This window comes from Rattus rattus, chromosome 7 (assembly GCF_011064425.1).
Source record: "Rattus rattus isolate New Zealand chromosome 7, Rrattus_CSIRO_v1, whole genome shotgun sequence".
Taxonomy (NCBI): Eukaryota; Metazoa; Chordata; class Mammalia; order Rodentia; family Muridae; genus Rattus; species Rattus rattus.
In genome coordinates this window covers 90,919,518-91,197,966 of record NC_046160.1, presented here as the reverse complement: position 1 = coordinate 91,197,966, position 278,449 = coordinate 90,919,518, and the positions used below count along the sequence as shown (strand labels likewise).

The following is a 278,449-nucleotide window of genomic DNA, read 5'->3' as shown; positions in this document are numbered from 1 at the left end:
CAAATACAAACCATTACATGTGTATGGGTATTTTGCCTGCATGTATGTCTGTGCACCATGTATGTGCAATGCCTGGGGAGACCAGAAGAGCACACTGGATCCCTTGGCTGAAGTTACAGTTACAGTTGTAAGCTGCCATGTGAGTGCCGAGAGGTATTGTACCACTGAGCTGCACCTGGGTTCTCTGGAAGAGCAGTCAGTGCTCTTAACTGCAGCCTTGCTAGCCTGTAAGTCTGTCTTTCTATAGAGGCAAGCCAGTAAGGGGATAGTGAATAGGTTTCAGTGAGAAAAAGAGATTAAACCTCTCTGAGACCTTCTGAGAATTTGCTTGGCACATTCCTCAGAATGATCTCTGAAAGCCCTGCACCCATGGCCGGCCACTGGGCAGGGTCACTTCTGGGACAAGCTCTTCAAGGAACAGAGCACAAGCTCAAACAGGAGCAGGAAGTGGTTGGCACCCAAGAACAACAGACAAATGACTTTGGAGTGGGTCAGCTGTGAGGGGTGAAACCCCAGCTGATAGCTACAATCACCTCACTCCTCATACACTCCCTTCTCAGAAACATTTGCCCAACAGCCCAGTTGTTTGTCCTGGATTAGCTTTAAAGGGTAAAATTTCCTCTTGGAGCTGTAAATACAAGATTAGCAATAGCCTTAGGACTTCTGGGTGTGGCTCAGTGGTACATGTTTAGCATGCACAAGGCCCTCTATTCAAACCCAGAACTGAATGCAAAAGCTGATATTCCACAACTCCATAAGGTTCCCATAGTCCCACACATGTCTGTGCAACCCTCCAACAGACATGGTTACAAAAGTGTGTGTGTGTGTGTGTGTTTGTGTGTGTGTGTGTGTGTGTGTGTGTGTGTGTGTGTGTGTGTGTGTGTGTGATGTTTAATCCCCACGGCAGATCAGCAAAGCAAAGGACAGTCCTCCAGAGACAGTCTGCAGCTTTCAAGCCTTTTAAACAAGATTATAAACAGTTTGGTGATTTCAGTTGAATGTTGATTCCGAGACCCTGGGGGAAACTACAGCATCTCCCCTTTATCTCAGCAAACCCTACGATGCATAAAGAGTCCTGTTCTGGCCACTGTTCTCACGGTGGGATGCTTTCAGAATGCTGTTGCCTTTAGAGTAAAGCAACCCAGCTCTTTGACACTTTTTCTTTGCTCACTGCGCACATGTAACAAGACACCAAAATAGAAATTCTGTTAAGGTGCAAAGACAAAAGAACTCACACTCCAAGGTGAGGCATCAAACTGTCCTGAAGGATTTAGGAAAGAGAACGAGAGAGGACCCTAGATTTGTGACTTGAACAACTTGCTCATAGCGATAGGTTCTCCAAGTTTGGACATAAAGGCAGAATATTTTCGGACAGCTTCTGGTGTTCTGTGGGAGAGACAGGACAGCGGGGCTACCTTAGAAAACTTATGAAAAGGGGCCTCAACTCATCCACTGTGGGAACCCAGTATGCATGCCTGGTGAAGCTTAGGCAGCCCACAGGACTGTTTCTCATCTAGGAACTCCAAAGAGCAAGTCATAGGCTGACCCTGGCTTTGACCATGGAGTAAAAGAGGTCAAGGGGAGGGAGCTAGGGACATACACGCTTCCCAAATTCATCCCAACAGAGGGTGTGCAAGCGTGTAGCCAGATGTGAGCCACGTCTTGGAATGGTAGGGAGTCTCAGATCTGTCCCTAGGGTTAGTCCCTAGGGCTGTGCTGATGGATAGACAGACCCAAGAGAAACCCGAGGCTTCTCAAGAGAGGTTGAACGGCAGCTAGAACAGAAGGCTCCATCCCGCAGGGACATCCTCAGGGAAGGAAAGATCGCCACAAAGGGACTCTGAAAAGCAACTTTTAACACTCGCCAAGTTAAAACAGTCAAGGAAGACAACCCCCGGGGTCCCACACCACTTCTCAGATCTGGAAATCCAACTTCGTTTTCTACTTTCCTGTTTTGTGCTCAAAGGAGGCCTCACCACACAGCCTCCTTAAAGGCTGGCCTTAAAAGCAGGATTCTTTTTTTTTTTTTTTTTTTTTTTTTTCCGGAGCTGGGGACCGAACCCAGGGCCTTGCGCTTCCTAGGTGGCGCTCTACCGCTGAGCTAAATCCCCAGCCCCAAAAGCAGGATTCTTTCGCCTCAGCTTCCTAAGTGGTAGAATTATTGGTATGTTCAGGGTTGGAATTTACAGATAACAAGTGGAGAACTATTCGAAGCTGGCAGTGCCTCCCCCTCGTTATTATCTCTCAAGAATCCCGAGCTAGGAGACGATCTAGAAGCCAATTTTCAAGTAAAACATTGTGTTCGTACATTTATCTGTTACGGTAACAAACTACCTGAGGATGGGTGATTTATAAAGAAAAGAAGCTTATTTAGTTCACAATTTAGGAAAGGAGATGTCCAACCAGCACAGTGCTGGACTCCCTGAGCTCACTGGGATGGAGTGTGTGCACCAGGGAGGGATTGCTTAAGAGACAGGAAGCCAGAATACCGGAAGGAACCAGCTTCGCATTTTCCCTCTAAGCCCCACCTCTGAAAGGTTCTACCACTGATATCCCACAAGAGGATGAGACTCCAGCACATAAACCTTTGAAGGAAATACTTAAACCACAGCAAGGATGGGGTAGTGAGTGCCTACGCTCCCTCCCACCTGAGGCAGAGGAAGAATTTAGTGTCTTGAGCAGATGTGGGAGAAGAAAAAGATGGGAAACCAAAACAGTATTTTAAATTGTATTTGCCGAGTCATAGCTGTTGGGCATGATGAGAAGCCATCTCTCCAACATCAGCAGATATACGAGTGTCCAGGAAGAGGGTGGACTCGCTTCTGAATCAGAGACTCAGGAGACGTCACTAGAGAGGGAAAGACCAGCTATATAAACAGACCAGTGCTGGAAGCATCCTTTAGGGTAGTCAGGTCTCCATTGCTCCCCCACTCAACTAGAAGACTACCTGATCTAAAATTGGAAATAGGATTCACTCTGTGCTATAAGACCATGGAGGAAGGTGGTTGCTATTACTTATCGGAAATGCAATGCCAAACTCTACTAAATATCCATTTGCTATGTTAGAGTCCGCTCAGAGATAAATCGCACAGAGGTTGGATGGTAGTCATGGATATTTCAGTAAACAGAAGAGACAGTCTTTGGTCTCTCTGCTCCGAGCCTACCCTGTGTGATACTGGAGCCCAAACTCTGCCATCAAGAGTTAGCTTTGCCAGCTGGCTCCGTGGGACACCTCCTCCATGGTAAGAATGTGGCAGTTGGAGGAAGGAAGGACTGGTTCCATCCTGTCTACTTCCTACAGGATTTCTGCTCCTGCCAGGGTCACCTTAGCCTCTTTTCTTCACCCTACAGTGAGAGCTGTAGGGCAGTTCATAGTTTTCCCAAGACTTCAGAATCTACCTCATTGAGTTCCTGGTTCCAGAAGACCTTGGTCCCATGAACCCCTCTCCAGCTCAGAGAGAGCAGCCACAGCTTCCGGGGACCTGGGGGGTTACATTTTTAACGATCCCACCCATCCTTATGCCTAGCCTTAAGGGTTGAGGCTTCCTGTAGTTCTCCAACTATCTGCAAGATCTTAGAGCACTAGTGTTCTTTGATGTTTACCGGTCTAACAGGCTAACAGCTTCATCTGGCGGATACACCCCATCCCCTCTCTGTTCAAATACCTGAAATTTCTGCCATTTGACTGGCTCGGACTAAGAGGTTTCTTTTTTTTTTTTTCTTCCATCTTTATTAAATTGGGTATTTCTTATTTACATTTCAAATGTTATTCCCTTTCCCGGTTTCCTGTGCATCAGCCCCCTACCCTCCCCCTCCCCTTCTATTATGGGTGTTCCCCTCCCCATCTCCCCCCATTACCACCCTCCCCCCAAGAATCCCATTCACTGGGGGTCCAGCCTTGGCAGGAACAAGGGCTTCCCCTTCCACTGGTGCTCTGACTAGGCTGTTCATTGCTACCTATGCAGTTGGAGCCCAGTTTCTTAATGAAAACTGAAGAACTGGAATGCATCGGGGAACTACTTGGGATTAAAGTGAGAAATTAGTGCTTCCGGGGGTGGGGAGGAAATGGGTGTGGCCTGCCTGTCAGCCTTCCCTCCTTTCTTTTGCTTTTCTGTGCTCGAGACTGGAGTCAAGCTCTTCGCAGGCAAGAGCTCTAGCATTAAGTTACACCCCCAACCCATAACAAACAAGCTTCACTCCAGAAGGTAATTAAGTACCTCCAACCCTTGTCCACAAAGTTAAATACATATCTAGAATTTAATATAGTGGTTCTCAACCTGGGGAGTCAAACGACCCTTTCACAGGGATGGCCTGAGACCATAGGTCTTACAGTTTATAAAAGTAGCAAAATTACAGTTACGAAGTAGCAACAAAAACAATTTGATGGCTGGGGGTCACCACAACATGAGGAACTGTATTAAAGGGTCACAGCGTTAGAAAGGTTGGGAACCACTGGTTTAAGGCTAGGTCTTAATTCTACAGTCTGTTGTCTAGGCAGAGTCTGCATCTTGAAGAAAGCCTTCTGGCTCTCAGAGCCTATTGCCCAAGCCTAGGAAAAGTTGAACAAAAGTTCTGTTAGCGCCGGGTTGCCAAGTTGCTGTCCTAGATTTTCAGAGTCCCTGAATCTGAGATAAAAATCCTGAGTGTTGACTTGCCAACCATCCTGGGTTTGTAGCTGCTCACACATCTGAAGCATTCAAAATGTGGCTTTTTCAGTAAGGACTGCTTTCCTCATGGGGCCCAGCCAACAGGAATGAGGTATTCTGAGGCAAAGCCCTGCTTTCTTGGCTCTGCTTCCTACCAGCTCCTGGCTGATCAGGCCTGCTCCCAACTCTTCTCTCTGTGGCCTTCAGTGCTTCCTAGAGTGTAGTCCTGCAGAGCGAGAGAGAGGCATCGCCACCTCCTGGCCTACACTGTTATTGCATACCCAAGCCCAGAAAGAAAGGAAACTCAAATTTTAAATCTGGGTTATTGTGCCCAGGGTTAGCAGGGAGGACGATTGTGTTTGAGGAGGACACCATCTCTGGGCTTCAAATTTCCCATTAAAATCCACACTGTTATCCTTCATCGTCAAACTGCCCTGTTAAATTTTTTGTGTTCAATGGAGCATACATACATGGAGGATGGGAGAGCTTCTTCCCCAGGAATCCACAGGGTAAGTAGCCATGACCCCAACAGACCCATCTTATTCATTTCTCTGGTAAATATTATTTAGACATCGCTCAAGCTATGGGCTGATGTTTTCCCTTAATTCAGGACGGCTTTGCCATCTCGTTCATTTACTCTACAAAATGACTCACGCGTTTGACACATTGCTATTGTTTGCTCTGTGCCAGAAAGTTTTGATGTGAAGGAAACAGCGACCAACAAAACAGACGTAAGCCTTTCCCCCTGGAGGTGCTGCTCCAAGGAAGAAGACAGCACATAAATAAAACATGTGGGCCAGATGAGCCAGGTCCAGGACAGAGACAGGTAACTCGTTTGTTTGCTTTGCTAGAGGGGAGAAACGTCAGCAGTTCGTCTGCTGGTGGGGACAGCTCAGGAAAGGGAAAAGTGATGATATGGCCAGAGAGGAGAGAATTGGTAGAGAGATGCCCTTGAGTGGGGGAAAGGCCTGGCATCCCATTCCCCCATGAGTAGAGAGCGTGAGTCAGGTATGTTCCTGCAAAGTGCTGGGTGCTGGACTAGGTGTAGAGGTATCGTGATGGGAAAAGGAATGATGTTCCTATTGTCCTGCACGTGTTGTTCTTATTAGGGAAACAGACATTAAAAAGAAAAAAAAGATGCAAATTAGTCCTGCAGCCTGACAGCTGTGGCTTGGATCTGTGCTAGGGCAGTGTCTTTGAGACATTTCTTTTAAGCTGGCTAGCATTTCGGAAGGTTTGGAGGCTAGATTGAGATAGGGTCTCATGTAGCCCAGGCTAGCCTCAAATTCACTATTCATCTGAAAATGGCCTTGAACTTCAAATCCTCCTGCCTCCACCTCTTGGATCTGGGATTATAGGAACACACAGTCTCAACGGGTTTATACATCGCTGGGGATAGAACCCAGGGCTACCAATCGAAGTACATTTCAGTCTGAGTTTTGGTGTATAACAAAGAGAGTTCATGTGAGGGGCCTTTGGGGTGGGAGTTTGAAGTGGAAAGAGTAACAGCTTCAAGACCCTGGGGCTGAGAGCTTGGCCCTTGCTCCAGTGAAGCGGTGAGGCTGTCAGCCCACAGCAACCAGGGAGGGCAGGGTGAGAGCTAAGGTTACAGATCGGTCATTGATGGCCTTTTAAAAACAGCCAATAAACTTTATGGGCAAATTCATAGATGACTCGAGGCTAGGAAAGACAGTTGACACTGTTGAATGGCACAAGCAGAACTTTGAAAACATTCTTACAGATGGCGTGTGGCACAATCAATGCCATGGTTTGCCTCTGAACTCAAAAAACCAACCGAAAGAGCTACACAGGCAGGTCACGCAGTTCTTACGAAGAAAGGAGAGCCTTGGACAGCAGAACAAACGACGTATACACTCTATGTGTAGATGTGTACACTCTATGTGTGGATGTGTACACTCTATGTGTGGATGTGTACTACAAGTGTGGATGGAGGCACAAGCTTTGTAGCCTCTTCATGGGGAATGTGGTCCTAGGGGCAGAAGTGAGGGGCTTGGGGAGGGTAGAGGCAGGAAAAGAGCCAATACAGAGCTGTGTTGTTGAGCTAGTCATGCCCACAGCCAATGCAGCATCCAATCTTATGTGTAAAAGTCTCAGTGCAACCTGGAGGGGCAAAGGCGTGGACCCAGTCTCACTGTTCCACGTACTGCAGGTCAAAGGGCTTCCCACCCATACTTCTGTCCCCCAAGTGCAGTGCCAGCAGAGCTACCGTGATGGTCCTATCTACAGGGCCACTCTGAGTTCTCCCAACCCAGAACCAGAACAACTGAATTAAGAGGCAAGCCCACAGCTCTAAAGTGATTCTCAGAGGTGTCTGATAAACAAATGGAGATGAAAAACGATTTCTCTTTTTGGCAGTGGGGGGGAGCATGTGTGCACATGCGTGTGCGTGTGCGTGTTTGCTTGCTTTCCCGTGTTCACATGTGGACACCAGAGGTCAATGTTGCATCTTTCTGTCACCTTCTCAGACAGGGTCTCTCACTGAACACAGAACTCACTGTTTCTGCTAGTAGACTGTCCAGCCAGCAAGTCCCCAGGACCTACCTGTCTCTACCCACAAGCACTGGGTAGCTCTTTCAAGGGTACTCGGGATTTGAACTCAGGTCCTCAAGTTTGTACAGCAAGCCGTTCACCCACTAAGCCCTCTCTCCAGCCCCTCTGAAATTGTGCACTGAGATCTCAGAGTCACACAAGGAAAGCAATGATGCTCTTCATGCACCCAGGACGTGTCTCCCATACCAAGTGAGTCTGTTCATAGTCCACTGTGGAGAAAATGCTTTCCAAAGCTGGCCATGTGTGAAAATGTCATGATGTACAACTGATGTTGTTGTTTTCCCATTCGAGTATGCTGTTTTTCTAAAAGCTGGGCATGGCAGCACACACCCATAATCTCAGTACTCAGGAACCTTAGGAAAGAGGACCACAGCTACAGACCATCCTGGGTTACATAGCAAGACTTTGTCTCAAAAAGTAAAAAGCCTTTTATTATCTTATGAATAGTTCAGTTTGCCTTTAGTGGTAAAATGTACTTGACCGTGAAGTATAAAGTTTGAAAAATATTGTATTTCTATTATTATAATCCCCCTCCTTTAAAAAGTAAAACCTTAGAGACTTAGAGATGGCAGTGGTTAAGAACACTGGCTGCTCTTCCAGAGGACCTCGGTTTGGTTCCCAGCATTCTCATCATGGCTCACAATTGTCTGCAACTCTTGGTCCAAAGAATCTAGTGCCCTCTTCTGGCCTTCACAGCACTAGGGGCATACATGGAGCACAGACATGCATGTGTAAGGCTCGAAGTGAGTCTTAACTACTGGAAGACCCCCTCCCCAAGTGAGACATGAGAACAGAGTTTGATGCAAACGCAAGAGGTTTATTTTCCGGCGTGCTGGGGTCAACCTTCAATCAGTCCCTCGTGGCGAGTGACTAGAAGGCAACCCCAATGGCTATAACAAGCAGTTTTTATACTTTTTTAGAGGTACAGGTTACATCAGCAAGGTAACGGTTTAAACTGATTGGCTAAGCATATTGACCTTTGAATCTATTGGCTAGCAAGCATATGACATGCATTCGAGCTCTATCTGGGACCAGAGGGTCAGGTGACTATTGGTCAGGACATTCTGCAGATTTTCAAGAATGTCCCTGCTCCTCCCAAGAACTGTGGGTGGAGAATGGAACTTGGCCTACCCTTGACCGTGGAAGCTGGTCCTTGGCCTAATCTTGACCTGAGGTGGTGAGTGTAAAGCTGGCGAAAGCCCTTAGGGTCCTTCACAGGAACTCCATAACCTACCTACTTTCTACTGGACCAAGCCTCTTAAAATAGCTCTTCTGCTTCAGTAAGAATTAGGGTCTTTCCCATGTAGGTAAAACATACAACACCTACCTACTCATACATATCTATTCTTAGGGCTTTTCTGTAGCCTTTTTCAGGACAGAGAGTGTAGAAGGACAGTGGCCAGCAGTAAGTGAGGAACCCTGGCTCCTTGTCTGGCTCAAAGGATGTCTGTAGATAATCCCAGGGCACGTAGGGATTGTGCTGAAGATGGGCTTGTATTCACATCACAAAGGGTCCACGGTCCCTTTGTAAGCTATTGCTGTGCAGTCAGTAGTCAGATGGGCCTCTGCTGAATCCCAGAAGGACCACCTTTTCTGTGGCTCGTTGGTCTTTTTATTCTTTAGGGTATTTCGAGTTCAAGGCTGTGGCCTGTGGTCCCCCAGAGTCTCTCCTGCACCTCCACAGAAGCACTACAGTGGTGTGTTTGGGGGACCCGCAAAAGTCAGGGGAATGTTATCTCTTGCCTGCAAGTGCAAAGCTAACTGGCTGTGACTGACATACCCCTGTTCTCTTCCTCGGGCCCCTCCTGGGCCTCCTACTTTCTAGGTAGGAACCCCGTGTGTAATTCAGAAAAGCATGCACATGAAGGAATATCATCCAGGACAGCAGCCTAAAGAGAGAGCTACCTCTACCACTTGGTAATCAAAGTGTCTCTCCTCCACAGAGCAGTGCAGGGGGGTTGGGGTGGGGACAGCCCTCAGGTTTGCTATCCCTAGGACTACATGTCCTTGGCCTGTATGCAGTTGCCTTACACAATGCTTAGGGTGACTGGATCTGGATGTAGGTGCTTCCCACTCCTGTGGCCACCTCCTTCCTCAGAGTGGGAGCCTTTTTCTAATCTTCTGGAAATATATCTCCAGGCTAATCTCTCCTGTAGCCATGCTTTGGAGAACAAACTGAGCAGTGGGAGGAACGGAAACGGTTCCGACAGGTGACTTTGACAAAACAAGGATACAGAAAAATGATTTAGGAGGAACTCCCAGCCCTGGGGGGAAACCACGAGAAGAGAGGACAAGGCGTGTCCCTCTCTGTCCTAGCACAGATCCCAATCTGTCTCAGCTATAGGGTTTGACTTCGACTCAGATTTCTCAAATGGAAACTTACTAAAGCCCACTTGGCACCAGGGCGGCATCTCGTTGGGAGCAGCCTGAAGAGACCAGAAATTGACCCAAGCTGGGAGGTGGGGCAGCTATTCCCCTTCCTCCATGAAGCTTGGCCTTCCCACAGGCCATCCCGGCCCAGGAAGTACCTCATTCAGGAGCATAGGCATCCTGGGAAGATCACAGAGGTCAAAGGAGCCAAGACTCATGGGTTCCAGGAAGTGAGGAACAGGCCTGATGGGAAACAAGCAGGGAAGGAAGAAGAGACGCAGAGAGCTTCCAGTCATGGCAGAGCACCAGGTCTTCAGCCTCTGGGCTACAGTGTGTGTGCTAAGCTCCTGAGAAATGCATACGTGGCTGGCAGAGGGGCACAGCCTGCCCCGAAGGAGGGTCAAGCACAGGAGTCAGCCCTCTAATTCATGGCCTAAGAAGAGGCAGGGGTGACAAGTTAAGTGGAAGAAAGCGCCCTGTGGCTGAAGCTGTAAGGAAAGCCTTCAGTGGGGAGCTGACCTTGGATGAACTGCAGAAGGAAGAAGCGGGGCAGAGTGCCCCCGACCTAAAAAACAAAGAAAGGGCACAGAAGTGCATGGAGCATCCTCATACACTGCAAATCATTCCCTACAAGCTCCCCGCCAGAACAGGGACTCTTCTCGCTCGGCCTTTATCTGTTCTTTAGGTAGTCCCTGAGGAGCCTGCACATGCCTCAGCTTGGAGGTAATATGAAACCATCTTGATCACCGTTCACAGGAATGAGTACCGGCAGTGACTAGCACTTACCGAATGCTTCCTGTGTGCCTGATATGTGCCAAGGGCTTTATAAGCATTAGACTCATTCAGGCTTACTCTGCTTTTCCACGCAGGCTCTATTATTGGGTAGTACCACTACCACCTCCTCCACCACCACCACCACTAGTAGTAGTAGTAGTAGTAGTAGTAGTAGTAGTAGTAGTACTGCTACTACTATTACTGCTCCTGATCCTGTTATACCAGCACTATTATTAATTCTGCTTGTCTTAGTTCCTATTGATTGCTAAGGCACCGTGACCAAAAGCAACTTTGGGAGGAAAGATCTTTTTTCCACTTATACTCCCAGGTCACCCTACTACCCTGAGGGAAGTAGGGACAGGAAGATAGGAACAAAGCAACCGCCATGGAGGGGTGCTGCTTGCTGGCTTGCTCTTCATAGCTTGCTCAGCCTGCTTTCCTAGACAACTCAGGACCACCAGCCAAGAGGTCCTGCGAGGACACAGCAATCATTGATCACCATTATGCCCTACTGACTTGCCTACTGGCCGGTCTGATGAAGGCACTTCCTCAATTGTTGTTCCTCTTCTGAGATGGTACTAGTTTGTGTCAAACTGACAAAAGGGGGCAGGGGGTTAGATACCGTTATTAGGAATTATCGATCATTGCCCCTGTGTTGGAAATGAGGGGTTTAAGTCCTGCAGACATTAAGTTACTTACTCTTATAAACTAGTGATTGGTGGAGACGATTTAAATCCAAACCCTGGCTTCAGTCTGTACGGTATATGACAGTTCTTATGTATTTCTTTTGTCTGTCTGTTGGTCTGTTTGTCTGTTTGCTTAATGGAGACTCATGTATCCCAGGCTGACCTCAAAGTCCCTATGTAGTTAAGAATGACCTTGAACTTCTGGTCTTCCTGCAGCTGCACCTCCCTACTGCCATGACCAACATATGTGGTCAGATTTACTCAAAATGGAATCTAGGGCCTCATGGGGCTAGGTGAGCACCCTACCAATTGAGCTATATTCCCAGCCCCTATTTTTAAATAGTTTTATGTCAAATAACACAGAAATTATCTCATTCCTTCTTCTCTCCCTCCCTGCCCTCTTCCTCTATTTAGACAGGGTCTCTATATGTAACCCAGGCTAACCATGGACTGCTCTTCCTGCCTCAGCCTCCCAAGGGCTAGGATTACAAGCAGGCTTATGTTGTGATGCCTGGTTTGGATGCCATGTTGCTAGGAGACAGATTTACTCATCGACTTCTGTGTTCTTCTTGAATTATGAAAGCCTAGTTCAAGTTTGATTTCTCGGACACCTTCCCTAACCTTTGAGCTCTCATGGGGGCGCCCTTCCTCCTGACTCCCCACTGCACTCCCAATACCACTAACTGATGGACAGTGGTGGACAACAGTAGTGGACAGTGGTGGACAACAGTGGTGGACAACAGTAGTGGACAGTAGTGGACGGTGGTGGACAATAGTGGTGGACAACATTAGTGGACAGTGGTGGGCAGTGGTGAACAACAGTAGTGGATTACTACTTAGTAGTGGAGCACTACATCATCCAATGATTCCAGTCACGTGCCAGTCAAGTGGAAACATGTGGTCCCTCCACCCAGTCTGCACATAACCCTGGAGAGGGGCATACCTTGCTTCTTGAAGCAAGAAAACATGGCGAGCTGGGGAAAGACTCCTATTGCAAGTCCTTCATGTTGGCACTGAGGTGGTCTGCAGCATGCCCTCTAGCAGCCTGCTCTGGACTTCGAGGCCTTGGTGCCACTCAGCCATCTTGGTTGCCTGCCCCTCTGCATTCACCCTTTCCTCACCCCGTGGTGACGTTTTTCTTTTTGCCTGGCAAGAGAATTCTGGCAGCTTCCCACACCCCTCCTGATGCAACCATGTGGCTCTCTGTATCCAGAGAGGCCACTGCAGCTGTTCCCAGAGAACTCCTGGCTGCCTTCAGAGAGATGGCTTCCCTGACGTGCTGCTCTAGAAGGTCACTGTGCTAAGCAAAGGGACAACCAAGCCCCAGCTCAAGGCAGTACTTACTGTCCTGACACCCTTAGAGAGCTCTCCATTAACTGTCACCTCCAAGAAGGAATCAATCTACTCTGTAATCATTCTCTTGAGGGTTCTGGGTGTGATTGATGGGCCTAGTTGTTTTAGTGTTAGCTAATGTAAGTTAAGTAAGTCAAATCAATAAACTTTATAGGTCTCCCCAGATTGCGCCAGAGGTGAGACCCAGTTGCATTCACCTCAATAGATTTAGACCTCTGCCTAAGTAAAAAGTGGGAGTCACCTGGGGAAACAGTTTGATTTCTCTTTGAGAGACTCTCTGTGCCCTTGAGCCTGTCGTGACTTAAATCAATAACTTTAACGGCTTCCAAGAAATCCATTGCTGTAGGAGTGTCTCCATGCTGCTGCCTGCTATCCCAGGCACTTTAGACACTTGACTGAATCGGCAAACGGGTGATGACCAAACCCCTGCCTGGGCCAACTTCTGGGTGCCTCCCCCACCAGCACAGTTCTTTGTCCCTGCCTGTGATGGTTTGTATATGCTTGGTCCAGGGAGTGGCACTATTAGAAGGTGTGGCCTTGTTGGAGTAGGTGTGTCACTGTGGGCGTGGGCTTAAGACCCTCACCTTAGCTGCCCGGAAGTCAGTCTTCCAGTAGCAGCCTTCAGATGAAGATATAGAACTCAGCTCCTCCTGCACCAGGCCTGCCTTGATGCTGCCATGCTCCTGCCTTGATGATAATGGACTGAACCTCTGAACCTGTAAGCCAGCCTCAATTAAATGTTGTCTTTTATAAGACTTGCCTTAGTCATGGTGTCTGTTCACAGCAGTAAAACCCTAACTAAGACACTGCCAGAGACCTTTCTCCTGCCTGTTTGTCCTAGATTTCTCCCTGAGACTGCCATTCCCCACCCTGCTCTGTATCCCTGGCTTCCAGGCCCCAGCTAACCAGTCTGACTGATGAGTAGTCCTCTGAGATGAGAGGTGAGAGCCTCTGTGGTACATATGTACCTACAAGACTATCTAGGAAGCTGATTAAAGGTGAAGCATCCATGAGAGAAGTCACCACACATCCATAGGATGAGGACAGTGGTAAGAATTCCATGCCTTGAGGGAAGGAATTCTAACTGGGAGTCACCATCCTGCCCACCTAGGACTGGCTACGTTAGGAATAAACCTTGTTCTGACTGCCTGGCTTAGGGACCCATCCTCATCAACTTTCTCCCATTCCTGCTCAGGCTGCCCTGCCTCCATATGCGGGCTGGTCTTATGTCAACTTGGCACAAGCTATAGTCATTTGACGAGAGGAGACCTCTTGAGAAAATACCTCCATAAGACCGTAAAGCCTGTAGAGTATTCTTTTAATTAGTGATTGATGGGGGAGGGACCAGCCCTGGGCTGGAGGTCCTAGGTTCTATAAGAAAACAGGGCAAGTAAGCCATGAGGAGTAAGCTGGTAAACAGCACCCTTTTACCATGGCTTCTGCATCAACTCCCGCCTCCTGGTTCCTACCCTGTTTGAGTTCCTGTCCTGACTTTCTTAAGTGATCAACAGTGATATGGGAGTGTAAGCTAACTAAACCCTTTCCCCTCCAAGCTGCTAGGGTCACAATGTTTCCCTTTCATCACAGTGACAGAAACCCTAAGACACTACATCTCTCTATTCTGTAAAGTGTACCCAGTATGGAACCAGCGATGAAATGTTCTGCCAAAGGCCAGCAACCAACAGAAGAGCAAAGCCAGCTCTATCCTTCACCCAGCACCAGGCCTCTGTACCAGTGGAAACTTCAGCACCCATGCAGGCAGGAGAGACCCTTAGAGGTTTTCATTCTCAAGTGAGTGTAAGCCTCAACCACTCCTTGACCACAAGCACAAACTCGTAAAACCAGGATTTCCACCAGGCCGTTAGGCAGTCAGGATCGACTTCTCAAACCATCTCTACAGCAGATAAAGTTTTAAATGAAGAGGTGGGGACCCTTTGACATCATGATGCCCACTCTAGCAATCCAGAAGCTCCTGCTACTGGGGTCCCCCCCTGAGAGACAGTGGTAGTCTGGGGAGAAGGGTACACCAGAGACACTGCACACGGAGGATCATTAACTTCTCTTCCTCTTCATGACAACTGTCAACAGTTACGGTGCAGTGAGCCACTGGAAGAACAATGGCCAGAAGACAGACAGTGACATTTTCTTCTACTGAGCATCATATATATGTGTATAAATGTATATACCCGTGCCAGTAAAAATGAACTAGTGTTAAAAAACAAAAAAGGAACATAATAGATTCATGTTTTAATTACATCAGTTCCGTTAAAAACTAGATCCCACATACCTATTGTAATCAATATACCTTTGCCAAAGCAGTAATTACTACAATTTCTATTATTTTTTATTTTTATTTTATGTACATTGATGTTTTGCCTATAATGTGTGTGTGTGTGAGAGAGAGAGAGAGAGAGAGAGAGAGAGAGAGAGAGAGAGAGAGAGGATCATATCCCCTGGAATAGAAGTTACAGACAGCTGTGAGTTGCCACGCGGGTGCTGGAAATTGAACCGCAGTCCTTGGAAAAGCAGCCAGGGCTCCTAACCACCGAGCCATCTCCCCTGCCCCTACAATTTTTATTTTTGAGGCTTAAAGCAAATGTGTAAATGACTTTGTCAAAACCGATCTTAGCATATGGATGTTCAACCAATGGACCTAGCTGTGTTATTCATTCAACTATCTCCACAGTCAAAAATGCTGGCTAATGTGGCTTCACCAGAAAATTCACCATAAATCTCTGTTGTCATTGGTAAACATTCTCCCTCGGTCACAGTCAGAGAAAATGGCTGTAGCGGTAAACGTTGACATTGTTGGGCATAGTGATTTATATATAAATTTGTTGTTGTTTAAGATTATTTTATTTATGTTTTGAGCTTACTTGTAAATATACACACACCACGTGAATGCAGGATTCCACAGAGGCCATATCTCCTGGAAATGGAGTTACAGGTAACTGTTAGGTACTATGTGGGCTCTAGGAACCAAACTCTATTCCCTGCAAAAGCAGTAAGTTCTGCTGAGGCAACTCTCCAGAACTCTTGTTTGTTTGTTTGTTTGTCGCTGTTCTGTTTAAGACAAGATCTCAGGAGGAATGACTGGGAATTCAGCGTATATCCGAGGCTGGCCTTGAGTTCTGCATTCTCCTGTCTCCTGAGTACTGGTATTACAGACATGCTCCACCAAGCCAGGCAGGGCATGTTGGTTTGAACAGGCATCTAGTTCCTGCTGACTACAAGGCATTTTAGACAGCGCTTTTGAGTTCTGGCAATGGCCACATGGAACAACAGAACTGAGGGGAACCGGGAACCTGTTTCTCCATGTACAACCACATGTGAGCGTTGTTAATTTGGAAGCTGCTGCTTAAATGCCGGCATCGTGGTTCCCCAGGGCTTGGAACTGAGGGATCCATTTCATTAGCTTCTAACTCTGGAAACAAATGCTGTGGTGCAACACTTGCATCGCCGGTTAATTCTCCAAATTAACCTCTGTGCAGAAAACACCATCAGCTCACACTGTTATTTAAATGGATCCGCTTGCAATGTATAGACGCTCATGTGTATGTGTGTACTGTTTAATCTCCACAGTAGCTCCGGCAATTACTTAGAACTTAGACCAATGACAGATGTTTTTCTTCCTTTCTTTTTCTTTTTTCCAAGAAGGTATATTTTGATCAGAGTTGCAAACACATGGTAATAATAAAAAGCACATTGAGCCACGCATGGTGGTACAGACCCATAGCACCAGCATTTAGAAGCTAAACCAGAATGATCATGAGTTCAAGACCAGCCTCTTCTACATAGCAAGACTGTGGGGTGGGTGGCAGGGGTGGGGTGGGGTAGGATGGGAAGAGACTGAACTTAGTTTAATTATTGCTTTAAAATTCAGTGTAGGACTGGAGAAATGGCTCAGTGGTTGGGAGCACTGACTGCTCTTCCAGAGGTCCTGAGTTCAAATCCCAGCAACCACATAGTGGCTCACAACCATCTGTAATGGGATCTGATGCCGTCTTCTGGTGTGTCTGAAGACAGCGACTGTGTACTCATATATAATAAATAAATCTTTTAAAAAATAAAATTCAGTATAGACGATTCAGCCTTCGCTGCCTGTGCCCAAAACCCGTGAATCTAAGAGTTCACCCAGCCCTTGTACCATGGTGCCTCAGAGAGGAGGGACAGGTACCGAAGGCTTGCTGGTGAGCTACCATGGGAATCTGGCCTTCAAGGGACTTCAAAAAGAAGCTGGGGACGGCAATGCATGACCTGAGCACCCAGAGGCTGATGCCACCCTGTGCCACCCAGTGAAATGTTGTTTCATATACACCGTAATTATTTAGAAATAAAAGACCCTTTGAGAAGACGCTCTGTGACCACTCAGTAAAGGCCTGCATCCAAACTGCAAACCTATTTGTTTCATTTCTGATGCTGAAAAACAAAATTGAGAGAAAATCTTTCAAACTGCATGTGTCAGCTCACCTATGATCCCAGCACTGGGAAGATTCAAAACCAGAGGCTCATCCGTTCAAGGTTATCCTTGGCTACATAGTAAATTGGAGGTAAGCCTGGGCTTCATGAGACCAGGTCTCAAAAATAAAAAGGGCCAGGGTTGGGGTGCGCAGCATTCAATCTCTTCCTGCAAGATGTGACTTCCACTTTCCTACAGTCTCCACCTCTCCCTATTCTGTCACACCGCATCTAATATACGCACTGAAGCTGCCGCTCACACAGGTACCTGAGATTTTAGCCTGTCTAATGACTGTTTCCCAGCCTGCCTGAGTTTCCAGCCCTTTCCCATTTTAGTGCTTGCTTTCTCCGGCGTTTCCTGGCCCCCTCAGCCTACTTCAGATGTCATCAGCTCTCTTCTCTCTTGTTCAGACAGAGAGTTTCTCTCCCCTTCCATTATGGTTTCACCACTGCCACTCAGGTCCCTCTGAGCAGGAGTCAGGCCACCTCACCTCTCCGAAGTGGCACTTTGGTCTCTGCATCGTCTCTGACCCTCAGAGAGGTCAGGAGGTCAGTGAAGGGTGAGCAGCACCTGTTCGTCTCCAGCCAGGGGAGGGTTCACTCTCTTGGCACGTGGAGAAACAGGGAGAAACCTCTCTCAAGCTCTGCACACACATGCTCGTTCACAGACACACTACAGACTTATCGTAATCCCCTACAAAACCCACTCCTGCCCTAAAAATGTTCATTGGTTCGGACAGTCGGCCTCAGCTAGGGGTACACTGTAGCCAAGTCAGACCAGCTCCAGAGGCAACTGTTACAATACCTAGCAGATGGTATCTGGAAACCAACCGAGGTAAAAAGTGTTTACACCAAGAAATCCACAAAGTGACATCAACAAAGACTTTCCAGCGGGCAGGAGGAGGCAGTTTCTAACACAGTGCTACCGCCTCGGGCCCATTCAGCATTGCCGTGGCAATGGGAAGATGGACTTTGTTTGATCTTGTTCCATCATGGATGTTTATCTGTGTGTGGGGATGTGCACACGTGCGTGTAGGTGCCCCTTAGAGTCCAGAGAGGATCCTCTGGAGCTGGAGTCAGCCTCAGTTGTAAGCTGTCCAACATGGGTGATGGAAACTGAACCCCGGGGACCTCTGGAAGAGCAGCAAGCTCTAAGCTCTGAGCCGTCTCTCCAGTCCAATTCGGTTTCTTTTTAAAAGAACTAGAGTGGAGGGTTTAAGATACACTGTATGCATGTCTTCATTTTAATGGTCCCAGATAGGTGTGTCAGTGAAGACTGGCTGTGGCCACGTTTCACTCTTATTGAATTCATGGCACATCTTAGAGTATGAAAAATAGAGTCGTCATTGTCAATAGCGAAGTTAGTTATAGGACACAGGGCACCAGCTTCCAGGTCCACATCATGACGTCCCCTAGGTCACCATGTTCTGAAGGAGGCATTCCGAGACATGTGTGGCTACTAAATTCACTCTTTTCATTTAGAAGGGCACAATAATTCAGCCTTTGGAGGGGGCAGGCCTTATGTGTTGTGTTGTGTGGTTCCGGGAGGCAAACTCTCCACTTCTCACGAACGAGGCAAACACCGCGTCACCGAGCCACACTCCTAGTCCCGTTGTCCTCATCCTCAGAGTCAAAAGCAGGCTGAACCATCCTCTGGGCAAGGAGTTTAATGACCAGAGAGGAAGGCACCAAACTTAAGTGAAAATGAGTGAAACTGGAACCAGTCTCCAAACTGGGGCCAGGCCCAGCTGGTACCGGGAGTTCACAGGCGGTGCGCAGACAGCCGCCCCCACATCCTCTTCTGATTCATCTTCCTGGTTCCGCATGAGTGGTCCAAGGCTTCACACTTTCTTTCTCTACGGTCTCAGTTTCTCCCACCCAGTTTCTTGCCTAAGCAGTGTGTGGAGGTGAAGGAAGAAAAAGATACGCAGGCCTTGAAATAACTCTCTCGGCTAGGAGGAGCCAAGAGAGTATCAGGGCTCAGGCAAATTTCCTCCAGGCGCCACTCAAGCCAGCAGCCAGAAGAGCGCTTGCAAGCCAACCCTGTGAGAACTCCTGCTGAGGCCAAGCTGTACAGGACGCCAAGAGAGCAGCAGCCCAAACAGGAACCACGGTGCAGATCCCTTCATGAAAACCCATTTGGCAATCTGGCAAGGACCCTGGCCTCTGCTGCTTTAGTCCCTCGATTAATTGACGTAGATTCATTGGTACCGCAACAGCACTAGGCCAAAGCCACAAGCCTGGTGTGTTTGGTAGCCTTCCCCTCCTTCTTTTCAGGGTGAAGGTTGGAGGAAATCATCTCAAAGGAGACCCACAATGCACTGCAATAGGAAGGCTAATAGGCTCCGCTCTACCCCCACTCTAGATGCACTTCCTCTTCATAGCTCTAGGGGCGCCACACCATGAAGATGCGCTGCGGTGTCCCACTGGGGAGCAAGCTGGCTGCAGGGCAAGGGCTGCTGCTCAACACCCACCCCCACCTAACATATTCGTGGATGAGGAGCGTAAGGGATGCTGGGATTTCAATATGGCATATACCTAAACTCACCCAGAAGTGAAACACTGTGAGGTATTTAGGAGGGTAGAAATTTAATCCAACTGTGGGATTTACAGATAGGGCCTTGGAAGGGTGAATAAGTGAATCCTGGTAGAAGACAGGCCGGTGAGAGGGCTCAGCAGGTAAAGACGCTTGTTGCCAAGCCTGACAGCTATAGCTGAGTTTCATCCAGGGACCAATATGGTAGAAGAGCGAAACCAACTCCAGCAAATTGTCCTCTGACCTCCCGCCATGCAAACACATCATCACATGCATGCCCACACAGAAAATAAATCAAATAAAAATGCCTTTAATTAAAAATAAGAATAAAAGGGAGAGAAGCAAGGCGTGGTGGCACATGCCTGTAATCCCAGCAGAGGCAAGGGCATTGCTGAAGGCTTTTGCCTGGTCTGCGAAAGAAATTCCAGGCCAGCCTCAGCTACACACACACGTGCACTTTCTGTACCTTGCCGTGCAATGCGCTGTGATGCCCCACAACTCTGTCAGCAAGAAGGTCATCATCATGGCCAGACAGAGTGACAAATGCCTGTAATTTCAGACATCTCTCCACCGGAGGGTAGAGAGAGTAGGATTAGGGATTCAAAGTCATCTTCAGCTCCAAAGCAATTTCAAGGCTAGCCTAGGCTACTTGAGAACCTGTCTCAAAAAAAAAGAAAAATACAGTTACCAGATACAACAAACACCTTGGCCTTGCACTCCCAGACTCACAGACTCACAGATCAGATTTAACCTCTTTTCATTATAAAGTAGCCTGCCTCTGGTATTTCATCACAGTGATATAAATGGTGTACAGTGGTAATGGGTTTTGTTGTTGTTGTTGTTGTTGTTGTTGTTGTTGTCGTTGTTTATTAGACTCCCATTTCAGAGTTCAACTTGTTAGGGACCACTATCCTAACAGACGGCAGAGAATAGTCCTTCCCTGCTCTAACTTACTCCATACCACATGAAACTGTAGCTCCTTGCCCCGAGTGACTCCACTATGCTCCATTTTAAGTTCGAGTGCTGAGACAGAAGGATTCAACATCTCATTTACACAAGTGAACAGTCACCATCTGCCCACGCAAACCATGGCACAGACGGGAAACTCACTTGCACACACTCATCAAACCAAATCAGGAACATGGGGACACATGGGCAGATCAAAACCATGTCACTAAAAATAGAGATGCCTCCCCTTCTCTGATCACCTAAGAGGAAGAACACCTCACACTGGGTCACAGAACCCACCCTGATCACCAGAGCACAGTCCTTGTTCCCAGAGCTTCCATTCAACAGATCCTATCGAGGTGGCCTACTCTGAACAGCCATTTGTTCTGAACTAGCTTTGCATCTTGGCCATCTGTGCCTGTCCTTGCCCAGCTCAAACAGCACTGTCACCAGGTTTACCATCTGCAGTGTCTCTGCTGAATCAGCTGCCCTCTCTAGCCTTTAGTACGGCCTCTTTGAACCTGTAGATATTCAACCCATTGTTGTCATTCAGGAGCAAATATATGACACACATTGCATATCCATACTATACATAACACATATCAAATTGCATGACCTGAAAATTAATATTGGTAACTAAGACTAGAATAAAGAGATTCTGTAACCACCAATGGTTATATCAAGTAAAATCAGTAGAACTCGGTCAGCTCAGGTTGCTGTAACAAAATAGCATAGACCGCATAGACCGGCTGGACTATAAACAGTAGAAGTGTTTCTGCAGTTCTGGGATCTGGGAGGTCTAAGATCAGTGTGCCAGGAGATTCACTGTCTGGTGACGGCTCGCATTCCAGAGCATCGATGCCATCTTCTCATGGCATCCGTGCATAGAAGAAAGGATAAGGTAGATGTTTGGCCTCTTTAACCATGTTCTGATGCCGTGACCTAACTATGACTCAGCAGCCCCCGCTCCTAATACCTACAGGTAAATCACAATACAGGTGATTAGGCTCCAACACGAGAATTTGATGGAGGCAGACATAGCCAGCATTCCGGCCATAGCCCTTGCTTAACTTGTAATTCTCTGTTCCAGCCTCCCATGGGCTGAGATCTCAGGCATGCACCACTTCACTGGATGGAGATAGATAGATAGATAGATAGATAGATAGATAGATAGATAGATAGAGGGGCTGGAGAGATAGCTCAGTAGTTAAGAGCACTGACTGCTCTTCCAGAGGTCCTGAGTTCAAATCCCAGCAACCACATGGTGGCTCACAACCATCTGTAATGGGATCTGATGCCCTCTTCTAGTGTGCCTGAGTACAGCTACAATGTACTTATATACAAAATAAATAAATAAATAAATAAATAAATAAATCTTTCTTTAAAAAGATAGATAGACAGAGATAGATACATAGAACACAAAAGAATAGGTAGACATAGATATAAATATATATTCATGTTGATATATATTGATATATGGATTTAAATATGATGTGTATATGTACTCTTTAAAGTTAAGGTGCCTTTAGGCTAGGCCTGTGTCTCAGTGGTAGAGTGTGATTAGTCTGAATAAGCCCCTCAGTTAAACCCACAGCACAATCAGTCAATCAATAAAATTAAATGAGGGTTTATTTTCTTGATGACAGTTCATTATGTAAGGCTTAGAAGTTATAAAGAAAAGAAAAGCATGATATGTAAAGAAATAAATGTACAATAATGCATAAAGAGAATCTCCAAATATAACCACTCTGCTTATTTTTAATGTGTTTCCTTCCACATCCTTACTTTATATGGACATATACCTACAGTTGAATATTTTTTATATACCAAAAGCTTTTGTTCTGATTTCTGATTGTCCTGACCCTTTTCCTATTCTATTCTATTCGAAACCTGGTTTTTAACTTGAACTCTGAATTCTTCTTCAAGCACATGTATCTTTAAATCTGTGCACTCTGTTAAACAGGGCTCTAAGATAGAGATACTGTTTCCCACTCTCTCATTCCAGGACACCACACATTCAGACGTTCCTATGTCTTCTGCACATCACTGCCTTGGTCATCTTCAGATTTTTTTTTTGGGGGGGGGGATCATCTTGCACTTTTCTGGAGTATGCCGCCTTCCCTCTGTCTAAAGTATTCTAAATGCAGCACTGCAGATTCACAAACTCCGCTCTTTTTATTTCAAACCACAAGTAGAAGAGTTGGTTCTATCTAGAATAACCCAGCTCTTTCATAGACCATGTGACTTTTACAATAAGCTTCAGTGCTACACCTGGGCAGATACTTATCCATTCTAACCCTATTCTACCCTGTCTATGGCTGCCTCGTGCCCCACTGCTTGACAACTTAGTCTTGCCCTGGCTGTTCCTGATACACGTGTCCTCACGGCAACTCTCAGGGTGACGTGTTCATGGCAAATTCCTCTCTCTCTCTCTCTCTCTCTCTCTCTCTCTCTCTCTCTCTCTCTCTCTCTCTCTCCCCCCCCCACCCCCTCTGGGATCAGAAGTCCCACCTCCTCCTCTCCTGCCCAGCTATTGGCCGATCAGCTCTCGTCATTAGCCAATCAGAGGTGATGGAAAACTTTGAGACTGGAGATGCTTCCCAACGACAACATCCGGGACTTGAACCAGATCTCTGGGCACATTTCACCATCTGAATACAGAGTGCTCAAAAACATCCTGCAACAACCTCTTACAATTGGGGTTGTTTGTGGTCGTGGTGGTGATAGGAGAAGGTGGTGGAAGAGGAAGTGGTGGTTGTGGTGGAGGAGGAAGAGGAGGGGTAGAAGTGATGATGGAGGGCAATGGTAGAGGAGATGGTGGTTACATTATTGTGTCACTAGATTTAAAAGGAAAGATGGTTTTTATTGATCTATAACTTTCCTTCTTAAAATAGAATATGTTTAATCTACCTCCTACTAGAGGATATTTAACACGGCGTTTTCTTTGGGGTTTATTTTTGAAATGGCTTGGAAAAGATCTGAGGGGAGAGAGTGGAGAGGGAGATGGAGACGAAGAGAGGAAGAGGGGGGAATAAAGGGAGAAAGGCAGAAAGGCAGAAAGGGAGAGAGAATCAATATCTTTAAGACCTGACATGCTGGGTTGGAGAGATGGCTCAGTGGTTAAGAGCACTGATTGCTCTTCCAGAGGTCCTGAGTTCAAATCCCAGCAACCACATGGTGGGTCACAGCCATCCGTAATGAGATCTGATGCCCTCTTCTGGTGTGTCTGAAGACAGCTACAGTGTACTTATGTATAATAAATAAATCTTTAAAAAAAAGACCTGACATGCTATTGTGACAGTATAATAAATAAATCTTTAAAAAAAAGACCTGACATGCTATTGTGACAGTCTAGGAGCACGTCTCTGGCCTCCTGGAATGATTTCCATCTTCTCCCCTCTAGAGCTGAGGCTGTCCTTTGAGTAGAGCTGTCTGCAGGATCTCCTCCCTGGTGAGACTTAAATAGCACACATACACACTCCCAGAGACTCACCGAAGTCTGGTTCCACTGGAGTTCAGCCTGGGAAAGCAATGAGTTTATTGGGTTTGCTTTACGAGTAGACGTGAGGGTTTGCCTGGATACAGGGGCGTAGGGTCATCAAAGTTGTCCTGCAGGAAAGTCTCCGTGTAGCATGGATGATGGCTTCACCACAGCTGCATAGGTGAAGTCTCCCTCAGTCAACCTGTCCCGTTTATTATGCTCCAGCAAGCACACAGCCCCCAAGACCAAGAAGCCACATACAATTAGGGCAGAATTGTTATAGCACTGGCTGGGAGGTAGTCCTAGCAGCTCAGCTGTGGCTACGATGACACTCTCTGCCTACTTCCTCTCCGAGGGAATGTCACCATTCAATAGGTCTTGCAAGTAGGCACAGCGGACAAAGATGATGGCCACCTTGTTTGAAAGACTGCATTCTACAACAGTGGCAAAACTCTTCTTCTCCTCAGGGAGCTAACTACTGAGGTACAGGACAGGAATCCATCTTATGCCAGCCTCTACTTATCTCAGGCTTACGTCTGAGCTCCAGACTGCCAGGAGCTGCCAGAACAGAGAGACAACCCAGAAGCAATGCTTTCAAGGGGCAAGGAATTTGGCCAGTAGGCATGGAACAGGTGTTGGGGGAGGGCGGGGACAGGGACAACGTTCCATAGGCCAGCGCCCCAAATCCTTTACTTCATATCACATAAGTCAAGGTCTCAAGCTCCAGAGAGTCACCAGCTGAAGATGGCCAGGACTGAAAAAAGAAAAAATTAGGGGTTGAGATAGCCAATGACAAGGCTGTTACATCCAGGATTAGAATAGTCCAAGAAACAAAAGCACACTTGCCTGGGGGACAGTGAGGAGAACAGATGCTGGATACTTTGACTTCTGAGGGATACACGGGAGGTGTCAGACCCTCCTGGGCCCCCTCAAGTGGTTGCCCCCTGCTGAGCCTTCCTGATGCATGTGGAAGCCTTTTGTTCCTAACAAAGGAACATCCTGACCTTTCTGTTTGGCACCTGGACCCTGACACCTGGGCAGTAACATCGTTGAATTGATTCCTGTGTTTTGTTCCTGAGGGCGTAAGCCTGTTTTTCCTCTATGCTTCCTGGAATTTTCCACTCTGTGGACTTAGGGTATATATTCTGTGGACCTCAGTAAAGCTTTGGCATTCTTGTAACACAAATGACCCGAGTATGTGGTTTTTCTTAAACCTCCCAGGCCTACGCCCGGTTCTCAGTACCATGGCGGTGCAGGCACTGTCAATGAGGAACAGAACACTTTCTCCTGAAACGTCTGCCCAGTTGCCTACAACTTTGTAGCTGTCCAGTTGGGTTTTTAGAAGTCTTCCAATCATGATAGAAATATGAGTTTCTCTTGAAAATTCAGAAAATGTCAAGGTAAGGTGAGTCAAGGAATGTCCAAAGCAGTCATTCTCTGGACGGTGCATTCTGACAATGTTTAACGAGAGGATCTCAAGGGCGGGGGCTTGAGGAGCTCCTGGGCAGCACCTGCCCTCATCGCCCTGGTGTGAATACTTCCATGGTGTCCAGTTTCAGGCATGTCCTTTCTTGCTCTCCTCGTTCTTCCTCTCTCCCTTTCATTTCCTGTCTACTGTGATGGGAGCTCTTCTGTCTGGCCATTCCCTCCTCACACTGATGTACAAACCCCTGGGAACCACCAGCCCAGGTGGATCTTTCCTCCCTTGAGTTAGGTTCACTGGGGTTTTGTTTGTTTGGGTATCAGCCGCCAAAAGTGTGAACGATGCAATAGTTAAATGATTGCCATGTGGGGAGCTTTAAGTACTTACTACCTTTTTAATACAATGCAGCTAATTGTAAATGTAAATAATTTTTAATAATGGGTGTTTAAATATTGGCTTACAAAACTCCTATAAATGTAATAATTGGCTTCCGGCAGCTGGCACGAGGCAACATTCTATCTGCCTTTCATTGTCCGCGTCTGTCCTGTCCCCGCAGCAAGCCCCAAAGCACTCTGAGGAGAGTGAAGGAACCATCTGGAATCTGTGGGTTGGGGGGGTTTGGTTTTGTGTTATTTGTGTGTGTGTGTGTGTGTGTGTGTGTGTGTGTGTGTGTGTGTGTTGGCAGAGTTTGGTTGGTTTGATTTGGGTTTGTTTGGGAGCTTGTTTGTTTGTTTGTTTGTTTGTTTGTTTCGTTGGTTGGTTGGTTGGTTGGTTTGGTTTGATAAAGGGTCTCTCTATATAGTTTTGGCTGGACTGGAACTCCCAGGCTGGTCTCAAACTCATAGAGATCTGTCTGCTTCTGCCTCTGCCTCCTGGGTGCTGGGATTAAATGTGTACATCATATACCTGACACAGTGTTCTGTTTCTTCTCTCTCTTCCTTCCTTCCTTCCTTCCTTTCACCCTTTCTTTCTTCTCTTTTATTTATTTATTTTTTGACAAGATCTAGCTCTGTAGCCCATATTGACCTCAGACTCATAACAATACCCCGGAACTACAATGTGGTCTCATGTGGAATTTGAATGGCATGCAGATGGCCGTATCATTTCCCATTTCTCTGTCCTACCAGCTCTATAGAGCCTGTTTTAACTTTTGTTCTGACGGGAATGAAGAGATTGTTTAGTGATTAGGAGCAACTGCTATTCCTGCAAAGAACCCGAGTTTGGCATCGAGAACCCACAAGGTGGCTTACAATTCTCCCTTATTCCAGTTCCAGGGAATCTATCCTCCTCTCCTGGCTTCTGCAGGCGCTAGGCATGCATGCAGTGCACATACATGCATACAAACAGGCAGAACACTCATGTACATACAGTAATAAGTAAATCTCTTTTTCTGTTCAGTTGACAAAATAGAACAGCACATTGTCGTTAAATTTTCTGGGTATCCTACTTCTCAGATCGCCTCTCTCACCCTCAGAAGGAAGATGATTGATGTCTGCCATCCCCACACATACCTACTATCTTAGTATTGATACATATTGTATATAATATATATGATACATATAATATGCTACATGATACATATTAATATATATGTATATGTACATACGTACAGTTGATACTCTGTATGTGTGGGTTCTATGCCCATGGATTCAAACAACTTCAGATTGAATTTTTTTAAAATTCTGCTTGTTGTTAACATATATATTTATGGGGGTTAGAGAGATGGCTCAGCGGTTAAGAGCACTGGCTGCTTGCTCTTCCAGAGGTCTTGAGTCCAATTCGCAACAACCACATGGCGGCTCACAACCATCTGTAATGGGATCTGATGCCCTCTTCTGGCGTGCAGGTGAACATGCAGATAGAGCGCTCATACATTAAAAATATAAATCTTTAAATATATATATACTTATCTCTTTTTCTTTTTTATTAATCATTTTATTAATTTACATTTCAAATGATATCCCCCTTCCCAGCTACCCTTCCACAAACCCCCATTCCATTCCCCTCTGCCCCCCTCCCCTTTGCCTCTATGAAGATGCTCCTCCACCTACTCGCCCACTCCTGCCTCACTGCTTTAGCATCCCCTACACTGGGGCATCACCCCTCCACAGGACCAAGGGCCTCCCTTCCCACTGATATCAGATAGGGTCATCCTCTGCTACATATGCAGCTGGAGCCATGGCTCCCTCCATGTGTACTCTCTGGTTGGTGGTTTAGTCCCTGGGAGCTCTGGGGGGGTCTAGTTAGTTGATATATACTTATCATTATTCCCTATAGTATGCACAGCAGCTATAGAGCTTATAGAGCATTTACTGTGCATTAAGTATTACAAATGACCCAGAGTTGACTTAAAGCACACAGGGAATGTGTGCAGCTTACAGACAAATCCTATGACTTTTTTATATAGGGACCTAACGGTCTTTTGATTTGAGATCTGTGTGTCCCCAGGGATCCTGGCACAGGCTGGCTATGGACTTCCAGTGGGGTTGGAAACACAGTGTTGCTTCCAGTCCCTTTTAGTAGAGAGGAAAGTGGAGCTCTAGCACTGAGGAAGGAGCTCAGAGAAAGGAGGCTTGGAGCTAAAACTGACTCCATTATTTCCAGCCTAAGGGTGATTTAGAGAGACAGAGGACCTGAGTTCCCATTTCAGCACTGAAGTAAAGGCTGGTTAACAAAGAGGAATTTGTTTTTTTAAGATTTCCAGAGGATGGGGTTGGGGATTTGGCTCAGTGGTAGAGCGCTTGCCTGGGAAGCGCAAGGCCCTAGGTTCAGTCCCAGCTCCGAAAAAAAAAAAAAAAAAAAAAAAAAAAAAGATTTCCAGAGGATGGGCCGTGCTCTGTATCCCTGTCACTGGTGCTCGTAGCTGAGCCCAGACGCCACCTACCACTCATGGTCCTGTAGCTGCAACAGTGGAAACATCTAATTGAATCCTAGTTTGGGGGCCAGGGTTTTCGATGCTTCCCTGGCTGTCCTGGAACTCACCACGTACATCAGGATGCTCTTGAATTCACAGCTCTGCCTCCCAAGTGTCAGGTTTACAGACTTGCTTCTCCACACCCAGCCATTATTGACTTCCGCCCAAGAGGTAAAGAGTGCACAAAGTATTTCTATTTTTCCTTTTTTAAAAAATGACGAATATTGACAAACATCGAGGCCGGAAGATGTTATTTACAAAGGTTGTTGTAAGCCAAACTCACAAGGTGGAGATCTGTGATTCCTTATCGAGCTTGATTATAAAAGTTTCTATCGAGCACTGTCAAACTCACGCGCTGGGGAGGGACTTCAGATTTATAACGCAGTCCTAAATGGGCAGCAGCAGATATAAAATCAGGGATTTAGCTTCAGCTTTGGAAATGTTAAATGGGGAGTCGGCGCAGCTCTCCCTTTATGAACCGGCACACCGTGGAATGAAAGGCTCTATCGATTCCTGACAGACGAGACTGTCTCTAAAATGGATTGGAGACTTTTCATATCCCATCTCATTGTGAAGGCGCGTTTCAAGGGATGGCCTCTTCATTTCCATTCAGTGTCCCAGACTTAATTGGAGAAGAAAGCAAACAGCTTCAGAGAGCTGAGCCCTTCCCTGAGAGGCCACTGGGGTCACTGCTGGGTGGACAAAACCAAAGGAAGCTGCTAAAGCTTGAAATACTCAGTTGGTGTGGGGCAACAGTCCCAGCGCAGGGCTGGGGAGATGGCTCAGCAGTTAAAAGCACTGGCTGTTCTGAAGACCCAGGTTTGATTCCCAGCCCCACACCGAGCCACTCACAACTGTCTGTAACTCCAGTTCCACAGACCTGACCTCCCTGGTTTCTGTTGGCATCTACAGACACATGACGCACTGTCATACGGTACTCAGGCATATAACACATCACACACACACACACATGTTACATACATACATACATATATATAAAACATGTATACATATAATACACATATATTACACACATATATACATATAACATACACACAATCTTTGTTTAAGAATTTTAATTCCAGTGCAAAGCCAACTGAGAGCTCATCCATTGGGCTCTGTAATGGAGGCCCAGGATGAGAATCTTTGGTTTTTAAATACCATCCCTGTCTGGAGAAGCCTCCAAAGGACCTTGCTTGCCTTCTTAGGAGTTCAGGGCTCTCAACGCAGGGCCCTCTGGATATGTGGGCCTCAGCCATGCCTGACCCATGGGGCAATAAAAATCAATCTGAGAACACATTAATGCAAAGACCTGCTTCAGGCACTCACTTAACTTGTTATGAGGCAGGCACCCAGGGGAGCTTTTGTACTTAGAATCCCAGTCTGTCCATATCTCCAAAACTCTATGTCTTAGTTAGGGTTTCTGTTGCTGTGAAGAAACACCATGACCATGACAACTCTTATAAAAGAAATCATTTAATGGAGCTGGCCTTCAGTTTCAGCATTTAGTCCATAATCGTCATGGCCGGAAGTATGGCAGCACACAGGCAAACCTGGTGCTGGAGAAGGAGTCAAGAGTTCTCCAACTGGATCTGCAGACCACAGGAAGAAAGAAGGAGCCACCGGGCCTGACTTGAGATCCTGAAATCTCAAAGCCCACCCCAGCGACACACTTCCTTCAGTAAGGCCACACCTTCTAATCCTTTCAAATAATGCTACTCCCTGTGATCCTACGTGGGCCATTCTCATTCAAACCACCACACCCTCAAACTAGATATTGAAAAGCCCATGGCAAGATCTTTGTGTGCCCTCTAACCTTAGAGAGCATTCCATTACAAATCACTTATCAAACACTTGAAAATGGCACAAATTGATTATCTAACAGCTCTAGAGGAGAGATGTCCAGGATCGATCTGATAGGGCTTTCAAAGGTCATATCATTCTAGAAGCCCTAGAGCAGAATCACGACCTTGCCTTTCCTATCTTCTAGAGCAGTGGTTCTCAACCGTCCCAATGCTGCAGCCCTTTAATACAGTTCTTCATGTCATGGTGACCCCCCAACCATAAAATTATTCATTGCTACATCATAACTGTAATTTTGCTACTGATATGTGTCATCATATAAATATCTGTATATTCCAGTAGTCTTACACCAGTAGACCACCTCTCCAAAGGGTCACAACCCACAGGTTCTGTTGTAGAGCCCTACTGGATTTCCTGGACCTTAGCCCCTCCCCTTCCATGTTGCGGTGTGTCAGTCCAGCCTCAGCTTCTGTCACCACACCAGCTCTCTGTTCTGTCTCTCCTGTCTCACTCTAAGAAGGGCCCAAGTGACCGAATCCGACCAGAAAACTCAATTAACAATCATATGTCAGGATCTCTAACAATCACATCTACACGGTCGCTTTTCCCAGGCAAGTCAACACAGTCAGGTTCTGGGGGTCATGAGGTGAACATACTGGGGACAGCATTAACTAGATCCTCACACCTCTCCATGTTAAACTAAAATCTTCCATTTGGGAGGCATTCCTTTAGGTCCTTTACTTCCCATGTTTAAGGGATTTTGTTTTGCATGTTTGGCACAGGAGTCATAGGTCAATGGTAGAACGTTTGTTTAGCATTGACCCGTCCAGCAGGTCCAGTTATTCAGGGTCCCAAAGAGGCTTTCTACCTGTGGGCCAATGGGGGTGAAGAGAAGAAGGAGACCAAGCAAAAGTTCTGTTGTCGAGGTCTCGTTTATTGGGGTGAGCGTTACAGCTTTTAAGGCTTTCAGGTAGGGGGAGTGACCTTTGTGAAACACAAAGGAGGGAGGGAGGAGGGTATAGGCAGTGATAGCAGGAGGCAAAGAGGTCAGGCGGTGGAGACCTCTAGTGTTTGCCCAGGAGACATCTGGTATTTACTCGGACTGAAGTATTCCGTGGAATGTTATCTTCCTGTGCTGTAAATTCATGGGAGAGGCTTTTGTCCAGCAATCTCAAGGCTTTGTGGCAGTCATTTCAAGGTTGAACATCTGTGGCCATGCAGCCAAGAGTCACGTAGGCATTCTGAGCTATACAGTCACAAAACGGCCAGGCCCAAATCCAATACGGCTCCCTACATAGCATGTGTGAGGCCATGGCTTCAATCCCCAGAACCGGGGAGTAGGAGATGGGAACTCCTGGAAAAGCTGCCGAGAGAGTACTTGAGAGTGTCAGCTCATTCGGGGGCTCCATTAGCTTTGACTCTTCTGCTGTGAGGCTGAGTTTAGCTGGCTGGTGACAGCTGGAAGGGTGAGGCAGGAAGAATGTGAGTTCAAGGCCAGTTATGCTACATCTAGAGACTCTGACTCAAAAATGGAGGAAAAAGAGGAAATGAAAGAGGAAGGGAGGTGAGCTGGTGACACAGCTCATTGGTAGAGTGCTTGCCTAGCATGCGCATGACCCCGGGTCAGGTCCCAGCACAATGTAAATTTGGTGGAGTAGCACACACCTATGACCCCAGCATTCGGGAGTTAAGGAGAAGGTTCAGAAGTTCAAGGTCATTGTGAACTACTTGTAAGTTACAGGATAGCCCGGGGTACGTGAAATTCTGTCTCAAAAGAAAAAAAAATACGTAGTATCGAATTCACCACATAATGGATCAAAACAGACACAGTCACTCTAAAAAAGAGAGGAGCTCCAGGCAACAACCTCTGGGTCTGTAAACTGAAGGAATTATTCTGCAAGCTCTTAAGCAGGGGCAAGGAGGTCTGGCACAAAAGCCAAGAAGGAGGAGCACGACAGTTATAGCAAGCCGGATGTCTGCTCCTCCAGGCAGGCCCTCCCCCTCCTCTTCCCAAGCTGTAATGGGAGCAGCCAGCGTCTACTGACTATGCTAGCTGGGCCTTTTGACTTCTACCTTGCATGCAGTCATGCAGGACAGTAGAGCAAAGACGAGGTGTCTCCTCCTCAGGTCCCCTCCCTGCTAAACTATGCTTTGCCCGTGCCCATGTCCCTTTACAAGAGAACACAGCTCCCGTGGAAATGCACGACTTTATGACATGACTGTAGCTGTCCCCGTGTTGGGTTAAATAATAAATAAGGAATGCACCATCCCACACTATCACGGGCTACTCTCTGGCCCCATCAGTCTCGATGCCTCCATGGCTAGACCCATGTAGTGACTGCGCATCTCACGGTTAACTCTCACAAACCCCTGTAACCCACCTGGTAAAATCAAAACTCTAGTGGCTTGTTATTATCAATTGGATTTATATCAGTAAATTCTCACCCCACAAAAGGTCCACACAATGAACTCAGAGCCAATTGATATTGATATAAACGGTTCACCTAGATAAGACAAATTGTCCTGTCATAATCCACCCGTTATAAGATATTCATAGCTACCTGTGGCTATTTAAAGTCACAAGGATCTGGGTCATCCTTCTCTTCCTCCATCTTCCTTCCTTCTCTCTCCTTACTCTCTGTCCTGTCTCTAAAATTCTCAGCCTGCCTTTCTTTTTCACTGCCCAATCACAGGCCTTGTCTTTTTATCTTGTGCCAGCCCTCACCTGCGTAAAGACATCAGCCCACATCCCCAGGTTCTGGTAAGTGTTTGCTCCTGATCTAGTGATGACTCCAGAGCTGCCAGGTTAGGGCTGTTTCGTATCCCGTGTGGACTTAGGAATACGTTTGCAAAGAATTGCCATTTACTTCCTGCTTGGGCCCGTGTCTTAGGTCCGCCCAACAGATAGCAAGCCTAATTCAGTCACTGTCATCCTCCTTGGGAGAGGGGACAGCCCCAGATCCTAGTGCTGTTTTTTGTTTTTGTTTCTCTTTTTCCTCCTCCTCTCCTGTCCCCCTCCCCCTCCTCTTCTTTTTCTTTTACTGTGCATGTGTTGTGGGGGCAATGGTGATATGCCACTTGAGTCCAGTTGCCCATGGAAGCCACAGGGACCTGACTTCTGGTGCTGGAGTTACAGGCAGCTATAAGCCACCAGATTTGAGTGCTGGGACCCAAACCCAGGTCCTCTGAAAGAACAGCAAGTGGTCTTAACTGCTAACCCATCTCTCCAGGCCCTGCTTTTCTCTTCTGAACGAGTGCTTCCTGCACCCATTCCAGGAGCCCTGAACACAGCATGGCGACTCCCCTCACACACTCACTCCAGCTGAAGCCGGCTTGGCTTCCTTGTGTCTTACAGCGAGGTAATCGAGCAACCTTTTCGTTTGCATTTTTCTCAGCTTGTTAACCATGAATCGTCATCTCAGTATCCAGTCGCATTCGGAGCATCAGAAAACGATGTCTGGGCTTTCCAGGTTGCCGACAGTCCAGGGACCAGATGCTTGGATGCCTCAAGGTAAATGCCACCATGCACAGTCTCCTGGTGGCCAGGCCTTCTGGCCTCATGTTAGCACACACATGCTCTCAGACTTCCATAGCTCTTAATGTCCCGCACTGGGTTAACACTTGTGGTCCTACCGTGGGCTGTTATCAGCTCACACCTTGCAAGAGTTATGGCTGCTGGCTCAGAGCGTAGAAACAGAACCAGCTCATTGTCTGGTGAAGAAGGGTGGGGGAGGAGAGGCGATGGGTAGATCTGAGAGGGAGGCAGATAAAGGGATAGCCGACTTTGCCTGCTTTGCATTTAGTAACTGTCTCACAGGCTAATGATCTTGTTTTCTCTACGGGTCTCAGTTCTCATCTTGGCCCTGCTACCAACTACCTTTGTGAGCCTTGATGTCTGGTATTTGTGTCTTCTGAAGAAGACGGAATGCTGACAATCAGAGTCTATTCTAGATGTTCTTGTGTTACTTTTAAAAATGCTGATGGCATTTATTTCTGTGGAATTACAATTTAGTCCCACAAGAGCTCTTTAGACCTCAGCTTTACAACGCAAGACATTAAATGGACTCAGATGTGGAACCCAGCTTCACTCTCGCTGTTTGACCTTGCAAAATTATTCAGCCTCTCTGAATTTCAACTTCCTTGTCTGTAAAGCAAGAATTATGTCATTTACCTTGCATAATTGTGACATATATGAGACAATTTATATATACCCCAGCCACAAGCCAGCATTTCATGCCACCCAGTCTCTGAGAAAAACACTTCTAAAATCAAATAAAACTTGCAATGTCCTCTGCTCAAAAACCATAAAGGAAATCCAACTTGTTTTTGGTTTTTATTTATTTCTTATATATTTCTTTTGTTTATTTTTAGACAAGATCTCATTATATAGGGGCCTCAAATCTGAGGTGTTCCTGAGTCCTAGGATCAGATGTGTAATCTACCATGCCTGGTAATCCTGTTTATTTTACTTATTAAGTATGTGTGTATGTACATGTGTGCATGTGTGTACATGTGTGCATGTGTATGTGTGTGTGCATGTGTATATGTGTGTTTATTTTGTGGTTTATGGGTATATATATTTGTGCATATGTATGTGTGTATGTCTATATATGTGTGTGTGCATGTATGGCATGTGTGTGTGCACATGTGTACCCATGCCTGCACTTCTGAAGGTCAGAAATCACCGATAGGCATCTGCCTCCATTGCTCTTCCTCTTAGTTACTTTTAACTTTAGAAAAATATTTCATATGATACATTTTGATCATGTTTTCCATTTTCCCAACCTCTCCCCAGGTCCTCTTTACCTCCCAACCCACTCAATTTTATGGTCTTATTCACTCCTAAAAAAGAAAAAAGCTCAGGGGAGGACTGGGAAGTAAGGAGGGAAGGGAAACTGTAGTCAGGATGCAATAATAAATAAATGAATAAATAAATAAATAAATAAATAAATAAATAAATAAATAAGCAAGTAAGCAAGCGATGCCCACAGCCACTCAGTGGCAGGCAGGCATCACTATGATGGGCCAGGATGTGGAGGAGCGATGGGAGAGAAAGAAGAACAAAATGGCGTGTGTGCTATGAAGGCTATGACAAGAAGAGGAACTGGAAATATGAAGGTTGTGTGGAACCGCCTGATGTGAGTAGCATGCTCTGCCACTGAGGCCATGGTGATGTTCCAACCCATGAGGCTGCTGAGAGACATGTCTGAGTCCTGGCTTTCCAGCAGTAGGCGTCGGTGATGTCCATGACCCATGCTACCACCAAAGGAAACGATGGACAAAGACTCCCTAAAGCTTTTGTGCTCTGTGAGTTCTAGGAAGAGTTAGTACTTGGAGTGGCAACCACTGGGAGGACAGGGAAGGATGTTTGTCTAACAGTAATAACAAGGGGAAAGGCCAGAGCCTGGGTGATCTGGGTTTGCTCTGCACCGGCCATGTGACTAAGTGCCTTATTTAGTACCTGCAGGAGTCTGACTGGGTCTGGACCCTTACAAGCACATAGCCCGGTACCCTCTAGGATCAATCCCAGCTGCAGTGCTAGGAAAACCATAGGTAATCCCTGCAGGACCCTGCCCCCAGCATGTTAAGATTGGCCAACCCGCCAGACCAGACTCCCACTCCCCATGAGCCCAGGGTCCCTCTGGGAACGGTGGCTTTGATTCCCTTGGACTTTTTTTGGAGCTCCGTTCCTGATGGATATTCCTCCTCATGAACAGCTATTCCTCCATCTCCCAGGCTACCCGAGGGAGTTAAATTCCCATTACAAAAACAAAGCCCGCTGAACTGAGAGAGATGCTGAGAGAGAGAGCCCACAAGAGCCTTGCCTCATTCCCAAAGGGGTGCCAGGCACATTAAAGCTTTACACAGCTGGCTGCTCACCTGGTCTTCATTTTCTACTTCACTCAGAGAACTAAACAGTGTCCTGAAGAGAAGGGCCCTGCAGAACCGACTGATAAAATTGAACATTTCCCCCTCAGTCCCCTTTGAAACATATCCTCTCCAGGCTGCTTCAAAGAAGGAGGCAGCTTCCTGTCTTTCTTTCTCTCTCTCTTCCTTTCTTTCTTCCTTCCTTCCTTTCTTTCTTTTTTTAGAATGAGAATACAATCTAGGACAGATCAGACACAAGGCCTTTTAAAAAAAAAAAAAACTTGGCATCTCATTCATTTCTGCTTATAGCAACCAAGGGGCTTCTCCACCGCTGTCTCTCCTGTATCAGAGCCACTCCTTGAGGGGGGGCAGATTTAAAAAGGAAGTGGGGTGAGCAGCAAGGGACACTTCTTAATTTCAATTCACTCTAATGAATACTGACTGTGAAGGAGCAACTCATCTCAGGGGCTGCAAAATAGGGTAAAGCCGGCCTTTGTTCTCCAAAGTCCTCTGTCCTGTGAGACTTGAGGGCACAAACGCAGGCCAGCGCAGTCACTGGTGTTGGGGTGTAGTGCATATCTGGCAAGAGCTGCACTTAAGAACTGATGAACAGCATAGGGCTGGGTTAGCTGAAGCTTAGGCTGTCACATGGGGTGTCTTTGTTGCTTCATGTGTGTTTCTTACTTCCATATCTTTCCCTGTCCTCGTATGACCAAGCCCTTCCCCTCCCCCACTGGGGTGACCAAGCTTGAACAACCCCCAAGACCCTCTAGAGAAAGATATCAATGACCTAGCTTTTTCTGTGGATCCTCTTGGAAAAAGTGCAGCATGGCTTAGAGCTGGGGTCTGGGAAACCACCCAGCTCCCAACGTCATGGTGCTTATAAAAGCAGGGACCGAACATAGCGCTTCAAATGGGGGCGAGGCATAGTAGTAGCTCAGCGGCAGAGCACCTGCCTAGAATGCATGGGGCCCTGGGTTCAAGCCCCAACGTGGCAAAATAGAGCCAGGATCCTGAACGCATCCTGCGGAGTGGGCTTAGCAGAACTGGTTTGCCTTACCACCCTTGAGACCTTAGGCCAGTCGAGTAATCGTGGCTCAGTCTGCTGTGTATAAACTAAGGACAGTAAGCCCAACCTCCCAGACTGTTGTGAGGTAGAAATGAAGTGGGCAGAAGGACTCTGTGTGAGTCAGCGTTCGTGGCTGGCTGAGTGGGATCTTAACACTGCACATTTTAGCATCGAATGGCAATACCGACTACACCCCATGCCTTTCCTGTTTTCAAATTGTTTCACATGCATCTCTCTCATTCCACGCACAGTATCGTAAACCTCTTGAGGACACAACAGCCTGGCACATCATAAGGATTCAATAAAAAGCTGGGTTTAGGTTGCAGGAGAATGTGGAATTTCTCTGCAAAGACACTGAAGTTTCCATTTGGGGCAAGAGCAATGAGAGCCTGAGAATTTCCAGGGCTGAAATGCCAAACGTACATGTTTGCTCAGCAGATAGGGCAGAGGGAAAGATAAAGTGCATTCCAACCGGGCCGTGACGGGCTCCCGTGACAGATCGCCTATGGAGCAGGGAAGAACACAGCTGAATAAACCAAGGGCTGGGGAGAAATGGATGCTCGAGGAGGGCGAGAGAGGGAGCCAGTGTGAAGCTGGACCCAAAATCCCATGGCTGCCCAGGTGAGGCAGGGCCAGCTCTTCCTGTGGGGTGGTGCTCTGGAAATGCCAGAACGTGCATGCATCAGGACCACGTGGAAAACAACCAAATGGCAAACCGTGAGCACAGTGAGTAGGGAAGCATATGATTGATAAAGGTGTGGTTGAGCCCAAGGATGCTGCTTCTGCCCCCTCCCCGAGCCCCCATCCCCTAAAGCTGCCACAGGGCTGTAGCCACCAGCAGAGAAAACTGCTGTGATCATAAAACGGTTCTTCCACCGAGGTTTTACTTTTTTGTTACTTCTCTCAGTGCGTGTATATGTATGTATGCGTATATGCGTATACATGGGTGTACAAGTGCATTGCACAGCACAGGTGGAAAAGTCAGAGACAACTTGCAGGAGTCAGGTTTCTCCTTCCACGTGGGTCCTGGGAATCAAACTCAGGTCATCAGGCTTGGCAACCTTTCCTGATAAACCATCTCACCAGCCCAGAAAACGGCTCTTTTATGAGTGATCTTTGAAGGACCTGTCAGCTAGAGACAGCTGATATCTGTTTTCCAGGCATGGGTGAGGCTCTGGAAATAAGAAAGCTATTATGTAAATGGCTCGCACTGCATACCCGTCAGTCCATCCAGCACTAAGGAGCCTGAGGCAGGAAGATCTCCGATTCTGCCTTCTAAGTGTGGCTGTTCTTCCCTTTAATCCTAGCACTTTGGAGGTAGAGGAAGGAATATACAAAGGAAAGGGAGACAGACATGCAGACAGACAGACAGACAGACAGACAGACAGACAGACAGACAGAGATCTATTGTGTGATACGAAAGGGAAAGTACCCAAGTCAGTTCCATTAATTTTACCAGCAAGGAAAACTGAAGCAGCAGAGAAGCAACTTGATCAAGGTCATGCAGCATGGAAAAAGCTAGAAATCATAGCTCAGCCTCTCTCAAAACCCAATCCTTAGCTCAGTCTTGAGGCAAACCTATCAGCAGTGAGGCCATCTCTGTCACAAGAGATCAGTTTTCCTCACCAAACAGACTAAAGCGTGTTGCTGTCCTCTTCCCACTCCCTGGCATGGTTAGTTTGTTTCCATTCCTACTCTCGGATTCTAACCATGTCTTTCAAAACTGGAAAAACTTTAGCGATGAGACAAGATCCTCCGTTCACAGAAGCCTCTGTGGAGATTAGCTCTCAGTTCCATCATCACTTCCTTACTATCTTGATCAACAGTATCATTTTGTCACCTACTACAGTGAAGGCTGAGCAGTAAGCTCTCTCTGGCTGCTATGCTGGTCCCCAGTACTGAAAGCTTAGAGCGGACCAGCTGCTCTGCCCCTGTCAGACACCACAGTCTCCTGCAAGCTGCCAAGAGCCAGGCACAGGAAGAAAATAAGCAAGTTGGTGCTGGCCTGGAGCTGAGTCATAAGGACTGGGGGAGTCTGAAGGAAGGTGGCTGGCTCGCTGGCTTTGTGAGCAAACAGCTGAAGGAAAATCACTTCCTGTGCTTCCTGCTGACAGAGCACCAGGTGACCTTCTGGACCTCGGGGTGAGCCTCAAACTGGCATTTTATTGCTGATTTTTAAAAACTGCCCTTCCTTGCCAGTCCTCTGTTTTCTAATGTTTGTTTTTAATTGTGTACTCTGTGCCACCGGTGATTTTAACACCAAGAGGAGCACTCTCTGTATTTGCCTCCCCACAGGATGCAGGTGAGGCAAACCAGGTGGGGATAATCTGGCTGCCTCCCTGGCTCCCTCTCAATGCCACTCTGGCTGTCTGACGACCAGTGTGAATCAGAAATGTGTAAGGCAGGGAGTGGGTAGCCAGAGCCCTTGGGGAATACCTCAGGTTTGCTGCTGCTGTGGCCAGCCAAGTAGAGACAGCTTAAGGAAGGTGGAAAAGACGGAGTGCCCGAAGAGGTTATGTCCTTCATGGAGATTTAGAGAATGGGCAATCCTTATTCAGGAGGGGAGAAGTATAATTAGTAAAGAAAAATCTAGAATGCCAAAGGCTAAAGGCCATTCCGAAGTTAATAGTGCAGTCAACATGGAGGAAGGTCATAAACTGCAGGACGCTCCAAAAGGAGCTGTGGTTTAACTTTGAAATGTCCCACACATGCTCACATATTTATTTAAACACTTGTACCCCAATGGGTGGCTATGTTTTGGAAGGTTGTGGAAGTGGGCCCGAAGGGATGAGCCTTGTAAGTTTTAGGACCTAGCCACACTTCCTGTCTGCTCTCTGTTTCCTGTTTCACCAAGATACAAGGGGAAGGGTTCCAGCTTTATGTTCCTTCCATGCCTTTGCTGTACCATACGTTCCTCTCTCTGATGGGCTGTACTCTCATACTCTGGGTTAAAATAGACCGTCTATTTTCAATTTGCTGCTGTTGGATGTTTTGTCGCAAAACAAGTTAACTGATACAGAGAGGATGTCCGACTTTTTCTCAAATGAGGCTAGCGTTATTTTGATTCCAAAGCCAGGCAAGGCTATCACAAGATAAATTACAGGTCAATATCCTTTTGGAAGATACATGCAACAGACCCTCAACAGAGCAACTAGCGAATCAAATTCAATAACACATTAAAAGGAGTTCTCACCATGACCAAATGCATGGATGCTTCAACATTAATAAACCAATCACCGTGATATAACATATTAGCAAAAGGAAAAGTAAGACCCACATTGCCATCGAAGTAGATGGAGAAAATATTTAGACAAAAGTCAGCCTCTTTTCAAGAGAAAAACTCAACAAACTACATGTGGATGGACTGTGCCTCACCCTAGAAAGGCCATGGATGGTGAATACACAGCTGTATCTTTCTCAATGGTAAACCTTTCTTTTCTTTCTCCCCACCCCCACACACACACCTCCCCAACAGGACTTCTCTGTGTAGCTGTCTTGGAACTTGCTCTGTAAAGCAGGCTGGCCTCGAACTCAAGACCCATCTTCCTCTGCCTCCCGAGTGCTGGGATTAGAGGCGTGTGCATGGTGAAACTTTCATGTCAGCAGAGAGGGTTGGACATGGTGTCACATGCGCTAGGCAAGCACTCTATCACTAAGCTGTAGTCTCGTGCTGTTTGCTATAAGACAGACCTCAATGACCCAGGTTAGCTAGGAACTTGCTCTGTAGATGAGGCCTTGGGTTTGCAATCCTCCTGCCTCCGCCTCTTGGGGGAGCTGAGATCGCATACCAGCTCTATCTTCCCTGGTAACAATGTAAAGGTCTTTCCTCTAGAAAGGCAGACAGGCAGATACTCACTTGCTTCTGTTCAGCGCAGCATGGAAGCACTCATGAAAGAGATAAAGACAGTCAAATAGGCAAACCAGTTCAGTTATTATCTAGAGAAAACCTTAAATTCCACCAGAAGAAATGTTATCACTAAGGACTGAGAGATAGAGATCCAGAATATAAAAATCAGTAGCATTGCTATACATTACCCTTGTTGTGATAACTTAATGTTAATGAATAAGGTTGATACAGTTCACTGATTAAGAGGGCTGTGAGAGAGTGTAGGGGAAACAGCTCACGAGTTAAAGCATTTGTTGCACAAGTATAAGATGATATGGGTCCCCAGAGACCATTGTAAGTACCAGAGAAGCATGGTGGCTCACCTGAAATTCCAGCCTCAGAAAAAGAGTCTGGCCATTGAGCAAGCTGGCTAGTAACTCTAGTATTCTAATTTCCTTTCTTGCTGTGATAAAACACTCTAACAAGGGCTGAAGAGATAGCTCAGTGGTTAAGAGTACTGTCCAGTCTTCCAGAGGACCTGAGTTCAATTCCCAGCACCCACATGGCAGCTTACAACTGTTGGTAACTCCAGTTCCAGAGGATCCAATACCCTCACACAGACATACATGCAGGCAAAACACAATGCACACAAATTAAAAATAAATATATATTTTTTAATTTTTTTTCTTTTTTTTTCAGAGCTGGGGACCGAACCCAGGGCCTTGTGCTTGCTAGGCAAGCGCTCTACCACTGAGCTAAATCCCCAACTCCCTACATTTTTTAATTTTAACAAAAAGCAATTTGGGTAAGAAAGGGTTTATTTGCCTTAAAATTCGTGATTAAAGTCTATCACTGTAGATCAGTTAAGCAGTGGGAGATAGCTGATTACATCACATCCACAATCAAGAATGGAGAGAAAGCTGGAGGGAGGGGGTGGGAGGATGGGAAGGCACCCTCACAGAGGCAGGGGTTGGGGAGATGAAATGGGGGGTTTCCAGAGGGGAAACCAGGAAAGGGGATAACATTTGAAATGTAAGTAAAGAAAATATCCAATAAAAAAAGGAAAAAAAGAAGAAGAATGGAGAGAGAAAGAATGATACTTTCTTGCTTGATTGTGCTCAGTTCAATTTCTCCACTTGTACGCAGTCCAGAACACCCTTTCTAGGGATATGCCACCCATAATGGACTGGCTGGGTTTTCCACATCAATTAATTTAATTAAGACAATCTCTCCACAGGCATGCATGCCCACACACCAGCCTAACACAGACAGTTCCTCAATGGAACTCTCTTCCCAGGTGAGTCCAAGTTGTGTCAAGTTGACAATTAAAGCTGGCTGTCACACCTAGCCATATCAGTGAGATCTACGTTTGCCTGAAAGTCCATGCCCGAATGACTAAGGTAGAAGAACAAACAAGAACAATTTCTCACAGCTGAGTATGGTGGCACATGGCTTTAATCCCTGCCCTTGGGAGAAGAGACTGGTGGACCTCTGAGTTTGAGGTCAACTTAATCAATATATTGAGTTTCAGGACAACTAGGACTACACAGAGAAACCCCGTCTTGAAAAACCAAACCAAAGGGCTTGAGAGATGGCTCAGTAGTTAAGAGCACTGGCTGCTCATCCAGAGGGACTTACAGAGATCTATGAGTTCTGACGCCCTCTTCTGACATGCAGGTGTACATGCAAATAGAGCACTCGTACATAAAATAAATCTTAAAAAAAGGAAAGGAAAAAAGAAGAGAAACAAACCCCAAAAAAGAAAAACTAAACCAAAATAACAACAACAACAAAAATTCAGGGGTAGGGGGAACTGGGGGGAGAGGCAGGGTAACTCAGTGGTTAAGAGCACTGACTGCTCTTCCAGAGGTCCTGAGTTCAATTCCCAGCAACCACATGGTGGCTCACAACCATCTGTAATGGGATCTGATTCCCTCTTCTGGTGTGTCTGAAAACAGCTACAGTGTACTTATATATAATAAATAAATAGATAAGTAAATAAATCTTAAAAAAAAAACATTTCTGGGGCTGGAGAGATGACTCAGCATTCCAGAACACTGGCTACTCTTTCAGAGGACCAAGGTGTATCCCAGCTCCTCCATGAGAGCTAACAACCATTGGTACCTCCAGTTTTTAGGGGTTCTGACGTATTCCTCTGGTTAGTGAAGGCACCTCGCCCATGGCATACAAACACACCTGCAGGCAAAACTCCCATACACATAAAATAAAATAAATAAATATTTTAAAAAATTGAAGAATGATTTATGACATCAACCTTTGTCATCCACATGCACACTAACAGAAGTTCACACACAACCCCCACATATGCAAACACACACTCACATACACACTCACACACACGCACACACACACGTTCACCACACTCACACATGAGAAATGGAAAAGGGGGGTGTGCTGTGGAGGTTCTTTGGGATCAGATCTGTGTCCCAGGTCTCACTGCCTCCTAGCTTTTGTGTCACTTAGGGAAAGTAGCCTTACTCTTCTCTGTTTTAGTGACTTCGTCCTGGTTAAGTGATGGTGATCGCAACAGTATCTTCCTTGTATGAAAACTTAGTAAAACAAAAGTAGATGAACAGTCCAAATAAAGTGTCTACTTAGCCCAATGCCAAGTGTGTGGTAAGTGGTAAATGTTAGCTATTGTTACAGCTATTGCGGATCTAGTTCGAATCGGGCAATTATGAGAGAGGCAAAAGAACAGAAAAACAGTCAGCCAGGAAATCTGCAGGTCCTCCAAACACAGACTCAGATAACCAAAATACTGAGGGGAAAAAATAGTGTCTTAGTTAGGGTTTCTTTGCTGTGAAGAGACACCGTGACCAAAGCAACTCTTTTTTTTTTTTTTTTTTTTTAGATATTTATTTATTTTATGTATATGAGTACACTAGCTGTCTTCAGACACATCAGAACAGGCATTGGGTTCCATTACAGATGGTTGTGAGCCACCATGTGGTTGCTGGGAATTGAACTCAGGACCTCTGTAAGAGCAGTCCAGGCTTTCAACCTCTGAGTCATCTCTCTACCCCCCCCCCCAAAGCAACTCTTATAAAGGCACATATTTACCCGGGGCTGGCTTACAGTTTCAGAAGGCCCAGTCCATTATCATCATGGCGAGAAGCATGGTGTCGTGCGGGCAGACTTGGTGCTGGAGGAGCTGAGAGTTCTACATCTTGATTCGAAGGCATCCGGAAGGAGACTGTCTTCTGCAGGTAGCCAAGAGGAAGGTCTCTTCTGCACTGAGTGGAACCTGAGCTTAGGAAACCTCAAAGCCCACCCTGACAGTGATGCCACAAGTCCTAGTAGTGCCACACTCCCTCTGGGCCAATCAGTCAAACACATGAGTCTATGGTGGCCAAACCTATTCAAGCTACCACAAACAGTATCTAAGACCTGGACAGATAGATGACTCAGCAGTTAAAAACATTTGCTGCACAATCATGAGGACCAGAGTTCTCATCCCATCTCCCATGTAACAAGACAGGCATCCAGCAAACACCTGTGACCCCAGCTCAGCGGGATCCAATGGCCTCTTCCAGTCTCTATATGTGTATATAATCTATGAACATCCTCCTAAGTAGTTTAATCTATAAATTACTTATGCCTAATGCAGGGTAAATTTATACATACCACTGCTGTTCTATATTGTGTAGGGAATAATGTCAAAAGCAAAAAAAAAAAAAAAAAAAAAAACAAAAAAAAAACAAAAACAAAAACAAAAAAACAAAAAAACAAAAAACAAAAAAACAAAAAACCCACATACTTAATGCAGACACTATTTTATTTATTTATTTATTTATTTATTTATTTACTATGAATGACATTTTATTCAGTCATTTCCTTTACAGCTGAAACTCTGGGAATTCAAAATTAACATCCTTGCCTGTGAGCTTCTTGTACACACCAGAAAATGTTTCAACCTTGTGCTCCACGTTGTTCTGCTTTTTTGTCTAAATGTTCATTTATGAGCCAGCTGCTATCCAGTTTCACCCGGATCCTCCTATCCACAATTTCATTGAGAAAACCAAGTCCTCAAAGATGGCGCCGTGCACTCCGTGCGGGGTGCGGCTTCCGGGGCTTTTCCGGGTTGGCTTGGGCAGAATCCTCCTCTGAGCACTGAAGACTGCATGCTCCCCACTGCACTTTACCAACTAGCCGCACTTGGATTTTCTGGAAAGATTCCAACTGAGGAACTGGTACAAAAATTATGATGGCTTTCCAACCACCATCAACCTCGACTTCCTTGGCGGCGGTGATGTTGAGGTCCCACGGCTGAGCCTTGAGACCTCAGTTCATCTCCAGCTTGAGCAGCGCCCGATAGATGCCAGACTCGAACTTGTCCTGCTTCTCGCCAATGGGCTTCACAGTCTTGGTACTCAGAGTGCCGGCTTAGAAAGCGGCCCAGCTCCCACGAGAACAGCTCATCTCCAGGGGCTGCAGACACAATTTTTTAATGTACTTATTAATTTATGTGTGTAAATGTTGTACAATTTTATAGAAGGGACTTACCCACCCAAGGATTTTAATATCCACATTTGACCCAGAACTAATTCCCAGGGACAACTGTAGTCACGTCCCTGAGGCAAAATGTTCTTCAAAATCGAATCCTGTCCTCCTTCCTGCCTATCCAACCAAGGGACTTCCCCATAGAGAGAGGGCCCAGCATTGTCGTTACAGCCCCGCACCTCAGCCTGCACGGTCCAACTTCTCTTCTGCAAGATAAAAATGACCAGAGAGACTCTGGCTGCTTCAGAAGCTTGTGGTGAAGCTCAAAAGTTGTAAGGGGTAAATTCACTTCAAATCCGCAAAGTCGGGGGTTGGTGAGGCCGCTCAGTATGGGATGGCGTCACCGACAGCTTGAGGTCTATCCCTGGGATCCGCATGGTGGAGGGAGAGAACTGACTCCCGCAAATTCTGTTCAGACTGCCACTTCTGGGCAAGGCACACAGCGTGTCTTCTTCTCACTACAGATGAATCCATAAGCCAACGAGTTAATTAAAACGTAATTCCTGAGACAGGGTTTCTCTGTGTAGCCCAAGCTCTCCTGGAACTCGCTCTGTACAGCAGGCTGGCTTTGAACTCAAGAGTCTACCTGCTCCTGCCTCTCGAGTGCTGGGATTAAAGACATGTCCCACCATGCCCTGCTCTTTTAAAAACATTTTTAAATCAATAAAGCGAAACTGGACATCACAGAGGTAAGTGTGAGTCCAGGTCTGAGCCCCAGTACTGTGGATGGGGGCTCGGGTGGGATGGTGCATAAACTACTTATAAAGTAGGAGATTTATCAACCTTCTAGGCTTTACACAAACTCCGCCTTCTCCGACCTTTTCTATAAAAGGAAAACCCACTCAGACCATCCTGAGAGAGAATCAAAAGAGAGAGAGGGAGGGGTTTGGGGATTTAGTTTAAAGATGACACTAGTTCATGCAACTGTTAAGATCCAACATGGTTGCTCTAAACAGTCTCAGCAGTCTGGACCTTGCTCTAAGATGTCTTCAGGTCCCAAACCCACCGGCTTTGTGACTCAAATATCCAGGACCCCTGGCTAAATAGCTCAAGAAAGGGCCTAGAAATGGTCCTCCTGACTTGGTGTCAGCCTTACACCTGTCTGTGGCCCTTTCCCCTGAGGCCAAGAGAATGGACTGTGATAGTCACATGGTTACTATCTGGAGTCTCCAACCACATGAACAGGACAGAGAGGTTCCCCAAAGAAATCAAGGGTTTTCTCTCCCCCCCCCCCACCCTTGGGTGAGGGACAATGTTACTATGTAGCCCAGGCTATCCTGTTACTCTCAATGTAGACCAGGATGGCCTTGAACTCAGAGATCTAGTGCCTTTGCCTCCCAAGTGCTCATGAAACAAGACTTTCAACAGTAGAGAAAAGGAGGCTCTCTCACTGCCTTTTCTGGATATGTATGTACTCTATACATACAATGTTTAAATAGTATCCCATCATTCCATAGTATATATGAAGAATATCACTTCGTACCTATAGACATCTTTCTATGGCATTGATATTTGTTTGTTTGCTTGTTTGTTTGTTTGTTGGAAGTTCATGTGTGGTGGATAGAGAACAACTTGTAAAAGTCAGTCCTCTCTTTCCACTATGAAGGTCCCAGAGATGAAATTCAGGACATCAGGCTAGAGGTAAGTACCTTTACCCACTGAGCCTTCTCACTAAAGCCCTGGTTTTTGGTTTGGCTTCGTTTGTCCTTTGCAAGAGCAACCAGTGCTCCTAACCCCTGAGCCATTCCTCCAGCCCCAGGATCCCTGCTTTTGCTGAGGAAAATAACTAAGGAACCAAGAGAGCAGAAGCCCATTTTCTGGCTTATTAAAGTGAGAGTGTGTTTAATGACTATAACTATAGTCATTCTCCCAGAGCCTCCTCTCAGTCACCACCATTCTGATTGCTGCTGTACTCAAGAGTCTACAAGAAACCAGACCTCACCTCCTATTACGGTACATGTTACAGGCTGGTTACCTGAAGTATTTGAGTTCTGTGCCCAGAAGGTTGAACATGATGACACATGTCTTTAATCCCAGCACTCAGGAGGCTGACGCTGGCAGATTTTTGTGAGGTCTAGGACAGCCTGGTCTACACAGTGAGGTCTGGGCCAGCCAGGGCTAAATAAGACTGTGCCTAAAAGAAAAAAAATGAAGAGACCACAGGCGTTTTCGTCTAACTCTGGTCACTTTAGCCTGATGCGACTTCCCCTGGAAACTACAGCAGACTTCCTTCACCTTGTCAGTACTACATCCGGTGGTAACACTTCTTACACTGTCTTATCATGTTAGAAAAGTTGCTCAGGGAACTTTGAACTCAGGACCTTTCATGGAAATAGGTTCATAGCATAATATACACGTATCTCTTGCTACCACTCTGAACCTATTGTATATCTATAGGTATTTTGCCATCACATCTCCAGTTCCCCCAGGAATGTCCCCTTGGAGTTACAGAAAAGCCTCCATGTGGTGAATAGGACCTGGATGGCAAGAACAAGGCTCAACCTCTGAGCCATCGTAAAAGGGTTTATTTTACTGTGGGGTTTGGGGGTGGTTTTTTGTTTGTTTGCTGAGTGGATTTACTATAAATTATTTGCAGAATCTCCTATTGTTAGGCAAATTAGATTCCTTCCAAATATTATAAATGCCAAGGCATACTATGGAATGTTTTAAAAGTGTGGTGAAGGGCCAGAAAGAGGGCTCAATGGGTAAAAGGCTTGCTGGGGAAATCTGATGGCCGGAATCAGATTCCTGGTGGGGGATGGGGAGCCAGGTGCAGTGGCACACATCTGTAATCCCAGCATTCCTATAGAGAGACAGTAAGCAGAAAGGAGAGAATTGGCTGGAAGTGTCTAGGCTGTTCTCCTGCAGTGAGAACCACAACAGCAGAAACACCAAGAAGGTCTGTGGGAAGAGGAAACTGGCCTTCAAAAATGGTATCTTCTGACCACCATAATTGCACTATGGACCCATGGGCATGTACACACACACACACACACACACACACACACACACACACACACATTCTTTTTTTAAAGGATGGAGCAATGCCAGGCCACAGCTTTAATCCCAGCACTCGGGAGGCAGAGGCAGGTGGATCTCTGAGTTCGAGGCCAGCCTGGTCTACAGAGAGAATTCCAGGACAGCCAGAGCTACACAGAGAGACTCTACCTAAAAGAAAGAAAAAAAAAAAAGGAACAGTGTACAGTAAAGTAATAAAAAAAGAAAGGAGCTTCTGAAATCCTGAGGACCATACTAGAACCAGGGGTGTCTCTGAGCTCTGCTCCCAGCTCCAGCTCCAAAGAGTTGTAGCTCTCCGCCAGACACAGTGCTTTCTCCCTCGGGGCCCTGCTGGCGTGTGCTGTAAGTCCCTAGGCTTCCATTGTGTAGGATTCGGCTATATTTTGCTAGACAACACACCGCCCTAAAATTTACTGGGTTAAATCAACCATCTCTTTTGTTGATGCTTCTGTAGACCAGCAATTTAACAGGACTGTCTTGGATGGCTTCTCTGTTCCGCGTGCCTCTGCTCAGGGTCATTCATCTGGAGGTTATATAGAAAGGTCTTCCTATTTCACTTCGGCGCTCTCCTGTACATGGCCTCTCTCCTTGCTTGTGGTTCGACTGGCGTTCCTCACCATAGGGAACTCTAAGACGTGGCAACAGCCGCCAAGCAGGACAGAAATAGAAGCTGGTGGGGGTTTACAGCTCCACTTTAGAAATGCTATTTCCAATACACCGCGTTTGTCAGAGCCGGTCTGTCTATCTGAATTCAAAGACAGATAAAGAGCCCTTGGCTGTGAGAGGACAGGCAACGGGAACCTAAAGCTACTTTTTAACCACCATCAGTAAAACTGACGACAACTGACGGGTTATAGGGTTTCTCTGTAATCAAGACGCACGGAGCACCGTGATGCCACAGAACAGCGAGTTGTGAGTATGGGTGTGGCCATCCAAAAGAGAAGCTTAAACCGGGGTGTAACCAGCAATTTTGTCCCGGTTTTGATGGGTTCCCAATTGCCAGGATTCAAGCAGGACACTCACAACAGCGACACCATGTGATCCAAGCCACCAACTGCAACGAGGAGACAGCTCTGGCCGCAGCCACACTTCCACCCCCCACAGAGCTTCCTCTGCGCTGGCCTCCTGCAGGCACCTGCTTCTCCCTGCGCTGGCTTCCGCTCCTAAGAAGTAACTCTCTCCAGAGCCCTTGTGATGCGAGTTTTGAGATCTTAATGAGATTTCTGCTAAAAATTACAAACATTGGCTCTGAAAGAGCTGATGTGCCCGCTTCCTCAGACTGGCAGGGGGAGAAAAAATAATGAAAGCAAGCCCACGAAAATGGGTTCATTTCCCATGTAAGAGCAGTAATATGTTTCCGTGAGGGAACCCGGGGTGGGGGTGGGGGGAGATGCTCTCACACTACTAGGGTCTGAGTGCATGCGCCCAGATGGAGGAATGCTGGCATCCTCATCCTTGGTAGGAACGCACAGAGTTTCTTGCTGGTCCCTACTCTTGTCTGACAGCTAATCAGGTCATGCAGGAACTGAGTAAAGCCTGAATTTAATAACCAGTCAACTAGGGCCTCCATCTCCCTTGATTCATAAAAGATACTATTTTACACAGTATCTCTGAAGCAAAGTTGAGGGGTTTTTGTTTTGTTTTGTTGAGGTATGTGATCAAATAGGTCACACGATGGGCAAGGAGTCAGATTCTCCACAGTCCATATACAACTTTGGACCCAGCCGTGGGTCCACTCTTTCCTACAGGGCTAGATAGGCTGTGGCCTCTTTTAAAAGGACTCGAATTCTGTGTCTTTATTTTCACTCTAATTGGATCAGTTTGGGACAGACCAGCTCTTAAATGCTTAAATGTTTTCATGGCCTAGCCTGAAGCCCCATGCCTACTTGATTTATACGATTCATATCTGGCTGGTGTTGGTGGATTGAGACAAATATCTTTTCGGTACCGAAAATGACTCCATTTTTTTTTTCCTTCCTAAGTCCTTGCTGCAAGCACAAGTCAGCATTCTAAAACCCGGCGTTGAGTAGAGGCTCGCTTCCAGGGGAGGAGGACTCTGCCTTGGCCATCCCTAAATCTTTTCTTGGTATTGTTCCTGGACCCTTGGGAAGGAATCAAGATGTGTTTCATTCGATCAGGATCGTTTATAAACAGCCGAACCTCTCTCTGCTTCACTGCGGGTTCACAACACTGGGAATTACAGCCACCAGCTAGCAGAGCAAAGGGGGCTGTGCAAGTCAGTGTCACACATGGCAAACCGTTCTCTGGAACCTTTTTACATCATGACCTTTGTGAGACATTGATGTTTTTGGAGCGTGTCTTCCAGGTTGTACAAAGAGCTGGACCAGCTGGGGCATTTGGGGGGAGCACCCTGGCCTCATATCATCTCCCCCTGACTCTGCCCCTGCCCCTGCCCGACCTTGACACCTTCAGAGCCTAGTGTTAGCAGATCCTACACAATAGTTTCACTCTAGGGCCTCAGGAGAAAGAACCCTGCAGTGGAGAAAGAGCCGTCCCTGATAGAAGTGGCCCCTCTGCGAGGTACCAGACTGAGAAGAATCCTGGCAGCAGAAGTGGGGAAGGGAGAGAACGGAAAAGGGGGGAGAGGAAAGGAAGGGAAGAGGAGGAGAAGGGAGGGGAGGGAAGGGGGATGGGAAGAGAAGGGAAGGGAAGGGAGGGGAGGGAAGAAGAGGGGAGAGGAGAGATAAATTCATTCCTCTTTTTATACTTTGTCTCCTAGATCTGAGGGACGTATCCCACTGAAGCCATTTGTACCCTCTCTTACCTGAGAAACCAGAAAGGACTCATAGCGGGTCATTTGATTTCATTTCCCATTCTGATTTGGCTTTGCAACAACTGTCTTTATCGCAGCTTGATAATTAGTTAGCCTTTTGTGACACTGACTCAGTTGCACGCATACACACACACACACATACATACACACACATACATACACATGTATGTATGTGTGTGTACACATACATACACACATACATACACATACACACATGCACACACACAAACATGCACATATACACATGCACACACACAAACATGCACATACACACATGCACACACACAGACACACACGCATGCATGCAGTCATGCAGAGACAGGCACACTCATGCACACACTCACAGCCCTCACACTCCCTTGTACAGGTCTTGCTTTGTAAGGGAAGCTCTGTGTGACTGATTATAGCCTCAGAATGACGGACAGAAAGAGTAGGAAGAACATTCACTCCACAGAACTTGAGTCTGCAGATGGGACCTTCTTACTTTGAAATAATTTCAGACTTGAGAAAAATCACAAAGTGTTTCTCACAGAAAAATGCAAAAAGTACAAAGAATTCCTGAATATTCATGGTCCCATTTGCTTATCATTTTCCCTCCCTGGTTCCCTTTTCTCTCCTGAGCCACTTTTGAGGGAGATGCAGACAGGATGATTCGTGGTCGCTAAGCACTTGAGTGTATATTTCCTCAAATCGGGACCATTCTTTCCCACCACCCCAAAGAGTCTCTAAATCATGAAATTAATATTGACCTAATAGTGTTGTGTGAGCTACATAGCTTTTTTAAAATTTCACCAATTTTTCCTAATAACATTCTTTACAGACAAAGAGGAGGGGGGAAATTGATCCAGAATCAATCTCATATAGCACATTGCTGCGGCCGCTGGGTCTCTTCAGATCGAATAGAGCATTCGGCTGTGCCTCTCATCTCGCTGGCATCTTTGAAGGATAAAAGGGAATTATATACAGACCGCCCTTATTCAGAACGTGTCTGTTGTTCCCTCACAATGAGATCCAGGTTATTCGCTTGTGGCAGAAATGGCCTAGAAGTGTGGCATTATGTCTGTAGTGCACACACGTCAATGTGACCCATTTATCCCTTAAGATGTGTTTGATCATTTGACTCAGATAGTGTCTGAAAAACCTCTCAACTGTACTATTTTTTTCTCTAAAATCGGTAAATATTTTGTGAGGAGATCCTTTGAGATTGTGTGATTCTGCCCTTTCCATCAAACTTTAATTCACTTTTAACATCCATTGGAATTTTTATTTTTTGAGACAGGGTTTTTATATGTAGCCCTGACCGTCCTAGAATTTGTTCTGTGGACCAGGCTGGCTTTGAACTCAGAAATCTATCTGCCTACCTCTGCCTCCTGAGCGCTAGGATTAAAGGCATGGGCCACAGTGCCTTGCCAATTCTTTAAGATGGTATTTTTATTTATGTTTGTGTGTGCACATATACAATGACAATACATATATTGTCCCAGATATGACAGTGGGAGTTCTTTGGGGCTGTCTCCTTATCCTCTGGATACATCCAGGCAGGGTTCTTTGGAAGGAGGATACTCCAGAACTCTGGACCAGGATATCCAGAATATATTCCAATTATAAAAGTGTATTGATATTCAAGAATCTCATTTGTGTCATGGGCCTGTAATCCCGACATTTTGGATGCAGAGGCAGGAAGACCATTCATAGATTCAATTCCAGCCTGAATTGCATAGAAAGGTCCTGTCTCATGAAAAACAAAAACAAAAACAAAACAAAAGAAAAGGAACTTCCCCAGTGAAATTTAGCACTACAGTGAAAGAACAGAATGCTTGACTATGTCCTTAACATCTTCCCAGATTAGGCTGGAGAGATGGCTCAGTGGTTAAGAGCACTGACTGCTTTTCCAGAGGTCCTGAGTTCAAACCCAGCAACCACATGATGGCTCACAATCATCTGTAATGGGAACTGATGCCCTCTTCTGGTGTGTCAGAAGATAGCTACAATGTAGTTATATATTTTTAAAAAAAAATCTTCCCAAATAGTCTCACCAATGCTAAAATACATCACCCTTTCCAGCCTATCTCACAGGAGGAGGGAAAGACGGAAGGCTCTACCTTCATGTTCGCATGCTGGCCTGTCATGTACAGCTCCTCACATCCCCACTCTGCTCCAGAAATCCGTGAGAACACAAATACTCTGTCAGAGGTTAGCAATGGTCAACATCATCTCAGGAAGGGGCCTGGGAAATGGCCTGGCTGTGCAGAACCACTGTTTCCTGCCACAGAAATGTCACTAAAAGTCACAAAGACTGGTCCAATCACCTTCATGGGGACTCACACCCAGGCTGGAAGAGCTTCCGGCAGAATGAAGGGCTAGGGAAAGCCCGTGATAAACCAGTTCTGTCTTTACTAGCCAGAGGTTGCTATGGCAATAGGAATACACTGTAGGTTTTAAGAGATGTAATTTTCTGTGATTCACTGTATATTTTTAGCCATTTTTCTTCCTGTATTATCTCCCTGTGGCAATTGCCTATTAATGCTGTTCTGCACCGTGATTGGACTAAATGGACCATTCTCCAAAGCGTTTCGTGCAAACCCAGGAGATCAGTAAGTACAAGAGGGTTATGGCCTGTGGACCTAAGGGTAAGCTGGTAGAACAACCAGATTGGTTCCAGACGTGGATTAATTAGCCTGGGCCATGCAGCTTCCAAGAGCAGAATGACTAGAGAATGAAAAGTTCCGGAATGCGGCACTGGATTGCTTGGAAGGGGAAACTGAGTCATGCTGCTCATTGCAATTGGTATACTCCAGTGGGGGCGGACCATACAAATCCGAACAGCATCCTGGGAAGGCTATCAAACACCTGGTTTCTGAGCGAGGAGCCACACAAGCATACTAGCTTCTATGACAATCCAGTTCCATCCAGTCTTATCATTCTTTTCATTTTTCTCTTCTTCTTGGCTTTGCTTTATTTATTACTTTTTAATTACTTGTTTTGTGGCGCTGGGGAATTTAATCACCAAGCACCATCCCAAACCATAATTTTACATATTTTTGTGGACAATAAAAATTAAACGAGGCACTTGGCCATTTGTTAATACGACCATGTGTTGAATTGTTTGATGGTAGGGATGCATCCTGAAAAAGGTGGTACATCCTTGTGCAAGGGTCACAGAGCACAGTCACACAAACCTAGATGTTGACTACATGCCCAGGCTCTACAGGAGAGTCCTAGGTTGCAAACTTACACAATATGTTACTGCAACAAAGACTAAGCAAGTGTAACACAGTAGCGACTGCACACCTAAGTGTAAAGGATGGAGAACCCGGAGTCCTAGTTTGCTTTCAGTTACTGTGATACAGTGTTGGCCAACCTAGGGAGGAAAAGGTTTATGTGGCTCTTCCACATCCTAGCTCATCATCAATGGAAGTCAGGACAGAAATGCAAGGGCAGGAACCGGGAGACAGGAGTGGATCCAGAGGCCTTGGAGGGGTGCTGCTTACTAGCTTGCTCAGCCTGCTTTCTTCTAGAACCCAAGACCTCGGGACCAGGGTGGTACCAATCACAATGGCGGCCCTCGCCCACCAGTCACTGATTAAGAAAATGCCCTACAAGGCTTGCTTACGGCCCTGTCTTATGGAAGCATTTTCTCGATTACAGCCCCATCCTTTCTGATGACTCTAGCTTGTGTCAAGTTGACATAAAGCTAGCCAGCAAAGAGCCTTATTGTTAATGTGTTTATCATTGACCATAATTATACAGCACAGGAAGAGAGTATCAGGGGTACCTTGAGCCTTTCCATTTCAGGCAACAGAAAACCCAATGTAGGCCACCTGAGCAGAATGAAAATTCCATAGGCACTAAGAGCAAGGGCTGCGGCTCTTGGCCAGTCCCAGACACAGCTCCAGACAGGATTCCGATGACACCAGTGACATCTGGGCTCTCTGTCACACCACTAAGTTCCACTGATGTTTTGACTTTGAGGTTAGAGCAGCTAATAGAGGCTTCACCAAGGTAGTTTGTTTCTATCACACAGAGAATACAGAGACAGCTTTATTTCCACCCATACGACGACTAACCTAGAATTAGCATAGACACCACGCCCAGAGTGTTGTCAAGAACCCACTGTCTTCAGGGTCACAGGAGGACCTCCCAGACCACAGCTATTCAAAGCAGGAAAAGGAGGCTGTCGGCCTCTGACTCTCTTACCACCAAAACCAAACCCTTCCTCGAAGCCCTCATCTAACTTCTGTTTCCAGTTGATAGGCCGCAAGAACGCCATATAGCCACCCTAGCGACTGACAAAGGCCTGTAGGTTTTTCTGACCCTTTTTGTGAATGTAGCCTTTAAAATTTTATCACATTCGGTCGTGTGTGGATGTGGGTACGAATGTGCCACAGCGTGCCTCTGGAAGTCAGGGGATAACTTGTGGGAGTCACATAACTCTCCTGCCATGTGGGTCGCAGGGGTGTAACTCAGCTCACCTAGGATAAAGAAACTGCCTTTATCTGTTAAACCATTTCGCCAGTCCCAAATATTTATATTCATCTTTTGTTGGGAACTGAACTCGAGTCCTCTGCAAACAGAAAAGAAGCAGGCAGAAGCCTGGGCTGAGACACCTATGGCACCCGGCAGTTATTTCACTAGGACTGTCTCTCCGTGGGCACAGCCAGGCACCCACAGCAAGCCTCGGGTACCTGAGACCAACACATCTGGAGCCTTGAGATATCTAATGCTCTTCCAACTCTGACCTCTTTCCTTCTTCTCCATGTGGTAAGTGTCAGGCCCTCACTGTTTGCCGCCCACCCCAGCCTGTGTCTTTATCACTCAAGGACACACTCCACAGTTCTTCCTTACACTGACCCCATCTTGGTATTTGTGTCTTAACCCAAAACGCACACTTTGGACAGGAGCTTTAACTCACTCTGGGGACTACAGCACCAGACACACTCTGTATGTCTGAAGTATTAAAGAGAAAGCAAGAATGAGATCCTAACTGAAATTGCAGCTGAGAGGAAAACTACTACATGGCAACCAGGAGGCTCAGTACTCAGAGGGGAGACCGCTCCTCCAAGCAGGCTTCTGTAGAGGGGAGAACATTATGGTGCTTAAAAATGAAGGACAGATTGTGTATTGTGTACTGTATGTCGGGGGTGAGGGACGCGGGGTGGGATTGTCTGAAGTTTGCCTCAGGTTGAAGTTGCTCCACAGCTGGAGAGGTGGCTCAGTGGTTAAGAGCACTGACTGCTCTTCCAGAGGTCCTGAGTTCAATTCCCAGCAACCGCATGGTGGCTCACAATCACCTGTAATGGGATCTGATGGCCCTCTTCTGGTATGTCTGAAGACAGCTACAGTGTACTTATATATAGTAAATAAATCTTTATTTTTTAAAAAGGGGGGTCTCCAAGCTGAAGTAGAATACTTTTATTGTCCTTAGGAATGGTGATGGTAGCCAGGAAATCTCCCTCCTTCCCCTCCCCAAGGCTTGCACAGTGATTGCTAACCTGTAGTCCCATTATGAATATGCCCTAATATAATTTATTTGGGTCTTCATGGTCTTTTTCATAAAGTTTAAACAGGGGTTTATCAGTTTAGATATTTCAGATAAAAATATGGAATTCCTGTTCTTAAAAAAAAAAATTGTGACGGCAGGGGCTGGGGGGATGGCTCATCAAGGAGCTTGCTGCAGAAGCAAAGGACTTAAGTTCAATCCCCAGATTCCATGGGGGGGGGTCAGGTGAGTGGGGACAGGCACCAATAATTCCAGAGCTGGGAATGTGGAGGCAGGAGGATTTCTGGGACCTACTAGCCAGCCAGCCTAGTTGAATCTGCAAGCCCCAGAGCAGCAGAAGCCCTTACCTCAAATAGCAAAGTGAAGAGATTGTGAGGCACAACCTGCAAAGTTGACCTCTGACCTTGACACACATGCACACATATGGTATGATCCTCAGCTACACATACACAGGTCCTATATGAACATGAGCACTCAAAAAAGTAAGAGAGAGAGAGAGAACAGCTAGCAAGGCTAGGTTTGTGTAGTGACTACTTACCAGAAGGCCCAGAATTCCCACTACCCTAAACACCACCACCCGCTGGCCCTAAGGTCATTTGAATTTGTGTAACCAGGCTTGCACTGTCCTGAGCAGTAAATGGAGCTCATTTTGAGCATCCTGACTTCGATCATGAGGCTCGGTTAGCCCCTGACTGACATTAACTGTGAGGGCTCTCAGAAAATTAAGTTACTAAGCAAATTAATGACACGGGGTGGTAGATAAAGGAGTCTTCAAGCGCTCCAGCGTGGGGCACAATATTGTCAGCACATCTGGAAGCTCTGACGGTGACAGCTGGGAGACAGCTGGTGGCCAGGGGCAAGGACCCTCAGTTAGAAGAGGCAGGACTTCAGTCCTGGCTTTCTCCTCACAGATGCCTGGCGTGGGAGTGGTAATAAGCAACTGCTAATGTCTACTGAGTGCTTGGTACATGCAGAGCTGCGTGTTATATGTGCTGTGAGTGTATATGTGGTGTGTGTGTGGTGTCTGTGCTGTGTGCCATCCCGTCACACCCTAATAGTTTCCCAAAAGCAATCTGAATCTTTTGTGTCCTATCCAAAATCAGTGGCAGTACCAGGACTGACTCACAGACCCTCTCCCTCCTGAGCACACACAAACACACACACACATACATACACACACACACAACCCCTGCTGCCCACTGGCACTTATATCCATGCAGGGGCTTGTTGGGATTAAAAGACATGGGCATAAGCGTTTGTAAGCTGTCAAGCGCTATGGATGTTTACTATGGTCAAAAATGCTGCAGTTTTTCTTAATTGATGCCTAAAAGTTACCAGTTCGGCCTCTTCCTAATTCTTTCAAATTAGGTTTTTGGTTGGTTGGCTTTCTTTTCCAGAGCCGGAACTGGTCCATTCTTGGTCCTATAGTGCCCTCTGCTGGCACCTAGGAGAACTCAGCAATCCTCATAGGAGATACTGCTGACTCAGACCGGTTGGAGACCCATCAGTGCTTGGCTTTACAGCAGCTGCTACAGGGTACTAGGGGCACCAGATGCAGGGGATTCCGTCCTCGTCAGCCTTGCCCTCTCTAGTTTAGGTGTGAGGAAAGTGGAGAAGACTGAAGGCAAGGTGTCCTAGATTTCATTTAAGACAGTGTAGACCAAAAATCTTGTACTCAGCACTTGATAGGCGATTTCCCTTGTAATCTCACAGAGATGAGGGTCAAAATGAACACTGTCGCCATCATTCTTCTCAGAAGGCCACAGTGAACCCCAAAGCACCAGGCCAATGGTATTCCGTGTCACAGAACATTCTGGTAAATGCTTATTAACCGTGGCTCCAACAGGCTAAGCCCTAATTTGTACTGTTTGCCGATGTCTGTGGTGTAAATACTCTCGTCATGGCCAATTACCAACTACAAACAAGGCTTTTTGAAGATTTCGCAGGTGACCTCTTGCAAGCTGCAGAAGCTAACTCTAACATGTTTGTTTTTTTTTTTTTTTTTAAACTGTGTGGGAGGGTGGGGGGTGTGCATATGAGTGTAGCTATTTTTGGAGGTTAGATGTACCAGATCTCTCTATGGATGGAGACACAGGCAGTTGTAGCTGTCCAGGATGCTAGGGACTGACCTCAGTTCCTCTACATGAGCAGTAGATGTGGCAAGCTCCAAACAATCGTTCCAGCCCCAACTATTGTTCAACCCTAGAAGAAATGAGATTTTTCAATCAACTGGATTCCAGAATGTTTACAGCTGGGGCACCTTCATGAGCAGACACAGGTGAGTCTCACTCCAGCAAAGTCGACCCCAAATTGAAAATGAGGAATGTCAGCTGAAACATCCCTTATGGTATATAATCTATACCATCTGGGGAGGCTCCGTCCCACCCAAAGATCTTCTTCACTGTCCTATCCCTCCTCCTTCCTCCTGTCACTCCTTCCTCCCCATCACTTCTTCTTCCTTCCTCATCACTTTTCCTTCCCCCTCATTGCTCCTCCTTCTTCCCCATCACTCCTCCTTCCTTCCTATCCCTTCTTCCTCCCCATGTCTCTTCCTTTCTTCCTGTTACTCCTTCTTCCCTTTTTCTTGTCTAACCAGCTGAACAGGAGAGTTGGGAACACTGTGACATCTCTGAAAGCAAGCCTCCTCCTGCCCTCTGCCTCCTTGCCTCAATGCCCAATTCCCTGTTCTCCTTTGGTTCACAAACCTGCCTCAGTGCGAAAGCCCTATCCCAGCCGGGGGCCTCTGTAGGAGACTTCCTGATGTGAGAGATGTGACCAGCTTTGACCCATACCCTTCTTACTTTATCCAGCTCCAGTGGATGAGAATCCTGCCTTGGCCCCAAAGGAAGGAGTGTGTGGCATCCAATCACAGCCCCAGGGCACAGTTTCCAACTACAGAAACAAGTCAGCTAAGCAAAATCCAGCTCCCAGGGCCTAAGAGACCTGATCGACTGATCATGTGCTTTCTATTCATCTATCAAATCATTCCAGAGCTGGGGGTGGGGGGTGCAGGGGAACCAAACCACAAAGTCAAAAGTATCCCATGATTCCTTGATCAGCAGCCCACCTCGGAGTTGGCACCTCCTCAGATTTCCACCTAAAGATGCTATTCACCCATCCCAATCTACCACTGACCCCAGATAAATATGGAATCTGTAGGACAATAAAACAATGCAGGAAGCTTGGTGGATAGAGCAGGTTGAGACCCAGAGACTTGGTGGGCCTGAGACTTCGGTGACTTCCCACTCCCTGTCAGATTCTGGTCTGGAACATATGCCACCTCCCCACATAAGGAAACTTGACCTGTGATCCCATAAGCCCAGAACAGAGTTCTCCGGGGTAATGAGGTAGCTAGAAGCCCTGAGGGTTAGCCAATAAGCCTCCTTTCCCAGACATTCCTCCCTGCTCAGGCCTACTCTGAGAGATATTTAATCTCAGGTCTACCCAGAGAGGTACGGTGTGCATCCATTTTCCACCATGAATAGTCATTAACAGTTTAGAACCTTCATCAACAGTTAGTCTCTTTCATCAAGACCCACATGGAGAGTGTAGAAAGGGTCTTAGCCTACAGAGTCGCAACTAAATCTCCTGGAGAAGGCCCATCTGGGCTCCCAGCCACAACGCCACCAAGCTTAGGACAATCTGAGACAAGCCAGAGCTCCCCCTACCCAACCCCCTGACCCTCGAGCTGTCTCCTGAAGGCTGGATGGAAATGCACATCAGAACACACTGTTGGGAGAACTCTGCTAAGGGAACACAGAAATTCAGAATCAGAGTGTTGAATACATGTTATGTTTCTACCTGAGAGAGGCCTTAGGCAGCCTCCCCCTCCCCTCTCCTTCCCCTTCCCTCCCCTCTCCCTCCCCTCTCCTTCCACCTTCCCTCCCCTTTCCATCTCCCTCCCCCTTCCCCTCCCCACCTCCTTATCTTTATTCCTTCCTACCTCTCCTTATAATCATTGTGTAAACTTTGAAAAATGCACTTGAGTATATGAAAAATTAAATTGCCCACAGTTAATCCCCATTGGGATTTTTTTCCTGGGGTAGGTTTAATTGATTAAATCTGTTCTTTGACAACTTCATACCTGTATGCAGTATACTTTATTTCCTCTTATCCCTTATCCACTCTCTCCTATTCCATGCCCTCCCTTATCCTTCCCTCCCATCCCCCCTCCCCTCCCCCTCCCCCTCCCCCACATGCCCTCCTTTGTCCTTCCCTCCCCCTCCTCACCTCCTCCCCTCCCCCACACGCCTTTTGGTTTGGTTTTGTTGTCTATTGACTTTTAACTTCGTCCATCTGTGTGGCCACAGGTACGGAGTGCGCCACTGTAGTCTGACAGGAACTTTTTTTCCCTATATGAACATAAATAAGATATCTATAAAAATAAGAGAGACCAGGCGTGATGGTACATAGCTGTAACCCCAGACCAGGAGGTGGAGAGAGAGACACCATTCCAAGTTCAAGGCCAGCATAAATTCCATAGCAAGTTCTGGGGTAGCCTAGCCTGGCCACAGATTGAGGCCTCTGTCTCATGAAAGAAATAAAAAAGGAAGAACGGGGGAGAGAGAGAGAGAGAGAGAGAGAGAGAGAGAGAGAGAGAGAGAGAGAGAACCTTTGAAAAGATATTTTCCTATGAATCATCTATGAAACTCCAGAGATGCCCAGGTAGACCAGCAATGCAGCAATGCAAATTTATACCTAGAAAACATCTCAGTATCTACAAAACATTTTTCTATCAATGTTACCAAGTGTCCTTGTGTCTGCCCTAAATCGGGTGGGTTTTTGGCTGTCAGAAATTGTTTTGAGAGTTCCATGTGGTGATGCATGCCTACAATCCAGCTTTCAGGAGGTAGAGGCAGAAGGATTGCAAGCTTGAGGGCTACCTGAGACATAAGCGAGACCCTGTATGAAAAAGGAACAGAGAGAGAGAGAGAGAAAGAGAGAGAGAGAGAGAGAGAGAGAGAGAGAGAGAGAGAGAGCCAGAGCTCACAAGAACACATGCTATGCCTGAGCCTCTTCTTCATTGTAATAACAGTGGGCACACACACACACACACACCCCTGACCCTCAGCCTTTACCTCTCCAATATCCCAATTCGACCATAGAGAGGGGTAAAATTCCAGGGCTCAAACCTTGGGAAGGACAGCACACACATCACTTTAAATGCACTGTTGGGAGAACACATTCTAACAGTGAATCCCCTTGACCGGTTACATGCACTAAAATTCTTGTGGCTGAATCTTGCCAGACCAGATGACAGTGTCACTAACCAGTGCTCCTTTCTCAAATGCCTGCGGAGGACGGACGTGCAGCCTCGTGCACCGCTGCTTAACCCTGCTTCTCCAGACATTTGCAAGGGTCAAGGAGCAAAGCACGCTCACACCCTTAGTCCTGCTGAAGAAAGCTCTCTGGCTTCTACCTTCAAAGAGAATGGCTTAGCACCATCCACAGGACAGGTCCTGCCGGGCCCCTTCAGGCCTTCTCTGGGTGTGGGAAGTCATCTGGGATCAATAAAAAAAATCTGACTTTCCATTCAAGAGACTCTTGGCACAGGTCCCCTGGACACTGGAGAACACGAAACCCACTGCCTGAGGAACCAGCTCAAGTCACCCCCTGTGGAAGGTAGAGGAGCCAGGATTCCCTCCCAGGCCCCAGTTCGCCACCACCCTGCACATTATAGGCACAGGTAAGCAGGCTAAAGTGAGGTGAAAATAAAAGTTCTTCCTGCCCTGGGACCTCAAGGACTCTCACCTGACGTTGCCTCCAACTTCGTGTGATTGGATAGATCCAGTCATGTCTCAGTGCGCACGCTGACTAGTCTGATTCCACCTGGCTCTGGTCAAATTCCGTGATACCTCCCTGAGCTCGCCCCCACCATGTGAGGGCTGAAACACAAGGACATTTTGTCCTCTCTCCAGTGACATTTTAAAAGTATATCCCATATTAAAATGAGGAGATAATGGGGTTGAGGTAGCCTCCAGAAATCCATAAGAACTCAACAAATCTCTTGAATGTCCCTGGACTTTGGGCTACCTCCCATGATTCAACACGCCTAATTCATCGATATTAAATTCGGGTGAGTGAATTATTAAAACACGTATACACGGTTCTCAGACAGGCACTTGCTGACGAGGGGTGAGCCTATTTATTGAAAAATAAGATGTACTGAGTAACCACAAGACAATCAGGGCTGAAGTCATTCGACGAAATTCAATCGTCTAAATTGAATTGAATTCTGCCATTATTCACAGCTGGGATTTATGACTTGGAGTGAGTCATGCTAGAACTCCAAGCTGCAGCCTCTTGTTTGATAGGTGGGCAGGTTAGCCGGGATAGTGGGATAGGGAGTAGAAACTTTGAGGGAGAAAGAATCTTGTGCATTAGGATTATCCATTGGCGGGGACTGGAAGCCATCGAATATTTCTGGAGTGTAATGTGCCGTAACAAGAAATTGGAGTGGAAGGTAGGGGCGTGGGAGGGCAGCTATAGAGAAGGCTCAGTGGTTAAGAGCACTGACTGCTCTTCCAGAGGTCCTGAGTTCAAATCCCAGCAACCACATGGTGGCTCACAACCATCTGTAATGAGATCTGACGCCCTCTTCTGGTGTGTCTGAAGACAGCTACAGTGTACTTATATATAATAAATAAATAACTTTTTTTTTTAAAAAAGGGAAAAAAAAGAAATTGGAGCCGGGGCTAGAAAGATGGTTAGTCAGTAAGGAGTTTGGTGTGCAAGCTGGATATTTAGCACCCAGGTTAGATTAGGAGCAAGGGGAATGGGGGAGGAGGACGGAGAAGGGGGAGAAGGGAGGAGTAGGAGAAGCAAAGAAAGAAAATGAGGAGGGGAAAGGATACCAGAGACCAAGTGGGCTTTGTTGAGTGATTTGCATGTTAGTCCAGACCCAGAAGGTCCACAGCAGTATTGACTAGCCACAGGTTGGCCTTTAAGTTAATTAAAATGAAGAGAAATTAAAACTCACTTCCACAGTCACATTTACACCACCACATCACAAATGCCCAGTAGCCTCACAGCCAAGGGCTGCCACGTTTTAGGCATTTCTGTTGTCAAGGAAACTGTTGGTCTTGCTGTTCTTGACGCCCAGGAGTCCTCGGAAGGATTTTTTAGCAGAAAGACGGGACCACATATCTATTTTAGAAATACCACACCCAAGTGCAGTGGGTGTGTCTGGACATAGCAGACTCCTGCCAACTGTCCCAATGGGAAATGTGATCATCCTAGCACAGACATGACAGTAGGCTGGGCAGAAAGGGGCAGGTGCAAGGACACTAAGATGATAGTAGACCTTGGTGGCAGGTGCATGCCAAGCTTGAAGACAAGTCTGAGTCTGCAGCTGAGACCTGAATGGATGACTTGAACAGGTTATTTGTCCTCTATACAGTCGTTGCCCTTTTTCATTCTGAGGAGCGGGGCTACACTGGTGAGCACGTGGCACCGGGGAATCGAACCCTGACCTTACCTGTGCCTTTTACCACTGAGCGCAGCCCCAGCCTCCAGAGCTGTTACCTTTCTGATGACGCTTTCTAAAATGGTTACTTTTATTCCTTTTCCTGTGCTAAGGATTAAAACCAGGGCCCGGCACGTGCTAGGCAAGTGTTCTGCCCCTGCCCCAACGGTTGGAATGTTTAGTCTTTTACTTCAAATCACTTTCTCAAAGTACCTCTTTATTTTAAACCACACGTCGACTCTTAATAACAAAGTGTAAGCAAATTGCTCCTATAAGTTAACATCTCTAAGAGTCCTAGGATAGCTCTTTATCATGTTAGCTATCAATATCAAGAACGATACTCTGAAGCTTCTCCCTAAGTATCAACATTTATTGATAAGGTGATTGTTATTTGTAAGACTGGTGATTTGAACGAGCCAAGTGGGGCTAGAAGGATGGCTCAGTGAATAAGAGCACTGGTGGCTCTTCCAGAGGACCCAAGTGCTTTTCCCAGAACCCACACAGTGGCTCACAACTGTCTGTAACTCCAATTCTAGGGGATCTGACTCCTTCTGAACTTCTCGATCACCAGACATGCGTGGATTACACAGATATACATGCAAGGTAAACGCTCATGCACATAAAAAAATAAATCTAAAACAACGACAATAACAACATCGAGGCAAGGAAAATAATCTCAGTCTTTGAATGGAAAACACCTCAAGTCAAAGAAGTGCACAGCATCCCCACAACACACTCTTGACTACATTTTCTGGATTTATACTAACTAGTAACAAAATTGCTAAGTGGCCTCAGAAAGTTCTGAATTCGTCCATTCGAGGTTAGCAAGACTTTCATCCCTTGGAAAGATCCTGTATGAGCTGGATGTGACTGAAGAGGTTTACAGTCCGATGAAGCTGGGTGTGAAGCCTGCCTTGGCCATTTACAGCACCATAACTCCATGCAAGCACCACCTCTCCATAAGATAAGCAATAGGTCGCCTTGTAGGAGCAGTATGGAAGTTAAATAAGGTTAACAATGCAAGAGAAACACAGCAGACGGCAGGACACAGGGGCTGGAGCGGAGGCTCAGGTTAAAACTACCTAGTGGGGTTGGAGATTTGGCTCAGTGGTAGAGCGCTTGCCTAGCAAGCACAAGGCCCTGGGTTCGGTCCCCAGCTCAAAACAAACAAACAAAAAACAAACAAACAAAAAACAAACAAACAAACAAAACCTACCTAGTGCTCTGACCGAGGACCAGAGTTCCATTTCCAACATCCATGTTGGACACACCTCAGCCTTGGATTTTTGTTTTTCCTATAGAAGCTGTGCTTGTGCTTGCTGGAGTTTGGTGGGAGTGTCTGCTGGCATACGGCCCGTTTCTCCACCCATCCTGCAGTGGCTGGGAATGCCCATCATCACCCCTGTCTGCTGATGCCTGCCACCGTGGCTAAAAGTAACAGACTAAAGGAACACCAGACCACAGTCCGATTGACTTGTAGCAAAGAGAAATGTGCAGAGTAAAAATAGATGACTAACTAGCCTCAGATTATTTTTACGTATTTTTATGTATCCCTCACATAGCTAAAAATCATGCTGTGGGAAACCCAAGTGTTGGCCATCTGGCTGTCTCCAAGTCCTCCGGCAGGCACTGTTGAAAACCCAAGATGTCTGCACGTTTCCTTGGCTAGCTCTCATCCAGTTTCTGGCTTATGATGAAACTTCTTCTAGGCTTGTTTCGTAATAATTGCTTTGTTCCTTCAGCTGGACAAAGATATCTGTCCATTGTGTTTGGAATTTGCCACTGAGACCTGGCTCCATGCAAGCCAATTCAAGTACCAGCTTTTGGCCAGGCTGTGGGGATAGCTTTTGAAAAGTGAAGAGAAGCATCCAGTGTGTTGCCGCATGCCTTTAATCTCGACACTCAAATCTCTGTGGGTTGAAAGGTAACCTGGTCTACATAGCAAGTTCCAGGCTAGCCAGGGCTGCAGAGTGAGATTCTGTTCCCAAAATTAATAAATGATAGATAGATAGATAGATAGATAGATAGATAGATAGATAGATAGATGTGAGACATCAGCGAAGTTGGATTCAAGGATCCAATGTAATACACAGGGCTCCAAATTACTCAATTTTCTTTCAATGTAACAAGATAAGCTATGCTTGCTAACACACCATTGTGACAAAATGTCTGATAGAAATGACTTAAGAGAAGAAAGATTCACTTTGGCTGGTGGTTCCAGAGGGACTCAGTTGATCGTGTTCAGGAGGCATCACAGAGTCTGTGACAGCAGCAGGAGTGTGTGGCGGTGGCTGCTCATATTATGACAGATCGAGAAACAGAACAGCTGGAACTGGGTGCAGATATAAAGGCAGAGGCCTAGCCCCCAGTGGTCCATGTCTACCTCTTAGGCCTCAGCTTCCTGGGATTACACACACACACACACACACACACACACACACACACACACACACACACCAGCATAGTGCTGTCAGCCTGGGAAGACATAGTCAAACATGAGCCTAGAAAGGAGCATTTCAGTTGTCAATCACAATGTCCTATCCCAGCCCACAAAGGCCTGTGGTCTTCTCTTTTCGCAAAATACACGGAGTCCAGGCTCAGAAGTCCCGATTGTCTTAAGGTTCCTATACTGTTCAAAAGGCCAAAGTTTCCTGTGTCTCAAGGAAATCTCTTAGTTGGGAATCCCTGTAAAACCAAACAGAAGCTGAATGGTAGTGTTGCGCACCTTTAATCCCAACACTTGGGAGGCAGAGGCAGAGGCAGAGGCAGAGGCAGAGGCAGAGGCAGAGGCAGAGGCAGAGGCAGAGGCAGAGGCAGAGGCAGAGGCAGAGGCAGAGGTAGACAGAAATCTCTGTGAGTTCAAGGCCAGCCTGGACAAGTTCCAGGACAGCCAAGGCTACACAGAGAAACCCCATCTCAAAAAAAAAAAAAAAAAAAAAAAAAAAAAAGAAAAAGAAAAGGAAGGAAGGAAGGAAGGAAGGAAGGAAGGAAGAAAGTTATACTTCCAATATACAATGGCACTAGATTAAACCCTTCTGCTCTAAATGCAAGAAACAGGAGGATCACAAGCAGCTATTGGACCAAAACAAGAGAAAACATGGCAGAACTCACATCCACTCCTACAGCTCCACAGCTGACATTTGGTCGGCCTGCTCCAGCAGCCTACAGCACACATGGCCTCCCAGTGAGCCAGCCCCACTTGTCACCTGCAGCTTTCCTCAGCAGACATCCTGCCTCCCTGATGTCGCCAGCCTCCTGAGACCCTCATTGCAACTCTAGCTTCTCCCGTTCACTTTTCACTCTTGAGTTCATTTTGAATACCTGCAAAAGCAGTGCCAAGAAGATGATGCCAAGGTCTGCACCGCTGGCTTGAGAGGAACCTGGCTCCCTTAGAACCTGCATCCCTGGATGCAACGATTCCGAGTACTATAGAAAGACCCGAGAAAACATGTCCCTGGGGCAGCCATTCTCAGTAGGGCACTCCAGCAACACTCTCTCAACACTGGCTTTCCAAAGAAAGGCCTTTTAAAAGATGTTTGTGTTACTCTTTCATTGTGATAAAATACCATGACCGAAACGAATTTATAGATGAAAAATTATTTTGGCTCACGAGTCTAGTGTAGTGGTTCTTAAGCTTCCTAATGTACAATTCTTTAATACGGATCCTCATGTTGTGGTGATCCCCCATCATGAAATTATTTCCATTGCTACTTTATAACTGTAATTTTGCTACTATTATGAATTATAATGTAAATATGAAGATGGTCCTAGCTGACCCCTGTGAAAAAGAGTTGTTCAACCCCCAAAGGGGTTCCGACCCACAGGTTGAGAACCATGAGAGTCCATCATGGTAGTGAGGCATAGCAACGAATGGGTGAAGCAAGAAGCTGGCTAATGACATGTTTTATCCACACACAGGAAACAGAGAACATAAACAGGAAGTGGAGGGGGGCTGTAAACTCTCAAAAACTCACCCCCCCAGTATACACCTGTTACCCACAAAGACAAGAAGGCATCAGACCCCCCAAGAACTGGAATTACAGATGGTTGTGAGCCATTATGTGGGTGCTGGGAATCGAACCCAGATCCTCCGGAAGAGCAGCCAGTACTCTTTAACCGCTGAGCCATCTCTCCAGCCCCTGGTATTGATTTTCCATATAAGTTATTTTTGCTTTACTGTGACTAAAATATCCAGAACGGATGAAAGGCTTGCTTGGCTCACGGTTCCGAAGAGCATTAGTTGATCATGGAAGTCATAACTGGGTTCATGGCAGCCGTGAGGCATGTAGTAGTAGCCATTCACGTTGCGGCAGAACCGGGACAGAGAACAGCTAGAATCAAGGCCAAGTTCAGAGGTTTGGCTTCAGTGACCCACGCCTGACTGCTGGGCTCTGCCTCCTAAAGGTTCCACAGCCTCCCCCTAACCCGGAAACCGTGCCAAAGAACGGGTGCTGCTCAAAGTTGAGCCTTTAGGGAACATCGCAGAGTCAAGCCGCAGGCTCACCTCACTAAGAGGCCTATTTAGTTCATAGTCTGAAGGTTAAGGGCCCTGCACACAATATGCTGACAGGGTCCTGAGGGGACACAGGGCATGAAGTGGCAGTAGATACAGAAGTGGATCCTAGTGTGGTTTCTATTTCTGTACAATAGAGCCCGAGTTGGTTCTAAGCAACTTGGGAATAAGAGGGTTTATTTGGTTTACATATCCTGGGTCACAGTCCATCAAGGAAAGCCAAGGCAGGAACTGAAGGCAGGAACTGAAGCAGAGGTCATGGCGGAACACTGCTTACTCTCCAGGGATGGCGTCTCCCATGGGGGGTGTGGCCCTTTTCCTTTCCCTATCAATTACCAGTCAAGAAGCTACCCCACGGGCCTGTCTACCAGCCAATCAGATGGGGAGTTTTTCTCAACTGCAGTTCTGTCTTTTCAGATGACTCTTATTTATGTCAAGGTGAGAGAGAGAGAGAGAGAGAGAGAGAGAGAGAGAGAGAGAGAGAGAGAGAGAGAGAGAGAGAGAGAGACCCACAGTGTGTCGGGAGTGGGGTCTCTTAGAAAGGCTCCACAATTCCAACATGATGATTTCACCAAATACTTTACTCCTAGTTGCTGTCTGTAAGTTCTGCTCTCTCAATACCTCTCTATGGGGGCTGAATTCAACACCGGAGTCCTCAGAGGGCCTTATACTCAAGCTTTTACATCCTGTGCTCACTTCCTTGAAACCTTTCTTTGGTGAAGGAGTGCCGTTGAAGTATTCCTTACTCTGTAGCCCAGGCTAGCCTTGCATTTACTGCACTCCTTTCTCAACCTGCTGAGTCATGAGCCCAGTTGTCTTGAAAGTCTTTTCTCTTTGAATTTTGTTTTCGTGGGTGAACTTTGATTGGGCAATGAGGCACACACCAGAGTCTAGACTCTGCCTCTCCACTGCCAACTCCTGGCTATCCTGGGCTATGTTCTCAAATGTTCCCACTTGCCACCCACTTCTGCCTACTGTCCTCCCTCCCTGACTCTTCCTGGTCCATTATGTGTTGGGATAGCAGTACACAAGAAAGAGAATATGTCTATCTGGTCAGGGTTCTCCAACCCTGGCTTGGGCAAGGTGTAGAATGGGTGGCTGATAAGAGGGAACACAGCCAGTGAACATTATCCACATGTACCTCCAAGGCCCAGAGCATCCCCTTCCCCACTACATCCCTCACCCTGCCTTTGGGGATCTGCATTTGGGGGTCTCCCTAAGTTCAAGGAACATGGCCTTAAATAGTAAATTATAAACAGTATGACTGGGCAAAAGAGAAAAGTGCAGAGAAAGGCTACATCTGTGACATTTCCACTGGACTTGGAATATTTTCCTTTCCAGCCACACTGGGCTCCACATGGTACACCCTGATCACGTTCATTGTTTGGTTCTGTAGTCCTCTCTGCAGTGGGGAGTTTCCTCTGGCCAGCTGCCCCACTGGGTGTCTGACTCTTCTTTAACTCCCACGTAGCCTTACCATCTCCCTCTTTTCCTGTCCTGCGTGCCTCAACCCTTCCTAGACTTGAATCCCATATTCCCACACAATATTGTTGAGAATTTCTAAGCTTACTGAACTTCTGCCTCCCATCTTCAAGATGCCCTGAGAAGAAGCCCACTGTCGAGGGTTTTGTTTGTTTTTGTTTATCAAGAAAGGGAGTTTTCTCTTTCCACTGTGTATGTATAAAAATCACAAGTCGGTATCAGCACATTAACCATTAAGTTAATCTGTTTGGAAAACTAGTTCCACAAAGATTCCCTTAAAAAAGAGAAATATCCCACAGTGTTCTGAGGAACACGACTCTGCCTCCCTATCCCTCTCTTTCTGTAGATTACATGTTACTTTAACTCATTGAAGAAATCGGCCTCAGCCTACAGAATAGGAGAAAAACCATTGCCAGCTCTTCCTCTGACAGGAACCAATCCAGAATATGTGAAGACCTTAAAAGTTAAACTCCAAAAGGAGAAATAAACCGATCAGGAAGTGGTCAGACAAGCAGGCAAGTTCTCAAAAGAAGAGATACACGAATAGTCCTGAACACTGAGCAGCACCCACAGGGAAGTGAAGACCAAGCCCCACTGTGGGTGGAACTCCATTCCATCACACCCATCAGAGTGGTGGTACAAGGAGGCAGACAACAGCAAATGCCGGTGAGGTCCTCGCCTTGTAGCTAGTGAGCCTCCTGGTACCGCCTCCCAAGTTCTGGAATTACACACCCAACAACTTCTGTTCTCTTCCCCAGTGATCGCTATACATGTACACTAAAGCAGTCATGTGCCTGTTTCCTTCAGGCCTTTTAAAAGTTCTCCTCCTCCTCCTCCTCCTCCTCCTCTTCCTCCTCATCCTCCTCCTCCTCCTTTTCCTCCTCTTCCTCTCCTCTCAACCCTCCTCTTCCTCTTCCTCCTCCTCCCTCTTCCTCTTCTTCAGACAAGGTCTTACTATGTAGCCCACATTTGAACATAGAAATGTCCCACTAAGAGCTGTTGGCCAGAGAGAGCCTCCAGATCACCCAGATAACACACAGTATTACCGCTGTTTTAGATACCCACGAAAACTATATGGTAAGACCTTGCTGAGAACACTGAATACCTGGGCTATAGGATGTGGGAAGATCAAGCTGAGACAGAGGAGGAAGCTTGCTGGAGAAGACTTGGTTGAGTTCTTACATACTCAAGTGGTGGAAATAAGTAGGGGGGGGCATCCTCAAAAAACAAAAACTAAAAACTACCACGTGATCCTGCTATACCACTCTTAGGCAGGAGCCAGAAAGTCAGTGTACTAAATAGGTACCTGCATACCTGCTAATTTCTTCACTGTTCGCAAAGGCCAAGGTAAAGATTCAGCCAAGGTGTCCATTGACAGAGAATGGATAAAGAAAATAGAACATATATATATATATGCATGTGTGTATATGTGTATATGTATGTGTGTGTATGTATGTATTTGGAGTAATAATCAGTCATAAAGAACAAAATTATGTCATCAGCATGAAAATGGATGGAACTGGAGATCATCGTGTTAATAAACCAAACTAGCACAGACAATTATTTGCCTCATATTTACAATCTAGGTTGTTGTTGTTGTTGTTGTTGTTGTTGTTGTTGTTGTTGTTGTTGAGGGGTTCAGAGGTAGAGGACAGAGAATGGATTGGAAGCTTGCAGCCAGCTTAAACTATGTTTGGCCCTGTCTCAAAAAAAAAAAACCAAAAAAGAGAGAGAGAACAAGTGTGAAGGGGAAGAGGCTGAGTGGAAAGCGGTTGGGAGAGGGTAAAAGGGGTAAATGATGTGTACTACATAAACGTGTGAAATGTCATAATGGAGGCTGGGGAGACAGATGAGCAGGTAAGAGCAGCATAAGCATGAAACCCTGAGTTCAAGTACCCGTGTGTAAGAGTCTGAGCATGGCCATACGTATTCCTCGGAACTGTGTGGGAGACACGGGATTGCTAGGGCCTGTTGATCAGTGGCCTAGCTCTATGTTCAGTGATCGATTCTACTCCCAAGGGTATAGGGTGCAAAGTGATACAGAAGGACTCCCAACATCCTCCTTGGGCCTTCACAAAGTACACACACCGGCCCATATGTACACCATATTCTCTCACACACATACACTTCACACAACCACACATATTTACACAATACACATAAAATACCATAATGGCACCCATCACACCCAATCTATGAAGAGATAGCATACTGGGGACAGTGGTGCTTCCCAGTGCTTAGAAGGTACAGAGAGGCAGGAGAATCAGAAGTTTAAGGCCATGTTTGATTATATACCAAGACTGAGGCTAGCCTGGACTACATAAGACACTGACAAACACGAAGAAGAGGAGGAGGAGCAAGAAAGAGAAGGAGGAGGAAGAAGAAGAAGAAAGAAGGAAGGGTAAGAAAGGGAGAAAAGGGGAGGAAAGAGAGAAGGAGGAGGAAGGAAGAAAAGGAGGGGGAAAGAGAAAGGAAAAGATGTGAGGAGGGAGGGGAAGACAGAAGAAGGAAGGAAGGAGGGAGGGAGGGAAGGGAAGTGGGGAGGGAGGGAATAAGCAATGACCAAGTGCCATGTGGCACACTTCTTTAATCCCAGTATTTGGGAGGCAGATGCAGGTGGATACCTGAGTTCGAGGCCTGTCTGCTCTTCAGAGTAAGTTCCAGAACAGTCAGGGATACACAGAGAAAACTATGTCTTCCATTTTCCAAGCCAATTTTCATGCCAATGACATAATTTTCTTCTTTATGACTGATTGATACTCTATATATAAACATACATCTATACATACACACACATACAAACATACATCTATACATACACACACATACAAACATACATCTATACATACACACACATACAAACATATATCTATACATACACACACATACAAACATACATCTATACACACACACATACAAACATACATCTATACATACACACACATGCATACATACATCTATACATACACACACATACAAACATACATCTATATATACACACACATGCATACATATCCTGTCTTGGAAAAGAATGAGGAGAAGGAAGAGGGAGGGAGGGAGGGAGGAAGGAAGGAAGGAAGGAAGGAAGGAAGGAAGGAAGGAAGAAGGGAAGAAATGCCCAAACTGGACATAGTGCATTCCTGTTGTCCCAGTACTTGAGAAGCTGTGGCAGAAGGATCATGACTTAGAGGCTAGTCTGGGCTACATAACAAGACCCCCCCATCTTGGAGGAGAGGGGGTGATCCTATGTAAAAGGATGGGAAGGGAAGTAGTGGGGAGATGGCCCAGTGAGTAAAGCAGTTCTAACAGTAAGGGCCAGAGTTCAAATTCCAGAAGTCTCATCAATGCCAGACAGACATAATGGCTACCTATGATCTAAGTACCCAGGAGTTGAAGACAAGGGATCCTTAAGCAAGCTAGCTAGCTGGACTAGCCAACCATTAAGTTCTGGGTTCAAGTGAGAAGCCCTACCCCAATATGTAAAATAGAGAGCAACTGACAACCAACATCAACCACTAGGCTACACATATACATACACAAACATACGAAAACACACCACACACATACCCATACAGGCACACATATACACACACAGTGTGTGTGTGTGTGTGTGTGTGTGTGTGTGTGTGTGTGTGTGTGTGTGTGTGTGTGTGTGTGTGAAAGCTAGGAAGCTGGGCCCAAGCAGGAATGAAGTTGTAATGTGGGGGACAATAATCTCTTTTGGAAGCTGATGGTGCCCCAGACACCATCCTGTGCATATGTGTTATGAACACAGCACAGCCTTGTGAGGGCTTGCTCCTTTGGCTCTGTTCTGCAGACTATTAAATAAAGACATGAAAGACAGCAGGTACATTTTTCAAGGCCCCAGAGCTGGTGAGGAACAGAGGCAGCAGTCCAGTTCAGGTCCTACATTGTGGATGAGGACACACAGTACAGGGCTGTGGCTATGCCCATTAGTAGGGAACTTGCTTAGCACTCACAGAAGCCTGGGTTCAATCCCATCACAGCAGGCACCGTGGTGTACGTATGATCCCAACATTCATGAGGTAGAGATGGAAGGGTCACAAAGTCATGTTCATCCTTGGCTACATGGAGAGTACAGGGTCAGCCTTGTCTCTCTCTCTCTCTCTCTCTCTCTCTCTCTCTCTCTCTCTCTCTCTCTCTCACACACACACACACACACACACACACACACACACACACACACACACACACACGTGCACATAAACTAAAGAGCGAAATGCCAGAAGATGGTTAGTAACTACTGGCTGTTAATGGACCCTGGAGTTCTGTCTAGGGTGATTTTTAAAAAGCATCTTGAAATAATAGTGATTATTACACGGCATTGTGGAAGTAATTAATGACACTGACTCACATTCCTTAAATGGCTAAAAACATCAATTTACATGGTGCTTAAGTTCCAGACATACACCCAGAGGAGGTTGATGGGACCCCCTCAACTCCATGAGGTCAAAGGCAGACAAGGCAATAAGGGTATGAACTAGGTAAGGGGTGGGGGGACACTGCTGGGAGCAGGGGCAGGGGTGGGGGTGGGGGCACACGCCTTTGATCCCAGCAGAGGCAGAAGCAGTGAGTTTGAGGCCAGCCTGCTCTACAGAGTGAGTTCAGGGCAGCCAGGGTTACACAGAGAAACCCTGACTTAAAACCCAAAAACCAAACAAACAGTAAGCATTTACCCTTGTCCCTCTCTCAGAGCAGTAATACAAATGTTTGTCCTTTAAAGAAAGCACCAAACACCTTACTGTCCATGAGCTCGTGCCTGGCAATCTCACCCCACAGTATCATAGAGAAAGTGCTTAAAAGGCTGGAGAACCACCAAGGGGAAACCTACCTTCTAAATTAAGAGAATCTTAATACAGTAAGGGCTGTGGTTGTTGGGCAATATTTCTCTCTTGTGTAATTAAGACTCAAAATACGAAATGTTCTCCCCGAATAATGGGTGAAGTTAGACAAATGTGTGAAAAGCGTCAGGCAAATAGAACAGGCGACACCTCTGTAAATCCCCCAAGAGAGATTTATGGTAAGCGGGTTATTTCTAGTCATAAAACAGTCTATAAAACAAAGGCACGGGATGAATGCTGGTCTGTTCTGTTGAGGAAGCTTTGGAATATCTAGGACAGCCATCACCTCTCACGGGGTGTGCAGGGGCCTCTTGTGTTCCTTGTTCTCTAAACAGCTGGGCGAGAGGATTGGAAGACAGGGATAGCGAGAGTAGCCCAGGATGCCCTGTCGAGTGTTCTGTTTTGCAGAGAGAAAAATCATCTGAAGGTGGCTGACCAGCCTGGCAGGTCCTGACAAAGCCAGTGCTTTCCCTGTCTCTGTTCAATACATGGACTTTGGCTGGATCATAAAGGGGCTGGGAAAGTCCACTTTCCACTGGGGTGGGGTAGTGTCCCTGTCCAATGCATTGGTCACTAGGCGTTGCTGGAAGCCTGGGAGATGATAAGTCTGACCAGCTCATAGGAGCATTGTTTACTGAATTTCTTGTAAACATGTCCATGTGGCACTGACCTCTGGCCCACAGCCTCCTGACAGGCCTCCTCCCTGTCTCCATAGGAACAGCCCCTGTGAGGGGAGACTTAGAGAAGGCAGTCTCTATAAAGGAAGGCAGAAGAAGAATTGCTCATTCCAGTGCTGGCCTTGGACCCAGGCAAGAGGTGCCCTTGCCCTAGGCTCATTCTCCTCTCTGACACTTGTGATCCAAGTACTCAAGAGTCAGAGGCAGGAGAATTGTTGCCAGTTTGAAGCCAGCCTGATCTGCGTGGCCAATCCCAGATGGGACAGGAATACAAAGTGAGACCTCATGTAATTAAAATTAAAAAAATCAAATAAAGTCTCCTCCCTAGCTTGTCATTGGCAGCCACCCTCTCTTGGGGCCAAGGGATGTCCCTGTGCTGTACCCTCTCCTCCTAAGGACCAAACTCTGTACAAGTGCAAGCTCCCCAAACCCAACAGGGGGCCCAGGGGTGACTGTGGGGATGACTGTGGGGTGACTGACTGTGGGGGTGACTGCAGGGAAGGAGGTGCAGCATGGGGGTGGGTAGGCTTGTTTCTAAGTTGTGTCCTTTTCTTCCAGATGACACTCCAAGAGAGTAGAGTGTTCAGTGTGCCCCCTCCCTTGTAAATGAGAGATGTACACCCAAAGCCCAGAGATGTAGCCCAGTAGAGGACTTAGGTTGTGTGCACAAGGTAGTGAGTCACTCTCCAGCGCTCTAATAAATAAGCCCACTTGTCTTCGATCTTTGTCCCGGTCTTAACCAAACTGAGCAAGTTCAACACCCACCGGCAGGGAATATAGTCCACGGGATACAGTCCACAGGAATTCATGGGTGATAGAAGTCCCAGATTCCCCTTGGGGTGGTCATCGTGGATCTACGCACGGGGCAGGATGCTGGGAAGCTGGGCTGGCTTCTGTGCTCAGCAGTCAGGAACCATGTGCCGAGCACGGGTTGGCTGGCAGCTTTCCCTGTCCTCTCCCAGAGGTACCTGTTTGCTGCCCGGGAGGAAACAGAAGCAAGCTGCTCAGAATACCAAGCCTGGTGAGACTAAATGGGCCCAGCCCGTGTCAGCCCGTGTCAGCCCGTGTTACTTGTGGAAGGGCCAAAGGGAAAATGAAACCTGGAGCGGAGACAGGCTTGAGAGCTGTCTGTCGTCTGAATGTACAGGGTGGGCACCAGGCAGGCCTCCTTCTTGGTCTTGATGACTCTCGTACTATGTAAGGAAAGGCCCTAAGTCGGGTTGTTGACACTTACAGTGAGGAGGAAGGAGGAAGCAGTGAGTCAGGCTGAGTGGTCAGGCCAGGTTAGCCTATGACTCAGCTCTAAGAAAGCCGAAGGTTGCAGGAGGCTACCTCCTGACCACTCCCACCCCAGGGCTGAGGAATAGTCAGATATGACTACTGAGCAGACAGAGCTCGAGAGAAGGAGTTAAGCATGGGTGATATCTGTGGAACACTGCTCTTTCATTTACGGCCCAGTCACCCTGTCTTCTGGCAGTGGCATTTGGGTCCTGGACATCATTGCTTTATCACAATGGATGTGCACTATAACCTGACAGAGACTGCGGCTCGAAGTCTGACTGTCTAGGTTCAAATCCGGAGTCTCATAGTCAGTTGTGAGACTTCCGTGCCAGACTACATGAGACAGGTATCAGAAGGCTGTCACCAAAAAAAGGTAAGTTACTACCTATGTGGTGCCAGACACACAATAAGTACAATAAAAGTCTGCGAAATAAACCCATGATTACACGTCTAGGCTGGAATATAGCTAGTGGTCGATGTGTGCTTAGCATACACAGGGTCCTGAACTCAATCTCCTGCATCAGGGAAAAAAAAGTCTACTCATTTTCTATGCTTCCACAAGAAAGGAAAAGACATTCATTACTTGGTAGTGTTAGAATGCATTGAGCCCCAGACAGGGTTTTCCAAGGATTTCTCATGAATAAAGAAAAATGCATAGTGTCAACTTTTAAGAACATGGAACAGAAACCATACTCAATCTAGGCTCTTACTGTAAAAAAGTTGATGCAAACATTATCTTCATGGGGCTAGACAAATGGCTCGATGATTAAGAGAACTGACTGTCCCTTCTGCCAGAGAACCCAGATCGGTTCTCAGCACCCACAATGGGCAACCTACAGTTGCCTGTAAACTCAACCTGCAGGGAATCTGATGCCCTCTTCTGGGCTCCACGGGTACCTGTACTCATGCAGCATACATTCACACATGCATACACATAAATAAAATCAATCACTCTTCAATAAACCCAGTCCCAACTTGAATTACTCCTTGGAACTGTTACGAACAGTAATTATCTTAACCAAAGATGTTTATGTGACTTATACTTTGAGTAACATGGGTTTTACATATATCACTAAATCGAGTTGGAATTGGATACTTTTTTTTTAATTCATTAAGCTGGACATGGTAGTGTACACTTGTAATCTCAGCACTTGGGGAGTTGAGGCAGGAGGATTACCAGAAGTTCAAGATCAGCCTTGGAGACAGAGCGGATTCAGTACATAAAAATTTAAGGATAGCTGGGTGTGGCTGCATGCTCTTGTAATCCCAGCAATTCCGAGTGAGGCTTAGCTATACATCAATTTGAGGACCCTGTCTCAAAACACAAAATAAATAAAGTAATAGACTAAATGAATTTTAACAAAAAATATTTGACTGAACACTACATAGTTTTCGTTAAGTCTTTAAGCCATTATGTTTTGATAATAACACTAGCCAGGTCCACCAGACCACACCTGCAATCCAGCACAAGGGAGGCTGGAGGGCAGATGAGAGTTGGAAGCCAGTCTGGGCTACAGTGTTAAGTCTCAAGCCTGAGCTAGAGTGAGACCCTGTGAGAAGTAAGAGGAGAAAAAAAAATATTACCTCAACCTAGATCTGAAAAAAAAAAAATCTTTACTTAGACTGGAATCTCCCCAACATGCCCTCTAGACAAATTTTACCACTGTGCTGGGCAAATGAATATGACCTTCCTGGTACTGCAACGGTAGCAAGTCATACTCTGCATGATTGGTGCGCTTGTTACGTGGTTATTATACTTTGAAAGGGCAATCCAGGCAGATTTTTACAAGCCCCTTGGGTGTAAGGTTCTCATGTGAGTGAATCATCACAGAATGTTTCCAAATTGGGTGGAACAAAAGCCCTGCATGGGAAGGGATCAGAAATGTCTGGTCCACCCTCTGTGTTGGTCAACAGCTCAGCTGTGGACTAGGTGCTCCCTTTGTATTAACTGCACTAGGAGAGAATGAAAAACTTCCTAGAGGTTCCGAGGCTGTGTTCAATGGAGCTGGAGTTTTTCCTTTTAGCTTCTCAGGATCATAAATCACATGGCTGAAAATAAAGGCGTATGAACTAATACAGGCATGTGATGAACTGATACAGGCATGTGATGAACTGATGCAGGCATGTGAACTGACGCAGGCATGTGATGAACTGATGCAGGCATGTGAACTGACGTGAAGACGCAGGCATGATGAACTGATGCAGGCATGTGATGAACTGATGCAGGCATGTGATGAACTGATGCAGGCATGTGATGAACTGATGCAGGCATGTGATGAACTGATGCAGGCATGTGAACTGATGCAGGCATGTGATGAACCGATGCAGGCATGTGATGAACTGACACAGGCATGTGATGAACTGACGCGGGCATGTGGATGAACTGACGCGGGCATGTGATGAACTGGCGCGGGCATGTGATGAACTGGCGCGGGCATGTGATGAACTGGCGCGGGCATGTGATGAACTGGCGCGGGCATGTGAACTGGCGCAGGCATGTGAACTGGCGAGGCATGTGATGAACCGACACAGGCATGAACTGATTGATGCAGGCATGTGAACTGACACAGGCATGTGAACTGACACAGGCATGTGAACTGATGCAGGCATGTGAACTGACACAGGCATGTGAACTGACACAGGCATGTGAACTGATTGATGCAGGCATGTGAACTGGAGGACAATAAGCTAGATCAAGGGCAGAGCAGCTGAGCGCTGTCCTTTAAGGCTGCCCACAGAGCTCAGCTCTTTATACAGAACACAGAATTAATTATTTTTACTTTCAGGACAGAGTCTCGGTAGCCCAGGCTCTCAAATATTGGGATTACAAGCATGCATCGTCATGTCTAGTTTTGTGAGGTATTGGGGATCAAACTCCAAGCTTCATTCATCCAAAGCAAGTACTCTACCAACTGAGTGTCCTCCCCTTTCCCTATCATGTGTCCGTGTGTTCACAAGGTCCTGCTGAAACATCCTAACTGGCCTGAACTCATTATGAATTATCGACCAGGTTGGCCAATCCTGAGTTCTGGGACTACAGCTGTGAGCCATCCTGTCCGGCACAGAATCTTACAAAGCAAGGAACTGAAGCGCCAGTGAGATAGCCTAAGGGTTAAGGTACTTGCCGTGCAAGCCTGACAACTTGAGTTCCCTCCCTGGAATGGTGGAAGAAGAGAACTGACTCCCAAAAGTTGTCCTTTGGTTTCCACAGACACTCTATGACATATACAGGTGCGGGACACACACACACACACACACACACACACACACACACGCACACACACACACACACACACAAACCCACACTCACATACACACATGCTTGCACAATAATAATAGAGAAAAAGCTCAAGAGCAGCTTAAGAATGTTTATATTATAAAGCATGGCTTTCTTTACATAGTCCTTATTCTTTTACATATATTTTTCTTCCTGTAAACAAGTTCTGTTAAGGGGATTCGCCCATGGTGTCCTTGAAGAAACTAAAGAGTACGGTTCACCCATAAGAGCCTGAAAAGCAAAAGAAGAGGAGACAGACAGTGGCACTACAGCTGGGAAGATGGCTCAGTAGCTGAGTGCCTGTCATAAGCAGGAGGTCCTGAGTTCAAGTCCTCGTACCCATATTAAAGCCCAGTATGGCAGTGCACACCTGTAATCTGCATAGTTCAGTTCAGTTCAGCCAGTATAGTCTATTAGTGAGCCCTTCATTCAAAGATCCTGTCTCAAAAAAGAAGATGAAGACCAATAGAAAGCCTGCAACATCAACCTCTGGTCTACACGTGTATATATACGTGTGCAGTGTACCTGCATGGCACACACATAAACACAAACATATGTTAAATATATATACATGCATAAAAATGTTTTTAATTGAGAAGTTAGGCTGGTGACACAGCCCAGTGACAGAGTGTGTGCATAGCATGTATGAACGCATGGTGGGTTTCGGTTTGTTTGTTTGTTTGTTTGTTTGTTTGTTTGTTTGAAGGTTTCTTTGTGTAGCCTTGGCTATCCTGGAACTCCCTATGTAGACCAGGCTGGCCTTGAACTCAGATATCTGCTGCCTCTGCTTCCCAAAGGCTGCAATTAAAAACCACCACTTGCCTGAGAGCATGGCTTTCATCTCCAGTACTAACACAAAAGGAAAGGCAGAGATCCTTGGTGACTGTGAATGCAGAACACTTACCTGGGCTTTGTTCCCAATGCCACAAAGAAAGACAGACTAAGTGCGTTTGAAAATGCAGGAGAAATCATATTTTTATTTCCCTAAAAATTACATATAAAACATAGAATTGTGTGTGCATAAGTATATAGTTTAAATGAAATTTCACCAGATGTGCTGGCACTACTGCCCCTCAAAGCAACAAGAGCCAAAGACTAAGAAAACTCCAGTCTCAGAAGTGAGAACCTACCTTTTGAGGTGTTGGTCAGGGTTCCAACAGACTCACAAAACTATATAGGCTGTGGCCATTATGCTTGGTCTCGTTCCAGAGGTTAAAGGTCAGTCCACATTGCTGAAGATATCGTGCTCTTTGGACACTGGACTCAGAGGATTGAAACTAGATCTGGCTTGAAAGCCTCCTCCCTAAGGACTAGCTGTCACAGTACCTTCTGGTAATATGCAAGCATCCAAGAGAGGTGAGCAACCACTTCCCAGCTATGACGCCTACAATCACAACAATGACCAACTTGGCGAGATATCCTTAGGAGTGCAGTAGTGGCGTGCACGTCTTGGTGGTAACCAACAGCCGTCTAATTCAACTTAAGGCCTGCAGAACAAGGGGGGAATCGTGCCTGATCCTGGAAACCTACCCAGCTCCTCAGGGCTTAGTGAGGTCATTGCTCTTAGAGCAAAAGCTTATACCACTATTTGACTAAATCAGCATAATTGCCAAGTACATTCTAATACTAATTCTAATGCCCACAGAGAAGTGTATTTCTCCTCATCTCTTTAGAAGAGATGGAGACCAATTCAGAACCCTGCACCAAATGATCAAAACAGATCATGTGGTGCCCAGCCCCAACAGATACAGGTACAACACAACCCCTGCACCAAAAGCTCAGGGGCATCCAGAGAAGAGGAGATAGAGACACTGTAGGAACCAGGGGACTTAGAAACCTTTTGTGAGGTTGTGTCCTCTAGAAATGAGAGGGAAGCATCGCCCATGAGACTTCAACAATATGGCTGCCTCAGCACGACCTGAACAAGTGCATAGGCATACTGATGTGGAAAGGGAAATTTCACAGGTCTTCACCCCTAGACAAAGAAGGATGAGCAACTAAAAAATTCAGGGCGTGAGAGAAACGGAATTCCTAAGGGTTGAGCCCACCTAATTGGTTATCCAATAAAATCATACACCTACAAGTAACACTGAACAGAATGAGTAGGTTGTATTTATATGTTTATGCATGTATGTGGGTAAAACAATTAGAAAAAATAGACCGTGAATTTGAGAGGGAACACAGGAGTAATAAGACATGGGAGAGGTTGGAAGGAGGAAAGGAAAGGGAGAAATTACGTAATTATATTTTAATTTCAAAAGACAACTTGGAGAGAAAGAGAGAGAAGGAAGAAGGGAGAGAGGGAGGAAGGGAGGGAGGGAGAGAGGGAGGGAGGGAGAGAGAGAGAGAGAAAGCGCAGACAAAAGAGAGAGAGCATACAATTTGGAAAAGGAGAGAGAAAAATGTTTTCACATGTGTAGAAAATTACCAGCCAGACATAGTGTTGGATGGATGCCTGCCTGCCGTCCCAGAATTCAGGAGGCAGAGGCCAGGATGGGCTTCAGAACAAGAATCTAGCTAAAAAACAAAACACAAGAAAAATAACCCTAATAATACACAAATCCATAAGTAGAACTAATAATGGGTTTAATAAAAACATAGACTATAAAATCAACGAACAAAAGGCATTTCTAGCTATTAACAACACACAACTGAAAACTGAAAAATTAAAAGTATGTAGGAGGCCAGTGAGGTGGTACAGCAGGTGAAGTGCCTGTCATTATGCCTGATGGGTTTGATCCCTAAAACCCATGAGAAGAGAAACATGCAAGCTGTCTTCTGACTGCCACATGTGCATCTGTACACACACACACACACACACACACACACACACACACACACACACACACCATAAAGAAATTTAAATACATTTACAAACAATATTATGCTTAGCATCAAAAGATTAAATTCTTGGAGCCAGAACTAATAAGATACATGCGATATTTTACACTGAAAGCTACAAAGTATTACTGAGAATCAACTAACACCTAAATAAATGGAGATGATACTGTGTCCATGAATCAGAATACATGTTCATTGTTAAAATGGCTTCTCTCCCTGAGTTAGCCTAAAAATCCCAAGCAGTCCTAATCAAAATTCCAGCAGACAGGGGTAAGGATGTAGTTCTAATAGTAAGAATAAATCACTTGATGTATTAAATCTTAAAAAATAAACACAAAGAAAACAAACATCTCAGTATACTCCTTTTTCGGTAGGAAGCCCTTGCTGGCCTAGAACTTACTGTGTAGACCAGGTGCCCTAAAACTCACTGTGTACACTAGGCCGGTCTATGCTTGTGGCAATTCTTCTGCCCCTGCCCCTGCCCCTGCCCCTGCCCCTGCCCCTGCCCCTGCCCCTGCCCCTGCCCCTGCCCCTGCCCCTGCCCCTGTCCCTGCCCCTGCCCCTGCCCCTGCCCCTGCCCCTGTCCCTGCCCCTGTCCCTGCCCCTGTCCCTGCCCCTGCCCTGCCCCTGGCCCCTGCCCCTGCCCCTGCCCCTGGACCCTGCCCCTGCCCCTGCCCCTGGACCCCTGCCCCTGCCCCTGCCCCTGCCCCTGCCCCTGCCCCTGCCCCTGCCCCTGCCCCTGCCCCTGCCTCTGCCTCTGCCTCTGGCCTCTGCCTTATAAATGCTGGGATTACAAGTGTGAACTACCACACCAACCGACTTTACAGTTTGAATGGAAATACACAGGACCTGGGAGAGTCACAGCTATTTGAAAAACAACGAAATTAGAGGGACTCGCTACACTGTCAATCTATGTGTGCTTGTAAGCAAGATCAAGACGAGGTGGCTTTGATGTACAGGTAGGAAGATTGGTGGAGGCTGGAAATGGTGGCACGCCCCTTTAATCCCAGTACTCCAGAGGTGGAGGCAGGTGGGTCTCTAAGTCTGAGGTCAGCCTGGTCTATTAGAGTAAGTTCCAGGACAGACAGGGCTACACAGAGAAACCCTGCCTCAAACAAACAAACAAACTAACTAACTAACTAACTAACTAACTAACTAAACCCAGGGCTCCCTAGGCAGGCGCGCTACCAGCTTAGCGACCTCTTCGGAAGCCTCCTTTCCTGCTTTTATTTGGCTTTGCTCTGACAGATTCTTGCCCTGTAACCCTGGCTTACTTGGAACTCAGTCTGTAGATCATGGTGGACTAGAACTTGTGGCGATCCTCCTGCCTCTGCCTCTGGAGTACTGGAGTTATAGGCATGTACTGCCACACCTGGAAAATAATAGAGTCCCCTTGACAAACAGTAGCTCTGGAACCATTGGACGTACATGTTTTCAAAATGTCCCTCAATCTTTGTTTTTGCACCCTACTTATAAATTCATCTGATAGGCAGATCTCTCGTGATGGAAGGTAGGCAGGAAGGTGACGGCTTAGAGCCAAGGCGAGGAGAAATGTAAGCCGCTCCTAGTGAGCCTGGGGTTTCTTTCAGAGATGATGAAAACCATCGACTGAATTATATACATTAAATGGGTCTGGTTTGTGGGCTAGGAATAATATATGGACAAAGCTGTAAAAAAGAAATGAACTCAGACTGAAACACAGACCTAGGATCTAGCACAGAGACTGTAACATCCTAAAGGAGAGACCAAGGATCACAGTGTGGTGGGGACACCTGTAACCCCAGCACCAGGGAGGAAAGAGGAAGGATATCTTAGGATACCTGGAAGGGCCCAGGCCAGTGAGGGCCACATAGCATTGCCCTGTTGGAGGAAGAACTAAAAGAGAGGAAGGAGGGGAAAGTCTTCGATATCTTGGATTATGACAATGGTTCTCACCTTGCCATAGAGGGGTCACATGATATTTACATTACAATTCATAACTGCAGCAAAATCACATTTATGAATTAGCACCAAAATGATTTCATGGTTGGGGGTCACCACAGCATGAGGAACTGTTTAAGGGTTGCGGCATTAGGAAGGTTGAGGACCAATGGGTTAGGCAAAGAACTTAAGTTCTGCTTGCTTGCTTGCTTGCTTGCTTGCAACAGAATCTCACCAATGTAGTCAGACTGGCATTTGTACCCATGTTCTTCCTGCCTAGATCCTAGAGCACTAGCATAGAGATGTATACCACCAAGTCTGGCAGGAAGATCAGGAGTTCAAGGCCACCCTCAGCTACTTAGGAAGCTTAAGGCCAACATGGGCTTTGATGTGATGCTGTTTCAAAACCAACCAACCAACAAACAAGAGGGTTGGTAAATATTCTTTGGCTTGTTTTGAGACATAGTCTCCCGTTATGCCTCACTATTAAGGTTGTAGTCTCCCATGGTTGGACCGTTTTCCTGAGCTTGGCGCAAAATGAGGTGTAGAGGGCCGCAATAACATTCGCCACCACTAGATGGCGCTGGCTTCCACTGCGCCCCACGTGGAAGGCCAGGTCAGTCAAGATGGCGCTAGCCTTTACCGCGCAAGCCGGCTCCCTATGGGGAGGTTAACTGTGTGCGATGTGCAAGAGTGCCTTCGTGCAAGGTCTTTGCGCATTTCCGGGGCATGCCTGATGAGGTCATGAGTAAGCAACCAATCAGGTGTGGGTGCGTGCACGGGGATAAATAGGCGCGCCTGGCGGCGCAAGCGGGCTTCCACCATGAGAGAGGAATAGACAGGAATAAAAGTCACCATAGTAAGAATTTCTATGTCTCGGTTTCTTGCCGGGGAAGTCGTGCGGGACATCTGGTGCCAAGAAACCCTGGATAAAAAACATCGCCAGCCACGGAAGCCTCCATTTCGTGGAGAAATTCAGAAGCTATGAGTGGGTAAGACCCTGAGAGACCATGGCTAGCCTTGATCTGCTCCAACTCTTACCACTGCCGGACGCGGCAGGTGCCGCCGGGGTTGCTCTGGCAACCCTCGGGCTTTTTCTATTGACCTTTGAGTTTCTAGCTACCACCAAACGGCTTCAGAGGTCGCGTGGGAACTGCTCAGTTAAAACAACAAAGCGGAGAGTGTTGGAACTAAGAAAAAGATGGTCAGAAACAGGGGGTAGTGAAAAGTTGCAACGAGAAAAGGAAGCTGATCGATCTCAAGTAGCAGTCCCTCCAATTGAGGTGAAATATTGGGAAAGAATGCCCGGTAGAGAAGGGAGGAGGTAAAAGGAACACAGTATGTTGGCAGAAAAACTTTGTCTTGGTGCTTATAAAAGGTGTACTTAAGCTCCGCGCGCCGCTCTCGAAGCCAAAGGCCCCGTCCGCTGACTCGACAGCTTTACAGAGTCATGCTGATCAGATTTGATCGAGGCAGACCGCCTGAAAATTTATTCAGGAGAATCAAATAAAGGACATCTCAGTGCCCGTGCACAGCCTGATGGAGTTTATGTAATTGGGTTGTGAGTAAAAATATTCAGGGCTGTGTTTCACTTCCATACCATTGGCAAATGTCGGTCGTGCCGCTCAGATAATATATCTTAGTATCTTACAGGAATTGGGTTTCAACACGTTGGTGGACTAGTCCAGGAATTGAGACAATCCATCGCCCATATCAACTCCACCCGAGTGGATAGTCACCGTGGACACCATCTGGTTTTTTCCCTCTTTGTCTATTGTTTGTCTCTGGTGCACCAGGATGTCTCCATGTCTGTCAGTTTATGTCTGTAATTTATGTTTCTCGTTGTTTAAATGTTTTACGTTTCATGTTAAAAAGAAAAAAGGGTAAAAACCTTATCTGCCGGTCGTGCACACCTTGACTTGGTTTTAACTCGTTTCAAAAGGGAACAAATGAATAGAAAAACAGTTTCAATCAGGTCTTTAAAGCCCTGTGCCTAGAGCCAGGTGTCTAGATTAGCTGGAGGAGCGGCTTAGAAGCTGGCTAAGCGTCTACACGGGCTGATCTTAAAGGCGCTAACAGCTTCTCAGCTTTTTTGGTACAAGAGTTGATAGCTGTTTCTCTTAGAAAAATCCCTGACTGGTTAATTGACTCAACAGGTGACAAGGTGCATCTCTTAAAATCATAGCTAAAAAGGTAAAAATGGTGTTTGGTATATATATTAAGATATGTGCCACTTCAATTTTGTTTCTCATTGGTTTTAAATGTATAAATATGCTCTGCTTGCCTTGGTTGTGGACTATTGGCTTTCAAGTTATTGAACATGGTTAAAAAGGTATAATATTGGTAACAGAAAGTTGGCTTAAAACTGTAATTTAGATGAAGTAATTCTAGATACATGTGACATTGGGCCACCCTAGTGAGACAGGTCTAAATTGAGGTAATGTTTTATGAAATTCTTATGCTAGAAACCAGGCTTCTAAAAGAATTTAGGACATTGTCTCGAAAGGTATTGGAGCCCACGCCATTGTGCGTTCTAATGTAGAATTGATAGTCAAACTTTACAACATAATAGATAGACTTGTGGTGCCTTGGAGACTAGATTGTTGGGGATTGACTTTTGCTTTCCATAGGTGTGGCTTGCCCTGAAGTTATCTGTATTCTAATGCTAATTTCCACTGCCCGGAGAACAGCTGCCTAGTCACATACTAAGAGCTCAGGTGACCTTGTGGTGGTGGTCTGCTGTTACAAGGAGAATTTAAGATTGTGATTAAGGATTGCCAGTGTTACATTGACTAACTCAAATTTATTTATAATTGAAGAAAAATCAAACAGGTAGAGATTGTATTGGATAGAGATTGTTACAAGATTTATAAAGGATTGATGAGGTTTTAGAACTTATGAGAACATTACAGCTTGTTTGCTTACTCCAACTGCCATTTCAAGATAGATTTAGAGGATTGTTTTTATGCAGTTTGTTTACATCCTGGCGATTATGAGTTTTTACTTTGTGAGCTTGCTTATAATTTTAGAGAGCCCATAGAGTGATATCATTAAAAGTGGCTAACAGCCTTATATTATATAATTTTGTTGCTTCTTCAATGTAAGAAGTTAGAACATTAAATCTTTCAGTATATATAGAAATTTTTACTACAAACATTTGCTCTCAGAATGAGCTTTAATATTTGGGGAGTAGCTGTTACACTACTCCAAAAAAGAATATTTGAAGCTAATGTTAAGCTTCTAAGGATGTTAATTGGCTAAGTACCTCACCTTACCAGAGGACTTAGGTCTTTGTTATACATTGAGATAAAGCTTCAGCTGTTTTAGTACAGAGTTGTGGACTGAGTCATGGAAGTATTTTAATAAGAAACCTAGTAAAACATATCTTGTTTCCAAACAACAGTTAATTGGTTATTACAAAATACTGATATTTGGCCTATCACTTATACAAATTTTTCAGACAAAATTGATAATTTTACTTTTACATGCTTTTGTACTTCCTACATATTTGTGCGTATACCCATAGAAAAAATGCGCTTTAGTATTTTGGTTCATCTAATGAAAAGGCTACAGGTATGATTAGATCACTTGCTTATTCACTTGAGTTTCTGCTGCTTCAGCACAGATTATTAATTTCCATGCTTTCGCCGCTGTTTTTAAAATGTTACAAATCAAGCTTTCAATTAATATACTGATAGCCAAAGGTGTGGCTTGGGTTTTACAATTGATTAAAAGGTTTTATCTTTTTAGATACTACTAGCCCTCAAATTTTACAATTACTTAACGCTTTATTGGAGACAGGTTTTCTACTTGAAATCAGTGAGTGATTCCAGTGTAAATTGTCTGACAACTCACTGTCCTTTCAGTGCTCTGGCTCAGAAAACTAAACAAAACCATAGACCCAGCTCTTTGAAAATGATAATGGAGTTGATAACACACCCTCACGAAAAGAGGAAGACTCCATTTGCTTACTTTCAACGCCCAGCCTCACCCTGCCAACTCAGATTTCTAAATAAGGCTAAATCTGGACCTTGTTTACAGGATTTGACATTTCTAATTAATGCTTATGTTTAGGTAAATAAAGTTTGTGAGGTGCTGGAGAGATGGCTTAGTGGTTAAGAGCACTAAATACTGTTCCTTTATAAGACATTTAAGAACTTAAACTGGATTGCTTGGGCTCCTTAACTAGGGAGGACAAATACCAGACAGATTAGGCCTTACATAAGAAAAATTAGTGAAAAAAAAAAATCTCATTCTTATATATCCAAAAACAATAATGCTAGAAACAATAATTTGGTATACAAGTCAAATTATAAATACAAGTGCTCAGTGTCCTCAATTTAATCCTCGAGGACTTATCTTAATAAACAATATTTTAACAATTTTAATAAATAAATAGGGGAGATATCCCTGAATGCTAATAATACTCCTTTTATTTCAATTTTAAAATTTGATGCCAAAGTTTATGGCACCCTACAACTAGGCATACCCTGCCTAGGTGAAATAGAGAGATCCACATATTGACATGATCCTGTCCAGATATTTTATATGGGGAAGAGGGAATGTTTGTGTTTTTTTCTACAGGATGCTACAAGAGTGTGCCAGCTGCCTGGGTGGTTGCTGAGACTTGCTGATCCTGGTTACATGAAGATTCAGCTCTCGTGGTTCGGGTCCCTAGAGTCATTCCTCTGCCCTGAAAGGAAGGCGGAAGATCCCCTTCACCTTTTGTCATCACAGAAATCTTGCCGTTGTTGCAGTCAGTGTTACCGGCCATGTGTGTTCCCGTCCCACTGTGGCCTACGCCAGACTCTGTACACTGCTGCTTACTGATTCCAGCTGTTACCCCTGTCCCTTCATTTCCTGGTGACTTTGCTGCCTTAACTGGTAACTGGTGTTGCCATTTTACAGACTGTAGCTTCACAGAAAGCCACCTGTGTAAAGCTACAATGACTGGAGAACTCTGTCCTGGTCATACAGATCTCAGAAATTGGTTCCATTGTCTGCTGGTTGTTCCAGAGAAAAATGACTGATCCTGAACTGTCCTGGAAAAGACCTTGACACTTTCGCTGCTATTGTATCAGCCATTACTGCTACAGACATTGTGTCTGCAGTGTCTGAGTTATCCTCCCTATTGTTAGACAAGTACAATGGGTGAACTTTCTGGAGAAGTTACTAACAATTGGGAATTCTAAATTTCATTATAGGAGTGGCTTGACCATGGCCCTTGGTGGCAACAGCTGAGGAGGACCAAATGAGGTGCCCACTACTTATCGGGAGTGGCTCTGTTTGATACAGCCCCATGCTGTGGATCAGTATTCATACCATGGTTGGTTTGCAAAACTCAGACCTCAACAATAATGTGACAAGGCCAAGTATTCACTCAAGCACTTGTGGCCATTGTACAAAGGGCCTCCACTGAATTTGGTTATCTTGCTCAGACTTACTCTGTATCTGAGTTCCCTGCTCCTGCACCCCAAGGACCTGTGGGTCCATTTGCACTGGGAGGAGAGGGTCTCTTCTGTATTCTGAGTTCTCTGCTCTTGCACCCCATAGATCTGTGGATCATTGCACTGGTATTGAGATATACTCAGTTATTTCCTTTTATCAGCCCCTGCACATCGCTTAGGTTTCCTCATTTCACTCGATATGTGTGATCATTACTGCTATAAAATTTATAAATAAAAAGGGTGAGATGTAGAGGGTCAAGAATAACATTCGCCACCACTAGATGGCGCTTGGCCCACTGCCCACGTGGAAGGCCAGGTCAGTCAAGATGGCGCTTAGCCTTTACCACAAGAAGCCGCTCCCTATGGGGAGGTTAACAGTGTGCGCATGTGCAAGAGTGCCTTCCTGCCAGGTCTTTGCCCATTTCCGGGCGCATTTGATGAGGTCATGAGTAAGCAACCAATCAGGTGTGGGTGCACGGGGATAAAAGAACTTGGCGCAAGCGGGCTTCCACCATGAGAGAGGAATAGACAGGAATAAAAGTCACTCATAGTAAGAATTTCTATGTCTCGCGTGCTTCTTGCCGGCGGGAAGTCGTGCGTGGGACAATGAGGGGCTCTCTTTTCCTAGCACGGCTCCCTCTTCTCCACCTGATCTGGGGAGTCCGACCCCCAATCTTCAACCTGAGGAATGTCACGTAATCCTTGACAAAATCACAGGTTCAACTTCCTGGAATGCCTCTCCATGCAAATGACGTACCCCCCCAGAACTTAAGCCTCAACCAATGAAACTTCACAGATTATATTTAACCCTTGGTTCACCCCGAATAAAGTGTATGCACAGGAACTCATCCAAGAGAGCAGTTTCATTGAACCTTGTCTAAGAGAGCTGTAACAATAAAATCCTTGGAGAATCCCCATCCACCTCCCACTACCCCACCCCACCTCCCCCCACTCCCACCCCCCCCAACTCCCCCAACTCCATTTTCCCACCCCAACTCCCCTACCCACCTCAAATCCCCACCTCTCCGCATTCACTGTCGAATCCAGATCCTGCTGTCCTGTCTGGACTTCCGCTTCGTCCTTCCCTGCCTGATACAGCAGTGCCTGGATGCCCGGAAGCGAGAAGGGGTAAATGGAACTATAGCCTCCCTTTGGATCTCGGGCTGCTGCGGAACTCCAGGATCCTCCCGTTCATCCTCTTGTGTGCTCCGGGCTTGTATCAACATCTCGAATCACCTTTTCTCATGAGCATCATCTCTCCTTTTATTAGTAACTGTCAAGGATGCAGTGGACTTTCTATAAATATTCTGACTGTCTCCACTTGCCACGAGTTAAGTGGCCCGAGGGTCAGTCTGACCTACGGGAACAGACATTGGAGCAGCTATGTTTGCCCAAAGAACACCGTGTTCTTCGAGCCTGTTACCAAACCATCCAGGTCAGTTCCTCCTCCTACTTCAAATTTCCTCCCGTTTTGTTGAATTGCTGCAGAATTTGAACTCTAATTTTACCAAAGGAGGTGGGGAATATGGGAGAAGGTTGTAGCAGCGAAGAAAATATTTCTAAACACACATCGCTTCTGCTTACACATCGCTATCGCTTCTGCCTTATTTTCCTGTTTACCTATTTTAAGCAAGTGCTTGAAGTTTAAAGAGTCCTCATGAAGCCAAGGTCGCCTAAGCCTCTAGCAGCAATGGAGATGGTTATGCTGTCTCCAGGGAGCAGAAGAGCTGTGCCAGGCACTGCCGTCTCTACCAAGCCCAGGCTGGCATACTAGAGCACGTGGTTAACGTTAGCAGTTAGAAGTGACGGCTGAATTCTGGAAAGTTCCATGACAGCTCTCATGGCTTTTTCACAGCTCACCCCTTGAAAGAACACCTGAGTGCGCCAAGCACCCCAAAGTGTCTACTTCAAAGATTCCACCCTGCGTGCCGCCAATGCTCCTTGAATTCCCAACTCGGTCACGTGCATGGTGACTTCAGAACGGGGCTGATTACATGCGGGCCTTGATCCACTGAAGGAATTCAGAAAGTGGGGCCTCCCACTCACTCCATCATACAGACTGACATTGGCAAGGAAGTTATGCACGTTGTTGGGACCATGTGTACTGAGTCTGATCAGAAGCAGTAAGGACAGCTCCTGTGAGTAGGTCATTTCCAAGACTCCTTCACATTCTGAAGCCCTACTAGATTTCTGAGCCAAAGCAGAGCTGTAGTGAGAAGCACGCACTTCGACATCGGAGAAACGTGGGCGCTTAGACTGCTTCTGTGCCTACTAAGTGATAACAGGGGACTTTCGTTTGTTTTATCTTGTGGGCTTTGCTGTTCTTTTTTTGTTGTTTATGACATGATCTCATATAGCCCAGACTAATCTTAAACTCTCCATGTACTCCTAGCTGATCCTGCGGCCTCCACCTCCTAAATGCTGAGATCAGAGGCAGGCACTGCCATACCTGGCCTTATCAGTATTTGTTCATTTCAGCCACTGATATAGCTCAGGGTGCTTTCAAACTCAGTGTAGCTCAGTACGACCCTGAACTTTTGATTCTTTTGCCCCCACCTCTTGACTTCTGGGATTTCAGGCATTGCTATTAAGCAACGTATTGAGGTTGAAGAGATGACCCAGCCATTAAGAGCTCCTACTGGGGGCTGGAGAGATGGCTCAGCGGTTAAGAGCACTGCTTGCTCTTCCAGAGGTCCTGAGTTCAATTCCCAGCAACCACATGGTGGCTCACAACCATCCGTAATGCGATCCGATGCCCTCTTCTCGTGTGTCTGAAAATAGCTACAGTGTACTCATATAAATGAAATAAATAAATCTTAAAAAAAAAAAAAAAAAAAAAAAAGAGCTCCTACTGCCCTTGCAGAGGACCTGACTTGGGTTTCCAGCACCCACGTCCACACTGGGTGGCTCAAAACCACCTGTAAGTCCAACCTCAGAGTACCTGACACCCTCTTCTGGACTCCAAGGGCAACTGCACACACGCACCACACACCACAGAAACACACACACACACACACACACACACACTTCTTTTTCTTCTTCCTCCCCTTCCTCATCTTCTTCTCTCTTCATTACATCATCATCAATAAAATAATTTTTCCCAAAGATCCCATTTTATTTATTTATTTTTATATTTTATGTGCACTTGGTGTTTTGTATGCATTGGATCCTGGAGTCACAGACAGTTGTGAGTTGCCATGTGGGTGCTAGGAATTGAACCAGGGTCGTCAGGAATCCCAGTCAGTGCTCTTAAGCATGGAACCATTTCTCCAGCCCTGAATAAAGAACTTTTTTTTAAAAAAAAAAAAAAATTCTGGAGCAGGTAAAATCTCTTCAGAAGATAGATTGGAGGTGGTTTTCAAGGGCTGGGGCTGGCAGAACAGGTTAAGTAGAAATGGGGCTCGGAGAAGTTTAGATCCTAGAGAACCTATTCTATGTCTCAGTGGTGGTACTAGGTTGCATAATTCTGAGTTTTTCAAAATTGGCTGCAGTATTTCCTAAATTGTACTTGATGTAAATTACACCTCCATCCACAGATAGCCAAGCAAAATATAGCTGCACTTTTGACCACTTGTATCTGTGTCTCCATTATGTAAGGCAAGTGATCTCAATGCTGTGGGAGGGTAAGGCTGGGAGAGCAGAATCAACTCCAGCAAAAGAAGACCTTCTCCGCCTCGGGTCCCTTACCTGGAACCAAAGCAGAGATGAATCCCCCGACAAACGCCTCCTTGGGTAATTTTGTGGTTATATGAACATCTGAGAGTGCACGTACACAAATCTAGCAGAGGTGAGTCAGGCGATGTGAACTCTTGATGGAATACAGATATAGGATTGCTTCTTAACTGTGAATCCATGTGTGTGGTGTGGTGTGGTGTGTGTGTATGTGTATGGGATGTGTGTGTGTGGGGTGTGTATGTGTGTGGGATGTGTGTGTGGTGTGTGTGTATGTGTGGTGTGTGTGTATGTGTGGGGATGTGTGTGTGGGGGGTGTGTGGTGTGTGTGGTTTGTGTGGGTTTGTTTGTGTGTGTTTTGTTTGTTTGTGTTGTGTGTGTGTGTGTGTGTGGTGTGTGTGTGTGTGTGTGTGTTATGTGTGTTGTGTGTGTGTGTATGGTATGTGTGTATGTGTGGTGTGTGTGGTATGTGTGGTGTGTTTATGTGTGTGTGTGTGTGTGTGTGTGTGTGTGTGTGTGAGGTGTGTATGAAGTACATTCTACTGTACAGTAAATGCACAGACCACATTATAAACTTATGTATGGCACACAGTGACATAGGCTCTCATTCACGGGCAGACCAGTCAGCTTGTTTACACTAGCACAGTCATAGCATATGAATGACACATTGTACCACAGCATTGCCACAGTTGTGGCATCACTTGGTGAGGGCGTTTTCCAGCTCCATTATAATCTCAGGGGGCTAGCATTGCATATGCTGTTCATCCCACTGCTGAATGAAATGTTACTATGTGGGACACGACTACTTCCATTCTGCGTAAGCAAGGCACACGAAGATGCTAGCCCTGCTCCTGAGTTCTTTCCCCCATTTGGTCTTCACTCTCCTGAGCGTGCACTTTGGGTATGTGGTTGTTGTTATTGTTGTTGTGTGGTTGTTGTTATTGTTGCTGTGTGGTTGTTGTTATTGTTGTGTGGTTGTTATTGTTGTTGTGTGGTTGTTGTTGTTGTTGCTGTCATCATCGTTTGTGGGTTTTTGTGGAATTTGTTGGAGGTATTTATTTATTTATTTATCTTTCAGGCAAGGTCTCACTGTGTATCCTTCACTGGCCCGTAAGTTGCTGTGTAAGCCAGGGTGGCCTCAAACTCACAGAGATCTGCCTGATTCCTAAATGTGGAGAATAGATGCGTGTGCTACCATCGCTGTCCTTGGCTTCTTTTTTATTTTAATTTATTTTTAATTTTAATTATGTATGCACTTGTGTATCTATGTGTAGGTATTAACATATGAGGGCAGTGACTTTGAACAAGGGGGGCCAGAGGGCACTAGATTCCCTGGGACTGGAGTTACAGATGGCTGCCAGTCACCCCATATGACATGGATGCTGAGAATAGAACCTGGGTCCTCTGCAAGAGCAGTATGTCCTCTCAATTTCAGCCACCACTTTGAATAAAACCCAAGAAACTGAAAAAAAGGTCATGGGCTGGAGAGATGGCTCAGTGGTTAAGAGCACTGCTTGCTCTTCCAGAGGTCCTGAGTTCAATTCCCAGCAACCACATGGTGGCTCACAACCATCTGTAATGAGATCTGATGCCCTCTTCTGGTGTGTCTGAAGACAGTGACTGTATACTCACATACATGAAATAAATAAGTAAATCTTGAAAGGAAGGAAGGAAGGAAGAAAGGAAGGAAGAAAGGAAGAAAGAAAGAAAAGTAGTCACGATGCTGTAGTCCTGTAATCTCTGCTACTTGGGAGACTCAGGCAGGGGGCTCAGGGCTTCAAGGCCTGCCTGAACTACAGAGTTCAGAGTTCAAGGTGAGCCTGGGCAATTTAATGGGATCTTGTCTCAAAACGCAAAACTAAGAAAAGGGCTGAGGAACAGCTCTACAGCACAACATTTGCCTAGTATGGTAGAGGCCCTGGGTTCAGGCTCTTGTGCTGCAAAGGGAGTGGACGGAGAAAGGAAGATTGATAAATTAGTTTGTTAATGAAAGGTTTAGTGAGAGTGGATTGCAAAAGGCCTCTGAGAGCCACCTTCCTTCCCAATTCCTGAGGAAACCCAAGTACCCCAGGGCATGTTCTTCTGGAAATGAGAACACCTTGGGAGGCTAAGGGTGCAGTGCCCAGTGCCCTGGGTTCAACCACAGCACCAGGAAACAAGCAAACAAACGAGGAAAGGCTGGAGTTGTGGTTTATGTCTATAATCTTGAGCTTGGGAGGGGCAAACAAGAGGCCCAGGAATTCCAGGTTAGCCTGGGCTATGTGGTGAGTTTGAGGCAGGCCCAGGCGACACAAGACGCTGCCTGAAACACAAACAGACAAGCACTTGCGATTTGCAGGTACAAATGTCCATGCTGTCTGCAGCAAGCAAGGTGCTGGGCCTTATCACAGCTCTCAGCAGTCTTTTGGGGACCATCAGAATGGAAACCCTGATTGTTTCTTCTCCAGTGATGGAAATTGAACGTAGGGTCTCACACAGGTTAGGTAAGCACTCTGTGATTGAGCTGTATTACCAGCTGTATTTTTTTTCTTTTCTTTTAAATAAAAGTTGTCAAGTCAATGATAGCTCAAGGTCAAACAAAGTGCCTGTTACAGAAACCTGATGACTTAAATTGTTGAATTGTGTCCCTGAATCCATGCTGGAGGGAGAGACTATTCCCAAGTGTCCTCTGACCTGCACTCCGTGGGGTGTGTGTGCCCATATTCACATACATGTACCTATCTCACACAGTACCCATCACACACACACACACACACACACACACACACACACACACACACACACACACTCATACCTAAAGTCATTGTTAAAACTAAGTAAAAGCTGTTGGGTAGCCATGGTGGCTTACACCTATAATTCCAGTGCTTGGCTGAAGCAGGATTGCCACAAGTTCGAGGTCAGCCTGGACTACAAAGTGAAATTCTGTGGGTTTTTTGTTTTGTTTTGTTTGTTTTTAAAAAGCTGATAGTTCATTCAACTTCAAGTGTATCCATCAAGGATTTGTAATATTTTTTTTTTTAAATTCTGGTTTGACCATATGTTTGAATATTTGATCATGATGGGATACATTGATAGGTGTCCTGTTGTTCTATTATGTTAAAATGTTACATACATACATTTTCATTACATAAAAATCTTGTCTATTACTAGCAGTTCCCAGAATGATTGTTGGAACAACTTCTATCAACAAACTTCCAGCTTGTATTAAGTTAAGAAACTCATCCTGGTGTTAACGGTTAAAACCTCTTCAGTTCATTTTGGACTTTGGGTTTCAGAGGAAGGAGTCAAATTAAATAAAGGACTTCAGTAAGATGTATGCTAAACACAGATGGGTCCTTGACATCAACAACCTTTTCACCATGACCTCTGAGTTGTCAGGATTGCTGAAACACATTTAACAATAAATATCTCAGAGCCAAGCACACTGTGAGTGGGACCTAAGCAAATACTTCTTTATCTTCCATCATCCCTAGTTGTTGAAGTAGAAAAACTCTTCTCGGGCCCACCTCCCAACAGGCTTCATGACTGACGTGCTACAGAGTGTCTGTTAGAATTCATCCCCACGGCCTGTACTGAATGTGAAAATCACAGATTCATCTACGTCCCTGCAAATTTCTCTGTTTTTTTTTTTTCCTTTATGGTTGGATACAATTCCTTGTATCTGCATAGCACATTTTCATTTTTCATTCATTGGGCATCTAGGCCGCTTCATTTCCTTGCTATTGTGAATAATAGTGCAGCTATAAACACCCTAGCACAGAGGTAGGATGCAAAGTCCTTTGACCGTGTCTCATGGAGGTTCTATTTCTAACTCTCTGAGAAACTTCCTTATTGATTTCCATAGTGGCTGTATTAGTTGACGCTGTCACCAACAAAGGGTTCTTCTCTCTCCACATCCTCACCAGCATTTGCTGTTAGTGCTTTACAAACTGTTGTTCATTTTTTTTACTGCACTGAGGACTGAACTTGGGCTTCATGTTCACCACGCACACCCCAAGCCCCCACTCCTTCAGAGAGCCTTTAACGGTCTTTATTTGAGTGACCAGCAGGTTGCTGTAGAGACCCCGGTGGTTGCATTTCCTCCCTCAAATAAAGAGAAAGCAAGCACAGCTGACTCAGGGGAAGGGCGGGCCTGTCTTTTTAGGACTGAGACTTGAAACACTGGCTGACTGGTGGAGATAGGGGCTGTCTTTTAATAGCTCTACCGTTTTGGCAAGAATGATGCTGCACGCTTTAAAAAAAGATGAAAAAAATCATCGGAACTTTCCACTTTTCAAGGACATATGTTTTTGGTTAAAATGATATATACTTCTCTATATATCTATATTCATATAGATACACTCAATGTTACTATTGTTAATTTACTTTAGAGATGGGACCTCATGTAGTTCAGGCTCTCAAGCCTACTGTTATAGCCCAGGTTAGCCTTGGACTCTTATTATTTATTTATCTATTTATTTACAGTGTATTTATTTATGTGTGTGCACTGGCACATGTGTGCATGTGTGCACATGTAAAGAACAGAAACTGACATTGAGCAGCCTTTCCTCATCCTTATCATTGTCATCTTCTCCTCTCTCCTTCTTCTTGAGACAGGGTCTCTCATTTTGGCCAGTGAGTCCCTGAGATCTGTCCCACCCCCATTGCTGGGGATGTATATCCAGCTTTTACACGGGTCCTGGGGAACAGAACTAAGGTCCCCATGCTTGTGAGGGGAGTACTTTACCCACTGAACCACCCCGCATCTCATGGCCTTCAACTCCTTTTCCCTCTTCCTGCCTCAGCTTCCTAATTGCTGGGTCATACGAATGTTGCACTCTGCCTTGCTGAGATACAGTCCTGGTGTTGTTTTATAAAAATAAAAAGGAGAAAGGGAATGTGTTTGGTGGGTATGCAGTCAGGTGTGGGGGAATGGGGGCCTCCACGGGCCCAGGCATCCCTTCCCCCTGAGGGACCAGCCACACGATGGTATAGTATAAAATAGTTATTCAGGGCATGGGGAGGGGAGTTGAGGGAGTAGAGACAGAGAAAGGAAGGGGGGGGGAGGGAGGAGGGAGAGAGAGAGAGAGAGAGAGAGAGAGAGAGAGAGAGAGAGAGAGAGAGAGAGAGAGCTGGCCTTAAGCACCGGGAGAGAGGGGGAGGGGAATGAGGGGAAGGGGGAGCAGGAGCAAGGGGACACCTGGCTTTTGCCTGGTAACTGTGAGGCGGAGCCTAGACAAAATGCTAACACCTGGGACCACATTGGAGAGCTAGTCTGCAAAGCTTCACGAGGCTGGGGATCCCACCAGACAGAAGATGAAAAAAAATGTAAGGGTCTGGCCAGAGGGCTGTCTCAGTGAGTAAAGGCTCCTACTGCTAAGCCTGATCTAAAGTCAATCTCAAGGGGGGGGGGGGCACACACACACACCAAATAAAGAAGAGATTTTGTTAAAAAGAAGACTCAAGGGTCAGTGGTCACAAAAGTTACACAGGGCCTAGGCAGGGAGAACCAGAGACAAAGTAGGAGAAAAAAACAGGAATTCCTCAATAAAAGGGGAACTCAGTGGGGTACAATGGCTCACTCCTGCATTCCCAGCACTTGGGAGGCAGACGCAGGACGACTACAAAGTCAGAGACAGCCTGGTCCACACCCTGAGACCCTTGCACAGCGTAAGTGAAGGCCTACGCTGGACTCCCAGCTCCACAGACAAACACAAGAATCAGAAGGTCAACAGCTAAGATAAAGATTTGGGTTTTGCAGGAGCTAGAGGAGAGTGATTTTAGTTGAGTGGAAAGGCGGAACTGATCTCTGGAGGAATCAGAAACGGAGGCAGTCAGCACGCACACCGCGCACCGCGCACCGCACACCGCACTGACCGATCCCACCCGCCCCAGGCAGAGTTTCTTATCAATTCTAACGCAGATGTGATTGCAGGATCCGGCGGGGGCTGCAGCTTTGCATTTCTATGAAGACTCCCAGCGGGGTGCCTACTTGGACCAGCACGAAGTCCGCAAGACTGACAAATTCAATCTCGAAGGGCTCGAGGGCTTGAAACATTTTTACAGCTTTACCGAAGACTCACCTGTGGAAATATGTTAGATTGCCATATCGAAGAGACTAAAACGGACATTGCTGGCCCTTGTGCCCAGTTCTTCCCTAAGCACACGTCTTGTTCATAAAAATGACGGGCCACTCAATTCCATTTTCTCACAGGACAGAAGAGGACCATACATTTTTTTATCAATCTGTCTCCACCGTCACAGGCTAAGATTACAGGCAGGCTACCACGTCTAGCTTTTTATTTTTAATTTATATTATTATTACTATTATGTAGTGCCAGAGGTCAAACCTAAGTCCTTGTGCATATAAGCCAAGCTTATGCCCACCCTGGTATTATTATTTCCATTTTAACTACATTAGATCTAAGAATGTGTTCTCTGAGACCACATCCGTCAGTCAAAACTTACCAAGATGTATTTTATGGCTCAGAACTCCATCAGTTCTTGTAAATGTCCCATGAGTGCTTCAAAATAATATTCAATTTCTGGGTAGTTTTTGTTTTTTTTTCTCATTTATTTCTTTTCTTTGTTTTTTTTTTTTTTTTTTTTTGTCTATTAGATCAGAGGTACTGGCCAGACTGACAGATTTGAATAGTCTCGTCAATTACTCTAAGAAAGCTGAACTTGGGTAGCACAAGCCAGTAATTCCAGGCCTTAGCTGAGGCAGGAAAATTATTGAGAGTTGGAGGGTTTAAAGTGAGTTCTAGGCGCTGAGACCCAACGTTCACTGCCCCTCCCCCTCAAGAAAAATATTATCAGGAAGAGATGTGTTAGCAACCGTGGTCTCTCCTCCTGGAAAGCCTTTTCTCCATTTGTCCAGATGTCCTTCCAACACGTGGAGATGCATGGTGAGCTGAATTTGGTCGGCTCTTCGTAGGCCTAGCCCTTGTCCTGGAAGTCTAGGGGACACCTGGCCCTTACTTCCCACCCTCCCCAAAATCTGGCACTCTCCTCTAAATTCATATTGCTTGCTGTCATACAGCCTGCTTGACGTGTCTACCTTCCCTACAGTGGTTTTAGAATTTACTCCCTCGTTAGATTGTAGCCATGTGAGCAAAGATTATCTTTATAACAGATTTGTTGACGTATAATTATTAATATATCATAAAGCCCACTCCTTGAAAGAATACAATTCAGTGAAAGCTCGTCTTTGCCTTGGCCTCTTCTAGGTTTCACATACAAATCACCTGAAGACCATGAAGAACTGTCTATCATTGGTCCTACCCCCTCCCAAAGGTTTTGCCTTAACTGAGCAGGGGTATGGAGCAGGCATGAGGTTTTTTTCTCTCTCTCTTTTTTTTTTTTTTTCCAGAGCTGGGGACCGAACCCAGTGCCTTGTGGTTGCTAGGATATTTTTTAAAGTCTCTGAATAAACTAACTTGCAGCTAAGGATGTCTGGTAACACTCTGCACACTGCAGGGAGGTATACAAGGATGGTTTGCTGTGATCACCCATTGTCTCTACTTCTGGTATCCAGTTAACTCTTACTGTCTTTGTCTCCCTTACAGACCTTGACTTCTATTACGGGTCAGTGTCTGCTTATGGCTGTGTTCTCAACACTAGGCTTGGCCACACACCCATTTTAAGGCCAGCCTGGGCTAGGAGTCACAAAGATTGTATACACCACCAAGTTTCTGTACTCAACAGTCAGGGACTTAATGCTTTTTTTACTCAAAAACAACAACAACAACAACAACAACAAACCAACCAGTAACTCATGGATCAAACTCAAGACCACTCACTTTGAAGATCAGTTATAAAATTTCTCAGAAGACGAAAGTGTATTATTACTGGGTTGTTTGTTTGTTGTTTCATCGAGGACCTGGCTCACACTAAAAAAGGTGACAGGGTCGTCCGGTTTTCTGCTTCCACAGCTGTGAAGTCTTTGAGGGGACACATGCCATTCCTGGCCTGCCACATTATTAGATAGTTAAATACTGGCGGGATGAATGTAGTTAAACTTCATACCTAGTTATGCAAGTATCACCTTAACTGGACAGGAAGCTGCACAACTTTCCCGTTTTGATTCTGTTTGCAGTTAATTAAAGTTCTCTAAACTGGGGCACTCCCTAATCTGCTCCGGCTACGACAAACATAAGGTAGGTTTTACTTGCACCTTCGAGAGGTTTTGTAAACATTCAAGCCCAGTAAGGACAGTTCTCTACGACAAATGAAAGCAAGACTCTTGAGACAAGGACACCCCTGTGAAGTCGGTCCTTTAGCTTGTCTCGTAATGCCTCTTAACACTTTAAAATCAGATTCAGAGGGTCCGCGTGGGCATCTCGACCGCGCCCCCTGGTCAGCCGCAGCGTGATTCCTGCCCGGGAGGGTTACGCCCCAGGGCGCAAGTGGAGCGACTCAAGCATTAAACAAGACAATGTAAAAGCAGTCTAGCCAAGAAGAGACAGTGTTATTTTGGCAGCCAGTTTCTCCCCCAGAGCCTCCACCCAATCCCTTGGGCCGGGCGCCCAGAGCTCGGAATTGTGGCCGGCTCTAGGAGCCCAGCTCCCTCCACGTGTCCTGTCTTCCCAGCAGCCTCTCCGCCGCCCGGGGAGGAAAATCTCCTGACAACTCGCGGTCTATGGACTACATCTCCCGGAAAGCACCGCGCCACTTCTCGCAGCCAACACCCGGGGCGCAGGCGCTCTGCGCTCTGTCAACAAGCGGGTCTGACGAAGACTGTGTGCGATTCCTGATGGGATTTGTAGTTTCTCCGACTCTCTCCCACTCGCCCATCAGACGCTCGAGGACTACAAGTCTCAGCTACCCCGGCGCGGTGAGCCCGGTCACGTGTTAGGGGGCCGATCGGGCGTGCGTGCCGCCGTTGATCCGGTGCTACAGTGAGGTGGTTGTCGCCCGTGTTGTGTGTGTGTGAGTGTGTGAGTGAGTGAGCGAGTGAGTGAGTGAGTGTGTGCGTGGGGGCACTCGGCTTGTTGTTGTCGGTGACTTCCCCCTTCCCTCCACCCCTCCCCTCCCCGGCCGCCGCTGCAGTGGCCGCTCCCTGGGCCGTAGGAAATGAGCGATAACGATGACATCGAGGTGGAGAGCGACGTGAGTCCCGGGGCTTCTTCCTTTCCGTTCGGGTTGTCAGGCGGGGACAGCGGCCAGGGCTCTCAGCCAGGCGACGGCGGGAGGGGTGCCGGGTCGCCGCCGCCTCCGTCCTCTTTCCCCGGGGCCGGGACCGCCTGCGTCGCGCTCCAGGCTCGCTCCCCTCCAGTCCTGTCCGGAGAGGCCTCCTGGGACTGAAGGTGGGAGCAGACACGCGGCCTCCGGGACCCACACATTCTCCCGTGGAGGAGGGTGTCGAGGCCTCCCTCTCCACTCTGCCGGGCTGGAGATCCCATTATCCGTCCGGATCCTGGGCAAGGAGACCAGCGCTCAGTTCTTGCTCATTGGGTCCATGATCTCCCTCCTCCGGTGACCGGTTGATCCTGGGGGTGAAGGGGCTGGGAGTGCTCTGACGCCCGAGAGGGATCGGGAAAGAGCAGACAGTGCTCCGGATCCCTCTTGTCCGGTTCGGATCCCAGAAGGAGGGGCAGCTCCTGGGACCCCCACTAGGCTACGGGTTCTCGCTGGAGAGAGTGGAAGGGAAAAGAGGGAGGGAGGGGTGTCAGGCTGACTACCCACCCGCTGCTTCCTCCGCCGCCGGCATTTTCTTTCTTATTATTGAATTCGAAGTGTGAAAATAACTTCTATATTTTCTATTTTTTTTTTCTCTCTTATTCCAGGAAGAGCAACCGAGGTTTCAATCTGCGGTACGTCTCCTACTCTCCATTTCATTTTCATTTCCGTTCAGTTTTCGTTCTTTTTGGAGTCAGAGAGAAAAAGAGATCGTTCTATTACTTTTAATAGTCTTGTAAACTCCTCTTAACCGCTAAGGTGAGGTGGAGTCACTTGGGGTTGGAGGAGGGGGGCGTTGCAAATCCTCATGATTCTGGATTCTCAGGTGGTAGATTCTAGTGAGTAGGTAGGTAGGTGAGTGAGAGGAGGCCTGTGCTTCGAACTGAGTTCTGTAGTGTTCAGTGAAGGATGCAGCCGAGGCGTGTGAGAAACGAAAGAGCATTCCGAAGGGAATGGTGTTATTTCAGAGCAGACTGGTCAGGTTTATTTAGGAGGTAAACTTTAAGCAGTGTCTCCATAGTTGTGTGAAGTTGCAGGCACACATAATAATCAATGTCTTTAGCCAAAGTCTGCTACAAAGACTGCTACAGCCCCTAGAATATAGAAAAACGCTGTATTCGCAACAACAACAATGGGAAAGAGAGGCACCAGAAGTTAAATACTGAGAGTGTCACCGCTTTTTGTGGTCTGACTTTCCGTTTGAGAAGAAAAAAAAAATTATTGCTAAGCGGCACTGTAACAGACAGCTTCGCTGAAAGGTGATGGATGGGACTTCTTAGGATTGTGATAGTAATGGTTTTTATAGGTGTTTCTGGCTTTGAGTTGACCCTATGCTCTCTTGTGTTTGGAGTCTGAGGCTTAGGAGTAAATGGGTATAGATTAGGGAGAGAGAAAAGGAATAGACTCAGAATAAATCCAATCAGAGAAGAGAAACAAATGTAATATTTGATGATTGGAAGTGGTAAGAAAGGGGTGTAGAGTGCATTTTCCTGTGAGGGCCAGGTAATGAGCTCTTGAAGGATAGAGGGAAAGGTGAGGACTGGTGTATGCACTGAAGGATGCACACCCCTTCTGAAGTAGCCACCTAACTCTGCTGCTTGCGCCCCGAGAGTGAGCTCAGGCTGCCAGATCTTTTTTTTTCCCTTCAGGGCTGAGCCATATCCCTGGAACTTTTAACTTTATGAGAAATGTTAATATGCTAGAAACACAGATTATTACTTTTTCTAGTGTGTTCATATGCATTTAATTTTTGACTGTGCTGGGAATTGAACCCAGGGCCTAAAGATGCCTTGCAACCCCTCTGCCATGGAGCTACAGCCTCAACCCACTTGATTTTTCTTTTTAATTACATTTATTTATTTAACGTGTGTGTGGGGGTGGGCGTGTGGGTGTGTGGTCATGCATATGTCATGGCTCGCATGTGAAGATCATAGAACAACTTGGAGTCAGTTCTCTTTTCAGCACGTGGGTCTGGGGATTGAATTTAGGGTCATCAGGTTTGACCACAAAGCCTTTACCCGCTGAGCTGTCTCTTTAGCTTCAGTTATCTGATCTTTAAAATGATACTTAGGAACAGCTGCTTAGGACTTGTAAAGAGTTTGCAGGATGTAACTAGGCTTGGTTATTCAGGCCTGTAAACCCAGTTACTCAGAAGGTTGAGGTAGGAAGATCAAACATCCGAGCCTGCCTCTGCAATTCCTTAATACAAAAACCAACACAGCCCAGAGTCCCGGGTTGTGACCCGGTGTGTAAGCCCAGGGCTTCTGAGACTTTGGCAGAAGGGTTGCCCTGAATTTTAAGCCCACCTGGGATATAGAGTGAGTCCCAGCCTGGACTACAGCATGAGATTCTGCACAAGAATTCTCTGCTTCTGTCTCTTTTTCTGGGGAGCAGATGTGACAGCTCGAGTGTAGGACCAAGCTCCTCAGTGTTTCTGCTCTTCATTAGGGCATCAGATTGTGCAGACCCCCGAAACATCATTTGTTGGGAACTGATTGATTCTGAGTGCAGTTATCTCAGAGGTCTTAAGGTCTGAGATTCTCACTAAAGATGTTTTCTTAATGAAGCTTTACACAGTTGTCTATAGAACGGCAAATCCCTTTTGTGTTTTGTTTTTCAGCTGTTATCCTTTTTTTTCTTTTGGGAGAGGGAGGAGTCTAAGCTTTGTCCTGGAACTCACAGAGATCCATCAACCTCAGGTTCCCGGATTAAATGGGATTTAATCAGCTGGGATTAAATGTGTGCACCACCCTGCCTGGGTACTATTTGTCTAATACTATGGACCTGGTTGTTTTCCTTTGAGCCTGTTCTATCCTTTGAGCCTGTTCTACCAAAACAACAACAAAAGCCAACTCTTTCTCCCTCTGAGTCTCTGGTTATGAGATCTGCTGCAGGGCTTGATCAGGGTTAGAGGGCAAGACTCCTCTTGAGCTGGAATTAGGTTTGCCTTTCAGTGAGAGATGTTTTCTTACTTTATGATAAGCAGTTATTGTAGGCTTTCTGCTTTTTAAAACATCCCTATGGGTGTTTAATTAATCTACTTCTACAAGGCTGATCTTAACTTTGTCTACATGTTTTAACTTTTTTTTTTTTCTTTCTTTTTTTTTTTTTTTTTTTTTTAGGTGCTTAGGAATTTTTCCTTTCACTTTGGGGCATGGACAATGAAATTTTTGTTTTTGCTGAAGGTTGAACCTTTGAGACCCTTTGTTTTAATTCAGTGTGCTTACTTATTGAGATTTTTCTGGTACAAGTTTATCATAGCATAGACAAAAAACAGGTATATATTATAGACAGAGTGCATTGTACAACTGTCACAAATGGTCTGGGAACCGTATTCCTTCCTTTATCCCTGTGAATATCCATTTGCTTGTTGAAATTTAGTATAAATAATACATTTTTTTTTCTAAAATGTGGAAAGCTATTAGGTTTTATCTTTGGAAAACCATTTTAAAAAATGGACTCTGGACAACTAGATGTTTAAGATTATAGAAAAACTTTTCAAAAGTTATTTGGAACTAAGTGTGGTAGCTCACATCATAATCCTAGCACTCGGGATAGTTGAGACAGGAGGATTACCATGAGTTCCAACTGAACTATAGAAGCACACACACAAACATACGCACACACCAAGTTATTTGGGACATGTTCTGTGGGTCCTAACATGAAAAGATGATCATAGTTTGTGCAGTCAGTGCAGAGTCTTCCTCAAGAAGAGTGCAGGCCCTTCAGATCAGTATGGAGGGAGGCTAACGAAAGTGAAACCGATGTGGAGAGTGCTGCCCGGAAGGGGAACAGCACTCTCCAGTGAGCAGCAGACATTAGAGGAAGTCACCCTGAACACTAGTTGCTAAACTTGATAATTGCAGAATCTCACTAGTACTTTTTTGTGGGACAGGAGGCATAGGTTGTATTTTAAAGGTAAATATGTGAGGCACTTACTTTATGCAAGAGGTTTCTTTTGCTTTACTTCTGTTTGGATAATTTCTCTGGGAAAGAGTGAAAGTTTATGTGCAACATAGGATTCCTGAGTTGGTCAAGGAACTGAGGCCTTTCTCCATATACTGTCCTTCGCCGCATCTGTGAATTCAACATGTTGCAGTTACTATACTGACTGAGGTTTAAGACGGGTTTGTGCTATTCCACTTCTAGTCCTTTCTGATTTAAAGTATTTTTGACTCCTCAGCTTTTTCCTTCTTTGAGATTGAAGTGTATTTGGGAGGAAGGGAGTTTGATCATTTTGGAGGTTCAAGTTCAGGGAACTTGTGAGTCTTCTGGGACCAAGGTATATGGTCTTTGTTTCTGCTCAGCGTTGGCTTTGATGACATCAGCAGCGGCTTCTTCCCCTGCATGTGCTTGTGAGGAGAAAAGACAGTATTAAGTTTTTAAGAGTTGTTGCTTTGTCAGGAGACCGGTAGGATAAAAGAATTGATCAGGGACCTTGATCTTTCCTGGGGACAAGGGTAGGTTATAACAGGGCTTTGCTATGAAGCCTGGCCTCCCACTGCAGGGATTCTCCTGCCTCGGCCTGTCAAGTGCATGTTATCGGTACATGTTACAGGTTTATGTTATCAGGCCTGACTTCAGTGTCCTAACCAAGAGGTCCTTCCTCTTAAACAGCTAGTGTCATGGCGTGTGGGGGTTGTAGCCTTCCCAAGGTCTTTTGGCACCAAAAGATGGTAGAAACCTCAAAAGCAAATAGATTCACAGAAATGCACATCAGCCGGAGGCTTCGAACAGAAACGCTGGGAAACTGGAGCTAGTATCTGCCTGCTAAAGATGCCAGTGAGTGTATCTCATCTCAGGGGCCTGTTTCCTGGTCCAGTTTTTGTGTTTATTAAAATGAGTACTTTTGAGTTGAGTTATTTTTTCTAATTCATCAAACAGAAGTAGTAAGTTTACCGCACGAGAATTTGGAACGTTTGTATTCGACATTCTTAGTGTATCAGTGGAACTGGTTGGAGCATCCTGGGACTCTGTCTTCTAAAGTGACACCTTTAAACTCCTGAAGCTTGGTGTACTAAGTAGCTGCTGAGGAGAACACACTCCCTCCACGTTGGCACTGAGAAGATTCCCCGTTGTGTGGTGGAGCAGTTAGGTGCCAGGCAGCTTGCAAGAAATGGCATTCCGGAAAGCCTGTGTATCTTTTATAGTAAGGAGCGTCTTTCTCCATACCAGGCCTTACAGGAAGTTGGGTTGCTGATTGGTGGGATGCATGAATGAAGATGCATTTTCTGTGCAATAAGTTGAAAGGAAATACTCGAGAGAGTTCCTCAATTCTGAGTGGGTCTCCTTAGCTTCTATGTCCTGTCAGCTTAGCTTACTTTCAACATTGAACTGCACTAAGCTACACATGCTTGTTAGTGTGAGAGGTGGACAAATTATAGGTGAAGCGCTAGCTTCTGTCTGCCAGCGTGGAGAAGTTTGGTGGAACTGTGGCTGAGACTGAGTGAAAGCCTTGGCCCAGACATCAAAGCTGGAAGCCATTTGGTGCAGTAGTAGTTCCTGGTGAGCAGCTGCAGTCCACTCTGGTCTCTTAGTCTGGGACATGCTGGTGAAGAAGGGCTTTCTGACAGAATCTGCAATTCCTGCGTCAAAGAGCAAGCAGTGCCCAGTGTCTGCGCCTGGCGATGTGTAGGGAATCATTTGGGGACCTGTGACAGAGCCAAGAAGACCTCTGTGATCCATTCCACGGGTACACCAGTCCCAGTGTTTGTGCGTGACCAGACACTTCCAGGGCCTGACAAGGGAGCGTGCCCTCGCCTGAGTTGCTTTGTTCTGCTGCTGTTGACTGCTGTGCAGCTTTAAAAAGACAGTTCACGGGGGATCTCCAGCACCTCGTGCTGAGCATCTCACCTGGTTTTTCTTCCCTCAATTCTGAAAGCAAGAGAAGATGGCTAGCTAGGCAGTGTAATAGCCTCCCCACTGACCCATCATACAAAGCTAGGGGGTATCAGCCTCATCTGCAGCTTAGAAATACTTTCCAGAGAGAACTTTCAGCCTTGTGTGAAGGTGTGTCAGGTTTTCCTATGCTCTGTAAGCCCTAGAAATGTCACTTAATTCAGAGTTGTCTGGAATTAGGCATGTGAGTTCGGCATGTTTTTCACGTGTGCTTGCAAATGAGGCTTGGGGAAGGGGAAAACAAATACATCCTGCGGTTGTCTCTGTTTAGGCATAACAGCTGAGGGGTAGACATGGCAGGAGGGCTTGGTCTAAGATTGCCCTGTTCTGCTAGTTAAATTGGGTCTGGAACCACCACAGAAATTCCATCCACTGCTTGGAGAACAACAGTCCCTAGCCCGGGCTTCCTACCCAGCAGTGGCCTGCTGCCTCTCCTAGCCCAGCCAACTTCTAACTTGGCTGGCTCCCCAGATGAGAAGCCGAGATTGCTGCTCGTGGTCTGCAGCCAAGTTCACGACAGTCTTCCAACCAAATGACTTGTCCATTTGAGTCCTCTTGGTGCTCAGCAAACGGGAGGGGCGGCGCGCCTGTGGAATGATTTTGTTGTTCGGTTAAACTGGGCTCTTTCTTGCAGCACAGGCCCACAGGGAATCGAGTCCAACTTAGTTCTGACTGCTTGGGATTTTCAGGTTCTCCCAGAAAGAAAACAGACAATTAGGATTTTATTTGTATTAACAGGAGGGATTATGGGTAACTGGGGTCACTGCTTCCGTGCACAGCTCTTAAACTGGGAGGAGGGCCAGGAGTCAGTGTGATTTAGTAAACCGGAGTATCTTGGGTGGCAGCTGAAGATCAGTTGATTTGCGTGTAAATAGACCATCTTGGAAGTCAGAGTGAACACCGGAGGGCTGGGCAGACCCTGTCAAATGGTGGTCTTGGGTCTCTGGCACTCCTCAGGTATGGATTGTGACCAGCCAGTTTACTTGGGTCTTGATGTTTTAGTTTCCTCAAGCTGTCTCACACTGCCGTTGGAGGGTGACTGTAGTTATTGTCCCCAGTGTTGTGTAATATCCTCGAACCTCAAGGGACCCAGCTTTTTAATTGTCCTTTCAGATTCCTCATTCTATTTTCCGTATAACTAATTGAGATTTGCTTAACAGTGAACTGACGTTTAAGAAGGGTTAACTTTACAAGTCCTTAGGACAGTGGCTGTGATGGGGATTTGTATCTGATAAGCAGAACTAACTGTAGGTGAGGCCCCTGAGTGATCAGGAGGAAAATGCAGACCCAAGTGAGTCACAGGCTTTAGAATTTGATAGTAGAAGAGTTTTAAATCCTTTTCTTCTCATGGCTCTTGTCTTATTTCTGTCTGACCATCTTTTCTAGAACAAGGATTTTTTGGAAGCAGCATTAAACCAAGTTTGCGCTTGTTGCCACATTTTCAAAATTCCTGACGCTCTGGGCTTACTCGCCAATAGATTCTTAGGCTAGCTTAGCCCAGCCTGCTCTAGTCAGGGTAAATTCTCAAGAGAGTGTGTCTATAATGCCTGAAGTATAGGTGTGGTGAAGTTCTTGCTGAAGTAGGTCCTTGAGTTCTGTGTAGAGGGAGAGGAAGCTCCTTGACAGTGCTCCCTAGCACAGTGCCCTGCTCTCTTACCCTTCCCAATTGGTTGGCAGTCCTGGCCCTTAACAGCTGACTGTTTATAATTCCAAGCGGGAAAACGGGAAAGGTTAAAAGCTGGTTAGGGTATTTAGAAAACTGCCAAGTGGGCCTGCCCTGCTGCAATTGCCTGAGGGAATTTACCAAGAGCATGTGGGTGTCAGAAGGTCTGCTACCCAAGAACTAACTGCCTTTCTGGCTAAATGTAGTTGGCACTTCCGTCAGCTCTGTCATAATGACCTCAGGTGCAACTGTGTTTTCTAGAAGTTTGGTGCTCTCTTGTATGACTTGATAATTGGATATGCTAGTGACCTTTTAGCAGGAGGGTGTCAGAGCAGAGCCTCAGGATGGTGGGTTTCCTGTGGACGTGTCATGGTAGAGGTAGCCATAGCTTATGAAGTACTCACTGGAGCTTTCCTTAGTTACGTTCCAACCACGGATTGGCAACTGCCCCATCATGTAGGTTGGGGACGCTTACAGGAGAGTCACACTTTGTCCCCTGAATAACTTTGATTTTACTTGTGCATGAGCTGGATTCATCGTGCTACTTTGGATGTTCCTGTTGCAAGCCTTGCTCACCCCTTTCTCCCCTTTAACAGAGCCTAATTCTGGAGACTCCTAACTGCCCACCTCACTCTATAAATTTTCCCAGTCCACTTGCCAGGGACAGCGCCGACTGCACACACTTCCAGGCTTTACCACACGTCCCTGTAAAGGAGGTGGCATTCCTAACATGCTTTTCTTCATTCTCCTAGGCTGACAAACGGGCTCACCATAATGCACTGGAACGAAAACGTAGGGACCACATCAAAGACAGCTTTCACAGTTTGCGGGACTCAGTCCCATCACTCCAAGGAGAGAAGGTAAGTTTATTGACAAAGCCAGTTGGAATTTATCGGGGCATCATCCCTTCTGTAAAAAAAACTCTTTTCTTTTTCTTTTTCCTTTTTCTTAAAATTTTGATTCTTTGGAAGATCTCTACACATCTCAATAGTTCTTGATTATCTTTAGCAAAAATAATGTCAGTTCTAACAGCTGTTTTCAAGAAATCCCTTTCAAAATTGGAGATACTGTAATTTATTACTTTTTCTTTGGTAGTGCTGGGGATTGAACCCAGGGCCTTGTACATGCTAGGCAAATAAATTAGTCATTTATGACATTATTATAACTATATACTGTACTATATAACATAGTCCATAATTAGTTTGGGATCACTAAAGATTCCCCAGGCCAGCAACTCCCTAAACGTCTGTGGGAATTTCTCTTGTACGGTTCAACATTAGTACTTAGTGGAAATGAACACTTGCAAGCAGGTCTGTGAACCTGCCTGGGCACCAGTGACTTCCAGTTCTGACAGCTACTCTTCCCAGCATATGTAAAGAGCACTGTAAGCTGTGGAACAAAAAAGTTGAGACATGTTCATGTGAAAAGTAGTAAACCAATCATTCTCATCCTTCCTCGTGTTTTCCCTGGAGAGGTAGGAATCAGCTGTTTGTCTGTCTCTTCAAAAACCAGAAACTTATGGGTTAGGGTCACTCCTTGGAATACAGAAAAGAACATTGGTTTGCAGTTAGTTCCGCCCCGGCACAGTGTAGCAACAGGCTGCTTTCTGTAGTCCCCTTGGTCAGCTTGTTTGTTTGAAAGAGCCTCACTGTGAAGTCAGACTGGCCTGAACTTGGGATTCCTCCCATCTCGCCTGTCAGCATGACAGGTGTGTGCAACACCACCTAGCTTAACAGTGTTTACTGCAGGTGACCCTTAAACGGCCTCACTGCTTTGATCCTGTGGTAAGGGTCCTGAATTTGCTTTGTTATCCAAGATTATAAGAAGTTGAATAGCTATGCTTTCTATTTTGTCTCTAATGTGGCCTTCTGTGTAGTTGGAGTGTGGAGTAAGTCTAAGCTTACAGGAAAACACGAATAGGCCATGTGAATGCAGAATTACAAAACCAGAATTTGCTGTGGGTTAAGCCCACTTAGTATATACTTGATTTAATGGCCTTGAACCAAGGTACTTACCGGAATAACAGCATTCCTGAGTATAACACTGAGCACCACAGGGGATCTTTATGACTGAGGCGCACCCTTTGTGCAAAAGATTTATCTCTGATGCGTGTCTGACGGTTGGTGCTTATTCCGTAGACACAGTGTGAGTTAGCATCACTTGGTGAGCTCATGAGCTAGAGCGGCCTTCACCTGCACCTCACATGGAATGGACGTGCTGAGGATGTGCTTCTCAGAGTGGGCAGTGGCCCGCCCACATCCCGTACCACAGGAACTGGGCGTAAGCCTGGGAGTGTGCACCTGCAGCAGTCAGCCAGGTGCCTCTGAGGAAGTCCGAAGAGCTCACGGCCACGGCTGTGTCTCTTCCTTACTTGGGCTGTCTTACCTCGTTAATTCTTCCTTAAGTCCTTTTAGTTTTATTATATAAGCCCTCCTGCTGCTTTTCTTTAAGGAAGTTGAAGTTTGACTTTAGTCAAATGGGATGAATAGTTTGTCCTTTGTGGTCCTTTTACTTCCTCCATCCAGCAAACATTGGTGGAGGCTACACATACCAGCCACTATTCTTTTTTTCTTGTTTGTTTGTTTTTTTGTTTTGTTTTGTTTTTTTACCAGCCATTCTTAGCAAGAGTAAATGTATCTTTTATTTTAGCAAGGAAATAATAGAAATTAAGAAAGAACTAAAAATATGAATACTAGGCATGGTGGTAGCAAACTCCTTTAATCACAGCAATAGGAAGATCAGAGGCAGGTGGATCTCAAACTAAATGAGGCTAGCCTGGACTACATACTAAGTTTCTGGCTAGCCAGGGCTCTGTGTGCACATGCTATGGAGGAAATTAAGGTAGAAGGAATGGTGGAATTTTAATCAGAACAGACAGATCTCATTGACGAGATGGCCTTTGGGCGGAATTCCTGGAAGTAAAGAACTGTCTGTCTGGTGCTGGGCGTTTGAGGCAGGAGGAAGGCCAGTGAGGAGTCTTGACCAGGCCAGAGTCGGTGAGAGGATACCAGGCCCTTGTTGTAATTTCTTGTGTTTGTATGTTTATTGAGATGGGTCTCTTGGATCACTGGCTGGCCTGGAACCCACTGCATAGTTAATGTTGACCTTGAATTCCTCATCTTCTGCCTCCACTTCTTTTTATGTATGTAAGTACACTGTCACTGTCTTCAGACACACCAGAAGAGGGCATCAGATCCCATTACAGATGGTTGTGAGCCACCATGTGGTTGCTGGGAATTGAACTCAGGACCTCTGGAAGAGCAGTCGGTGCTCTTAACCTCTGAGCCATCTCTCCAGCCCCTGCCACCACTTCTTAAGTGCTAGGATTTGGCTTAGTTTTTTGTTTTGTTTTGTTTTAATTTGGGAAAGAACCAGATTTAATGGGCTAGTCATCAGAGCCCTAACCTGCCAGTTTCAAGATGACATTCTTCAGAGACCTCCCTGTCCTGTTTGCTCCTAACTGGCTGAGCCAGCCTCTGCGCGTGTAAGGGGCAGGACTTTTCATTATTCTTCCGTCTGCCAACAGTCTCCCAGGTGCAGGGAGGCTTCAATTCCGGAACCCTTCGGTCTCTCAGACTGACTTCTCACCAAATGTCGCAATCTTCTTCTAAAATGTGGTATTGGAACCAAAGGAAATTGACTCATTCTTGATTTGATTGCAATAGTTAAGGTTGTGACATGTAAGTGGTCATGAAATGAATGTTCCGTGTGAGTTTTGGAGAGCTCAGCTCAGATTGTTGAGAAAGCCTTTGATCTGAGTCTCCTTTGATGTCAGTACCCTTATGTTCCAGGTGATTCTACAGTTAACATTGCCATTATGTGATATGTGTCCAAGCCTTTTTAAAAATTTTATTTGTTAGGTTTGGTTTCTTGAGATAAAGTTTCATTCTGTGGCTCTCAAACTGGCTTGAATTCACAGTAATCTTTCTGTTTTAGGCTTCCAGATATTCACATGAAAAAGTGAAGCTTTTTTTTTTTTTTTTTCTTTTTGGTTGTTTCTATTTTGGTTGTTTCTATTTCATGAGTGTGCATGTGTTTTTTTGTTTTTGTTTTGTTCTTCTGGAGTGGGGGTTTCTGGCTTTTGATCCAGGGTCTTACTATGTAGTCCTGGCTATCATGAAACTCAATATATAAACCAGCCTGGCTTCAAATTCAAGAGAGATCTGCTTGCCTCTGCCTCTGAAGTGCTGGGACTAAAGGCCTATGCCATAAGCCTGGCCGTGTGTGTGTGTGTGTGTGTGTGTGTGTGTGTGTGTGTGTGTGTCTGTCTGTCTGTCTGTGTGTTTACATATGCAAAGAAATGAGTTTTGTCATGAGCATTCATTTTACTTTGTTCTTATTTATTTTTGAGACAGGTCTCACTATGTAGCCGTGGCTGTCCAGGAACTCACTGTAAAAACCAGGCTGGCCTTGAAATCACTAAGATCCCCCTGTCCCTGCTTTTATATAAGAGAAAATCGATATTGATTGAATTGGACCCTAACCAAAATACTTGGGAAGAGAAATTTTTTTTTAATTTAGTATGGGATTTTGTATAGTGTGATTAGAATTCATAATTCTGCTTAAGCCTCGAGTGCTTAGACTGCAGTCCTGTTCCACTGTGTCTCACACGGAGAAATAAATTTATGTATGTATGTATGTATGTATGTATGTATGTATGTATGTATGTATGTATTTGACAGGGTCTCATAGCTGAGGCTTGCAACCCTCAAGTAGTCTTTGTTGACTTAGAATTTGTAGTGATCTTCCTGCCTCGGCCTCCTAAATATTGGAATGACATGACTGTGTCACCTTGTCTGGCAAGAAAGAAAAACTCCATTTATGTCTTGTTTCTTGTATTTATATGGTAAAATATGCATCACAAAGAATGCCTGTCTTCCCTAACTCCTGTACTCCTAGCACTTGGGAGTTTGAAAGAGAATGACTGTAAACTCAGGGTGCTGCTCTTTCTTACAGGGACTCAGGTTCAGTTATCCTCATCCACAGTGATTTACAACCTCCTACAGCTTCAGTTCCAAGAGACTGACCCCTCATGAAAATAAATAGCTTTCTTTAAAAAGACAGACAGATAGAAAGGGCCAGTAATCTGGAATCTGGGAGTGGTACTGAGCACCTGTAATCCCAGTACTTAGGAGACAGAGGCAGGAGGACCACAAGTTCAGAGTCATTGTCAGCGACAGTTAGGCCAGCCTGTGCTCTGTGAGAGCCTGTCTCAAATGCAGCCTTTTTTTTTTTTTTTTTTTTTTTTGAGGTGCTGACTGTTGTTGGGCAATCACTGTTGTTGTTCCTACTTTTATCAGAAATGAGGGGCCTGCTCAAGGTCATGACCTAGTCTGTAGCAGAACAGGACTTAGGACGGGGACGGCTAAGTTCCATGTTTCCTCCATGTACTGGAGGAAAGCAGTCTGAGGGTGTCTTAAAGAAATGAAGCCTGTATAGTTGGACAGGCATGCATCACTCATCAGAAGCTGAGGCAGGCAGATTGCCATAGGTCTGACGACTGCCTAGGCTAGCAGTGACCTGTCTGTGGGAAACCAAGTCTCTCTCCACTCATGCTAGCAACCTTACTTAAATGCAGTAGGGCTCACAAAAAGGAAAAAAATAAAACATGTGAAAGTAAAGGGGGACATTCTGGAAAGAAGAAGGGTTCAGTGGAAGGGGTGGAGAGGTTAATGGGGAAAATGTGCTCAAAGTTCATTACGTGTGTGTGTGTGTGTGTGTGTGTGTGTGTGTGTGTGTGTGTGTGAAATTACATCAACAAGGAAAATCTAGCCTAAGTACTTAAATCTTGTCATTTCCTGGGAGCTTTCTTGAGATAGCTCCGTTAATCTTAGCAGTATGCAGTTACTATGGAAATACTTGTCTAAGGTGGTTTGTTCAGGTTACATCAGAATGCAGAGTTGAGGGTCACTTCAAGTCTATAGATTCTTTCTGACTCCACATCTCTCCACTCAGCCTTAGAAAGTGCCTCATTCCAGTCAGTGGTCATTCAACTTTGTCATGAGTCCCGGGGTTGGAGAGTGGACCTTCCTGCTCTATTGTCTTAAGGTGTTATGTTTCTCTTGTAGCTTTTGGTTTTCTCTTGTAGTTTTTCAATTGAGGGTGTATTTTAAGACAAATAGCTTTGTTCTTGGCAAATATTCAAATCCCAGTGCCATCTTACCAATATTTGTGTTTGCCTGAAGACTGATGTCTGTGCTGTGCCATCATTAGGACCCCCCAAGTCAGGGACCTGTTTCTCAGGCCTAGTGGAGAGCTCTGTCTGCTGTGGTTATGGTATCTAGGCGATGCCTCCTTCCTGTAGATGCCCTGAAAGGAAGCAACTCATCCTAGCTCCCTCATACGTCTTCTGCTGTTGGCAGGTTGCCTTTGAAATGGTATAAGCCATATCCTTGTCCACTGCACCTCATTCACTTCCAAACTCCAATTTAGTATGTGTCCGTTCCTTATAAACGGTTTCTGTGTCTTCCCCAAGGTCTTCTCATGGACCAGTCTGGTAGGGACTCGGCATTGCTTGCCTGCTTTTCCCGTCTTAATAACCGTTGTGTCATGGAAGAGTATATTTATTCACTTCCTCTTTTTTCCAGAAATGCCACTGTGAAATTCTCGGAGGTCCTCCTCGAGGTCACACTCTAGCCTCAGGACCCAGATAATGTCTGAGTCTAGGGCTGTGTCAAAGCATTGTCTCCTACCTGCATTCTACCCTAGCCAGCCTCCACCTCCAATGTCTCTCGTCCTTAAAACACTCTTGTTCCTTTAATTCCAGGGGCTCCATCGCTCTCCTCTGCCTTAGTAGTTACCAGGCCCGGCCCTGCTTAGCTTTCAAAGTCTGCTGGGATCTCTGTTTCTGAGCTTAATTCTATCACTAAAGGTGATCCTCCTTGAGGAACATCCCCAGTCCTTACCGAGCCAGGGGTGGGGCTTTCCTTTGGAGAACCAGGAAGCTTATCACCTTTCTCCTTTCCTGAGATTGAGAGAGGTAGAGGCTGGTCTAGATCTTCCCTTTAACATCATTACTCTTTCTTTTTTGTCTATGGACAAACTTTTTAAAAATGGGAAGAACAGAACAGGTCTTTGTCTTTCTCCAGCATAGCTACAGCTTCCTTTCTCCTGAGAGTCTTGGATAGTCACTGTCTGGTAAACATTAATGTGAGCCACAAACATACCTAAGTAGAGCTTAATGTAAATACAGTTGGTCTTTATTAGAAGATTCTACTAAAAACTAACTAATGCGGTCTGGAAGGGGCCCAGCGGCCAGAGCAGCCGTGTGAGCTTCAGGTGCTGAGCTGGACCCCAGGAGCCATGTCCAAGTATAAGCAGTAACTCCTTGTAATCCTTGCCCTCCATCTGTGAGATGAGAGGCGAAAACAATATAATGTCATTATACTTTAACTGTTAAAAATAAAATTTAAAAATGTAAAGCAATGGACTAAAATATACAATTTCTGCATTCAAAATTATTTAATACTACTTTTTGTTTGCACTGTCCTTTTTTAGAGTGAAAGGTTGCGGGGTGGGGGTGGGGGGATGGGATTATTTTGTTTTGGTTTGGTTTTGAGACAGGGTCTCAGTCAAGCCATCCTCAAACTGTGCTGAGATTAGACTTAAATTCCTGATCTTCCTGCCTTCAACTTCCAGAATTCTGGGATTACAGGTGTGTCCCACCATGCCCAGTCCCTATTTATTTATTTTACTAAGTATTAAAAATATTACACACACACACACACACACACACACACACACACACACTTGTCACTGCAGTTCAGACAGATCGTTAGTGAGCTGTGTGGCTAATATGGGATCACACTGAATAATGAAGTAAACTTTACTCCCTGTGTTGCCCTTCAATTTAATGTGATTGAAGTGGTGCCACCTTAAAGTTAATGTCAGACTTGTCTCATTTTTCTCCTCTATAAACTATTATTTTAATTTTCAACCCAGAGGCTGTAGATGTGGCTCGATAGGAGAGCTTGCCTAACACACCTGACATTCTGGATTCGTCCCCAGCACTGTATAACCATTGTACTTACCTGTAACCCAGCACTTGGGTCAGCCTCAATTTAATGTGTTTGAGGCTCTCCTGGGCTACATGAGAATCCCCACTCCTAATGCATAGAGTTGATAAAGTCTAAGAAGCAAGGGCGTCCTGTTGCTTTGTTCTGGTCTAACTGTGAGTCCTCAGGAGCTAGTGAAAGGAACTAGCCACTGACTGTGCTCTGCGCTGCAAAGATCTGGGGGGAGGGTTTTGGGCTCATTCTCTCTGTGCTTTCTGGAGTCTTTCTCTAGTTTGTCTGTCTCTCAGTTTCAACATCACTGGGCCTTAGGGGAAGATTAACTTAGTAGGCGAGAAACTAGTAATTGGGGCTGGAGAGATGGCTCAGTGGTTAAGAGCTCTTACTGAGGGGTTGGGGATTTAGCTCAGTGGTAGAGCGCTTGCCTAGGAAGCACAAGGCCCTGGGTTCGGGTCCCAGCTCCGAAAAAAAAAAAAAAAAAAAAAGAACTCTTACTGCTCTTCCAGAGGTCCTGAGTTCAATTCCCAGCAACCACATGGTGGCTCACAACCATCTGTAATGGGATCCAATGCCCTTTTCTGGTGTGTTTGAAGATAGTGACAGTGTACTTACATATATAAAATAAATAAAATCTTTAAAAAAAAAAAGAAAGAAACTAGTAATTACTTTAAAATTTTGTTTATTACCTTTGAAGACAAATGCATTTGCACATGTTGTTACTCAGTAGATCTGTTTCTTCTTGAGGGAACTATATGCTGTACTAGTTCTTCATGAACAGTTTGATGGAGAGTGCCATGCCTTCTCTAAGGGTCCCTACGACCCTTAAGGTTTGAAAATGACCTTTGACCCTTAATCCAAAGTCTTGCAGGGTCTGTCATTTCTGCCCTGCCTCAGCCAGGTCTGCCAAGAGCCTGGAAGCATTAAGCCTTGAAGGAATGGCACAGGCTGACCTCCCTTGCTGGGCTCTGTTTTAGCGTAAATTACTTTAGAAGACACCCACATTTGTTGTGCACATTTGTAAATTTTCATTTCCAAAAAGTGGCTTACTCAACAGAAATGTATACCAGATTTGCCTGCCTCTTCCCCCACCTAAGGTTCTTCAAGACAGGGTCTTACTTTGAAGACCAGCTGGCCTTGAGCTCACATTTGTTCTTCCTCGGCCTCCAAAATGTTGGCATTATAGCAAGTAGAGTGGCCCACCATGCATGCACAGCGAGCATCTGGCTGGGGGCTAGGGATGAGTGTAGCTGCTGGGCTTTAGGCTCTCAGGGAAGGGCAGAGGTGCTCCCAATGTTGCTAACGATGTTAATGATCTGGGCCTATTATGCTCTCTCTACCTTGCCTCTTACCCCTATTGTCTAAACCAATTTGGCATTTTATACAAAAACTGTGGTGAGATAGGAAAGTGGAGATGTGGGACTTTTGTTAAACATTGTGCGGGCAGCAGGTGGTGGCCAGGAGAGACAGTGTTTGGGAGTTGGTTCTCTTTACTGAGCTCCAGTCACTGCCATCTCCCCGGCCCTGTCTGAACTGGAGAACCACTGTCTCATGACTTACTAGCCTTGGCCTGGCTGTTGATGAAGCTCAGGAATCTTGTGAGTCTTAAGATTCTGGTTAGCATCAGCTTCTTTTGAGGCCTTTGAGGCCTTTTGTGAAATTTTTGCCAAGGCACATGGATAGGTTGCTGTTTTTGGAGAAAGGCGTGTACCTCTAGAAATGATTGACCCCTTCAGGCCACCTGCTGTCAAACCTGGAGTCTTCTCCTTTGTATCTTGTGGTTTTCCCCCCTTTCTGGGTCTCTAAGCGGCAAGGAAGCCAACAGCGCTATGGGAGATAGATAACTCTTCAGGCTCTTCCTCACCCGGCATTTCTTCTCTGCTAGGAGCCTGTTTAGGTCTCACCTGTGGAAAACTATGTTCCTTGATGTTATTACTATTACAAGCTGGTGGTTGTTACTGTTTGTTTGTTTGTTTGATTGGTTTTGTGTCTCACTTTTTAACCAAAAAGACTAGTCTTCAGCCATTGTTTTTCCGGCCCAAGCCTGTGCCTGTATACAGCTTGACTCTACTTTGAGTAAACCACCTTCACCGGGGTTGTCCTTGAAGGCAGATCAATGGTTCTCCCCAAGTCCTGTCCTCATCTTTGTTTTTTTCTCTCCATGGTAACTCTGTCTGCAGTTCTCTTGACCTTTTAAAATTAGTGCTACAACTGCCTCTGTTCCTAAAATATGAGTATATCTGAGATGTGGCAAATTCTGACTGTTGCCAGCGAGTTAACTAATATCCAGTAAGACAGAGCTTTGCGCATCAGTTTCTCCACACAAAGGTTCTGTGGAGTGCCTGGCACCCAGAACTCTGTGTGAGCTGCTGCTGTTTCTGTTCACAGGCTATTCTTTTTTTTTTTTTTAAGAATTTTTTAATTTATTTTACACATATGAGTAGGCTGTCGCTGTGTTCAGACACATCAGAAGTGGGTATCAGATCCAATACAGATGGTTGTGAGCCACCATGTGGGTGCTGGGATTTGAACTCAGGACCTCTGGAAGAGCAGTCAGTGCTCTTAACCCCTGAGCCATCTCTCCAGTCCATCACTGGCTGTTCTTACTCCTGTGTTTAAACATGGGTTTGCAAGAAGAACTGGTAAGGCTGCTCCCCATCTCCCTGTGGCTCTTCATGTTGCTGTGTGTATGTATATCATAGCTAACCGTTTTGGTCCCTGTAGTCCCAGTCTGTCCTGTCCCACAGCTCTGTCCAACCTGGTCAGAAGAGGCATGTCTACTCAGAAAGGTAGAATTGGTGCTTTCTAAACATTAAAAAACTCACCCAGGTGCTTACTAAGGCAGTGGTTGATCTGTGGGCACATTGACTTACCAGGCACCGTGTGGTCACAGGACTCACGTGAACATTGTCAGTTGACTCAGCTGACTGAGAGCCTTTTCAGAAAGCAGAAACTGAAAACCCAGGGCCATTCCATAGTCCATGCCATAAATCCCAGGACCTTTATGTTTATTGTACGAGTACTATGAACTCATAAAGGCCGGGAAGGGCCCTCTACACACCATACAGTTGTGGCTGCTTATATAGTCTTGTGGTTTGAAGAGATGAGAGACATTGATTGCAGAGGAATCTGGCATTTTCTGACTTTAACCTTTTGTTTCTCTTCCCTGGAGTGGGTGGAAATGTCATATTCTGTGGCATTTTGTTTCGTGTGTGTGTGTGTGTGTTTTAACTTTTCAGTCTTTTAAAAATTATTCTATATATATGAAGCACATTGTTGCTATTTTCAGACACACCAGAAAACAGCATCAGATCCCATTACAAATGGTTGTGAGCCACCATATGGTTGCTAGGATCTGAACTCAGGACCTTTGAAAGAGCAATCAGTGCTCTTAACCACTAGGCCATCTCTCCAGCCCCCTAGACTTCTTGAGTATACTAAAAAGGACAAAATAAAGTAAACCTGACCATTTTCTGAGACTGTTTATTGGCCAGGGGCAGCCTGTTCATATGACGAAGGCACTTCTGCTTTAGCAGTGGCTAGAAGGAGGGCTGTCTTGCGTTTAGCCTTGGTGAGGCCTTGAACACTGGATTTAAAAGTCAGCTGGCTGCAGTAGTGCACACCTTTGATCCCAGCACTCAGGAGGTAGAGAAGTTTGAGGCCAGCCTGGTCTACAGAATGAGTTCCAGGACAGCCACGGCTACACAGTAGTAAGACCCTATCTCAAATTTTTTTTAATTAAAAACAAAAACAGACCAGTGTTCTTTGAGGACCTCATTCTCAAGGCACTGTTCTGAGCCTTTATAATCCATCTTCACTGAAAACTCCTGTGAGTGAAACCACCATCACCTAGAGGCCCCTCTGGCTTGCTGTGCCCGCCTCTCACTTCACCTCTAGGTGCTGATTTCGAGGTTTCCGTTGTAAGTACCTGAAAGAGAGGCTGGGAGGGCACAGGCTGCTCAGCACCAGCCGTCTGCAAGCCTCCCCTCGTCCCAGATGCACGTGCTCTGTTCAGAACTAAGGGCCTTTTGGGAACTGTTAGGAAAATACCTTTGAACAGGTAAATTTAAAAAGAGGTGGTACACACTTATTTGTAATCCCAGCACTTGGACTAAATCAGGAAAATGAGAGTTTCCAATTACATCTGGACTCAGTGAGTGAGACAGAGGTGTACATGTGCACAGGGCTTTGTCAGGGATGGAGAGGGTGGAGGACTTGTGGGCAGTAAGGGCAGCTGCGGACATGCGTGTCTACAGTACAAATAGGGAATACAGCTCCGTCTTCTGAACCCCCATCCTGCCAGCGCCATTCTCCGCAAAACAGCTTCAGTGATCGTCTATCAAAGGGGAAAGACATTTATTTTTATTAGTCCCTACTAATTAAGTGCGCCCTCCCCATTTTGCCAGCTCTGCCCTCAGAAGGGTCTTTGAAGAGATGGAAACCATTGAGGTGTCCATTGCTGGGTCTCCTCATTACATTTACACAGGCTGGCCACTCAGCTGAAGAAACACATTGAGCTTCCCCACCTCATACCCTGTGCTGCTCTGCCCTTGGTCTAACACAGTTAGTTCACTGCTTCATCTGGAGCATGAGCAGTGTGCAACACTGAAGCCGGCGTCTACCACATGGTGGGTTGTCACTCCCAGGAACTGCCTCTTCAGTGACACTTATAATCTGTCAGCACACTTGTCAGCACTGCCTGTGGCTTGTCTGCATATAGATAATACTTATCTTCTCACTAGACAGTAAAGCCTATGGGCAAAGAAACTGGGACTATACATTTTGTTTCCCCACAGTGTATGCCTTGCACATAACTCTTACAGATAAAATGAATGAATGAATGAATGAATGTGAATGATCTCCCCTTGAGCACATCACCTTGAGGGTACTATAAGAGGAAAACCTGGGAATTGTAAAGGGCTGGTAAAAGTTTAGGCCTTGTACACCTCACCTCGTCTGCCCTAAGGTCTGTAAGTTGATCATTAGAAATGTTTTAATGTGAGGAAATTGAGGTTTGCTAGTTTGAATACTGGTATGTTCTTTGCCTTCCCCTCACTGGTTCTGGTTGTTTCTGAGCACTGGACTGGAAAGCAGAATTGTCAAGAATGACCCTTTTGAGGGCAAAGCTTTTGAATGCTTGGCCTCTGGAAGGGACACTAGACTTGAGGGCTACTCCACTGCCCCGTCTTGGGCTTATATGCATAGCAGTTGCGTTGAGCTGGTGCCCTTGCTCTAACCCTGCCCATATGTGTAACCTAGTAGGAACCTTCCTTCCAACAAGTGCGATTCTGGGGGCACGGGGCACAGTGCATGCAGAGTAACCTGCTGCCCACTTTGTTGGCCTATTTATTAACCTGGTTCCCTGATGAGCCAGGCCCACACCACACCGCCGGCTCTAATTGTACAGGTGTGGCTGTTTCCTGGGATGTCTCAATTACATGTCCTTCCTGTGTTGACATCAAGGGCTTACAGCTTTCTCTTTAGACAGGAGGTAAAAATGGTGAAACAACAGGAACATTGTTCAGTTGAGCTACTGACCGATTGATAGTCTGAAGGTTTGGTGAAGTCTAAGACTGTGATGGAAAAGTGTGCCCACTTTCATTCCAAGCCAGTGCTATGCCAGCCCTTGATCTTGTCATCCTATGGCCAGGCCCGAGCAAAGTCAGTGTGGCCTGAGCTTTTTTCTTCTTTTTTTTCCATTATTTCAGATGCAGTTGAGCTGTGTCCAGTATACAGAAATCCCTGGGTTTCATCCAGATCACCATATACAGCTAGGAGTAGTTATCCCAGCACTTGGAAGCTGGAGTGGTATACTTAGTACAGTACATAGTGAGTTCAAGGCCAGCCTGTCTCGGGCATGGACAAGCTGAAGACTTTAAAACAAACTAAAGAGCCAGAGGGTTGAGAGTGTAGCTCATGGCTGCGACCCCAGTACTTGGGGGTCCTGCGGCCTACCTGGCCTTTTTTTTTTTTTGGAAAGATTTATTTAGTATTATATAAGTACACTGTAGCTATCTTCAGACACACCAGAAGAGGGCATCAAATCTCATTACAGATGGTTGTGAGCCACCATGTGGTTGCTGGGGTTTGAACTCAGGGCCTTTGGAAGAGCAGATAGTGCTCTTAACCACTGAGCCATCTCTCCAGCCTCTGCCTCGCCTTAAAGCCCTGTTTCAAACAAATAAAAACTATAAGAAAAAGATCCAGAGGGGATGAGAGAAGTTCAATGGTTGGATAGACTCTAAACCCAGGCCTTCCCAGACCAGCTGGTGGTTTTAAATAAGCCAGTGTGGCTCTCTTGAGACCTGGGTTCCTGGTAGAACTCCGGAGTCTGTGTAGGTAAGTTCTGTGAGTTGCTTGACACTTTGGATAAAGACCACAGTTAATCTTTACTCTTTTCTCAGCCTTTTCCATCATGGCCACCATCCTGTTTCCAGCCTTTCTTTCCCTCATGCTGTTGCCAGAGAAGGGCATGGTTCTCTTGCTATGTAAACTTAGTCTTTATTTTGTTCTTTTTTTAAAAATCTTTCTCATATTGCAACAGGCATCCCGGGCCCAAATCCTAGATAAAGCAACAGAGTATATCCAGTATATGCGAAGGAAAAACCATACGCACCAGCAAGACATTGATGACCTCAAGCGGCAGAATGCTCTTCTGGAGCAACAAGGTGAGCAGGCAAGCTCGTGGGGCAGCTGGCCCTGCTGTGCCCCGGCCAGGCTGGGGCTTTCACACCTGAGCCTTCCGTCAGAGCTAGAGGACCATGCCTCAGAAGCATCCTCAGCCCTGAGTGTTAGAGCCATCCTGAGGAAGGACCAGACCCTCCAGTGAGGAGATGGAGGAGCTAGGGGATTGAACATCCAAAGGCTTGTATCTTTTCTGGCCTGATCTCTCCCTTTCTTGGGGCTCAGGTTCTTTGCCTACAGTAAGGGTCACACCTGGTGTCAGGTATCTGAACAGGGCTTTGAGGTCCTTGCAGTAGAATGTGCCATGTAAGTACCAGAGTCCAGGAGTTCAGGGACAGTGAGCCCTCCCCGTTGTCAATAGTAGTCCAATCAGGGCAGCCTATGGGCCAGGCCCCTGCTGTTCTCCAATGCTCACACCCGCCTTTTCCTACAACCACAGGGGAAAGCGAGAGCTGATCAAGTTCTTTGTTCCTGGGGAATTCACTTCTCTTCCTCCCTCATGGAAGATGCAAGTAAAAGGAAATGCAAGTAACCACCTGGGTTAGAACATCTCACATAAAATAACATGAAGGGTTAATCCTCCAGGCTCAAGCTGAGCTGAACCAAGGGATGGGCAGTGGGCGGCGGCAGCGGGTTGGATGATGGGCCAAGCAGCCTGCATGTAGGGGTGTCTGTTGGAAGGCCCAGGTATTTTGTGTGTATTGGTGACTTGCTTCCAAGTGTCCAGCTTGTCATTCCAAGTGGATTTTGTTCATGAGAGCCAAGCCAAAAGTTTTCTTTGACCCAATCTGTTGTGTCATCCTCTCCTGCTATCATTGGGCCTTCACCTTCACAGAGCCTAGCATTGCTGGGCTAGCTTCTTCTCTGTCATTGCATTGCTCAGTCCAACAGGGAACTCTTGCTCTGGTCTCTATGCTGGGTCCATGGCAGGACGGTGTCTCATCACAAGCCTTCTCTTCAGGGTGGTATGGCTGAGGCTGGCCATGTCTGCTGGGCCCCCAAGCCCATCTGGGAAAGGAAAAGGGGAGACGGAAGTGTGCAGGTGGAACAGCCACCAGAAGGGAATGACTTCTGAGCCACCCTGTGCCTTGGGGGCCAGCAAGCAAACCCTTAGGAAGAACAGGCTGGACCCTGAGTCTGAGACTTGGTTGCTCCGGATCTCCAGAAGGGTAACATGCTCCCTTGGTTGCCTTTTAGTCCGTGCACTGGAGAAGGCAAGATCAAGTGCCCAACTGCAGACCAACTACCCCTCCTCAGACAACAGCCTCTACACCAACGCCAAGGGCGGCACCATCTCTGCCTTCGATGGGGGTTCAGACTCCAGCTCAGAGTCCGAGCCTGAGGAGCCCCAGAACAGGAAGAAACTTCGGATGGAGGCCAGCTAAGCCATGCGGGGCAGGCCAGCGAGAAACTGTCTGCTCTCCCGTTGCAGCCTCCTTCAGTTCATCACTAGAACCCTCAGAACCATTGAGAAGACTCTTTTCCTTTTCTCTCTATTAATTGTTATTTTGCATAGAAGCTCTTGGACAACAGCTCTCACCCTCTGCCCTGTGTCACTATTTTTAAACATATGCCTTTCAGGAATTCCTGTCCCCACCAGAAATTTTAAACCAAAACACCCTAACTTGGCAGCTCTTTCTGTGGAGGACAGACGGCCGGCCAGACCTCTGAGTACATGGTGTCCTGCCCACCCTACCAGCTCCTCCAGTCCTCAGAGCATGTGCCTGGAGGACGCCTGCTCTGCTAGGCTCTCCTCCCAGCCCCCTCACCTCTGTTTGGTGGACTTTGTGAATCTCTGAACTGCTCTACTTTGACAAGATGACCAGATTGGAGTAATCAGAACGAACCCCCTCTCCCTTTGTAAGGATTATTTTTGGAAAAGCGGTCTCTCCTGTTGAAAGACCAGATTCTTGAAGAAGTTTGTGTGGTAGAGAAGGAAAGCGGGGACAGCTTTGCAGCACCTTGGCACAGTCACTCTTCAGCTGTTTAAGCCTGCCCAGCCAGCCTTCCAGAAGGCCACGCGACGCTGGTATGTATAGGAGACAGCGGCAGTGAAACGGCTCCCAGGAGTGGGGTGGCTACTGTGGGTGGGCTGGGAGGGAGTTGTAGGTGGGGTAGAGGTTTTGTATTAAGGGCCAGTGATGATGTTTTGATATTTATTTCCTGCTATTGAAATTTGAATCTGAATGAAATGCCCCTATTTCTGATGATGTCAGATACTGTAAAGTGACAGATTCATAAAGTAATGATCAAATCTTCACTTCTGTGTGCATTTCTAAGAAACAGAGCCAACTCTTTTGTATGTAAACACCAAGAGCGACTTACCTCGTACTAAACCCACAGCCCAGCCCTCCTGCCCTCCTTCCTCCTGTCCTGGAACTTGTCGCCACTGTGTGATCCGGCCCTGGCTCTGGCTGTGGTCAGCAGATCCCAGTGAAGGGTTTCTCGTCTTTAGGCTTCATTTCTTTGTCTTTTTCCTACTCTGTTGCCAGCATTTGCTGATTTCTAGTGTATACTTTGTAGTCTCAGTCGGTGTTGATTCCATTCCGTGGAAATAAAAGTATGTTGTACATACTGCCCAAGAATCACCCTGCAAGTTAAGGCTCCCTCTTTACTATAAGAATATAAATAAAGACTTATTTTATCCTTGTTGGTAGTGGTGTCTTCTTACCCCTGCAGTGGACAAGATAGTTGAGGGAAGAGGCTACTGGGCCTCTGGAAACTTGAAAGAGAAGCAGAGATTTCTTACTGGAGCCTACAGAGCCAGAAGCAGCAGCTGTGGGTGGACCTGTTTCTCCCATGCCTCTCTGCCTGAAAGAGTGGTTAAGTGAGTGACAGAAAGCGCCTTCGAGGCTTGCAGAGGGAGATCTGTGACAGCAGCTCCTGCTAAACAGGTGCTCTCTGGAGGAATCGATGGCTCCGAGCTGAGACACTCGTTCTCCCGGTAGTGAGTGTTGTATGGTATAAAAGGTGGCTGGCTAGTAGTATTGGCCAGGGCATTCTAGTTATAAAGAGAAAACCACAGAGCTGACAAAAAACTGGAAGTCAAAAGGTCCATAACAACATCAAGTTAACTACTGTGGACCCAACTGCATCCTGAAGCTTTGACCATTGAGGAGAGGGTTTCCGGCCAGAAAGCGTCTCCATTGGTTTTCCAGTGTGCTGGAAGACGGGAAGTACTGCTTTCGTAGACCAAGGGAAGAAGTCAAGGCAGGTAAGTCCTTTGCTTTATATGGCAAAGAGTGCTGGGGTTTCGTCCCTTGATGTCCGTCTCTAGTGTCTACTTAATGGAAATTCGTAGGTGGGTCATGTCTGTACCTGGAGCAGATCCTCGACTTCACGAGCTGTGGTGCACAAAGGAAAATAAAGCAGTCTCTGAAGGCTGTCCTTGCGGAGGGAGAGTTGAGACGAGGCTTAGGCATACGCAGCCTGGTGGTTTCACAAGTGCTTGCGGGTCAGCATGTCACCTCAGTGAGCACTATTAGGGCACTGCGTGCGGTTTGATCAGAATAGACGACAGGGACAGTCTGCCAGTGAAGCCAGCTGGAGCTGGCAAGTGCAGAAAGTTAGGCGCCCAGCAGGCTGGGAGCAGACAAGAAAAGGCCGCCCAGATGGTCGGCTGGTAGGATATCTTGAGTACAAGGCCCTTGCTTAAAGATGGGTATGGGACAAGGGTTGAGTTGAGGCTTCTCAGGAATTCGTGTTCCAGTTGGCTGTAAAGGGGTGCAATGTCTAGCTGGGCTCTCTGGGGAAATGTATGCTACCTGGTATGACGTGGTGGGGGACCAATGGTGCCGTTGGCAACATTGGCTGCACAGAAAACAAGGTGAGAGACCTGGGGCTGAAAACGCCAAGCAAAGGAAGCAAAAGTCACTTGCCAGTCTCCTTGGGCATGTGTGTCTAGGAACCGTGTATTCCACAGCCACGTGGCTTACTCTGCCTGTCGTCATGGTGGGTCCCCTGTTGACTTTCTGTCTGCTTGGTCACAGCAGCAGGTAACTTCCCTTAGGGATGGACCTGGTGAAACTCACAGCTTCCTTTTGCAATCACCCCAAGCACAGGGTGTTTAAAAATGGCCTGACTCCTCAGACGCATGCTTTCTTGACATGCCAGGCCCCTGCAGAGTGTCAACCCTGCTAGGCTCACACAGCGGTCAGACTGCTCTTGGTTTTCTTGGTGCATGCTCTTTCTTATGTAGGCCAGGCTAGCCTGGAACTTACTGGGTAGTCCAGATTGAATTTGAGATTCTCCTGCCTCAGTCTCCCTCTTGCTGGGATTTTTATGTGTACCAATAGCTGTCAGCTGGGACAGGTTTAAGAAACAAAACCAAGTGGGTGGCAAGAGATAGAAATGTGAACTAGGACTCAAGCAGAATTCTGTATGCAAAAGTGACAGGATTTTTAATGCCTAGGCTCTGGAGTCAAACTGCCTGGATTTAATAGTTTATCTTCCATGAAGTAGTTTAGTTTCTCTTAGCTTCAGCATCCTTATCTCTAGAATGAGGTTCATAATGACCGTAGCTATGTAAGGTGGCTGTGTGTACTAAATGAGGTAATGTGACCAGTGACAGGTGCAAGATGGGAAATGCTAGGACATCCAGTGCAAGTGCCCAGAGTGAGGGTTGCCTTCTGTGTCTCCCAAATACCTCTCAACACCTGCTCTACCCTAACAGGTCTCAGTGACCAAAGAGCAGGGGGTCCCCAGGTCCAGACTAGCAGGCTCTTCAACACTGAAGAGTTTCCCACAGAGGCATTAGTCAGACTTTCTCTGCAAACCGGACACCATTGGAGACCCAGGGAGATTGCACAGAAGCCCCAGTAGGTCAGGCTGATCCCAAGTGCTTGTGCAAGGGACTCCATGTCTCTAACCTATAGCATCTCTGGCTCAGCAGCTGGAGTTAGTTTCTCAGGTGGTCCTTGGGCCACTGAGGTTTGGCCTTCAAGACAGTGTAGCTGGGTTGATCTGCTAACATGCATCTGAGGTCTTGGAAAATCTAAGTGGCTGCCCTGCCATTGCACCTGCTCCAGTGGGGCTCCAAGACTCTGAGACTACCCCATTACCTCTTTCAGATGTCCCTTGCAGATAATCTGCTCTCGTGACACGTTGGTTGGGCTCCCATGTGATCCTGTCGAAGCAGGTCTTTCGCAGGCCTTTTTGAGCCTGTTCTCAGCCCCAGGGACACAAAGCTTAAGACTCTTTGTTAACAGTTTTTCTAGGCTAAGAGCAGACCCAGGTAAGATCGAGATTTGCCAGCCTCTATGCTGAAAGGTGGTAACTCTCCCTAGGCAGTGTTTCCTTACTGGTTAGTCCCTCAGGATGGACAGCAGGCTCCTGGGCATGGTAGTGCAGGCCTGTACTATAAGCCCAAGGCCAACCTCTGTTGCATGGCAAGGTCCTGTCTGAAGAAAACATCGTGAATTTTAAGCACCATGTTCTGGCTTGACTGCAGTGCACTAGAGTGATTGATTCTACCTCCACAGTCACCTTGTGGCTAAGTGTCATGGCTGCTGGTGCTTCACTGGGACTGACCTGGGACTGACCTGAAGAGCTGCAGAACCAGTGCTGGTATAGCTGAAATCTGTTGCTGCAAAAACAACTCCCATGTCAAAGAGGATAGAGTTTATTCTGGAGCAAAATACAAATTGTGGTGGGCTAGGAACAGTGATTTAGATCACCCCAAATTCCATGTTCATGAACTTTTTTTGTAGGAACAGAACAGAACGGCATAAATTACGGCACCTGAAAATATATTGGTGGGGAAATCAGGTAAGCAGGTTCAAGCAGAAAGAGGAGAACTCTATAGGAGGCCTTGGATACTATCAGATTGGTGGGAACTGGAGTCCTCAACTTCCAAGGGAATTAATTTTACCTGTTTGTCATTGGGTGTTATGTCCAAAACAGAAGTAGAAAAGGAATGACTATTTGGTGGGGCTAAAGATAGCCCAAGATAAATTGTAATCAGGCTTTGGACCTGAACCATTCCGACCTCTCCACACCACCCAAGTTCTAGTCAGTAAATGACTCTACAAACACAGCTTCTTTGCAGGAATTCTCAGCTGCAGGCCAGAGGCTTGAGCCTGCATGTCCAAATTCTCTCACTTGCTGCAGTCTTTACCTCTAGGTGCTGCCCTGCTTTCCAAAGGACAATAGCCAATACCGTTGTGAGACTGTAGGTGGACATACATGTACGATGTCCTTGGAGTGTACCAGCACTTAGACACTCAGTGTAACACGGCTCTGAGCTGCTCCTGCCTGGGAGTTGCTGAGAGGAGGAGTGAATGATTACACGCTGTACAGATGCCGTGAGCATTCAGTGTATGCAGATACCTCAAGAAGAGACGCCGAGATACAGTAAAGGCCGAAGGGCACAGGTGCTTTCCTTGCTTTGAAGGAGGAAGATCTTTGAGCAGCCTTAAGGAATAATGTATGCCTCTTGGTGCCTTACCCATCCCTCCCTCTGTCTGTGACTTGTGTTTCTTGAGAGAACCTTGCATGCCAGCCCGGTACTTCTTCCACATGGGGCTTGTCGAGATGTGGACGAGGCATGGTTTTCAGCCTTCGCCCATGAGCCCTGTTTCAGGAGGGTGCTGAAACACACTGGCTTTACTTGCCACCCAGGATGCTAATTCTTGAGGCAGTGAGTTTTACAGAAGCCAAGGAGGTTAACCCACTAGGCCCCAGCCCAGTGAGGAGCCCTGGATTTCTGTTTGCCTTCCCCGACGTAGAGTTTAGAAGTCTTTTGGGGATGAGAAAACTGGTCTGAGGTGTAGGGAAGGGTGATTGAGGTGAAGAAAGATCAAGTTATCAGTGGTTTGTGCGTGTACAAACTTCTTGCCACTTCCTGAGACGTGGGAAAAAATGGCTGTCTTAGTGTAACCTGGGGTGACTTGTGAGCCCCTGACTGCCTGTTCACACTTTTCCAGCGTAGGTGGATTTGTTGGTTTCAGCCAGTATGAGCCAGACAGTGCTTCCTCCAAACTTCTAAAAAGCAACTTTAAACAGCCATGGTAACCCCCTGGTGCATTAGACGGTCTCGCAGCAGTAAGACACCCACAGAGGTTCAGACTTCTTCTAAGTGAGCTTCAAAGGAGAAAATGCACTCTTTGATCTTTAAGTTTTAACTAGGGGGAATGGCTCATACCTCTTACAGGAAGAAAATGTTGATTTCATTAGGGGATTCCTCATGGTGGGGCGAGAGGTAAGGCAGACAAACCTTTTGGCTGGACCCAAGGATAGACGCTGCTGCAGATACTCAATATGATGGGTGGGTTAAAGGGGTACAGAACAGGTAGTCCTGCATTCAGAGCGGCTGATCAGGTCCCTTCCACGGAGCCCATGCTGCCAGCTGTCCAGCAGGCTTGCTGTGAGTGCCAGCCCCAGTCAAGGCTGTTTACCTCTGATGTTCACTGCAGGGTGGGGCCCGGTAGGCCCACAGCCTCTGGGCTGAACTACCCAACAGTCTCCATTATTAATTTGTTTCCAGCAAACTAAAGACTGGAGGAAAACAAACAAGGAATCAAGGGCCCAATATTAAGAAAGCTGTACCAGAATTTTCCATTCCAGTGCTGAAAGTGGCCAAGGATTAGGCTTTCTGCTAAAGAAAAGGAACCTGACAGCACTGGCCTATGGGGAGAGGTGCACTTCTCCCCATATGCTGGCTCCTGCAAGGGACCCAAGTACAGGAAACCAGCCTTGCAGAGTATGGTTCAAGAGGGAACCAAATGCCCCCAAGTTGCCACCCGCCATCTGGTCACTCATCCCAGCCTGGGAGTCCAGTCATTGTTTCCCTGTCTCCTAGTGTCCTTTTAGCTCCAAGATGGTAGGAACAGATCTAAGGCAGAGGCCATAACAGGGCTAGCCAGCTAAGAAAGGAATGTCACGTCCATAGCAAACACCTCTGAGAGACCAGGGAAGGACTCTGGATCTAACAACTCGACCACATTTCCTGTCCAGGAAATGAACCCAGGCCACTCCCTCCCTGTATACAAAGAGCAGATGTGATGTGAGGAGGCCTGAAGTCTCAGGCTGCTCAGTTCTTCCTGCTTTAACTTAGCCAAGTACCTGGTCTGTCGTGGTCTTCTACAAAGTCATTGAGAGTGCACAGGGGGACAAGCCTGGATGTGCAACAGTCTCTCACTTTTAATGGATTACTCCCATGTGAGCAGCGTGTAGTCTTGGGGCGTCCTGTACCACCCACTGGCGATTTAGGCAGGTTCTAAAGCCTGACCCTACAGTGGAGAAGTTTACGTGGGTGAGATAAGACTCACATATGAGCCATAAGTGTGACGCCCAGTTTCTAAATGCCAGGGAAGTCGAAGTGGAGTCCTGAGGGAGACAGGGGATGGGAGGGATGTCAGGGGTCAGGGAAGGACCCCCTCAGCCCTTCTCACACTCTTGCTTTCCTTCCTCCCTTGAAAATCCAGTGTCAGGCCACATGGGCCATAGGTAGCAGTCTTAAGGACTGACTGACTGCAGTTGGTGAAGAGGTGAACCCATAGCCCTATGTAGGTTGGATTGCCATTTCCACACTGATGGGATCCAGGCACATCGCTGGTATTGATTTGGAGAGGATAAAGGACTTCAGAGGTGTTGCCCAAGGAAGAGCGTACATATTGTCAGATGAGGATGTGACTTGCTGGGCCCTTGCCCGTAGTGCATGATGGGTGCTGGTCATCATGCTCTAGGAGCATGCCTGGCAGGCCAGCCCTGGGAGCATTCCCCTGGCCAGGGCTGTAATCCAGCCCTTCGCTGACTGATAGCTTCAGGCTCCAGCACACCCTTTGTCCCACCAGACCAGGCTATCCTAGGTACAGAGGTAGCAAGGAAGGATCACACCCAAGATAACAATTCAGAGTTCCTATTATGGAAGGAAGTTAATGTGAGCAAAGGTCAGGAGAGTGGTCTACTGAACCCAAACATGCAAAACCTACTGTCAGCTCTTCCTGACAGGCAATGTATTTTGAAAGAAAAAGATGATAGAATGTTGCTATTGAATGAAAAAAAAAGTATTAATATGTAAAAGAAACAGCCATTAAAGAATTCCAGTAGCCAAAGTAAAGACAATTTGATCAGCAAAACAGGCTACAGTATTAAAACATAACTGAGTATTCTGGAGTCTGTGCTGATAGAAATAGTCATCCCTCAGGACTGGAGATCAGCTATGAAGCCCTCATAGGTACCCAAAGCTACAAGTGCTCCAATCTCTTAGTCAGTGTTTACACATAACCTCCATAAGCCCTCCCAGGTACTTTAAGTAATCTCTTGAGGCTGGGGATAAAGCTTGGTCAGAAAGTGCTTGCCTAGCGAGCATGTAAGGCCCCGAGTTTGCTCTCCAGCACCGCCCTCCTTCCCAAAGCTCTAGATTATTTAAGATATGTGACACAAAGTAATGCTGTGCAGATAACTGCTAAGCTATCCTGTCTCGGGAGTAAGTGGTAAAGGGGAAGGTGTGGACATGAGTTTTTCCAGTGTTTCTGACTCTCACTTGGCTGAATCCATAGCTGCTGACACAAAGTACTGAATAAAGAATGGAATGAGAGAGTGGTAAGCAAATCTCCAGGAGCAGTTCATTCATTACACGTCAGAATGGAGCCTGGTGTTCCCACTCCTTTAATGTGGGCTAACCTTAGTGCCTCCTTTCTAGAGCTCATGGGGAAGGAGGGAAGAAGGAAGGAGGGAAGGAAGGAAGAAGGAAGGAGGGAAGAAGGAAGGAGGGAAGGAAGAAGGAAGGAGGGAAGGAAAGGAAGGAAGGAAGGGGGAAGGAAAGAGGAAGGAGGGAAGGAAGGAAGGAGGAGGAAAGGGAAGGAAGGAGGGAAGAAGGAAGAGCTTTAGAGACATCTGACCACACTAGCTTGGCTAGAGACCAGGGTCAACATTGTTGTTTCTTCCCCTAAAGTATAACCCCTGAGGAGTGTCACACCAATCTCACTTGAGGACAGTCTCACAAATAACCTGACCTGAACCTCTAAAACAACCAAGATCATCATAGACAAGGAAGTCAGAGAAGCTGTGTAGCCAGGAGGAGCCAAGAGACCTAACTGCAGAGTACAGCCAGTGTATTCTACATAGTATCTTAGCACCAAAAAACGGTATTAAAGTGGCCAGCGAGCTGGCTCAGCAGGCAGACTTGCTGACAGTTCTGATGACCTGAGTTCCACCCCCAGAAGCCACATGGTGGAAGGAGGGAACTTCCACACTGCCTTTGACTTTCAGACTAGTGAGGTGTCATATACACCCACACACACCACACACACGATGAGTGTAATTTACAAATGGCATTAGACAAAAATTAAAGGCATTTGAATGAAATGGGGCCTTTAGCTATTACATCCCTGTTACATACCCCACCATATGTATGCAGTCCTGTGGAGGCAGAAGAGGCCATCAGGTCCTCTGAAACTGGAGTTACAGACTGTTGTATGGCACTATGTGGGTGCTGGGAACTGAACCCTGGACCTCTGGAGAAGCAGCAGCCAGCGCTCTCCACTGAGCCACGTCTCTGGGTCCTTAATGTAAACCTCCCTCATAACAACTGGGGTAAACAGGCAGGTGCATATATAGGAACTTCGTGCTTTGTGATTTTTCTGACACTCTAAACAAACATTTTCAGATTTACTTTAAACACACACGTATACCATATACATATATCTAATTTTATGTATGTGTGTGTTCACCTGAGTGTATGCAGGAGCCTGAGGAGGTCAGAAGAGGCATCAGACCCCTCGGAACTGGAGTCAGAGATGGTCGTGAGCAGCCATATGGGTGCTGGGAATCAAACTGGGTCCTCCGAAGAGCAGCTAGTTCTCTTAACCACTGAGCCAGCCCCCCAGCCCCTATTTTTCTTCTTCCTGAGACAGTCTCATGTAGCAGTGTCAAGCTAGTTATGTGGCTGAAGCTGGCCTAAAATTCCTAATCCTGCCTCAGCAGGCTTGCCCATCATACCCAGCTGGTCTGTCTATCCCTCCCCCTCTCCTCTCCCTCCCCCTGCCTCCCCCTCCCTATACTTCTCCCAGTCTTTTCTCCCAGTCAAAGCTTTCTTTTAAAATGTGCTGCTGCTTCTCCTCCTGATGTTTCTCTTCCTCCTCTGCCCCCAGCCCCTTTATCTTTCTGTTTTCTTTTTCGAGGCTGGGTCTTGCTATATTGCCTAGACCAGGCTAGCCTGGACCTCACTATGTAGCCCCAGCTTTGAGCTTCTGATCCTTCTACCTCTGCCTCCTGAGTGCTGGCACAACATCCATTGTTTTAGTGGTTGTTTCTTAAAAGCTGGGTTTCTTTAGGGGGAGCTGAGGGCAGTGAAAAGCTCCCATTAAACTAGGCTCTGTTCCTGTCTGATCTTGTTCTTGGATCTGCCGGAGTGGCAGGAGGAAAGAATCACAGCTGCCTGGTCCCAGCTCCTGTACCAGCTGGTGAGGAGTCACGCAGAGCTGTCCTTGTGGGAAATGAGGAAGACGTCCAGGAACCGGTTACACATGCTGGGGCAGGTTGTAGACGGCTGGCTGCCACCAGGGCTACGGTTAGCTCCAGGAGACTTACATCACACCCGTGCGTCATATGAGGACAGTGTCACAGCAGGGTGGCACATACTTATTTGAAGAATGCCACTCTTCCATAGACTATACACAGCACGAGGACCCACTAGGGGCACAGCTCAATTGTATGTTTGCCTGGCATTCACGAAGCCTTGGGTTCAATCCCCAACACCACATAAATCAGATGCGGTGGTGCCCACCTCTAAGCCCCGAATTTGGGAGATAGAAGCAGGAGGATCAGTTCAAGGACATCCCCTGCTACAGAGTGACTCAAGGCCAGAGTGACTCAGGGCTACATGAGACCGTCTCCAAAGGATTGGGTAGGCCTGTCTCCCCCTTTGCTGTCATCGTCTCGTTCTGCTGAAAGATGGGACCAGGAATTCAAGGCCTCAGTCATCTTGCCCTGGAAGAAACCAGTGTTTACCTCTACCTTTAGATTACCCTTGAACTCTCGATCTAGAGACCTAAGGTGGCAAGAACATGGGCTTTAGGCAGCTTGGGGGAAGCAGATCTAGGCTTAGGTGGACTTCACCACCCAACAGCAGAAACCTCAGTGAGTCACCCAGCTCTCTGGCCTGTTTCTCCAGTTATGAAACACAGGTCATATACCTGCCTCACCCACTAGGCGAGACTGAGCCAGGGATCCAATGAGGGAGGAAGGACATCATGCAGATGGTCACAGGTTACTGCTGGGGAGAGCAGGTCAGGGTGCTGAGCTGGTCAGAGCAGCAACTGGGAACCTCTGTGGCCTCAGGAGTGATCTACCAGGGTGCTCCCAGCTGTACAGATAGTCCTCAGTTTTTGTATGATAAGCTCATTTTAGTTGAAAATATAAAGTCGAGACTGTACTAATGAGGTGGGTGTGGTGGTACACACCTGTCATCCCTTAGACTGCTGAATGAAGAAGGATTCTGAGTTCTAGGCCAGCCTGGGTTATATAGTGAGAGTGACCAAAGCAAACCAAACCAAACAAACAAACAAACAAAAAACCAAAACACTGCCTGCCTAACCTGCCAAGCCAGCCTGGGTTATATAGTGAGACTCAAAACAAAACAAACACACTGCCTGCCTAACCTGCCAAGCGCGGTGTGGAACCATTCAGCACTGCTTTCGTAATGCCATGAGGTCACAACACGGTAGTTGAAGACTGTAAAGGCAAATGCTACTCAGATCAGCTCAATCAACTCAAAACCAGACAGGGCCTCTGAATCAGTGCTCAGTCATGTTCCTAATCTCCCAGGAGGCTGCATGTGCTGCCTTCTAGGTAGAAAAGTGACCACACATGACACTGTCCCATTAGGAGAGAACGATTGCTTTTTCTAATCAAGTGTCCAGGACTTCTTTGGGCTGTTTCAGGTCATATTCTTGGCTCTGGATCAATACCAGGGCCAAAACAGGCTGCCTGACTTATCCCTGGTTACTGTCGACCCTGAGTAAGTAGTTGAAGCAAAGACAGGTCAGGGAGACTGGTTTGGGGTGGAATGAGTAACAACTGTCAACTCCAGGTTTCTGTAACACCTAGTCCATGGCGATGGCTAGCAGTGGTAACTGACCTCCTAAGTCAGCAGTTTCCCCTGTTGACTACACTCCAATTTTTATTTGGCGTTTGTGGTATTTGAATAAGAATGTCCCTCACAGGCTTGGGTATTGGTTTCTGCTTGTTTTCCTTGTTTGTTTTGAGACTGGGTTTCTCTGTGTAGCCCTGGCTGCTCTCTATAGATCAGGCTGCTCTCAAACTCAGATCTGCCTGTCTCTCTCCTGAGTGCTGGGAATCAAGGTGTGCACCAGCACTCCCAGCTGTAGGCTCAGGTATTTGAACTTTTGGTCCTGTTTTGTGCTGCCTCAGGAGGCTTAGGAACTGTGGCCTTCCTGGAGGAAGTAAGTCAGTGGGGCAATTTTGAGATTTCATCCTCTATAAGTTACCTTCTGTTATGTTAATCACTGCAACAGGACAGTTACTCAACCTGAGCTTCATTCCTTCCCCCAATAGTTTTGGGGAGAATGGGGGGGGGGTCTTCCTAATTTTTTTTTTAAACCTTTTAAGTTTTAGTTTTGTTTTGTTTTTGAGACAGGTTTCAGATAGCCCAGGGTGACCTCTAACTCAGTGTTGCTGAAGATGATCACTGATCAATAGATTCTTCTTTTCTTTCCTTCCTTTTGTCGTTGTTATTCTGAGATGGAGTCTCACTATGTATTCATGTGTCTCTGGCTGGCCTGGAACTCACGCGTAGATCAGGCTGATCTTGACTTCACAGACTCTGCCTGCCTCTGCATCCCAGGTGCTAGGGTTAAAGACATGCGCCACTACCCAGCAGGCTCTGGATCTCTGGTCTCCTACCTCCCCGTCTCCAGTGCTGGGATTCCAGGCTTGCACCATGACGTCTGGATTTTAATTGCCATTCTTAAGATTGTGTGCTTCTGATGGAGAGAGAATCGTGTGACCGTGATATAGGCCCAAACCTCGTAAAACACAGTGGTCCCCAGTGGGAAGAAAGACTGGCACAGCAGCATTGCACAGCATCCGCTGACCATGACACCAAGAGGGTGTAAGGCCTGTAGCCACGACTGCTGTGTGGAAATGTACAGGCTGAGACTGACGCAGGCACCAGGGAAGGGAGCAGCACCAGGTCACTCAGACCTGCTGTAGTCCTAGAATTTTCAGAGGTGGTGTAGGAAAAATAGGAATGTATATTCCTTTTTGTTAAATCAGTTTGGCCCATTTTGTCTGTCCTTGCTCCTGGCCACCTTCCCAAGTCTCATATGAGACTATATAGCTTGGGATAGCCTGAACATTTTTTTTAAAACATTTATTGATTCTTTGTGAATTTCTCATCATGCACCCCAATCCCACTCTGCCAGTCCCATCCATATCTGCCCTCCACCCATATAACCTCCCCTCCAAAACAAAACATCTTGCCGTGGAAGCTTTCATGTGTCACACAGTATAATACCCTTTTGCCCAGACAGCTTTTCTTGTCACTGTTCACTGAAATTGGTTTCTACTACACTATCAGCGCTGTCTCTCCTGTGCCCACAACACTACACAGCCAGTGGCAAAAAGCAGGGCTAGCTCTCCTGCCTGTGCCACCAATGCCAGATCCCCCATGCTGCCCAGGTGTGAGGGGCGGGGCCAGCCCTCCTGAGAGCCACAGCTGCAGAGGGGTGGGCAGGGCCAGCCCAGCTCAACCCAGCCCAGCCCCGGAAATCAGCATAGCCCAAGGCAGCAGCCCCGACCTGGGATGTCCGATTGGCCTTTGGTGATAAGATAGGCCATCACTCAGACTCCTGCTGCTGCATGGCCATGGACCCAGACATGGCCCTCAGGTGGCTGCGCTGGCCACTCACATCAGTCTGATTCTCACCTCAGCAGCTACATCTCCAGTTCTGCCTCTCTTCACATCCTCGTAGCACACAAACCACTTTGTTTCTCTTTCTCTCCCATCTCTCTACAACGTACTTGCTCATGGTAATGACACTTGCCCATCCACACCTCACTGTGGCAGGCAGACCCCAGTCTCCAAACCCGGCTTTTTGTTTTCTTTAAAGAAGACAGAGCTTCCAATGGTTTTTTGAGGGTTGTTGTTGATGTTGTTGAAACAGGTCTCAGGTAACCCAGAGTGATCTCTAACTCTAACTCACTGTGTAACCAAGGGGTGACCATGAATTTTTCCTTCCTTCCTTCCTTCCTTCCTTCCTTCCTTCCTTCCTTTCCTTCCTTCCTTTCTTTCTTTCCTTTCTTTCTTTCTTTCTTTCTTTCTTTCTTTCTTTCCTTCCTCCCCTCCTTTCCTCTCCCCTCCTCCTCCTCCTCCTTCCTCTTTCTCTCTTTCTCTCTTTCTCTCTCTCTCTGAGTGAGCCTTCTCTTCAGCCCCAGCATTTTTTAGGTTGTTAATTTGTTTATGTGTGTGCACAGCTATGTGCACATGCTTGCCACAGTGCACATGGTAAGATCAAAGGACAGTGTGGAGGAGTCAGTTCTCTCCTTTTGTGGTGTGGGATCCCGGAATTGAACTCAGGTGGTCAGGTCCCTATGTAGCCTAATCTAGTCTTGACCTTGGGCTTCTTCCTCCTCTGCTCCTGAATCCTGCAATTACAGGTGTGCATCGCCACACGCAGCTATCAGCTTCACTTTTATCTTTAATTGTGTGTCCCCATCCTTGTCCAAGGCAGTGAACGCCATTGAGCAGTGTGTGTGAGTAATGTTACGAGTTTTACTGACCAAATGCATCTATGTATGTGACTCTCAACACAGTAAGCGCCCCAGCCATGAAGAGCACTGAATGAATACAGGGCAAACTGCAGCTGATGGGCCAAATCTGGGTCACCACCTGTCTTCATAAGCACAGCTTGGCTTGGGACACAGCCACACTCCTGTGGTGGAGGAGAAGTGAGCAGTTGCAAGAGAATGTGTTATCCACAAAACCTAAAAGTATGTTTTATTTACAAACAGTGTGCATCCTGATGTTATAGTTGATAAAGTAGCACACGGGACAGCAGTTTCCCCTGAAGCATCCTTCTTTCCTCAGATGGAAGCAGCCGTAGCTCTCAAATCAGCTTCAGAGCAGGCATTCCTGAGTCCAGCTCCCCTGTGCCTTCCCGGACACGCACTCCATGCAGGGCCCACATCTTTTTAGGCCACAGTGAGATTCTAGACTGCATGTAGGTCTAAACACATCCACTTCCCACACGGAGCTTTGATCCAGTCTTCTGGACTCGGAAGCTGAAAGCTCCTGCTGTTTCCCAAAACACACTTCTCCAAGAGGTGGTTCGAGGGAACCTGAGACAAGCTTTGATCTGCGAGATGGAATGTCCGCATTGTTGGCCAGACACCCAATACCTCAAGCCAATGGGTCCTACCGCCAGCCACAACTGCACTGCACCCAGAACCACCACACACTGCGGCAGCTGTAGCTGTGGCCCTTTCGTTTTAGTTTGTGATGGTGGGCACACAACCCTAGGCTTTGAGCACGCTAGGCAAGTATTTTACTATGAAGCTGTTATGTCTGGTCCCAGGCGATCCATCTCCGATCCCTGACTATTAAGCTCCTACCTGAAGTACAGTATACAGAGTTAGTATTGGTGAAAGGGTAAGGTGCAGGCTTCATTTATGGCTTCATTTTTAAAAGATGGATTTTTATGTATGCATGTTTCCTTTCAAGTACAGGTGCATCACATGTACGCCTAGTGTGTAAGGAAAGCAGAAGAGAGTGTTGGGTCCCCCAGAACTGGAGTTAACATGCAATTGTGAGCCACCATATGATTCTGGGAACTGAAACCAGGTCCTCTAGAAGAATCAACAACCTTCTTAACCACCGAGCCATTGCAGCAGCCCCAAAGCTTTCTTTAAATTATTATTAATTTATTGATAATTAAATCATTAACACTATTATTAGCAGTCAAATTACTAATACAATTTCAGAAACTGATTATATATTAAAATATTAAATTATATGTTAAAATAATAAAATTAACAAGTGTGCATGTAGATATGCATGCATGCATACATATATACATACATATATATGCACAGGCCCATGAATGTCACAGTATACATGTTGATGTCAAAGGGCAGCTTAAGGGAGTCAGTTCTACCAAGGATCAATCAAGCTCAGGCAGTCAGGCTTGGTGGCATGCTTTACCTCAGGAACCATCACGCAGCCTCCCTCTTACCATTGTTTAAATTTTATCTGATGGGTTAAACACCAGGAAACAACACAGCCAGGTCAGAATGAGGCTAGCCCTTGGCAGAGGATCTTCCATGGCACTGGTGTTTAAGCATCGTTACAACCTCCGCTTTTGTATGGTTTTAAGTGGCTTCCTATAGAGTCCTGCTACAAAGTCTGCAGGACAGCTTAGGTGAGGAAGATGCTCTGTTCTCAGTGTCCCTAAGGCCTACATGATACATCTGTTATGGAATTTATCACCAGGAAGAGGCTCTTGGCAACTGGCATGTTGCCTTCATCTGCTAGAACTGTATAGTAACTGTCATTAGCCTTTTGTTCTGTCTTGACCCCAGGAAGCTCTATTTAAGTAAACTCAGTTCTGAGAGGCACCATATCTTCCTTCCTCCTCCAGACTTCTGGGCCTGTGTGGCCCTTTTCTAGACCCCCATGGCATGGAGGTTGAGCAGGCTTTGTGCTGTTGTAGTACTGACACAGGAAGATACACTACAGTGTTGTGCTTCAAAGGAACCCACAAGAATAGGCTCTGTGGTCCTAGGTTCACAGACCCAGAAAACACATGGGGCTACCAGGCAAGAGAGAGCAGCTGACGACGCCTCCGCGAGTTCCATGGCGTAGACTGGTTCTCTGGCTCTGGCATCTGCACTCCTGCTGAAGGCAGCTGTGGGAGCTCTGCCGCCAAGTGGGTGCTGGGGCTGATGGCAGCCAAGCAAAGAGGAGGTGTCAGCACTAACCAGAGACTACAGAAGTGGCCTGAATCATTGTGTTCCGAGGATTCTTGGGAATCTGGGATGAGCAAACTCAGTCATGGGGTTAAACCTTCATCCTCAGCAGGGAAGACAGCATGGTGATGGCGAGGCTCTGGGTGGAGGTCTGTCGGGAGGAGTCTCACAACAGAGCAGCGGTGAAGCAAGAACAATAGCAAACAGCTCCTGCTGGCAGCTCCTCTCACTGTGATCTTGGCGATGTCCAAAGAGCTATGGCTAGACTCTCACCTGATGTTAGCGACTCAGAGACAAGGCTACGATGAAAGGACAGTTTACGAACGCCAACCGAGGGGCATTCCCCCTGGCTGATCCCCAAGTGGGTGGGTGGGACTCAGGTGGATACAGGGCTGTTTAGTTTGACATTTATGTAAAGGGACATAGGTCCTGGAGCCAAACGCTATGCTAGCAGTGTCATTTACTGAGGATCTACATGATAAAATAGGGACCAGATAAAATCTGAGATTTCTCTTCAGGCCCACCCGGAGGCTCGGTTGGAAAGTTCTTCAGAAAAGGAATTATAGAGGAAAGTGAACACAAACAAACCCGGAGACAACAGTGCCAGTGCCCTCGCCTCTCCTGAGCTCTACTCCACCTGTCCTTCCAGGCCCTGCCCCAGGGCATAAAGACTCCACAGACCGAAGTGGTTTCTTTCTTTAAAAAAAAAAGATTTATTATATTCATATAAGTACACTGCAGCTATCTTCAGACACACCAGAAGAGGGCATCAGATCTCATTACAGATGGTTGTGAGCCACCATGCGGTAGCTGGGAATTGAACTCAGGACCTCTGGAAGAGCAGTCAGTGCTCTTAACCGCTGAGCCATCTCTCCAGCCTCTGAGGTGGTTTCTTGACCCCGATTATCATCTTCATTGCCTTAGGCTTCTGCTGCTGAGCCTTCTCCTGTCGGTGGTGGCCAGGTAAACTTAGGATATTGGACTGCAACCCAAACCTTTATTAGCAAAATAAACATTGCCCAGGGATGAGAGTTACATTCAGAATGTAGCTGGGTTATTTGCATTGATGGAGTTTCCCTGTGAGGTATCCTTCTTTCAAGAAGCAAGCTCAGAATGCTGCCTTCTTGGCCTTTCTTGTCAGAGAGTCACTTACAGCAACCACAGAATTCCGGCTACGCCCATACCAGCCCCTACCCATGTCCAGGATGTCCACCCGCACAGCTCTGTGCGATGGTAGTCATGGTCCCCTCCCCGGTGGGCTGGAGACTCACAAATACCAGACTTCAGTGTGGGAAGGAGATACACAAGGAGGAATGAATTTCAACTCCCTTCATTCACATGCAGGAGAGAGGAAATGCCAACAGCAAAAGGGCATCCTGAAGGAATTTTCTTGGTATAGACAGGAGATAGCATGGTGGGCTGGAAAGAAGGCTCAATGGCTGGAACACTTGGCATTCTTAGAAAAGGTACGAATTTGGTTCCCAGCACCCATGCTGAACTAAGTAACAACACCTATACTAAGATCAGGGGATTTGATGCCCTTTTCTGGTCTCCACAGACATCTACACAAACACACACACACTTAAAATTTCTCTGAAAAAAAAAAAAAAGACAGCATAGAAAATGTTACTCTTTTATTATTTCAAGGAGGTAATACATAGCCCAGTACACCAAAGCAATGGGGAATCAGAGGCAGCAAATGGCCAGTGGCTTGGGGGAAGAACCTCATGCTGCATCTCCAAGCTCCCGTCTGCCTGCTCGCACAGGCTGCCTGCTCGCACAGGCTGGGACAGCGGCATGAGCTTGCTATGACTGTAGCAGTGGATGGGTGAGCAAACTCAGCCGGTGCAGAGGCAGTTCCAGGATTCAGCACACGGACAGCACTTGCCTTCCCGCTGGTCACTGTCCCAGCAGCAGCTAGCTTGCCTAGCACTTGACTGTGTTTCGGAGAGCCTGGAGTGGGCAGGGCAGGAATAAATCCTGAGTGATCGATTACGGTGAAGCCTTAGTAGTGTTAACACCCTGGACGAGAAAAGAGCACTGTCTTGGAGGGTGGGTGGGGAGAAAGGACTAGAAGGAGCCTGGGCTGCAGCACTGCCGTGAGGAGGGCCTCTCCTGGTACATGATGGGGAGAGGCGGGGGCTGGGCACTGGGGAGGCTGCTTCCTCTGGCACAGAGTTCACCTAGAGGTTGATTTTCCACTCATAATTGATTACCTGGGTCTAGTCGTCATACCTAGGACAAAACAAGTCTTGCTCATACAAACATGGCCTTGGAGAGATATGAGACTCAGTTCTCCTCGGGTTGTGGGGAGGGCTCAATCTAAGACCCTTCCTCATTCCTGGCCCCTGTCCTTTGCAAATGACTGGGGTGAGAGAGACAAGTATGAATATACCCACTGGAGCCCAGTGCTGTTTTCCAGAGAGCGCATATTGGCTGGACCCACAGCCCCGCCCTTGCACAGAGCTGACATTTATACCAGAGAGGAGCCCATCTGCTGACTGAATGGTGTGTAGGTGGGAGGCACAGCAGTGGCTGTGATGTGGAGATACTCACAGACACCTTCCATTTCAGCATTGTGGGACTGGCTGCTGGAGGAGGCTGCTGCTTCCCAGCATGCATTGCTCTCCAACCCTGCTTACTATATCGGCTCCCAGAGTTTTGGTTTGACAGGTATGAAAATAATTTTAAAAATCACACCATTGTGTATTCCAACCCAGAGCTGATGGCTTTGTTTTGTTTGACAGGAAAGGACAAAGAAACCACAACTCCACAGTGGCCAAGGCTCAAGTAGCACGGAGTGTGCTATGTACCCAAACGGAGAAACCTTGTCTGACGGGGGATCTGGGGGAGCCATGGGGTCCTCTAGTCAGTGGCAGGATCCGAGGTCACCGCATCTTCGCATTCCTCAAAGCCTGGGACTGGCTTCTGCAGAAAGTGTGTGGTGGCCTGGATCACCTTATCAGGTCCGATGTTGTACACAGGGTGAGTGGGCTGCTGTAACGAGAACAGAGGCAAAGCCGTCCGTCACCAGTGGCTCTGCGGCTGTGGACAGGCACCAGCAGAGCTTCGGCTAAGGAGCGTGAGTCATACACACACAGGGTTATTCCAGGCCCAAATGTGCGACAAAACAGTCAACGTATACAATTACAGGGGACCACTACTCAGCCACCCCAATGTGTGCTTTCCGGGGCTGGAGACACTCGGCACTGAGGAGCACCGGCTGCTCTGTCAGAGGACCTGGGTTCACTTCCCTCATACAGACAGACAGGCAGACAAAACACCAACTTACATGATAAATCTTTTAGAGAGAGAGCTCTAATATGTGCTTTCAAATATTTTAATGACGTGAGGAAATGCCATTTTGGAGTTTGTTGTTTTTAGAATATTCACCCAGACTTTACCAGTTAGTCATCTTATGTAAAACTGAAATCAGAAACTGTGTGGCAGACCCAGTACCCTAACATGTTAGACATGTGCTCCACCACATTTTGCTCCAAAATCTTTTTCTTAAGCACTGTAACTTTCTTATCACTAAATATGTTTTAATTAACAAAGTACTGCTTGTTCCAGCATTTTTTTCCTTCCATTCTGTTTTTAAGTCTCATCTAGTCCAGGATGGCCTCAGACTTACTATGTAAGCTAGCCTTGAACTCCTGACCTTCCTGCGTCTCCCACACGCTGGGACTACAGGAGTGCGTGGCTGCCTTTTGCCGTGACAGTCTCTTGAATGCAGTCAGTATGCTTTGTTCTTATTTGCCCCCAGCCCCCACTTCTGCTGTCCCCCACCTTTCCCTTGGCAGTACATTCCATTTTCTTTCCGTTTCCCTTCCTGGGACCTCTGACACAGAAAGATCACATTTTCTCTCATATGGAGTGAAGATAAAAAGTAAGAAAGAAAACCAGGCCGGGCGGTGGGGGTGCACACCTTTAATCCCGGCACTCGGCAGGTCTGTCAGTTCAAGGCCAACCTGGTCTACAGAAAGAGTTCCAGGACAGCCATACAGATAGATAGATAGATAGATAGATAGATAGATAGATAGATAGATAGATAGATAGATAGATAGATAGATAGATAGATAGATAGCCAGCTAGCTTTGAAGATAGATAGAAACTCTATCCATCAAAAACAAACAAAAACAAAAGAGAAAAGAGACATGAGAGGGGAGGAGTCACACTGCAGCGTTTTAAAAATTAAAGCTTGTCTACACAGGCACTCATCCTTCCTCCCTTTTCAAACCCTCCCCTTCCCGTTAATCCCCTTTGTCTCCACAGTTTGACTTCTGGTTCATGTCATAGATACATGGCGTGTTTTATGTGTCTGTGTATAACCTGACCCACAGATGAGAGAAAACATGTCCTGAGACCGCTCCGTTCTCCTGCAAATGACACGACTGGATTCTTTCTGGAATAGAGTCCTTTTGGGGGAGGGGCAGGATGTATCCCTCCTCTGCTGCAATTACAGATGTACACAACCACTCTTGGCTCCAAAACTTTTTGAGTGCTAGTATGATCTTAAAAAAGTTAGCTTTTAAAGCACTTTGGATTTTAATTATTCATACCAGGGAAGTTTAACCTATAACACATGAGCAAAAAGCATTGTGCACAAAAGCGTCTCAAATCTCACAACTTGCTCAGGGCTGTGATGGAGAGGCTGGGGCTGGCAGACCACCAGCATCCGGCAAGACAGCGACGGCAAGCCACGGGATTGGCTCTCACTCTTCCTCTTCCTGTATGTGGGTTTCAGTTATCAAACTGTATGGTGTATCTGCATTTGTAATTAAGAAAAAGGACCACGACTCTTGTGAGGGTAGAGGGTCGGATCACAATTTGGTTCTTTTACATTATTTCCCTACATGGCAGAAATCTGAAAGAAATTTAAGATCTGAGACAGGGCAGGATTTTAGACCAGTATTCAGGCCCTCGCTCTGGGCGAGAGAGGGGGAAGAAAAGACAGAGTTTAAACTTTCTTTACGTCCCCCATCACAAGTGTGTGCATGCACGCGCGCTCCTGCCCAGTTAGTAGGATTGGCTTTCCCCTACTGTGTCGGTCCAGAGTGGTCTCAGGTTCTGAGGCTTGTCAACAAACACCTTACCTGCCGAGTCATCTTGTCAGCCCCCCATTTATTCATTTATTTAGACAAGGTCTCATGTAGCCTAGGCTGGCCTCCATCTCAGAGGAGTGCCACAAGAACTTCTGACCTCCGCCTCCACCTCCCAAGAGCTGGGATTACCCCCACGGTGCTGAGGACGGACAGAGGCTATGCACGCTAGATAAGCTCAGTACCAGCTGAACGGCCTGCCCAGCCTCAGCTCCGCGATGTTCCTGAGAGACAACGAGGAGAGGGAAGCTGGACATGGTGGTGCACACCTTTAACGCCCCATACTCAGGAGGCAAAGCAAGCAGAGCTCTGTGAGTTCAAGAGCAGCCTGATTAAAACTCAGGTGACAGCAAATGCTGGCGAGGATGCGGAGAAAGAGGAACACTCCTCCATTGTTGGTGGGGTTGCAGACTGCTGCAACCATTCTGGAAATCAGTCTGGAGGTTCCTCAGAAAATTGGACATTGAACTGCCTGAGGATCCAGCTATACCTCTCCTGGGCATATACCCAAAAGATGCCCCAACATATAAAAAAGACACGTGCTCCACTATGTTCATCGCAGCCTTATTTATAATAGCCAGAAGCTGGAAAAAGAACCCAGATGCCCTTCAACAGAGGAATGGATACAGAAAATGTGGTACATCTACACAATGGAATATTACTCAGCTATCAAAAAACAACGAAGTTTATGAAATTCAGAGGCAAATGGTTGGAACTGAAACTATCATCCTGAGTGAGCTAACCCAATCACAGAAAGACATACATGGTATGCACTCACTGATAAGTGGCTATTAGCCCAAATGCTTGAATTACCCTAGTGGCCTAGAACAAATGAAACTCAAGACGGATGATCAAAATGTGAATGCAGATCGCTCATGAGAGACACAGCCAGAATACAGCAAATACAGAGGCGTATGCCAGCAGGAAACCACTGAACTGAGAACAGGACCCCTGTTGAACAATCAGAGAAAGAACTGGAAGAGCTTGAAGGAGCTCGAGACCCCATATGTACAGCAATGCCAACCAACCAGAGTTTCCAGGGACTAAGCCACTACCCAAAGACTATACATGGACTGACCCTGGACTCTGACCTCGTAGGTTGCAATGAATATCCTAGTAAGAGCACCAGTGGAAGGGGAAGCCCTGGGTCCTGCTACGACTGAACCCCTAGTGAACTAGACTGTCGGGGAGGGGCAATGGGGGAGGGGTGGGAGGGAACACCCATAAGGAAGGGGAGGGGGGGGGGATGTTTGCCGGAAACCAGGAAAGGGAATAACATTCAAATGTATATAAGAAATACTCAAGTTAATAAAAAAAAAAAAAAGAGCAGCCTGATCTACACAGAGGATTCTAGGCCAGCCAGGACTGCAGAGTGAGACCTTGTCTAAAATGGGGGAGGGGCCAGTAAGCTACCCACTGAATTTCATGAAACTAGTGTATTCTAAAACACAAACTGAAAAATACATTATAATAAAATATGTATATCAAATCTTAAAAATATTTTTTTTTTTTGGTTCTTTTTTTTTCGGAGCTGGGGATCGAACCCAGGGCCTTGCACTTCCTAGGCAAGCGCTCTACCACTGAGCTAAATCCCCAACCCAAAAATATTTTTCTATTTATTTATTTAGTGTGTGGTACAGGTCCACCCATGCCACAGTATTCAGGTGGAGGTCAGAGGACAGATACAGAAGTCACATCTCCCTTTCCACAATTGAATTGAACTCAGGGTCTTGTGTGGCCACCCGCTGAACCATCCCACTAGCCCTCACATAAGTCTAAGAAAGAGTGGACCTGATCTTCACTGAGGGACTAGGAGGTGACTCAGCTGGTAAAATGTTTGCTAGAAGCCATAAGAGCCTGAGTTTGGTCCCCAGTCACCATGTAAAATGCCAGGTGTGGATGGGGCACTTGTAATCCCAGGAACAGGGAGGGAGGCAGAGACAGGAAGATTCTGGGGGCTTACTGGCTAGTCAGCCAGCAACAGGCAAGACCCGGGCCCAGTGAGATGCTCAGACACCCAAGCTTGCCCTCTGGTCCCCATGTGCACCCACACACATGCCCCACCAAAGGCTGAACCAAGTACAGTGTCTGCAGCCTATAATCCCAACCTCCCCAGGAGGCAGGGGCAAGCAGGCTGACACAGTTCAAGGATAGCCTAGTCTACAATGTGAATTCCAGGTCAGTCAGAGCTACAAAGTGACATAATGGGATCCTGACCAAAAAAAAAAAAAATGTTTTTCATCTGTTTGCCGTTCTGCTTGAAATATTTCCCAACGCAAGGCAAGACATAGAAGAGAGATGAAAAGCAACGGCTCAGTACTGATATCTGTTGAGCACTGGGGGCAGTCTCAGCTGCATTTGTTTCTTGGGCTCATGTCTACATGCACAGTGTGTCCCCTTCTGACAAGCTGTTGTAGCACAGGCCATGGTGGGTGACATCTTGCTCCTCTCTTGTGCTGGGACTGAGCTCAGGGCTCTGCTGACACAGCTAGTCATAGACCCTACCCCTGAGCTACATCCCTAGCCTAGGGCTGCCACCTTATGGGGGAAGCACACCCACATGAAACAAAACATGGCAAACTGGCGTGTGCTACTGCCACATGGCAATGCAGACAGCCCATTCTCTGACAGCATCTAAGGGGAGTGAAGAAGCCGGAATACAGTGAGTGGCGCACCTGGCCCATGCTAGAGGTTCCCAGGCTCTGAGGAACAACTGCGCTTGCCTTGGACAGGGAGCTGTGGTCAGCAATGGGCTGGAATAAGGACATAGCACCTCTGCCCCCCAGTGCAGCCACTCAAGTCCGGCCTCTGCCTGGCCCTGTATTTCCTCCACTCACACCCTCACTCATAGGCTGCAGAATGCCAGGAGGGTGAGGCCTGAGACTTTCCCAATTTGCCACACAGGGAACAGAGCCAGCTCTGCAGGATGCAAGTGGCCACTCTGAAATTAGGTCCCCTGACCTTGGCGACCTTGTAGAAAAGGGATGTTGCAACTCCACCTGCCTTACCAGAACATTTTCAGGCACACCCATGACCACATCGTGCAGCATGGCTCCACTTCCAAAATGCTGGGCAATGGACAGGCCGCTCAGGCAGTAGCAAGTATGGTAGAAGTCACGTGACCTACAAGGACAGATAGATAGCTCTGAGATGACCCCATCCCCTCCCTACCAACTCCCCCAAGTATGAACCCACATGAATCCAGAGGACTGTGATACAGGGGACCCTTCTCTACACAGGCTCAGAGGAAGCATGGCTGCGCCCAGCAGTGGCCTTGTTTGTTTTGTTTTGTTTTGTTGCAGTGAAGAGGATGGGCCTCAGGGCTTCCCACTTGCTAGGCTAGCCCACAGTCATTGCAGTCATACCCTCAGTCATAGGAACTGTTTCTAACTGTTCTGGAAAGGGCTCTCTGAGAGTGGCGGTACTAAATTAATGCAGTTCTCTAGAAAACGGTCTAGAAGTCAGTCACACTCCTCTTGATAGATTGCTGAGCCAGGAGTTAGTGCAACAGAACATCTCCTATTTTATTTACCTTTCTCATTTACAGTACCACACAAAGCACCCCAGGTCTGCATTTAGTCATTTAATTTACTGTGGAATAGTTGTTGGATTGTAATCTGTTTCCAATAGTCATTGGTTTGATAGCCTAATCTTTCTTTTAAAGATTTACTTATTTATTATATATGAGTACACTGTAGCAGTCTCCAGACACACCAGAAGAGGGCATCGGATCCCATTACAGATGGTTGTGAGCCACCATGTGTTGCTGGGAATTGAACTTAGGACCTCTGGAAGAGCAGTCAGTGCTCTTAACCATTGAGTCATCTCCCCAGCCCTGATAGCCTATTCTTTTTCACTGTTTCGCAATGCCTAGGATCGACCCCAGAACATCATATGTGCTATGCAAATGCCCCACTTTCCACAGATCCATACCTCTATCCACATCCCACTCTTGTTAAATGGGCTTAACAAGGTAAACACAGACAAAAAAGTAAAGGAAGCCAGGCATGGTGGCACATGCCTTCCACTCAAGAGGCAGAGGCAGGTGGATCTCTGAGTTCAAGGCCAGCCTGAACTGGTCTCTGGTCTATAGAGCTAATTCTGGTATAGCCTGGGCTACACAGAGAAATCCTATCTCAGGGAACAAAAACAGTAAAGCAAAGCTACCAAGCCCGCCATCCCTTCACCTCCCTGGGGAAGTAGGAAGGTGCACAGGAGCTGGGGGCTCTGATGAGTGACTCAGGATGAGTAGCCAGAAGTGACCGACCGCTCATGGGCACTGAAAGGGGGCTACCCCAACCACAGCACTTTCCCCTCACAATATTAATGCTAAGCAGACGAGGGACAGGGATGCCCAGGTGGATGGGGCTGGCTCTCAGTGAGCCAGTGGCATCTTCCCCCTCCCCAAGAGGACACTTACTTGCCAGGTTTGTCCAGGAGACCCCCAGCCGGACACTGGCAGCACATGAGGATGTACTCCTGCAGCGCCTGCTGATGGAACATCCAGTGGCTCATGCTGAGGGCAGGGTCACCTGGTGAGGAACACAGGGTCAGAGGGCGGGGCTGGCATCAGTGGTCATTGACTTGTTCCAGTCACGCTTAGCACACTTGCTGACTTCAGCACGCGTGCCCTCTCCTGAACATGGTGGCTGTGTTGTCAAAGAGCAGGTTGGGTGGCAGTCTCACGGATGACAGTGGGAAATCAACCTGCAGTGGTGGCTGCTCAGCACAGCTCCAGGACTGCCTCAGTGTCCTGAGGGCACTTCCTTTAGCTCCTCTCTACAACTTGTGAAGTCACACTGCTTACCGGGGCTCGTATCAAGCAGCTTATCCTGACTTCCCTAACCCTGAACTAAACCCACATCCAAAAGACCCAAACATTTGTCCCAGAAGCCATCACTGCTGACTGTTCGGTACCACGGATGGCACCAGCAAAAACCAGCTATGCTGGGAGCCTCCAGAAAGTTAAGTCCTTTTCCTTTCTGTCGATGCCGGGGAGCATGGTGGGCATGCACCCCACCCTGAGCTACATCCCGAGGCCCTGGCTCCTTCATTCTCAAGTTCAGCCAATACAGCGAGAGAATTCTCAGGTCACAGCTACCTGACGGAGAGGAGAGAGCTTTATGCATTTCTCTATATAGTTACGACGATTTTAATTTTGTAACTGCATGCTTCCCATGTAACGCACACAAATGTCTGTTCTGCTACATCATCTTCCTAACAAGCTTCATATTTAGGGAGAGGTACAAGGTAACTGAGAAAGGAAGAGGGCCAACAATCTCGTGGATATGGATGTATAAATGTCTGGGTGGGTAAAGCTGCTAGGTAGACCTTAGAAAAGGCTAACTCGAACAGAATGGTGAGAATCTAAGCAAACAAGCAGGAGGGAAACGGCTCGCCTGGCACAGGCACGGTGCCTCCAGTGCAAGCATGGGCACCCAAGTCCAGATGCTAGCACCTGGGTAAAGGACGGTACAGCAGTGCACGCCTGCAACTCCAGTACCGGGGAGGAAGGGACAGGAGGATACGTGTAGCTCACAATTCAGCCGGCCTAGCTGAACTGTTCAATGAGAGACCCTGTCACACAAAACTATGGTAGAGACTCAATGAGAAAGACAGCAGACGTCAGCCTCTGGCCTCTATCCGTACCTACATGTACATGTACACACACAAACGTGTGCATGCACATAACGCACATGGCAAAAGAAAATTCCACATTTAGTTATAGAATATTCAGAGAGAAAGTATTTTCTTTTCTTTTTTGAGACATGGTCTCAGCCCAAGGCTGGCTTTGAACTCACTATGTAGCTAATGATAACCCTGAACTCTTGATCCCTCTGCCTCCACCTCCTGGAGCTACAGGTGAGCATCTGGCAATGATTCTGTAATTGTTTTATTTTACTTTATTTTTATTTTACACACACATGCATGCATGCAAGCATGCATGCGTGTGTGTGTGCATGTGTGTGTGTTCTTGCATGTAGCACATGCCTAAGATTTACAGAGAGCAGAAGATGGCACAGGATATAGAACTAGGGTGACAGACGGCTGTAAAGTGTCATGTTGGTGCTGAGAACCAAACCTGAGTCCTCTGAGAGCAGTCAGTGTTCCTAACCACCGAGCCATCTCTCCAGCTCTACCTCCATTTTTTTCCTTAAAAAGAGACACATACTTGTTGTCTTAGCTATTTGGGAGGTTGAATCAAGAAAAAAGATGAAGAATGAACACACACACACACACACACTCACACACTCTCACACACACACACACACACACACACACACACACACACACATACACACACACACACACAATGTAATTTTTAAATGTCCCCAGTAACTAAAAGGGTGAAAGAGATAAAGGAGGTGCCTTGTACCTGTCAGCACATAGGGTACAGCTGTCCTCCTCTCTGGAGGAGTCAGGGACAGGACCTACCACACAGTAGGGCATGTTGGTGCCTAACCTTGGCTGTCCCAGCCTGCAGATCCTGCCGGGGATCACACTCCAGACCACACACACTGCTTATCTGAAACTCCCCACCATGCTAATCTCCACTGACAGACGTGCAGGAGCAAGGAAAAGGAGCCCAAACGAGGCAGATAATGTGAGCATGTGTACTTACGCTATTCATACACGAGTGTGCAGAGGTACCCGTGCATGCGTGTACATATACGTATGTGCGCTTGTGAATGCTAGGCAAGAAATTACCACTAGTCAGATCGCCAGCCTTGGGGGCAGGCATCTATACCCACTGAGTTATAATAGGCCATATACCCTAATTCTTAAGAATTATTACAAAGATCAAACTAGATACTTATAAGTAAAGGTACAAAAATTGCAAAATACCAACAATCTGACGTATTAAAGAGGAAGTGAGATCCTGGGAATGCAGAGTAAGTCAACATTAAGAAAATCAGGCTAGGCACGGTGGCGCATGCCTTTAATCGTAGCGCTGTGTAAGATGGGTATGGTAACACACATGTAACCCCAGCACTTAGAAGGATCGGAGCGGTTCAAGGCCGTCCTCAGCTTCATAAAGAGGTTGAAGATAATAACAGAGCCAGCAAAATGGCTCAGCAGGTAAGGACTCTCACTACTCAGCCTGACAGAACCAGGTCTGCTCTGCACACATGTCCCCCCTCCAAGGAATACAAACAGGCCTAAGTAAATGCAATAATTGTTTTTAATTACCGGGAGCTGGGAGGATAGAGCAGTCAATGAAGGGCTTGCTACACAAGCATTAGGACCAGAATTCCATCCCCAGCACCTGGGTTAAAAATCTGGGCACCAGAACCAGAGCTGAGAGGCGGAATCAGGGGGATCCTGAGGCTTGTTGGCCTGCCAGTCTAGTGAAACTGGTGACAGTGACTAAGGAAGATACTTGGTTGTTGACTTCTGGCCTTCCTAGGCCATCTAGATATGTGTGTGTACACCAGGACATACAAAGACACACACATCCACCCACACAGAGACAGAAACAATAAATAAAGGAAGACTGTTAATATGTCAGTGCTGAAGGGTATAGTGGCACATACCTGTAATTTCAGCACTTAGAAGACAGGTAGGAAGAGTAGGAGTTCAAGGCCACCCTAGGCAGTACAGTAAATTCTAGGCTAGTTTCAGACACATGAGACTGTCTTTAAAAAGAAAAAAACAAACCACATTTTCTGTAATTTTTTTTTTTTAAGAATTCAAACTGAATTGAGAAAGACCCAAAACAGCCAAAGTAATCTTGAAAGAGAAGAAAGCTTGGAGGCCTATATTTCCTTATTTCAAAACCTACATCAGAGCTGAGACAATCATGACATATGCACAATGCAGGAGAAATGAGAATCAGGAGATAAGCCCACACACCAATGGCCAACTGGTCACCCACGAGATGTGATATCCATTCTGTGAAGTTGATCGGGGACAACTGGACTTCAGCATGCCAGTGATGAAGCTTGGAGGTAGAATGTGTGTCTGGCGTATAAGCTACACATGAGAGCCTCATTCAATCCCAGGACCAAAACCAAACAAACAGCCTTTGCTGGGTGTGATGGTTCATGCCCATAATCCCTACACTTGGAAGCTGGAGCCTGTGCCACACAGAAAGACCCTGTCTCACGAAATAAAACAAAACAAACCCTTAAAAACACATCATGAGCCAAAATATGAGAGCTAAATACCAAAAGTCTAGGAAGAAAATAAAGATATATTCCCACGATGTTTGTGGTAGTCTGTATAGAAATGACCTCCATAGATTCATGTTATAGGGAGGGGCATTACTAGGAGGCGTGGCCTTGCTGGAGGAAGTGTCACTGTGGAGGTGGGCTTTGAGGTCTCCTATGCCCAGGCTATGCCCAGTGTGGCAGACAGTCTTCTGCTGCCTTTGGACTAAGATGTAGAACTCTTGGCTCCTTATCCAGCACCATGTCTGCCTGTGTGCTGCCATGCTTCTTGCTAAGATGATACTGGGCCTCTAAAACTATATGCCAGCCCAAATTCAATGTTTTAACTGTGGAGGCTCGGCTCGAGAGATTTCAGAGGAGAAGAACGTTAATATGTGGCCCAGATACTGATCCTATGATATTCTGGCAAAGAATGTGGCTTTTGACCTCATCCGCAGAGTCTCCCTGAGGCTAAATTAAAGAGTTTGGCAGAGGACATCCCAAAAGAGCCTAGAATTGACTCTGTCGTGTGGTTATTAGTGTTCACTCTTACGAAGATCTACAATAAAAAGGAGCAAGTTGAGCAAGGGAAAATAGAAAATATACAATTTGAGGAGAAAAGGAACACCAGGAAGTGGAACAGAACTAAATCTTGTGTTCAAGGAGATTAAAAAAAACAACAACGAAACCCTGATACTATAAAGGGAGTGGTGACCTCAGGGCAAGACCCCACCCAGCAAAGCTGCCAATCTGGGAAAAGCTCAGAGCCAGGTGTGTTGGCATATGCTTCCAATCCCAGCACTCAGAAGGCAGAGGCGGATATCGCTGAGTATAAATAAGGCCAACCTGGTCTAAGATGTAATTGAACGAGGGGGCATGTTCCAGCCCCAGCAAGTGGCAGAACTTGACAGCTTCCACCACATGGTTCTGTCTTTAGAGACAAGGATAGAAGAAAGGGGTTATGGAATCTCCCTCCATGACTAAGAATAGGTGGTGTGGCAGGGGTGTCTCTGCATGGAGGCCTAGAGAAGCCATTGTATGAAGCTGTCACGGTGAAGCCTAGATTGCCTTGGAGCCCCCAGGATGTTGGAGATGTCAGAACTGTGAGGTACCTGCCAAGGAGAGCTGCTAACAAAGACTGGAGCCAGCCCAGGAGAGGGAAGTGTGTTGCCATCAACGAAGCTGAAAGGAGATCTGAAGAACATTTTGACATCATACAGAGAGATGCAGAGTTGGGTTTGCCCAGATTGTTTCTGGTCTTGCTTTGGTCTAGTATTTTCTCACCATGCCCCCCTCCCTCCCTTTTGGATTGGTAATGTGTCTCCTGTGCCACTGTATGTTGGAAATGTGTGATCTGCGTTTTTATTTTGATTTGAGAGAGAATTACAGTTAAGAGATTGTATGACTCTCAGAAGAGACATTCAACTTTTGGCTTTTAAACAAGCTGTGACCATTATAGACTATGGGAACTTTTGAAGCTGGACTGAATGCATTTTTTGCATTGTGTGATAGCTAGAAGCCTATGGGGGACAGGGAATGACATGTGGTGGTTTGAATAGGAGTGGCCTCTATGGATTTTATGTGTTTGAATGTGTAGGGTAGCTATAGGGAATGGAACTATTAGGAGATGTGGCTGTTAAGGGAGTATGTCCCTCTAGCTGTCTTATATGTTCAAACTACATCCAGTGCGGCAGACAGTCTCCTGATGCCTTTAGGTCAAGATGTAGATCTCCTTCTCCATCACCATGTCTGGTTGTACACTGCCATACTTCTGCCACCATGATGGACTAAACCCCTGAAACTGAGTCGGCCCAATTCAATGTTGTCTTTTATTAGAGTTGCTGTGGTCATGGTGTCTCTTCACAGCGATGGGAACCCTAACTAAGACAGTGTTGGAGTTAGCAATGGACTCCTACATGACACCAATACCATAAACAACAAGACAATAAAAAACAATTAGGCTTCACTGTGCGTGAGGTCCAGGGTTTGGTCCCCAGCATAAATAAAAACAATGTTTTAAAGGTAAAGAAGCAGCCCAAGTTTATGGCACATGCTTGTAATCCAGCACTTGGGAGGCTGATGCAGGGGGACTTTCATGAGTTCTAGGTCAGCCTGGGCCACCTTGTCTAAAACAACTACAAAGGGTGAAAGGGGGAAGTATCTGCTCATTTATTCTGATCTACATGCCTGCGTTAGTAATCAGGGTAAGAGCTTTCTGTAACATTGATTACCAGTCTACCCTCTGTTCTCTAACATCCATTCATTCTGACCTCCTCATTAAACTGTACTCACCTTTACCACAGCTGAGCCGAACTGTCTCCTTTTTGCCCATTTGTTGTAAGAGTTTAAAATAAAGTTGAGGGGTTGGGGACTTGGCTCAGTGGTAGAGCGCTGCCTAGCAAGCGCAAAGGCCCTGTTGGGTCCCCAGCTCCAAAAAAGAATCAAAAAAAAAAAAAAAAAGAATCAAAAAAAAAAAAAGTTGATACTCCAGTTATAATCATACTATTGTTATTTTCTTTGTTATTATCTTTGCTCTAAAAATCTTATTTGTTGGTATGTATTTGGAGCAGAAAGTATAGAAAATGTTCTAAATTGATTGTGATACAGGTAGTCTAATTATGAAAACACTGAATTGTAGACTTTAAAAAATGGCTCAAGTGTAGAGCGTGTGAAGCTCATCTCTGCAAGGCTATTGTGTTTACAAGAGTTTTTATTAAACTTTAGGATAAGTGCAGTAGAGCTGTACATAGTGTGCCCTCATGTCATGTCCCATAACAATGACTGTCATCCTGGGGCAGATGATAGCCTAAGCTAAAATCACAATGTTTCACTGAAGTCCAAAAGCTCAGAGTTCATGAATCCTCCCAAGAACTCCTTAGGGACCTTAAATGCCAGCACACATGGATCATGGCAAGATGAAGGACAAGGTGGTTACTGGATGGTAGCAACATGGAGGTCAGAGGTGTACCATTTACACCTCTCCAGCAGTTAGAGACTCCCATTACAATGTCCTTTTTGGAGATCCCTGTCGTAATGTCATTTTGGATTTCAAAGGTTCCTTTAGCTACAAAATCAAGAGTCTTTCCACATTACAGCTGAGACCTGCAGCTGCGTGAGCTCAATCCAACAGGTAGACAAGGCCTAGGGTATGTCCCTAAGAACACACCAAGAAACACATCTACCATTAGCTGTTCCCAACCTTTTGATACGGTGACACTACGCTGTCATCTACAAGTTTGCACTCTAGAACTGCAAAATTGAGTTCCAAGAAAAGAAACATCACCAAAACTTTTAAAAATTATTAATAGCTTAGCAGAGTTTAGGATTTCGTGCTGGACCACATTGATAGCAATGTTTGCCCTGCAGGCCATCGAAGCTCACAGGCTGCTTGCTTTTTGTTTGTTTGTTTGTTTGTTTGTTTGTTTTGGTTGGTTTTTTGAGACAGGGCTTGGAAAGAGGCTGGCCTCAAACTCAGAGATCCGCCTGTCTCTGTCCTCGGTGCTGGGATTAAAGCATGCGCAGCACCGCCCGGTTCAGGCTGCTTCCTTGTTTCATTGATGGTTTTGCCTGAGTGTATGTGTGTGAGGGTACTGGATCCCTGGAACTGGAGTTACAGACAGTGCTGAGCTGTTATGTGGGTGCTGGGAATTGAACCTGGGTCCTCTGAAAAAGCAACCAGTGTTTTTAACTGCCGAGCCACCTCTTCAGCCCTTATTTATTAAAATTATGTGTGTGTGTGTGTGTGTGTGTGTGTGTGTGTTTGTCTGGGTGGCAATGTGGATGTCAGTGCACAGACCTTCAAAGGCCTGAGGCATCCAATCCCCCCAGAGCGGGAGTTTTAGATGGTTTTGAGCCACCTATCGTGGGTGCTCAGGTCCCCTGAGAGAGCAGCAGCAGCAAGGGCTCCCAACGTTGAGCGTCTCTCCAGCTGCTACCATTGGATACGCTGTCTACGACTAATAACTCATTCTCAGACTCTTCCTTCAGCACACGGCAGACAATCGTTGGCAGGAGCTACCATAGTCACCAGCTGAGTCAGGTGACAGCTTGAACCCCGTGCTTCACTGTGCTGAGCCTTTCCTTTTTCAATTAGGAATAAGATCACCGCCTCCTCCACCACAGCAGTGCTGGGCCGCAAACTCAGGGCTCACACGCTAGGAAACCCCTCTACCACTGAGCTCTCCTCTCAGCTGCAAATATATGTATTAGATTTATTTTTATTTCATGTGTTTGAGTGTTTTGCCTACATATATGTATGCTTACCATGAGCATACCCGGTGCCTGGTGTCCTCAGAGGTAGAGAAGGAATCAGACCACCTGGAACTGGAGTCACAGATGACTGTGAGCCACCACGTGGCTGCTGGGTACCAAATGAGTCTGTGTCCTCTGGAAGGGCAGCCAGGCCTTAACCACTGAGCCGCCTCTCCAGCCCGACAAATGCAGTTTTAAAGGTAATGACACGGCTAGAGATACACTGCACGGCTAGAGATACAGTTCAATGGTAGAGTCTAGACTACTATGGATGAGGCCCTGGGTTCTACCCTCAGTACTGCAAACAAAGAATGCATAAACATTTATTTTAAGTTTATGGATATAACTCAGTGGTAGTAAATGCGTAGTAGGTCTTGGGCTCAATATCCAACATCTAAACATAAAAAAAAAAAATTGTTTTTAAACACATTTACTTTAAAGGAGAGACGGCTCAGGGGCTGAGAGGAAGTACTGCCCTGCAGGAGAAATGAGTTTGGTTGCAGCGCTCGCTGCCAGGTGACTGAAAGTCATCTGTAACTCTAGCTCCAGGGAACCTGACCCCTCGGAGCCCCACATTCATGCACATACCACACGCAAGCACACATGCACACTCACAGATAATTTTTAAAAATTAAAATATGGGGGCTGGAGAGATGGCTCAGCGGTTAAGAGCACTACGGCTCTTCCAGAGGTCCTGAGTTCAATTCCCAGCAACCACATGGTGGCTCACAACCATCTGTAATGGGATCCGATGCCCTCTTCTGTGTGTCTGAAGACAGCTGAAGGGTACTCATATAAATAAAAATAAATCTTTAAAAAAAAATTAAAATATAAGTAATAGTATATATAATTTTTTAAAAGAAAATTAAAGGGCACAGTAGAAGATGTAGTTTGCTTCCCTTAATAATACCCATCGTTGAGGGTTCCGAAATGCTGCCAGGAAAAGCCACTGGACACCAGCTGGTATGCACGAGACTACCTTGGGTGTGGCCTTTTATACTTCATGTTGTATCCCGGGAGCTCTCTGTACAGAGCCACTGCATAGAACTAGCGAGTTGTCTGTTCACCCACGCATGATTGTTTGTTGGGAGAGGGCCTCACAGTGCAGTCCTGGAACTTGCTGTGTAGATCTGGCTCTCCCTGACTCTGCTTCTGCCTCCTGAGTGCATGTTACCAGGCCGGGCAACTCTTCACCTTTCCGTGGATACTCTGTTTGCCATCGAGAGCCTACACATCCTCAGTTAACATCTCTGCAGAACCCCTGACAGTGCAGCCCAGGTTAAAGCTTTAACTGTGTTCATGAGGTAAACAGACATTTGCACACTACCCTACATGCATATCAAATGCCTACATGCAGTCCACTAGCAGGATAAAGTGCCCGTCTTCTGCCTCCCCAGTGCTGGGACCAACAGCATGTGCCACCATGCCCAGCCTCACACTAATTTTTATTATATTCTTCCAGAGTGCTGGAGATTCAGTCACATAGCACACTGTTGTTTTCCAGCATCCATGTAATAAGGGAAGCATTTTCATAACTGTAGCGCTCCTTCGTGAGCAGTGAAGACTGCGGTAAGATGCACTGTGCTGTATGGCTCAGCCTCCCTCACACATCTGCACTTCTCAGTTGGTCTGACACTCTGCTCTCCAATATGGGGTTGTAGCAAACATGCTTACTGTGTGCCCCTTGGACACTAATAGCTACTTTGTAAGGTCAGTTCCTAGGAGTGGCCTCCAACTCAGAGATCTACGGGAGTCCGGTCCCCCGGAGCTGGAGTTAAGTAGTTTAAGCTAACCAGTGTGGGTCTGGGATCTGAACTCATGTCTTCTGTCAGAGCTGCTCATGCTCTTAACCAGTGAGCCATCTCTCCCGCCCCTGCATTACTTTGTTTCAATTTTGTTTCTTGAAATAGAGTTCTCTGTTGTAGCCCTGACTACCCTGGAATTCACTAAGTAGCCCAGACTGGCCTCGAACTCAGAGTGCTCTTGCCTCTAAGTGCTGGGATTAGAGGTGTAACCCAGCACTCCCATCTAACACTCTGTTAGCTAGAAGCAAGCTATATGGGTATGTGTGAGGATGGGACTGGTGTTCATCTACAGTAATGCAGGCAGGGCTGCATTTGCCTGCCGACCACACTGTTACAGTCAGTTTACAAAGCAAGTCTCAACTGCGTTTACTTTGTCTCCTCTGAAAATGGAAATACCAAGTCTTGATATCATGGGGCTGTTTGGGAATCAGGTGAGAAAGCGTAAGTGAGATACTGTGTCACAGTGAATGCTTGGGAAATCTCTGCTGCTGCTAATGGAGCCGCCATTCTGGAAAAAAGCAACGTCTGTGGCTTCTTCTACAAGCCAGCTCACCAAACCTCAACTCATTTCTTCAGAAAAAACAGCCTCTGGGCCGGCGGCCCTCAACCTTTCACACACTGCGACCTTCAACACAGTTCCTCATGGTGCAGGGACCCCCCAACCATACAGTTATCTTGTTGCTACTTCAGAACTGTAATTTAGCTACTGTTATGAATCATGATGTAAATATCTGATATGCAGGGTATCTGATATATGACCTCTGTGATGGGGTCATTCAACCCCGAAGGGGTCTTGACCCACAGGTTGAGAACTGCTGCTCTGGGGACTTTCTGACAGTCCAACTTAGGATCAAGTCAGAGCCTGGCTTTTCTGTCCCTCAGTATTCTGAGGTCTAAATCCTATGGCCCCAGGCTGGGAAGGGAGGACAGGGCCTCTGTGAGCTTTTATTCAGTATCAAAAGCATCTACAACTAGACAAGTTCAGAGAGATTAAGGGATTAAAGCTTAGGGTTCAGAGAGTTGGGCAAAGAAGCTTAGGTGTGGGCGTGGCAGGAAAGAATCTCATCTTTTACATCTGAGCTATTAGCCACCCAGCTGAGACCACAGGAAAAGTCTCCCCCTGGGCCAAGGGATCTCCCTGCAGGAACAGATTGGAAGCCAGCGGGGTGGCCGTGCCTCCCCTCCCACCCGAACCCCATGCTCACAGCCAAGCATGAGCACAGGATCAGACAGTACTGAGAAACGGGACCGATGGAGTCTTTGCTCGCTGCCTTGCATGCTTTGTGGAGTCTCCTCAGAAGGAACTAGCTGCTCAAGGAAGCGCAGTCATAGGTCAACTCACTGACTTTAAAATGAAACATTTCTAGGGGTGGGTTGCAGCTCAGTGGCAGGACACTTGTCTTGCATGCATGAGGTCCTTAGTTTCAACTCCCTGTTCTGCCAAACGAAACAAAACCACTGACGCAAGCAGTGGCAGTCAAAACATTTCTTAAAAAACCAACATTCTATTTGTTTATTTATTTTGCATGGGAGGGGATCACATGTGGAGGAGGGACAACTCATGGGAGTCAGTTCTGTTTCCACCCTGTAAGTCCCTGGGATTGAACCCAGGTCATCAGACTTGCCAGCAGAAGCCTTTACCCACCGGGCATCTTACTGACCCCAAATGAGCACATTTCTGATGGTGACATGTGCTCAGTCAGAGCGGGTGAGTCTTTCCTCATAGGTTCTGGCTCTCTGCCCCTTTTCATACCTGCCTGTCCTGTCACCATTCGGACATGACCAATGGCTCTGCAATCGAGGCTGAGGCATCATGCCAACTGGGGTGGCAGCTCCAGTCACTGTGGGGCCCAGGGCAGGGTGGGGATGCTCCCCTCAGATAACAGGGAGTGGCTCAGGGGAAGGTCATCCTGCCCCAGAAGGCTGAGGCAGCAGTGAGTGATCTGAAACCATGGGAACTGAACAGTATTCTGCTCAGACAGCCCCAAGGTGGGAGGCTCCATATCAGCTCTCAAAACCCCAGGCAGCCGGGTTTTCTTTCAAACTCCGCTCAGCAGCACTGGGTAGTAACACACCGGGGGCTCCTCTTCTGGCCCCAGCAGCAGTGTGGACTCACCTTGAGCGTGGAGCGCCCGGTGCAGCAGGGGCAGAAGCCCTGCCTGCCAGAAGGAGTAGCAGCCGTCCACCAGCTTGTTGCAGCGGCCCTGAAATCCTCCTTCGAACCGCATCTGCCGGCTTGTCACCCATTGCTGAGAAAGACCACAGGAGAGGCGGTGTGAGCCAAAGATGTACAGCTCCAAGGGCTACTCACTCGGTGGGACAATGTCTGGGGTTCCAGCTTCGCTTCCTCTCCTCCCCTTCCCCACTTTTCACTTAGCATAAAAAGTAAAAGGTTTCTTCATTGTTAGATTTGTGTGTGTGTGATATATACATATACATTATATATGCACACACATTATATATGTATTATAATGTATTATATATGTAATATATATATATATATATACACACATATATCTTTTTAGTCTCCTTCATTGCTATTTCCTGTCATCCCAGGCTTGTTTTCTTCCTCTCCTCTAGCGTCATGTTACATATAACCCATTGCCCTCTCCTGTCCCCACTACCCTGACAACTACCTTTGCTTAGGCCCAAACGGAAGCAGGTGTTGAGTGCAGAGGCCACGCTGGTGTGGGAGGTCTGCAAACGTCTTTTAAACACAGCTTGGGTCAGAAAACTCAGGCAAGACCACTTGTCTCTTCTCATCACTTCTCAGGGGAGTTTGTTCAAAGCAGAGGAGGGAAGTGTTGGGCTAATGTCATCAGATGACATCAAGCTAGTCCAGCCTTTACCTGGTACCTGAGGACATTCACTCGACATCTGCAAGCCCCTACCAGGATGAAGGTTGAGCCATTGAGCCTCACTACCAAATGATAACTTCCTGGCCTAGCCTCCAGTGTTCTTGGGGGGATACAATAAACTGGGGCTGAAGCAATAAACTGGCACTTGTCATGCACTGGGCACACCTGATGCCATGGCTCCTGGCTTATCTCTGCATTTTCTAAACATGCTCCATCAAGATAGCCTTGGAGGGATGAGCAGAACCAACTGGCTGAGCAGATACAATGCTCTCTTCCTGCTCAGCCTGAGGCCACAGAGCTGCACCACTGGACTGAAAGGGAACGAGTGGCCTATGCCCAGAATCTGGAGCCCTCCTAGCCTGAGTTCCTGAACGCACACACAAGGGACTCTTCAGAGGGAAGCCTGGACTTCCCCTAAAAAGAATGCAGTTAGAATATGTCCCTGATCACAGCAGCACAAAAGTCAGTCTCAGATGCTTAAAACACAAAAACCTGTGGGTTTAGGTGGTAACACCTCTCTAGTCCGTCTTGAATGAACCTTCAGGAACTGCTATTTAACGACGGAGCTAAACACTCAAGGGTAGGGGTGGGGACAGTCACTCCGAGCTTTGGCTCACCCCAAAACGAGAGTAGGTTCAAGCCATGCATTTGTTCCAGCGCCTAGAGCCAGGGGTTGGCTCCGCTTCCTGGGATATAAGAAATCAAAGCCACCTCCTCTCCCACTTCTCTCTTGTTTTTCAAGATACAGTTTCTCTGTGTAACCCTGGGTCTTCTGGAACTCTCTCTGTAGACCAGGCTGGCCTTAAACTCAGAGATCTGCCTGTCTCTGCCTCCTGTGCTAGGAGTAAAGGTGTGCGCGTCACTGCCTGGCTCAGATGTTGGTTGTTTATAGCAAAGGAAGGAAAGGGAGTCACTGGCGGGGGGGGGGGGGAAGCTAGCATTTATGGAGCACCTTCTGTCTACCAGGGAAGGCTGGCATTTATGGAGCACCTACTGTCTACCAGGCCTTTTATGTGTCTTCCTCTTTCACCCTAAGGAAAGGATTACCATCCTACTTCCCAGAGGGAAAAGAGGCAGTGCAGCTAAAACCAATCAGAACATTTTCCCGGGGATTTTTGGCTAAGAGGCAGAGGCAGGCTCAAGCCTACAGTGCTGACATTTTAACTTATGCATGCACTAGTATATTTCTCATATTTGTCTACAATGTGTGTACTAGCTGGCTTTGTGTGTCAACTAGACACAAGCTAGAGCTTCCCTCGAGGAAATGCCTCCATGACACCCAGCTGTAAGGCATTTTCTCAACTAGTGATCAAGGGGGGAGGACCCAGCCCACTGTGAATGGTGCTATCCCTGGGCTGGTGGTCTTGGGTTCTGTAAGAAGGCATGCTGAGCAAGCCAGGGGAACCAATCCAGTAAGCAGCACCCCTCCCTCCATGGCCTCTGCATCAGCTCCTGCCTCCACGTTCCTGCCCTGCATGAGTTCCAGTCCTGACTTCTTTGGTGATGAACAGCAATATGGAAGTATAAACTGAATCAACCCTTTCCTCCCCAGCTTGCTTCTTGGTCATGGTGTTTCATTGTAGCAGTAGAAACCCTGACTAAGACAACATGAGACTTTATACTTCATCTCTTACGGATGATCTCGTTGTAAAATGTATCCACAAAGCTGGTCATTCTGTATCAACTATCCAGAACCTTCACAGCGCATGCTGTGTGAGAGGCTTTCTCTCGCAATGAGGGCAAAGCGCTGCTTGTTACACCACAAAATATAAAAGCAATGCTCTAGAGGGCTCATAATGGCTCAACAATGAGGGCCTGGCAGCTGCTCTCAGAGAGCTGAAGGTCTATTGTCGCTGGTTTGCTTTCATGACAGCCAGGGGAGCAATACCCCCCTAAAGACAAGGGGAATATATTCTCTCTGTATGTCCTAGGTTTCCCTTAACCTGACCGCCTTTTGAACACTGGCCAAGAGGTCTAGAAGAGATGGCCAGACCTCCTAGTAGCAATTCTCCAGCTCTGCCTGGGGTCCTCGCTGGAATGCAGATACAGAATTTTCACAGGTAATAAATCCTTGGCCTTCACATGCTTCACAGCTCTTCTCAGAGCTTCTTTTCTTAGGAGATTCTAAAACACACGGTAACAGTGAATCCTAAGGGTCCATTGCTATTCCTCTTGGGAGCACAGGGGCAAGGTACTCTGGCTCATTCCAGATGGTGGAGGACTCAAGTCCACTCTGGGTCTGTTCAGAACCTTCAAAGCAGGCAGGAGGAGAGGTAAGAGAAGGGAGCTGAGACCGAGGGCAGCTGTGCTGACACCAGCAACCACACCTGAAGCTTCATCTGTGCTCAGCCAGCCCAGCCTGTCACCAGACGTCCCCGTGGTCCCAGATCGAGTCACATCACCAAACCTGGGCTCAGGGAGAAGATGGTGCAACAACGACTCACTAGCAAGCTCTTCAGGTTCAGAGAACGCTCCTTCTTGAGGATCACCAGCGCAGCCAAGCCACAGAAGGTGTAGCCGCCGTGGGCTTCCATCCCTGGCACCCCGCCAATGCCGCCTTCCCAGTTCTGGCACCTGAGAGAATGAAAGAAGCGGACCAGGGAGAGTGCAGGGATGAGGACAACGCCCTGTCCATGTTCTGGTGGCAGAGAATAAGTCGGCTCTGATTACATCATGGGATGCAGCACCATGGGTAGAAATGTGCTGATTTATTACCTTGGCTCTGTGTGTGTGTGTGTGTGTGTGTGTGTGTGTGTGTGTGTGTGTGTGTGTGTGTGTGTGTGTGTGTGTGCGGCGTGCAAGAATGTGTATAGAGGCCAGAAACCAGCTTTGGGTGCTGTTTCTCAGGAGGGCCATCCGCTTTGTTTTTTGAGACAGAGTCTCTCATTGGAACCTGAGGAGTCATACTTTTGGCTAGGATGTCTTTGCCAATGAGTCTTAGGGATCCCCAAACCATCTCCCCAGAGCTGGGATTACGAGTATGTCTGGCTTTTCCCATGGGTACGGTTCAGGCCCTCTTGCTTGTACAGAGCACTTTATGGGCTGAACTATCTCCCTGGCCCCTTACCCATTAAAGTTGGCAGATTCCTTTTCCTAGAAAACAAAACTAGTAGGACCTGGAAATTTAGAAACTGTCCACTTACATAAGAAACATAGTAGCACTGGTTAATGCTCATAGTGGAAAAGTTGCAAAGTACTATATGTAGCAGACTCATCAAGTTAAAATAAAATAGAAGAATCACTGCTACTCCTGGCCATCTTCCAGTACAAAGTTTATTGGTGGATGCCTTTTTATTTTTGTCTAGTCTCCTCTTTTTAACTCTAGCTCTGGAGCTCAAACCCAGGACTACACACACACTAGGCAGGCGCTCTACCACTGAGGTACCCCACCCCTCTTATTTCCCATTTCTGTTGGAGACCAGATTCCATGGAGCCAGGCTATCCAGGAACTTCCTGAGCCCCCTGTCTTGCCTGACCTCTACGTCACTCAAGTGCTAGGATACAGATGTGTGCTGCAGCTTTTGGGTTCTCTGGTGTTTTATGTTTTGTTTTGTTTTTTTAAGATTTATTTATTTATTATATGTAAGTACACTGTAGCTGTCTTCAGACACACCAGAAGAGGGCATCAGATCTCATTACAGATGGTTGTGAGCCACCATGTGGTTGCTGGGAACTGAACTCAGGACCTCTGGAAGAGCAGTCAGTGCTCTTAACCAGTGAGCCATCTCTCCAGCCCAGTTTGGTTTGTCTTGATTTGTTTTGGTAGTACTGGAGATTAGACCAGGGCGCTCTACATGCTAGGCAAGTACTCTACCACTGCGCTATACCCCTCAGCCTGCTTTTTGCTTTTCAAACTAGGTCTCCCTAAATTGCCCAGGCTGGCCTTGCATTACTTGCATTACTGTAGCCCAGGCAAGACCTAGATTTGGGATTCTCCTGTTTTAGCCTCTGGAGTAGCTGGTTCACACTACCAGGCTCTACATGGCTCAAAGTTTCTATAATGAACACACACACACACACACACACACACACAGACACACAGACACACAGACACACACACACACACACACACACACACACACACACACACACACAGAGGCACATTCACACATTCACACAGTTTTTTTTAGTTATGTTGTTGCAAATTATGTTGCCCAGGCATGCTCAAGTGACCCTCCTATCTCAGCTTTACAAGTGACTAGAACTACTTGGGTGTGATGGCTCAGGGCTGTAATTTCAGAACTTGTAAGACTGAGGCAGGAGGATTACCTAGACTACAGAGTAAGATCCTCTCTCAAACAAACAAGTAAATAAACAACAACACCAACAATAAACCCCCTAAGTGTAAGGCTGTGTCCAGCTTTTAACTGCTCAAAAATAAGCTTTGTTTTTAAATCTTAGAATTTTCTATATACTTAAAATATCTGAGGTAGGTGAAGCAGCACACACCTTTAGTCCTAGCACCTAGGACTAATCTCTGAGCCACTGGCCAGCCTGGTCTACACAGCAAGTTTCAGTCCATCAAGAGCTACATATAAGACTCTATTTATTTATTAAAGTAATCTCTTTTTTGCAGAGGTGGGAGGAGGGAGCAGGGGGGCGGAGTGAGGGGCCATATTCAAGACAGAATTTTTCTGGGTAGCCCTGGCTGTCCAAGAATTCAATCTGGAAATGAGGCTGGCCTCAAACTCACTGAGATCCCCCTGCTGAGTGCTGGGATTAAAAGCGTAGGCCACTATCACCCAGTCAGAGGTAGTTTCTTGTTGAACTTGCAGCTCACTGATTCTGGCTAGTCACGCTAGCAGGCTTGCCCAGGAAATGCCCCATTTCTGTGACCCAAGTGCTGGGATTCCAGGCAGCCACCATGACCGCCCAGAGTTTACATAGCTCAGACGGGATGAACTCTGGTCTTCTTGCCTGCACAGCAAGTGTTGTATCTACTGCCACCTCCCCAGCCCACGAATAATCTGTGGGTCAGCAGGACAGGGCCACTCCTAGGAACTGATCTTACAAAGTAGCTATTAGTGTCCAAGGGGCACACGGTAAGCATGTTTGCTACAACCCCATATTGGAGAGCAGAGTGTCAGACCAACTGAGAAGTGCAGATGTGTGAGGGAGGCTGAGCCATACAGCACAGTGCATCTTACCGCAGTCTTCACTGCTCACGAAGGAGCGCTACAGTTATGAAAATGCTTCCCTTATTACATGGATGCTGGAAAACAACAGTGTGCTATGTGACTGAATCTCCAGCACTCTGGAAGAATATAATAAAAATTAGTGTGAGGCTGGGCATGGTGGCACATGCTGTTGGTCCCAGCACTGGGGAGGCAGAGGCAAGTGGATCTTTGTGAGTTTCAGGTCAGTCAGGGTTACACAGTGAGGCCCTGTCTCAAGAGACAAAAGCAACAACCAAAAATGTATAATGGTTACTCTCAGTTGTCAACTGGACACAATGTAGAATCACTGGGAAAGACAGTGTCAATGAAGGACTGTCTAGATGAGGCTGGCCTATGGGGGGCATGTCTGTGGGCGACTGTCTTGATTGTGTTAACTGATGTGGGAATACTCAGCCCACTGAGGGCAGCACCATGTCCTGGGTTTAGGTCATGAACTGTGTAAGGATGGCAAGTGGGCTGGGCACTCGTGAGCACGCATGCGCTCATCTCTCTCTGTCCTGCATAGCGAGTTCCTATTCCCTCTGCTTACGTCTGCTCCATGATGTGTCCTAGACTCTCAAAGTAAAACAACCCCCACGAACTGATTTCTTAAGGATACTTTATCACAACTCCAGGAAATGAAACTAGAAGTGGTTACATCATGGTGGTAGATTAGTTAGATTTTCTTCTTTGCCTACCTATAACAAACATGTTTTATCTATGAAATGATTTTAAGGTCTGTGTGTGTGCTTGTGCATACCTGGATGTGTGCTGGGGGTTGAATCCAGTCTGGCCCTGGCCCTGAATTTTAAATGCATTTTTAAGTGACACTGCCACGGTGCATTTCCTAATGTCACTCTTCTTTGTTGCAGTGGAACAGCACAGGTGAACAGGCAGGCCCTCATCCAGAAGCTGACAGGACCTCCAAGTCCCTCCTCATAGAGGCCTGGAGCCTGGAGAGCTCACCAGCTTTCTTCTGAGAAACTCAGGCTTAGGGAAACCAGTGTGCAGAGTCTGAACTCAGCTGCATGCTCGGAGCAGACTGCTCTTGTCTGTCTGTCCTTCTTCCTCCATCACCACCCAAACACAGCCTCATTTTAGATTGCCAGTGCACCCGGCTGCTTGGACTAGAGAAAGCATTCATGTTTGAAAAGTAAGATGAGTGAAGAGTCTGCAAGGGAGATCGAGTTCCTTTCTTTGTTAAACTAATCTTTGCTTCAGTTGAAAAGGCAATAGTGAAAGTTTCTACTTCTAAGAGCATGAAAGAATAAACACTGAAAAGCAGCTTCCTGCCCATTCTCCACCCCAGTTCCCATTACCAGCAGTGGCCTATCAGTCTCTGTGCCTCAGTCTGTCTCTGTGTCTGTCTCTGTGTCTCTTTCTCACATGTCACACATACTACACACACACACACACACACACTCCACATATTACAGACATACACATATACTATATACACATACACATACACACAGCACACACACACAGTACACACATACACTACATGCACACACACCCCACCCATATACTCCACACACATGCACATGCACACACATACACTGTACACACACACACTAACACACACACACCACACACATATACTACAGACTGTGTTCTGGTTTTATACAAACAGGAACACATGTACACCCTCTCTGACCTTGCTTTTTTTCAGGTACTAAAACTCTTAGGAAATGACCATGATGGCACATGCCTGCAATCCCAGCACTGATAGATGGAAGAAAATCGAAGTTCATGACAGCCTCAACTGAAAAAGTAAGTTCAAATCCAGCTTGGGCTGCCTATGCCCCCGTCTTCAACACAGCTACAGCCACAAACACACATAATGGACAACACAAAGGACAGAATGCTAGAGCCCAATAAAAAGAAGGAAGGGGGTTTAAATGGCATAAATAGCCAGGGTAAAGACAGCAGGAGACAACAGGAACACAGGTTAGCAACAACAAAATCCTAAAAGCTGATGACCAGCACAGAGGCTAAGACCACCTAAAGGAGTGGTTAGAGAAACCTTCCTCAGTTCTGGGACAGTGGGACAGAAGCAGCAGCCAAGAGCAAGACCAAGCTTGAAAATTATGGTGGTTTGAATAAGAATGGCTGCCTTAGGCTCAAATATGAATGTTTAGTCACCAGGGCGTGGCACTATTTGAGAAGGATTAGGAGGTATGGCCTTCTTGAGTAAGTGTGTCACAGGGGGTAGGCTTTGAGGTTTCAAAATCCCATGCCAGGCCCACTCTCCACCCTCTCTCCCTCCTTCTTCCTGTTTCTCTACTTTCTCCTCTCCTCTCCTCTCCCTCCTACTTCCTCTATGTCTCCCTCTGTCTCTCTCCCCGTCTCTCCCTGTCTGTCTGTCTGTCTAGCTGTCTGTCTGTCTGTCTATCCATCTATCTATCTATCTATCTATCTATCTATCTATCTATCTATCTATCTATCTATCTACCTACCTATCTCTAAAATCTACACTTCTACCAAAAGAGGAGGGGGGTGCTGAATCCCAGCTTCCACAGCAGACAGCAGGCGGGATCCGTGGGAGGCCACCACGCAGCACAAACACCTCACCTTTTCCCTTCAAGCTTCACATCCAAGGCAGGAATTTGAAAGCTCAAGAACAAAGCCCTTCAGATACTGACATGTGAGAATTCCCTGAAAAACAGCACAGCACAGTTTACAGGCTCTCGTCAGCTTCCATATCCGGTACAGCATGAGCAGAGTTGTTAGGCACCAGATATGTGAGCTCATCTCCATGTGGAAGAAAGACCCGGCCTCACAGGCAAGGTGGAAGAGACATGCTGGGAACGGAAGAAAACTGCTGAAAGTTGTATTTTTATGCTTTAAAGTTTTATTTGTGTGTGTGTGTGTGTGTGTGTGTGTGTGTGTGTGTGTGTGTGTGTGTGTGTGTCTGTGTGTGTGTGTATTTATGTTTTGCCTGCATGTATGTTTGAATACTATGTGCAGCCCACATGGAGGACAGAAAAGGGAGTCAGGTCCCCTGGAACTGGAATTCCAGATGGTTGTGAGCCACCATGTGGTTTCTGGGATTTGAACTCAGGACCTCTGGAAGAACAGTCAGTGCTCTTAACCACTGAGACATCTCTCCAGCCCCCCAAGAACAAATTTGATAGGAGTCTTTTAAAATGAGGTTAATACTCCTATAAAGGCTGCTGTAAAAGAAACATGCGGAGTTATGCTGGCACATGCCTATAATGCTAGCACTCAGGAAACCAAGGCAAGATGGCTGGCCGGTAGTACCAGTCAGCCTTGGATTCACACTGAGACCTTGTTTCAAAAATAAAAATAAAGAAGTTGCCAAGGAAATTCTGCAATGTGATTTCTTGGTCCTGCTGAGTGCCTAGTACAGGGGAAACTGATCCACACCAAGACTCATCATCAGGAAGTCTCCAAACAGCACCAGCAAAGGAGGTCAGGCGATGACAGACAGAGTAAACAAAACAAACTGCCCAGGGGACTGGGCATCTGGATGACCTGGCATGGTAGCAGGCACTATGGTTACCACCACAGGTTAACGCACTTGAATCTGGTGTGTTCCAGATGTGTATACAATTTAGCATCCCATCATTCGACACAAAGAAATGAAATAATGTGTCCAAGGCACAAAGCTAGTTGTAAATAGACTGGCTCCGTCAGATCCCCATATTTGGTGAGGGTCCTGCCAGTAAGTCCTCTTGAAGACTGGGCTGGACACTCTTACTCAGTTCAGAACATCTCCTAGGCCTGGCCAACTAAGAAAAGGCACAGGGAGTTCAATGTGGCATTAAAACTAGAGCCATTGTACAACTGCAGAGAGCTGGTCCCCCTATCTGTCTTTTCTTTTTTCCTTTTGGTTTGCCCAGGGGACGGCCATAGTACCCTAGTGGTGGCAGTGGCAGCCTGGGTCTTCGGGCAAGACAGGGCAGCTAAATCTAATAGGAAGCCTCCATCTTTAGCAGGAAGAAACAGGCTACTAGAAAGTGAGGACAAGCCAGGAGAGTCAGAGATGGAAAAACCCAAATTCAGCTCAAGTTTCTACGCTGAAAGCACATACGATGGGCAGACCGAGCAGCTTGGAATCAAAACCGATCTGAGATCTGAGCCGCCCGCCACCCACGGCAGGGCAGAGCACTGTTTGAAGTTTACAGTGTGAGTCTGACTAAGTGGCTGGTCTGCTAAAAACAAAAGCATCCTTTGAGGCAATCTAACAGAATCCATTCTCTACAGCACACCAACCGCCATCTAAAGCTGTCCAATACACGAACGTCCAGGAAAATGAGACAGGCCCATTTCAAGATACTCACATGCTGAAAAGGCCTACACATGGTTTTTAATATTTATGATTATTTTATTCTACATGTATGGGTGTTTGCCTAACATGCATGCCTGCACACCACATGCATACCACATGCCCATGCAGGCCATTAGAGGACATTGGATCCCCCAGAAATCAAGTTACAGACAGCTGTGAGCTGCTATGGGGTTGCTGGGAACAGTACCCAGGACCTCTAGAAGAGCAGTGTTCTTAATTACTGAGCCCCACCCCACACCCCCCACACCCCCCCCCCATAAACATACCACCCATTTAAGACTTTGTTGCCCAGACTGGCAGTAGGGACCAGCACATGCTACTGCACCTGGCTCACCCAAGGGTTTCTAAGCAGACATAATACCTATTTGCCACAGGAAGTGATGAAAAGCATACTGGGAAGGCATAAAAAGATGGGACATCTCAACTGAGAAACAGAGCACTAAAAAGAACCAAATCCAGGGAATGCCCAGTTTCAGTCCCAAAGCACCACTGTCTTTCTCACAATCCTCAAAGATTGTTAGTTACTGTGAAAATCAGATTCACTGACGATGACATGGAAAGTCGGAAGGCAGTGAAGCCACGCTTATAGAATTCAGACAAATACAGTCTACACCACTGCCAACTTACTACTCTCCAACCACACAGCCCACCAAGCAGGCTGGCAAATAAAGGTATGTGCGGGATCTTAAAAGTGCATTTCCTAGGGGTCCTTTTCTGAGAACTTTGGGAATATTATGCTTTATTAAAATGAATAATAATAATAAAACAGGGTTCTAACAAAGCAGAAAAATGAAGTAAATTTCATGCTGGAAGGAAGCTTCTAGATGCCTGCTGTGCACCAAGCTGAGAGCAATCTGTCTACATCTAAAGCAGAGGGTGAAGGCTGGGGGGGCGGATTATCCAGAATACACACACACACACACTCACACACACGTACGCACACTCAAACACACACACACTCAAACACACACACTCACACGCAGAGACACACACTCACTCACACTCACATACACACACACACAAACTCACAAGACACTCACACGCACACATGCACACACACACTCAAACACATACACACACATGTATACACACTCACAAATAAACACGCATGCATATGTGCAAATACACAAAAGAAAATATTATTTGAAATATCTGACTGTATGAAGAATAACTTTGTAGTACTGGCAGAGAATCTGGAGAATTCCTGATAAATACATTAATTCCAGGAAAATGAAAGTTATATAAAAAATATGACTACAGCATATCATCTGTACATATGTAATGTCATTGTACTACATTTTATTACATGGTGGTAAAGTACTATTTCAATAAAAACAGATTGTACACACAGATGCATATAGATGTGCCTTTTGTTTCCCCAGCTTCCTGAATGCTATGATTACAGTGTGGGTACTGAGGGCCACCACACCCAGTCCTGTTTCCAGTTTTTTGTTCTTATAAACAAGTCTTTGTCTCTTTAATGCACGTGGGTGAGTTTCTGTAGAAGTGAGGTTCCTGGGTTTCATAAGCAAGAGTGTTTTGAGATATTGCCAAACTGCTTTAATCAATTTAGACTCTAACCAATGCTACTCACCAAAGCTTTAGATCTGTGCCAATATAAACTATAATATAACATTAATGGAAGTCTAAAGGTAATCTCACGTACTCGGGCATAGCAAGTCACCCCTAAGACATCCTTCTAAGTTTCTATGTTCCTTGACTGCTTGCTCTCTAAGGACTGGGGACCACGTGACTTTTCCCACCTTGCTATCCATTCAGCAGTGCCTTCGAAGAGGTCGGGAGTGATGATGTTGGTGAGAGAGGCTACTGAGGCAGCACAGTACGCACTTCTGCAAAGACAGAAACGGAGGGAAATACATCAGGCTCCAGGGCAAAGCCAAAACGAGGCTCAGAAAATTGCCTGGGTTGATTACTGCAGTCATATCGAGCTCCTGGCACACAGCTATTCTTCCTGGGTCTCCGAGAGGTGTGACATTCTGTCTGGATAGAGTTGCTCACAGCACGGCTTCAGTGAAGGAACATGACATTCTGACCTCTCTGCCTCCGCACAGGCGGACCTGCACCCTCAGAATTAATGGCCCTCTCAGTTCACCTCAACAACAGATTGAGCCCTTTCCCCAGAGAGCCATGACGGTTCCCACCGTCTCGTCTGGTGCTGCTGAGGTTTGTCCAGATGTCTCACTGCTGCAGGCTCGGGACCTCTGTCTGGGTTAGGGACATGTGCGAAAGGTGAGCTCTCACTTCTTCCGACAGCCACACTGCAAAGCAGGTCACCAAACCCTAATAGCTGCTTGAGCACACTAAGGGGAGAGGAAGGGATATGTCCCCAAGCCTCTAGAGAAAAGAGCTCGGGTTTCAAGGGCCGTCATCAGACACACAGAAGCACACCTTCCAACAAAAGTAGGAACAGCGTTAGGATGTGGCTCAGTTGGTAAAGTGCTTACCAAGCATGCACAAAGCCCTAGGCTCGATCCCCCAAACCGGTCATGGTAACGCAAGCCCTAATCTCAACACTCAAGAGGCAAAGGCAGGAGGATCACGAGTTCAAGGCTATCCTTGGCTACACAACAAGTTTGAGGCCAGTTTGAGATACATGAGATACTGTTTCAATTGAAAAAAAAAAAAAAAAAAAGGTAGAAACCTGTCTTTCCGGCAGGGTAATTCCGGGGATCTAACTCAGGGGTTTGTATATACCATGAGTGTTCACTTCCTCTAAGCTACATTTCTAGCTCCTATCTGAAAATTGAACAAATAAAATAAAATCTATCCATTTGATTTGAGTTAATCGTGTCGTTCTATCCTTTCAGTCATGACTCTCAGGACGCTCTTTCATCTCCCCCGCCTGTCCTGGAACAACCCACAGTCTTCTCCAATACCCGCCATGGAAAGACAGGAGTTATATGCTTGAATTCTACTCACAAACCTTCCCTAAGGGCTCAGAAGGAACATGAAAGGGAAGGAAAGGGAAGCCTGGCTTCCATCTTACTCTGCGTGCAGACTGAGGTGAGGCCAGACTTGCTGAGGCGCTCTACGGAAATCTCTGCAGAAACCACAGGCTTGGCGGTCCTATCGGCATTATGGCCAGCCAGGCTCCCACTGGCCGAAGGCACAGCCGAGGCTGAGTCTCGCCGGCAGGCGGATGGATACACACGGTACACAAGATGCGCTAGCAGAGTACACAAGAGTCAAGCTGCCATTTACCATATGCTAACTCTGAAGGTATGATCTAATTTCCTGCAGGGCTTGAGCCATCACAAAGGCTCTGCAGTGTTCTCAGAATCCTAACGAGGCAGGGAGGGGGCCTGAAATGCAGCCTTTCGTCATGGAAGAGCTGACAGGGGAGGCAGTTGTGGAATGCTGTCCTCCGGGTGTGATACGGCTGCTACAGTCTTGAAATCAGAGCAGTTGTGATGACTTCAATAGATCCTCACAAGATAGTGTCTACCTATTCCTGTGCTGGGGGAGGGTGGAGGAGGGGCACCAGGCCCTTACGGAGACTCTGGCCACTCCTTTTCTGAAACCCGCTCCCCCACTAGCTGTATGCAATCCTGGGGAGCTGCTGCACAAGGTCTCAGGTGCTTGAGAGTATGCAGGAGGTAGAAGACTGAGGGAGGACTCACATGAGGCAGCTATCATGACTAAATTGTCTCTTGGGTCTGTTATTGCCTGCTCTAGTGAGGGTGAACAGAAATTCACCTCCCAGGATGAGGCCATCAACAACTAGTGGCTGGACCGGGGATGAACAGAGCCAGAGATGCGTTGGGGGAGTACAGTTACACGGCCTCTGCTAAGGGGGATGGGCTAACAACTGAGGCTGAGCTGTCTGAGGGTACAACTGGGGGCAGTCCCAGTGCGGCCATCTTTGCCGCAGTGGTATGGATAAGCAGGTCTCCCTGCTGGAATGGCAACTCGGTTCCCCCATGCTGATGTAAGACGTGGGACAGACGCTGGGCTGTCTAACCCAGAGGGAACTTTAGTACCCAAAGTCTGCAGGGGAGATCCCAGGGGAACTGTCCTCCTCTGCACTCCTGCACATGACAGAGGGCGGCAGGCTCCTTGATGTCTGTATTGGAGACATCCTCAGATGGTTGATGGACTCGAGAATCTATTACAATCCCTGACGACTTCATGTACAATGGAATAAGACTGCCAAGAACACGGAGGCTATAGTCGATAAGACACGCAGCTGAAACTGAGCTGCCTGCCCGAGGGCAGAACTTGCTCACAAGTGGGAAACCGGCATGTGGGCACTGTACTCCATGTTAGCCTTCAATCAGGATGCCCTAACCTGGATAAAGACAGGAGACAGAGGTGCTGGCTTGCCACTGCTGACAGCTGGGGCAAACAATAGGAAAGTGTAAACGATCTGTACAAAAACCCTCTGCAATTCAAGAATCCAGAACACATGGGAAGAGTCAAACTGGGAAATGAGGTAGAAATGATATGGAGGGAACGAAGCACGGGAGAGGAGGGTGTAAGCGTTCTCTGTGTTCAGCAGGGAGCTAAGAAGGACTTTAAAGCAGCCTTGGCACTGGCATGGGGTCATGGGGCTTTTGAGGTTTGCCTCTTTATGAGGTAGGAGAGGTGCTGGTGGACCTGAGTAATTTAGATTGGCATGCCCAACCAGTTTGTAAAGGGCTAAACCATCAAAAAAGATTCAAAAAAGAAAAACCAAATAAAATGGCGTCCAGGTCACTTGAAAGCAAATGAGGCAAAATCTGTGTTCACGTGGCGTTCGCAAGAAAAGCTGACAGAAACCAAATGCGTTGTGAGCTTCTCGTGTTCCTTAACCTATAGGTTAAGACCCCCTTGGGGTCCAACAACCCCTTCACAGAGCTCACCTAAGACCATCAGAAAACACAGATATTTACATTACAATTCATAACAGTAGCGAAATCACAGTTGTGCAGCAGCAACGAGAATAATGTTAAGGTTTGGCGTGGGGGTCACCACAACATGAGGAACTGTATTAAAGGGTCGCAGTTTTAGGAACACTGAAAGGTCATTGGTCTAGAAGCTTGAACAACAGTTTCCCAAAGAGGTGGGAGAGGGACAGGTGACCCCAGTGTGCCCACTGCTATGGAGGAAGGAGTCCTGAGGGTGAGAACTGACACAGCCACTTCCCTAACATGGTGGCCAATGCTGTTCATACATAAGGGCCTTGCAGGGCAACCAAGTGCCACATGTTGAATTGAGGATTTACTGGCCCTCTTCTAATGTGCAAAGAGGCTAGAGCCATGACCTGCCTTAGTTCCTGGCAGTCCCCAGTAAACATCAGTGGACTGATATAAAGATAAAGTGATGTAAATAAAAATCTTGCTGGGGTGGGCAATTATTGCCCCCCCCCATGCTCTGTATATATTTCCCTTGAAAACACACTGGGAGTAGAGATTCTCTACCCAACCTAGGACACTTGGGACAGCCGGCTGTGCTGACGGCAAGGCAGTAGGATCAGTGCTGGCCTGGAGCTTGCCAAACCCAGGAAGCCCAGTCAGGCAACAGCTGTGGTAAGCGAGAGTGCAGTACAGCTACCTCTTGGCCCTAGGCTGGGCAGTACAGCACAAGATGGTTCTATTAAGCCCACCAGGCATGAGTAGGCATGCACGTGACCTATGGCGGTACCCCAAGATGAGGAGGTATGTTGGTTCATGAACAATGACTGTGGATACCTGAGCTAAATAAGGTCACCCCCCCTCCACCCCACATGCACTGCTGCACCTAACATTGCTCTTTGGAAGAAACTACTTTTAAGAGCAATGGGATCAAAGTCAGGCACACCTTTAATCCCAGCATTCAGGAGGCAGAGGCAGGCTTGCGGCCAGCCTGGTCTACAGAGTGAGCTCCAGGACAGCCACGGCTACACAGAGAAACCTCGTCTCAAGCAAACAAACAAAGCAATGGGATCTTTTGACTCTCACTAACAGTTTTAGAGAATATTCTCCCAGCCATCAATGCCTAAGACCTATTCTCATTGCTTGGAATAGCTGCCTGTGGTGTGTATGCTCTGAGAGCCTACCCCCACTTTGTGAAAGAGTTCCTTTTGCACGTGATACAATATTAAGCTGTAGGCTCTCCACAGATTTGGAAAAGCACCTAGAAGAACAGAAAAACAGAACATAAAGGGTTCAATTGTTTCCTGGGTGTGGGGATATCTCCCTATGGTATTGGCAAGGGAGACCCCTAAAGTCCCACTATTCAGGCTATATTACTATTGGCCACATATGAATGGTAGGTAACTAGATGGTAAGATCCTATTGCAAGAAAACACTGTATGTTCTGGTTGTAGAGTATGAAGGAATCAAGCTGGACTGAGCGAGAAGCTCACTGGTTGCTTTTCGTAGTGCCACAGGACACTATGTTGGCTGCTGGGAGAAACGGTCGCCAACAGGCCTGCTTGGCTGTACACTCTGTGTGTTAATGTCATCAACACAGCAGGTAAAATGCGCCTGCTAGTGAAGCAATGGTACAAACAACTACTTTTTCAATGGAGGGAAACTGTTTGGTATTGTAAAACGGCAAAACCCTATGCGGGCAGGAAGGCTACTGCTGTTGTTAAATGGTTTATCTTTGCCTTTTAGCAGTTTACCTTCTGCACATTTGTCTAAACAATTTCTAGAGAGATTTAGAATCGGTCAAATTGTTGAAAATGTCCTGGTGCGCTCAGCAAGTAATCATACATCTACATAATTCCAAGGTCCAGGGATCACTGCAGAAGAGAATATAAGAATACAGAACCCAGGAGAAGGGGTGGAGTGTTGTGGAATTCCTAGGCGTGAATAACTGTTGTCATCTGGAAATCAGAGCATTTATGACACTTGTGACACTCAAGAGACTAAGCCTATTAACATTTCCTTGTTAGAGAAGGGGAGGGGAGACGTTTAAATATTCAGCTGACACTCCAGCCTCTCGCTCCTTCCTGACCTCCACCAGATGCATGTAATCCTGACTCCGCAAAGTGTGGCTTCAGAGAACATAGGATGTACAAGACTGACTGGGGACGGGAACTCCAATGATGCAGCTTTTGTGACCGTCACCCGTGGGTTTTGGTGGTGCAGCTGCCCACATCACCCGTGTTCTATAAACAACTCCAGTGCATTCAATGGTTCACCAAGCAGGGCCTGGATGAAATTTTCCTTGACCTCTGGTTGCCCTCTGTATTTGAGATGGACAGAAATAAGACTCCCAAGAAAAGTCACACAACAGTAACTAACCACAAATCCTAGATCACACACAGAGCTGGGGAGGGAACAAGACACAACTTTCCATGTAGCTTCTTCCTGTTCCTGTGTCCAGCACCACGGCTCTCAGGCTCGTCTGCTTTTGTCTTCTCTTCAGCACTGTCCTCCAGACCCAAGTCTTTATCATCCGCCTGGATCAACCTTCTGTTTCTCTCCCTCCTTCCAGTCCAGAAACCAGAGGACGTTACTGGAACACTCTAATTCATTCACTGCTACCAGAGAACTCAGAGAGTTCAAGTCAGCTCATTTCACTGCCTACTTAAAACCTGTAAGAATTTATTTGTCAGCCTCTGTAATGAGAGCTCAGGGTCTCCTCCATCTGTCCCCAGCCTGCCACAGGTCATTGTTCCCAGGGGCCTGCAGGCCTCCTACACCTCAGTAGCTTTCAGCTAACTGCTCATCCCTTGAACACATCCTGCTCTGTCACTTGTCTCTCCTCTCTCCCCAGAGAATACTACAAATTCCACAGTTAATTCATGAATAGATGAACAGACAAAAATGAATAAATAGGCCCCGTATTTATTTTTTAATTGTTTGTTTTCCCAGTGCTCGGGATTGAATCCGGTGTCTCATATATAGTAAACAAATGCTCTAAATGAGAGCTGCACGTCAAACTTCCATTTTGCTTTTTACTTTGAGACAGGATCTCAGTGTTACCAGGCTAGCCTTTACTTTATAACTCTGCTGAGTCTTCTGAGTAGGAATCTAAGGTCATGGGCCAGGCCTGGCTAACAGTAACTCCTTCCTTAGCTGTTCATTGCAGGGACCCCGAAGCTATGGACATCCGAGTAAGGCATTCTTAGAAACTACCAGGAATTGTTCTAGACTCCGAGGGTCAAGAGACCATCTCTGTCTAATCAGGCACTGGAATAAGCTGCTCTCTAAGTGATAAATTGTCTCTGGTTTTGACTTTCTCTACTGAGCACTGGCTGATGCTTCTAGGCAAAGGAAAACCAAAGAAATGTGGTAGGAAAAACTACTGAAGTCATGTTCTAGGAGCCAGGCAAGACAGGGAGACGGAGGTCGTCTATCAGCTTGCTCTTCCAGCCCCTGCATAAATGACACCTGTAGGTTGGATGGCAGATCTGTCTCAGGACCACAGTAGGCGAGGATGATGGCCTGCTGCTCCTTAATGGAACACACAGAATTGACTGGAGAAGTTTCCCTGCATTTGTCTAGCATATATGAACACAGACACAGAAAAAGACTGCATTTTGGAAACTCAGAGAATGACATCTAAAACTAATCTGTTAAGGAAACACCATGGAGACACCATGATTTGCTTGCTTGTGCCTCATCTCATTCAGTTTCTTTTTATTTTTGTTGTTGTTGACGTCATTTGGTCTTGTGAGGTGAAGTCTCTGTGTATCTTGGCTGACCTGGAACTCATAAGGACCTGCCTGCCTCTGCCTCTGGAGTGTTGGGATTAAAGGCGTGAGCACCACGTCCAGTTGTTTTGACATAGGGTTTCTCTATGGAGGCCTTGTATGCAGACCTTGAATTTACTCTCCTGCCTCAGCCTCTTAAATGCTGACGGTCAGTGCGCCACCATGCCCAGCTTCAATTAATCAATAAAAACTAAACTGCCTTGCAAGCTGCCATGATTCTCTAAGGACAGTGCAGCCTCCAAGCTCTGGCCCAAAGCAGGTGTGGTAGTTTGAATAAAAATGGCCATTGCGGGCCTACAGTGTGCAGCACCGTTAACAGGTGTGGCCTTGTTGGAGCAGGTGTGGTTTTGCCGGAGGAAGTACAACACTAGGGGCTTTGGGGTCTCAGAAGCTTAAACCGAGCCTAGTCACTCACTCTCTCTTCCGGGCGCATGCTGATCTGGATGTAGACCTCCCAGTGACTCTCCTGCACCATACCTTCCTGCACACCACCGTGCTTCCCGCCATGATGATAATGGACTAAACCACTGAACTGTCAGCCAGCCCCAGTTTAATGGTTTCCTCTAAGAACTGCCGTGGTCATGGTGTCCCTGCACACCAACAGACCTTAACTAAGACAGCAGGTGAGGGAGTCTCTGTACCTGGTTCAGCCAGAGCAGAAGGACCCAGGAAGCAAGCGACAACTTAAGTCACCCAAGAGTGCGCCCTCTCCTGGAGGGCACTGAAGCTGCATCGTTATAGCCTGGTACTGTGTTGCTTGGTGAATTAGATGCTAGCAGAAATCCACTGAGCTTGTTCTCAGTCTCCTATCAGCTCCTGGTGTAGAAACTGCTCAGGACTTCAACACAGACCTCTATTTCCAGACCTCAGCCACTACTGCTTCGTAGGAGGCAAACAAGGCCTATCTGGTTGGTCTGTTTTCTTTAAGACTGTTTAAAAATCACCATCACCATCATCACCACCACCACCACCACCACCACCACCATCATCATGTGTCTAGGATGGCAGGTGGGTGTGCACCTACTACAGCACACGTGTGGAGGTCAGAGGGCAACTCTGTGTAGTCTGCTCTCTCCTTCTACCAGGACCAAACTTAGATTGTGAAGCCTGTGCTGTGAATGCCTTTACCTGTGAGCCAGATACCATGCTAGCAATGCCAAAACACTTAACCCAAAAGCTACACAGCTAGCACGCCACTGTGAAGAACGTGCTCGAGAACCCGCGGTGAGGCAGACACTTGGGGATGACAGGAGGATCTCTGTATGAGTTCAAGACTAGCCTGGTCTACACAATGAGTTCCAAGCCATCCAGGGCTACACAGTGAGACCCTGTCACAAAACAACACACACACACACAATAGCGCTATCATTTTGACATAAAAATTTCACCTCCTCCCCAAAATGTATTTTTCCTAGACTAAATAATATACAATCTCAGTGATCCACTGCATTTAAGAAATTATTTATTTAGTAAACTCCTTTGATGGGCTGCCCACAGGTCAGGAATCTACTAGCTGGGGTAACTAGTATATCTGTATATCTATTTTCCCTTTTCTTCTTTTTAATCCACAGGGTCATGTAGCCCAGGCTAGCCTTGAAATCATTATATAGCCAAGAATGACAGTGACCTCCTGATCCCCCTGCCTCCACTTCCCAAGGGCCGAGATCACATACCACCATACCTAGCCAGATATACTTCTAGAGTAAGATCCGAGGATCGAGCCAGCAGACACCGACAGTGCCCATCAGTTGGTTCAAGCCCGCTGCAGTACTTCAGTGTACTGGCCCACAAGGACCTCTGCACTCCACGAGGAACCCTCGTGGGCCTTGGGTGTTTAGCACCCTTAGGTGCCAGACAGGATTTACAGAGGTACTGTACGCTTGTTTCGCCAAGAGAGGTAAAAGCTTATGTTACACTATGGAATTACTTACAGTAAACTATTTTACACCAAACAAATATATCTTGTATTTCTAAATCAAAAGCATTTGATTTTTATCCAACTCATATTCTGACATTTACATGAAAGAAAGCGAGAGACAGTGACACCCTAGGACATTAGTGTCCTATTAGCAATGACCGTGACACTATGCCAGGGACACAACATTTGCACGTCGGCGTATGGGATGAAGCAGCACTTTGCCATGTTCCTGAGGCTTAGCAGCTCTAAGAATAGGTACGTTTTAGAAGCCATGGATGCAATCGTCCCACTCACCTTACATCCACCTCTCCTCCGACGTGCATGAGAAAAGAGCCATCCGGTTGCTTTAGGGAGTACAAGTACTGAAGGAGCTTCTCTCTGAGAACAGGGAGAGGGCAGAAAGGGCAATGGTCAGTATCAAACAGCAGTGGACCCTCCTGGAGCCTCCCCACTGCAGCCCACAGCATCACCTGTTAATGACGTTGTAGGCTTCCTCCGTGCCAATGATGCATAGCGCGTTGACAGCTGCATACGTGGGTGCGAGGTGTGGGTACTGACCAGGGCCCCCTCCAAAGCCACCGTCTGGACTCTGACACAGCTCCAAGAACTGACACACGCTAGATGCATGACCAAGGGGGAAACAAAGTTAGACAGCATTAATTTCCCAACACCAAATCCCTTTCGGATTCCAACCTTTCCTTATGCATTCTCCTACCTTTAAAGGGGTGAACATCCCCCCTTGCCACTTGATTACAATCCCCCAAAAGACTTAACTCTCCACCTGGCTTCCGTCAGTTTTGTGCACACTCCCGAGTCTTCTGTTTAAGCATCTGACTTGCCATAGAGCAAACACCTCAAAGCTGGGGGGGGGGGGAATCTTTGGCAGCCTGGTGCTGAGTTTCATGCTTCCTGACCAAACCTTTCTCCTAAGTTTCAGTAACCTGTCACCTGGGTCTGGAGCAGTAGTCTCCTCCAAGGGCCCTTGGATTCTGCCCCAGCTCAGGGCGTAACTGCTGCTCACCATGCTAGTCACAGGTCTAGATGCATTACTAGACCTCAGCCCACAAGCACCTTTCTCACCTGAGCCCTCTCAGACAACGTCCTTCTGTTCCCACCACCAGCAAGGGGCGGGTTTTCAGTGCAGCCCGCTCCACTGTTGGGAGGATGGGAGAGCAGAAAGCTCAAGACAGCACTGCTCGGGGTCTGGTGTGAAACGCTAACACCTGTAGGATCGTAGGATCGTAGGATCGTAGGATCGTAGGATCGTAGGATCACAGGATCATAGGATCACAGGATCATAGGATCGCTCAGTTGAGAACTTGGTCCCCCAGCTGCTGGTGTTGCTTGTGGAGGAGGCAGACCCTCACAGGAAGCTAGGACTCGGGTAGATCTAGAACAAGGCCTACTTCCTGTGCACTCTCTTCTGAGTGTACACGCAAAGCCAGCTTCCTGCCCCTGCACTGTATGTTCCCTGCTATGGTGAACTCCGTACCCCTGTGGCTGTAAACAACCCACTTTCACTTTCACCTGTAAATTGATTTTTCTTCTCTTCTTTCATTTTATGTTTGCCACTCGGGCATCTTGTTTATATCTATAACAACCCTAGGAAAAGGACCACAGGGTTTTCCCGTCTTGTGTGCTTTTGTCTTGCTTCTTTGTGGCCCATGATGCCATCTGAGGTGACGAATACAATGGAACTGAATTGACAGGATTGTCTGGCCGATTTCCTAGGTCTTTGAATCGCACATCAAACCTGGGCTGGTTGCCCCACACTTGTTGAACCTGGTTGTGAGGTTACAATGATTTCCCATTTCTGACAACAGCTATGGAGCACGGCCTGATAAGGGCCCAGGGTTTGTCTCTTCAGCACTGTTGATGTTTTGAGAGCATCAGCAGGACATTCCTGAGCACCATTACAGCACTGGAGGAAAAGCAGCGGCTGAAAGAGCTTTACCGGGGCATTTTATCACTGTGAAAAGGTAACTAAGGCTGACTCACAGCCGGAGGAGACATCTCCAGCCCTGAATCTTTCCTGCTAACCTACAGAGGCTCCAGTTCCCTCACAGAGAGAACCTGTCCCTGAGGGTCTGCTGCTGGGCATGGCATCAGGTGAAATTAGGAGCCTTTACTCGCACAGGGCTTTCCACAGCTTTCAGGAAAGACCGTTCCAGGAAGGACCGAGTTAGGAAGGCCAAGTATAGCATCTCTCCTTCCCCACAACTCAGGTCACAACCTTCTCATCAGGGAGAGCCTCTACCCAGGAGACCTCCTGGCGAGTCTCTGTCCTTCTAGTGGTCAAGGCCTTCTTTCTGGGCTGTTTTATCTCATTTATTATTTGTTTTCTTTTCTTCCTTTCTTTCCTTTTTTTAAAATGAGAAACAGTTTATTCTGAGCCAAAAATGAATGACGAGAAGCATGGCTTCAGTTGTCCTAAAGGATATGTTCCAACACAGAAGTAGTTACATAAAAACTTTACAGTCTGCTTGTCAATTAATTTTTGGAAGTTAGCACACAGCGTGCTGGTTTGGTCATGGCATCTGAGCTTATGCATCTGAGACTGTTCCAATCCATCCTCTCCCGCTACTCTCCCTCCCGTCTGCCTGCGTTCCTCCCTTCACCCAGACAGCACCCCTTCTGTTTTAGTCATGTGCTCCATTATTAACTTTCCCTTTCCCTTTCCCTTTCCCTTTCCCTTTCACGATCTTCCTTCCTTCGGATGACCTTTCTGGTTTTATGACTTACACACGTACATAAATACAGGCATTATGTCTATTTTAACCTGTTAGTGCTTCCCGAGACATAAAGGCTGATTCCCACAGAGGCATATGTTCATTTCTCCTTCCCCACAGCACATCTTCTGGAGACAAGTTCTCGTGTGTCCCAGGCTACCTCCAGCTTGCTATGGAGCTGAGCCTGACCTTGAAGTTCTGACACCTCTCTCCCCTCACACTTGGGCCCCCCCGCCTGTCCACCTTCACCCCTGAAGTACTCAGATGACAGATGTGGTTCATGAGGTGCTCTAACCACTAAGATTCATCACCAGGCCTCTGTTTTGTGGTCTGCTTTGTTTGTTTTTTGAGGCAGGGTCTCTCTCTACAGTTCACTGTGGCCATGCCCTCAGCAATCGGTTGGCTGCAGTCTCCCGTGAGCCATGATTACTGGCGTGATCGTCACACTGTTACTTTTGAGTTCAGATTTCGTTATGTAGACAGGTACGGCAACAGACTGGCTGTTTCAGTTTTCAGAGGATAAGACAATTCTTTTTGTTCTCCTTATAACTAAAATCTTATTGTAGGTAACACAAGGATTGAAACTAGAGTTTATAGTCAGAAAAGTAAACAATTCTAGAGTATATTTTTGAGAAAATTTTTTGTGAGTGGAATTTGCTCCTTTTATATCCAAGCCGTGGCCAATTCTTACAGAATATCCAGAAATAAGTAGTTAATAACAATTCCTAACAAAGGCAAGCCAGCGACTGGAAGCTTTCTATACGTAAGAATGAAGGGTTTTAACTGAAATAAAGCTCATCAGAAGGACTAGAGAGGTGGCACAGTAGTTTAGGCAAGGCATGTGCTGCTCCTGCAGAGGACCTGGGTTCAATCCCCAGCGCCCACACTGCTGCTTATAACCATCTGTCACCCCAGTTCCAGGGGATCCGATGCCTCTTCTGGCTTCAGACACAGGATATGGACATGCAAGACATACAAGAAACTCATACACTTAAAATATATATGTACTGCATAAACATACAAGAGACTCATACACATAAAAATAAATCTAACCTCAACATCACAAAACGCTTTTTCTTTTCTTGGTCTTTTGAGAGAGAGGACCATTATGCAGCCCAGTCTAACCTCCATCTTAGAATCCTAATTTCTCCAAGTGCTGGAATTACTCATGTGTTCCACTGTACCTAGCTGCTATAAATTTGAGGCTAGCCTGAACTGTGTAGGAAGTTCAGACTAGCCTGAGCTATAAGACCTTCAAAACAAAATTAAAAGAAAAACCAAAAACAGTCACCTAGTATCTGTTTCCTCCCCAGCTCATAAGGTAGAGTACTGCAATGAAAGGTAACACCCCTGACCCAGTAGCCTGAAGTCCGGAATGAGTGGGGATCTGAATGTTCCAGACACCTTGCTGTCCTGGCTCAGTGCCAACATTCCTCAGCTCACTGTTGTGAGGTTGAATGAGGAAACTGGAGGTGGGGCTTCCCTTGTGCCTCACCCCTCCACACCACAGAACATTCTGATCCTCAGGCTATCCAACTTGCAACTCAAGGAACACACAACAAACTCGAGTGACAAGCTGTCATTAGCAGATTTCTTAGCAACTTTGAAAAACCAAAATATTAACATACTCTGACCTATCAGAAAGGGGAGAGACACTTAAAGACCAAAAATTCATCAATAATAAAAAATAGCAACCAGAAAGCTTTGAGTAAACACCAAAACTGACCCTTTATGAAAAGCAAGGTTTCACAAAAGCATTCGTTCTGATATGCCACAGGCACAAGGGGGTCAGACGCAGATGCAGATCAAGGTTACATGGGGTAGCGGAGAGCTCTGCATCCCAGCACACACATCTGTTTGGTCTGTTGCTACATATTGTATGTAATGCCAAGTGCGGCCCCCAAGACATGGTTGCCCCCAACACAGAGCATCTGCACAGAGACCCAAGTGATGCTATCTGACCTTCCCCTCAAGTTATTTCTGATTGGTGAATAAAGATGCCTACAGCCTATAGCTGGGCAGAATTGAGGTGGGCAGGGCTTGGTGTCCCTGGGCTTGCCTAGGTCAAAGAGACAGAAGGTGGAGAGGAGGAAGACACCGGGGTTAGGAGTCAAGGAAGCACAGCCATGAGGGCTGCCAGCTGGGAGTTAAGAGCTGCCCAGATGAAACATAACTCAGGCTTACGGATAGGAAATAGATTTTAATAACATAAAGGACAGATATCTGCCCAGCTTTAGTGCTATAAAGGTCTTTCTTTATTCCAGGAACTGAATGGTCAAAGGTGGGGTAGAAGTTCCAGGAATATTTTCTACACACATCAATGACCAGAACAGTGGAAAACTCTCTCGTAGATGAAGGATTTTCAAACCCAAACCGCATGGACCGTTACCGGTGGCTCAGATGGCTCGCACAATGCTGTGCACCACCCATCTTTGCTGCGCCATTAAAATTACTTCAGAGAATATTTACAAAAAAGAACCAAAAACCCAACAACTAACACATGTCTAGTACCACTTAAATGTGAGTCGTGGAGGGCAGAGGCAGGTGGCTGGTTTCTTAATTCTCCACATGACTCCAATGCTCACCCAAAGCCCATTCCTTCTTAGGCTTAAATGTGTACGGTCACCTGTGGATCTTTGGTTTCGTCTTGTTTGGTCGATGTGTTGGTTTTGTGTTTTGTTTCGTTTTGTTTTAAAACAGGTCTTACCATGTAACTCCAGATGGCCTCTGTTCACTATATGGTCCAGGCTAGCCTTGAACTCACAGAGATCAGCCTGCCTCTGCCCTCTGGGTGCCGGAATTAATGGTGTGCACTACCATGTCCACTTTAGTTTTGTTTAAAGGGTGTATAGCCCAGGCTGGCCTACAACTCACTACATGGGCCAAATTAGCCTTGAGCTTGAAGCAATCCTCCTGCTTCAGACTCCTAAGTACTGAGCCCCCACATTCGGCTGACTGTTCTGACAGGTCCTGGGGTAACAACGATACTGCTGACCTGAGAACCACCTTGTGAAGATCAATGAAAATTACCTGTCCTGTCCAACAGGCTACCTTAATCACCAGGGGGCAACTTAAATCTTAACTCAAACTAATTAAAATAGAAAATTTAGTTCCTCAGTCTAACAAGCCACCTTCCCAGTGCTCAGTGACTATGTTTAGCTAGTGGTGATGATACTGGGTCACACATAAGCCACAGAATCCCCCCATCACTGTGGGACATTCTACTGAATACTGCTTCTCTGACATTCAACCACTACTAAACTTCTGAGAGAATCAAGTTCAAGGGAAGAGTATTTTGGCCTTAGTTTTTAAATTCAATTTCATTTAAGTTTAAGTAAGTGAGTATATGGTGTCCACCAGACATTTATCAGAGCTTAACAACTTAACACTTGTTACAGTTGAAGTGGTGGGTGTGTGTGATGTCCACCAGACGTGTGGAAGGCAGAGGACATCTCTGTGCACTTGGTTCTCCCAACTTCACAGGGGTGCAAGGGGTCAGACTCAGGTCATCAGGCTTCTGTGCTAACCGCCTTTACTCGCTGAGCCACCGCACTGACCCTATTGGTCTCAAATTGGTCTCCCTGGACTTCCTGTAACGGTTTGACTAATCTAAACTCAGAACAAAGGTGTTGCCAATGAGAACAACGAAGGATTAAAAAATACGTATATAATGTGAGCCAAGCAGGAAAATAAATCAGAACCCAGTAAGAATAAAACAAATGAAGTAGGCACAACTAACAAACAGTACACTGGGGGTCAATGCTGGGGGAGGGGAACCACGTAAATACAAGCTCTGAGGGCAGACAGGACTGCGCCCACAGCGGGGGCACTGGTGACTAGGGCATGCCTTAGGGATAATCATCAAGTGTTCCTGTTAAAGATGTCAGCACAGCACCCCTAAGAACTGCACCTGGCCCTACCCTCATTTTTCCAACCAAGAGAAAGTTCAGATTATACTGGTAAAAATAGCTAACATTTTAAAAACCAAATACTAAAGCTGGAAAGGGAACAAACTATTAAAAGGATAAAATTATGGACAGACACAGTGAAGAGGATGCCCTGCTACTCTCTTCTTAGTTCAAACTCTAGTAAATAACAAAAAGCAGGGCTTGTCTGTAGTAAGAACAGCTTAGATTGGACTTTAAAAACATTTCTGGGGCTGGAGAGATGGCTGAGCAGTTACGAGCGCTGACTGTTCTTCTAGAGGACCCTGGTTCAATTCCCACACCCACATGGCAGCTCACAACTATCTGTAACTGGTTCCAGAGGACCTGATACTCTCACAGGATTGCAAGCAGAATACCAACACACATAAAAATAAATAAACCTTAAGAAAAAAAATGTCTGCTCTTGGGATGTGTGCTGTGGTGTGGTGGTAGCAAGCACAAAGGCCGGGGTACAATTTCCAGCACAGTAACAACAACAACAAACAAACAATAAAGCAAAACAAAACCAGCACCAGAACAGGTTACCACAGAGACTTCAGGCCTAGAACGAGTTTCAAGGAAGACTGCAGTTTGGAAGGTAAGACAGTCACTCGTGAACAGAATGGCTTAGGAGGAGGAGCTTCTGGGTGGATAGCTGGCTTCTCCTCAGAGCTTATTCTACAAAACAGCTGTATCTCACAGTAACTCAGGGGCACAGCCTCAGCTAGGTGGAGCCCAATCATGAACAGAGGCCAGAGCTACCCACAGTCTTTGCTAAGCGCATCCAGACAGCAGCTGTTTGGAAAGCACGGTGAAGTTTTAGAATTTTTATGTAGAACAGGGGTTCTCCACATTGGCACAACTGTCACAGTCAGTTTTGTTTTGAGACTTAAAAGATAATTAGCTTCCTTGGTCTGTGCCCATTAGATGCCAGTAGAACCTGGCCCAGAAAAGTTCCCAGACTATCGGATATGATGTCTTCACTGAAAGGATGGGGCTGGGGTTGCAGCTCACCTGGTGGAGTGCTTGCTTAGCAGATAAAGCTCTCTAGCAGCATATAAAAATGACGTGGCGGCCATGCCTGTAATCCTCACATTTCAAAGGTAAAGGGAGATAGATTAGAAGTTCAGGTCATTCTTGCAGAATAGTGTCTCTTGTAGCCCAGGTTGGCCAAGGATAACATTAAATTTCTGATCCTTCTGCACACATCTGCTCAGGATTAGGATTACAGATATGCACCACCACATCCAGTTTATGCAACACTGGATTGAACCAGGGCTTTCTGCATGCTAGGCAAGCACTCTATCATAGAACTACATCCTGGACTTAAAAACCTCGGTTTAACAGTGCAACAGAGTCCCTGTGGGTCTCACTTTGCTCTGTGTGGTTCATTAAAGTAGGTGTTAGTAGCTGAGCATGGGAATCATATTAAAGTAGTTCCTTCAATGCCAAGCCAATCAAGTGTCTGCTCCAAAACACGTACTCATTCATTCGTTTTACGTAAGCACACATTTAATTTTATGTGTAATCTCTTAGGAGATTCCCACCTCTGACTTTATTTTCCTTGAGGCACCTGCAATAATAAAGGCTGGTGACCTTGCTGGCCTCCTCAGCCATGGCAGAAAGTTAACAAAAGTGATTCTGTCCACTAGAGGGAACCCGATGCATGTTATTTCCTAAACAAATAAGCTGGAGAGAGAACCAAATAGGAAAAGACGACAAACCAATGTGCAGTGTAGGCTGTGTGTGACACCAGGATGTGGGCGGGGAAAAGCCCAAACCCCAGAGCTGGAGCCCCACCTGCAAGGTCACCTGGGGAAACAGACCACATTTCAAAGTGGTCCCTTTCCTTGTATAAGATAAATGAAAGGGGCTGCAAATCTGAGAGGGGAGAGACACAAGAGGGTGAGGAAAGGGAAGGGGAAATGGTGTAATTACATTTTAATTTTAAAAACTTAAGAATTATTTCAAAAAATAAAAAATTTAAACTAAAAAACCCCACAAGGCTCTACATCTTCAACTGCAAGTCCTGATAGCATATGGATTGTGACTGTCATTTCTCTTGAGGTTCTGGTTGTGACCCTTGGCCTTTAATGGCTAAGTTATCTCTCTGGCCCTGATTTTTATTTTCCTAAAAATAATTTTTAAAATGCATATTTCAAGCACATGTCTTTGATCTCAGCTCTTGGGGGGGACAGAGAAGGTGGGCCTATCTATCTCTATGAGTTCACGGCCAGCTTGCTCTACTGAATGAGCTCTAGGACAGCCAGTACAACAGAGACCCTGTCTACAAACAAACAAACAAATAAATGGATGTCTTTTGAGATGTAGGGAATTGATATTGAGCACAACAGTGAACAAAAGGATAAGCCTAAAAATAAAACAGATAAATGGAGACATCATCCTAGTCCAGGCAGTCTGAAAAGCAATCCTTACGTTTTTATAAAAACCAGTACAATGTCTCCAGAGCTAACAAAAATCGTTATCTCTTCCCAGTCGGCACTCCCAGGTCCTGGCCACAGCACTATGTGGACTGTCAATTAACTACTGCTTAGGACAAAACCAAAGGGAGCACAGTGCAGGGAAGCCTAAGGCACTTAAAAGTTCATTAAATTGAGGCCACCAAGAAAGTTCAGGGTGTAAAAGCACTTGGCACACAGACTGACAGTGAAAAGCTGGATATAAGGATTCAAACCCACCATCCCAGCACTCCTACATGGAGCTGGGAGGTGGGCATGGGCTCACTAGGAGCTCCTGAGCCAACCAGCCTGGAGTACGCTGAGCCTCAGAAGCTGTCTGAACACCTACTAAAAGCTGTCTTCTGGCTTCCGCATGTACACCGTGGTACACGCATGCCCACACCAGTGATGTGTACATCGTACAACACACATACAACAAAAGTAACAAGATGAAAAAAATACATACGTTAAGATGTCTGGGGGGTGGTAAGTGCACTTGCTGTGTGAGACCTGGGTGTGGGAACACATGTCTGTCTGTCTGTCTGTCTGTCTGTCTGTCTGCCTGCCTGCATGCATATCTCTCTCTCTCTCTCTCTCTCTCTCTCTCTCTCTCTCTCTCTCTCTCTCACACACACACACACACACACACACACACACACACACACACACACACACACACATTTTCTCTCTCTCTCTCCTTCATTAAATCAAGCCATGGGCTACAATCTAATGGTAGGACACTTACCCAGCATGCATAAGGCCCTAGACTCATTCTCATATTGAGAAGCAGAAACTGGACTTTAAAGATCATTAAAGCAACTCAGGTATGGTAGCTTAGGCCTGAAATCCCAGCACTGAGAAGTGAAGCAGGATGTCATGAGTTTGAGGCTAGCCTGGGCTACACAGTGAATTTCTGTCTACAAAGTAAGATCTGTCTCCAAAACTGGTGATAAACTAAAAAATAAAGACCAGGTTTATCAAATCAATGCTCAGAAGAACCATGAATTAAATATCTTCTTGGCCATTGATTATTAAAATGGTTCTTGAAATTGAGACAAATTGACTATTTTCAAAATACCCACTTTTGGGGTGGAAAGGACAATAAGATCTCACTATGTAGCTTTGGTTAGCCTGAACTTCCTATGTAGACCAGGCTAGCCTTGAACTTAGAGATCCACCTAGCTGATTAAAGGTGTTTACCACCATGCCCAGCTACTTTAAGTAAAATTTAAAGCATCCCTTTGTACTGACGCTGTTCACTGTGGCAAGCCCTTTGAAGAGGCCTCTCCTCCCATCTAGAACTCTCCTCTACCACGTGTGCCCAGGGTCAGACTCAGGCCGTTGGACTTCAGGGCAGGTGCCTGAGGAGCCATCTCACGGCCCCTCTTCCCATCTGACACTGACTTCCTCAGATCAGTGGCCCTGGAAAAGAACTTCTGTGCAACCTAGGAAAACAGAAGAAACTGCTGATGAGCTCCCGCTGAGGAGCCCCCATCCTTTCTGCACCCCACACGTTCTGTGTCCTCTCTCAGGCCTCCATGGGTCTTTCACAAACTCCTCCTTCCCACCCCTTCTCTCATAGCATACATCCTGACAGTGTAGGCATTGGTGGGGGGCTTCCCCAACAACCCTCAGCCCCCAACTGGTATTTCAAAAACACCCAGGCCTTTATTTTGACAATTAAATTCCTGTCACTGCAGAAACTGCGTCCAGCTCTATTTCCAGAGCTGGAAGCAAGCAGGCTTGTTGTAATGTCTGGATTATTTATAAAAACAATGCATATTTCCCTCTGCCACAGAAATATGAATTCTAAGGGTTAACAACTTAATTCTTTATTATCTTCTCCATCCACATTCATCACAAGATACCCTTCCCAGGAAGGCAAGAATGAGAGGTTATTGTTAAGAGAGAATGAATGAGACAATGTAAGTTCTGTTCTTTTGACCTGACAATGTGACCAAGGCAGGGACTCTGGGACTGGAAGGGGTCTACAGCAAGCCTTCCCGAGTCTTGGCATAGCTGCTGCCTTCTGATGTAGAAAAACAAACCTGGTTCAGGGAGCTTGCATCCCACCCTCCACCCCCCACACCCCCTCACTTCCCACCCCCACCCCCACCCGGGGTATGAGGGATTGGAGGCACACAGACAAGAAGACATGCTCTCCATAAACCCCTTAGGTTCAATTCCTGACGTCCTTTCCTATTGCTGGTATTTCCAAGGTTGGCAGCATGGTCGGTTTTGGTGTTCGTTTTTCTTAAGATACAACCGGTGATGAGCACGATTATCAGTGCTGCCTGCACCAGCAGTGTGGGATACACTAAGCTGCTTACGTGTCTTGTCATCAGTCCAAGGTCAGTGAGACTGTGATCTCACATGGCCCTGGTACCCAAGGCAGTTACCCATCTAGTCCTGTGGAGAGCTGGCCTGTTGCCAGCCCTTACACCTCCACAGCGGTATTTAAGGGAGGGAAGAGTGTTTTGATTCAGAGTGGTATATGCTTTCCATAGTGTTTCATCACAAGTGATGGTGAGGACTTGTTCTCAAAGATCAAAGCCAGAGCACATGGGAGGCAGGTTGGTCAATGTGAGTTTGAGGTCAGCTTGATTTATAGAGTGAGTTCAAAGCAGCTAGGGCTACACAGAGACCTTGTGTGAGTAAACTGGGTTTTTGGTTGGTTGGTTTTGGGTTTTTTGTTTGTTTGTTTGGTTGGTTGGTTGGTTGGTTTTGTTCTGTTTTGTTAAGACAAGGGTTCTCTATGTAGCCCTGGAGGGGCTCAGGCTGGCCTTGAGCTCACAAAAATCTACCTCCAAGAGCTGGGATTAAAAGGCCTGTACTACCACCATCTGTAGAGACCTTGTCTTAAAACTATAGAGGAGGGGGGAAAGAGAAAGGGGGGAGAGAGACAGAGAGGGGGGGGGAAGCGCTTGAGCAAGCATAGACCTCCTCTAGAAGTTCAAAGAGTTGTTCTACCCACCAGCTTACAGCAGGGTTTCTGAGTGGAGGCGTTTCCGGAAGTTGCTAGAGGTCAGGGGAAGGGCAAGGGTTTCTTTATAACTCCTTTCCCTCCCCATTTACATCAAATAAAACAAATAAAAAATAATTTCAAATCCAGGATGTGATTCCAGAGGACACCCCAGGTTCCCCAAAGCCAGAACTCACTCTGTAGCCACTATTTGGGGGATGGGTTCGTCGAGGAGCTCCAAGCTGTGCAGGATCCAGTAGCAGAGCCAGGGGCGGCTGGCATCCAGACACTGAGAGGGACCAGGAGAAAACACACCCTTTATTCAATCGGTCCAAGATCCTGTGACAAGGCTACATCTGTCTTAGTTCCTGAAGCCTAGAGGGGAGGAGGAGGAGGCTCCCTAGCTTTGGACAACACTCAGCAATGAAGGGTGCTTTCATCTGTGACAAAGGGACAGCAGGGAACAGAAGGGAACCCTTCTTAAGACTCTAAAGTCCCTTCTGCAGAAAACTTACACACAGGGATGTTAACTGCTGCTGGTTTCCCTGTGCAGACAAGGAAACACAGCCCCTCACTAGGGCATTTCCTGAATTCACTCTCATTTACAGACTTAGCAAGTGTTTGGTATCTACTTGTCCCAAACATTAGACATGGGGGGGGGCATGGCAATGTCTGGGGGGGGGTGATTCTGAGTCTTGGGGTGCTGGGCATGTAGAATACTGACTGGCGTGACTATCTTAAAGAAAGAGGCAGTAGACATTAAGTTACCCATTGTCTTTCTGGAACAAGGTAATGTGGACATAATGCCTGTTAGGTGTTAGGTGTTGAGGACCTGGAGGAGGAAGAGTGTGTCTGGAGACTGGGCAAAGGCTTCTGAAGGTGACGTGTGCACAGACCTTGATCCTAATTCAAGTCAAACATGGCTTCTGAGCATCCCGAGCTCCACAGGGAGGGCAGGTGGTGCCAGTCACAGGTCTATACATTTAACGTATCTAAACAACGTCTAGGGAGACTGACTTTCTCTGGGTTATAAAAGAAGTAAATGCCAGACTTGGGGTGTGGGCTGTGTTACTCAGATTACCTATGATAAATTTGGAAAACCACTATACATACATACACACACACACACACACACACACACACACACACACACACACACCCAAATCTAGAACTCTGAAATAAAAGCCAATTAAAGGCAGAGGTATCCCTTGTAAAGGGAGGCAGGGGGATGGGAGCTCTGCAGGTCACAGCCTTTTCTACCTGCACCAAGGCTCTTAGGTTCTTCCATGAATCTCATGGCTCTTAGAATCATGCTTTAAGATTCACTCTGTGTTTAGTGCCCTCCAGGATTCAAGTCCTGGTCCTCTGGCCAAGACAAACACTGGATCAGCTTATAGGGTCGAGGTGTGGGGACAAGGTAACTGACTTTTATCTATATGTAAAGGGAGTCTGGAGAAAGCTTGTGATCATATGATGAAGGAGGGCCCTAGCCCATCTAGAAAGTTCCAATAGTTCTAGTGGTCTAGGGGCTGACAAAGCTGGAAGAGATTTTGTTTTGTTTTGTTTTGGTTTGGTTTGTTTTGTTTTGGTTTGTTTTGGTTTGTTTTTTTGAGACTGTTTCTTTGTGTAGCCCTAGCTGTCCTGGCACTTGCTCTGTAGACCAGGCTGGCCTCAACCTCACAGAGATTCGCCCTCCTCTCTCCTGCTGAGGGCTGGGACTAAAGGTGTGTGCCACTGCCTCTTAGCTGGAGAAGACTTCATTTGGCCCCTTTCATAAGTAGTGTCATTTCTGAAGCAGCAGCCTGGTTCCTGCCAGAGCCACGGGCACAGTGCGCGCAGCTGCAACAGGTGAAACCAGCAGCCTTTGTGTTCAGACAGGAACAGCACCCAGTGCTTGACAGGAAGTTCCCAGGTAACGGTTACCTCATAGGCATCTGTCAGTTGTCGAAGGCCTCTTTTCAGATAATGGAAGTGCTTCTCCCTTTGCAGAACGAGCCTGGAAAGACAAAGAGCCTGTAAGCCCTTCTAAAAGCTCACACACGCACACGCACATTCTTACACACACCTGTTAGCACACTGTGCACAGTCGCTAAGTGGATACCTGGTAACTTCAGTATATACAAAAAGCAACTACACCAGGGAAAAGAGGCTCGCGCTGAGTTCTCTGGCTGCCTGCACACTGTTCCGGCAAATGTTCTGAGAGGAAACACCTTGTGATGGAGGTGTCTGCTCTGCACTGGGCACAAGATGCTTGGTACTGACAGTCTACCCAGAGAGCTTTACCAGGACCTAGGGACTGCAAGCAATCTAATGGGCTGATCCAGGACCGGTCAAGCTGTGAACATCCTCGCTCAGAACCTTGCTGCTTCCGCCTACCCAGCTTCAGTCATTTCTTCTCAGACCACTTGTCTGAGATCTGTACTTTGTCCCCTGCCCACCCCTTAGCTGTGCATCTGTTACTCTGGCCCCAAAATTCCACCTCCCACCCGCTGACCCACAGCCTGGCCAGAAGATGCTTTTTGTATTCCACGGGCTAGGCACACCCGTGGCACTGGGGTCAGCAATACCAGCTTTAAGATGGAATGCGGCCCATAGCCACCTGCAAGGGCGAAGAGAGGCGGGGCTTCCTGCTTAGTGTTGAAAGATGGCCTGTGTGGTTATGGGAGAAGGCAAAGCTGAAAGAATGTCAAGACGTTCACTGAGCCTGCTGACTACAGGGAAAACGGGGAGGAGAAGCACTCTCTTCTAGGGAGTCAATAAACAATGGTTTCCAGAGCTCCCACTGCTCTGTGCTCAGAACACGATCACTAATGTGGTCTCTATCTCAGAAGAACCTTCCAAGGCAGGAATAGAAATGCTGTCTCAAAAGGAAAGCAATGGTGGTGGTACCCACCTGTTGTAGTCCTAGCACTCAGAAGGCAGGAGGACCACAAGCTCAAGGGCAGCCTACATAATGAAATGAGTGCCTCCTCAGGAAAAAAAAAATCACAAGCTGTTAAGAGACAGTGGGGTCTCTGAGCATGAAGGACTGTCCATTAAGTCACTGAGGGGATGTAATGCCTTCCTCAAATGAGTAGGTGGTTTTCACGAATCCCATGTTACAAAGCGAGGGAATTCCTCCCTCTGCCTCTTCCCCAGGCACCCGCTGGCCTTCTGCCCTGCGCTGAAACAGCAAAGGTCCTCGCAGGAAGCTTCCCAGTCTCCAGAGTCATTAACCAAAATAAGCTTTAATCAGATACATATAATAAAATTCCCTAGTTCAGGCAACAGAAATGGTCTTAGATGCCGTGAGACACAGACAGGAACCCAGATCACGCATAGAGAGAGGAATATTTATCTACTATACAAGGTGACAGGTGAAATGGAAGAAGGCAGGAGGTCAGAACCACAGCAAGAACCACCCTTAAAGGGAGACACGAGCAAGCAGAACAAGGGCAAGTCATGCCACACCACAGGCAACGAGGAAGGAGAGAATGATCACAAAGGAGTATTTAGCAGGGGCAGATGATGCAGGAAGACTGAAGGAAAAGATGACCAACAACAGAGAGGCCAATGGCCTTCGTGAACGCTCAGGGAAGAGCTCAGAGCAAACTACACAGAAAATGGTTGCTAGGTAGGGAGTCACAGGACTATAAGCTTAGCGCTGGAGGCAGCATGATCAGGAGTTCAAGGCCATCCTCTTCAATATAACAAGCTCAAGGTCATCTAGAGCTACATAGGACTCAGTCTCAAAAACCAGAAGCAAGGGGAACTGACCAGACTTCGTTTCTCTTTCAGAGGGTCTAATGGTCAGGACTCCTGTGTAGGGAGCATCTTGCACGGAGGGCCAGGATGACCGTTCCCCACAACTATGATCCGCTCGTGGACCTAGACGAGCAAAGGCAAGTTAGAGCCCTGTCCACTTGATGCTCTGACCTGGTAAGTGCTCTGAGCTCACAGGAAGGCAGGGGAAGTCAGAAATATCCTTTCTCAGAGCCCAGTACTGAGACAAAAGCAGAAGATGAAACGGCCAGGCAAAAACCGAACTTAACTTAGTTAAGATGTTGGAGCCAAAGCACATGGGAGAAGTAGGCAGAGAGAAGTCAGACTGGAGAGGGGCAGAACTTGGAAGTCCATTAAGGGAGTTGTTTAAAGCCTGAAAGAAGGCTGCGTATGGTGGTGCACACCTTTGATCCCAGCACTTGGGAGGCAGAAGCAGGCACATCTCTGTGAGTTCCAGACTAGCCTGGTCTACATAGCAAGTTCCAGGCCACCCAGGGCTACACAGTGTGGCCCTATCTCAAAACAAAAGACAACAAAAACCCTGAAGCAAAGCTGGGCATTGGAGCCCATGCCCTAAACCCAGGACTCAGAAAGCCAAGGCTGGCCCAGACTTCATAGTGAGTGTCAGCCTAGAGTTTGTCTCCAAAACAAAATAAATAAAACATAGGGGCAAACGGGAGCCTGAAGTACAATAAGGATGACCCTGAAAACATGCTCTGCTTAGCCACTTACAAATTTCCACATGTTATATGATCCACTTATATGAAATATCCACAAAGGAAAAACCCTTAGAGACAGAAAGTAGATTAATTGGTTGCCTAGAGTTCAGGAGGATGAAGGCGCTGAGGGTGGTGGGTAAGGGTGTTCTTCTAAGGGGTGATGAAATGCTCAAAAATTAACCTTGATAAGCTATACCGCTCAGTGAATATGCTAAAACCGAGTTCCACACTTGAACTCAGTGAATTATGTAAGAGTTATATTTCATTAAATGTTATTCTTTCCTAAACAGGAACAAAGCTGAACATGGTGTGTGCCTGCACAGGAGGCCAGGGTGCATGACGCTGGGGCAGGAGGCTGGGGCAGGGGGCTGGGGCTGGGGCTCAGGAGGCTGGGACAGGGGCTGGTGCAGGGGCTGGGGTGGAGGCTGGGGCAGAAGGCTGGGGCAGGAGGCTGGGGCAGGAGGCTGGGGCAGGAGGCTGGGGCAGGAGGCTGGTGCAGGGGGGCTGGGGTGGAGGCTGGGGCAGAAGGCTGGGGCAGGAAGCTGGGGCAGGAGGCTGGGGCAGGGGGCTGGTGCAGGGGGCTGGGGTGGAGGCTGGGGCAGAAGGCTGGGGCAGGAGGCTGGGGCAGAAGGCTGGGGCAGGGGGGCTGGGGTGGAGGCTGGGGCAGAAGGCTGGGGAAGGAGGCTGGGGCAGGAGGCTGGGGCAGGGGCTGGTGCAGGAGGCTGGGGCAGGGGGCTGGTGCAGGGGGCTGGGGTGGAGGCTGGGGCAGAAGGCTGGGGCAGGAGGCTGGGGCAGGGGCTGGGGCAGGAGGCTGGGGCAGGAGGTTGGTGCAGGGGGCTGGGGCAGAAGGCTGGGGCAGGAGGCTGGGGCAGGGGGCTGGTGCAGGGGCTGGGGCAGGAGGCTGGGGCAGGAGGTTGGGCCAGGAAGCTGGGGCAGGGGTTGGGGCAGGAGGCTGGGGCAGGGGGCTGGGGCAGGGGCTGGGGCAGGAGGTTGGGGCAGGAGACAAGGGCAGGAAGTTGGTGCTGGAGGCTAGGGCAGGGGGCTGGGGCAGGGGCTGGGGCAGAAGCTGCATGTCCAAGGCCACAAAGTCTCCACTTCCCGGGCTGTTAAAGCCCAAGACTAAGGACCCGAGCTCCATCCATCCTCTACCTAGATATGTGCTGCCCATGTGTCATACGCACGTATACACCATAGCAAGCAAGTAAAAGGGATTTTAAAGGGGGCTCCACATCCTCAGAGACAGAGATGCTGTGATGCGCAGGTGTGTGAATCCAGTCAAATCTTGGAGTTTGAAGTGGGGAAGAGGAGACAAGGAAGCTATGTGGATGACAGCCTGTGACTCCCAGGAATGAGGAACCCAGGGCCCAGGAGCTACAGCCTGGCTGCTGTGACGATAGTGTTGGGGAACTCATGAGATGAATGAAGAGACTGGGACCAAGAAGTATTAACATTTTTAGTGAAGCCAGTTAGCAGACATTTCTAGGTGTTTCTTGATAATTTTTTTTTATAAAGATGGGAGTCTCACTATGTAGCCCAGGTTAGCCTCAAACTCAAAATTCTCTGCCTCGGTGGCAGGGCTTTTGTTATGCGGGTGTGCTACCTTGCCTGGCTTCCTTGCTGGGACTGTTTGGGAAACAGCAGTGGGCAGAGCAGACTAAGCGGGGAGGGAGGGAAATGGTAAGCACATTTCTGAAATAGCTCACGTGTCCTGGCTCAGCCCGAGCAGGATGGAGCCACAGGCTAGCACAAGCCTATGACAAGGATGAGCAAGACCATTAACGAAGGCAGACGCCCAGGCCAGGTGAAATCAAACACTGCCAGTATCCGGACTCTACACTGATCTCACCTAAGTAGTCCAGGCTGGTTCTGAACTAAGATCTTCTTGCCTTACCCTCCCAAGCTCTGGGGGTTACATGCACGTACCACAAGCCAGGCTTTGGCTGGGTTTTTTGTTTGTTTGCTTGGTTGGTTTTGTTTTTCTGAGACAGGGATTCTCCATGGAGCCCTGGAATTCGTTTTGTAGAACAGACTGGCCTGTAACTTGGAGATCCTTCCTCTGACTCTGCTGAGATTATCAACATGTGCCACCACGAATGACATTTTTACCAAGCTCAGTTAAACAACTAAAGAAACCCTTCAAAAGTACAGAAATGCAGCCCAGAGAGACAGCTCAGCATAAGAGCACTTTGGCCTGACGCCCTGAGTTAAATCCCTGGAGCCCACATGGTTCAAGGACACAACTGAGTCCTTCAAACTGTCCTCCGACCTCCAAGCACCCACCCTATGCACATACACAACACAAATAATGCAAAAGGAAATGCTCTCAAGCACTCAACAGTCACTAAGAAGTCAATGAGCGCCAAGGCCAGAGCTTTTGGCCTCCAAAGGCTTGCTCAAGTGAAAGAACTGCCTGGACCCTAAGTGCCAGGAAGTACCTTCTCATCTACCTCAGGCTGCTCCTTAGAACCAGAGCCAGCCCCAGGTGAGCCCCCTCCTGAGGAGCTTCCCTCTAACCTTGAGCCTCACCCACAGACGGCAGGCCCAAGAGCCCCGGAAAGAGGGGGACTGTTTTCTAGCTGAGTCTATCTGAAGAGAAAGTTCAGCTTCATATGCTGGAGGAAAAGGAGGCTTAGGGAATGTGGAGAGAGATTATTTCCAATGACATTTCCCCAGGCCAACGTCTTACTTCTTCCACTCTCATCCATTAATTATAAGCATATAAAGGTATTGTTAAGTTGAACTGTTCAGTTTTATTGTTTTGTTTTGTTTTGGCCAATCAGAAATTGCACTAAATTGCACAAAAAAAAAAAAAAAAATTGCTACTATGAGCTAAATTGTGCCCCCACCCTTTACAGCCAATGCTGAAATCTTTTTTTTTTTTTTTTTTCAGAGCTGGGGACCGAACCCAGGGCCCTGCGCTTGCTAGGCAAGTGCTCTACCACTGAGCTAAATCCCCAACCCCCAATGCTGAAATCTTAACCCACGGTGTGACTGTGTTTAGAAATCAGACCTTTAAGCAAGAATTTAAGGGCAAATGAGAGCCCAAGGGTGGAGCCCTACCCAATAACACAGGTGCTTTAGTAAGAGGACGAATGCCAAGGGTGGAGCTCAGCGTGGAGCGCTTGCCCAGGATGCACAAAGGCCCTAAGAAGCTGAGGGAGGAGAGGAGACTCCAGGGAGTCTGAGCACAAACAAAGGCTACGTGGGGACACAGACAGACAGACAGCCAACTGCAAATCCTGAGATCGGCCTCAGGAGAAACCAGGCCTGCTGGCATCCAACCTCTTGACCCTCTTCTGCCCCTGGGTTTCAGAGCACCCAGGGTGAACTTGGTTACCAAGCTGACTCACACCCTTACATTCTCCTTTCATTCTGTGTGTAGGAAGTTAAAAGCCAAAGCTCCTCCCACCCCCAAGAGCTCAGCCTCAAAGCCAAGAATGGGGAAAAGAAAGCAGAGGTTGGGATGAAGCAAGAACTCAGAACACCAATGGGCAAGGGCATTCAGGTGACAAACAGAGGGAAACCGGGTGAGCATGTTCATGTGTCTAGGGACTGGAATTGGAAGGGATTTAAAGTGTGTACCACGGAGTGACACAGCTTATATTCTGAGGTAGGCCCACTCAGCTTCCAGACCTTCCCCAAGTACCTTCCTCTCCTTCCAACGTCGCCCCATGACCTCACTGAGTTCTGCTTTCTGCGGCCTCAGGACTTTGCACGTGCTGTCCCCTCTGTCTATAACACTCTAGACACTTCTAAGTTAGCCAACTCATCCTGTGGGTCCTAAGAGAATACGTGGTTGGCTCTTTGGAGACTCTTTAAACACAGGTGTTGAATGAGGGGACAAACCCTGAAGGGCTTCATGACAACAAGACAGAGTGAAATCAAGCACACTTCTCCAAACCTGGACCTCCCCCGAGTGTCCTGTGGTCGACTGTGACACAGAAGACACTGAGCGTAGAAAACGCAGCACTAAGAAGAAGTATGTCTCCCAGAGTCTCAGGATTTCTCTACAGGAATCGCAGAAGACACAGGTCAAGTTGCTAGGACTCCAGTGCTGGCTTCAGAACCACCCACAGCTGCTAGCACAGCTTACTGCACCAAGGAGCACATGGGTCACTTCTGCCCTAGAGAAAATTTTAAACTCTGTGTGTGTGTGTGTGTGTGTGTGTGTGTGTGTGTGTGTGTGTGTGTGTACACGCGTGCACATGCCTGTCTGTCTGTGTCTGCACATTTTACATTTATACATTTTAGGTTTTACATTAAGGCAAATGAACTAGAAAAGTATACATTAAGGACTGTGCTGGCCAAGTGGTTAATCACGCACGGTTCTGGACTGGAAAGGTATACATTCCTAAGGGGCAGAACAAGAGGGCTTTGGAGAGGCCTGGAATGAGGTTTTGTTAGAAGGACTACTGCATGTTAGAAGGACTACTGCATGGCCAGAACAAAAGTGAAGAGGACAATGAGGGCATGGCCTCACTCCCCTAGGTGCAGCTGGGGAGGGTTACTGTAGACAGAAGAAAGCACAGCTACGGGCATCTGGAAGGGTCAGACTGAACATGGCCAGCAGAACAGACTGGGCATGAGAGGAAAGGGCGACAGGGAAAGGGAGAAAGGAAGAAGAGAGACAAAAGAAGACCAAGAGGGCAGAGAGAACCAAGAGAAGAACCAAGACAGCACGTAGCCAAAGTGGCTGAGTTAAATAGACAGGAAAGAGAGGCTGGCGGAAGGGAAGCTCAACTCAGCTGAGGGCCTGGAGTGGTTTAGGGGGTCAGGGGTCAGAAGTGCTGAGAGGAGCCAGGCCTCTGTCGGAAGCACTTGGAGCCACTGAGAGACTGGTGGCCAGAGTCTGCTTTGATATGCTAACAGGCATGGATTCCCGGTTTCTTTGAGACCTAACAGAAAATACTGACTTTTGTAAGAAACCAGGATGCAGTGTGGCATCTGAGATCACAGCATCTGGGAGGTGGAGGGAGCAAGACGGAGCTCAGGGTCAGGCTGCATAGTGAATGCCAGCCTCAGCACCACTGCGGGCATTCCTGGACCTGCACACAGCCAGCCGTCCTGACAGGGTGTCACAGTTGATGAGCACCGTGACCTCAGGAATACAATCAAGCTGTCACCAGCTTGTTGGTGTACTGCCAACACCTGGGAACGTGTGCGGTGAGTCACAAAAGTCCGTTCCTGAATCAAGCTGTCAACACCCTCAAATGTGATTTTGTTTCTTTGGTCTGTTGTTATTTGGGGGTTATATTTTGTTTTGTGGTGTAACTCTAGGCCTCATATCTCTACACAAACACTCTACATTTCACTGTCCTCCTAGCCAAGACTTAAATTTTGACTACCAAAAGGTTAAAATTATAATGATAATTTAAAGTTTTGATACATTTTCAGATTTTTTTCCTTGGTGGTGGTTGGGGGTAGGGATTGTCCTGGGTGTGGAAGCCAGTGCCTGGTGCATTCTGGCAAGTACTTTACCACGATGACCCATACCCCAGACTGATCCTTAGACCCCAGCTCATTCTGTGGTAGTTAGCTCTGGCTTTACACTGATAGCCTGAGTTTTACACTCAGCTATTCAGCCAAACTGTGTAATATTTCTATTATCAATTCACATGCTAATCATCATCCTGTAAGCCACTCATGTTCTGGGCTAGAGAGAAGGCTCGGCAGTGAAAGCACTGGCTGCTCTTGCACAGGACCTAGGTCATATTTCTAGCACCTATATGGTGGCTTACATCCATCCTAATTCCAGTGCCAGGAGATCTGAAAACCTTCTTCCGGACTCTGCAGGCACCAGACATATACATGATACATACACTTCCATGCAGGCACAACACTCACATAAAATACCAGTTTGTAAAATCCTTTTTTAGATAGTCATTTTCATAGGCAAAAAATGACAAAATTTAAAACAAGAAATACAAAAGTGCTGGGTGACGGTGGCACACACCTTTAACCCCAGCACTTAGGAAGCAGAGGCAGGCAGACGTCTGTGAATTTGAGGCCAGCCTGGTCTACAAACAGGAAAGCCAGGGCTACACAGAGAAACCCCGTCTTGAAAAAACAAACAAAAAAGAAATACAAGAGAAAAAAATTTAAAAGAAAACAGAAAAAAGGAGAGAAGAAAAGAGAAAAATAAAAATGGGAAGCTATGATTCCTGAGACAAATCCGGAAACCTGATCTATTCTGCTTCTAGAAAGTTCCAAGCCCGAGAACACTTGCTTTCCGCCCACACCTAAGATCTATGAATTGGGGGTGGAGTCTGCCACCCCTCTCCAAAACCCTTCCAGACTACAGCCTCTCAGCCGTCCTCACCTCTCGTTAAGAAGCACAGAGTCCAAAGGATCTGTTTGGATGGGCAATGAGAAGAGAATGTCAGATGTCCCTTGAGTGGGAACACAGAGCCCTAGGCAGGAGCAGTGACTCAGAGCCCACTCAGGTGAGTCATCTGCAGACACAATGGCTAACAGCAAAGCCCTCTTCCCCACTGGCACACCCTTCAGTCCAACCATTACCTCTGGGAAGCAAAGCTGGAGCAGGTCTGTGTGGAGGAGGTGAGAGTGGCATAGGTTCTCTTACTGTCTGTGCCCGAGCTGCTGACATAAATGTCATTTGCTAAGCTCCAGCTGCGGCTCGAGGCAAAAGGAAAAGTTCCTTGGACTGAGGACTGTTCTGGGTAATGCAGAGACAAAGCCTGGCAGCTAGAGGAAGGCCCTTGGCTGACTGACTTTCCCCCTTGCCTTTCCAGGGAAGGATGAGGGCCTCCACCTTCTCCCCAGTCCTTTTCCAGCTGTTTTTTTTGTTTTTGTTTTTGTTTTTGTTTTTTGCACTGGCTAATTAGGGAGGGAACAGAGGCTCAAAGGTAACATGGGCAGAGGCATATGTAGATTTTCAGTAAGAAGTACCGGGACCTCTGTCTTGGGTCAGTGTCCTGGGTCACCCTGAGAGTCCAGGCAGGCCTGCAGAGCGGTCAGCCCTGTTGTCTGATGAACCAGTCACAGACTTTTATGTACTTGGCCCGAGGACTGTGCAGAACTGAAAAGATTGCTCACACTAAGCACAGAAGGGTTATTTCTAGGCTGGAGATGTGCGATGTGCATGTGAGGCCCTGAGTTCAAACCCCAGCACTGCAAGGCAGATAAGAGAATGAATTTCTACCTCTCTGGCCTCCTCATCTGTAGGAATAAACTCTGACCAGGTATCTAAAAAGAAAAAGTCCCCTTAAATTAAAAACTTTCTTAAGAAGTCAGCAGACAGCCAGGCGAAGTGGTGCATGCCTTTGATCCCAGCACCGGGGAGGCAGAGTTCAAGGCCAGCCTGGTCTACATAGTGAGTTCCAGGACAGCCAGAGCTACACAGGGAAACCCTGTCTTAAAGCAGGGGTGAGGGGGAGGATGAAGAGAAGGAGGAGGAAAAGGATGGTAGACATGCTAAGCAGGGGGGTACTTCAGACCACACAGCATCTTAACCAGAGTGGTTCAGCTGGTGTCTCCTGCGTTTAATTTGGATAGTGTCAGAAACAACTATCCTAGGGGCCCCGGAGATGGCTCTGCAGTTAAGAGCACTTGCTGTTCTTCCACAGGACATGAGCTTGGCTTCCAGCACCCCGTCAGGTGGCTCACAATCACCTGATTTCCGGTTCCAGGGATGTAGAGGTTTAGTCCAGCTGGTTGAGGAAAAAAGCTCCCCTGGATGTTTAAGTAGAGGTGAGAAGGACAGATGACAGGTTCCCTCAGGCCCCCAAGCTCCAATGAACAGCTTACCTTGGTACGAGGTGGTTAAACTTGTAAGAACTGAAGACCTCCTGGATCTTCTCTTCTACTTTGGCCTGAGAGGTGGCAGGACATGGAAGAGAGAAAACATAAAGATGAGAGGCTATCGACTTTCTTCTACCGAGACCTATGTGCCTAAGGTTTTCAGCACAGCTCTGTGCTGCACAGAGATTCAGAGTCACGGATTAATGACAAACAACTAGCCAACACAGACAGATATAGAACCCCAGTCCAGACGCTAATCCTTTCTGATAAACATAACCGACTCTCTAGTCTTTGCTGGTGGAAACCAGACTACTTACTCCCCAATTTCAGCCCATTTGGTCACCTCTTCAGGGATGGGAATGTCGCAGTAGCCTTGCTCATGGCTCTGTGGAGCTCTTGCGGAGGCCCATGAAAGGAAAGCTGCTTCCTCCTTGTGGAGGCCTGGGTTAAGTAGGACGCAAGTCACATACGCATTACCCAAAGTGTAAGACTTAACCCAGGTGGGCCTGTCAGTCCCTTGGTGGAGACCATTCCCCCTCAATCAGGCCAATTCATCTTCAGCCATGCTAAAAATACGGGAGGAACAGTTATCCCTTTAAGAATAATTTAAGGATTCCCTTCCCAGAATCCCAACTCTCAGTATAGTTTCTTATGGAACTATGCCATGGGCTCTGCTAAGTCTTCTGCTTTTCCAAATTATTCCAAAAAGCACTTTTTTTTTTTTTTTAAAGCTTTTTCTTTCTTTTGGATACTCACCAAAACCTGAGCTTTCACATTTTTCTGCTGAAGCCCCCCCGCCTTCCGCCATGAGGCTGCTTGTAAAAACCTAGCTTAAAAAGCATGGCTTTCTCTCTCTTCCCAACCCACCCCCCATTTTCCTCCCCTGGACAGCTGCTAAGATTTACAGCTTTGTCTGCCCTGGACCATTTCTTTGAAACTCTAATAAAGATGTCCCGGGTCTTTTTTCCCCTGAAGCCATTCCTAAATTCTTTTATTAATAAGACCAAGAACTCTAAAAAGGCATTTTGATTTCTAGTAGCAGGTCACACCCTGAATGGCGCACCCCAAAAATTGTAGTAAAATTAAGACGAGAAGAGAGAGAGAAAGATGAGGAGAGATTGCCCTGTTTATAAAAACACGCTGGTGTCACATAAGTTTCTCCAGCAACTTCATCCATGCTCTCCAAAAGGTAACAATAGCTGCCCCTTTCCACAGAGTCCTGAGTTCCCTCCCTAAGTTCTAGAGAAGCCACACCCAAATGATGGAGTTGTGAACGGCTAATATTTCTTGTGATTTACAGAACAGAGCGATTGGAGACCTTCAGATAGCTGCAAACGTGTCCTGCCCCTCCTGATGTGTTAAGTCTGTGTAAGCATGCACACTGCTGTGAAGTTTAAGCTGCAGAAGGTAGTAAATTCATCTAAAGAATTACAGGAACTAGCTTTAGGAGATTGAGGGGGATTGTAATGTACTGACTAAGAAAAAAGAACAGTCATGCTGTGGTGATGAAGAGGAAGAAGGCCACACCCAGCCCTTGGCCTTCTTGCTCACTGCCCCCTGTACCTTTTATTTCTCTGAGAGACCACCTGCAGTCCTAGGTTCTCTGAGATGGCCTTTTTTAAGGGACAAATGTCCCTCCTCACCGTCTCAGGGTGCTTTAATTTCCTTCCTGTCAACTCTTGACTAAACATTGGCTTTTGAGTGGTGAGAGGCAGTTTGGGTGTTTATCTCCCAGTACCAGTCACTCAGAGGGACAAGGGAAGGTAGATACGGAGGGACTAGGAGGTGGACAGACTCCCTAGTAGACAGGCAGAAAGGGAGAGAGTCCATTACTAGGTAATAAAGATGGTGAACTTCCAAGATGGCTTCTTCCTCACCCTCTAGACCTGAGGTAAAAGCCTGGCGGTATGAACAAAGCCCTCGTGGGCTTTTTCTCCTGCCAGTATGCCCCTTACTAATGGCTGACTCAACAAGTCCAAGGCCAGATCAGGCTAAGTTTACACAAGTTGCAGGCCAATCAGCCATCCTGTCTTTCTTCAAATTGACCGACCCTAGAGTGTGGGAAGATGACCTTTCAAAGACTTAGAAGCTCCCAGCCCTCAAGAAGAACCTGTTTGCTTTGTGGAAAGTCTGTCTGTCTGCCTGCTGTATGTGTGTGCTTCCTCACCCCTAACAAAAGCCTTTCTTCAATGGCTGATTCCGTCTGCTCCTGTTCACTGTATTTGCAATTTCTTTACTGCTACCAACGCTTTGTTGTTATGGAAGAGGCTACATAGGCATATGGTCTCAACCATTTCTCCCTGGGGAACTTCATGTATATAATGTTAACAAATTTATTTTATTATAAGGATCTCAGAAAAACAAAATTAGAGGATAGAAAAACTATTCTCCCTCTCCTACTTTTTTAAAAAGGGGAATGGTGCTTTGCCTGCATGTATGCCACTTGCACACCTGTGCCCATGGAAGCCAGAAGAGAGCATTGGAGCCCCTGGGAATGGAGTTACAGACAGTATAAGCCATCATCGGATGCTAAGAATTGAACCCAGGTCCTCTGGAAGAGTGGGCAGTGCTCTTAACCACGGAGCCATCTCTCTACCCCCTTCATTTTCTTTGTTTTCCTCCCCTACTCGAGATACATGCTTTCTCTTATTTCTGTGCAGGGAATCAAACCCAGAGTCTGGCACAGGGCAGGCAGTACTCCCCACCTAGCTATACTCCCTGAAAGATTTATTCTCTCGTTCTACAAAACTGCCAATCAAATACGATCAGTTCCCATGAAAGACTGCATGTTACTGTCAAGTTGAAGTTTAAACAAAACTATAAAAATCATCTAAGAAATGTATAAGGACATAACTTCTAAGGTGCCAAGGAATTAGAAAATCTGGTTCTCTGTCAGGTACACATCTCCACAGTGTCACAAAATGAAGCCACTCAGAAAATCAAGTCACCAAACAAGCCACCGGCCTCTCTTTCTGCCTTCCTTTCTCTTTGTCACTCATTTATTGTGTTTTATGATTTAGATTTTGTTTTAAAGTGTGAGAAATGTGCAGAGCTTCCTTGCATTACTGAGGAGAGCAGTGATGTTAACCATCTACAATGACGGCCCCCTAAAACATATTTATATTTCGTTTTAGGATATGTTTTGGTATCTGTATTTGGACGTTAGTTTGAGGGATGATGTGGTTAAGAATTTTTAATACTGTAAGTAAAAGACCAAAGTGAACATCAAATATGACTTAGAAAAGCAGAACATTGTCCTAGATTCCTTACAGTTCTTTCTCCATTCCAAATATTCCCCTTGGACTAATGCAAAGCAGCAGACAAACGGAACACAGACAGTGTTCCTGCTGTGCTGCACACAAATGATCTGGGGAAATATCCATGCAGCATGTCAGCAAGAACAGAAAATCAAGATCTGCCTGTGGCATACTGTTGTATACCTGAGATGACAAATCCTCAAAGAAACAAACCCACTAGCAAGCACAAGCCAGTTCCAATCCATGTAACCTTCAGATGCCACCAGAGGCATCCATGGTCTCCCTAGAATTCTGCCACTTAGACATCCTGCTCCCACTTGGGCACATGGACATCAAACACCAAGCAAGAGAATGGAGGTTTACTTCTACACTAAAATACCTTGACGGAAACGCAGGGAAATGCCATAGTGCTCGGGGTAAGGTAACAGAAACATTCCCAACACTCTGCAGTTACCTCTGGATCCTAATCGCACCTTCCACTCAATGCTGTCTGCAGTGGACTGATATCGACCGTTCAAGTTAGATATGGATACCTGTCACGGGCCAGCTCTTTATAAAACTGGGGTCACATATCAGATATCCTGCATATCAGATTTTACAATTCATAACAGTAACAAAATTAGTTATGAAATGGCAGTGAGATAATTTATGGGTGGGGTCATACAACACAAGGAAATGTATTAAAGGGTCACAGCCTTAGAAATGTTGAGAACCACTGCTCTATATGGATAGATATTTTACATGGTTTCTCGGTGTTGCTCCATTTGAAATCTATGTAAACTTTATCATGCTAAGATAAGCTATTCTAGCTATTGAGATGGTAAAGTTGCTACTCAACACTCATTCACTACTAATAGATAATATATATTTTATCAACAATATTAAGAGCTTAATTATTTTAATACCTAATTTAATATATAAGTAATAAAAATTACTAAAAGGCAATATTAGATTTAAAGTCTCTATACTCTTTAGACTCACATATAAACACATGTATTTTACATATATATATATATATATATATATAAAAAAATGTATAAATATATAGGGGGCATGGGGGGTTGCCAACATGTATGTCACTTCCATGAAGTGCCCTTGAAGGCCAGAAGATGTTGGGTCCCCTAGAACTATAGTCACAGACAGTTGTGACCTTCCATGTGGGTTCTAAAAACTGAACCTAGTTTGAACCTAGGTTCTCTGGAAGAGCAGCCAATGCTCCTAACCACTGAACTTCCCCTCTAGTCCCCTCGATTATATATTTATAATATGTATGTAGCAGAAAATGTTCTTATGGGGACTGGAGAGATAGCTCCGCAGTTAAGAGCACTGACTGCTCTTCCAGAGGTCCTGAGCTCAATTCCCAGAAACCACATGGTGGCTCACAACCATCTGTAATGGAGTTCAAAGCCTTCTTCTGAAGAGGGCTACAGTATACTCACATACATAAAATAAATAATTCTTTTAAAAAACGTTATGATATATGAAATGTAATATAACATATCCATCTGTAATACGTATTTCACTATTTACATATATATTTATATATGACAGATGCAACATGAAGTTATCATTAAAGTTTGGTTATATTTGGTGGCTTTTCAGATGCAACTGTATACAGCATGTGTATGTTTTTAATTATAATCACCATTTTTTTTTTAGTACAGACAATAGGCTAAGGCCAAGCACTCTGCATTCCTAGTTCTAATAGCTAAAAGGATTAACATTGACTATACAAGTCCTGATCAATTATTTAAGTGAAAATAACTAACTCTTTTGTAAATTGCTACATTTTCTTTGATTTTGTTCTCTGAAGTCTTTGTGATATTTTTAGTTGTTGTCTGTTGATACTCTGCTACAAAAAGGTAAGAAATCTTTTTCTATTAGGAATCAGTGTATTTTAATAGGCACCAGGAGGCCATAGTTACAGCTGAGCCTTCAAATAAAGATAAGGGGCTGGAGAGACAGCTCTGCAGTTAATAGCATTTGCTGCTCCTCTAGAGAACCCAAGTGGGTTTCCTGGCAACCACATTTGGTGGCTCATGACTGCCTATAACTCTAGCCCTGGATATTCCATGTCCTTTTCGGGTCCCTGCATGCATGTGTGCAAACACTCACACACACACACACACACACACACACACACACACACGCATGCACGCACACATGCACGCACACAAATGCACGCATGCGTGCACTACAATAAATCTTTAGCTGAGTGTGGTGGCACATCCTTTAATACCAAGAGCTGGGAGGTAGAGGAAGGCAGAGCTCTATGAGTTCTAGCATAGCTTGGTCTACAGAGTAAGTTCCAGGACAACCAGGGCTAGTGAGATCTGTCTTATCTACCCCCAATTATAATAAATCAATTGATCCTGATTGAAGAGAGACTCAGCATTCACAAAAATTCAGGAGAGACTCCAGGAAAACTAAGACCCTTCTAAACAATTGCTTATGCTTGACCCAAAAAATGAGGCCTTTGACACTGCTTGCCTGCCTGCCATACTTCTCCCCACCCCCAACCTCCAGCATAGATCAAAGGGCAAAGCCTAATCACACCAAGGAGGAAGAATTAAAAGCAAAGCACAAGGCTTTAGCATCTATGTCTTCAGAGAAAAACTGTTCCAAGGCAAGGGGCATACTGTCAGTCAAAATGGAGTCCCCAGTGCCAGCCCATTAGAGAGTCACAAGGCCAGAGGTTACAGAGAAGGGGTTCTTATGAAGGTGACCTAAGGGTGAGGGTCTTCTAACTGGGGCTGCCGCATTCCGCTGCAGACCTTTCTTTCAGGCACCTGCAAGTCAAATTTCAAGAATGTTTCACACCAAGTCTCCAACAGATAACAGAGCATCCCAAATCCTCAAGATTGAAGAATGAGCAAGGAACAGAGGGGCACTGAAACAGGGGCTCTGAGACAACGGAATGAACGAATGCATTGTTTCTGCTGGAATCCCTTGCTGGGAGAGGACAGGCTGAAGCCTGGTGTGGGAGGAGGAGGAGGCCCTGCCCCTGAGGAGGGAGACGGTTGGTTCTGCCACCTCACCTCACAGTTAAGCCACCACAAGTCTCCTTTCATCTTTTCTACAAAGCTCTAACACTGCTGCATCAAAGGCAGACAGAATCTAAAGAACTTTCTCTCCCCAGTTCTGGCCAAACTAAATAGATCCATTTTCCTTCACTCATTTGTTTCTGCAACACAGGGAAACTGAGGCAACACACTGATAGACCTATGTGCCACAGTCCTATCCCCCCACACCTGGCCTCCTGCCTGCCCAAACTGCTCAGGTAAACTCCTTTGTTTACCTCAGGTTCTCACCACCCCACTGGGCCACTCCTGCATGCTCACACGTTTATAAAGCTCCATTTGTGACTGGGAATGCTGGCACTAGGGAGGCTGGGCATTTGAACCCAGCTTCAGCTACACAAGTGCAAGGCCAGCCTTGGCGACATAGTAAGGCCCTATTTAAAGACAACAAAATGGGGCTGGAGAGGTGCCTCGGTGGTTAAGAGGACACAGGGTAAATTCCCAGCATCCACAAATTCACAACTGTCTGTAACTCCAGTTCAAGGGAGTCTGACGCCCTCACACCAGTGCACATAAAATAAAATTAAATAAATTATTAAGACAACATCAACAAAATCAAATAAATAAGCTTCTAGTTTTCTCCTGTCACTCCGTCACCTGGTCGTCTACTGGGTCCTAGTTAGAGAGATGCAAACAAGAAAAAACCAACTGTTCTCTTCTTTCACTCCAGTGAGGGACGACACTGTGAAACTGTGTCCTTAGTGTCCATTTTCCTCCAGATTTTGCCCCAGAGCTTCATTCTGGGATGTTGCCTTGAGTCGCTGTTTCAGTAAACTTAACTGTGAGTACATATACGCTGAGTCCTCAAATCCCCGAAACTGAATCCTCAAACTTAAGCATGGCCTTAGGGACCTCCAACCCCCAGTGCAACGAGAAACGTGCTTTGTGGGACAGGATTAGAAAGAAGACATAAGGAAGTCCTTTTAGATCTTTATTAAGATGCATGGTGTCACTACCAGTAATTCTAATGCTCAAGAAGCCGGGCAGGGATCGACGCAAGTTCAATGCTAGCATGGTCTACATAGGAAGCTTCACGCAAAGCGGGGGCTACATGGTAAAACCCTGTCTCAAAAACACAAAAACAACAACAAAACCAAATCATTACAGTCTTCAGTTTCAGGGCTGGAGAGATGTTCAGTGGTTAAGAGCACTTGTCCTTGTAGACGTCCCAGGTTTGAGTCTCGGCACCTACATGGTGGCTCACAACTGTCCACAACTACAGTTCCAGAGACTCCAAGGCCCTGTGATACCTTCAGAAGGAGCCAGGCAGGCATGAGGTGACAGACATACATGTGAACAAAACACTCATACACAGAAAAATAAAGTAAATCTAAAGTTTTAAAAATAATTTAATTTGCCAGGCAGTGGTGACACATGACTTTAATCCCAGCACTCAGGAGGCAGAGGCAGATGGGTCTCTCTGTAAGTTCAAAGCCAGCCTGATCTACAGAACAGGTTCCAGGACAGCCAGAGCTACATAGAGTTAAACTGAAAAGCCAATGATCATCATCACCACCACCATCATCTTCTTCTTCTTCTTCATCATCATCAATTTGGAAAGATGAGTCAGTGGGTAAAATCACTTGCTGTGCAACCCTGAAGACCTGAGTTCAGATCCCAACACCTACATACCAAGCTGGACATGATCCCCCACACACCCCAGGGCTATGGGATGGTGACAAGAACATTACTATGGCTTGCCGGCTGCCTAGTTCTGGGTTCATGGAGCATTTTCAAAATAAGGCAGAGAGTGATGGGACACTGGGTCTCCACCCCAGTGCGCACAGGTGCTCTCACCCACCCACAGGCACCCGCACACACAAATGCACATATACACAACATACAGACACCTTAAACATAGGTGAACTAGGCTTGGATGGTAAAGGTGCTGTCTAGTACGCATGACATGAGGCTTTGGGCTCAATTACCCAGCACTTCACAAAAATAAACAAAAAGAAAGAAATATTGAGGGTCTGAATGTGATCGGCTGTTGTTGCTGTTACTGTTTCATTGTCTACAATCGAGAAGAACTGTGAAAACGACAACAACAAAACCTTCCAATACACGGATTTCCACACAGTGAAAGAGAGCCCAAGGACGCCAAAACACGCGTACCTCCTGTGACCGCTCGCCTTTTCTTTAATTTCCCTGCTTCCTTTTAATCCCACTGTTCTGTTTAATCTCTCCTTTCTACGTAAGTCCCCACAGGCAGGTACCAGACTATAGGACAGAAAGGCTGTTCAAGCTCGACAGCAACAGATTCTTTTCTTTGACTAAACAACCAAGGGCCCAGAGGCTGTGTCCCCAGAGCACCGAGCACACCGCACACCGTTCATAGCCATGTAAATGAACAGGAGCGGCTTCTCTCAGGAAAAGGATGGAGCTCAGAGTCTTTGACCTACTTCAGAAACACAGCTACATGACAAGATTACAAGAAAGGCCAGGATCAGCACAGAAGAGTAATTCCCTAGAGCCCGGCTCTTTACTGTTTAAAAATGGCCCCAAATAAGTGAGCCTTTATTGGATCCAATTTAAATATATACCCAAAGGCTATTAAAGACAAAAACAGAAAAGCAGAAGCTAGCAAGACGGTTCACTGGGTAAAGGCCGCCAAGCCCTGAGACCCACGTGACTGCAGGAACTGACCCCTGCAAGCTGGCCTCTGACCTCCACAAACACACTGTGATTCATGTGCACAAGTTCTTGCTCCCATGTACACACAAATAAGTGCATATACTTCATTTTTCTATTAAATCTTTGGACAAAAGGGGAAATTAAACATGAACTGGATATTAGATGGCACTACTGAATTAGGTTATTTTCTTCTTAGCCATGATGTTGTTGCCTTTATATAGAAGAAAGTCATTCTTAGGGGACAATATCTTCAAATAGCTTTAAAAACTTCAGGACAAAGCTGGGTGGTGGTAGCACACCATTAATCCCAGCATTTGGGAGGCAGAGGCAGGTAATCTCTGTGAATTTGAGGCCAGCCTGGTCCACAGAATGAGTTCCAGGACAGCCAAGGCTACACTGAGAAACCTTGTCTTGAATCAAACCAACCCCCACCCCCACAAATTTTTAGGACAAAAATCATACATAAAGTTTTAAGTATATAAAATTTATGTATACAGATATACATGTAAGCCACATATGTCTTCCACACCTCAGCTATTTCACAACTCTGAAGACAGTGAAAGACCTTAAGAAGCAAACCAACAGGGCTGTAAACAGTTCCCATCCACAGCCATCACTATCCTGGGGGTGTGATGGGTTCCGCAGCACCCCCTTCTCCTTTGGGAAGAAAGGCTGCCTTCTCCCCAGTGGCTCTGGCCAGGATGATGGCCCCTCCCTTTCACCTGGACTCCTCAGTATTACTCAGTATTAGAGGGATAGAAGGCACACCTAAATGACTAAGATATTTAAAAAAAAAAAAAAAAAAACCTCCAGATTTAAGAACCCAGAACACCTTGAGACCTTCCAACACCATCCAAGCAGGCAATGCATCTCCTTGGTCCTTAGTCCTGTGTCCCGAGTAACAAAAAGCATATACATTACGCTGAAGTTTAACTTCAGAAAACACAGGAACTCGCCTGAGGAGGCTGCAGTCTACTGAGGTGTCCCCTCTGAGGGAAAAAGAGCCAGGATGATGATAGCTCCATACTGGACATGGCCTTCCTGAGTACTGTCCCCTACATAGCCTTTTCCTCCCTTTAGCCCTCCGTGCCCCTGAATTACCTGAGATGGAGCTTTGAGGTCCATAACCCCTCCATCTTCTGAAGATGCTGGCCCGTGAATAAACCTGATCCCTTCCCACGGACTCCAGTCCCCCACACTTGGCTAACACTTTTCATTAATTCATAAATTCATCACATGCCTTCCCTGACTCTAAGTGAGTGAGACTCTCAGTTCTCCAAATGAACACATCAACAGTTTTCTTTAACTAATAATTAAAAGAAAATCTTTGACATAGTTCCTGTTCTGTCTCCATAAGACATCATTTAGAATCTTTTAAAAATGTATCCTTAGCCAGGCACAGTGCCGCACAGCTTTAACCCCAGCACATGGGAGGCAAAAGCAGGCAGATCTCTGTGAGTTACGGGCTAGCCTGGTCAACATAGTGAGTTCCAAGACAGCCAGAGCTACACAATGAGACCCTGTCTCGAAAAACAACAAAAATGCACTCTTGACTGTCACATTTGGGAGGGTGAGGAAGGAGACTCATGAAATCAAGGCCATTCTGGCTACATAAAAGCAAGGGTCTTTCAGTGGGTAAAAGTGCTTGCCACGGAAGCCGGACAACCTGAATTCAATTCTCAGAACTCACATAAAAAACCTGGGTGCAGTGGCATGGATCTGTACTTGAGAAGAGAGGCAGCCGGGAGGATTGCCTGGATGCTCACTGGCCTACAAGCCTGGAGAATTCAGTGCAGCAAGAAACCACAGCCTGTGAGATCCTGCCTCAACAGCCAGAAAGAGAAATCCTACTCCAACAAGTTATCCTCTGAGCTCCACAGGAGTACAGGTCACACACAAGTTCTCACACTCATATGCACATCACACTCCCACACTCACACACATATCACACTCACACACACACATCACACTTGCATCACACACTCAACATACATATCACACTCACACACATATCACACTCATACCACACTCACACACATATCACACTCACACCACACACACACACACACACACACACACACATCACACGCACACGCACACTCACATGCAGTCAAACACCTTAAATACCAGCACTCAAGAGACAGAGACAGATGGGTCTCTGAGTTCCAGGCCAACCTGGTCTACATAGTGAGTTCTATCTAGGCCATCTAGGACTACACAGTGAAACCATGTCTAGGAAAAGATAAAATTCTAGAAGAGGCTAAATTTTTTTTTCTTTTAAACCAGACATCCGTTACCTTTGCGGTTGGGGTTGGGAGTAGTCACCAACTAGGAAGAAGCATTATGGGATGCTTTGGTTTGACATAGGTTTGTGTACAAAGGAATGAGCGCCTGCCAAACTAAGTGCACGTTTAAATGTTACTCTGATTGTATGCAGATTTCATTCTGTATAAATTACATCTTGCATGAACTATATGTTAATATTAAACTCCAGTTAATGGGTGTGTAACAACTGTCTTGACATCTGCGACTTACTTTGAAACCCACTAGAGAGAGACAGTGGTGTGTGCCTGTAACCCAGCACTTGGAAAGCTTGGAGGGAGGATCCCAGTTCCAGGCAGCGGGAGATACCCAGTGAGGCAAACAAATGGAAAATAAAAGGCAGGTAAGCGGAGTTTGGGTCAGTGTTGAGTGTAGGCCTTGAGTTCAGCCCCAATGCCACAAGAGGGAAGGGAAAGGGGAAAGATCCCAGAAGCAGCGGGGTTATTCTGGCACACAGGACTCAGACACAGAGACCTAGGAATTTACGGCCAGCCTAAGCTACAAGACCCTCCCTCAACTCTTTAACCCCAGTCTGCCCCCTAAAATAGTAAAACTAAATGTTAACATGAGAATCCAGATGGGGGCTGGAGAGAGGGCTCAGTGGTTAAGAACACCGACTGCTCTTCCTGAGGTACCAAGTTCAATTCCCAGCAACCACGTGGTGGCTCACAACCATCTGTAATGAGATCTGGTGCCCTCGTCTGGTGTGTCTGAGGACAGTGACAGTGTGCTCACCCACACATTAAATAAATAAATAAATATTTAAAAAAAAAAAGAATCTAGATGGTGAGCATACGCTTTTCACCATGAAATTCTTTAACCTTGCTATGTTCAAAATTCTATAATAAACTATGAGAAAACAATAAAAGTAATTATTATTCCTATTTTTATTATGAAGAAATATTCTCACCAAGTGTGGAGTGTGGTGGTGCATGCCTTTAATTCCACTCAGGAGAGAGAGGCAGGTGGATCTCTGTGGGTTTTGAGACCAACCTCATCTACACAGTGACTTCCAGGATAGCCAGGGTTACATTGTGAGATCATGCCTCAAAAAACAGTAAAATATTTTCTTAGGCTGGGGAGCGGGGAGATGGCCTAGAGACTATGCCACAGAAACATAAGAACTTGAGTCTGTGACCACAGCAACAACATTAAAGCCAGGCATAGTACGTCTATTGCTCCTGCTCTATGGAACTGGATAAAAAGCACATAGCCAGCCACTGTAGCCAAAGTGGCAAAAAAATATAGCATGTGGTGGTTTGAAGAATGGTACCCAAGGGGCTGGAGAGATGGCTCAGCAGTTAAAAACACTGACTGCTCTTCCAGAGGTCCTGAGTTCATTCCCAGCAACCACGTGGTGGCTCACAGCCATCTGTAATGGGATCCAATGCCTTCTTCTGGAGTGTCTGAGGACAGCAATGGTGTACTCACAAAAACCAAATAAATCTTAAGAAAGAAAAAGAATAGTCCAAAAAAGAAAGGCTCATATACCTGAGTGCTTAGGGAGTGGCACTATTTGAACAGATTAGAAGGATTAAGAGATGTGGCCTTGTTGGAGGAAGTGCGTTACTGGAGTTGGGCTTTGAGGTTTTAAAAGCCAATGCAAGCCCAGAGTCTGTCTGTTTCTGTCTCTCTGTCTCTGTCTCTGTCTCTGTCTCTCTGTCTCTCTGGATCAGGATGTAGCTCATAGCCTGCCTATGCTGCCATGCTCCCTCTACTGAAGATAATGAACTAAACCTCTAAAACTGTGAGCCAGCCCCCAATTAGATGCTTTCTTCCTAAGAGTTGTGTGGTCACGGTGTCTCTTCACAACCATAGAACAGTGACTAAAATGAGGTGGAAGATGACAGAGAAAAAAGGCATGTGGCCAACCTCTGACCTCCACATGTGTACCCACGCACATATGAAAAGAAAAGAAAAAAAGAAATATTTTTCAATACTACTGTTATCCTCCCTCTATGTTGTAGGTGTCTAGAATATTCCTGAACAAAAGAGACTTTCCACCCCAGAGCCTGCCTTTGGCTCACCCACACTCTTTAAACATGAGCATGAAAAGGAAAAGCAGAAAGAGGCCTCCCCATGTGAACTGTGCTAGAAAACTAACATCCCAGAAGCTGGGAACCAGGATAAGTTAGTGAGAACCGGAAGCTCTGTAGTCTCAATACAGACCTACATACTGAGCCTAGGAGGATGGAGTCCATCCGCCAGTTTTTAACAAACCGTTAGGGACTCTGATGCATGCTCATGTTTGTTAGATCAAAAGGTGTGCCTGTGTGTTCTTGTGAGCCCTGTGGAGGTCAGAGGTCAGTGCTGGGTGCCTTCCTCAGCCACTCTCCACATTACTTTTGAGACAGGGTCTCTCACTGAACCTGAAGCTCACCAACCTGAAGTTATACAGCCGGCCAGTGAGCTCCAGGGATCCTCCTGCCTCAGTACCACCAGTGTAGGGGCTTTTACCTGGGTGCTGGGCACCTGATCACAGATCCTTATGCTTGTGTGACCATCTCCAAAGCCATAAAAGGCTTTTAAACGTGATAAAGTACTTTCTTCATTCATAAATGTTACTTTTTAAAAACACCAACCATACTATTCCTCTTCTCAACTGAAAGGATAACAAAAAAATTCTCTAATGTTCAAGAAGCAAAACATTTTCCTGGACAAATAACTTAATATTTGAGGAATATAGGCAAGTAGAGTATGTCACCCCAAAAGAAGACTGTGGGAGACCAGAACCCATGCCTCACAATAAGACCACAGGAGACAAAGCACAGCGCCGGCCATGAGCCTCTTTGGCGTGAGGATTATTTTGAGCTGATTATTTTGAGCAGCAGCAGACACAGCTTTGCAAACAGAGCGGAAGCTGCTCCTTTGTAAGAGGAAGTTTCCATCTCTAAAGAACATCTCCATCTTTCTCCACCTCCTCTGGCATCCTCCTCTCCCCTCCACTACCACCCTCCTCCCAACATGAAAGATAACTCCAGATTCCTTTCCTCAAAGCACAGTGTGAATCCGCACAACAAACCTTACTACTGATTTCTGCCCTCTTCCAGGTCACCTTCCTGTCACAGGCTTCCCAACACTGCAGTTAAAGACCTTGCTCAAGTCAGAACTAAGTCACCTCTTAGAGAGTCACTAACTTCTCTGGGTATCAGCATGAGATGCATGTTAATGACCTTCTGTGTGGCTTCTCTTGCTAATCTCTTCTGACCCAGACAGTTCAAGGTAAAAACTCAGAAAGAGGAGAAACTTTCCTTTTTAAATATTCATGTTATCAGTGTGTGTGTGTGTGTGTGTGTGTGTGTGTGTGTGTGTGTGTGTGTGTGTGTGTGTGTGTGAAAGCCACAGCACATGTGAGGACAGCAGAGGACAACTTTAAGCAGTTGGCGTTCTACTTCCGTCTTGCAGACACTTCCACCAGTCGAGCCATCCCACTGTCTCCGACCCTTTTACTGTCTGAGACAGGGTCTCACTAAATTGCCCAAGCTGTCCTTGAACTCACTATGGAATGCAGGCTGGGCTTGAACTTGCCATCCTCCTGCCTTAGCCCGACTCCAACCCTGAAGCAGATGGGATTAAAGACCTGTTCTACTAAGCCTGAGTCAGTCCTCAACCTGGTAATTTGTGTTGTTTTGTTTTTGAGACAGGATTTCTCCCTGTAGCCCTGGCTGTCCTGGAACTCTCTCTGTAGACCAGGTTGGCCTCAAATCCACCTGCCTCTGTCTGAATGCTGGGATTAAGCCTGGTTTCAGTGGTAATTATCTTACTCATATGATCTAGAAAAACACATTTGATTGCTCGAAAAGTGGTGATAATAAAAAGAAACAAAGAATTTTAAGAAAATCGCCTTATGGATAAAAGAATAATGACATTTCTAAATTAATGCTACATAAAGTATAAAATATAAGTGTGTGTGTGTGTGTGTGTGTGTGTGTGTGTGTGTGTGTGTGTGTGTGTGTGTGTGCAGTGCTAGGGGTTGAACTTACAGCCTCTCATATAGCTCTACCACCAAGCTATATCCCAAGGCCCACGGTTACCTAAATTTAAATGCAATTTTTCTCAACAGGCACTTGAATCCTTTGCTACATACCTGAAGGTCTAAAAGTGCTTGTATTTCATCCTAACCAGAAAAATATGTAGACTTCTTTTTGTTTGGTAGACCTAGGAGCCTTACATTTCCAGCCCAGTTTTCTTTTTGCTTATTTATGTTTTTTTTAATATTAAAGTACATACAACATTTTAAAGATACACACACACACACACACACACACACACACACACTGTAGCTGTCTTCAGACACCAAAAGAGGGCATCTGATCCCATTACAGATGGTTGTGAGCCACCATGTGGTTGATGGGAATTGAACTCAGGACCTCTGGAAGAGCAGTCAGTGCTCTTAACCACTGAGCCATCTCTCCAACCCTATTTGTTTGTTTATAAACAGGGTCTTGCAACGAAGCATAAACTGGCCTTGAACTATGGTTTCCTTGACTCATCCTCCAAGTGCTGGGATTATGGAGTATGCACCACCATAGCCAACTTCACCCTCCCTTTCAGATTTACCTAGATTTGATATTTAAATAATACCATCTCACATTCCCCTTAGAGTTGTCTGACAGAAACAACCCTTTCATTTCCAGTGGAAGATTCAGTCGGTGACAGTGGCACACACCTTTAATCTCAACACTTAGGAGGCAGAGGCAGGTGGATCTCTGAGTTCAAGGCCACCCTGATGGACAGGGTGAGTTCCAGGACTGAGAGACCCTGTCCAAAGAAAAAAAGTGGAAGATGTTTTTGTTCTCTGTCTCTCTGTTCAAGGGTAAACTGAAAACAAACAGCAGTTAGAAACAAGTGTTAGCAAGGCCACCACTGAGACTGAGACTATTCACAGTAACTTGAAGTTTGCAATAAGGGGATTCCGATGGCAGGATAATGATGAGGGTGGAAGTTAACAGCACAACCTCACCTTGCTATCTACTCAGAAAAGGCCCTTGGGCATCACATCCACTGGCAAAATCCTTATCAAGGGATAGACCTTCACAACTGTCAAGAAACTGGCTACACCTGACAAGCAGTCTGTCACCTCTCACCAAGAGCAGTGCAAGAGCCTCCCAAGCCTGCCTCTTATCTCCACCCTAATCTCTGTGTGTGTGTGTGTGTGTGTGTGTGTGTGTGTGTGTGTGTGTGTGTGTTATTCACCCCTGAGTGTGGGTGCCCTTGGAGAGCAGAGGCCTCAGATACCCCTGGAGTGGGAGTTCCAGGTTGTAACCACCCCGTGTGTGCCAAGAACCAAAGTCAGGTCCTCTGGAAAGGCAGCACACGCTCTCAACAGCTGAGCCATTTCTCCAGCCCAACCCCTCCTCCCCACACACATATACGATTCTTGACAGTAACCTGAGCACTCTATTAAGTTACGATTCAGAGTGTGTCACTGCTGAGTCCTGGCAGCTCAAAGGTCTGAAAGTGGTTAGGGAAGGAGTGTTGAGAGAGAGTAAGGGTCTCTGGAGAAGGTACTGGAGATCTGAATTTAAGCCTGGGAAAACTTCAGGTCACAGCACTGCAGGAGTGAGGACATGCTCTGATTTCATCCTTCACTCTCTTGACTTCTAGCAATATTTCATGGCTCAATCCCAGCACAAGAGACAAGGGAGACTGTTAATACAGATCTACTTCCTGAGGCAAATCTAAAGATCTACGGTGAGTATGCTTGGTAAATGCAAGCTTTCCAGCCAGTGGCTTCTCAACTCAATTGGCCCTTTCAAACTCAGCAGCCATAGCCACACATGATTCCATTTCATCCCCTGTCTCCTGGCCTGTCCTCACCTGGCACACTCCCACCTCAGGCTTTTGCATACGCTTTCCCAGCCCAGAACGCTCATCCATTTGGTCCCCTCACATACTTCAAACACGATCAGATCAAGCATGATATCCTTGGCAACCCTCCGCTCACTGTGTTTTAAGTTTCTAGAAAACTCCTTTTTATCCTCCCTTCTCTGTGGAACTGGTTGTAGATCCGGCCTTGCACATGTTTAAGCACATGCTCTACCAAAGTAACACCCCCATTCCTCATGCTTTTCTTTCCTTAATTGGCTGACTCCCTGGCCTGGAACAATTCTCTTAAAATTCCTTAAAAACATCAAACCCATGTCCTTTGTTCACTGACTCATGCCAAGTGTCTGAGCGGTGTCTAGCACCTAAGAGATTTCTTTAAAAAATTTCATTTTATTCTTTTGTGTGTATGAGTGCTATGTCTGTGCACCACATACAGGAAGAACCCCTAGAAGCTAGAATAGGACATCAGATGCCCTGAGACTGGAGTTACAGGCAGCCGTGAGCCACCTTGTAGGGTCCTAGGGATTGAACGCAGGTCCTCTAGAAGAGCAGCCAATGCTCTTAACCACTGAGCCATCACTCGTGCCCTCAAGAATTTCCTCAAAGTAAATGAACAGAATAGAAGGCCTCATGAGAAAGAGCTCTTTGCACTCCTTACAAGTTTTACTCCTGTTATTAAATTCTTACATTACTGTTTAATAAATGAAGGTTTCCAAGTAATGAGATAGCAAGCATTAATCCTTATTGTCGTGACATAAAACTGAGCTGTCAGCAAATCTTTGAGGAAGTTTTGGTCAAATCCAAAAAATTCACAGTACGCTCTTGGACAATTCCTCCCAGCAATGTTATTTCTTATGGCTGCACTATGTTAGCCACTAACCAGACAGTTCTCTGAGCCTCTGCCTTCTCTGTCAGAATGTGTTAAGAACTGAGTGACACATTCGGAGAGCACTGAGCACTCCGCTGGAACCAAATGAATGGTCAGTGTGGTGATTATTAAAATGCAGAGGAAGCCATAAAAATGAAGTATCACCGGCTGGAGAGATGGCTCAGTGGTTAAGAGCACTGACTGCTCTTCCAGAGGTCCTGAGTTCAATTCCCAGCAACCACAGGGTGGCTCACAACCATCTGTAATGGAATCTGATGCCCTCTTCTGGTGTCTGAAGACAGCTACAGTGTTCTCATATGAAAAAATAAGTAAGGATTTTTAAAAAATGAAATATCACATTATCTTCTTAGTCAGGGTCTCTGTTGCTGCGACGAAACACCATGACCAAAGAGCAAATAGGAGAGGAAGGGTTGATTTGGCGGCTTATACTTCCAGATCACAGTTCATCATTGGAGAAGGCCAGGGCTGGAACCTGGAGGCAGGAGCTGATACAGAGACCATTGGAGGGTGCTGCTTACTGGCTTGCTTCCCTGACTTGCTCAGCTTGCTTTTCTATAGATACCAGAACCATCGGCCTGGAGATGGCACCACCCACCATAGGCTGGGCTCTCCCCCACTGATCACCAATTGAGAAAATGCTCCACAGCTGGATCTCATGAGGCGTTTCCACAACTGAAGCTCCTTCCTCTCTGATGACTTCAGCTTGTGTCAAGTTGACACACAAACCAGCCAGTCCACCTTCCTACTAACTGCAACTCTTTTTTTTTGGTTCTTTTTTTTGGAGCTGGGGACTGAACCCAGAGCCTTCAGGTTTTCGTTACTGATGAAAGATTTCTTTGCAATGTTTTGTAAAAGACTTCTGTGGGGAACAGTTAACTAAGTCAGAGAGCTGAAGTCAAAAAGTAAGTTTCCTTTATTACCCCTAAAGCCCACAAGGCCTCTGCGACTACGTGAATAACCATGTGTCCAATCCCTTGTTTTGTTATGAATTTTCTTTAGGGCAAGCAAGGTGGCTCAGAAGGTGGAGATGCTTGCTATGCAAGCCTGCCAACTTCAGCCGGATCTTCCAAACCCACATGGTGCGCCCTGGCATCAACTCCCACAAACACAAAATACACACAGTCACACACATGAAAATTACAAATCTATATAATCATTATTTGCTGTTAGTTTTCCCTAAATAGAGGCTCCCACCTTAAGGCAGGAAGGATGAAGCGGGTCCCTCCACAGTTAAGCCTGGGTACTAAGCTTAGTAAGATCTTAGTAAGTGGCTGCATGCCCATTCTTAGTGACAAGACTCATCCTGACCACTTCTAGTAACAGATGGGTAAACAGCTCTACAACCGCCAATTTGGGAACAATTCCAAATGGAGAGGGAGAAAAATGAAATTCACTACTCACACCTTAAACACTTTTCAAAATGGCATGTCTGGTATACCCTAGGCCTTAGTGACTCACAAGCAGCTCAAACCCCATACTTTTTTGTTCTTTCCGAACTATACAGTTTTCCAGTCTGTCTTCCCCAACCAGGCTCTTGCCTAGGGGCTGTTTATCTTTTACTGTTTTCCCAGCGTTCAACAGCAGGTGCTCAAACGGTTACCCACCACGCGGTAGGCCTCAATCTGACCTGGCAGATCAGAAATTAAATCGATTTTGGGATGCCCTGACCACAGTCCGGCCGTTCGGTCCCCTAAATGTCCAGAAACTGCGAGCATGTGAAGGAAAAGTGAGCGGTCGGTCCTAGAACCTCAAGACATCTAGACAGAACGGAGCGGGCTACCTGGTCTGCCCAGGCTGCTGTGGACTCCAGACACACCACACGATTCTTTACAACTTCCGAAGCAGAGAGGACAGGGGTACTGTCCTGTTCTCCAAATCCAACCCTGACAACAACCCTTTCCTACCCAAGTAAGCCCCGCAAACGCTCCACTCAGAAGCCCCAATCTGGGAGCCTAGAGCTCGGGGGCGGGGGCGCAGTGCACTACGGGAGTTGTAGTTCCATGGAGAGTTTTGCACCCACACAGGCCTACATATGGGACTCCTACTCCCAGAAGGCCCCGCGCGGGCGCCTCGCCCAGTCCTGCCACCTCACCTGTTCTATGGACGTGACTGTTTCCACTGAGTCGTCTTGCAACCGCTCCCGCGCGTGCTCAGGTCTCAGACTATACAGCGGTTCTGACCAAACAGGGGAAGAAGATGGAGGACAATAATAGGTGAAGGAACTCGAAGAAGCCATGATCGGGAGAGCTGCGAGCGCTGTATAGGACTCAGCTTCGTCCAGCAACAACGCGCATTGAAACTCGAGCGGGCTAAGGCGCTACGGAAAGTGGGTAGAGTCAAAAAGATTATGAACGCGAATCTCTCCTCCCACCTACACATCTTCAAGAAGTGAGTTACTGGGATACTGCCGCCCCCCGTCGGGCAGATGAGCTGCTGCAGGAGCTCAGTTTCCTGGAGCGCGAGAAAGGATATCTAGGATATCTATTATGCAAATAATAAAAAAAAAGTCAACGTTTCGCTCTTGCCCAATTGTAATGCAGTAGTTTGCGATTTCAGCTGTTCAAGAACCCAAAGAATGTAACTTAAAAAGCATTTCTGACATCTGTCTTTATTGCCTCAGTCACGCTATTAACTAATAGAATTACCACGCACCTTTGGGTCCTTGACAGCCTCTTAGGAGAAGCCTGAGCTTGTCTGTAAATTAGCAGAATTGCAGGTCTCAGTACTCAGAGATAGAGGAGTGGAGTACTGTAATTTTCTCCCTTGGAGGTTACAGTGCAATGGCAGAAACTAAAATACCATAGAAGAAATGAGTGTAAATGCACCATCCAAAGAAATGTCAACAAATATTCATGAAGCACCTGCTACTTGTTCTGTGCCAGAGTCCAGGAATGCAAAAGTGAACCAAATTACAAAGTCCTTTCCCTTGGAATACATCTGAATTTCATTTTAGAGGAATAGACAGAATTAAATAAATGAACATAAATATTTGATGACTTCCAATTATGGTATCACAGAAAATAATAGAGTCAGGCCTGGAGGGGTGGCTCAGCAGTGGCTGCAGTTCCAGAGGATTCCAAGCCCCCACCTGGAGACTTCCAGCCACCTGTAATTCCAGTTCTAGAGGATCCGACGCCCTTTTCTGGCCTCCATGGACAACATACACACAAGTAATGCACATGTGTACACGCAGGCAAAATACCCATATGCCTTATTTTTAGTGTTACTTTATATATATATATATATATATATATATATATACCAGCAATATATTCAGATCACAGTTTCCCCTCACCCAAAGCTTCCCCATCTCCCTGTCCACCCAACTCCACACCTTCCTTCTTTTCTCTCTCTTTAGAAAACAGTCAAACCAAAAAAGGGGGGTTACGACAAACCAGAACTTAAAAATAGAGAAAGTGCAATAAATACAGGTTTGCATACAAAATTAAATTTGTGGAAATTAGAAAGGAAAGGAAATAAAAGTATCTGAGACTGACGGAATAAATTGGATTCTAATTAGATTTGGTGGCTGAGACCTAAAGGAGCAGCCGTCTATAACAAAACAATCAAGGACATAAGAAGACAGACAGCATTTGAAGGAACATACCAGAAATTTACTCATGCATGCTTGGGTATCCCTCACAAATACAATGTTAAAGTGATTTTAGGAAAGCCCTGTGGGGCTAGAAAGACAGTGGTGAAGAGCACTTGTTGCTCTTACAGAGGACCTTTTTATTTATGGGGCTGGCTCTTTGGTAAAGAGTATTTGATGCTCTTGCAAAGGACCTGGGTTGGGTCCCCAGCACCCATGTGGTAACTTCTTTAACTCCAGTTCCAGGCATTTAAACACCTTCTCCTGGTCTCTGCAGACTTTCACACCCATGAGGTACATATGCACACGAATATACATAAAAAATATATATGTTTTAATCTTTAGGAAAACCCTACCACATTCGTACAGCAATAAACAAGGATCTTTTCCAGGACCTACATCAAAAGGCCTAAATCAGAAGCAGGAGGGTGGCTTAATACAATTTATTGGACAACATGAGGAGCAGAGTTCAGAGCCACAGTAGCCACATAAGTGGTGAGTATGTGGGCTGTAAGTCCAGCCTCAGAAGGCCAAGGTGGTGAGCGCCCAGAACAAGCTGACCACCTGTGTGAGTGAGCTCTGGGTTTAAGGTTAAAGAGAGAATAAGGCTGATTCCCAACATTAACCTCAGACCCTCACATGCACATACAAACATGTGCCCACAAACATGCAAAGCCATGCATACTTATGCACACATAAGAAAGGAAAAGAAACTACATCAGAGTAAGAGGTTAAATTATTTAAGATGAGAAGTTGTGGGAAAAGATAATGGATGTCCCGAGGCTGGTAGTGTAGCTCAGTGGAAGTGCCTAGTGTGCGCAAGGTTGAGCTTGATCTGTAGCAACACATGCACAGAACACGCACTCTACTCCCTGCTCAGAGCACTCTAATACGCTGCTACTCACCCCAAGCCACATGTCTAAGGTCCAGGGCCTATACAGTATTACACAACTGACCATCTCTCCGTTCTCAGGCAAACAGGTACTCAGATCCCAGGTGTGAGGTGGAGGCTTGGTGCTGGAGGCTTCCTGTGGTATACACGGTCACGTGCCCATCTTTTTCATTTGTTTGTTTTCTGAAACAGCGTTTCTCTATGTAGCCCTGGTAGTCCTGGAAGTCACTCTGTAGACTAGGCTGGCTTTGAACTTAGAGATCTGCCTGCCTCTTCCTCCAGAGTGCTGGAATTGAAGGCGTGCCCCATCACTACCCGGTTTTCACTTGCCCATCTTGGTGTGAGGGGAAAATCTGTAGTATCAGAAGACCAGATTACCAAATCTGGGAACATGTGGGACGGTGATTAGGACCACAGATATCAGGTATAAAAAGTCTTAACGAACTTCCTGCTATAGTCACATTTTTTCTTTCCCTTAGCTCTGCAGGTATCTGATAAGGTCTGACTTGGATCTAAGGATTCAGCTTTTTATGTAAAAAGCTTCTTCGCTAAATAGGTAGAAACTTTTTTCAATCTTTTTTTTTTTTTTTCCAGAGCTGGGGACCAAACCCAGGGCCTTGCACTTGCTAGGCAAGCGCTCTACCACTGAGCTAAATCCCCAACCCCAACTTTTTTCAATCTTAAAAGTAGGGTCGTTGAAGGAATAGGTGAAAGGGATTTGCAACAGAGTGTTGAATCTGTCACAGGACACATAGAACAGCTGTAAATTTTATTCTAGAAATAGAAGTGTGTGTGTGTGTGTGTGTGTGTCTGTGTATATGTGTATATGTATGTGTGTGTGCTAGCATGTGTGCGTGTGTGTGTGTGTGTATGTGTGTGTGTGGTGCTGGGGGCTAAACCAGGGCCACGTACATATTAAGTACTCTACCATTGAGCTATATCCCAGGCACAGAAATTCTTGAAATCCATTCTAAAACCCAGTCTCCTGTGCAGTGAGATCCAAAAGATTTTAATAGGATCCTGGCAAAAAGTCTCCTGCAAGAGAGTGTTAGTTCACTCAACAAACATTTATTGAGTATCCGTTATGTGGTAGGCACTGGGCTAAGTGCTTAGGAGACAGTGCTGAACCAGCCGGTTGGTCTCTGCCCTATGGGTCTCATGACTTATCAGAAGAAACAGACACTAAGTGGTAATGTAAAACTGTTTCATTACGGTTCAGGAAAATGACTAAGTGGGCTGGAGAGATGGCTCAGCAGTTAAGAGCACTGACTGCTCTTCTAAAAGGTCCTGAGTACGATTCCCAGCAACCACACGGTGACTCACAACCATCTGTAATGGGGATCAGGTGACAGTGACAGTGTACTCACATATAATAAATAAATAAATCTTTTTTTAAAAAAAAAGGAAGAGAGGAAGAGGAGGAGGAAGAAGAAGAAGAAGAAGAAGAAGAAGAAGAAGAAGAAGAAGAAGAAGAAGAAGAAGAAGAAGAAGAAGAAGAAGAAGAAGAAAACAAGTATGGCAGAAAGAAGCACTGAGTGTTACAAGATTGTGTAACAGCTCACACCTGAGGCAGTCTGACCTGGAGACTCCCAAGAGGAAATGAGCTGGCTAAACTAGGGTGTTGCTCAGGTAGAGAACCCAATGATATCCAAAAGTCAGAAGAAGTGCTGAGAGCCTTGAATTGCTGGGTGTTGTGTATGAGCAACAAGATCAGCCAGCCCTGGATCAGCCCAGCCTTCCAGTTGTCCTTGTGGGTTTAACTGCTGGTCCCCAAGACAGAATGCCAGTCAGTCCATGCATCCCTGCAGAGATCGACTGGAAGAGACCATCTTCACAGTGATAACCCATGGCAACTCCAGCAATTCCCACTTGGACCCTAGATGATGTGGGTTGGTTCACCGAAATTCCTACTATTTGTGTGTTTCTTTTTCTTTCCTATATTGAGTGCTGAATCATGCTTCTTCAAAGATGTTACAATGTTGACAGTGCTAATTTGCATTTGGAAAAGCAAGGAAACAAAGAAAAAGTTAATGATCTAAATGAACCACTAGAGGTCGCCTGTGACACCCTCCCACTCCCTGCACACATACAAACAAACAGAGCTGACAAACATATTTGGGGGCTCACTTCGAACTCTCCTCCCTGTTCATTTTTGTTGCTTATTTGCTTGGGCTTCAGTTTGAGTTTTTATTCAAATGCCTGATACTGACTTTTTTTTTTTTTTGTCTGAATCAAGTGAGCCAACATCCTCAGAGAGTGGAAGCCTTCCTTATAACTCCATGTAGCTGGATCCAAGGGCAAGTCTCAAGTCTTCCTGTTTGATGTTCTGGCAGCATTTATATGGTTGATCTTTACCTCAGTGAACCACTTTCTTGTTTAAAAAAATCTTTGTTTGATGATAATGATGATGTTGGTGATGATGGTGGTGGTGGTGGTGATGATGATGATGGTGATGATGGTGGTGGTGATGATGATATGGGACATACAATGCTATGTATTATGAGAGGGGTCACATGTGCCCTTGTGTGTGTGTTGGGGGTTGAGGGGGGGGGGTCAGCTCTCTCCTTCTACCTTTGCACAGCTCCAGGGATCAAACTTGAGTCCTCAGGTTTGTACTGCAAGTGCCTGTATCTGCTGAGTCAGCTAACTGGCCCAAGGCTTTCTCTTCCTTCTTAGTAAAATGTGTGTGTGTGTGTGTGTGTGTGTGTGTGTGTGTGTGTGTGTGTGTGTGTGTGTGTCTTACTCAGTGCTCTCCAGTGGATGTAGGTGCACCATGCCACAGCCAGTGTGTAGGTCGGAGGAAAACTTGTAGGATACCTTGTCTTTCCTCCCACCATGTGAGATCCCGGGCACTGAACGCAGGTTGTCAAGCTTGGTGGCAGGCGCCTCTAACCTGTGGAGCCATCTTGCTGGCCCCAAAGCTTGCTTTGTAGAATCTAATACGAGGTTTCCTCTGATGCCCTGATTTCAAAGTATCCAAAAATTCAGTGCCTGGGCCTCTTCTCCATCTTCTCCCTCGTCTATGACTTGTGGGTTTTTGTTGGTCGGTTGGTGGTTGGTTGGTCGGTTGGTTGGTTTTTGATTTTGAGTATCTTACCTCCAGGTCCTTCCTGAAGTCTTTCTGGAGTGTACAGACCACAGTGGTACCTCTCTCCCCTCTTCTATTAACAGAGCCCTTCCTCCCTAATAATCTTACTATGAATATACAAATACACCAGTGAAAAACACAGTCTGCCCTCTGGATATGTAGGGGATGTCTCTCCTTGATTTCTGCAGCAGCATGGGGTTTTAATACAGAATTGTCTTGTTTTTAAATGGAGTCCCAGCTGGGAGTCCTTTGTCTAAGGTAACAGAATTACTGCCACCCCGAAGGCCTTAAATGATCTTGTGGGGCAGAGCCCTTCCCCATCTTCCTGCCCATTGGACTTTTCTAGAGAAGGCAATGGGCCTTTGAAGTATGAACACCTCAGATTTATACAGTTTTGGAGACCTGGAGGCCTTGAACTCGAAAGCCTCCTGTCTCAGCCCCTCTCTCAGGAATGTCACCACTCTGCCTGACTCCCTAACAAAGACACTTAGCTGCAAATTGTGTCTTGTCCTCCTCAAACCTAAATTCTTTCAGACAGGTTCACAATGTAGCCCTAGCAGGCCAGGAACTCAGGCTGGAGACTAGGCTGATTTGGAAACTAAGAGATCCACCTGCCTCTGCCTCCAGAGCTGGGATTAAGGGTGTGTGCTACTACACCTGCCTCAGGCCCACGTTACTATTATTAGTTTTTTAAGCTCAAGAATAATTTTATTAAAGTTAAAAAAAAAAAAACAGGGCAGGTGAGCTGTAAATTTCAATAACTTCCCAGTAGAGGACAATGGATAAGAAAAGGAAAAAGGCCGTACCAGGTGAGTCCAGCCAGCACACTTCACATGATCCAGGAGGGATGCACTAGAAAAAGAGCAAGGAAGCTCAAAGCACCGGAAAAAGCCCACTCGGCTCTGGCCAGCATGCAGAAGAAAGAAGCAGAAGAAAGCAACAAGGGAAAAGTTGCACCTTCCTGACTCAGAAAGTGCTGGGTGCCACTGAGCCTCCTGGCTGCTTGGCTCACAGGGACTGCACCAAGGAGAGGGATTCTCAGAAGGGAAAATGCACTCTGGAACTGAATTTTGACAGTAAATATTTAAGATGACGTGTATCTCATGGTTGCTGGTTGTAAGTCATGTCTCATAAAGGGAGAGATCTCATTTCTGAGACATTTCAAAATCCTTCACATGCAGGATGGGAAACCGTGAGAAGCACGGGTCTCTCATTTCCTGCTGTGAGAGAATGAAAAGATTCCTAAAGCTCTGGCTGCACAGGAAATTATGTGCAACGAGGCTCCTCCTGCTTTGCTGCTTGTTATGGGCTGAATGGTAGGTAGATCCCAGCCAGCCAGTGTGGCCATCTTAACTTAGGGCTCCGAGTCCTAAACCCAATTTCAACTAACAAAGAAGCCTTCTTCAGGGCTGGAGAGACCGCTCAGCGGTTAAGAGCACTGACTGCTCTTCCAGAGGTCCTGAGTTCAATTCCCAGCCATCACATGGTGGCTCACAACCATCTGTAATGGGATCTAATGCCCTCTTCTGGTGTGTCTGAAGACAGCTACCGTGGACTTATATATAATAAATAAATCATTTTTTTTTAAAGAAGGCTTCCTCAACAGAAACGGAAGTAAAAATGACTACAGGATGGCACAGCAACAAGAAATATCAGACGCCTTTAGAGCTTTCCTTACAAGAGGAAGAGTTCCTTACTATATCAGGTGAGGAGCGGTATCATGCGAGGAATCGAATCTTCTAGAAGGAATGATTTTCTGGAACCTAATAATACCTCGAAATGTTTGAGAACAGCAGTGTGACCAGTTTTGACGAGGACATTTGATGTGTGCACATACGCGTTTTATGCCCTCTCTAGTTTATCTTGGCGTCCGAATGTTGAGCCTGATAAGGAAGAGCCAAGGTTTACCTTCCCTCTGGGAGGCACTGGTCCTGCCTAGCTAAGCCTGTGTTTCCAGACTTGCAGATATAATCTGCACCTAAATAAAGCCCCCAGGGCTTGGGTTTAACTCCGCGGCTGGCTACTAATTGGCTCTGATGGCCGATGCTGCAAAACGAGATGAAGAACCACTGTCAGTGCTTTGTCTTCAGCTTGTCTATGGCTTCTTCGTTTCTGGTTTCTGGAGATAAGGTTTTTAAAAAGGGCAACCAAGGCTGTGCCTGGCGGGACACATCTTTAATCTCAGGACTCAGAGGCAGAGGGACACCTGTGTGAGTTCGAGGCCAGCCTGGTCAACATAGAGAGCTCCAGGCCAGCCAAGGTTACACAAACTCCATCTCAGGAGGAGGAAAAAGGTAATTATTTAGGGTAATCATCTTTCTTAGTATATACTAATATGGCTGGTAGATTTTCAGTTATATATTTTAAATCCTCTGTGTGTGTGTGTGCGTGTGTGTGTGTGTGTGTGTGTGTGCGTGTGTGTGTGTCCATCAGAGGAAAACTACTGGAGCTGGTTTGTTCTAGCCTCCTTTATGTGAATAGAAGGGCTAGAACTCAGGTTATCAGGCTTGAATGGCCAATGACTTTACCCACTAAGCCATCTTGCCAGCCCCCTGGTTCACGTCTTTATGTGAAAAAGAGATTAGGATTTAGACACATACAGAAGAAGGACGATCTGCACAGAGAGATCCCGGCTACAAGGCAAACACAGAGGCCTCAGGAAACCAACCTTGAAGACGTCTCAATCTAACTTCTCATCGTGAGGGATGAGGAAATCAACCTTGTCAAGGAAGAAGTGGGGTGGAGAACAGGTGCCACAGGCTCCGCGACTCCTTCAAGAATCCTGACCTGGCGTCAAATCTAAGATGGCTCCCAGCATGCTCATGAGGCAGCAAAAAGGAACCAAGGCCAGGGCAGCACCCCTCCCCCCACCCCACTCCAGCCCCTACCCCCTATCTTAAGAAAAGTCCTCACAGGTGACAATACTCTCCCCGCACCCCCCACACATTCCTTCTGAGTGACTTCCTCAGGCAGGGCTTTCATTGGAGCATGATAACAGTGTGGTGAGATACCATTGGCCGAGGATTTAGGGCCCTGGGATTGGCTCGGACTCTGTATATAAGCTTATGGGCTGGGCAATAAACTGAAATCTGCACCCTGGTGCTGGTCTCCAGAGTCAGATTTCCCAGCACAGCACATGACTCTATCGCCTCACACCCTGCATCTTCACATCCGCGCATCCTGGGTCCTGTTCCCACGCCTTGCCTCCAGAATTGTGGGGAAATAAACATCTATTCTTTAAGTCTAGGTCTGTGGTACTTCATTACAGTAGCCCTACAGGAATTTTCTTTTTTTCCAAGACAAGATTTCTCCATGTAGCCCTGACTGTCCTTAAACTCACTTTGTAGGCCAGGCTGGCCTTGAAGTCACAGAGATCTGCCTGCCTCTGCCTCCCAGAAACATCACTTCGTATTAACACAAATCATGGCCACAATGGTTTCCTTCGCTTACCAACCCTAGGATGCCCACATTTCTAAGAATTTGTCTTCTGCCATCTCAGAGTCATGTTTTCCCACTACAGAATCAGACCTGTTAATTCCAACGTAGGGAGAATGCGGCAGGAAGATTGCTATGGGTCAGCCTAGGCTACTACATTATAAGTTCTGGTCTAGCCTGAGCTACAATATGACACCCTGCTCTCACCTCTTTTCTTCTTCCCACCTGGAAAAAAAGAAACAGAAGAGGGAGGGTGGTACTGGCACAATGGTGGGGGTGGAGTGTCTATCATATTTCTTCTAATTCTGAGCTAGGCGGGGACCTTCCTACAAGGTGTACACATCCCTCACTGTCACAGGGGGTTGGACGTGTAAGGATGAATATGAGAGAGACATTGAGAGTGGAGGAGAATGGAGCTAATGAAGGGCCTGTGGACCAGCTGTGCTGTCTCAGTGGCGGCTGAGCTGCCTACCGAGCATCTCTGCAGCTATTCTGCTGTTGCTATGGCAGAACCCACAGTGGTGCCCTTGGGAGCATGCTCAGTGTGGCTGGTGTGGGGCGAGGGTGAGCGGAGAGACCTGTCTTCCTGGTAAAAGAAGTGTATCATTGAGTGACAGATTCTAGAAGGCTTGTGGGAGACACATTCAGCTGTCTCTCTTCCGATGTCTCCCAGCTACGCTGAAACTTCCTCAGTCCAAGCTGAATACGACCAGAGAAGATGTCAAAGCGCTCCACTCTGTGACTGGGTCACAGGATGATTGAAGTTAACTTTGTTGCCTCCACTGATCTATGTGATTTTTCCCCCCTAACATTGTCTCAACATCTCAGCACCTCCATCCCACAATAGTCACAGTTCTGGTCCAGAGGTGAAAACCTCAAGCTGTCAGGACTGCTCTGGGACCCTGAGGGATCATACTCTTACCTTGTCATCCCCACACAAACTCACACCTGTGGGACCCTCTGCACACCTATCTATGGCTGGTCAAGGCCAGCTCTCCTGCCCTCTAGTTTTGTCTTTTTTGAGAAAGAATCTCACAGTACATCCCAAGCTGATCTTGAACTTGAATTATTTCTTCCTCATCCTCTCCAGTAGCTGGGGTTATACCACCATGCCCAAGAGCACTCTCTCCTCTTCCTCTTCTTCTGCCTTCTCCCTCCTCCTCCTCCTTCTGTGTGTGTGTGTGTGTGTGTGTGTGTGTGTGTGTGTGTGTGTGCCTGTAGAGCACAGAGAAGAGCTTCAGATCCTCTGGAACTGAAGCTATAGGCAGTTGTGAGCCATCCAGTGTGGATCCTGAGAACCTAATCCCAGGCCTCTGCCAGAGCAGACGCCAAGTCCTTTTTTTTTTTTTAAGGAGCTGAGGACGGAACCCAGGGCCTTGTGCTTGCTAGGCAAGCGCTCTACCACTGAGCTAAATCCCCAACCCAAGTCCTCTTAATCACTGAGTCAAGTCTCTTCAGCACTACCCAGATGCATTCAAACAAACAAACAGTGGAAACTACTGAATTTGAAATCAGCTCTGAGTAATGAAATAGACTTAATTTTTAGTTTACCCCCCCCTTAAAAAAAAACTTCTTTCCTGTCTTACCTAGAAAAGCAATTTCTTTAAAAGTAAAGCTCCCCTTTGGGTTGAAAGATCTGCCTCATCTTACATGTCTCCCCTGCTTTCTCTGACAGAGCCGCAGTATCATCCCCAAAAGAAAGACCAGAGTATTTACAGTGGCCCAATGGGAGAGCAGCTGCAGTGGCCCAATGGGAGAGCAGCTGCAGTGGCCCAATGGGAGAGCAGCTGCAGTGGCCCAATGGGAGAGCAGCTACAGGCCCTAACACCTGCACTGCCTGCAACACACTTTCTGCTCTTTGCATTGATGATGGGGCTGGGGTGGGGATCACAGAAAGTAGGCCTCAGTTCAGCAAAACCATCCCTAGCCATCTTCTGAGGGCTATTTTTATAGCCCAGGGAAGCAGAAACCATCAATGACGTGTTCTATAATTCAGGATTTACTAAGTCAACTACCACGTTCAACAAAGTCCTTTCTATGCACCACCTTATTTTTACAATCCTATAAGAAGATTGTTACCCTAAATACCCTTATTTTGATGAGGAAAGTGAGAGGCAAGATTTCATGTATCTCACCCAAGAGCCCCCAGCTTGCCTTTGAAGCCCAGCAAAAACCAAATGCAGAGAAACGCACATGTGAATTTTTTAAATTATCACATTTATACATGCCTATCTGTGCATCACACGCATAACTGGCGCCTGCAGAGACTAGAAGTGGGTGTCGGAACCTCTAGAACTCGAGTTAGGCTGCTGTGTGGGTGCTATACTGAGAACTGAACCTCTGGAAGAGCAGCTCTTGTTCCCAACCTCTGAGCCGGCGGCGCTCCAGTCCCACACCTATGAATCTTAATGGCCAGACTAGGATCTGTTCCTTAAATCAAAGTAGTGATCATGTTTTGTGTTTTCCCCTCTTTAATATACATTTAGACACGTTGCTTGAAATATAGTTCAAGACAGTAGGCTTACCATTTTCCTTGATCCATTTCTCCTACTGACAAATTCATGCCTGAACACACGCGCGCGCGCGCGCGCGCGCACACACACACACACACACACACACACACACACACACACACACACACACACACACACACTCGTTGCTTTTAAAGACCCCATAGGCTAGACTTCTCCCCTAATACCAGTTCTTAAGAGCAGGCAATTTTCTGAACCCCAGAGAAGATTGATTTTTTCTCTCTGGTGCTAACACATTTGGCAGTAGTAAACTGGGTCTCTAGAGAGAACGATTCATTCTTGGGTACCATTTGTGTACAGAAATATTTAGTAATCCGAGAACCCACCCTAGCAATTTAGACCTAAAGAAAACTTTACAGGAACCTCCTCCAAGTAATTTTGCACTTGGGTTTCTTTTTTTAATGATAATTTATCTGTCTACTCTGATGAACTGAACAATGAATGGGTCAGCGGGTGTTTTCCCGGTTTAAGAGGTGGGAGGGCGTGACATAAGTCACTGTTGTGGGGAGGCCAAATGGCAATGACAGTTAATTCGGGCAAAACCCCAGAGTGTTGGTGAAGGGAAGGGCGTTCTAATCCAGACCCTGATGAAGGCCTTCCAACTAGGGGTGAGCCCAGGTGAGGACCTGCCACTCATAAGCTGGGCCAGGCTTCTGTAGGGGCAACCTAGGTAGGGCGGAGTGATTAAAATTAAGCTCTGGGGTTGGGGATTTGGCTCAGTGGTAGAGCGCTTGCCTAGCAAGCGCAAGGCCCTGGGTTCGATCCCCAGCTCCGAAAAAAAAAAAAAAAATAGGATAAAATTAAGCTCAGGATGGGATTCGAGGAGAAGCGATGGGACCGGGAAGTCAAGGTTGGGGATATGGGCTGGATGGGCGCTCATTCCAACTCCGCCTCTCAGATCCTCGGCGGAAAGATGCAGATGTATCCCTTCGCAACTCTGCCCGGGTCGGGACACCCCAGGGCTTGAAAGCAGAGCTGGGACCCGGCCCCGGACAGCCGCGGGGTCCCCGCCGCTCCCCTCCCCCGCTCCCGCTGCAGCGGCGGCGCAGGGGACGAGGGGAGGGCCGGCCAGGGGCGGCAGCCGCAGCTGTCCCCTCCCACCTCCCCGCCTGCGCGAGCTTCCCCGCGCCGCGCTCCCGCCGCAGCCGCGCTTCCCCGCGCCAGCGAGCCAGCGAGCGAGCGGGCGAGGCCAGCGCGGGGGCCGGGCCGCTTCCTTCTCGCCACCGCGGCGTCCTGGGGCGGGCTCCGGCCGCGATGGCAGAGGCTGAGCGGGGCTGAGCCCGCAGCCGCCTGCAGCCTTCGGGCCCCCTTGAGTCCCTGCCATGGCGAAACAGTACGATGTGCTATTTCGGCTACTGCTGATCGGGGACTCCGGGGTGGGCAAGACCTGCCTGCTGTGCCGCTTCACCGACAACGAGTTCCACTCCTCGCATATCTCCACCATCGGTAAGGGGCGGTGGCCCGGGGGCGCCCTATTCTCCCCTCCCGGTGGCTGCTAATTCATCCCCAGCCCGGAAGGGATGGTGCGCCCCTCAAGGTAGAGGCAGTGGCGCGGGAGGCAAAGACAGGGAGTACATGCACCTCGGGGTGAGAGGTCCCCCGACTGGGGCCCTGAGCCTGGGTTCCTACAGGTGAGGGTTATGTGTTGCCTACAGTCATGGTCTAGAGGTGGGAGTTCTGCCTTCTGGCAGGGGAGCCTTCTGATCCAAGATGAGAAAACAGGCGGGTGTAGGCCAGAATGCCCTGAGCCGGGGCAGCAAGATTCACAGCCAGCGAAGTGATAGACCCACAGTTCCAGATGAAGGGAGGAGAATGAGATCGAAGTGAGGACCAATCACTGAGGTACCCTTAGTTTTAGGGTGAGTTGATATGGAGCCAGGAGAGGAGTGGACAGAGGCAGACACTAGTCAAAGAAACAGTTTCCAGGGCAATAGCGATGGTAAAGCCACAAGGTGGGATACCTGGAGGAGGACTGGGAAACCTCAGTGCAGGAAGGGGGATGGGGTGGGCAGCGACTGTATGAAGGAGGGTTGGGAAGATTGGAAATGTTCATGCAGAACAGGGGGCCATCAGGTAGGCAGGACCTACGTTAGACTGGGACAAAGGCCTGGTGGTACCCTGGCAAGGCCATTGAGGGTCACTTTGAGAGTGACTCAATGGTGCCTGCTTCAGGGGCAAGGGAAAGTCCTCTCTTCCAGGAAGTCTGACTTGAGGGGATTCCACCCATATCTAACTCCAGGGTACCAGACTTGGTCAACTCTGGAGTAGCCTTCTCACCGCTCCTGACAGAAAAAACCTGCTGGTTGCCTGGTCATCCAGTAGTTATCCTCTCCTAGAAGGCCCTGCTGCCTTCAGGGAGGGCTCCAGCCCTCCTTGAGAGCTTCCTCTTAAGGCGTTCTTCTCCCCCCTTCACACTCCTCCGCCAACACACACTCGTTGCCAAGAGAGAAGGTGGTGAGGGTAGTTGCAGTCTGAAGAAGCAGAGCCTTGTAGTTGGGGCAGGCAGTGTCAGGTAAACCTGGAGACCTGCTTTGGAACATGGCCTTGACTATGACTTAAACTTCTGAGCTGTTGAATGGGTCTAATAGTGAGACCTTCCTGAGGATCAAATTAAATGAACAAATGTTTGTAAAGTATTTGGCATATATATGCTGGTGGCTTGTATGTGATGGTGGAATGTATGTGACAGTGGCATGTATGAGGGCTGGTGGTCCCTCTCATTGAGTTCGTATAGTCTCCTTTTGTGCATCCCTCACCTTGTATCACTTAGAACCAGAGAACAAAACTTGTCCATATTTCTCTGAAACGCTAAGGCCATCTCCTAAGAGATCCAGGAGCTAGGATTGGGCCACTGTTTGAGTCAGAACCATTGTGGAGAGAATAGAAGGGCACAGATACTGAGCCTTGCCTGGGAGAGGGCTTCCTGCCTCTCTAGAGCCCTTGGAGATGAGACAGGTGTTGGGGAAAGTCATGGGAGTGAGCAGGGAGGGGCTGAGAAGCCATATGGGATATGAGAGAGGTTCAGGCTTGGGGACAAAGGGCAACAGGCTGCTGCTACGCAAGCGAATCCTGATTATCCTTGACGAGGGTCTGAGGCCAAGAGCTGTTGAGCTATCTGCAATGAGTCAAGGGGTATGGAGGAGAGGGGTGGTGGTATCTGCCTGGATTTTGCCTGAAGAGCAGTAGTTTGCACCCTGGAGTCATGGTACAAGTCCTAGGAGTGACCTGGACTTCTCCCTTTGAGGGTTTTACTGGTTCCCATCCCTTCGGAAGACCTCAGGTCTCCTGATTACTGTGTGAGGAGTTAGCATCCCCCAGGAGACAGACATATGCCGTCCCCCTCTTCAGTAGAAGGAATGAGGGAAGGAGTATCTGTTTCTGAAATACCAGATGACCCTGGAGAGGCTGTACTTTCCCTGAAAGAGAGCCATCCCTCACCCCACACCTCCAACCACTGACCCTCCTTGTCTTTCTGGATAGAGTGCAGGGGCTTCTCTGAAAACCCTCTGGAGCTCACTGTGTCAGGCAGTGGGGAAGAATTGTGTGGTCCACTTCTATATACTCACTTCGCAGCTTAAGTATGTCAGCCTAAAACCTACTCCGGAAGTTTGCTCTCTGCTGTCAGGTGGGTGGCCAGGTACGGCTCTCCACATGGTGCACTGAGTCCTTAGGATTCCAAAGTCCACGGAAGACAAACGTCATTCTTCACTCCAGCCCTTCAAACCTGCCCCTCTGTGGTTCTCAAGTGCTTTCTTATTTAAAGCTTACAGAGGCCCTGAGGTCCTCCTCATCTTGGCCATGTTTCCAGCCTTAACTACAATTGAAGGGAAAGAGTTGGATGGTCCAGAGAGGCTTTCTCGTTCTGTGATTTGGAAAGTTTCCCAAGGAAGGGGCAGCCAGGAGACGAACCAAAAAGCCAGGGAAATGGGACTGCCAGGTCCGATTCATAATTTCTCCATTAAGGAAAGTGTGCGTGCGTGGGAGAGTCCATGTCAGACATGGATCTAGACATCTTCCCTCATTCGTTTTGTTTCACTTGTGATTGGAGAAAATGAGGCCATTCGCTAATTCCTGCCAAGGCGAGAGTTCACATTCTTGGCTCCTCCTGATGTCACCTTTGGCTGCTTCTTTTAGACTTTACAGTATATTCTACGCAAGAGCCCAAGCATTCCATGAAAGAGCCAGCCAGGGAGACCGAGGCACTCATATCCTTGCCATCCGTCCGTCAACCCTGAAGCTAGTACCACAGGTACTCCCTCTCCATGCACTCCACACAACTGAGCTGCCAGGCGAGGGCTGGTGGGGAGCGGAGCGGCCAGAACCTTAGTGCTCCTGCAGTTTCCTGATAAGACTATCTTATCTGTTAATGTAATGGAGTATTCCCAGGAAGGGTCATGCCAGGCATCCTAGTGACATTAAACGCACCCTTTCCTGCCCAGAGAAGTCTCTCATCTAGTAAGACACAGGCAATAAAGAGTTATTGCCAAAATGAGATAACATATCTGCAAGTGCTCCTTAAAGCACTCTTCAGATAGAAGGGACTGACTACAGCTGCCCCATGGCTCCCAGTAAAGGTCTTATGGTCTCCTGCAGCCAGTGAGAGGTGATGATGCTGTCAGGGAAAGGGGGGGGTGGTGTTGGAAAGGGAGAGCCGTCCCTGTGGAATCCAGCAGCAGGCGGGGAAGTGCTGCTGCCGCATGGGTTGCCTGTGGGTGGGTTCCCGCAGTGGAAGGGAGCAGATGGAACCGGGAGAGCATAGATAACAGAGGTGAGAAGTGAGTGGGAGTCAACGGGACTCTGGGCAGTCTGGTTGCAACAGAAGGAAGTTTCTAGGACAGAGAGCATTCCTCTGTTTGGCACTGTCTCCTAAACTATAAGTAATTTGAGGGTGAGGCAGGCCCAGTCATATGCCTCTTAGTTCTATGGGTAGAGCGCAAGGCCAGGCACCATCTCACCATCTGTGATATAGTATCATAATATCATAATCATATGATATAGTATACATAAGGCCCAATCAGCAGAGGCCATGATGGCGCTGGTTATGGCTTGAGCTTGGCAATAGGAGAAAGGCACTTTTTTTTTTTTTTTTAAAGTGAGGTACAGAAGATGTTAGCCAGAGAAGGAGGTGAAGACTTTGAGGGCTCATCCAGGGTGTGCTGCTCTCCGTGTTAGGAGGAACCCCACTCAGCTCCTTTCCACTCCTCTGGGACCAAGCAGCTGCCCGAGCTGTCACCTTCGTGATTTGGTTTCAGCTCTTGACATGGGAAGTGACTCAAACCACCAGGCTGGCACTTCTGAAAAAAAATAAAGAGTATTATGTGACCAGTGCTGTCTGGTCAGGCAGACAGGAGACTTCCTCTGTGGGTCCTTGTGACCAGGCATCTTTGTGGTGGCCAGACGGGGGTGTAATGCCAGCCTGAGGGGGTTTCCCGGGGGTTGGTTTCTGCCTGCCCATCCTTGGTCCTCCCTAAGTAGGCTCACCTAGTTCTCTGGGCCCTTTTGTTTGAAAAGCCTCCCTCAGGCTGCTTCCCTTCAGAGTGAGGAGGGCTGTGTCCTCTTTCTGGTTGGACTGGTCTGGCTGCTGCAGCTTAAGCCGTGGTTGTTTTCTCTTGCCGCTTGCAGCCACCTGCCTTAAGAAGTTCAACTGGAACTGGATCTGACTGCCTAAAGCAGGCGTTTGTGTTGACTTGGGGGTTTGTGGGGGAGGTGTCAGAGGGGAGAGAGAACCAGGAGAACTCAATCTGAGCCTGGACCTAAGAGACCCAATGTTTGGGTACTGTGACCCCAGGGTCCATGACCCCAGGTTCTGAAGGTTTCTAGACCAAGTGGGGATCTGGATACAATTACAGTAGGAGACACACAGTAAGACTTAGGGCTCGTCTCTTTCTATGCTTCATGGCTTTGTCAGATTTTAGCGGATCTAGGGCAGATGAGACCCACCCATCTCCCCCTACTCTGTTCCTCCAGGCTTCACAGAAAGGAAAGGAAGATAAAAGGCCCTGGGTAGAATGGAAAGAGCCCAGCCAGTGACCTGCACATTCCAGCCCCGAATCCTTCAAACACCCACTTGATCTCTGTGCTTAGTTCTCCAGTTCCAAATAAAAGACAGCGACAGAGCCCTTCTTAATGGTTGCTAGGAAGATTATAGAGGTTAATAGATCCAACACACTTGGGAGAGTCCACCATAAAACTGTAGCTGCTGTCAGTTATTATTCTTAGCTCCTAAGAATGTTACGGAGATGAGTAAATGGTCAGTAATGTGCTATGATGTCATCCTGCCCATCACTCGAAGACTCATCATTTGGATGATGTTTTGTGTGTGGGATGTACGTACTGGTACCCATGCAGGCCAAAGGTCAACCTTGGATGTCATTCCTCAGAGCTGCCCACCTTGGTCTTTGAGACAACACTCTCTCACTGGGTCCGGGGCTCACTGATTCTGCTAGGCTTGTTAGCCAGGGAGCTGAGGGAGCTGTCTGGCTCTGCCCTGTCAGCACTGGGATTACAGGCTCGCACTGCCTCACCTGGCCTTTTGCCTGGACGATGGAGATTCCACACGCTCCTGTGTCACGTGCTTTACCAAATGAGCTACCTCACCCTGGCCCCATCTGGGCACCCTTTATTGAGCATGAGGCCGGTATGTGTCAGGCATTAAGCTAGGGTTGGGGAATCCAGTGCTAAATGAATGGGGAGAAATCAGGAAGCTGTCAGATGTGCCATGGGTGTGGGACCAGTTTGTTTGTGGTTTGTTTTTTGTTTTTTTGTTTGTTTGTTTTAACCTCTGCTCCACGTCTCTCATCTCTGGTGCTGGTGGTGTCTTTGAAGGAAGAGTGTTAGCAAGGATGTACAACAGAGTTGGGTGGCCCAGGAGGGTGAAGGTGACTCCACCTTGGGCTGGGGCTCCTACCAGGTGTCACTGTCTCTCAGCCATCTATTTCTCCATCTCATTCCTTCCTCCTTTGACACAGGCACAGACAGCCTCCCACCCCTTCCCCAAGGACGCCATCCCTGAAAGAGAACAGCTGAAACTTGCAGGTCTTGCTGATGTGCATGTCTGCACCACACAGACCTCCTGGCTTTTAGCCCCTATTTCTCTCCTGCCTTCCTGCACTCGATGGTCCTTCCTCTTCTTCTTCCTCCTCCCCCTGCACTGAAATTTGGAAAGGTGGTTTATAACGAGAAAGTCAATATTTGGCCATTACCCTTCTGTCCTGATCGCCAGCTTTTCTCAGAGCGGCTACTTTGGAAATCTAATACTGGGGCCTTTTCCTTTGTAAAACTGCTGTGTGTCTTAACAGGCATCCGGCTTCTTCTTGGCTCCTCTGTTTAGTTGGTGCACTCAGTCAAAGAGGGTCCAGGGCTTTTTCCATATTTAATTCTTTCTGCTGGGGAGGAAGGAGCTAATTATCCACCCTAATTTCAAAAAATATTCAGGACAACTCAGTGACTGCCATCTCCCCCGCGCGCGGGCGACCCATACTTGAACTATTCCCTTTCACTTCTTCCAAACTGGCTTTGGGCAGGCTCTTCATCCCAGCAATCCCTTCAGAAGCTGCCAAAGGGAACCGCTATCTTGCAAGCCACAGAGCAGAGGATGCACATCTTCCCTGCATGGCAGAGGGTTCTGCTTCCTCTGCACATCCCCCGAGGGGAGCCTGGGAGGGAGGACTGGGGATGCCTGATGAGGACCAGTACCTCGGTCTGAATGCTGCTCTTTTATTACTGGTTTGATGTCGATTTACTGAGAACTCTGGGAGTTCTAGGGAGAAGACCAGCAGTTGAAATGTGGACTGACCCCTGACTGCTCTCCCTTGATTAAAATTGTCTCTTCACTGCTCTTTTCTCCTGGCTTATACTTCATCCATTCGTCCGTCTGTCCATCCGCCCGTCCGTCTCCTTCCACTCACTTTCTCGTTCATTTTGTCCTTGCATGTATTGGATATTATTTAGTGATCTGCCCTTCTGCCAGACAAAGGGAAGATGGAATGAATAAGATGCTGCTTTGCCGTCCATGGGCTCAAAGGGTCATTGGGCAACAGGCTTCCGAACAACCAGGGCATTAGGGGTGGCACACTCTAAGGCTTTGAACTTACAGAGTTAGGAATCCCTTCTGGGCAGGCTGATCACAGAACTGACATTTGAGTAGGATCTTGAGAGCTAAGTCAGTTCCTCACGGGACTGGGAAGGTTTCCAGGGGTCAAGGGAAGGTGCTGGAGAGAAAGCATGTGGAGGCCATTTCTCAGCTTGGACACACCATAGCCCTTCCTGGCTGTGTGTGGAAGCCCTACCCTTTCCACTACAGCTGGATTTGTTAGGGTCAGAGCCTAAGATAGTCACTCTTCTTTTGTGTGTACGTGTGTATGTGTGTGTGTGTGTGTGTGTGTGTGTGTGTGTATGTGTGTGTGTACATGTGCTTGCCTGCATGTGTGAGGGTCTCAACAAGATGCAAGGGTCTTGCATATTTTCTCACTTTATAAGAACTATACAACATGCAGAATAATGCTAGTCTCTACCAGCTAGATGCTTGTTGACAGATGCTTGTTGCTTCCTCTGCTTGGAGCCCTGAGCCTTCAGCGCTCTCTGTTGCATGCCCTTGACACTGGGACCTCAACCCGGAGACCACCTACCTTGTTGCTCTCTTGTTCTCTCTTCCCCTCTTCCCCTTTGTCCCTTCTCTCCCCATTCCCTTCCCCCTCCTCCACGTACTCATGACCGGCCTCTACTCCTCCTCTTCTCTACTCCTCTACTTTTCCACTCCTCTACTCTCTCTGCTTATCTCTGCCCCTACTATCCTCTTAACTCCCCTCCACATGCCCTGAATAAACTCTATCCTATACAAAGAAAGAAAGAAAGAAAGAAAGAAAGAAAGAAAGAAAGAAAGAAAGAAAGAGAAAGAGAGAAAGGCAGGCCTTCTCTGAACATCCTACTTTTAGCATCTTCTCCCTCTATCCTGCTCTGGCTTCCTGACCTTCTCAAAATGGTGCGTTGGTTCCTTTCCTCAGTCTGTCCTCTCTGCTAAAATGAGTGCTCCCAGAGCACAGTCTATGCACGCTGCTTGTTTCCGAGTGCCTCGCTTAGTCCCAGACACACATTAAGCGTTTATGAGCGAGCGGCGTATTTGAACAAAGGAATGTGTGCTCTTCCTTAGAGGCCTTCCACCCTTCCCTAGGACAGGCAAAGGGCTGTATTGGGGGACTCTTAAGACAATGAGAGAGTCAGTATATCGGGCACACACACATAGGGCTGTGAGAGGCGGGGAGGAAGAACAAGGGGGGAACTGTTTGCAGGAGCGTCTAACTCTTTTGCATTTCGTAGAAGAAATCAGACATGGCAGGGAAGGAGGCAGTGACTCCTGTGATGGGCACGTGAGTGGAGTTCTCCGGGACATACAAGGATGACAGATTGGTGCTTTAGAGTAAACGTAAACGTTGCTTCTTGGCCAGTGTTCCAGGGGTGACATGGTGCTTACTCATCAGCCAGGCTGCCGGAGTGACCTTCCTAGACCATGTCAGCAGTCAGGGAGCCATAGAGTAAGACGCTTCTTGGATGCAAGCCTTGGGACCACATATTCCTTATAGTCTCATGAGAGTCAGTGTTGGACGGGGAGACCCCTCTATCATCTGATAATGCTCTTAAACTCCTAGCATCCCAAAGGCTGAATCTTTAAACTTCCAAGGGAAAGGAAAAGCCTCTAATTACTTTGATGGTCTATTGCTAATTTTTTACTTTAAAAACATTTTTAAAAAAATGGCAGGTGAGACAGCTCAGTGGATAAGGGTCCCTGCTGCCAAGCCTGCTAGCCTGAGTTCAGTCCCTGGGACACATTGTAGATGGAGAGAAATGACTTCCTTCTTTTAAAGTTTTTTTTTTTATTATATATAAGTACGCTGTAGCTGTCTTCAGACACACCAAAAGAGGGCTTCAGATCTCATTACAGATGGTTGTGAGCCACCATGTGGTTGTTGAGATTTGAACTCAGAACTCTGGAAGAGCTCTTAACCACTGAACCATCTCTCTCCAGCCCAAGAGATGACTTCTTTGAGGTGCCCTCCAAAACATACGCATACGCACACTCACACGCACATGTGTGCCATGACAAACATAGGTGTGCGTGCATACATACACAGATACACAAAATGAATATAAAAATTAAGTAATTATGATTGGGTGCGTGAGGACAAACAGTGCGTGCATGTGTTTGAGCTTCAAAGAAGAACAGCTAGAGTATCAATGCTGAGATTTCTAGACTTTCCAGTGGGTAGACATGGGAATCAGAGCCTTTGTCCCAGTATTCTGGAGGTTAGAACACACCCTGGAGTAAGTTAGAGGATCAGGATTCTGTCTAGACCAGGGTACCTTCTTATGTCTCTACTTCCTGACACTTCCAGAGCAAGACAGTGTGATGGTGACTAATGTGTTTGCCTTGAGGTCTGTGTGTACCTTTTCCTCAGAACAAAGACAGAATGAGGGACGGTCTGCCATTCTACAGAGGAGAAAGTCAGTCAGCATGTGGTCCAGGGAAGAGTGAGGTAAGAGTCACCAGACAGAAAACGGAAGGATGCAAGTGACAGGTGAGACACAAGGTTCTCTTCCTTTTCCTGGAAGGACTGTGTGCCTTCGTCTTGAGTCCTCTCTTGCTGTCACATGCCCCTCAGTTATGGGGGTGGCACTGTTAGTCTCCTGAGGAGATATTTGCTGAGTGGGAGGCTTGGGAGTTTTGTTTTGTTTTGTTATTTCTTGAGACAGGGTTTCTCTGTGTAGCCCTGGCTCTCCTGGGACTCATCCTATAGACAAGGCTGGCCTCGAATTCAGAGAGCTGCCTACCTCTGCCTCCTAAGTGCTGGAATTAAAGGTGTGCACCACCACTGCCCATCTGGGAAGAAGGTTTAGAGTTAGCAAGCCCCCTCTACACAGAGTCTGCCTCTACCTAAAGCCTGTTTCAGTGTCGATAAGGGTGACCTGTTTAGAAGTGCCCTCCAGCCATAACCCATAGGAACTGCACATGCCCAGTACGTGCCAGGGTGGAGAATGAGAGCATTCATGGGACTGATGCTGGGTAACTGGAGCCAGCATGGCCCCAGAGATTGGGTGTCTGCCTTGGGTTTCAACTGTATTAAATTGTTCCTTACGTGGCGTCTCATTGCTAATGAAAAGGCTCAGGTCACGATGCTGGTCTTTTGGGCTATGGTTGATCATGGTGATAGCATTTGGCATCCAGAGACCGCCCTGTTTCCACTCAAGCATGTGGCACTCAAGTTGGCAGACCGGCAGGCTGGCACCGGGTCTTAACCCATGAGGTGCTGGCTAGAGGGAAGCAGCAGCTGACACCCATAGGGACAGCTTAGGTTTGTCTACTCCGGAGGCCCTCTGGGTTCTACACTTGGTAGTGCTTTGCTTAGAGCTGTGCTCTCCTTCTGCCCAGCAGGAAGCACTCTCTACCTTCTAGGTTCTTTCCATTGCCTGGGCTGTGATGCTTGGTTTCCATTCTGGTTTGCCTTCTGTTGCTGTGATAAAACATTCTAACCAAAAGCAATTTGGGGGAGGAAAGGGTTTGCTTGGCTTACACTTCCTGATCACAACCGATCACTGAGGGAATTCAGGGCAAGAACTCAAGCAGGAACTGAAACAAAAATCATGGGAGAATGTCGCTTACTGGCTGGCTCACTGACTCATGCCCAGTTAACTTCTTATACAGTCTAGCGTCACTTGCTAGGGATGGTGTTGCCCACAGTGGGCTGGGCCCTCCTGTATATTGGTGATATATCTATCACCCATCAAGACAGTCTTTTCTAGACCTGGTCACAGGCATGTCTATAAACAAGGTAAATCTTCAACTGAGGTTCCCTCTGCCCAGGTGGTTCTAGGTTGTGTCTAACTAAAATACAAACAAATGAAACCGACCAACCAGGACAAGTGTCCATTCTCCTTCTCTACGGAGATTGATGAGGTCTTCAGCTAGCATTTCATAAAGCCCTGTGCCGGATCTTGTTAGGGGTATACACTTTCTCATGCTCTTCACAAGAATCTTCTGACATTGGGATTGCCCTTCTCCATTGAACAGGTGAGGAATTGGAGGCCTAAAGAGATCAACCAGCACACCCATGACCAAACAGGCAACTAGTGGTAAAGGCAGAATTGGAAAGTGAATTCTGACCTCCCATTGTGTTCTTTCTGTTGTTTTATTTTTGTTTTAGGATTTTTTTATTTGTTTTTGTTGGTTTTGTTTTGTTTTGTTTTGTTGAGACAGAGTTTTTTTTGTGTAGCCCTGACTGTCCTGTAACTCACTCTGTAGACCAGGCTGGCCTCGAAATCACGGAGATCCACCCATTTCTGCCTCCCTGGGATTAAAGGCCTGTGCCACCACCAGTGTTCTTAATATAGCCTATGTGTGCATTTCTGAGCTCTGCCCTTGTCACCTTCAGCAGTGGGCAGGAAGAGTCCCAGACAAGTCCTGTTGCTTCTTTCCATAGCCTTCACCTTCACTGCTAGACAGGAGAGCTGGCAAGACTTTAGGATATTTTTGGAACCAAGTAAGCACCAGGTCTCATCTCTGGCCCTGTCCTTGTGTCACCTCAGATGTCAATGCCCAGAGAAGAGCCTTGACCATCTCTCCAGTAACTGAGGCTGGTACTAGAACTGCACTCGGTCCTGGCAGTCTCTGGCTGATGCTGTGAGAGACTGGTGCTCCAAGGGTAGAGGCCTCATAGCCAGAACCCAGCAGGAAGAGAAGAGGCCTGAGGTTCCCTAGCCCACAGTTACATGGAGAGGGCTGCACCGTTCACAGACGCCCAGTGCCTAAGGTGTCAGTGTCTGTGAGGGGTTAGGTGGCAGAGAACATGCCTCTGTTCTTAAGTCACAGATACATACCTGTCCTTTGTAATGCTCTCTGGGACAAGAGCTTTATTCCTAGTACTGTGCTTACACAGAGGCAAGACTTAAAAAAAAAAAAAAAAGCAAATCAGTCAACAAGACAAAGCCTTAAACCCAAAATATGTTCTCTGGCCCTTAGGAGCTTTAGTTCTAGATAGGGCTTGAAGCCAAGGGTAAGAGGCAGTAAAGAGAGGGAACATTGTTTTCAACCCTTCTTCCAAACCCATGGTTGAAGTACTGCCTACCAACGTGGAAGCCATCAGGCAGCAGTGGACAGTCACAGGAAGTCACTCCTTTGGAAGTCCTAAGACACTTTCGGGTATCACTAAGCCAAGCGTTGTGACGATGCAGATACTCAGACACTGAACTTGGAGCCTGGTCTAAACTGACTGCAGTGCCATGGTATAGTACCACATCCCCAGCTCCAGACGGCATGTTCTTCATGCACGCTTCTGGCATTAGCTGTTCTCTCTCAAGCATCCTTTTGCTGGTGTCCCTCTGGAGCAGGCTAGCTGGCGGCTTCTTCTTCTTCTTCTTCTTCTTCTTCTTCTTCTTCTTCTTCTTCTTCTTCTTCTTCTTCTTCTTCTTCTTTTTCTCAAAGAGATTTCTCAAGAGTTGTGTTGTCTACACTGTCCTTGATCTCCTGAGTTCAAGCAAGTTTCTTGCTTCAGCTGGGACTACCCATGTGCCACTGTGATGGTTTGGCGAGGGTCCATCTGAAGTTAGCTAACCTTCCTTGCCCATGTTGGCTAGGCCATCTTGGGAATCACCACTGGGCCCACCAATGGTTCAGTCAGGAGCTACCTATCCACAAAGAGCACACTGTGCCTAAATCTAATTCCTTGAGCAGAGGGTTTGACTCTGTAGTTTTAGCCAGAAAGGGGACTGGTTGTGGCAGGCACCGTGCTGGATACAGCAGCTTGCTGGGCTTTGAGCACTGGGTTGGAAGAGCCCTGATGATTCCTCAGCCTCAAAGGGTTGGAAGCCACTGAGTGAAGAGCATCCCTGTAGATTTTAAGAGACCAGTTTCTCCAGTTCTGACTCAGCTATAGGGTATGGGCATAAATCGGTTTCTACATGCCTCATAATAGCAATACCCACGCCTATGAGCTTCACTGGGATTCTGTAGCTAAGAGGCATCTTTTTTTTTTTTTAAATAAAGATGAGTATCATTATGAGCCTTGGGTGTGGTTCTGCCTGGAAATTGGCTGGAGGCTCAGCATCAGCTTTGATGGGTCTGGACCTGAGAATTGGCATCGCAAAGCTCCCTCGGGCTGTTCCTAACCTACCAAGAATAGCAGGGTATCTTGATGGTGAAATCCGTTTTGTATTGGGTACTCCGGTTTTACAGTCCCAGCGTTTTCAGGAGCCTTAGTCAGTAGACAAAGGTGGACGCATTGGTAACTTGTGTTACTGTGATAGAACCCATGACCAATGCAACTTAGAGAAGCAAGGGTTTATTTAGCTTTTGTTTCCAGAGGTCTAAGAGTCCATCATGGTAAGAAGCAGGCAAACAGTGGCTGGAGCAGAAGCTAAGGGCTCTCACACCTTGAACTCCAAGCAGGAAGGAGAGAAGAGAGAGAGAGAGAGAGAGAGAGAGAGAGAGAGAGAGAGAGAGAGAGAGATATCATTGGTAACAGCCAGCACCAGGCCTTACAACCTCAAAGCCTACACCTAACGATGTGTTTCCTCAACAAGGCCACACTTCCTAAGGCTACCCAAACAGCGCCACCCACTAGGAAGCAAGCCTTCAGCTGACATCTGAGCCTCTGAGGAACATTCTCATTTAAACCGCAATAGAAACTGCAGGGAGTTCAATGTTGTAATTATACACAGCAACCCTTAGGAGGCAAGTGGTATTCTATTCTACAGGCTAGAAAATGGAAGCTGGAAGAAATTATGATTTGCCTGTAGTCATATATTAAGTGCCCAACTCAAACCCAGGTCTTTCTGATCCCAGGGCTAACCAATGTCTCTTTCCCTACATTATATTCTCAGACTTCCTCTAACTAACTTCCTGCCATAGGCTGCACCAGTGGTTCTCAACCTGTGGGCCTCGACCCTTTTGGGGGTCAAATGACCCTTTCAAAGGGGTCACCAGAAGACACAGACATTTACATTATAATTCATAACAGCAAAATTACAATTATGAAGTAGCAACAAAAACAGTTTTATGGTTGAAGGTCACCACAACATGAGGAACTATATTATAGGGTCGTAGCTAGGAAGATTTAGAACCCCTGCTCTACACAGTCTGTTAAAATATAGTTCCTGCACCTTACTCAAATTATGACTTAGTGGATTTAGGCAAATTAAGGTAGCTATATTTCTTTTTCTTTCTTTTCTTTAATTTTTATTATTTATGTTTTAAGGTAGCTGCATTAAATTTAAAAAAAGAAAAAGAAAAAAGATCTCCTGGGTAATTCTAAATTTAGCCAAGGTTTTGCAAAGCACACTCTGAGAGAGACTACCCACGCTGCCTGCCTTGACAGTTCAGGTGCAAAGCTTTGAACCGCGTGGCTGGCAAACTTAAGATGTGTGGGACTCTCCCCGGGAGCTTCTTGAAACAGACTGCTGGCCTCACATCCCTGGGGTTCCGAGTCTCCAAGGCTGAAGTAGGATCCAGACACACGCCTTTCTAAGTCCAAGATGATGCTCTAAGGCTGTGAGTCTGGGAATACACTTTGAAAACTATAGTCCCGAGAGCTCACTGAGGAACATCCACGGACCTGGAAGCGAGATATAACTCCTCCGGCTTCAGCTCACACCTCCTGAGTCCAAATCTGTGTGCATCCTAATTCTGCCTTAGAGAGGCAAGGCGTGAACAAACCCTGGGGTGGAGGTAGAGAGAGGATTTCTCTCTTTCCTAGGAGAGACAAAAGCAGCAAGGAGGAGGAGCTCTGTGTTAGGACGAGCAGCAGGGAGGACTGCTGATAGACAGATTCCAGGAGGAGAGAGGACTTTTCTGTGAAGAAGGGAGAGAGGTGGTGGGCCCCGGAGGAGGTGCTGTGGAAAGTCACTCTGTTGATGGTTGACCTGAGGAGAGGGCGCACAGGGGCTGAAGAACGGTTGCATGAAGATGTGACAGGTCAACACATTTGAATAATTAGCTTGCTGAGCAGCCAACCGTCTGAAGTGGGAAGTCTGAGTCTACAGAGGACTCTGTCAGGCTAGTGTTCGATTCTATCTTGCAATAGAAAACAAACAAACAAACAAACAAAAACCCAACAGCCACGAAGCGTAGAGCAAGGTCCCGAGTCAGCACGTGGTACTGCATGGATAGAACGGAAAGTCGGGGGAGGGGGTGGACACAGAATAGGAGAACATGGAGACCCTTGGGCTAGCACATCTTCTACATTTAGAGAAAAAAGTGGGGGAAATCCTTCAGAAGATACAGACCATTCCTTCCTTCATACATTAATATATCGGAAGCCAAGAGGAAGGCCTTTATTTTACAGACATATTAAACAAACTTGGAGTGGCGAGGTTGCAGTACAGCCTGTAAGAGTAGAGGTTCTGAGATCCCCAAATTGCCCAGTCTTGACTCCCGTCCATGCAGGTCCAAAGCGAGGGAGGGGGCTGGAGAGATGGCTCAGTGGTTAGGAGCACTGACTGTTCTTCCCGAGGTCCTGAGTTCAATTCCCAGCAACCACATGGTGGCTCACAACCGCCTGTAATGGGATCCGATGCCCTCTTCTGGTGTGTCTGAAGACAGCGATAGTGTACTCACATACATAAAATAAAATAAATCTCAAAAAAAAAAGGTGAGGGAGGATGGATCAGGCTCCAGCTCTGCTTATCCCTTCTGCCCCTCTAACAGCATCTTCCTTCCCTCCTCCTCTCACAAGGAAGGTCCCCTTGGATTGGCAGCTCCCCCTCTCAGCACAGCCCTTCCTTCTCAAGGACATGCAGGGAACCAGGAGAGGGAACAGTGTCGACTTCTCTTTTGGCTTACGGATTTTTGTCCCTGTGACAAAATGCCAGACGAGAGTGACGTAAGGAAGGTGGAGTTTACCTTGGCCCACAGTTCGAGGGTCATGGCAGATGCTTGGGGGAGCTGTTGTGTTGCATCTGCAGTCAGGAAGCAGGAGGGGCTCAATGTTCCTGCCCTGCTTGCCTTCCCACTTTTATTCAGCTTAGGACCCCCAGATCTTGAAATGGCATCACCCACATTTAGGGTGACTCTTCCCACCTTAGTTGCTACAATCTGGAGACTTCCTCTCAGATGATCCAGAAGGCTTGTGACTCTAGATTCCTGATGAGTCGGTGATATTAACCACTTCCGTGTGGAGTCAACAAGCTAACCCTTGACTCTCCCCTCACACATCCCCCAACCCAAGAAGCAGTACAGGGGGAGCGTGCACTCCAGTGTCAAGCAAGCCTGTGTTTGAAGCTCTAATCCACACTGTGCCAACCTCAGGCAGGCTATTTGCATCTGGGCCTTCGCCTCCTTCCTACTCTCCCCTGTAAGGGAAGGGACCGTGTGTCTCTGCTGCTCTGTCCCCCTTGAGACTGAGACCTGTGCAGGGTACAATGGAAAATCTCACAGATGTTCAGGAGTAGAGGCAATAAAAGTGTCTATTCCGTCTCTCCTGTGAGTACTTTGGGCAAGGAATGCTCCTGACCAATGAGCATGAACTAGGTTTATTATATGGGAAATTCCCTGCTCCATCCTGGACGAAGGTACCATTCTTTGAAACAAGAACTTCCTGATTCTCAATTACCTCCTGTGTCAGGTTCTGAGGAGAAGCCAATTCTTTGTAACTATTTGTCCAAGGAGGGAGGGAGGAAGTAGGCTGCAGCCTCCCACCAGGGCCAGGTGCCCCTCTCCTTTCATCCTCTTCCTCTTCATCATCCTTTCTCTTTACACAGGGAAGAATGCCATTTGGAAAAGTACAGCCGGATAGATATGAATCAGCTCGGGCGGGCAGCAAGTGATTCATGCCTGACCGGCTTGATTTAGTTTGGGCCTTCCATTCTGAAGCTTCTTCTCCCTTCTAATTAAACGATGATTGCTCTTGGTGGTGGGAGGGAAGGGGCTGACTTTAATGTCTATATTGGTGGAAACCTGGGACAGGAGAGATAAGAGAACGTGCTTTCCTGCTTAGCAAAGCCCAGATGTGGAGGGAGAATGGTGGTGGGGTTGGGAATGCTAGCCTCCTTGGAACCTTGTAGATTTCCTCAAATGTTTCTGCTCTGGGTCCTCTGATCTGGTGGGACTGGCGGTTTAGCTCTTCAGGGCCCGGGACTGAGGAACCAGAGAACTCTGGGTTTCCTGTTTCTTCCTGTTTTCCCCTATCAGTTAATGGTCTTTGTGCACCTGCTGCATGTCAGGCACTGCACTAGGTCAGCAACAGCTACAGTGGAGTGCGCAGGCCAGCGCTGTGTCTCTCAGGGTCCTCTTAGCAACCCAAACATAATTTGTAATGGTCCCACTTTTTCTTCCTTTCTGGGTAGCTCTGGCTGTCCTGGAGCTCACTCTGTAGATCAGGCCGGCCACGAATTCAAAAATCTGCCTGCCTCTGCCTCCCCAGTGCTGGGATTAAAAGCATGTGCCACCACCGCCTGGCTGTTCCCACTTTTTATTGCCAAGGAAATGGGAGCTTGGTTAAATGGACACCCATCCAAAGCTCCAAATGACTCCCTAGGATGAGTTTAGAGGTAAAATGTTAGTGAAGGCACTTGCTTCCGGCCACCTCTTTGTCACGTTAGACCAAAGCGAAATCCCTCCCAGGCGTGTTGAGTGTCGCAGCCTTCTTTGAAGGAGCCCTTCTTCCTGACTTGCTTGCTTTCTCCAGGTGTTGACTTTAAGATGAAGACCATCGAAGTAGACGGCATCAAAGTGAGGATACAGATTTGGTGAGTTGAGCCGTAGGAGGAGGCAGGTAAAGGAGGGAGGGCTCTGAGCTGTCTCTGAGTACCCCTACCATTTGTAAAATCTCTGAGCTTCATCTGAGATAACTGGATACCTCTAGGAAGAGCGAGGTCAGAAACCCCCACCCCTGTTCGGTGAACCTTAACCCCAACAAACCACGGGAGTGATGAGAGCTCACTAAAGGGAAGGGAGTCGGGGAGTTGGTAAAATAGTGTGGGGTTATCTCAGAATTAGGCTTTGCTCTGGAGCTGTACTACTGCAGTAAGACAGGAAGGCTGAAAGCAGCACTCTCTGGTTCAGCTTGGGGCCGTTTTTTCAGATTGCCTCTGTACTAACTACATGGTGCAGTTTCCACTGTTGACCACCAGGGGCTGCTGTGTGTCTCTGGCCTAAAGGTCTTGGAAGCCCTTACCACAGTAAGGCTCTACCTCCCAATTCTAGAATGCCATGGGAAACTGCCTTCAGAGATGTCCTGGGCACTGGGTGTGTGACAGATCCTTCCTTCTGCTCAATCATGACCAACATGGGCCTTGCTCATGCCGATACCAAGGACCAGGCCTCTCACTGCAGACTAGGGTGTGTTTGGATACTCTTGGGGATTAGAGCATTACTAAGTTTTCACCCTGAAATTCCGCACATTTCCTCCTAGAGTACAGGGACTCATCTTCTATCCCCATGGCCTCTTATCTGAGGGACTGGCTTTTTCTTGCAGGGACACAGCAGGGCAGGAGAGGTACCAGACTATCACAAAACAGTACTACCGGCGAGCCCAGGTGAGCCACCATTTCAGGGTTAGACCTGGGAGACTGCCACTCACACTTCCAGCACTGGGTGTTCGAGATACCTGTGTTACTGAACCCTGATGTGGTGTACTCAGATTGCCTGCTGGGGGACCCGACTCTTTCCCACTTGTCATTTGTCCTTTAGCTATTCACAGACCACTTATTGTACCTTCGTCATTCACACACACAACCTCTGCCCCGATTCCTCTGCCTCATGCCAAAGAGCCTGGTCAGACCGTGCAGTGCCCTCCTATCTAGGAACATCTGAGGGAAAAGCAAGCATGTCTAGATGCTGCGGCCTCCTCACTGTAGGCAGGGGGAAGGGGGAAGTGGACTGGACATACAAGGACCACTAGTCTGTGCATGACTGCTCATCTTCTGTGTGTGTCTCCCATCTCCGTCTCTCTCTTTTTTCCCTCTCTTTCTCAGGGAATATTTTTAGTCTACGACATTAGCAGCGAGCGCTCTTATCAGCACATCATGAAGTGGGTCAGTGACGTGGATGAGGTAGGAGATACCGCCTCACTGATGGGATGGGGGAGGGGTGCTTAGGGAAAAGCAAAACAAGGGCCATGGGACAAAAACAAGCTCTAAGTGTCGGTCAATCAATCTTGCCTTTTCCAACCTGACATAGAGACCTTTGGGAAAGTTGGGCAGAAAAAGCCAACACTTCCATACCCTTATGTGTTATACCCTACAAGGCTTCTATAGCAATGTCTTTCCTGGACATGCATTAGTCCCAGGACTGCCTCATGGGCAGCTTCCTTCCTAAAACCTCAGGGCCAGACTGGGCTTCTAGACCTGCTCCTGAACATGGCGGAGCCTTGGCAAAGGCATGTCAACTCCTTGGGTCCCCGGTCTCTCATCTGTCAAGTAAAGGTTAAATGAAGCCCAATGTAGTTCAGACACCATTTTTTCAGCCCAAGAGACATCTGTTGTGCTGTCTTCTACCCTAAGATGTCCCTGTGACACTCTTCGGGCGTCAGCCATGGTATTGTAGTCCCCATGACACTGCAATCCTGGGCTCACAATGGAAGCTGAGCACTCAGCTGGTACCGACCCCTTTATATGCTGGTTTTCCTTAGTCCTGAATACCTGTGACAAAAATATATAAATTAGACACAGGTTTGGTTTTTTTTTAAAAGCAACAACAATAGCAGCAAGATTGCAATGTGCTATAATAAAAGTTACTTATGAATCGTTTATTTCTGGAATTTTGCATTTAATATTTTTAGATCAAGGCTGGTGGTAATTGAAATTGTGGGAAACCAAACTGCAGATAAAGGAGAGGGCTCCGGTACTCTGGGAGCCTATTCTGCCTCTAGGGTTCTTGGACGTGGTGATTTGGAGGCAGGTGGAGAGGGCATAGGGATCTGGAAATGAAGAAGCCCACTCACTTAGGCTCACCTCTGTTTGCCCCTAGTACGCTCCAGAAGGCGTCCAGAAGATCCTCATCGGGAATAAGGCTGACGAAGAACAGAAACGGCAGGTGGGGAGAGAGCAAGGGCAGCAGGTAGGTGAAGTCCCGCCCTTCAGGGCTTCTTGCAGGACCTGTCCAGAGAGCAGGGACCTTAACACTGGGGAGTCTACATTCTTGAGAGAGAGCTTGCTTTCTGACCCTCAGGGATCCACATAGGGGACAAATAAGACCTCTTAGGCAAGGTCCCAGACCCCCTAAACAGGATGGCACACGCCCTGGGAAAGGGAGTGGGGCTATCGCACCATGTGCGTCATCATGCTGCGCCCATGCGCCCAGCCTTGGTCCGAGAGGTAGATTTTGGAGGCGCTCACAGACACATAATGTCAATAGTCCGTTCAGCGGTCCACGCCAAATGGGTTGTGGGGAAGGAGATTGGTACAGCAATGGTAAAAACTGCTAAAGTAAGAGCGACCAGACTTGTTTTGGATCCCTACTTACTAAAGTACTTTAATAAGCGGAAAACCTACTTTGCTGATGATGCCCTTCAGCAGTGCAGCGTCGGGGACATCGTGCTCCTCAGAGCTCTGCCGGTCCCACGAGCAAAGCACGTGAAACACGAACTGGCGGAGATCATCTTCAAAGTGGGCCGAGTTATCGACCCGGTCACAGGAAAGCCCTGTGCAGGAACCGCCTACCTAGAGAGCCCCCTCAGTTCAGAAGCCACTCCCCCCTGCGAAACTCAGGAAGAGCTCAAGTCCTCCTGAACCTGGGGAAGAGGGAGCCAGCGATGTCTGTCTGTTTGCTCAGTGGCTTTTCATACTGTTTCTCCTGTGACATTAGAAGTATTCAACAGAGTAAAGAGCTTAGCGTTCCATAAAAAAAAAAAAAAAAAAAAAAAACCAGGATGGCACTGTGCTCAGAAGACCACCTCTGTGACGACAGTGAGGAAGGAGTTACTGGCATTTTTAACAGCATCTGTGTACAACTGACCTTTTGCAGTCAGGGAACCACCTCCCACTGCACCCCTTCCACACCCTGACTCCACGTGCCTGGAGAGTTTGGGAATGAAGGGTCCCCAGGTAGCCAAGCCAAGGGGCAGAGAGGGTCCAAGCACACCCACACACGCAGAGAGACCATACTCACACACAACAGAAAGGTTACTATTCTGAGACAAGAGTCATCCTCTCAACCCTGAGCACCTCAGGAGTTTTCCTCTTCCTCTGCAGTCAATAGCATTCCATTAATCCTTAAAATAAAATTGATTTGGGGGGGGCATAAAAAATAACACAAGGTCATTAACATGTGAAAAATAGAGACATGTCCTACGAGAGTAACAGTTCTTATTGAGCGCTATACACGTGGCACCGCGGTAAGTGTTCTTAGCCGTGTGACCCAATGGGATCATTCTACAACCCTGATGTAGACACCACCACTCTCCTTTAACAGAGGGTGAAGCTGGGCCTTGGAGAGAATTCACAGTAACTTTTTCCAGCTTTTACAGCTCTTGAGTGACAGCATGGCACCTAGACTGGGTCTGTTACACTCAAAGCCCATTTTTCTCATTTATACTCCGTGTGTGTGTGTGTGTGTGTGTGTGTGTGTGTGTGTGTGTGTGTGTGTGTGTAGGTTTGGATGAAATAGTTGTATTGGTGGGATATCTTGTCCCATTCTCTGCCAGCCTATGTCCTAAAAAGCCCACAGTTTCTAAGAAGTAAGACATTCAGTCGTTATCTCAATGCACCTTGGCCGGGCCGTGCAATGGCGGAGGCACACAGCAGGTGGCATGGGCCTCCCCTCCCTCACTGACTCTCTTTCAGAAATGCCCTTGTCTTGCAGCTGGCTAAGGAGTATGGCATGGACTTCTACGAAACAAGTGCCTGCACCAACCTTAACATTAAAGAGGTGAGAACAGTGGGGACTTCTCTGTCTCTGGTGGGATGGTGAGAAGCAGTGGCAGACAGGAGCCAAGATAAGGTGGGAGATGCCTCCCATGTTGGCAATAGAAGGATAAGCAGAGATGGATACGCTGGCCTAACTTGTGTTCCTTGGCTTCCCAGTCCTTCACTCGTCTGACCGAGCTGGTGCTGCAGGCTCACAGGAAAGAGCTGGATGGTCTCCGAACATGTGCCAGCAATGAGCTCGCACTGGCCGAGCTGGAGGAAGACGAAGGCAAAACTGAAGGCCCAGCAAACTCTTCAAAGACCTGCTGGTGCTGAGGGTCCCATGTGGAATCCCCCTCCCCCAGTCCCCTTCCCTCAGGAGGCCCATGGAGGCAGGGAGTCTGGGCTTTGTCCATCACTGTCCTTTCATTTGAAGATCCTGTTGAAAACCAGTAGCTGCTACTCCCCTGCCTGGCCCTGTGAGCAGCTTTGCTGTGGTCTCCGAGCAACCTCTGTCCCCAGCCCTGCTATCCTGGAGTGGTAACCTTTCAACCTGTTTCCCAGCCGCAGGCCTGCTGTGACCCCAGAATGTGCTTCGACCATCTCACCACCCCAGGCTCTTGGGACAACGGTCAAGGCTGGAGTCAAAGCCACTTAAAGACTCCTTTAGTGCATCTCGTGGGCTCTCTGCTTTTTCTCTTCTTTCTTCTCTTTCTCCAGTCCCTTCCTCCCCATGTATTTTGCGTCCACGTCATCCACGTCTCTCCTCCCTAGCCTGTGTGTCCTGCTGATGCAGTTCCTTTCTTCTTTCCTTCCTGATTCTGCCTAAGGGAATGGACCCAGGCTCTGCCCCAGGGAGGATGGCTCACCCTGCTCTGGGCTGGGCTGAAGGCTAAGGGTGCTTCTTCCTCCTCCCCTCCCTGCTGCCCCTCTTTGTGCCATGGGCTGCCTCCCCAATGGCCTGGGAGGTAGAACACTGAGGTAGGAAGGAAACACTACGAGGTGGTCCCCAAGCCTGGACTGGCCTCTTCTGCCTTTGCCTTCTGCTGGAGTTTTGGCCTTGCCTGGCTGCCTACGTGCCTCTGTGAGGACCTGAGTCCAGAGGCAGGCACCGCAGAGAAGAAGATGACAAGATGGGGTGGCGGGGATTAAGTCACTCTGTTCTCTACCTCCCATGCAGCGAGTGCACAGCCTTTTCACCCAGGTTCGTGGATTTAAAGATGGGATCAAGGCCTGAGGACGCCAGAGGGCAAGGGGATCCCCGGGGTCAGACACTGTGTAGTCAGCTGTGAGCTTGAGTTAGAGGCCAGAGCGGATGCAAAGGGCTGGCTCCTAGATGGCAGGGTTAGGGCAAGAGCAGAGGGGGCTTCACAGAACAGTGAGTGCTGTGCTGACAGCAGGGCGGTCCCGTGTGAGGACATTTACCCAGACTCCCTGGCAGAGGTCACAAGTGATGTAGTCAATCACTCCTCGTTCACTGAACCCAGCCTTCAGAAGTTAAGGTTTTCCCCCAGAGTCCGTGGACAACAGGCCTTAAACATGGCACGAGAAGGGCGGGTATGGGTAGAATACTTGGTGCTGTTCTGCCTTCCAGGACTCCCTCCCCCTTGTTCCCTTACTTCTAAGTCTAAGGCTGAAGCTTTGCCAACTGCTGAGTGGCTACTCAGGGAGGGAAGGACACCCTCCTCCAGAGTTCTATGCTCAGGAAGTTTCTTTAACCCTGTGGTCCAAGAGTAGCTTGAAGGAGGCCCCTCAGAAAAAAAATGAAAGCAAAAAACCAACCCTGGTAGGGTTTGTCCTTACATTCCCAAGGTGGGAGGAGCTCAGGTAAGAGAATAGTCCCAAGATGCACTTCAAGGCTGGGGCTGGAGCCAAAGCAAAGGAGGAGCTGGGCTCTGACGAGCATTCACTGACTGACCAGGGATTTTTTTCAAATCCAGGGCACAGCGGTGATGACAGAGAGCCTCACGCCTTTTTAGTCCTCTAAAAAGGGAGATGGGGATGAAAGCAATGGGAATTCCTTCCTGACTTAGCAAGCCAGGAAGCATTCAGCGGGAGAGAGCAGCTCAGGATTTCTGGTGGAGGGAAAGGAGACCGGGAATAGTAGGCCATTGTTCACTAAAGACAGACAGGGTGTTGGCTCGAAGCCTGGACCATGACTGGCTGAGGTGGCTTCCCTGGGGACTGACTCTTAGGTAGTAGCAAGTCCTAGGTAGACTCACACAACAGTGAGCAGACCTGCCTTCAGCCAGGGACCCGAGGGGAGCTTCTACAGGGCACTGGCCCTAACCTGTGGCAAGTGTTCTTCTTGTCCCAGCCCCTCAAGCAGGGACTTGATTTTTACTACCCTGGGGATTCTGGGAGGGACTCTGTACCATGGTCACGGCTCTGAAGTACAGCGACAGGAGACTGGGATATGAAGAACATCTGTGCTCACTCTCTTCTGGAGTTCGCCTCACCCTAACTGCCTGTCTGGGAAGTGGCTTGGACTGTGTCACTGGCCTTGACTGTTCAGCAGGCTTTCCTGCCTGTCTGCCTGTCACCCGAGATCAGCTCCCCCTGGTACATCACCCGAGTCCCACAATCTCCCCGTGATGGGTGAACTTTGTGTACCGTGTCTTGGGTTCATTATATGAATTGTGAGCAGGGTTCATCTATTTTAAACACAAATGTTTACAAAATAAAGAATCTTTCAAACCATAGGTGTGCGGGCCTGTTTGAATCTCTGTGAGGGAGAAGGTGTTATCGGACCTTGGTGGTGACATGGGAGACAGAGTGAAACGGATAGAAGAGCCCCAGAATTCTAAAGCCACAGCAGAATGGCAGTGGACCTGGTGAGCTTCATCTGTCTTCCCTAGTAACATCTGCAGAAGAGCCCAGAGCAACGCCCCCACCTACCCACTGCACGCGTGTGAGCTCACAGGAGCAGGGGTAGGACTAGGAGGAGGCTGAACATCATGGGGATCTTTAAAGCCAAATTGGTGACCATCTGATGCAGCTAGATCAGGAAAGTCCTTCCTGGGGGGCATTAGGAAGGATTGGGTAATGTTTCAGATCTGCTAGAATAGAACAAGCATAGGCATTCTCCAGATTCCAGGTACCCCATGCCATAAGAGACCCCATGGGAGCCCAGGTATCCCATGCCATAAGAGACCCCATGGGGACCTAGGTTGGATTGGAACCTTGGAAGGTAAGGTGTTGGCAGTATGGAGATACTGGAGACAGACGAGGTGGGTAGGAGGAGGAGGAGGGAAGGAGTGAAACAGCAGGACAGTGGCAGTCCTAAACCTCCATCGCACTTTAGAGAGCACTTCCGGACTCTGAACACGTGTGGGAGGGAGTGCTTATCTTTATGAGTCCAACAGATAAGGAAACAGATACTCAGAGAGCTCTAAAGACTTCACCAAGGCTTCCAAGGAAATAGCAGAGTAATAACTGAAATCAGTGCCTTGGACTTCCTAGAATTTAGAGTGTACGTGATAAAGCTTTGGAATATCTATCTCAAAAGAAAAGTCTCCATAAGCAGTTCTCTTTTACAGTCAGAACCAAGAACCACCCACCTAGGCTTTTCTGCCTACTAAGAATAAGGACAATCACTCTTGTAGAACGCCACAGGGAACATGCTGTGTCGGTGCATACACAAAGTTATAAGCTTCTGGAAGGGGAGGCAGTGTATACACCTGGACACAGATATTTTAGGAATACCTTAACAGTTTTACTCAGTGGTGAGAAGTGAGCCTCCAGGAGACCTATGAGGGCTCTAGGTTTTCTTGGAGAAGTACGAAGCCATTCCTCACTCAAGACTCATGGCTTGCCTGATGAGAGCTCCTCTTTGGAAGCCCCCAGTGCTGGAGGAAGCGCTAGAGGGCAGCGAAACCTGACAAATTAATATCAAGGCTTTTTTTTTTTTTTAAGATTTTTTTTTTTTATTTATATGCGTACACTGTCGCTGTCTTCAGACACACCAGAAGAGGGCATCGGATCTCATCACAGATGGTTGTGAGCCACCATGTGGTTGCTTGGATTTGAACTCAGGACCTCTGGAAGAGCAGTCAGTGCTCTTAACCCCTGAGCCATCTCTCCAGCCCTAGTATCAAGTTCTTATTTACATCACTGCCAAGTCCCTCTGGCTCTGTAGCTTGGTAGAAATATTCATTGACTGTGTCCAAGGACTCAATCCTGCCCCAGGATTCTTACCACCATTTATGGCATCAAAAGATTCCATTCCCACTTGGATAATGGAAACTTGTTTTCAGGGAGCTGTCAGCCGAGACAATGAGCCCCACACCCTTAAACAAGCTATGTGACAGAATTGACAAACACTCCATAGCAAGCAGTTTTTTGTCTCCCAACAAATCAAATTTCGAAGACTAGTTGCCACACTTGCTGACTCTGTTCTAGGAGAAGCTCCCACTGGATACGAACCTGTGAAAATGTTCTCTGGGAAACACCTGCCTCATTAGAATAGTCAGGATAAGCCCAATGGTGTTTCTGAAAAGTTTCTTATTCAGTTAGCTAATGCTTAGATAATGGAGTGGCACTATGGTCTTTTCAGCTGCTGAGCTTCCAAGAGTGGGCCCCAGTGACAGCCCTCAGCAGGCCGAAGATATCCCATCATACCTGGCGGACTCCGAAGACCTCTTAGTGGCCTAGTTGGCAAACCACAGCTGCTTTGCCTTCCTGTATATTCCCTCCTGTGAGGAGATGGTCACACATTGACACAGGCCTCCTCCAGAAAGTCTCAGAGACTTTGTCTGAGAGGGAGATAGGTACAGTTGTCTACCCAGAATTTACCATCCATTCTGAGACTCCTGATCACTAAGTCAGCAAGGACTCCATCCTCATGACTGGTTTGGGAATGTGGAACAGAGGTGGAGGCTCTAATGTAGGACATGCGACAGTACAGGGACAAAGACCTCAGTCTTCTCCAGGACAAGGAACATCACTCACCAAAAGGCTGTCTAAGACAAACACAACTCCGTCCCTCTGCCTGGTGCAAATGGAGGCACTGGAAATCGATTGCTTCTAGAAAACGACGCACTCTCCTTCTAAGGGTCCCTTTGATTCTGCTGGAGAATCCACCTGACTCAGTTCAGACCCAAGCACATCTGACCTCCCACGACTCAGAGACGGTTGCTCATTAAATGCGTTAAAACAAATGTCTGTGCCGGGTAAAAACAACTTGCTGGGGCAAACAGAAGTCAATCTTGCATGCTCCCCCCTTCTTTTCCTCCCCACTTGACCTTTATGGTTCTGGTTTCCAGCAAGGAGTGAATTATTCACATCTTCTCGTAGATATCAAATTGGCCCTTTCCAGGCTGCCAGTGGGGTGGGGCAGAGGCGGCTTTGCTCAGCGGCTGTAAAAAGGAGGAGCTACAGCCTTGTTCAAACAGTTCCGCAGGTGGGTACCTGGTTTCGCTAAGTCATTCTGGGAATGCTCAAAGGCCCTTTGTGAAATTCTTTCTGTCCTTCCTGGCTCCTCCTTCCTCCCCACCCAGTCAAGGAACTTAAGGAGGCTCCCACAGCCCGGCAGGACTCACGGCACTCCAGCATGGCTTACATCGCCAAGTCTTTCTACGATCTCAGTGCCATCGGCCTGGATGGGGAGAAGATAGACTTCAACACGTTCCGAGGCAGGGCCGTGCTGATTGAGAATGTGGCCTCGCTCTGAGGAACAACTACCCGGGACTACACCCAGCTCAATGAGTTGCAGTGCCGCTTTCCCAGGCGCCTAGTGGTTCTCGGCTTCCCTTGCAACCAGTTCGGACATCAGGTGAGGCGTCCCTTGGGTCCTACCCAAGGAGCCGATTGGCGGAGCCTGAGTGGGATAAAGAAAGGGTTGAGTGTGTCTTGGAGTATCTGGACTTGAAGGGCACGCTTCATCAATCTTGGTGAACGTAAAACAGCACAGGGAAGTAGAGATGGTCTGAGATTAAATATTGAGGGTGTGACTTTTATTACTGTCTTTCCAGACAGTTTATGAGTTGCTACCAGGTCTCTCCATTGTGTCTTGGAGTACTTCATTATTTGTTGAATGAATGAGTGGAGACAATAGAGGGTTAAGAATCACTAAATTGGCATGGTTGAGTGTCCTTGCAATCCTAGGAAGACGTGTGAGGTGGAGGCTGGGGATTGATGTGAGTTTGACTGACACGAACCTGGGCTTATCAGCAAGATCTCAAACATCAGCCTGTGAATACAGCTCAGTTGCTAGATTCCTTGCCTGCACTGCAGGAGGCAGCGGTGATCGCTAGCCTGGAATCCCAGCACTTGGGAGATGGAGACAGAAAGATCAGAAATTCAAGGCGATCCCTTGACTACAGCAAGTTTGAAGCCAGCCTGGCCTGAGCAATTTGTCTCAGACAAACAATTGGAATTAAGCTGACCGGTTCCTTGGAAGTCCTTAGTCCCTGTTGCCTTGGTTCTATGCTTTGATGGCTCTGAGACCATTGTTTTCTGTTTGAGTTTCCCCGTGTGTTGAGTTAATAGAAGTTGACTTAGCTCATAAGTTTATTGTGAGGCTTATGGAATAAGACATATGAAAAATAAGGAGAAAGATGTGGAAATAGTGTGCGAATATAAACAGTTTTATTATTTAAAGACTTGTTTCTAATCGGCAAGTTGGAAAAGGAACATGGGAGAAGGGGAAGGTCAGCAGCGTGCACACCTCCTCTGGGCATCACGTGCTCCTCACTCTCTGAAGACACACATTAGTCACATTATTACAGAGCTTCAGTGTGTACGTCTCCAGCTATCTTTTGCCAGGTGTCCCTAAGTGGACTCTCTAATTAGAGTCCCCACAGTTCAAATCACAGTGGCAGGAAGGATGGCTGAGATATACACAGGAAAGATGGCTGAGATATACACAGGAAAGATGACTGTGATATACACAGGAAGGGTGACTGTGGTATACACAGGAAGGGTGGCTGTGATAAACCAGAGATCCAGCCATCACTGTGCTCACAGATCCCTTCCCCTCAAGCCTCGTTTTAGACTTTTCCAGGGAGAGATAGGAAAGGCTAAACCTCATTGCAGCTGTTTCTCAACCCAGGAGGCACCTCTGGCCTTACACCTCACTTGCGGCTGGCTAACTGCTGGAAGACGTCAAAACTCAGTATCCACAGAGCCAGAAAGGAGCACAATCAGGGCAGAGGAAAGGAAAAATGGGAGGGAGGGGAGGAAGGGAAGGAGGGAGAGGAGAGAGAGAGAGAGAGAGAGAGAGAGAGAGAGTGTGTGTGTGTGTGTGTGTGTGTGTGTGTGTGTGTGTGTGTGTGTGTGTGTGTGTGTACATAGAGGTAGAAGCACCTCCTTTCCCTCTCTTCCCTGACTTCAAGGTTCCTTAAAGCACCAAACACCATTATGTTAATCGCCCAGGGTGGATTAGGGTCTGAAGCAAGTGTTAAAAACTGCTGAATCTTTAATTATGTGTATTTATTTATTTTAATGTGCGTGAGGCTGTGCACGTGCCACAGTGCACAGGTAGAGATTCAAGGACAATTTATGAGAGTAGACTCTCCTTAAATCATTTGGTACTCACTCCCTGGCCTCCAGAGTTTTGGATGTAGCCTATCATGCCGCCACCAAAGGCCATGACTGGTGAAAGAGTTCAGTGGGCAAAGGCACTCTCCACAAGCCCGATGACCTGAATTCAGTCCTCAGAACCCATGTGATAGAAGGAAAAGAAGTGATTTCCACAGGTTGTTCTCTGACCTCTACATGTACAATGGTGACACTCAGTATAAAATAAATGTAAAAATAAAAAAAACAACAACAACACAATGGTGGGGGCGGGCAGAGCAAATGGAGAAGAAACACACATGAGTAACACACTCATGCACACACAAAGGAAAGCGTGATCCTGGGAGAAAGTGTTGGAGAAGGAATGGTTTGCACTGGTGCATCCTTGGTTTCCTCTTCCTTTCTTCATGCTCTTTGTCTTCCCATCCAGGAGAACTGTCAGAATGAGGAGATCCTGAACAGCCTCAAGTATGTCCGCCCTGGGGGTGGGTTCCAGCCCACCTTCAGTCTTACCCAAAAGTGTGATGTCAATGGGCAGAATCAGCATCCTGTCTTTGCCTACCTGAAAGACAAGCTGCCCTACCCTTATGACGACCCATTCTCCCTCATGACCGATCCCAAGCTCATCATATGGAGTCCAGTGCGCCGCTCAGATGTGTCCTGGAACTTTGAGAAGTTCCTCATAGGGCCAGAAGGGGAGCCCTTCCGTCGCTACAGCCGCACCTTCCAGACCATCAACATCGAGCCTGACATCAAACGTCTCCTCAAAGTTGCCATCTAAATGAGGGCTGCTCAGCCTAGGAATCTCCCACTGTTTCTCCAAGTAGTCCTCCTCAGGGCTCAGTGTACCCTCAGGAGACACTGGGAGACCGAAGCATTTCCTTAATATTGTCCCCTTGCCTTCCTGCCACCCATTTCCTTTAGCTCCCTCAAGTCTCTTGGGGAGTCCACTGGGGGCTCTAAGTCTGGGGTAGGTGCTAGGCCTTCTTCACAGAATGATGGCATCTCCCTAAACCCTTCTGGGGGATGTCTGAGACGTTGTGAAGGGCCCAGAGCCAGCTCGGTTTAGAGTCCAATAAAGGGTAGTAATGACCTGGGTCTTTGTGTCTTCCTTTCTAAAATCTTCCAGTATTTCATTTTGTGTATGAGTGTGCACATGGGTGGAGGTCAGAGGACAACTTTGGGGAGTTATTCCCTCTTTCTACCTTGGCTCCAGTGTTGGAACTCGGGTCCCTGGGATTGTCTCACTGAGCCATCCTGCTGGCCCCGTCTTCTTTCAGGACAGAAGTAGAGGGGCGGTCAGAACTGTGGTGGGATGGAGGGACTGGAAACACACTAAGGTTTGGGAGGGTGTGGCTCCCTCTGGTCAAGGGGATACTCCATACTATATGGATTAGGGTGTGGTCAAGGTCTGCTGTGACAGTTGGAGTTGTAGTAACTGAATTATTTCACGGCTCTTTTAGAACCAAGCAAAAAGAGGCAGTGACAGAGTGAAACAAAGAGAAGTAAAAGACAGCAGGGCCCTTTGGCTGAGTGTATTAGGAGGCTGTTAGACGACAGCTACAGTCATGACATCACATCGTTGTGGGTCCTGGACTAATTAAACATTAACTGACTTTTACCGACAGCAAGGGTGTAAAGTGCACAGTTACCAGGAACACGAAAGCACTTTATCCTTTTCTTGATTACTTTAAATTTCTAAAATTATAGTGTGCGCACACACATGCATGTTCATATACATGTCTGTGTATGGGCATATACTGTGGCATGTGGAGGTCAGAGAGTAACTTGCAAAGCCTCCCTCTGCCATGGGAATGGCAGGGACTGAAATCAGGTCATCAGGACTTATAAATGGACATTCATGTTCTACCTTTGTTCATTTCAAGCTCACACACTCACAGGGCAAGCAGAGGCATGAATAAATGACTGAGTTAGTGTCTTCTATGAAGGTAGGGACAGAAGAGGACAGAGGCATGATTGCATTTACTTCCTCCATGAGTGAGGTGTCAGAGAGGCCCTTTAGAGAATGAGTTTATAATCTTCCCACGATTGGTACTCACTGTGAGAACAGGGGTGACAAATGGCTTTGTCAGGATGCCCCCAATTCCTCATCCAGCACATTGAAAAAGTACCAATAACACCAAAACCAGGGGCTGTCGTGCTCTGGAGGATTCCTTCCTGTTAACATTTTTCCCTTTGGGCAATAGACAATCATCTCTGTCTTGAAGCCCTCAAGGATCGGTTCTCCAAGCAAGAGACCCTGCTAAAGAATGGCAATACTGATGATGTTTTCCCTTTAATCTGTTCCTCATACTCTGTTTCCAAGCATGTGTATCATTTGAGAAGCAAGAGTGTGGGACTGAGGTTAATGATGCCCATTGTCTGACCTTCAGCTCCAGCTGTCACAGGTGGTGCTTCATTTCAAAGGGGTAACCTGAGTGTTACAGTGGGGAGCCCAGGTGTCCTTCTGAGGCACCTTCCATTAAGGCTGCCCTCAGCTTGACTCTGAAAATTCAGCCCTATTGGATGGCTTATCTCAAAGCCAGCAGCTGGTGTATAAATTCTTTTGCAGGGGGACCATGCACTAATTTTACAGTAGTAATGATAGAGACAGACTCTGATAAAATGGGGTCGGGGATTTATGCCAGGGGCTATGTTTTGCTTTGTCTTGTTTTCTATCATCTTGGTGCCTGTCGCTGTATCTGATAACAGAGACGGTTATCTTGGATGTCTGGCGAGCCTAGATGTTGGCATTATGCCACTGGCGACTTAGGGTGTGACGTGCCAGTGCAGTGTATTGGATTTTTCCATGTGGCTCCAAGGAGAACTAGAATTTCAGTATGATCTTAGACAGAGTCAGAAAAGGCAAAAATGGTAGAGAGTGGGCTCCTCACTTAGACACGGGTAATGCCATTTGCTTCAGACAGGACCTACGCAGTTTTTCTTAGAAAAACTGTGAGGCAGGATGACCTTTTCTGATGCTATTGTTAAAGTGAGGAGTAAGGGTTGCTTTCCTTCATTCTCCATCTCATCTCGCCACATTTTGTCCTCAGGAGCAGACTTAGTAGAATCCCCCACTTTCCTGAATAAACAAAGTCTTCTAATCTAACTTCCCAGGGACACTGAGGAGCAGGCCGAAGTCTCACTAGGGAGCTCTGGCTGAGATGCTGCTGTGTAACTGAGGAGTGCCGGGATGGCTTCTGAGGGCTCCGCAGACCAGCTCGGGAGGCATTTTAGAGGACCAAGATATACAGATAGAATGGCTGGGTATAACTTACAATCTTCTTTACTATGTGCCACAGCGACATCTCACCTTAAGAAATACTGAGCCAAACTCTAGAACTTTCTTATAAACACCATTAACCACTATAATCCAAAATACCAGTTACTGAAATAGACTATATTTACACTCTGCATTGAGTAATTTATGCGTTATTTACATGGACTCCATGAGAAATTCCCTCTCTAAAGAGAGGGCAGCTGGACCAGTCTGTAAGCCATTCTAATAAATCCCACCTCCATGCCCCCATGGATCCATTCTATAAGTTCTGTTTATCTAGAGAACCCAAAGGCCTTTTGAAGACACCATTAGAGTGCCAGTTACACTGCAGCAGCCTGGAGGGCTGGGCCAGGGATTGCGGGAAGGCAGAAATGCTTTGGATCGGTGTTCAATATATGGTCCCATAAGCAGAATCCACAGGTCCAGGAGTCAAGGGGTGGGAATGAGAAGAGCTCCACTCACTGTCTCCCCTAGTAACCCAGTACCTAGTGACCCAGTAGAAACGTTTTTGCTTCCTGTTCCTGTGACCTCAAGTTCTACTTGAATAGAAGTTTTGTTTCTAGAGGTGGGAAAGCTCCTGATAGAAGTCACAACAAACATTCCATTGAACTGGAAGCCCACCCCCACTCTCCACTACCCCCTACCCACACACCCCACCCCCCGCCACTTGGGGCTTCTGATGCCCTTAAGCCAACAGGCTAAGACAGGAATTACATCGTTAGGAGGAGTGATTGATCCAGATTACCGAGAGGGAAACTGATTGCTTCTCCACAGTGGAGTACGATTATGTCAGGAGTACAGGAGAGCCTTTAGGGCAATTTTCTCAACCTGTGGGTTAAACCTCTTTGGAGGACATTGACCAACACTCCCACAGGGATTGCATATCAGATATTCTGCATACCAAAAATTTACATTACAATTTATAACAGTAGCAAAATTACAGTTATAAGGAAGCAATGAAATAATTTTATGAGGAACCGTGTGAAAGAGTCACAGCATTGGAAAGTTTGGGAACCACTGCTTTAGGGCATCTGCTAGTGCTAACATGTGCTGTGATTAGAGTCACTAGGAAAACATAAAAACCTAATCCAGACCGGATGACTAAGGGCACACACCCTTTAGGAATGAAGGTATGGATCAGTCCTCCGGGAAACCAAGACCTTCTAAGGTGCAGGAAATACAGAATGGGTAGTAGAGAAAGGTAGCTATAAAAATCAGCCAAGGTTACTTGACCATTTGTAGAAATGAGGATTATAATTGACACGAATGCTTCTGCCATATTTTGCTAAGTATTCCTTTATACAAATACTTATGTTTTCTTTACTCAATTTATCATCTGATGTAACGGTTAAGAAAATATCAGTGGCAGGGTTGGGGATTTAGCTCAGTGGTAGAGCGCTTGCCTAGGAAGCGCAAGGCCCTGGGTTCGGTCCCCAGCTCCGAAAAAAAGAACCAAAAAAAGAAAAAAGAAAAAAGAAAAGAAAAAAGAAAAGAAAAAAAAGAAAAAAGAAAAAGAAAAAGAAAATATCAGTGGCTATATTTGAGATACTAAAATAATGTCCTTCAAGGGACATTGCCCCCTACTCTAAATTCACAATTTTCAGCCTTCTGGGGAATAGTTATATCATGATAGGTATAGTTATAATATGGTTAAATATGTAGTGTGTTTGCAATTATATTTGGGACAGTTCCATCATGTTTAGGCATTATGACCTGGCTACTGTTTTCGTTGGGTTATTAAGCATGAGGAGGTATGATTGGCAAATTGGCAAGGGTGGACTTGATGGCTATTCTTAGTCGTCAACTTGACTACATCTAGAATGGCTGGGCACACCTGTGAGGGATTTTTTTTTTTTCTTAACTAAACCGTTTGAAGTAGGAAGACCCACTTCTATCCCAGATCTCTGAGACAAGAAGATATATATTAAATCTGGGCTACATCTTCTGCTGGCAGCCTATATAAAGGACATGGAAGCAGGATGCTTTTCTTTGTCTCTTTGCTCTCCCTAGCAAGTCCATTTCTTCACTGGCATTAGAGCCTACTTCTCGGGATTGTGGCATATACTGACGACCAGCTGAGACATCCAGCCTTGTGGTGAACAATTACTGGAATTTTAGACCTTCCATTGGTAGAGAGTCACTGTTGCAATAGCTGGACCACAGCCTATAGGTCACTCAATAAAGCTTTCTCTGTCTTTCTTACTCTCTCTCTAGATAGATAGACAGATGACTCTTGAAGTTCTGTTCCTCTAGAGAACCCTGGGTAAGATATCTTACCAAGGATAAAGAACTAGTAAATAGCAGAATTGAAAGTTGAAAGTTTCGACATACTGAGTTCCTGACCAAAGCAGGTAAGATTCTTTTTCTTTTTTAAGGATTTATTTATTTATTATGTATACAGTGTTCTGATTGTATGTATGCCTACTGGCCAGAAAAGGGCACCAGATCTCATTTTTAGATGGTTATAAGCCACCATGTGATTGCTGGGAATTGAACTCAGGACTTGTGGAGGAGTAGACAGTGCTCTTAACCTCTGAGTCATCTCTCCAACCTCCAGGGTGAAATTTTTTAAAAAAAAATATGAGGCAGGAGAGATGGTTAAGAGCACTGGCTGTTCTTCCAGACATTCTGAGTTCAATTCCAAGTTACAACATGGTGGCTCACAACCATCTGTAATGGGATCCGATGCCCTCTGAAGACAGCTACAGTGTACTCACATATATAAAAATCAATAAACCTTAAAAAAATTGTAAAAACCAGAGGAACAGGAAGTTTGCTTAGATTATGTGTCCTAGAAATATCAATGAAGAAACACCAGGAACTGGCATCAACATGGCTGTCTAAACAAGACCAGAACCAGGACACTACCAGTAGACATGCTAACACGGAAGGAGGAGAGGCCTCAACCACAGGCAGAGAGCTCCAGGCAACAAGGGAGAAATCGTCTTCCCTAGCTACAGAAGAAAGCCCAAGTTGGTTATCCAGTGCCAAGTCGTCAGCCCTGAAATCGTATACACACAAGGAACACTATACACACTCGGCACACACACACACACACACACACACACACACACACACACACACACACACACACACGACAAGGGGAAAGCAACATGAATTTGGAAGCAAATGGAGGGGCAAATACAAGAGATCAAAGAGGGAAAATGATGTAATTGTATTTTAATTACAAACTTTAAATATATGATTTTATGTATGTATGTATGTATGTATATATGTATGTATGTATGTGTGTGTGTATGTATGTATATATCGCCAATTATGGAGGCTGGGAGACTGCCCAAAAGCATTTGTTACTCTTCCAGAGAACTCGAGTTTGGTTCCCAGTACCCACACTGGGCAGGTAGGTCACAAAGGCTGTAACTCTAGCTCCATGGGATCTGCCATGCTCTTCTGATGT

The 278,449-nt window shown here is 46.8% G+C and overlaps 5 protein-coding genes and 1 pseudogene across 10 annotated transcripts; 4 read left to right on the top strand and 2 right to left on the bottom strand.

The window, feature by feature from the left end:
• Nucleotides 1–44,538: 44,538 nt before the first annotated feature.
• On the bottom strand, nt 44,539–55,329 carry LOC116906139 (annotated as a pseudogene).
• Nucleotides 55,330–102,825: 47,496 nt separating this feature from the next.
• Max (MYC associated factor X) lies at nt 102,826–128,059 on the top strand. 4 transcript variants are annotated; one of them, XR_004388495.1, is made up of 6 exons: nt 102,826–103,086; nt 103,764–103,790; nt 111,469–111,576; nt 125,270–125,393; nt 125,849–125,949; nt 126,607–126,802. XR_004388495.1 is itself a non-coding variant. In XM_032907982.1 (5 exons), exons 1-5 carry the CDS (start codon nt 103,051–103,053, stop codon nt 126,792–126,794), a joined length of 483 nt encoding a protein of 160 aa, XP_032763873.1. In that variant the 5' UTR covers nt 102,833–103,050; the 3' UTR covers nt 126,795–128,059. The 4 variants fall into 4 exon arrangements, 2 of the variants coding, with proteins under 2 accessions (XP_032763873.1, XP_032763874.1); XR_004388494.1 differs by having other exon boundaries at nt 125,849–125,933; nt 126,607–126,691; XM_032907982.1 differs by lacking the exon at nt 125,849–125,949 and having other exon boundaries at nt 102,833–103,086; nt 126,607–128,059.
• Nucleotides 128,060–144,954: 16,895 nt separating this feature from the next.
• Nucleotides 144,955–230,239, bottom strand: Fntb (farnesyltransferase, CAAX box, beta). Of its 2 annotated transcripts, XM_032907974.1 has the most exons (12): nt 229,961–230,238; nt 209,864–209,928; nt 199,539–199,611; nt 197,813–197,904; nt 186,010–186,156; nt 185,834–185,917; nt 176,738–176,824; nt 167,948–168,077; nt 164,762–164,894; nt 152,860–152,971; nt 151,448–151,562; nt 144,955–146,334 (listed from the first exon to the last, which is right to left on the bottom strand). In XM_032907974.1, exons 1-12 carry the CDS (start codon nt 230,102–230,104, stop codon nt 146,203–146,205), a joined length of 1,314 nt encoding a protein of 437 aa, XP_032763865.1. In that variant the 5' UTR covers nt 230,105–230,238; the 3' UTR covers nt 144,955–146,202. The 2 variants fall into 2 exon arrangements, with proteins under 2 accessions (XP_032763865.1, XP_032763866.1); XM_032907975.1 differs by lacking the exon at nt 176,738–176,824 and having other exon boundaries at nt 229,961–230,239.
• Nucleotides 230,240–242,348: 12,109 nt separating this feature from the next.
• Nucleotides 242,349–266,935, top strand: Rab15 (RAB15, member RAS oncogene family). 2 transcript variants are annotated; one of them, XM_032907976.1, is made up of 7 exons: nt 242,349–242,852; nt 260,075–260,135; nt 260,864–260,924; nt 261,363–261,440; nt 262,357–262,446; nt 264,190–264,255; nt 264,411–266,935. In XM_032907976.1, exons 1-7 carry the CDS (start codon nt 242,729–242,731, stop codon nt 264,567–264,569), a joined length of 639 nt encoding a protein of 212 aa, XP_032763867.1. In that variant the 5' UTR covers nt 242,349–242,728; the 3' UTR covers nt 264,570–266,935. The 2 variants fall into 2 exon arrangements, with proteins under 2 accessions (XP_032763867.1, XP_032763868.1); XM_032907977.1 differs by lacking the exon at nt 242,349–242,852 and adding an exon at nt 244,977–245,031.
• LOC116905189 (28S ribosomal protein S17, mitochondrial-like) lies at nt 262,673–263,252 on the top strand. Its single transcript, XM_032907979.1, has one exon. It carries the CDS (start codon nt 262,680–262,682, stop codon nt 263,115–263,117), a length of 438 nt encoding a protein of 145 aa, XP_032763870.1. The 5' UTR covers nt 262,673–262,679; the 3' UTR covers nt 263,118–263,252.
• A 2,797-nt stretch (nt 266,936–269,732) lies between the features above and the next one.
• Gpx2 (glutathione peroxidase 2) lies at nt 269,733–272,848 on the top strand. The gene is made up of 2 exons (XM_032907978.1): nt 269,733–270,006; nt 272,182–272,848. The coding sequence occupies exons 1-2, from the start codon at nt 269,785–269,787 to the stop codon at nt 272,530–272,532; spliced, it is 573 nt and encodes a 190-aa protein (XP_032763869.1). The 5' UTR covers nt 269,733–269,784; the 3' UTR covers nt 272,533–272,848.
• Nucleotides 272,849–278,449: the final 5,601 nt, after the last annotated feature.

What these genes read in the sequence shown, in the direction of transcription:
- Max (XM_032907982.1), top strand. Translation starts at nt 103,051, where the DNA reads ATGAGCGATAACGATGACATCGAGGTGGAGAGCGAC. An exon ending in AACCGAGGTTTCAATCTGCG is followed by an intron (nt 103,791 to 111,468) that starts GTACGTCTCCTA and finishes TCATTCTCCTAG; the next exon opens with GCTGACAAACGGGCTCACCA. An exon ending in CATCACTCCAAGGAGAGAAG is followed by an intron (nt 111,577 to 125,269) that starts GTAAGTTTATTG and finishes ATATTGCAACAG; the next exon opens with GCATCCCGGGCCCAAATCCT.
- Fntb (XM_032907974.1), bottom strand. Translation starts at nt 230,104, where the DNA reads ATGGCTTCTTCGAGTTCCTTCACCTATTATTGTCCTCCATCTTCTTCC. An exon ending in CAGTCACGTCCATAGAACAG is followed by an intron (nt 209,929 to 229,960) that starts GTGAGGTGGCAG and finishes GCCACCTCTCAG; the next exon opens with GCCAAAGTAGAAGAGAAGAT. An exon ending in TGAACCTGAAGAGCTTGCTA is followed by an intron (nt 164,895 to 167,947) that starts GTGAGTCGTTGT and finishes GGTCTTTCTCAG; the next exon opens with CAATGGGTGACAAGCCGGCA.
- Rab15 (XM_032907976.1), top strand. Translation starts at nt 242,729, where the DNA reads ATGGCGAAACAGTACGATGTGCTATTTCGGCTACTGCTGATCGGGGAC. An exon ending in GGGTCAGTGACGTGGATGAG is followed by an intron (nt 261,441 to 262,356) that starts GTAGGAGATACC and finishes GTTTGCCCCTAG; the next exon opens with TACGCTCCAGAAGGCGTCCA. An exon ending in CCAACCTTAACATTAAAGAG is followed by an intron (nt 264,256 to 264,410) that starts GTGAGAACAGTG and finishes TTGGCTTCCCAG; the next exon opens with TCCTTCACTCGTCTGACCGA.
- LOC116905189 (XM_032907979.1), top strand. Translation starts at nt 262,680, where the DNA reads ATGCGCCCAGCCTTGGTCCGAGAGGTAGATTTTGGAGGCGCTCACAGA.